Source organism: Myotis yumanensis, unplaced genomic scaffold (assembly GCF_028538775.1).
Source record: "Myotis yumanensis isolate MYYU_CA2020_CCGP unplaced genomic scaffold, mMyoYum1.0.hap1 SCAF_17, whole genome shotgun sequence".
Taxonomy (NCBI): domain Eukaryota; kingdom Metazoa; phylum Chordata; class Mammalia; order Chiroptera; family Vespertilionidae; genus Myotis; species Myotis yumanensis.
Genome location: NW_027223768.1, coordinates 35,722,500 through 36,008,739, shown reverse-complemented (window position 1 = coordinate 36,008,739; position 286,240 = coordinate 35,722,500). Strand labels below are relative to the sequence as shown.

At 47.3% G+C, this 286,240-nt stretch overlaps 5 protein-coding genes and 1 pseudogene across 12 annotated transcripts; all 6 read left to right on the top strand.

Moving 5' to 3' along the window:
* The first annotated feature begins 94,398 nt into the window (after positions 1-94,398).
* Positions 94,399-190,691, top strand: ATP2B4 (ATPase plasma membrane Ca2+ transporting 4). 6 transcript variants are annotated; one of them, XM_070396710.1, is made up of 22 exons: positions 94,399-94,809; positions 140,502-141,131; positions 156,534-156,731; positions 157,589-157,846; positions 158,245-158,370; positions 159,006-159,131; positions 160,200-160,235; positions 161,752-161,913; positions 164,404-164,618; positions 164,963-165,205; positions 165,792-166,033; positions 166,963-167,194; positions 168,073-168,252; positions 168,923-169,010; positions 169,719-169,825; positions 172,707-172,898; positions 173,379-173,592; positions 174,121-174,332; positions 175,056-175,163; positions 176,891-177,067; positions 180,402-180,509; positions 186,157-190,691. In XM_070396710.1, exons 2-22 carry the CDS (start codon positions 140,939-140,941, stop codon positions 186,469-186,471), a joined length of 3,732 nt encoding a protein of 1,243 aa, XP_070252811.1. In that variant the 5' UTR covers positions 94,399-94,809; positions 140,502-140,938; the 3' UTR covers positions 186,472-190,691. The 6 variants fall into 6 exon arrangements, with proteins under 6 accessions (XP_070252811.1, XP_070252809.1, XP_070252805.1 ...); XM_070396708.1 differs by having other exon boundaries at positions 180,402-180,582; positions 186,157-186,268; XM_070396704.1 differs by lacking the exon at positions 180,402-180,509.
* Positions 190,692-203,228: 12,537 nt separating this feature from the next.
* On the top strand, positions 203,229-212,180 carry LAX1 (lymphocyte transmembrane adaptor 1). Of its 2 annotated transcripts, XM_070396691.1 has the most exons (6): positions 203,229-203,372; positions 203,588-203,767; positions 206,669-206,778; positions 207,144-207,254; positions 208,086-208,171; positions 210,121-212,180. In XM_070396691.1, exons 2-6 carry the CDS (start codon positions 203,679-203,681, stop codon positions 210,916-210,918), a joined length of 1,194 nt encoding a protein of 397 aa, XP_070252792.1. In that variant the 5' UTR covers positions 203,229-203,372; positions 203,588-203,678; the 3' UTR covers positions 210,919-212,180. The 2 variants fall into 2 exon arrangements, with proteins under 2 accessions (XP_070252792.1, XP_070252793.1); XM_070396692.1 differs by lacking the exon at positions 207,144-207,254.
* Positions 212,181-217,367: 5,187 nt separating this feature from the next.
* LOC138995748 (gem-associated protein 8 pseudogene) lies at positions 217,368-218,615 on the top strand (annotated as a pseudogene).
* Positions 218,616-226,842: 8,227 nt separating this feature from the next.
* On the top strand, positions 226,843-233,396 carry LOC138995953 (zinc finger BED domain-containing protein 6). Of its 2 annotated transcripts, none has more exons than XM_070396780.1 (2): positions 226,843-226,981; positions 232,765-233,396. In XM_070396780.1, the coding sequence occupies exon 2, from the start codon at positions 233,294-233,296 to the stop codon at positions 233,390-233,392; it is 99 nt and encodes a 32-aa protein (XP_070252881.1). In that variant the 5' UTR covers positions 226,843-226,981; positions 232,765-233,293; the 3' UTR covers positions 233,393-233,396. The 2 variants fall into 2 exon arrangements, with proteins under 2 accessions (XP_070252881.1, XP_070252880.1); XM_070396779.1 differs by having other exon boundaries at positions 227,465-233,289.
* Positions 233,397-234,690: 1,294 nt separating this feature from the next.
* On the top strand, positions 234,691-262,947 carry ZC3H11A (zinc finger CCCH-type containing 11A). Its single transcript, XM_070396781.1, has 16 exons — positions 234,691-234,778; positions 236,629-236,748; positions 244,990-245,113; positions 246,506-246,709; positions 246,819-246,935; positions 248,437-248,517; positions 249,556-249,666; positions 250,932-250,994; positions 252,359-252,451; positions 253,422-253,490; positions 256,139-256,642; positions 256,989-257,068; positions 258,641-258,968; positions 259,715-259,878; positions 260,491-260,558; positions 260,963-262,947. Exons 1-16 carry the CDS (start codon positions 234,725-234,727, stop codon positions 261,219-261,221), a joined length of 2,439 nt encoding a protein of 812 aa, XP_070252882.1. The 5' UTR covers positions 234,691-234,724; the 3' UTR covers positions 261,222-262,947.
* Positions 262,948-266,184: 3,237 nt separating this feature from the next.
* SNRPE (small nuclear ribonucleoprotein polypeptide E) lies at positions 266,185-271,683 on the top strand. Its single transcript, XM_070396447.1, has 5 exons — positions 266,185-266,304; positions 266,800-266,826; positions 267,824-267,886; positions 269,159-269,237; positions 271,470-271,683. The coding sequence occupies exons 1-5, from the start codon at positions 266,251-266,253 to the stop codon at positions 271,523-271,525; spliced, it is 279 nt and encodes a 92-aa protein (XP_070252548.1). The 5' UTR covers positions 266,185-266,250; the 3' UTR covers positions 271,526-271,683.
* Positions 271,684-286,240: the final 14,557 nt, after the last annotated feature.

Sequence of the window (286,240 nt, the reverse complement as noted above, 5' to 3'; positions counted from 1 at the left end):
GAGCAGGAAATCCTGCCGGGCTGGAGCTCAAAGACCGAGGGGACGTGAGCAGCGGAGAGGCAGGGGAGTATTCTAAGGAAGCCTGGTTGGGTCTCTTGTAGTGTAACTTCGCCCTGGCCGTCCTCTAAGGAAGACCTTGTGTTAGAGCCTCAATATGTCCCAAAGCCTTCTGAGCGATGGGGTCTCAGGTGGAGGGGCCTCAGGAGGAGCAGAGGGGGAAAGGGCCCCTGCTCAGACACTCCCCTGCTGTGTGACCTCAAGCAAGTCGCTTGTCTTCTCTGTTCTCCTCCTCTGGCCATGAGAGAATTGGATGATAGGGGTGGAGAACATCTAGCCCTCTAGCCACATAAGGCCGGAGAAATCGTTTAGTCTGGCCCTGCCAAGGCATCAGGGGTGAGTTAATCAAATATTTGACCAAATATAGCAGGCTAATTTTGAAGTTGATTATTTTGTGTGGCCCGAGAATGATGTTATAAACGTCCAAATGGCCCTTGGCAGAAAAATGGTTCCCCACCCCTGGTTTAGATGATCTCCAAGGAGCAAGCAGCCTGGGACTCCACGAGGCCACGTGTCTTTTTGTTTTCTTAACAGGGATGGGAGAAGATGGGGCTCAGAGAGCAGCTGTTGATGGTCGGAGCAAGCCAGGGCCCGTTCACCCCCATGACCCGTGCACCCATCCACCCTGGGCACCTCTGCTCCCCTCAGCACAGGGGAGGACCCTTATAGGGACATGTTCACTCCCTCCCCTACACCCCAACACTGCTCAGGCCCAGCCAGCTCCAAGGAACTGCCCCTCACACAGGAACAGGACTCCTAGAAGCTTCCAGAAGTTGCCATCTGTTCCTGCCAGGTCTGGGCTGGGCACAGCCCCCATGACCATGTCAACACTTCCACAAGGAAGGAGTCTGTGGCCTGGGTGGGTGGCATATCCTCTGGGGAGCTGTTTCAGGGCCAAGAAGAGCCCATGCCTGGCCCTTCCCTCCAGCTGGGCTGCAGGATCCCCGTGGCTGCTTTATGGGCTGCCTGCTTTCTCATGCACAGCAAACGCCTCCCCACAGAGCCCTGCGCCTCCACCGCATTAGTAATCTGTGCACAGAAGAGAGTGTCTCCTCCCCTCCCCCTCCCATCTCTTTCCTCCCTTCTCTCTCTCTCCATTTCTCTTCAGCCACCCCCATCCTTTACCTTCTTCTCCTGCCCCTCCCACCCATCAGGGCCACCGCCACCTCCAAGGAAGCGGAGAGGGTTTGTCATCAAACCAGGCTTTGTCCTCAGGGAAATAGGTTTCCATGTCTCACTCTGGAAAGGCAATGTCAGGCGCAAGAAGCGAGAGGGTGTTTTATGTAGTCAAGCATCCCTCCCCTATCCCATGACTGTCCCTGACACTGCTTGCCTGGTTTTCCTCGTTTTCCTGACCTGCCTCTCTGGTGCCCACCCTCTTCACCTGCCAGCCTTTGCCCACCAGACCCGTCCAGGCCAAATCCCTCCTTCCTTCAGTTCCTTTTGCTCATTCAGTAGTTTGGAATCATTGCTTTTTTGTGCCAGGGACTCCAGGGGTGAGTGGGACACAGATACATGAATAAACAATGAAAATGCAAAGTAGTGATCACAGCAACAGAGGTGGTCCAGACTGGCGTGGGTGTGCAGGTGGGCAGAGGTGAAGGAAGGCAGAGGGTGGAGGAGGAGACGGAGGAGTAGGAGACCCCTGGGAAGTCCAGGGATCAAGGCAGAGGGAGGAAGGGCTCCTGGCCCAGACTGGGCACCACCAAGTGCCCTCTGCCTGAAGGAGCAGGCTGGAGGGGGAGCAGCCTGGAGGGGGGAGGACCCTGGAGGGGGGAGGAGCCTGGAGGGGGGAGCAGGCTGGAGGGGGGAGCAGGCTGGAGGGGGGAGCAGGCCAGCCAGAGCAGATGCAGTGCAAGGTCACCTGCTGGGTTGCACCTGGGGGTCAGAGGGTCAAGTTGGTACTAGTATTTTGGAAGTTCTGCAAAAGCTGGTTTTGATGGTTAGGCTGCTGGTGCCTGTGAATTTGGAGAAAGATATGAGAGCTCTGAGTGGGCACAGTGGTTGCACAGAGTGGAGGAGGCATCCAAGGGGCCAGCACAGGTTCTACCTGCAGCGTTTTCCTGGTGCAGAGGGGGGTGGAATCCAGGGAGGGCCAGGGTGGCTGCTGAGCACACCTGCAGTGAGGAAGCAGGGGTGGGGCAGGGAGAGCGCAGACCTGGGTGCCACGTGGGCGGAAGCAGAAGGGAAACCAAAGAGGAGAGAGCAGCAGCAGGAGAGATAAGAACCCAGGCGGCAGGAACGGGTGGAGAGGAAGGGGGGTGAGTGGGTCAGGCCTCACTCAGAGCAGAGTATTACAAAGGGCCCTGATGAGGCTTCGCCCATCATGGGGGCTCCCTGCCACCTCCCCTCATCTCCAGGTCTCCCTGGAAGCAAAGGGCTCTTTATTCTGCCGCCCAGTCACCAGTCAGAATCACCACTAGACACTGAGCGCCAGTGGTCAGTCCAGCCTCCCAGCGGGCTCCAGCCGAAGGAAGAGGCAGGGCCCTCATGCTCAGAGCTCTGATCTGACGGGGAGGCTGTGCACAAAACCCCCACTTATTGGAAAAGCAACCAACAAGGGAAAATGTGGAGTAAATGCGTGCTGAAGGGATCCCGAGAGAAGAGGCCATGCGGGGAAGGAAGCAGGACCCCCTGTCTGGCTCTGGAGCACCAGGGCCCACTGGGATGTGACCTGGTAATTGAGAGCCGATCAGTCCCGAGGCCGGTGCTCTGAGCCCTGGGGAAAGCGCTCTCTTCCCTGACACTGAGCCCTTCCTGGAGGCCCAGGGCCGGCAGGTCTCCCTGTGAGATGCACTCTGGTGCCTGCAGCCAGGATGATGGATGAGCAGGCGAGGCTGCTCAGGGCAGCTGAGGCCAGTGGGGCTGCGCAGGGGGAGAAATATGATAGCAGAGCAGCTGAGAAACGTGAGAGACCATCATCAGGAGCTGCATGGGGCAGCAGGGCCCTGGGGCCCTCTCTTAGCCGCTTCCATTCACCTGTCTGCCTCTCCAACCAGGTCCTGAGTTCCAGGGCACAAATGACAGAGAGGTAGCAAGTGGCTGAGAGTATGGGGTAGGGAGGTGCAGGATCAAGAGTCAAAAACAATCATCTCCTTCCTCTCTTTGGGGCCACGGGTATGGACCACTCTCGGGGTGCAGTGGGGAGAGGCTCACCAGCAGCGGAGGGCCGTTCCCTGCCCCGTGCCCCAGTGCCCCACTGCCCCAGTGCCCCAGAAATGAGCCCAGCGCCAGCCTCTCCTGGCATAGAGTCAGGCTCCCATTCAACCTCCCTCTTTCAGGCTCAGGAGACGCCGGGCCAGCAGCTAGCAGAGCAAAGACACCATCCTGGGATCAAGCCAGTCAGGACTCCATCCAAGGCGCCAGGGCGGACGAGAACTGCAGCGGCCTCTCTGGGAGCCCAAGCCGCCCTCTGAGCTGCCTGGCAGGCCGGGAAGCCCCGGGTGTGATGGTGGGACTGCAGCGCACTCGCCTCAGTCCTTACACTCCACTCTCCCAGGCCTCCAGACTGCACGTACCCCTTCCATGTACACGCAGGACAACGGGGACAACCTTGCCTGCTCGTCCATCATCCTGGTTGGCAGGTTACCACTAGCCTGCTGCTCCCCATCAGCTCCTGGGTGAGGGGGAAATAAAAATTTAAAAAAACACACAGGAAGGCAAGGGAGCCCCCTGCCCATGCCCCCCCACCCCCACCCCCACCTTCAAGCAACTAATGTGATAAGATGCTGGGACTGGGGTAGGGTCCTGGGGCTAGGCAGCTGGCATGATTGGTTTTCCTGCCCAAGACAGAAAATGACTGCGTGATTGGTGGGCAGTTGAACTCTCTCTCTTTTCTGGAAATGAGCATGGGCAGTTGGGGTCACAGAAGCATTGTGAGCTGAGCATTCTGTGCCGTGGCTCCCTTCCTCCGGGTATGAGTGTGACGCTGATGAACCAAATGTGTAGGCTGTCCTGGGGAGCTGACGCTGCAGGCCGTCGCTGGGGGCAGTGATGCTAACGGTGGGAGACACAGGAGCTCAGGAGGGCAATGCCTTGGGTTGAGGTCGACTGGAGGACTGCACGGAGGAGGCAGCACATGACCTGCCACTGCTGTCTCCTCACTCACTCAGCAGCCCATGGAGGGCGGTGCCCACACAGACAGCTGATTTGGACAAGCGTCCGCGTAGAAGGGACAGACCTGGCACGCAATTAGGGCACCGCACATATTTGTAGAAAGAACAACAGGCTGATGACAGGGAGGGTTTGCTGTGAAGGTAGGAATCGTGCAGGTGCCTCTTCTGGTGGGTGTGTCTTGCCTGCCCTCTCTTCCATTTCTTCCATCAGAGGCACCACGTTCTCCCTGACTCCCCCCTCCCCCAACCCAGCACCCCTCCTGATCCCCAGGGAGGCCCCTGTTCAGCCCAGGACACCCCCTGGGTCCCTGAGAGGAAGAGCAGAGACTGTCCCCTGCAGCTCTCACACTGAGACATCAGGTAGAAGCTGCTGCCCTGGACGCAGGCTGCCCCTTTCTCGGGGTCCTGGAGATCCAGGCAGAGATCCAGAAAGCTCCCCAAGCACCCGGCACTGACTAGCCTGCCTCTGCTCACCCCTCTACACCCCTCTCTCCTCACCCGGCACCACGCAGGCTCCCTAGACCTCCAGCTTCCCGTGGCTCAGCCAGTGGAGGCCTGGCGAGGGAGGAGGCCCCCAGCTCTAGCTCCCTCCAGGTTCCAAGACCTCTCCTCCGGCATCTTTTCAAGGTGTCCCCCTTCCTCTGCTGGTCCCCTGAACCCTCCTGGTGTGGATGCCATCTTTTCCGGCCGGACCCACTAACGCACACCTCGCCCCTGCTCTCCTCCCCAGTGGGAGGAACCAGAGAGAGAAGACACCTTGGACTGCAACCCCAGGACAAGGCCGGTCTGGTTACCTCACGGACATGAACCTGGGTTTGAACCTTAGTTCTGCACAAGGTACGTTATTGTTCTTGTTACTTTTTTCATCATAAAATGGGGATCTAACTTCTTCTTGGGGTCGTTATGAGAATTAAATTAAGTGGTGGGTACACACACAGTGCTTACCATTGCCTGACACACAGAGCCTGACAAACAGAAGTGTGACAGGTCCTGAGCTCTCCTCTGAGCCCGCAGTTGTGGTGACCACGGTGTAGGGCTGCTCTGGGGCCTCTGAGAGACAGCAGGACAGCCCTGGAGCGTGGGTCCCAGACCCTCCTCCCCTGAAAGGTGACCTTCCCAGGAGGCACCTTCCCCTGGCGGCACAGGAGCAACCCAGGACCAGCAGGTGTGTGTGTCACAGCACTCATTGTCACGCCAAGACCACGGGAGGGGCTCCCAGCACTCATTGTCACGCCAAGACCACGGGAGGAGCTCCCAGCACTCATTGTCACACCAAGACCACAGAGGGAGCTCCCAGCACTCATTGTCACACCAAGCCCACAGCGCTGCTCCTTTCATTTCCGTGGTATCCGCCTGCTAGAGCTCATCCATGTCACTGGGTGCATGAGGAGCCCTGCCGCCATTGGATCCACATACATCACTTCCTAGGAGTGGTGAGTGGAGATGAGGCCAAGTTGACAGCAGCCCCGGCCAGCATCAGGTCTCTTAGGTACCACCTGACTCCCAAGCCTACCACATTCCTGCCCCAACCAGATGCTAGGAGGACACAGATCAGCTACAAAGAAGAAAAGGAAGTGGGGAACTAGGACCAATGAGCACCCACTGTGGGCCAGATGTTGGGGGAGGTGCTGTACTACTCTCCCTTTGATCCACACCTTCACCAGGTGCTGCACGCACTTCCAAGCAAGAAAAACCCAAGACTCAGAAGGGGGATGAGCTTCACAGCAAGGCACACAGATGAGCAGTGTCATGGGTTCCAGCCCAAGCTGTGTCCTCGCTGGGAGGAATGCGTCCTCACCAAGAGCGAGGCTGGGCAGCTGGGAGGCTGGGAGGCAGGGAGGCTGGGAGGCTGGGAGGCAGGAAGGCTGGGTGACTGGGAGGCTGGGAGGCAGGGAGGCTGGGTGGCTGGGAGGCAGGGAGGCTGGGTGGCTGGGAGGCTGGGAGGCAGGGAGGCAGGGAGGTTGGGTGGCTGGGAGGCAGGAGGCTGCCTCTGGGAGTTGGGCAGGGGAGTGATGGAGGTTAGTGGGCAAGAGCCGGGTGAAGCTTAGTGGGCTGGTCAAGCTGCCAGTGGTTGAGCCTGAACGACAGAGGCTGTGAGCAGCACAGAGGATTGGGCTGGGGGCTGGGGACAATCCAAACTGGATGCCCTTGGGTGGGGAGCTGGGTCCAGGGTGCCTGCGCAGTTCCTGCTCCATTCTCTGAAAGATCCTGGGGGGGTGGGGGGGCGGTGTCGGGTGTGGTGGGGAGGGGGGCAGGGTGAGTGGCAAAGAAAGAGGCGCAAACCAATTTAAAAAAATACACTGGCTCCAATGCCAAAGGAGATGCAGTCTTGGGGTCTGGGGACACCCCATGGAGCAGGACTCTGGGATGACAGCGTCCCTGCCATGGCCCAGGCTCAGGGCGACTCCTGGGAGACAGGGGAGAGCCCCTAGGAGGGAGGGAGCCCCTCCCTGGGTGAGGGCTGCCTGAAGGCCCATCTTGCTGCCTGTCCTCTGGGGAAGCAGGGGCCGCGTGTCAGGAGACAACTAGCGCCCAGCTCTTTGCCAGGATGAATCCTCACGGCACGATCTCTACATGTTCCCATGCAGACGCTCAGCAAGTGTGCAGGGGACACAGTGGCTACGGGGGGCCCTGGGAGGACCCCGGATTCGCCAGTGCCTACCGCAAAGGTCTGCAATCACTTTTAACTGTTAACACTTAATCCATTTACTATTTCCAATAAAACTGAAAAATGTTCACATCATATCCATTTGTTCGTGGGTGTATGAAATCCACTTCTATATCGTTTAATATTGTTGATTTATTGGATTTTCACTTGGCTTTTATTGGCCATGCTCCCCCTCAGCACTTGCTCAAGGGCTGCACGTGACCATGACTTGCACAATCTCAGCCAGGAGACAGGACCATCCTGGGGAGAGGGAAGGGGGGCGGGCGCCAGGCATCAGCCAGCAGCGGGACTCGGGCACCATGGGAGCCTTTGACAGCAATGAACTAGGGCTTCAGCCACCAGGCGGCCTTCCCCTCAGCAGGCCAGTGCCAGTGCCAAGGCCAGCGGAGGAAGGGACTGGAGGCACACAGGAGCCAAGCTCCAGCCCAGGGAGGGAGCCGCAGGCCTCTCTCAGCCCCCAGGGCCATGGCCAGGCCCAGAGCTCAGGCATGTCTGACACTTACAGGCTCCATTGTCCTGGGCTCCAGTTCGAGGTGACCTAGAGCCCAGGGAGGGCCCGCGGGGCCTGCAGAGAACAGGGTTGGGCTGTGCAGGACTGACATCCACGAAGACTAGAAGGTTCTGCCACCTCTGCCCCGTGAAATGGGGTTTTCTCACTTAGAAAGTCCATCAGCTCTCAGTGTGATCTCGGCTCTGCCCCTTTTTAGCTGAGTGACCTTGGGGGAATCACCTTGATTCTCTGAGCTTCGTTTCCTGTGTAAAATGGGTTTACTACTGTGCCATTGAAAAGGTTGATGTGAGAATTAAAGGAAATAATATGGGCCAAGCTCCTGATACGATGCCTAACACATACTAGAGGTTCCGCAAATGCCCATTCACGCTCACCCTCACACCTAACCCAGAGGCACCCACACATTGTTCAGTCCCTCTGGGCACCAGCTGGGAGACATGCGGTGAGGACACAGGTGACGGAGGAGGGGAGGGAACAGGAGTTGCTCTGCTTAGGGGAGCGGCCGTGGGCTGCCCAGCGCCCCAGGTCCCAGCCATGTCCCAGCGGGGAGATCTGCCGACCAGCCTCTGTGAAGGCAGCCCGGGCAGTGCCATGCCCCTTGGTGCCCACTTCCTGCCACCTGGCTGAGGCGGATGTTTCTAGACTGAGAGCTCTGTGTGGCTCTGGAACCCTGGGCACCTCCCGCCTGGCCCAGAAGCTCCCAGTGCCCTGCTCTGCCCCTGTTACCAGCAATAGTTGCGCATCCCTGACTCGAAGGGGAGAACCAAGCGCTGCTGGCAGCTGAGCTGCTATTGTCATAACCGCCTTTAAGGGACAGCGTTAGGGGACAGCGTGGGGCTGGTGCCGTGATTATAGGGACTGACTTAGGCAGGAGGTGGGCTGCCAGCCAAGCTGCTCCTGCTTCAGGCTCCCAGCCTCTGCGGGGTCCCCAGACCTGGATAACGTTCCTGCCCCCAGGGAGGAGACAAAGGGAAAGTAGGGAAAGAGAGGGGAAGACACTGAGGGCTCCCCGCTGAGAGCCAGGACTACTCCCAGGTCCGAGTCTGTGGCTGCTGTTCAGGCGCCAAGCAAGAATTTCTCGCTCCCCGAGCTCCATGGCGCCCAGTTTAGTGAATCTCATTCAGTAGAACCTGCCGTGCGCTTACCATGTGCCTCGCGTTGCTTCAAGCTCTTTGCAAATTGAAATGCCTTTCACAGCCCGTGACAGCCCACAAGGTGGATGCTATTATGAGCCTCACTTTGCCGATGAGGAAACTGAGCCCCAGAGCTGGTTCAATAATTTGTCCAAGTGACTAAACTTCAAGTGGCAGATCCCAGACTTGAAGTAGGTGCCCAGCTTTACTCTCTGTGCACTAATCCCTGATGCAGGGTCCAAGCCCCCTGTGCCGGGCACGTGTGGACACCCCCCAACCAGCCAATGAAGTGCGTGGACACCCCCAACCAGCCAATGAAGTGCGTGGACACCCCCAACCAGCCAATGAAGCGCGAGGCTACCTGGGCCACCACCTCACACTCGCCCCCTGCCCCCTCCCAGTTATGACGTTGAGCACTACCCCCCTTTTACTGTGTTTAGCCCCTTTCCCAGAGGCGGGGGGGGAGGGGGCGGTGTTTAAAAACACTTCTCTAGCAGGCGTTGGCGAGCATGAACACAGGCCTGGCCCGTGGGGGGTCACCCCTGCGTCCTCTCTACCCCACTAAGTCTCAAGCACTGTCCATGCCCTCCTCAGCACTGTGAGGCCGCCAGCCCACAGCCCCAGAGCATTCCTCTGGTGACTTGAAGCCTAAATCTAAGCTGGTTGAGGAAACAGAGGTTCATTGGCAAAGGCCATGCCCACCTCCCCAGCAGAGGCTCCTGCCCCAACCCGCACAACTGGGCACATAAGGCATCACAGGTTGTATTACCTCCGACAGGCTAACGGGTTCCCCTCAAACCGCAGCTCCCCAGTTCTGATACATGTTGAGGAGAAAGGGGTGGGTCCAGGTCTGTCTTGTGTGTCTCACTGTCCTCCTGTCCCCAGCGTTATGCTTGGTGCGTTTATATTTGTTTCGCGATACAAATAAACAAAGGTGCTCCTCTGTCTCATTTACTGTTTCATCTTCCAGACTCCAGACAAGTTTATTTGGGTTTTAGAACAGAAAAAAAAGTAATGTCTGTTTAGTTTTCTTCAATGCATTTTTTTTTACTATGAAAAATATATATAACAGCCCAACCGGCGTGACTCAGTGGTTGAGCGTTGACCTATGAACCAAGAAGTTGTGGTTTGATTCTAGGTCAGGGCACATGCCCGGGTTGCAGGCTCCATCCCCAGTGTGGGGCGTGCAGGAGGCAGCCGATCAATGATTCTCTCTCATCATTGATGTCTCTATCTCTCTCTCTCTCCCCTTTACTCTCTGAAATCAATAAAAACATATTTTCCAAAATACATATACATAACGTAAACTTTACTGTATAACCATTTTTAAGTGTATAATTCAGTGGCATTAGGTACATTCACATTCTTGTGCAACCACTACCACCATCCATCTCCATACTTACTTTCATCTTCCCAAACTGCAGCTTTGCACCCATTAAACAAAATAACTGCCCATCCCCACCTCCGGCCCCTGGCAACCCTGTGGCTTTCTGTCTCTCTGAATTTGACTCCTCCAGGTCCCTCCTAATTGCCTACATTGGGGGAGATGGCTTTGTCATAATTTAGTTAGCCATTCCCTCAGGATTGATCCGACAGACTGACAGACTCTTTCTAATCCTCTCTGGGTCTCAGTAATGCAGCAACAGATCTATTTGCGCAACAAGCCTTTCTGTGTGTATTTAGGATTATTATCGTGAGTTTGATTGTCAGAATCAAGAATTACTGGGAAAAAATAGCTTAAACATGTTTAGGTTTTTGATACATATTGTCAGCTTGCTATCCAAAGGGGATCTTAGCAATTTATGTATTACATCTAAAACATTATACCAGCAATGTATAAATGTGGCCATGTCTCTGTATTTTTACTACAGCTGGATTTTTTTTAATGCCTTGCTAATTTGTTAAGCAAAAATCTATACGTCATTGTTAGACTAAAAATATGTCATGGCAACAGGAGTTTAGTGGAAAAAGAGCTGATCTTGGAGTCAGATCTATTTTTGGACGATGAGCATCAAGCAAGACATATCCTGAGTGAGAGGAAAACAAGTAGCTGCTACTGTTTTCCAGTATTGAGGCCCTAAGTGGGGGTGGGAGAATGAGAAGCAAGGGTAGGGAAAGAGACCAACCTTAAAGGTATGTTTATATGCTGGGCCCTGCTTTCAGAGGGGGTCAGAGTCAGTAAGACAGTCCCTCGACCTGCTCACAATTGAGTACACTTCGTTAAGAACTCCATCTTACAGATGAGAAGACTGAGGACAAGAGGTAGCTGTTACCTTTTGCAAGGCCATACAATTCACCAGCGATAACAGAAACTAAAATGCGGAGCCTGATGGCTGCATGCTAGACGCTATGCTCATCTTTATATAGAGCATCTCACTTACTCATTACCTCCCCGAATCTCCATGAAGCTGGTCCCACTGACAGATTGTTCTCACTTTATAGATTTCCCAAGATCACAGAACCGGGCTGCAAACTCGGGCAGCCGGCTCCACAGTCTGGGCCCGGGCCTGCTACTGCCTCATCTCTCAGCAGAGGCGCTGTTCCAGATGACACAGAGCTCCCGCAAGTCTCCTTCCCTTTGCTCCCGGGCGGTTCCTCTTCTTAGAACACCCTTCCCCACCCCCTAATCTGTTTGGCTAACTTATCCATGGGAAGCAGCAGAGAATCAGTCCTGACTCTGCAGCACCCCCACCCCAGCCTACACTGGTTTAGGTGTCTCTCTCCTGTGCTTTAGGGACTGTATCATAGCCCTAGTCACACTATAGTGTAAGTGCTTGTGTGTCTGTCTGTCTGTCTGTCTTTCTCCCCACGTAGGTGCCCTGAAGATCACAGGGTGTGTGTTTTTTGTCTCCATATTCCTTCTGAGCTCGCTGGCACACAGTAGGTCTCAATAAATGTTCAGTGGATGAATGCATTCTCTGCCATTCAAAGCCACATGTGGCCCATTCCAGAGTTTGAGGCGAGGAGTTGCCAGAGTGGTGGATGAAGCAGGGAGCGGGGAGGCACACAGGGCTGGGCCTGGCTTCTCCTCCTGGGCCGGCTCTGAAATCTCCTGGGCCAGCGAGATGGTTCCACTCCTCACACCTTCACCTGAGGCTCGCAGACCTCGGCACAGAGAACCGTGCGGTGCCTGGGAGGGGGCTAGGGAACCAGGCCTTCAGCCGGTGGGAGGGCAGCAGTTAGATTCCTCCAGCTCACCCTGGAGCAGCCTCCCGAGATGGGTCCTCTGGGGACAGAGACCTGGATGTTTTCATTTCTGCAGCCAGAGCCAGAGGCTGACTGAGGTGCTGGGGGCTCAGGGAGCTGAGGACCCGGGAGAACAGGACGCGGGCTCAGGGTGGGAGAGCGCGTCTGTGTTGCCCAGAGCCTGGGACGGGCAGGTTCTCCAGGGAACCGGGAGGTCCCAGGACCACAGGCCACCAGGCAAGGAGGCATGGGTTCCAGACTCCTTAGAAAGAACCCCGCCTCCTACCACACCCAGCACGGGGCCACTTATAGGAACCCCCAAGCAGGCACAGCGGAAGGATAGTAAAGTGACTTTCTGCTTCGTATTCTAGTTCTCGTTCCGGGGAAATCAGAATGTTTTGGCGCTCCTTACTCTTAATTGGTGTCTCATTATCTGTTCCATAGGGATGTGGGGGCAGCAGAGAAAGCACCATCATCTTTTTAAGGCTCAGGAGCTCCTAACTCTCGTCCTCCAGCCCGGCAGGCACATCCCCGAGGATGGGAGCCCTGGGTTTTAGAAGGAGCAGGTCCAGGAAGACTTCCTGAGGCATGTGAGGAGCCGCCCAGCAAGATCCAATGGGCCAAGCCCTGTGAGGCTTCATTTGCATCTCGTATTTGGGCTGGGATGGTACTGAGTCCTCCCTTCTGGAGCTAGAGGGCCAGGCCAGGAGCCTCGAGGTGCGGGGGCAGCTGCCCTGTGCTCAGCCACAACCCTGTGGGCTGATGGCACCAGTCACCCTCCTGTGAGCCACATCTCCCACTTCCTGGCATTCCATCTTTAGAGAGGAAAGTTACCAAGAGGGAGGAAGGAAGAGAGGAGGGAGGGAGGGAGGGAAAGAGGGAGGGAGGGGAGGCGGAGGTGGCCGTGGGGAGGACCGGGCTCTGCCTGGGGATTAGCCTTTCAGCTTTCACTCTCAGAGTGGTTAAAGATCAGGATGAAAAATTAAAAAGTAAAAAACAAAACCAAAGAAGCTTCCCTGAAAGGAAAGGGGGAAAATCAATATTTAATTCAGGCTTCATTGATTTGCAATTTGGGTCCCACACTCAGCACTCAATTTTGTTCAGGTTTCTCGGTGAGAGATTATTATGGAATCGCTGGCAATGGATTCCGAGTGCCTGAGGGAAAGGGAAAGGCCACGATGGGAGACAAAGGAACAGGGGCTTTGCCTTGAGTCTGTTTTCCCCTGGTGCTTCCCTCTCCACCTCCAGCACACACACACACACACACACACACACACACAGGCACACAGGCACACACAGGCACACACAGGCAGGCACACACAGGCAGGCACACACATACACACGGGCACACGCATGCAGGCACACATACACACACAGGCACACACACACATACAGGCGCGCGGGCACAGGCAGGCACACACAGGCACACACAGGCAGGCACACACAGGCAGGCACACACATACACACAGGCACACGCATGCAGGCACACATACACACACACAGGCACACACACACACAGGCGCGCGGGCACAGGCAGGCACACACAGGCACACACAGGCAGGCACACACACATACACACAGGCACACACAGGCAGGCACACACAGGCACATACATGCACACGGGCACATACACACACACACACACGGCTCAGGGACACCAGGCTGAGCAGATGAAGTCTCCAAAAGCTAGGAGGGATATGAAGAGGATATGTATGGTTTGCTCCCCTCTGAGTAGAATGTATCCAGTTCCTCCTGAAAACAACTGCCTGTACATACACACACACACACACACACACATGCACATGTGTACACACATGTACACACACATCATCAGCATCAGCATCCTTATCAGTTTGCCCTAATTTTTAAGAGCTGCAGACTGAAGTATCTAGGGTTGAAAAATCATACTATCTGTTAAGTATTCTAACATACTTCAAAAAATAAGACCAAATGATTGGGGGGTGGAAGGGATCAATGGGGGAAAATGGGGGGCAGCAGTAATACTTTCAATAAAGATTAAAATTTTTAAAAGACCAAAATATCTTAGAAGAGACTCCTCAAAACTTCACACAGTCTCTCCCTTGTCGTTCCTCTGGCTTCTCTCTGGCTTTATCTAAAGTTTAGCCTAAATCCATGTTGCTGCTAATGAAGCATGTGCCACTCTGTTCTAACATTGGCAGGAGCAGACACTGGCTGCTTACCTGCTGCCCCACGGCCACCCCAGGCCCCCAGACAGACAAGGGGGCAGTGACTGTGTGAAGAAAAATTGGGCATCACCACGTCCCTGCTGTCAAACTCACAATCTCAGCCATGAGGCAGACAAACAGCGGCCCTGCTGAGCTCCGGGGGTGGGGGGTGGGGGGTGGGGCGGCGGGGACAGGAATGGGAGAGAAGGGGAGAAGTCTGACTTCCAGTGTTCACCGCCAGCTTGCAGCCTCTTAAATTCATGAGCTCTAATAGGAGAAACTTACATGGGCAAAATAGCTCTTATGAATTTGAATAAGGCTACGTGTCAGTTCTTTGGAATCAATCCTGAATTTAGACTTCTGGGCGTTCCCCAACCACAGGCCACAGAGAACCTGATTCTTTGAGCGGGACAACCTCTAAGTCATCTTCTCCAGCTTTTCTCCTGCCCAATGTCCAACCACTCTACCCTCTCAGAGCTTCTCTGTAAGCTGACCGGGTCTTCTACCTCCATCATGCCGGGATTTGGAGGTGCAGCATTTGTAGGGAATGGTGAGGTGACAAGAGTCTGGATTCTGAAGACCTAGCTCCCAGCCTGGCTCCCTCTGGGCATGTCCAGGTGGATCTTCCACTGGGAAGCCCCGGGACAATTTTCGGTTCCTGTGTTCTTCTTGCTTCTCCTTCCCAGCCTCTGGAATGTGCCAGAGACTCGGCCTGCCTCCTTTTCCCCTGAAAAGCTGCCACCACCAACACCTCCCTTGGGGTCCTCCTTTTCCCAAGCAGTAGGGTGCTCTCTCCCCTGTTCCTGGTTCCCTGCTGCCCCAAAATATGCGCGCAGGTTCCTTATGGGGAGTTTACTGCTCATCACTCAGGGAAAGGGTAGAAGATACAACTGTCATGTAAGGGAAGTGAGGAGGGTTCCAAAGTCTGAGGACATTGACATAGTGTTGGCCTCTCCTGCCTAGAGCTCCTTTCTGAGAGAGCAACAAAAAATAGGGCCCTGCTTGCTTCCATCCTCTGACTGTGTCACCCCAAGTGGCCTACGTGACCTTCACCACCTTCCACCCATCCTACCTGTTCGCAAAGACCGCCCCCCGGGGTCCCCTTCTCAGCACTTGGGCCTGAAAAAGCAGAATAATCTCTGCCCTCCGGGTGACACGGGCTCTGTAACTCTGTCCAAATAACAAATGATCCTCTCTCGGGGTTTCTGCCGGAGCCATCGTGGCCTCGGCCTACGCTTCTGGCCTCTCTAAGCCCTAGGTTTCTCGTTGGTGAAATGGGGCAAAAAAATGCCTCTTTCCCAGTGTTACGATAATGGGAAGTGCCTTATGCATCACCAAGGGCAATTCTATTGTGAGCTATTTACTGTAGCTAAGTAATAAAATTTTTTTAAAACAATGCCTCATTAATAGCTATGATTGACTGAGTGATATTTAGGTTGTTTATTATGTTTAGTACTTTAAGTACATTATTTCTAATACTAACAAAAACAGTAAGGAAGCCATTGACCCCATTTTATGCATAAGTTGTCTAAAACATTCAGCTAAGCGATCGAGCTGAAACTTGAACCTAGGTGCGTCTATTTGCACATTTGTATTTTTTCTACCCCAAGCTGCCTTCTACACAGATCCCCATACCACACACACGCTTCCATTGCTGTATTTGTCACATTGCATTTGTAATTTGCTTGCCTATGGGTTTCTTCCTGAGGAGACTATGAACTTGAGAAGGATCGAGTCTGTACATCTTGATCCTATCTCTGTGATTGTCAAGTAACAGGCATTCACTGAGAGTGTATTGATTGATCATAGGAAATGGCTATTCACCCAACCTCATTTCTCCTCAGCATCTTCAGAGGCCCAGAATAGGGGTGGGAGGTTGGCGGGGTGGCGGGGGGGGGGGCGGGGGGGGCATTAAAGAAAAAGTCAAGCCCGGCCGGTGTGGCTCTGTGCTTGAGCATTGACCCATGGGCCAAGAGGTCATGGTTTGACTCCCCGTCAGGGCACTTGCCTGTGTTTTGGGCTCGATCCCCGGTAGAAGGCATGCAGAAAGCAGCCAATTGATGATGTTTCTCTCTCATCAATGTTTCTATCTCTCTAAGCTCTCCCTTCCTCTCTCTCTAAAATCAATAAAAACGTATTTTTTAAAAAAGAGTAAGTCGAGTAGGCTCTCCGTCATGCTCTGCCTTGGGGACTCTAAATCCAGGAGCTCTCTCTAAGCCTGCCTCTTCCCAAAGTTCTAACAGCTCATACATATTCATAACGGGAGAAAACACTAAAGAGATATCTATTTTGTTTATTAAACTGGCGTCTCAGCAAATTTATAACAGAAAATGAATGTCTGTTTCCTCCTGGGCTTTCACAGTGTGAGAGTTGAATTGATGGTGCCTTCTTGCCTGGCAAGGGGAGGTACAAGGGGGTCTCGGCCATCACCCAGCCAGAGTTATCCTGGAGCAGCGCCCAGGGCAAAGACAGGGTCTGCCAAAGGGAGAGGATGCCCACGGGGCTTGGGAGGCTCAATAAACAAGACCCCTCTCTTCTCTATCCAGGTAAAAACAAACCAATGGGACAGAGACCCAGTAATTACAAAGAGGAGACAGCAAAAAAGCTATTTTAACAAAATGTTCGATGGCCTTGCTAATATCCCCCTACCCCAGTACTGAATTTATTCCTTAAGAATTGCCCCAAATTATCATAACTTGGAAATACTACAAAAAGATGACTTTTTGTTCTCTCAGTGTTCTATTGGATGATTATCTAACTCACCCACCAAGATTGATCTAATTCTCTAGGAGAAATGAGACTTCGCTTGACTTTTATTGACTATGTATTAGGGCCTAGATTCATTGACATTGCATGTCAATTTGTCTGATAGGGTTGCAAATGATATCTGTTTGCTGGAGACGGTAACTACAAAGACTATAGTTTAAGTGCAGGGTGGGATATTAACCAGTTTTGCACCTAATTTAATCAACTTATTTCAGCATTCCTCTCCTGTCTATAAATCTCTTCACCAAATGCGCTTAAAAGCCAGCTCTAGCCTTTCCTGGTTAATGAGTTAAGCAGATCTTTGACACATATTCATCCCACATTTGTGTGGAAGTCATGTTTTTAACTTTTTTGAAAATTATTCTTTGACGCACTTCCACTCCCAGATAGCAACCCTGCTCTGAGAGCCAGCTGGTGTCTGGCTAAGCAGATAGAGGAGCTCAGAATGCAGATTACAAGGCAGAATCCAGGAGGGAGTCACCACTTCCACTCAGTTCCTTCTCTAAAATCACGAATCCAGTAAGTCACCCCCTTTCTTCTCAGGTGGAATGAGAAAGGGCTGCGGGAATAGACCAGGAGTGCTACCCTCGAGAAGTCATTCTCATGGAAACCAGAAGAGTGGAGAATACTAGTATGTCCCCACCTAACTGGGCCCACATGAGGAACAGTCACAAGCCCAGTGGGTAGTCAGACACATGGCTGGTGGCCAGTGGAGGAGGATAGGCAATGGACCTTTCCTATCGAAGCCATTAGCACCACAACTCCAAGGTCTTGGCCAATGGCTATTGAGACTTTATTACCTGCCCGGCTAGTGTGGTTCAGTGGTTGAGCATAGACCTATGAATTAGGAGGTTAGGGTTTGATTCCCAGTCAGGGCATATGCCCAGATTGCAGGCTCGGTCCCCAGTGGGGGGAGTACAGGAAGCAGCCAGTCTGCCTGGCCGGTGTGGTCATTCTCTCTCATCATTAAAGTTTCTCTCTCTCCTTCCCTCTCCCTTCCTCTCTGAAACCAATAAAAATACATTTTAAAAAGCCCTAGCTGCTTTGGTTCAGTGCGTAGAGTGTCGGCCTGTGGACTGAAGGGTCCCGGGTTTGATTCCAGTCAAGGTCAGGTACCTCAGTTGCAGGCTCCTCCCTGCCTGGGCCCTGGGCAGGACGCATACAAGAGGCAACCAATTGATGTCTTTCTCTCACATCAATATTTATCTCTGTCTTTCCTCTCTCTTCCACATTCTCTAAAATATCAAAAGAGACTTCGTTACCTGGTGAGTGTGCTGAGTGGTTAGAGCACCGGCCCGAGCACTGAAAGGTCTCAGGTTCAATTCTACGTCAAGGGCATGTACCTGGGTTGCAGGTTCGATCCCTAGCCCGGGTTGTGGCTCGTGAGGGAATCAATCAATAGATGTGTCTCTCTCACATCAACATTTCTCTCTCTCTCTCTCTCTCTGTCTCTCTCTCCCCCCCTCCCTCCCTTCCACTCTCTCTGAAAACCAATGGAAAAAAGGATCCTCCAGTGAGGATTAACAACATGAGTAAATAATAAAATAAAAATAAAAGACTTCATTTGCCTGGAGGGTGAGCATTCTGTGACCCAGGGCTGGGTGGGCCCAGGACACCAGAAGTAGCTGGAGGTTCAGTAGGAAAACATTCTTCGAACAGCATGGCTGTCTGACAGACCCTAACTAATCTTCCCCATGGTGTCACTGTGGGAAGCGGTTACAGACATGAGCAGAGCAAGGACGATGGGCCAGATGCAGAAGGTCACCAGGGCAGCAGAAAGCCCAGGTGCCTAGCAATGGGCAATTGTACGGTGAGACCTTGCCCCCAGGGTGACCTTTCCTCCCCCCGCATATCGCTGGTCATGCGGTTTGGACCCCCTGACCTTTCCTCCCTAGAGATAACGTCTACACCTCAATTGTATTTCAGCTCCAGGCCTAGGAAAGCAACAAAACCAGCCACAGCTGACCTCAGGACCAGCTGCCCTGGGTTACCCTCATGTCCTGGGGAATCAGCCCAGGCACATCTCAGGTGTCCATATAGGAAACATTCAAACTGTAGGGATTTGTATGAATTGATGTGAGCCAAACTGGCAACTTCCGGGAAGCAAAATTTCAACGAATTGAGAAAATGCTCTGGCAAATGGCAGTTTTATCACTTATCTTATACATCAGAATCAAAGGGGGGAACAAAAGACTCAAAGTAAGGGGGTTCCATGAAATCCTCTGGTGATAGGTTAGGGGGCGGGGGGAAGCAGAGCAGGGGGGAAATCTCTGGGATTGAATACAAAGTAAAAGGAATAGACATCTTCTTTTACATCGATGAGCATAGGGTAGTTAACAGTTCGCAATTAACAGGACAACCATCATAATGAGGGGCTCTGGGGTCTCCTGCTTTGGTGGGAGACTGTGCCCTGAGGGGTCTGGACGATGGAAATTACCCTGACATTCCAAATGTACTTTCTTCGACACAAAAAGACCATCTTTGCCACAGTTAAGATAAAGACTGACCTTTGGCGAAGAAGAAACCAGCCTAGGACATGACTACCCGCTGTGACTCGCCCTGGTTTAGAAGTTTTCATCTCAAACCATCCTGTGCGGTTACATTAGACCACTGGGTTTGTAAGGCCCCCTTTTTGCCCCTTTTCCATCCACACAGATGACTGTGGTCTTTCATTCAGACCCCAGACCCAAGAGAAGGCTGTGAGGAACTGAGACAGAGAGTTAAACCACAGTCTGCAGCCATTTAGTAAGTCCTATCTTCCCTAAACCAGGGACACTTAAGAGTAAATGGTTTGCAGTTCTCCTCCCCAACCAGAGGGTAAACAGCTTAAACCACCTCACTCAGGGAGAGAGCAGAAATCCAGTTAGTGCCATTTGCCAACCACACCCAAGGACAGAGGAAGGTAAGGGAATAGATTTCCTTATGGCTCATCCACATAAAGCTGGTGAATATTCTATCGAAATCCTTCCCTCAGATCTCTCCTAAACTCCCAGCCCTCGAAGCGAAGGTCCCAGCCAGAACTTCCACCTCTTCTTCCCCCACAGGCCTGCATCGCCTAGACTCTGAGAAACCCCAGGAGGCTTGAACCCGGGCAGCAATGGGCGAGGGCAGTTCACCCCGGGGAAAACCCCTGAACCTGTACCAAGGCCCCTCCTCTCTGACATCTTAGGAGCCAAAGCAGCCCAGCCTGGGCTCATTTCCCCAGCCCTTCCTTGTTAACCTGTCCCCAGCTTTAAAAAAAAAAAAAAAAAAAAAGTCCTCTGAAACCCACCTGGACTCGTGTTGTGAAATTTTTCCTGCTCAAAGTCAAGAACCCACACGCTACTGGCTGGCCCTCGGCAGACCCGCCAGGTCCCCTTTCCAGGAAATGCTACATTTCAGCGTTCATCAGTGAAAGGGAAGAAAATAACATTTGTGTATGTCCTCTCATGTACCCGGTACTGGGTAGATGCTTTTCTATACTTTATATGTTGTAATCCTCTGGCGACTCTGTGAGTGAGAACTTTCTAACTGGTAGATAAAATAAAACTAAGAGTAAGTGACTGGCTCCAGGCTCAGAGCTGATTAACAGAGAGGTGGGATCAGAATGCAGGCGTGTGGCCCCCCAGCCTGTGTGCTTGACACCATCGTGCCTCATTCGAGCAAGTCGTGCAACATCTCTCGTCCGCAGATCCAGGTCGCAGTGCCGGCCACTCTGAGACCTCAGGCGAGGCTTCTCTTCCATGAGGCTCACCACTTCTGGTCTCTCCTACATGTTCATGGAGAATGTAAAGTCCAATGTGTCCCAGAAGCTCAAATTTCCATTGCAGCTTTGCTTCTTGCCCTGACAGGTTCTCACAAGAGCTAGCAGACTAGAGTGAAGATGGCCATTTGAGAAACCACAGACCAGGCTGTGTCAAGATATTGGGTGATACCTAGCCGGTGTGGTTCAGTGGTTGAGTGTCGACCTATGAACCGGGAGGTCACGGTTCAATTCCTGGTCAGGGCACATGCCTGGGTTGTGAGATCGATCCGATCCCCAGTGTGGGGCATGCAGGAGGCAGCAGATCAATGATTTTCTCTCATCACTGACGTTTTTTCCTCCCTATCCCTCTTCCTCTCCCTCTCCCTCTCCCTCGCCCTTCCTCTCAGAAATCAATAACAAAATATTCTTTAAAAAGAGATCCTGGGTGATGACTGCCTCCTCTCCTGCTCTCGGCTGATGCACGCACACCTAGTTGAAAAGCCTTTTGTAAGCCATTCTACCCTCCACAGCCCAGCGTTACCACTCCCCAGCCAAGAGCCTGTGAGTCCTATTCTAGCCATGGACACAACGTGTGCACAGGGACAGCATAACTTTTTTCTCTCTCCCTCAACTCCAATCCAAGAGGTGGAGGCAGAGAGAAGGAGACTGCGTTGAAGGAAAAGGTTATCATCACCCCGCGCCCTGCCCCAGATGGCCCAAATACAGCAGGTGCAGCCAGACGGGCTATAAGTTAAGTTGGAAGCTTTGATTAGTACATTCACTTCTAAATTGGGACAGAGTTGGTCAACTTCACATGACACAAGAGACATACCTAAGAGTGATCAGAGCAAGTCCTAAAACTGCATGAGTTTTGGTGCGGGACCTGAGGAGGAAATTTCCCAGCTGAGTGCATTTTAAAGGGGCGTGGGGGACAGAATAGACACACTATGATGACAGCCCTGGAGTCCTGTGTGTACAGTGTCCAAGGACCACTTCAGAGAGGCCAAGTGTAACCTGCACTCTGCGTCCAGCCTTTCCCAAATGTCTTCCTGCAAAGTCTTCCCGCCCCAGCCTCTTGCCCTGCCATAGTCTGTCCTTCCACCGGAGCCAACCCTTTCCCTGCTCACAGATGTTCAGCAACCAGTGGCGGACGAGGTCTTTCTCATATCAGTTCCCCAAACCCACAGCATCGCCCCAGATACAGAATAAGCCTGTTGTGGACTGAGTCATGCCACCTCCACCCCAATTCACAGACTGAAGTTATTATACATAATCTACTGCACCTCAGCATGTGACTGCATTTGGAGATAGGAACTATGAGGAGGTAAATTAAGTTAAAATGAAGCCATTAGGGTGGACCCTACTCCAACATGACTGGTGTCAAGAAAATTAGAACCCAGACACAAAAGAAAGACCGTGTGTATGTAACCACAGAACCAGCTAAAATGAGTCTATTCTGTTTAACCTGATACTGCTTTTCAGGGACAACAGACAAAACCCACAAGTCTAGCAGCCTAAGCACACGCAGAAAAGAGAACTTTGACCTCCAGCTGCACTGGGAACCAAAGTCTCCACCTCTGACGCCCCCAGCCAAAGGACCTGGACTTAACCTGAACTTGAACGCAGGAACCATTTCAGAAGCAGGGAGTTCATTGTCCAGGAAGATCCTATGTTGGTTTCCTTAGCATAAATGGCCGAGCTCCAAGGTCATTCCCCCTCCCCCAATTAAAACTTGCCCCACCAGTATTTCCACATGCCTGTCCCCATATATGCTTTAAACCCTGCCTGATCCTTGGATAGGGGAGTTAGGACTTTTCAGCATTAGCTTCCCATTCTCTGGGGCAGCACCATCTATATATATAAAGGCCTAACCAACTATTTGACCATTTGACCTGTAGCTATGACGCTCGCTGACCACCAGGGGGCAGATGCTCTGACCGGTAGGTTAGCTTGCTGCTGGAGTCCAGCCAATCGGGACTGGGTGAGATGGGCCGGACATGCCCTGGACGAATCTGTTCACTGGGCTGGTTTCAGCCCGATCCCTGCAGGCCCTGCCGAGGGACCCCACCATTGTATGATCGGGATTGAAAGGGACTGTGGAAGGGCTCCAGGGCATGTCCGGCCAGTCTTGCCCAGTCCTGATCAGGGCTGATTGGGGCTGTCTCGCCCAGTCCATGCACCAGGCCTCTAGTCCTATATAATAAATGACTAATATGCAAATTGTTCAACCGTGAGTTCAACCGCTTGCTATGACATGCACTGACAACCAGAGGGCAGCACAGAACACGGTGGGTGATGGAGACATGGTACTGGCAGTGGGCAGCAGTGGAGACACTGCCGGCCTCAATGGGCCCCGATGAGAGCGGGACCATGGTGGGATGGTGGAGCAGGTAAGCGGGTGATGCCAGGCCAAGGCGGGTGCGAGCAGGGACCGATCACCCACTGATTGTCTCACAGACAGCAACCAGCAACAGGGGGTGGGGTTGCCACCCAGCTCCCAGGCGCTGAGAGAGCCAGGCAGGGGGCCTGGCCCCAATCCATTGTCCTGCAGGCAGGATGGTGGAGCAGGTGAGGGGGCGGTGCCAGGCCATGGCAGGGTGCTAGGTGGGGCTGTGGGGCTACGAGGCTGGAGGCGCGAGCTGGGGCTCAATGCCCGTAGGCCCACCCTGAGGGACCCTCCTGTGCACGAATCCGTGCACCAGGCCTCTAGTTCATAATAAAATAGCCAACATTTCTCCAATGCAGTTCTCGGTATTTAGCACTTGGCTCTGCTGGTGCCCGGTGGGTGAACTCTGCTCTGTAACATGAGGACGCAGGGAGCAGATGGCCATCTACACGCCAAAGAGAAAGGCCTCAGAAGAAACCAACCTGACAACACCTTGACCTCAGACTTCTAGCCTCCAGAACTGTGGAAAAATATATTTCTGTTGTTTAAGCCCTTCAGTCTGCGGTACTTTGTTATGGCAACCCTCAAGGACTCATAGAGTGCCCTCCATCAATATTTGCTGAATTGTTTTTGGTTAATAGAAATTTAAGTATCATTTTTAATATCTTTCTGACACTTCATTCTATGGAGGTTTCATATTTTACTTAATCAGCTCCTATTGTTGAACTCTTGATTGTTTCCAAATGTTCTCTACTATAAAGAATGCCTCTCCGAACACTATTGTTCCAAGAGCTTTTGGTGTTCTGTTGAATTACTTCCTTAAGCATAAATTTTCAAGAGCAGGATTACTTGTCAAAGACATGAACATGTTTCTGGCTCTCAAGGACTGTACAATGTGGAACAATATCAGTATTGAATGAGTGCACTCATTTCCTAAAAGACTTACCAGGCTGGAATTTCCCAACTTTAGTCTCGGCACTCTGCACCGGGAATGCTGCCTTTTCCCACCTCTTAGCTATGGGTGCTGTGCTTCCAGCCTATTGCCAACACAGCCACCTGCCACAGTTCTCATACACTTCTAAATCTTGGTGGAAATTCTTTCTCCAGGGTGTGAGGGGCCACGCAGTGGAACTGGGGCCCACGGGGAAAGAAAGGTGCACTCACTTCTTAGCTACCCAGCCTAGAAGGGATACATGTTGCATATCACCATTGTTCACATTCCACTGGTGAGAAGTAGAAACATGGCCCTATCCACCCAGCCAGTGTTGCTCAGTGGTTGAGCATCATGAACCAAGAGGTCACCGTTTTGATCCCCGGTCAGGGCACATGCCCGGGTTGTGGGCTGGATCCCCAGTAGGAGGCGTGCAGGAGGCAGCTGATTGATGTTTCTCTCTCATCTGATGTTTCTATTTCTCTATTTCTCTCCCTTCTTCTCTCTCTAAAATCAATAAAAACATTTTTTTAAAAGAAAGAAATATGGCCCAACCCAATGCTTTAAAAGGGTCTGGGAAGCAGGCCAGCTGTGTCCCAAGAATTAGAGGACACAGGTTTGTGAGGGCGAGGCAATCTCGGCCATGTCCACTATCACAGAGACAATGCCCTTTATCTTTGCATTCGTATTTCATTGATTTTTGTCAGTGCCAAGGCTGAGGAACTCTGATTTATGTAATATGTGACCAAATTACATAACTGAAATAATAAGAAAATTACAAGGTCCAGCAACAACAACAAGTTGCCAAGCACAGCTCTGTGGATGGAGCAGACGCGTCCTAGGCAGTGGGCAGCCTTGAGCAGGTTGTGTACCACGGGCACCATTCACTGTTTCTTTATGGAGGAAACAGAACATCCGTTAACTGTGTTAGTGAGTTGATTTAGTGCCAAGTCTACTACCAGGTAAAAGACTTTCTACTGTTCCTCCCTCATAGGGAATATTAATGCGATAATCCATGTAAGATGCTTTATATCACTTTCTGTCAATACTCCATCTTCTATCAATTGACATTCCAGGTGGTATAATCCTTTGTTGGGGTTTCAGGGGGCGCTCTCTTGTGCCTGGTAGAATGTTATCTGTGGCCTCTATCCACAAGCCTCCTACTTGTGACAACCAAATATATCCCTAGACATGGCCAAATGCGTCCTGTGGAGTGAAATCACCATGGTTGTGACCCACTGTTTTCATGGTGCCAGGCACTTACTAACAACTTATATTTTGGTTCCCTTCTCCTCTGCGTCCGCCTCCTCCATGAACTCCAGCCAGGATGCTTCTGCCTCAGCACTGTGACAACGAGTCCATAAGAGCCACAGCCCTCTAGACTCCAAAGTGGGAAAGAAAAGTTAATAATATATCAAATTCATGTGGCATTTTACCAGTTTTCTCATTGCTCATAGATGGGTGCTAGAAAATAAGATTGCCCTCTGTGAGTTAAAATAGTCAGACTCATACACAGTGAAAGTGGGACTAAACCAAGATGTTTTCTGGAAAGTGTGACTGAAGAGTTTGGAAACACCCTAGACTCCAATCAAAATAAATTGGGTGTAATTTCAGAAAGATAAAACTGTAATTTGTTGAGGGGAAATGTAATCAATTGTACCCTGTTCAAAGAAAGACTGTGTAACAGAAATAGAGAGTGACCTAGTTTTGTTTTGGTTTTTTATACTTATAAACTGCTAAGGAACATACATATTCCTTGTACCCATCTATTATTTATGATCATACATGGATAAGTATTTCTATAGGATGAATTTCTAGATATTGAATTATAATGTCATAAATATTACACATTACCTTCCAAAAACGTGTGATAAATTTAGACTTCCACTCCCACCTATGATGTATATGATTGCCCAGTTCCCAAAAGCAGTAATTGTATCTATTTTTGCCTTTTAACTCTAGTCAATGTGATGGGTAAAAAATAGTAATTCGGCCTTACTAGTCTTTTAGTTTGCTGCTGAAATTAGTTTCTATGTTGTATTACTTTATAAGTTACCTTTTAAAATAATTGGATTGTTTTTCTTATTAATTTACAGAAAATGTTATATATAATGGATAGTAGTCTAGTAGTCTACTCTCTGCTCTACATGTTACAAATATTTTCCTCTAGTCTGCTTCTTGTCTTTTGATTTTTTTTTTTGACGTCTTACTTCAAAAAAGTTGAACATTTCTGTACTGTCAAATCTGATCATCTTTTCTTTTATGGCTTCTGGTTTTTATGGCTTACTTTTAAGAAACTCTCCCTGCAACAATGTTATTTTCTTCTGCTACTTTTGTAAGTTGAGGGGTTTTCCCCCTTATATTTAGATCTTTAATTCACTTGGGATTTTAATTTTGCATATGGTACGAGGCTAATTTTATTTCTAAATTAATATCTAATAATCCCAATACCTCGTCCCTAAAGATCTGAAATGCCACCATGACCATTTACTAAACTCCCATTTACATAGAGTTTCTGGACTATCTATTCTATTGCATTTGTTGACTCGTATACTAATGCCATACTGTTTTAGTTACAAAAGCTTTGTGGTGTGTTTTGAGATCTTCTGTCTTTATTCTTCTCTTGAACTATTTCTCGGCTATTTTTGCACATCTTCCCCCAGGTAAGCTGTAAAGTCTGGCACTGTACTTTGCATTGTGAACACAAATCTGATGCTCTGCTTCCTGACTGTAGCAGTTCACCCCGGGGTGCAGCTGCTGTTGACAGAGTAAGCCTCCCCGCCATGTTCATGTGCAATGAGCACAGAAGCATGTTCTTTCCACTGAAACCCGGGGCTGCCTGTCTGTCGTAAGGAATTCTATCGGTTCTTACACCAGTGACCGAAACGTGTTGGGTCAGATCGCTTCCTAAATGCTCGGCCTGCGTGGTGCCTTAGAAACGGCACTGCGGTTGGTCTGAGGCCCTCTGTTGCTCAGCAACAACTTGGGCTACACCTAACTCTCCCTTTTGTGGCTCATTTATTCTACTTCACAAGGAAAAAATAGACTGAGTCTCCTTATTATGTTTGCTTTCAAATTTCACACCCACACCTCATTATATACTTGTCCCAGTCAACGAAGGCCTTTTGTGGGGCCGCGCGTCAGACATTCGTTTCGAGGGTACACAGTGGGAAGCGCTCTGGAGGGGCCCAGGTGTGCCCGTTTCTGACGATCAGGGTTCCTCTCTTTTCTAATCAAAGCACTTAACTGGAGCCTCGGAAAGGGCATGGCAGAGAATTCAACTGTTACAACTAGGCGGGGTGAATTAATAGTCCCTGGATATGGCCTCCAGCTGCTCAGAGCTCTTGATACCCGCAGAGCAGAAAGGGGCCCCCACAAAGGGGCTAACTACATAATTGCCCTGCGTGCTTTCAGCTGGACCACGTAGGCTGCAGTCTGTCCCTCTCTTGCTCTGCTCTACGCAAGGCTGCAGCAGAGAACCAGCCCAATTAGCCCAGAGTTTTGAAGCTGCGCAGTCCCTCAGAGCTTTGACCTCGGTGAGCCGGACCGCATCAAGATTCCAAGAGCCTGAGGGGGACAGTACTAGAGGCCCCTGGTCACCTGTCCAGGAAAGAGGGGTATTCACACCCTCGTCCCACTTCAGCGTGAGCTCATCTCCCACCTCAAGTCCACAGCCCAGTGCTACCCCCAGGGGTCCTCATTGCCTGGATCTCCTCTTTCTGTGGTGCACAACCCTGACCTTCATGGACAGGGTCACACATTTTTCGTGGGAGAGGTGGCAACAGTCTGGATTCCTCTCAAAGGAATGGTTACAATACAATTATGGGGTAATGCAGAACCTACAGTCATCAGGAATCCGTGGGGACCGCAGAGTAAATAAGGCCTTCTAGAGAATAATTTATTCTCCAAAGGAGGTGTGTGTCCCAGATCTCTGAGCACAGGCAACTGAGGTGCATGTCGAAATGTAGATTCCAGCTCTGGCCCCAGGTCCGTCAGAGTCCCAGGGGCGGGGCAAGTGTTCGCATGTTAACAAGCTCCCTGGGTGAGGTGGAGGCTCAGGAATGCTGGGAACTTCTGTCTTAGAACCCGAGGCTAGAGTTCCTTGGAATGAGCCAACCTACTGCAACACTCAGGGCCTCATACCCATCAGAGAATGTGACGCATTTCTCAGAAATACATTCATAAATATCTATACATTCAAGATGCACAGCCCTCGCTGATTGGACTCAGTGAATAGAGCATCGGCCTGAGGACTGAAATGTCCCAGGTTCGATTCTGGTCAAGGGCACATGCCTGGGTTGCTGGCTCGATTCCCAGTAGGGGGCGGGCAGGAGGCAGCCAATCCATGATTCTCTCTCATCATTGATGTTTCCATTTCTCTCTCACTCTCCCTTCCTCTTTGAAATCAACAAAAATATAGGGTGGAAGAGCTAAATCCCCAGTAGGGGGTGTGCAGGAGGCAGCAGATCAATGATTCTCTCTCCTCATTGATGTTTCCATCTCTCTCTCTCCCTCTCTTTCCTCTCCTTGAAATCAATAAAAGCATATTTTCTAAAAAGATACTTAGTGGATAATAAAGAAGGAGTAACTATTCACCTGTAGGTCAATAGGTACATCTTTCTGAGATGAGAAAATGGGTAGCCCAGAAGCCCCCAGAAGGAATATACTCATGGAGATACAATAGCATTTTCTGCAAATCACCACTGTCCTGTCCTCCCATGCACTAGCAAATCTCTATTCCAGAGAGGCCTTCCTCGCCATCTCTACAGAAATCAGCATACAGACATGATGAGCATAGAAGAAACAAAAACAGTGGATAAGGAAATGTGACAAGAGCCCAGAACCAGAGAAAATCAAACAAATGCAGGAAAGAACTTTAGGGGCCTCAGGGATCAGCTGACAAGCCCCTTATTAACAGGACCTTCTGATCAGCCCTTTTCTTCTTCGTCTCTTTACATTTTGCCAAAGATAACATTCACTTTGATGTTGCAAAGCCTCAGTTTGCTTTTTGTTTCCTCTCTCCATAATTGAACGTTAAGCCCTCCCTTTGTATAGGCAATTTGTTCTGACAAAACGAGCGGTACAAGTTGGGAAAACAAACAAATTCGCCCAGCTCTAAATTTCTTCAACTCAAAAGGTGGGCACAAATAATCTAGGGGTGACAGAATTCCTCGGGCGCAGGGGTGGGGGACAGAAGTTCATCCTTCCACTGGCGAAGAGAAGAACCGGCCACCTACTCGGTCCGGGTCCTCTTGGCACTGAAACTGAAAGCTGACCCCTCTTCCTGAAAGGTCTTGGGGGGCGTGGGTACTTCCGGGGGCCCTGCCTCTGATGTAACCTGAGATCTCTGAACTCTGGCACCTAAATTCCAGGTTTTGGAGGCCACTAAGCCAAGGTAATGGGGCTTGAAGGGCCAGAGCCCAGGCAGGATAGGCTGTAACAGTGTGGATGCCTGAGTACTTTGGTTCTGCACAGCTGTTCCTCATGGCACCGCTGGACATGCCTTGCAGGGACCCTTTTCCTGTGTCTCCCTACTGTCTGGGACGAGGGCCATGAGAGCCAGGGCCACCTTTCCAGGGCCTCCGTAGGAGGGCCCTACAGGACTTGCTCCTATTTTATGCTCATTTGTCTAGAAAGGAATAGAAACAACTGCAGAATGCAAGGAGGCTAGCTCGGGAAGCCTCATCACTCTCCTCCCTGGACAGAAGCATTCAAACCTGAATAGCAGTGCCTCCCACATCAGGCCAGGTGTGGGTGGCAGGTGCTCTGAGTTTCAGGGCTTTTCAGTGAGCTGCTGAGAAAAGTTGCTGATCTCAGTATCTTCTGTCCAAGAAATAAGATGCATCCACTGTGCATTAAGCTGCTGATCTCCAATCCCATGGAGTCATTTATTAACTTACTAGGGGCCCAGTGCACAAATTTGTGCACCTTGAAAGGAACCATGGGCCATGAGGCTGCGGTGGGCACAGGGGCGGATCTTGGCCCATCCTCCACGCCCCCGCCTGGCCCCTTCCGCCAAGGCCCCCGCCCGCCCCCTCCCCCCCCCCACCCCCCCCATCCCCTATCTGCCAGCAGCCCCACTCCTGCCTTCACTGCTCCCACATGCTGATGGCAGGGAGCGATTGGAGCCTGCACCAGCAGCAGGTGCAAACAGGCCGGCTCTGTCAGTGGGTGTGAGCGGCAGCTGCTGCCCCAATCACACCTCAGGAGCAGGGGGAGGTGGAGAAGCTCTCAGGGGAGATCGGGGCCAGTGCCAGCAGCAGGTGTGAGTGCCCGGCAGGATTGCAGCATGCAGGAGCAAAGAATTTTCAGTAACCACCAGAGGCTCTCCCCAATGACAGCGACCAGCACCCCGTCTTGGTCTGGCGCCCCTGTTCACCTGCTCCACCATTCTACCACAGCCAATGCCCACCGTGTGCCACGCTCTGCCACCTGCTGCTAACACTTGCCATGTTCTGCACGCACCCCCTGGTGGTCAGCACACATTATAGCAACCGGATGTTCGGTTGTTCGGTTGTTCTGCCATTCGGTCTACTTGCATATTAGGGTTTTATATATATAGATTTGAAATATCATTGAAATCCTACTCTCTGCTAGGCACTGGGTTAGATGCTGGGGAGGCCAAGATGAGTAAGACATGGCTCCTACTCACACCTTCTTTACTCTAATACAACAAAATAGCAGCTTCAACTTGTATGTATTTGGTTCCAACTCTTTGTGGGGAAAAAAAGAACATAATCATAGAATCTAAGCAAGATCAAAGATCAAAACATGGCAAAGGCAGAGCTCTCAGGAATGATGGGACCCTGACATTTCAGCACTGTCAGAACTCTCTCCCGCTCTCCCCTCTGCTTCTGCCTGCCCATCCACTCATTCTCTCCATAGAGACCAGTCCTGCCCTGTGTGTGAAATCAAGGCTGCTATCAGCCCCTAAGTTCCATGTTTTCCAAACCCCAAGCCCCGACAGCACTTAATTCTTTCTTATTTCCAGTTTGAAAATCCTGGGGAGCTACTTAATTGGTTCATTTTGTACAAGTGCCTACCCTTAGCCAATTATCTGCTAAATACTATACTCACTCCTAAAGAAGCCAATAGCACGTCAGCGTAAGGGGCAGCAGAATCGGGGAAAAGGAGGGTGAGTGCCTTTAGATCAACCCCAACAGATGACGTCATTTTCTTCCCTGGGCAGGGTTGCCAGATACAATACAGGGTGCCCAACCATTGCATGGGACATACTTATACTAAACAATCATTCATTCATGTGAGTCTGAATTTAACCAGGCATCCTGTCTTGTTATTTATTTCTTTACATTTCTAACTCTGACCACCCTATTCCTGGGACACTTCAAGGAAAAGGGAAGCAGGTCTAGTTGCTGGGCGGTCTGAGAGCAGTGCTGCTCTGTGAGGGGGTAGAATGGCTAAATTTCCCCGTTTCGGTTCTTAGGCTGTGACCCTCAGAAAAGGACTCGGAGTCACTGAAGCAACAATGGGGAGTTATTGGAGGGATGCTGGGCAGGGCCATCTCTGCACTCTCCAGACATGGCATGTGAGTGCTGCCCCCAGATGCTGTGCATGTCACTGCTCTGGCTATAGGGGAGCTCCCAGAGTGAACGGGGGATTTGGGCAACTCTCCTAGGAAGGACCGGACCAGGGACCCACACCATCATGCAGCTGACAGAGAGTCACCAACCCGTTCGCTCCAGGGCAATTTTCTCACTTCTTCAAAATGTGCACTGAAATATGAGAGAGGGAGAGCACTTAAGGATGTGCTTGAATCGGCTCTAATTAATTAATTATGTAAATGCTGCTCAATATTCTGAGTGCTGGGAACTCTCAGATCAAGACAACTTAGTCCTAACTGCCACCCATCTTGTTGCCTGAGGCACAACACTGGGTCGCCAGGAGAGACACCAGTGGGGTTTGGGTAGAGTGCCTCGTCTTCGGGGAGGGCAGACATTGATCACGTGACTTCAGCAGTAGGCACTTCCCTGCAGGGAAAACAAGATGCTATGAGCAGGAAAAGGCAGAAGGGAGGCTGAGGGCAGGCAACCCGGCAGATGTCTGTTCCCACGGCATCTGTGTGTTCTGTCCACACTGCAGAGCTGGCACCATCGTCCTTGCTCTGTGAGGCTGCAGACCACGGAGGGAGAGGTGGCCAGCTGCCAGCTGACCAACCACTGAGCAGTCCCTGAGGCTGGTGGTTCTCCACAGCGGTGTCATGACAACCAGGCCCACACAGTCAGGTGTGAGGGTGGAAGAGCTGTTACTGGTGATGCTCAAAACGCTTTTGGAGGAATCTACCTTTTAAAAAATAAATCAGAGCAAATTGAAGGCTACGTTCTCAGTAGTGGTTCTCTGGCTTTCTTGCATCACAGTAGGCATTCCCAGGTGGGAAGGAAGGTTGCAGGGAGTAATGGTGTATGGACCATTGCAAGCAACCTGCCCACCCATGGCTGCGGTGACCGCCTCTCCTACCCCTGCCTACTCCCCTGCGAAATTGGGGTGGGTGGGGCTATGTCAACCTGAGTGTGTCCTTCGTGTGGGGCATCATCCATTGCCTGTTATGTGGCAGGTACAATGAGGATCTTGAGGACAAGTACCTGGACTTGTCCCATGAACCTGACCTTGCCTGGGTGGTTAATAGGGGAGAGAGAGGAGATGGATCTGGGGTGGTTAGAGAGTCAGGGCAGGATATGTTCACCAACTCATTGGCTTATGGTAGCGAGCAAAGTAAGTGCCACATACAAAACCCTCAGAACAGTGACGGACACACAGTCAGATCTCAGTAACTGCTGGTTGTGTTGTTTGTATGTTAAGATAGGTTCAGCTGCTGTAACCAAGGGCATCATAATAAGTGGTTGAACCAAGAGAGCAGAGTATTTCTCTCTCAGAGCAGTCTTAGTGTAAGCAGGCCAGGGCTACACTTGGCAGTTTCATGGTCCGGGAGACCCAGACTCATCCTCTCTTGTCCCTCTGCCATCCTCAACCTGTGCCTTCCATCTCGAGGTCTAAGATGACTGGCCCAGCTCCTGCCACTGCATCCACATTCTGCTTGGGGGAAAGGGGGACGGGAAGGGAGCATTTGCCTTTCTTTCTCTTTATGGTGCCACCAATAAGAGGTACCCAACCCTTCCACTCACTCCCCTCGGCTAACCTTCACCCCGAGGCTGCAGCGTGGGCAGCGGGAGACGTTGTCTTGAGCTGAGGAGCCAGCTGCCTCCCGGGATTCTGTTTGTGCCTAAAGGAGGAGAGATGGGTATGTGCTTAGTGACCAGACCACACCCTGCTGTGTTGTTTCTGCCGTGTCTCTGCGCATGGAGCCAGAACTCCCCAGAGTTGGTCCCCTAAAGTCTCAGATCTCTAAACATAGCATGGAAATGTGGGGGAACTGGGGGCAGTTGAGCAGGACAGAACACTGCAGGAGGCGGGGAGGTATAACACCCCTCACCATGGGCTTCTCACTGAGCCCTCGAGCTTCAAGTTTTGAGCTTCGAGATTTGACATGTGCCTCCTTTCCCCTGACCCTGCCCTCTGAGATCCCCCAATTCAGTGGGCTCCTATCTAGTCTCCTTCTTTCTCTTGCCACCCCGTGTGTTCCTCCCAGGCCATGCCCCCGGCCGTAATACTGAATAATCCAGGAATCCAAAATGGCACCCTGATGTTCCAATGGCCGGATTGCAACTGCCCCTGGAAAAGGACATTCTCCTGCAGCGACTGAGACAATAACACTGAACTCCCCAGCAGCTGGCCCCACCGCTGCAGGGCTCTCCTCTGCACAGCTGCATGCCCTTCCTTCCTCGCTTCCTTCCTCTTCCTGCCTTGACCCGGGGAGCAGGAGAGCGGGGGCGAGGGAGCCGTGGGCTCAGCCCAGCATCTTCCAAGAGACAACTGGGCAGACAACGGAATAGAACAAGTCACTTCCTGTTGGCCTTCCCTCCTGGCCTGGCCAACTAGGACAGCGACCATTTCACCAACATGCATTTCCCTTCCATAGCCCCACCCCACTCCCCACCACCACCCTCTCTCTGGCACAGTTCTCCCTGCCCCTGGCAGCCTTCCTGCCTGCTGAAGCACGCCCCCACCTTTCTGGCCAGGGCCAGCCAGGGCTGGGTCACACCCTTCCCAAGCCATGCCTTCTGATGACCCGCGGAAAGAGGAAAGCTAGCAACCCCTGTTCTGCTTTGATGAGCTGACCCTGCTTTTTCCAGTCACAAGGGCAGTCTGAGGCCAGATTTTCCATCCAGGGAGGAAGGAGGGGTGAGGGCAAGCTGGGGGACTCGGGGAGCGAGGTGTGGCCCTCTGGGCAGCCTGCCTCGCTCCTCTTTGGTTTGAATTAGCGGGTGCCTTAAGCAAGAGCAGATGCATCTTGGCTCCGAGAGCTGGGCCAGGCACAGCTCGGGGAGAAAGGGAGAGAGAAGGACACATTTCTTTTTAATGAGAAACAGCTCTGAGGAGGGCGGGGGGATGAGAATTATAGAGGAATGAAACCCCAGAAATCCCAGCAGAGCAGCTGAGACCTGTCCGACAGGCCTCCCACCATGGCCTGCCACCATCCCTCCCAGGCCCCTCCTGCCTGCCGCAGGCTGCCCCCCACGAACACAGCCCTCTCACTGCCCCCAGGCCCTCCCTTCCTCCCACCAACCCTGCCAGCAGGCTGATGGAATCACTAGCACATTTGGTCAAGGAGAATCCTCAGATTCAGAGAGATCACATGATGGCTCAAGGTCAGCAGCAGCAGGAGAAGGAGCCCCGGGGGCCCCCTGAAACTGTGGCGATGCCATCACCAGGTCCCCCCAGTCTGCAAGGGATTTGCATGCATTTACTTAAGTTATGCATCAGTACATGCTAGCTATAAAGAAATAACTTTATCCTTTTAAAAACGGAGATGGGAGCTATTTAAGGCAGCCCAAGTTTCCCTACTCATGGACATACATGCAAAGCCGTGCGGAGAACTACACAATAACTCTGACAATGCTACAGCCACACAGGACCCTTTCCCTCCACTAGAGAGAGTGCCCCCCTCCCCACTGCAGAAGGTGCGAAACTGCCCCTCTCCCGCCAGCAAGTAAACCCTAGCACTGGCCCCAATCAGTGACGAAGGAAATCAAGCAGGAGACAAATGGAATCAGGATCGGCCTGCAGGAAATATACAATGGTCCCTCTTCTTTTCTGCATCTGTGTTCCCAGTGTCTGCAGGGTAGGGCCCGCTGGGTGCAGGGTTAGTAAGAGCCCGCCCTTGGCCGCCACGTTCTCTAAACAGACGCAGTGATCATATCACTATAAGGGGATACATGAGCAGACAGGTTTATACATACAGGTGCTGTGGGAACTTGAGGAGGGCACCTGGCCCAGGGAGTGGAGTGGGAGTTCTGGGAGGTTGCCAGGAGAAAGAAACAAAACACTGAGCAGAGTCTTAAAGGATGAATGAGAGCAGGTGGAAGGTGGAAGGTGGGTAGCACGGGCTGTTCTGGTAGAGGGGACTGTGTGAGGGTGGCAGTGAGGCCTGACATAGCGAAGTGGCAGGTAGGCCTGGCGATCCAGGTGGGGCCAGGCTGCGGAGGGCCTCGTGTGTCTGAAAAGGTCTGCCCCTACCCCTCGGGCAATGGCCGTTCTAAGGCGCAGAGTGGGTTGGCCACCTTGAACATGGGTGTTCCTGGCTACACTGTGGGGCTGATAGGCTGGAGGGAGAGAGGCCAGTGAGGAGGCTGAGGCACACATCAGAAAAGCGGCCAAGGTCTGAGCAAGGACACAGGCGGTGGAGGTAAGGAGGAGAGAGCAGATCTGAGAAAAATCTAGGTTAATCAGCAGGACCCCGGTGAGTGGGCGGATACAGAGAAAAACCGTAAGGAGGAGGGAAAAGGGACCCGGAGGGCCAAGGCACCTCTGAGCTTACTGCAGGCACACACTGATGTCTGCGTTGGCGGGATCTGGAAGCCAGAGAGCATGGTGCCGTTATTTATTTATTTTTTTTATGGCCAAATAGAGAGTTGTTAGGCAACACCCCGGCTGAGGCACTTCCCTGGTCAGAGACTCCATAACTCCAGCTGCTTTCAGGCTCAGACGACATCCCGAAGCCTCTGGAGGATCTAATTCAATTCAACAAACGCTTATTGAACAGCGACTCCTCATAAGGGAAAGGGGAAGAGATGAGCGCCAATAACCACTGAGTACTTAAGTTGTGTTAGGAGAGCGTTAAATGCATTCACATGCAATCTCATCTCCAGCCGCGGTCCCCTCAGCCTGGGAGGCCAGGTCATTTACCTCTCGGGCCCGGAAGGGCAAACAATTTGTCCAAGTTCAGGTGACAGGGGAAGGGGGTGCCAGGATGCACACCCAGAAGCAGTGCTCTGTCTCCAAGACACCTCCTTCCTCGAGGAACCCAGGAGTGTGCAAGTGCCTGACACACCAACCATTTTAAGCAAAAAAGGGAATGTGCTGGCTTATTGAACCAGAAAGTACACGGGTTAGCTGGCTCCAGGCACAGCTGAATCCAGGAGCTCAAGCGATGCCATCAGCTCTCTTTGGCAATTGCTCACAAATGAGTAAGTCCATCTCTCTCCCATCCACGTTCATCTTGGCTCATCTCTAAGGCAGCTCAGCATGACAGGTTTGGGGTCCCACAGGTACGGTTCAAATCCTGTCTCCACCACCGAACGAGCTGGTGACTTTAAACAACTTGCTTAACTTCTCAGTGCCCTTGCTCCCTCATCTGTAAAGTAGATATAATAATACTGTCTGCCTCAGAGGTTCTTACGAGGAGTAAATTGACATCGTCCACAGTGTGCCTGGGCTAGGGTCTGGCCTGAAGCCAGCACCAACATGCCAGCTATGACTGTTTTGTCTCTGCTTTTTTTGAGGTAGGCCTCATTCTCTCCTATTGCAGGTAGCTTCCTCTATGTGGCCTAGAGTGAAGGCCCACAGAACCCCAATTTACATCAGCCCCCCAGCTTCCGGTCTGAGAGGAAAAAAGACCTTTCTCTGTGTATACACACAGTGACTCTCAAGGCAGACTCCGTTAGATTCTGCTTGGGTCATATGCCATCTTGGAGGCTGGGATGGAGGGTTCTTACCAGCCAGCCTGCAGCCTTTGGCCCAACTTTGTGGGGCACCATGGTTACCAGCTCCACTTGGATCACATAGTAGAACAATGAGGAATCCTTAAAAGATGAGGTGCTGTGAGAACAAGACAGCATATGTCCACTGTTCAGTGTTTGGTGCGGTATGAAGGCGAGTGACAGGCAGATGGATGAGGCACAGCTTTCTCTCTGTGAGCACTGACATCGGTGTAGAGAAGATGAGCAGACACAGGTATCACCACTAAAAGGCAGACGTTAGAAGTTGAATGTCTTCATTCCCCCAAAAAGTTCATGTTGAAATCCTAGCCTCAAAGTGATGTGGGCTCTTAGGGAGGTGACTAGGTCATGAGGGTGAGGTCCTCAGGAATGGGTTAGTGCCCTTATAAAAGAGGCTCAAGAATGCTCCCTCACCCGCTTTTGCCCTGTGAGGTTACAGCTAGAAAGCAGCATCTATAAACCAGGAAGCAGGCCCTCACCAGACACCAAATCTGCTGGTGCTTTGATTTCAGACTTCCCGGCTCCAGACCGGTGAGAAATAACTGTTTGTTATTTAAGCAACCCACTCTACGGGATTTTCTGTTAGAGCAGCCTGAATGGACTATGACAGCAGACTATGACAAGTACCATAAGAGAAGGGCAACTGAGATTCTCTACCATGTTCAGGAAGGAAGAGGTCACATCCGCTTGGGTGAATCAGCACAAGTCTTGTGAGGAGGGTAGCATTTGAGCTGAAATGTGACGTGTGGGTGGAATGTTGGTTCATAGAGATAGTGCCCATTTAACCTGAGCAATCATGTTGGGGGAGGGGCACCTGGTTTGACAGAATAGGGTGTAAAAAGTCGTCTTGAAAGCTGAGCTAGCAATCACACACAAAAAGCAGGCTGAGGTCAAGAATTGTTAGATCAGGGGACTAGAAAGGAAACAGCGATCCTCAGAGATTGAATTAAATTACCGAGTGAGAGCAGGGCGTGGAAGGGGACTGTGAGTCAGATGCTGAGGTCATTTAGATAGTCCTGGAGTTATGAGCAGCCTCAGCCAGGAGGGGGAGGAGCCAGGAGAAGCAGATGGCCAGACAGTAAAAAATTTTTAAAGACGAGAGAAGAGTCTTAATTCTTGATCTCAATGTCTTCCAGAGACTTCTCCATGATTCATGTAAACTCTACTTAATCCAAGAGAAGTTGGCCTTTTAGAAGTGATTTTATATCCATAAGTGTGCAACCACTCACTCATTCATTCATTCACTCATTCATTCATTCATTCATGCACTTAACATGTGTTGGGCGTGGTTCCAGGCTCCAATGACACATGGTTCCTGACCTCGAGGAACTTGCTATCTGGTGCAAGCTACTACTCTCTTCGTACCTACTTTACTCACACCCACAGTGATGAGCAGTTATGCAGGGCACCTCACTGTGCTGGCATTCTAGTCAATATTTACTGACTGGCCAATTGTATCTCTATCCTTAGCCTCCAGTTGGATTGAGAGGTTATAATGAAATTACTTAATTTCAGTTATGTCTGCTTGAGGTAGAGTCTGGGAATCATGATAGGAATTGAAGAGGAAACAGAGCCCTCTTCATGACAGAAACAGCAGCTGCCACTGGAAAGTGCCAGTAAAGATCTAATTCTGTCAAAGGAAAAGCTTAATTCCATGTGGGAAGAGGAAGAAGAAGGATTATCCAAGATGTTCACAGAGAAGAGGATCCAAATGGCCCTGGGAAAGGGACTAATAGAGAGGCTGAGGTGGAGGGGGCAGGGAAGGGGGCGGGCCCTGGAGGGTGGTAATGGCATTGCTGGGCCAGAGCTCAGAGGCAGAGACCAGAGGGAGGGGTGAGCTTCAGGCAGATGTAAGGAGCAGGCAGATGAGGCGTGGGATGGAAGAGGCTGAGTGGGAGATTTTTATTGTAGCACATGTGGAAGGATAAAAATGGCCACGAGTTCTTTGACACTTCATCCATGAAGAAGCAGCATGGCTCAGTGGTTGAGCATTGACCTATGATCTAGGAGGTCACGGTTTGATTCCTGGTCAGGGTACATGCCCGGGTTGCATACTCGATCCCTAGTGTGGGGTGTGCAGGAGGCAGCCAATCAATGATTCTCTCTCATCATTGATGTTTCTATCTCTCTCTCCCTCTCCCTTCCTCTCTGAAATCAATAAGAATATCAACAAATTAAAAATTAAAAATAATTTATAAAAATCGGGTCTTCTTTAAGAAGAAGAAAAAGATTTTTAAAAATGAACAATAAAATGGCAATAACTACATATCTATCAACAATTGATTCTAAAAAACAAAATAAACAATCAGAGCAGAAACAGACTCATAGATACAGAGAACATTTTGACAGTTGCCAGATGGGAGGGAAGTTGGGGGAAGGGGTAAAAACGATGAAGGGATTAAGAAGGACAAATTAATTGTTACAGAATAGTCATGGGCTAAAGTAGAGCATAGGAAATATAGCCGATAATATTCTATCCAATAACTCTGCATGGTGCCAGATGGGTGCAAGATTTATAGGGTAATTACTTTGTAAGTTACGTAATGCCTAATCACTAGAGTATACACCTGAAATTAATATTATAATGTATGTCAACTGTAATTGAAAAAGCTTTTAAAAAATGCTTTGTATGTATAATATAAGAAATCACAAAACAACCCTGGCCAGTGTAGTTCAGTTGGTTGAGCGTCGTCCTGTGCGCTGAAGAGTTGCCAGTTCGATTCCCAGTCAGGACCCATAGCCAGGTTGTGGGTTCTATCCCAGGCCAGGGTGCTTGTGGGAGGCAACCAATCGATGTTTCTCACATCAATGTTTCTCTCTCTCTCTCTCTAATAATAATAATAAAAACTTTTTTAAAAAAATAATAATAAAACAGGGTGATGGGATTGAGCAAAAAAGGAAAAAAAGAGACAAAAACTTATGGGCACAGACAATGGTGTGGTGATTGCCGGGGGGAGGGGCTGTAAGGATTAAATTAGCTCATGTATAAAGCACAAAACAATGACAGTTTGCAGGTGAACTTCATGGCTCTGGAGGGACACACAGCGACCACAGTGGGATCCGAATTGCAGCTTAGACACTGATCGGTGATGCAGCACTTGGCTCCTCTCTTCCCTTCCTTCCCGCGGGGCCCTGCTCTGTCTCCTCTGTTTTCACCCACTCTTGGGCTCTGCCTCAGCAGGATCTGCTCTTACCACCACACTCCCAAGCTCTCTAACCTTGGCCATCAATGGATTAAAACTGTGATGAGGGACACCCACCTCTCCAATTACAGCGTCCCTCTCCCCTGGACCACTGGCCGCCCTCAGGCGCTAAAGAACGCCTACCACTGCCATGCTGGCCCCTTTTCTCCTTCACACGCCAAAGGGAGATGAAGGCAGGGGGTTCTGTGCAAATCTGACTTCGCCCTTCATGGCACTACTTATGATGGGAACTCCAAGGCAATTCATCACAGCAATGATTGCTGATTCTAGAATATTAAGGTGACGGATGGCCGTGCCGCCCGGAGCTCGTCTTCCCCGTGGATTTCTTTCTCACTGGCGAGCAGCTGTGCAGACTGGTGGTGAGTAGGGGTGGCTAAGGGCTTTGAGGCAAGGGGAGAGTCACAGCTCAGCTTGCTACCAACCCAGGGGCGGGAGGGGTGCAAAATAGTAGTCAACTGAGAGAGCCCCCAGAGGAAATGCAAAGTCTGTGCGTTTAAGGGGCTTGTTTCTTCTGAACGCCTCTGGCATACCCTCTCCGGGCTAAGTCCTTCCCCACGGAAACAGGGGAGGGTGTGATGATAGCTGCTGCCTGAGCAGGGAGGGTGCTACGTCTGCAGGAGGCTGCTCTGTACCTTCCTCAAGGACAGGCCGAGAGAAAGCATGGCTGAGCTGCTGTGAAATGCCTTCAGGGAGGCTTAAGAAAGACAGGGGTCTAGCTAACAAGAAACAGCTCAGGGTGTCATTTGTTTTCCAAGGGAACATCCTGGACATCTATCTGCCTCTCTTTTGTTTTGTGTTAAATATGTTTTTATTGGTGTGTTTTTTTTTAGAGAGAGTAACGGAGAGGGATAGAGAGATAGAAACATTGATGAGAGAGAAACAACATTGATTGGCTGCCTCCTGCACGCCCCCTAGTGGGGATCAAGCCTGCAACCTGGGCATGTGCCCTGACCAGGAATCCAACTGGTAGCCTCTTGGTTCCTGGGTTGACACTCAACTGCGGAGCCACACCGGCCGGGCTGCCTTTCTTTTGGATGAAAGAAGAGCATCCCTGCCCAAGATGGGGATGGGGTTCAACGGCTTTTGCTTTACTTACTGTCTAGGAAGCGCAGGAAAACAAGGAGGTGGGAGAACTGGGGGGTAGGTTCTGATGTAGCCTCTGACCGCCGCAACCTGGGACACTCCCACGAGCAGGGTGGTGAACTCACTTGTGGACACGCTTTACCCTCCTCCCCCGCCCTGGTGTGAGCGTGGAATTAGAGGTAGAGTGGACTGAAGAGTGTCTCTCCCAAATTCCTGTCCACCCAGAACCTCAGACTGTGACCTTATTGGGAAATAAGGTCCCCGCAGGTGTGACTGGGTAAGGATCGCCAGATGAGGCCGCCTGGATTCAGCGTGGGCTCACAGCCAAGGACTGCTGTCCTTACAAGAGGAGAAGACATGCAGAGGAGAACGTCATGTGAAGACGGAGGCGGGGAGGGCAGCGAGGCATCTACAAGCCAGGAACGCCCAGGTCGTAGCAGCCCCCAGTGCCAGGAGGAAGCCTGGGGCAGACTTTCCCTGGGAGCCTCCAAAGGAAACCAACCTGCCGACATCTTGAATTCAGGCTTCTGGCCTCCACAACTGTGAGCAACTCATCGCTGCTGTTTTAAGCCCCATGCTTGCAGTGAAGTGTGTTGTCAGCTCCAGGAAACGAACACAAAGGAATTGGGGAGAAGGGTGCCAGCGGTGCCCCAAAGTTCCCGGAGTATCACCCAGTTTAATGGCCCAAACTTCCGTGTCTGCAGGGCCTCTCAGTAGAGCATCTCCAGAAGTTAGAGATTCCTTACATACTCCCCCAAGTCCTGCTCCCTCATACCCTTCCCAACCTGAGCTGCCCTCTGCACCGCTCTGTGCGCTCCCGGCCAAGCCCAGGCACTGCCCGCCTCCTCTCTGGGCCTCATGTGCTCGGTCATCCCCAGACAGTCCTCAGAGGCGAGTGTGAGAGATGTGGTGTCTGACTAGGACCCCTCACCTGTCTGGCCCTCAGAAGCCTGCTTCTCCTTCAGCTCTGCTGGTCACAGAAACACCCAGTGGTCTCTCTGGCCTGGGGAAGCGGGGAGCTGATAGGTATAAGGTGAAGGGAAGTCAAAACCTATGGAAACCAAGATCCCAATGCTCAAAATAGGGGCCTCAGAGAAACCCCAAAACATGGCACCCATGGGGAGAAGGTAGTCTTTTATCTATTGTTCCTGGTTCCTCCCATGAAGAAACCTGGGCCCGGCCGCTGTGGCTCAGAAGTTGAATATCGACTTATGAACCAGGAGGTCACAGTTCAATTCCCACTCAGGGCACATGGCCGGGTTGCAGGCTCAATCCCCAGTGTGGGGCATGCAGCAGGCAGCAGATCAATGATTCTCTCTCATCATTGATGTTTCTCTCTCTCTCTCTCTCTCTCTCTCTCTCTCTCCTCCCCCCCCCCCCCCTTCCTATCTGAAGTCAATAAAAATATATTTTAAAAAAGAAACCTGGGGAAGACCCTTTCCTTTAAATGGGGTGTGTGCATATGTGATGCTTGGAAAGAACATTCTAGACAAAGGGTCCAATGCTGGGTCTCTTTAATGGTAGCCCACATGGTTCCAGCCACCACTTAGGAACAAGCCTGAGCTTCCTTTGTCATCCTCCCTCCTCCCCCTCATAAGCAGTTCTTCGCCACCTACTGGACCATCTTAAATTGATCACATTCTCAAAGCTGCCTTGCCCTTCTCAGAGCTATGGGGGTTGGCAACTCTCAAGACTCAGTCTTCCCTGTTCTCCCAGATGAACTTCAACTATTGACTCCCTGGGGAGCCTCAAGGTGGTGGACAGCTGTCGTCTTTTTTCTGGGATTTGGGCTGGGCTGAGGAGAGGGGGAACCTGACGTTGTGCTGTTGAGGGGATAAGAGGGGCCGGCGGGGGGCGGGGGAGCAGTGGTACCATGCCCTGGAACCTTTGACTCCCTGGAGGCAAAAAGCCAAGCTGATCTTGAAAACCACATCCTGGGAGGGGCAGGCCAGTGGGGCATGGAGGGAGAATAAAAGGCCAGACTCAGGAAGCAAAGGGATCCTGGTCATGGCAACCCTGTGTTTCCTTGCAAATCTCTGTTTCACTGTCTCTGCCCACCCCAAGTGTTTGTCACACTGTACGGCCCAATGTTTGGCTTGGCACTATGGCCACCAGAAGTGTGGCTGTCTTTCTCCCACGCCCAGCTGGTCAGCTCCAGCCTCAGCTGGAACCCTGGCCTCGTCACCCCAGCCCAGCACCCCTTCCTCCACTTGAGCCCAGACTGACTCATCAGGAGGGCAGCCTGCCACCTCTGAGAGCAGAAGCCCGGGGCCCTGCAGCCCTCGGCTCTCTTCTCCTGCCTCCACCTACTTCCTGAATGTGTCCGCCCGGTATCTGACAATGAAGGGCTGCCCCAAGCGTTCAGCAGGAGCCCTGCCTGCTGTCCGGGCTGTGCCAGGGGCAGGCTGGGCGGCCACCACTGGAGTTTCATTTCAGGGCTAGAGCAGCAGCAGGTTGTTTGGTTTTGAAAATGTTTGCAAAAATGTGTGTACCTCCGTGAATTCTAGTGCCCGAGACAAAGGCTCAGGGCTGGAGGACAGGGCTGATTCCCTCCAGAGGCCTACAGCTCGGGGGAGGCCAGAGGGCTGTGGAGAATCGCCTGGTGGGTCTCACTGGAGCCCGGGGAGCTGGGTCCAGGACAGGAGCTGTGAGCGCATTCTCTTGGGAGGGGCCTTACAGCAGAGGAGACAGTCTTACTCATTACAAATAAACGAATAAACGTCCTTTGTTCTTAAATGAACAGCCTCCGTTTGCTGCCTCCAACTTGGTGCGGTCTCCATTCTCGGAAAGCAAAAGTCTCAAGGTTCTCCAGTGGCCAAGTGGGCAGGGGCATCCCCGCCAGTGTGGGTGCTCTCGGGCAGAGAACTGGGAGTCAGAGAACTGGGAGTCGGGCTCTGGTTTTCCTTGGGCGAGTGTGGGAGGCGATGGGGGTCCTTCCAGCTGCCAGGATACAAAAGGGAGGGGAGGGGATGGTCGAGGAAGGAGAGTCACTTTTGTCAGAAAGGAAACCCAGCAGGTACAGACTCCTCCAGAAAGTGGATCTGGAGCCCCCCCCCCCCCCCGCCGGTTTTCCTATCTCCATGTGGCCCTGCTTCCTCCTCTGTCCCAGGAGAATGCTGGGACCACGCCACCTGTGATCCGGAGCTGTTTTGAGGGAGGTAGGGGGCTGGGGGGGGCGAGCTGGGGGCGAGCCAACCACTCCCCTTGCTCAGTTCCCACCATCCCCTCCTCCATCTGCATTGGAGGGTTCCCAAGGAAACCGCGCAGCTTATCTGCAGCTTCTGTTTTGTTCCTGTCAAACCCAGGAAACTTTCGGAGGCCAATTCAGTGGGAGCACTGTCAGCGCTGAGCTGGTTGGCAAGGAGAGGAAGCCTCCCGCACGCACGGATGCCCTCCCACACAGCTGTGGGCACACACACACACACACACACACACACACACAGGCTTGCACCGCCCACGCACACCCGCAGCTCTTATCACCCAGCCCAGGAGAGAAAATGAAAAACAAATAGGGGGAAACATCTCCTGCCTGCACCACGCACTCCAAGCGCCTCCCTCCTCCTCTCCCCTGCGGTGCCAGGCAGCCCACCCACTCCAACAGCCCCCCACCCAGGTGTGGTCCCTCCAGAGAGAGGGAGCAAGTCAGGCTGGTGAGGGCTGAGCCCTAGGGGAGAGGAAGAGGCGCCAGGCAGAGAAGGGCTTGTGCGGGAATGACCCAGAAGCTCCAGGCAGGAGTCAGAGTGGTGTGTGACTTATCCGCCGCCCTCTGTGAAAGGGGACCCTGGCCTCAGCCCCTCCCAATATCCCAAAAGCGAACTGAGATGCTGTGAAGGCAGAGAGATCAGCCAAAGAAGCCTGGTGAAAGGCAGCTAGTCATAAAGGGACCAGGTACCTCTCTATAGTTCCAAACCCCAGAACTGCCCTGGCCAGTGTGGCTCAGTGGATAGAGCTTCAGCCTGCAGATGGAAGGGTCTCGGGATGGATTCCCTGTCAAGGACACATGCATGGGTATCAGGGAGGCAACCAATTTCTCTCTCTCTCTCTCTTTCTTTCTCTCTCTCTCTCTCTCCCTCTTTCTCTCTCTCTCTCTCTCTCTCTCTGACAGTCTAGGGGCTGAGGGCAGAGGGCCCAACCCCTGGCCTTTACCAGTGCAGCCCACCTTCCCACTGATCAGCCGAGTGGCACAGTCATTGTTTCTCCTGGCGGGCTTGAGTAGATAGAAGAGCAGGCACCTACGGGGAAACCCAAGGGAAGATGTCTGGGTGTAGGAATTAGAGAACCACAACTTCTGTATGAGATGAAGGGTCATGTCTTGAGAACCCGCTAAGAAAGTAGCTTTGTTTTCTCAAAGATCAAAGACAGACAGAGGGGAGTCTGGTGAGGAGAGAAGGAGATTGGTGTCAGAAGCAAGCACAGTATAGGCAACACAGTAAACTCCTTAGGGTCAGGGATAGCGCTGGCTCCAAGATTCAGGCCACTGAGAACTGTTGCACAGGGTACTTCACAGAGCAAGAGAACTGGGGGTGAAATCCAGTCACCCTCTGCTGGAAGGCTGCCTGGAGGAGGTGCCTTTGTGCTAAATCTCCCTCAGGGGCAGCAGCAGCCCTGCTCTAATCCATCCCCATATTTTTAAAAAATATTTTTTTATTGATTTCAGAGAGAAAGGGAGAGGGAGAAAGAGCTAGAAACATCAATGATGAGAAAAATTTATTGGTTGCCTCCTGCACACCCCCTACTGGGGATCGAGCCCACAACCCGGGCATGTGCCCTTGACCAGAATTGAATCTGGACCCTTTAGTCCGCAGGCCAACGCTCTATCCACTGAGCCAAACCAGCTAGGGCCCATCCCCATATTGATCTCCTGTTAGTTTCCTAAAGTACAAGTCTCCCCGTGACCTCCCACCTTAACTCTTCAAAGACTGCTCTTCTCCTCTGGCGAAATCAGCAAATTGCTTAGCCTGGTTGACCAGGCCCTGCCCTCTTCCCAGTCCTGTTAACCGCTTTTCTTTACGTCCTGCTGTACTCCAGCCGCAGCACCCTACCCCCCTTTCCCCAAACTGCACACTCCACTTCCCTGCCTCTTCAAGGTTCTTCCCAGCCTAGACCAGACAGGGGACTTGGTCACAAACAACAGAAACCGACTCTCAACTCTGCTGCTTGAGCAGATAAGAAATATTCTCCCTTGGCCGGGTAGCTCCATTGGTGACAGTATTGTCCTGGTGTGCCAAGGTTGCAGGTTTGATCACTGGTCAGGGCACATACAAGAAGCAACCAATGAATGCATAAATAACTGGAACAACACATCAGTCTTTCTATCTCCCTTCCTCTCTCTCTAAAATTAATTAATTAATTTATTTATCTATTTATTTATTTATTTTTAAAAGGAAGGAAATATTCTGGAAAGCCAAATTCTGGAGACCCTGGAGTTGCTGGCAGGCTGGAGCCACAGTTCCCACCAGAGGCAGAAACCAAGGGAGGGCCGATGGCAGAGAGCACTCTTGTCGGTGACAGGGGCATCTGGTTGGGACCCTGCTGCTGGTTCTGCACCCCCCAGTCCCCAGCCCCCACATCCCCCACTCCCACTAGATTCTTTTTTTTTTAAATATATTTTATTGATTTTTTACAGAGAGGAAGGGAGAGAGATAGAGAGTTAGAAACATCGATGAGAGAGAAACATCGATCAGCTGCCTCCTGCACATCTCCCACTGGGGATGTGCCAGCAACCCAGGTACATGCCCTTGACCGGAATCGAACCTGGGACCCCCTCAGTCCACCGGCCAATGCTCTATCCACTGAGCCAAACCGGTTTTGGCTCCCACTAGATTCTTGCTGCTGACTCTGGTCCAGGCTCGCTGCTATGAGTGATTTGCCCACTGTGCCTGCCCTTCCTGTCACTCTCTTGAGTTCCAAAGTCCTAAAGACCCCAATGGGGCCATCGGCTTGGCTGAACTCAGGTTCCAAGGCCCACCCTCTACCCTCACTCCATCCACGCCTTGCTGCAGGGTTGGGGGAAGGAAGGATGGCAGAGAGACAGAAAGCCGGGCCCCTCTGCAGGTGGTTTAGGAAGCGCGCTCAGATACTGGGCAAACACATGACAAACGTCTACCACACTGTCCCCTTGTCTGCTGCATCCGTTCCCATTCATTCCTCAAATGTCACCTCTGTGAAACCTTCCTCCAGCTTAGGCATGTTCAGGTGCTCCCTCTGTGTTCCCATAGCACCCAGCACCTACCGCTACCAAGGCCTTCTTATTCATTCATTCATTCATTTAAAGCTTGTATTTTTAATGTTTTTATTGATTTTAGAGAGAGAGAGAGAGAGAGAGAAACATCAATTGGGTGCCTCCAGCATGCACCCTGACCGGGCAGGTGCCCTGACCAGGAATGGAGCCAGCGACCTTTCAGTGCGAGGGACAACGCCCAAAAAACCGAGCCACACCAGCCAGGGCAAGGCCTTCTTCTTTTATTGATCATAATTTTGTCTTCCTCTCCAGATCGTGAGCTCCTTTGAACCTTAGAGCAGGGCGCACTCATCCATGTCCTCTTGTCTGTATCCCCTGTCCTACCTAGTGGGTGGCATTCGTGGGATCTCAGTATATTCACAAGTGAACAACTAGGTGAATATGTGTGTCCCCGAGATGCCTCACAGGGTAGGTCAGCTGATAACTCGTTAAATGCCCAGCTGAGCATGGAGCGTGGGATCCTTACCGTGGAGATGGGGTGCCGAGGAGAGCTCAGGAGCAAAGCTAGGTTTTTATGTTTTCAGGTATTAGAGCAGTGAAGGCGAACCTTTTGAGCTCGGCGTGTCAGCATTTTGAAAATCCCTAACTTAATTCTGGTGCCGTGTCACATCTAGAAATTTTTTGATATTTGCAACCATAGTAAAACAAAGACTTATATTTTTGATATTTATTTTATATATTTAAATGCCATTTAACAAAGAAAAATCAACCAAAAAATGAGTTCGCGTGTCACCTCTGACACGCGTGTCATAGGTTCACCATCACTGTATTAGAGAGCAAAGCTGTTAGCAAGTGACCCTCTTCCCAAAGGGCTGTGAACGTCCAAAATATATTCCAGAGAGGGACCTGGGGGGGGGTGTATGTCCAACTGTAACCATGAGGTCTCAGTCTAAATCTGGAACTGTGTGGGTTAAGATGAAAATGCTTTACAATCATTAGGCCCCATTGTGAAGGTAATTACATGAAGTCCTGCTGCAGACACCTGCTCCAGGAGTGGGATGGCGCTGGCCTCGGTGGCTCGCACAGGGGAGGAGAGTGTGAGGGAAGCATATGGAAAGATATGAGAGAGTCGCAGGAGCTGCTTAAAATAGAAGGAAAGAAGCAGAAAAGATGGTGAGAGAAGGAAGCAACAGAAGAAACACAGAGGAGCAAAGCCCTGGGATAGGGACGGAGAAGGGGGAAGGCAGAGCAGGGGCTGCAGCCAAGGGCTGGAACATTAATACTGATGGAGGAATAGGAGGCATGAGATCATCTTGCTGCCACCAGGAGAAGGGGACCAAGAAAGGTGGATAAGTCAATAGTGAAAGCTTACCCCAGCTGAGCAAACATTTGTTCTCTGGGCTAAGGCACTAAGGATATAAAGGTATAAAATTGTATATAAAGATGGGCAAACCCCTTACCTTCCAGGGCTTATAGAGCAGTAAGAGAGACACACACAAAAACTAAGATTTTAAAAATGTGATAGATTTATTTTTAAAAAGTGATAGATGTGTAAATACATAAGAAAAAGAATGCAATGAGAACACAGTAAAAGGGCACTTCTCCTTGCCTGGGGGAGATGCCCACTGAGTTGGCGTTGAAGGATGGGGTAACCAAGGACAGAAAGGTGAAAGGAGGTCCGGGCCAGGGAAGAAACTTAAGCAGATGCATGGAGGCCTGGGCCAATGTGGCAGGCAGGGACGTGGGACGGCTGGGCTGGAGGGCAGGGAGGAGCCTGTGCACCAGGCTAAGGAGCCTGGCCCTGCAGGTGATGAGAGCCACTGGCAGGTTGCTCTGGGCCTGGCCTGCTAAGATTTGCATTTTAGGGCAGTTGCTTTGACAATGGTGTGAAAAGGAGATTAGCTGGAGGAAGACTATTGTCTGGGAGAGCAATTAGGGTTTGATTGCGATTGTCAAAGTGAAAGACAGTGATGCCCATTTATGATAAAAATTCTCAGCAAAAGGGGAATAGAGGGCTCATACCTCAACATGATAAAGGTCACAAATAACAAACCTCCAGCCAATAGAATACTCAATGGGCAAAAACTAAAACTGGTTCCCTTCAGAATAGGAACAAGACAGGGATGTCCACATTCACCACTCTTTATTCAACATAGTACTAGAAGCCCAAGCCACAGCAATCAGACAAGAAGAAGAAATAAAAAGCATCCCAATTGGAAAGGAGGGAGTAAAACTGCCCTTATTCACAGATGACATGATATTGTACATAGAAAACCCTAAAGACTCCACCAAAAAACTATTAGATCTAATAAATAAATTTGGCAAAGTAACAGGATACAAAATTAGTGGCATACTTATACACCAATAATGAACTATAAGCCCTGGCCAGGTGGCTCAGTTTGTTGGAGCACCATCCCATACAGCAAAAGGTTGTGGGTTTGTTTCCCAGTCAGGGCACATACCTAGGTTGCTGGTACAATCCCCTGTGGGGGTGCATACAGGAAGCAACCAATCAATGTTTCTCCTCTCTCTCTCTCTCTCTCTCTCTCTCTCTCTTTCACTCTCCCTTCCGCTCTAATATCAATAAAACATACACTTGGGTAAGGATAAAAAAAAATAATAAACTATCAGAAAGAGAAACTAAGAAAACAATTCCACTTACTATTGCAGCAAAAAAAAAAAATAAATAAATAAATAAATAAATAAGGTACTTAGAAATAAATTTAACCAAGGAGTAAAAGACCTGTATTTGGAAAACTATAGGACATTAAAGAGAGAAATAGAGGAAGATACAAACAATTGGAAGCATATATCATGTTCACGGATTAGAAGAATTAACATCATTAAAATGTCCATACTACCCAAAGCAATCCACAGATTCATTGCAATTCCTATTAAAATATCAATGGTATATTTCACAGATCTAGAACAAATATTCCAAAAAATATATATGGAACCAAAAAAAGACCAATCTTGAGAAAGGAGAATAAAGTTGAAGGAATCACAAAACCTGATATCAAACTATACTACAAGGCCATTGTAATCAAAACAGACATATAGATTAATGGAACAGACCAGAGAGCCCAGAAATAAACCCATACTGTAGTGGTCAATTAATATTTGACAAAGGAGGCAAGAGTATACAATGTAGTAAAGGCAGTCTCTTGAATAAATGGTGTTGGGAAAATTGAACAGGCACATGAAAAAAAAATGAAACTAGACCACCAACTTATGCCATACACAAGAATAAACTCAAATTGGATAAAAGACTTAAATGTAAGTCATGAAACCATGAAAATTTTAGAGGAAAACATAGGCAGTAAAATCTCAGACATCTTTTGTAACAATATGTTTGCAGATACATCCTAGGGCAAAGTAAACAAAGGAAAAAATAAACAAATTAAAAGGTTTCTGCACAGCAAAAGAAACCATCAACAAAATGAAAAGGAACACACTGTATGAGAGAACATGTTTGCCAATAAACCATCTGATAAGGGTGTGGTTTCCAAAATACATAAAGAACTTATACACCACAACAGTGGATAAAACGTTGGCCCAAGGATTGAAGAGTCCCGGGTTTAATTCCTGTCAAGGGTACATGCCTGGGTTCTGGGCTCAATACCCAGGAGGGAGCATGCAGGAGACAGCTGATCAATGATTCTCTCTCATCATCCATGTTTCTATCTCTCTCTCTCCCTCTTCCTTCCTCTCTGAAATCAATTTTTAAAAAGGGGGGGGGGCACGTACCTCAATTGCAGGTCCCCTGGGCCTGGTTGGGGTGTGTGCAAGAGGCAATCAATAGATGTGTCTGTCTCTCTCACATCAGTGTTTCTCTCTGTCTCTCCCTCTCCTTTCCACTCTCTCTAAAAATCCATGGGAAAATATACTCAGGTGAGGATTAACCAAAAAATAAAATAAAATTTTAAAAAAAGAACTTATACAACTCAACACCAGGAAGACAAACAATCCAATTAAAAAATGGGCAAAGGACCTGAATAGACACTTCTCCAAAGAGGACAGACAGATGAAAAGATGTTCAATGTCACTAATCATCAAAGAAACGCAAATTAAAACCACAATGAGATATCACCTCACACCTGTCAGAATGGCTATCAACAATAAATCGACAAACAAATGCTGGCAATGATGTGGAGAAAAGAGAACCCTAGTACACTGTTGTTGGGAATACAGACTGGTACAGCCACTGTGGAAAACAGTATGGAGTTTTCTCAAAAAATTAAAAATGAAACTTCATTTTTACCCAGCAATCCCACTTCTGGAAATATATACCTAAGGAATCCCTAAACACCAATTTAAAAGACTATATACACCCCTATGTTCATAGCAGCATTATTTACAAAAGCCAAGGTCTGGAAACAGCATAGCACCCATCAGTAGATAAATGGATAAAAAAATTGTGATATATTTACACAATGTAGTACTACTCGGCCATAAGAAAGATTATCATGCTAAGTGAAATAAGCCAGTCAGAGAAAGACAAGTACTATATGATCTCACTTACATATGGAATCTAATGAACAAAATAAGCTGATGAACAAAATAGAAACAGAGGCACGGATACATTGAACAGACTGACAGCTGTCAGAGCAGCAGTGGGGAGGAGGGACTGGGTGAAAGAAGGTGCAAGAATTAGCCAAAGAACATATATGCATAAGCCATAGATACTGACAACAGTGAGTGAAGGTGGGCAAAGTTGTGTGTGGAGGTGGACAAAGATGTGTGTATGTGGCTGGGGGAGGGAGGGATGGGGGACATCTGTAATAAAAATAAAGTTGAAAAAAGAAAAGATGGAGCCTGGCTGATGTGGCTCAGTTGGCTGAGCATTGTCCTGTGCACTGAAAGGTTGCTGGTTCGATTCCCGGTCAGGACATATGCCCAGGTTGCTTGTAGGGGGCAACCAATGGATGTTTCTCTCTCCCCTCTCCCTTCTCTCTCTCTCTCTCTCTCTCTCTCTCTCTCTCTGTCTCTCTGTCTCTCTCTCTCTCAGATATAGATATAGGCAGGTAGGCAGGCAGAGGTGGTTAGGGGCGATCAGGCGGGCAGGCAGGTGAGCGGTTTAGGAGCCAACAGTCCCAGATTGTGAGAGGTCCCTCAGGGATCGGGCCTAAACCGGCAGTCAGACATCCCCTGAGGGGTCCTGGATTGGAGAGGATGCAGGCTGGGCTAAGGGACCCTCCCCCTCTCCTGAACAAATTCCATGCACCGGGCTTCTTTATATATATATATATATATATATATATATATATATATATACAAAAATAATGAACAAAATAAGCTGGTGAACAAAATAGAAACAGAGGCATGGATACATTGAACAGACTGACACCTGTCAGAGCAGCAGTAGGGAGGAGGGACTGGGTGAAAGAAGGTACAAGAATTAGCCAAAGGCCGAAACCGGTTTGGCTCAGTGGATAGAGCATCGGCCTGCGGACTGGAAGGTCCCGGGTTCGATTCCGGTCAAGGGCATGTACCTGGGTTGCGGGCACATCCCCAGTGGGAGATGTGCAAGAGGCAGCTGATCGATGTTTCTCTCTCATCGATGTTTCTAACTCTCTATCTCTCTCCCTTCCTCTCTGTAAAAAAATCAATTTAAAAAAAAATTAAAAAAAAAAAAAAAAAGAATTAGCCAAAGAACATATATGCATAAGCCATAGATACTGACAACAGTGTATATATTTTGTTCTTGACCGTCGTTCATAATTCGAGAGTTTCCTTCCAGACTCATTTTATTTATTATTTGTTGTTGTTGTAAAAACTAGAATCATACTACGCATCCAGTTCTACAACTTTAAAATATCCCACAGGCATTTGTCATTTCTTTATATATATATAAAGAAAAGATGGTGGTGTTATTCCCTGAGATAGAGGACACAGAGGAGAACAGTTAGCAGGAGGGAGGGGAGATGGGCCTGCTTGAGACAGTGGAGTTTAGAATGTTCATACCACCTAAGGGCATGTGTGTCTAACAGGCATGTGAATATGAGCATCTGAAACTAAAGGGAGAGATGGTAGCTGGAGCCATGCTTTGGGCTTTATCAGCATACAGATCACAGTTTCAGCAAGTGAAAGTGTGTGAGCTCTCCCAAAAAGAACGCATACATAGCCAACCAGTGGGCCCAGGCTGAACGCTGAGAAAATTGAGTGTTTCGGGGATGCTGGCAGGAGGACCTGAGAAGGAGCAGGCAAAAGGAAAGCCAGGGAAGTCAGAGGAGAACCAGGGGGGATTTAGGCCGAGGGTCAGACAATTCCAAAAGGAAGGAGAGGGCGGCAGGGCGAGAAGCAGGAGAGATGTCCAGAAAGTTGGCCACTGGGGTTCGCAGGTGGAGGTAATGAATCTCATTTGTAAAATGCGTTGTGCGGGCCAGATGTGAACCGAGTGGTGAGTCTGAGTAGAGAGTAGATGGAAGTTCCTTTATCATTCTTGCAACTTGTCCACAGGGTTGAAATTGCATCAGAATAAAAAGTTCGCCAAAAACAGAGGGTTTTGTTTCCAAAGGATATAGCTTTGTTGTAAAGATTCCAACAATTCTACAAGGTATAAAGTAGAAAATGGAAAGTCTGCCTTTTCTCAATCCGCATCCAGATCCCACTCAGCCGTCACTTGACCGTCGTTCATAATTCGGGAGTTTCCTTCCAGACTCATTTTATTTATTATTTGCTGTTGTTATAAAAACTAGAATCATACTATGCATTCAGTTCTGCAACTTTAAAATATCCCACAGGCATTTGTCAGGACAAGCTGTGCATTTTATCTCCACTCTTCAACACCGCACCATATTCTATTAGGTGGCTTCAAGAAAATTCGTTTTGAAATTTAAAAACATCAAGGAAAGTGTAGATAATAAATAGCACACACCCATGTACCCACTACCCTTTTAAATAAATGGTAACATTTTGACATACATGTTTCAGATTCTTTTGTAGAACATAGCAGGCTGGCCTAGCTGGTTTGGCTCAGTGGATAGAGCGTTGGCCGGCAGACTGAAGGGTCCCGGGTTCGATTCTGATCAAGTGCACATGCCCGGGTTGCAGGCTCGATGCCCAGTAGGGGGTGTGCAGGAGGCAGCCAATCAATGACTCTCATCATTGGTGTTTTTATCTCTCTCTCCCTCTTCCTTCCTCTCTGAAATCAATAAAAATATTTTTTTTAAAAAGAATGTAGCAGACTTGACTAGATGGGATATGACTGAAAAACCCAAAGTGCCTAAAAATGCAAACTTGACCTCATCACCTCCCTGCTTTAGCCCTTTCAGTGGCTCCCATGGCCTCTAGGGTCAGATCCAGCTCCATAGCATGGCATGCCCAGGCCGCCTGCACTCCAGCCCCATCTCTGCTTGCATTTCCCTCCCCCACTCAGCCATAGTACTCTGCTTTAAGCGAGCCTTTTCCTGTTTGTGCCTTCCTGAGGCTCTTCTCTCTGGCTACATGAATCCCCACTCCATCCTGCCGTGCCCTTTCTCCCCACCCCCCGTCCCCACCCCCACCCCCAGCCCGCCTGGAGAGTAGTTAGTCATCTTCAAGACACAGCTCAAGAGTCACTTGAAGACACAGACAGCAGCATGGTGATTGCCGGGGGCAGGGGGTGGAGGAGGTAGGAGAACATATAGGAGGGGTCAATGGTGATGGAAGGAGACTTGCCTTGGGTAGTGAACACACAATACAATATACAGATGATGTGTTATAAAAGTGTACACCTGAAACCTATATAATTCACCCAATAGATTCAATTAAAAGTACTCCAAAAAGAGAGTTACTGGGTGCCTTTCCTGGCCACCCCCACCCCGACGCCCAGGTGGGACTGGCCTCGCTGGATGCTGTCCCTGTGTCTCCGCCTCAGTGCTGTTGTCCTGTGCTCTCCTCTGTTGACTGCTGACTGCCGGCCCCTGCGCCCTCAGTCCCTTGAGGCAAGAACGAAGCCTTATTCATCCCTGACTCCAATGTCTGGCACATCCAGCGAATGCTCTTTAAATAGCCTTGTGCTGCCTGAATCCCTGGTGGCACAGCCAGGCCCCCAACCTGTGTCTGGCGGCCGCCAATAACAAGGTGCTCAGGACCCCTCGGGGTCTCCAGGGCCACCACCCACCAGAACCCTGCCCCACTTTTCCCTGGGTCTTGACTGAGCCGAGCCGCTCAGGCCTCCCCTGCCCACCCCGGCTCACCTGCCGCACTGCCCGCCAGATCCCCTGGCCCGAGAGTCAGCAGGGAGCACTCAGTGGGGCACATTACTTACTGGTCAATGGCCCGGGCTCCCATCCCCCAGGAGCCCAGGGAGGCTCTTGGAGCCCTGCCCCAGTTCCTGTAAATGGAAAGCAATTTGCTCTCATTCCCAAGATGGATCACTTTATTTTAATTGCCTGTCCTTTTGCTGGCACTGCCACAGCCACGGCTGCCTGCGCTGCCTTTCGGCTGTCTCTTGGCAGGACACCCTTCCAGGCCCTGCTAGTCACCCAGAGAGAAGTACAAGAGGGCAGGAGGGAGGGAGCCCTCGGAAGGAGCAGGGCGACAGGCAGCAATGAGCCAAATTGGAGAAAGTGCCACGTGGTCCTTCTGAACCCGAAGCAGAGATCCCATCAGGGCCTTGCTCCAGAGACCAGATGGCTCATGCGGTGGCAGCATCCAGCCCCCGGCCTCTGGGGAGCGCCTCCAACCTGGAGCTCCTCTGAGCTGGATTAGCGGGGTGACCTGGGAGAGCCAGGCCAGTAATGAACGTGAAATTGCAGAACCCAGAATCAGTTCCCTGAACCTGGGTGTGAAATGGGCGGCGTGCAGGGAGGAGCAACTCTGCGCCCGTGTTCCTTCTCCGGCAGCGATTCCAGGGGGACACGCAGGCGGGCAGCCATGTTTCTTCGCTGTCCCGTCTACAGGAGGGCTCGTTTTGGATCTGGGGGTGAGCCCAGTTTGCCACCTGCAAATGGGAGAGCCCCGACCCAGTCTCTAGCCTCTGCCCTGAGCGGGGCCCCCCTCGCTGTTCCATGCCAAGGCCTGGACCAGACTCCCGCGCTCCCTGTGACTGGAGAAGAAGGCATGGGCACCAGCAGCCCAGGGAGTGCTCGCCCTCCACCAGGGAGCCTGGTACCCTTCTCGAGCCCTGACCTGGCTGCACCGTGAGGCATGAGGCCGGAGGGAAGCTCTTTGCCAGGGAAGCAGGGGGCTGTGGGACTCTGGAGGAGCCTGACCTTCCTGACCCCTGGCCAACCAGGAGGCACCGGTGCCTGCGCAGAGGGATGGCCTGGAGGACCTCCCTGCCCGAGGGTCCTTGGGCTCCTAGAGGTTCCGTGTGCTTCACAGATTGACCTGGGTGGGGAGGATGAGGGAACGATGCTCATTCCTCAACAAGTAACTAGGTCTCAAGGACAGGAATTTCCACCTCCCCGCCCTGCCCTCTCTGAAGGGTCTGCGGAGTTGAGGGGAACCTCTATAATAACTTAAGACCCCACTCGGTTCTTGGGCCCTCCCTGCCTTCTCTCACCTCCCTACCTCTTCACCTCATGCAGCATGAGGCCTGCCCCACACCCCTGCCTCCTGTGACCACCCACCCTGCAAAGTCAAGCCTCTCTCCTTGCCCTGCTCTGCTCCACTGCAGGGGGGATGGGCCACAGAGCCCACCAGAAGCCAGGACGCCGAGGAAGTTGTGTGAGGACCCCCCAGACCCACACCATTGCCGCTGGCAGGACTGAGTCCACGGGCAGGGGGGCCTGGGCTTCCGGGGAAGGCCATCTCTGAGGGAAGAAAGGAGACTCACTCAGCAACTATTTTTCTGTCGTTGTTAATCTTCACCCGAGAATATTTTTCCATTAATTTTTAGAGAGAGTGAGAGGGGGAGAGACAGGGAGAGAAACATCAATGTGAGAGAAACACATCGATTGGTTGCCTCCCACACACGGCCCTGACAGGGGCTGGGGATTGAGCCTACAACCAAGGTACAAGCCCTTGACCGGAATCAAACCTGGGACCCTTCAGTCCCAGGGCCGACACTCTAGCCACTGAGCCAAACCGGCGAGAGCTCAACAACTATTTTTTGAGTGCCCACTGTGTGCAGGAACTGTTCCAGGCACAACTGTGTGCAAGACAGGCAGTCCCTGCCTCCTGGAGCTGACATCCCACTGCTCATCATGAAGGGTCCGCACTGGCCAGGCCTGCGAGACGGCTCCTGAGCCACCACCGAGGAGGAGCTCTGCCTCAAAAGGAAGCGTGAGTGAGGAGTGAGCCAGGACAAGGCCCAGGGCCCCAGCCCCCAGTCAGGCTGTGACGCCAGCCCAACCATCTTCCCAGAGGACCTACCAAGAGCAAGGATCCCTGTGCTAAGTCCCCTCCTCCCTCCTCACCTCCCCCTCCTCCTGTCCCCTTCCTCCAAGCCTGTCCCAGTGGCTCTAGCTGACTGTCTGCTCCATTCCTGACTTGAAGTCTTGAGTCAGTGCCTGCCAGGAGGTCCTGACACCCTGGTGCCTTGATGCCCCTGGGGACAGACACTCTTGGGAATGCTGACCTGCGTTCCAAAGGCCCAGAGAGAGGAAAAGCAAACAGGAAGCGGCTGTGGGGGGCGAGGAGTGGACCTTCGACTGCAACTGCCCAGGTTAAACTACGAGATAACGTGTGTGTGAGCTTCAAGCAGACAGCGTGATGTATGCTGGCACTCGGTATCTATTAATCTTCCTTCCTTCCTTCTCCCCTGGGCCCCACGGGACAAAACCTCCTACTTAAATGTCTTGTTAATCATTTACAACATCGCTGATAGTCATAAGATTCACAAAGTCAGATTGGAGAAACTTGCTTCGCTTATCTGGCTTTCCATCGGAGAGCTACACATCTCACCGTAAGCTGGGAAAGGGGAGGGCACTGTCCCTGGGGTTCCCTCGCCCCCACTTGGGCTTTCTGTTCAGGTGGTCTCACCCCCTCGCTGTCCTGAGTGTCTGCATGAGCGTCCCATGTGCCCTGAGCATGGCTGAGGTAAGGGATGAACAAGGTGGCCTTGCCCAGCCTCCCGGGCCTTGCTTCCCTCTGGCTGCAGCTCCGAGGGCTCCCCCTTGGCAGGCTTCGGGCAAGAGGCCAAGGCCTGTCCCTGCGCCTGTCTGGGCCCTGGGGCCTGCTCTCCAGACCAGGCCTCCTCTCCGCCCTTCTCTCTCTTCATTTCCTGCTGCTGGGTCTCTCCCGCGTGAATTCTCAGCACCCGCTTCCCTGGGCACTGATTTGGATGAAGCCTTTATGTATTGCCAACGAAGGTAAAAATAACAACAGTGAGCTGAAACTTGAATGTGATAAAACAATAGCTCCAGCTCACAGAATACCAGCCTCCCGGAGGAATTCCGAACGCTTAACAAGTTCTTTTCCCCACAGGCAACAGGTTGCCCTCATCCTGGGGAAAGTAAGACAGCCTGGAGTTCATGTTCGTGTAGGGGAGAAGACTGTCAGGAGGTGGGCCGTTACTGGAGAGGGTAGGAAGGAGGAGTTAACATTCTAACCTCAGCAAATGCATCTGCTCCTTAGAAGACACCCACATCAGCCCAGCTGAGCCGGGAGTGAAGAGCAGACGCCCCAGGCCAGGTCCAGAGCGCCCAGGGATTGGCTCAGCGCCCAAAGCCAGGGGTGCGGAGCCTGGCCCTGCGCTCTCTCTGCACCTCCAGACTCCCAGGGGCCTCCTCCTGCCTCTGTCAACTCCCCGCTTCCCACTGCTCCAGGTCCCCTTCTGAGCCTTACTTCTAAAAGCCTGCAGGTGGCCCTAGCTGGTGTGGCTCAGTGGATAGAGCGACGGCCTAGGGACTGAAGGGTCCCGGGTTCGATTCCGGTCAAGGGCACATGCCTGGGTTGCAGGCTTGATCCCCAGTAAGGTTCGTGCAGGAGGCAGCCAATCGATGATTCTCTCTCATCATTGATGTTTCTATCTTCTCTCCCTCTTCCTTCCTCTCTGAAATCAATAAAAATATATATTTTTTTTAAATAAATAAATAAAAGCCCGAGGGTGTCACTCTCAGAAACTGGAGACTGGGCGACCAAGGACACCTTGGTCCCCTTCCCTACCAGCCCTGCTTGCCCTGTCCAGCCAACTCCTGCTGGTTCTGCCTGGGAGAGTGGCCATCCCATCTTCCGGGCAGTCCTGTTTGTAATAGCTGGCCCTGATGCCCAGAGCGGCTGGCTTGCTTTGTCACCTGGCTCCTGGTCCCAACGGGAAGTGCTGCATCCGTCCCTAGGCAACCCTCCTCCCCACCCATCACCCTGGCAAACCCTTCCGCACCCTTCCCTGCCTGCCGCTCAGCCTCACTCCCCACGTCTCCCCTGGTTGGATGCCTGCATCTCCCTGTCCAGTGTTTGGAAACCTGCTCCCAGTCAGACCAGTGGCTCTCTCTTCCTGTGTGTGCAGCCCGGTCTGACCTGCCTCACTGTTCCAGACTGAATTACTCACCAGGAGGCACAAGCCAGCAAACTGACTGCATGAAACCACCAGCTAGGGTTTGCTGAGCTGTTTCAGGATGGCATATGGATGCCCTGAGCTATTTTTCCAACTTTCTAAAATCCCAACAGATAGGAACAGGGAGCCGAGCTGAGGATTGGAGACAAAAGGGTCTGCATTTGAACCCAGAGTTTGGAGTACCCCACCCCGAGGACTCAGGCCACTATCCTTTCTCTGGGGTCCGTCTACCCCTCTTTTCCGTCCCTGCCCCATGGCCACCTCTGGGAAGTCGTCTCTGATGAAATCTGCTTTGTTCTAAATGCACGGCGGCTCCTCGGCAGCAGGAGGGAGATTTCCTTTCTGTTTATGGCTGGTGTGCCGAGCTTGCAGCAGTTCTGAATCCTGTGGTCGCTGCTCCCTGGTCCGTGGGCTTCCTGATCCTCCAACCAGTGTCCCCTCCCTCCAGGGCCCTGCAATCCTGTCCTGGCAGCGGATGCAGGACAGGGAGTCCACAGTGTTGGTTCGCAGAGGACCCTGATGGAGCCCGGGACACTCGGCAAAGACAGTAGGAACAATGACATAAGACTGGAGCCATCTGGGTTCCAAGAGTTAAGAGCTTTTCCCAGAAACGTCTGTCTAATTACAGCACGGCCTCCGTCTGGTTTCTGAGGTGGGAGACGCTTCTCACTCATTTCCCTGAACTTTCTGCGGAGAGTCCTCCTAGGCCATGGAACAGAGAAATGTGGAACAGAGACAGCGAAGCGAGGGTAGTCAGACCGAGGCCCTGGGAAAGGGGCAGGGGGGTCAAAAGGAGAGAAGAAGAGAGGAGGGAAATGGAAGATAATGGGAAGAAAGGGTGTTCAGGGAGATAAAAGGTAAGAAGAGAACAGAAAGGAGACAGATAAAGACTGGCCAAAAAAATGGAGCTATGACCGCATCAGAAAGTAGATGACTCAGAAACACAGACTGAGACAAGGACATACTGTAAGGACTTCCCCATCAGAAGCCTTAAAAAATGTCCTCGGGAATTGAAATTTCCCAGATGGGGGCTGGGAGTTTCGGTGGACCAGTGGCTTTCTGTACGTTAACTTGTTTCACCTTGTAAGGCCCCCAGGAAGCAGAAACTACTATGAATGCCTTTTATAGACCAGGACACCCCAGAGGGGAGAGGCGAAGTGACAGGTCACACGGATGACCCCAGCAGGGCTGACTCTAAGGCTTGTGCTCTTTCTCTCGGCTTCCCCCTCCGCTCCCCAGCCCGGAGAGCACCCTCGCTGTCCCGAATCTCACCAAGCACAGACTCCGTGCCTGCTGTGTACCAGCATTGTCTGGTCGTCCAGTCGGGGACTCTGCCCCACGGAGTTCACAGCCTGGCCGAGGTGGCTGAGTTCCTTGAAGGTCTGTCGGCTTGGTCTTGACTCTCCAAACCAACAGGATCCCCCTAAGATGGACATAACTGCCCCTTTGCTCCAAGGTCATGCTCAAGTGACTAGTGGGAATGGGAGGGAGTTTCAGCCTCTTTCTTGGTCACCTATTCTAGAGCCGTCAACTCCCGGACAGGAACATTTTCTCATAGAAATTCTTGTCCCCAGTCCTTCATAAGCAGTTGTCTTGGGGGGATGGGAATAAAGAAGGAAGAGGGGGGTGTGGGGAGCGGGAGGGACAGGAGTGATCTGAACAGAGAAGAGGAATCTGAGTGGGGCCTGAGCGAACACTACAGGGGCCGCTGCCCGGGGCCCAGAGCCAAGCTCCTCCCCCTCACAGAGTCCGGACACCTTGCCTGTCCGAGGTGAGAAAGGGCAGGGAGCAGGACGAGGCTAGGGCTGTTAGGAATTCCCTCTCTAGAGTTTTAAACTTAGACTGGATTCCATGGATTACTGAAGTGTTATGTAGAGGCTGGGGGAAGGATTCAATGAGATCCCAAGGTCACCAAACAAAAATGCACTACGAACTACTCAGACATTCAGAAAGATCAAGATCATGAGCACGTGCCACCCTTCCTGGCCCTAGGATACCACTGCACACCTGCTTCCTCCCCTGCTGCCACCTCCTCCTCCTCCCCCAGGTGCCACTCTTCCTGATCTGGCATTTACCACCCTCAGGGGTCCTCCCCACCCCAGGATTCCTGGGCCGCCTGCGGGGAGTGGGCCAAAGAGGTCCTTCCGCCAGCCTTTCACATCAGGACTCCATTCACCCTGGCTGCGTGTAGGGCTCCCTCCTGTCTTCTCTCTCTCTCTCTCTCTCTCTCTCTCTCTCTCTCTCTCTCCCTCCCTTCCTCCCTCCCTCCCTCTCCTCTCCCCCCCCTTCCTGGATGGCTTAGCAGACAATCAATATTTATGTGAATCCACCAGGCCTGCTGGACAGGGAGGCCCAGCAGACAGGCAGCGTCACCATCCCAGTGTGGGCAGGTTTTAACTCAGACACGAAACAGGTGAGTCAGGTGCCTGGGGGCTCGGGCCAGGCTGAAGTCAGCGTGAGCCAGCAGAGGCCAGGCCCTGCGACTCCAGTGGGTCGGGTCTGATCTCACCACGGCATCTGCCAGAGGTTCCAGGTCCTGCTTACTCGAGTGCTTGGCAGGGTGAACCCTCGCTGAGGCTGAGGGAGAATGCTAAGCAGTTTCTTTCCTGCCTCGGTGCAGAGCAGCCACATAGCTGCCTGGCTGAGGGGGTTTGGGAGAGGGACCCGGACGAGCCAGGGCCCCAGCGCGCCCTCCAGCAGCCCTCTGCTCCCAGCGCACTGCCTGTCACTCTCCGGCATTCCACTGGGGTCACCCCGTCCTCTCACCGTGGCCTCTTGCTCTGGTCCCACTGGCCAGGCTCCACCCCCTCAGGAGGCCTTTCTTGGTTAAGCCTACCTGGCCCTGGGCACTCAGCCCTCACGTTCCTTCAGCTCTTGCACGATTAGCGGGCACAGTGGCAATTTCCTCGGTGAACATATCGCCTCCTGGGCTAGGAATGCGCTTCCCGCCACACCAAGCTTCTGGAGAGCAGAACAGGGCTGTTCTCCGGCGTCTTTCACTAGTTCCAAGTGGCTCCTAAGTGTTTGTTGAATGATCTCTGCCTCCACATCTGCCTGAGGGTTTCTCAAGGATGAGGCCACCCACGTCTTATCTTTTCTTGGACTCTCCCACCAGAACCAGCAAAGGCACGTCCACGCCTGATTGCTGAGTGAGTGGAGAAGAGCCCCAGGGAGGTCTCTGCAGAGAGCCCCTGGCTACTCCTGCCACCCAGTGCTCACCCGCCCGCCCAGGGGCTCACCGAGCACCAGGAGCAGCAGCTATAGTTTCATCGGGCACCGCTGAGCCTCTGGCCGAACCCGTTGTGGCTCGATGGCCTCTTTTGAGAGCCTGTCTACCCACTGCCAGTCTCCACAGCATGTCCAAACCATCCTAAGACACAACAGCATGCCACATGCAGCTTTCCTGCTTCCGTGCTAACATTACGCTTCTACCTGATGTTTTATCTTCACAGGTGCATCTCCATTCTACAGATGAGGAAACTGAGGCTTAGAGAGATGGAGTGAGCGCATAGTTTGGACTCCAGCCCCCCAGGTGGCCTGACACCCCTCTGCCTCTCTTGCCCTCGGGACAGGCTCCCACAAAGCACAGCTTTCAGGAAAGGCAGTGCTGCCTCTGAGCACCGAGAAACGTCTTTGAGGACAACGGAAAGCTCCTTGCAAGAAAGAAGGCTGAGTGGGCCTTAAGGTGCAGGCCTGGGGTTGCCCCCGTGTTCCCGGACAGCAGGAATCTTTCGTTGGGCCTGGCAGGTCCTGATGGAGACCAGCACTGCCCAGTCCAGGAGGCGCTGCTGCTGAGCCAGCCCTCGGTCTGATGCGCTCCTCGCAGCCTCCCACCCATCGGCACCCAGAGCCCTCAGCTCTCCTGGACTTGGTCCCTCCCAGGGCCCACGTGGTTACAGCTGCCACGTGGTGAGCACTTAGCACAGACAGGCCTTCTGCTAAGCACACGTGTCTTCCCACTGAAAGAACCCACGAGGAAGGAGAATCTCTATTTACGTATGAGTCAACTGAGACTCAACAGTGTTATGTAACTTGTCCAAAGATTTGTAGCTAATAAGTGTCAGCATGTAGATTCAAATCCACGTCTTTCTAGTGCCATTACCAACCAGTCTCTCCACTCTACTGCTTCCGGTAACTGTTACCTCCACCTTCCACCTCACCTACACCAGAGCATTTTATTTATTATTTATTTATTTTTAGTCCTCACCCAAGGATGTGTCCTTCATTGGTTCTAGAGAGAGATGGAAAGGGAGAGGGGCTGGGGGGAGAGAGAAACGTCGATTGGTTGCCTCCTTCACTCATCCCAACTGGGGATGGAACCCACAACCTGGGTATGTGCCCTGACTGGGGATCGAACCCATGACTCTGCAGTGCACAGGATGATACTCTGACCCCTGAGCAACACCGGCAGGGGCCAGAACGTTTATTTTTTATTTTGTTTCTTTATTTTTCATAGGTCACATCTTTAAAAAGAAGTCCAACACCCATATGTTACCAAAGAGTATGCCATGAAGTTTGCCTCCACACTTGACCACCAAAATGTAGTCACTCTTCCCAGAAGCAATCAACATGGTCTGTTTCCCGTATCCCCTTCCCTATACACAGTATGCAGAAGAGGTCATTGTGAATAAATGTTCTTTCTCCCACCCTTTTAAAGCAAATGACAGGATATTATTATTATACACTTTGTTCTGTGCTTACACTTTTTTTTTATTTTTTGCTAAACAGTGTGTTCTGGGAATTATTCCATAGCCATACACTCAGTGCTCTTTATTTCTCTTGAGGACTCCAGTATCCCATGATCTACAAGTCTCTCTAACGGTCCCCTGTGATAGACATTTACATCGCTTCCAATCTTGTGCTATGAAAAAGGTCACAGTGAGAAACTTTGTATATCACGTCCCTGTGCCCATGTGCAAGGACATCTGTAGGTCAAGCCCTAGCCGTGGAGTTGCTGAATAAGAAGGCTCTGAAACGAAACATCCTCGGATGTTAGCAGAATAGAATGGTGAAGGGTAGCCAGGTATCTTTCACCCTGGCTTTGTCACTTACTAGCTGTGTGACCCCCAACAAGATGTGTAAACTCACTAATCCTGGGTTTCCTGGTATATTAAGGGATTTGCCTCCTTGCCCTGGGTGGTGTGGCTCAGTATTGTCCTGTACACCTAAATGTCACAGGTTCGAATCCAGTTCAGGGCACATACCTAGGCTGTGGGTTCCATCCCCATTTGGGGCTCATACAGAAAGGCAATTTATCAATGTTCTCTCTCTCTCTCTCTCTCTCTCTCTCTCTCTCTCTCTCCCTAAAATCAATTAGCATGTCCTCTGGTGAGGATATTTTTTTTTTAAGTATTTGCCTCCTTGTAGGGTAGCTGTGAGGGTTCAAGTAAAACAAGTCATGTATATAAAATGTCCATCCGAAGCCCAGCTCATGAAGGTATTGATGAGATGGAGGCATGATCATTTCCCCGGTTCCCCCTCCCCCCTCGGCCACTGACCTGCAGTCCCTCTATTGCCCCCTCCTTGCCTTCTCCATCCTCTCCTCTATTGATGTGCCATGCTCCTAATGCCTCCTCACACCATCTGCCTGGATGTGTCCCTTGCCCACCAGAGAGGAAGGAGTGGGGGAGAGAGAGAAAGAGAGAGAGAGAGAGAGGGAGAGAGAGAGAGAAACATCCATGTGAGAGAGCAACATTGATCAGTTGCTCCCCTACACACCCCAACCAGAGTTGAGACCTGCAACCTAAGCACATGCCCTGACCAGGAATAGAACCCACAACCTTTTGGTGCATGGGACCACGCTCCAACCACCTGAGCCACCAGCAGGCCCTCTCACTCATTTCTGCGACACCCTCCCTGCCTGCGGCAGCCCTGGCACAGCAGAAGCCGGTGAGGACCTGCTGGATTGAACCAGCCCTGGAAAGGCGTCCTCCCGGCTCCACCTCCCAGTTCTCGGTACTTCATCAAACCAAGACGGGGTCACCTCCAGCCGCAAGCTGAGGCCGCCAGCCTCCCTCTCCACTTGCTGCTTGCGGACGCCTGGTGATCAGGAAAGGTTCCTGTTTGTGGATTTAAAATCCTCAGCTCTGCACCCCCTTCTCCCCAGCCACCCACGCTCCTGAGCCCGGGAGAAAGCACTCAGCTGTTCCACCGCTGGGGAGGGGGTGGACAAGCCTCTCTGGCCCCAGGCCACCGCTCCCTCAAGTGTCCCCACCGGGGACTGCACATCACCAGGGACCTCGTCGCTAGAGGCGGTTGCCCAGGGCGTGTAGGCTGGTGGGTGGAAGTCATTTCGATTTCTCAAGGAGCATAAATGCTTTTTTAATTGCTGTGAAAGGTGGCTCCTCGGGAATGTGTCATTGATAGTGACTGGGATGAAAGAGGGACAAGGCCGCACTCTCTCCTCTGCTGGTGACTGTCCTCCCTCCCTGGCCCTCCCACCCCTAACCTGCCACTCCTCCCACCATTGTTCTCTCCCGGTGCCTGCCTTTCTCCCTGCTCTCTGTCTCTCTTTTCCTGCTCTGCGGTAGCTCTGTTCTGTCTCTTCCCTCTGCCTCTCCCATCAGCCCTCTCTGGCACTCCAGCCTCCTCTCTCATTTTTCTTAACCTTGCTTTTCTATCCCTTGGCCCCACCTTTATCCTAAATTTCCACTATTTAGCCACTCCTATTCTCTCTTCTCCCTTCCTTTCCCATTCCAGCTCTTCTAACCACCAAATTGTAACTCTCTCTCTCTCTCTCTCTCTCCACCCTCCCCCTCACTCCCATTCTCCTACCCCCTCATTCTCACCCTTTTCTCTTTGGGGTCTTGAACCCTCAGTGATTCTCTCTCCAACCAGGGGAGAGGTGGGGCTATCCATGTGGGGTTTCCTGCCCCCAAACCTGGGACACAGAAATGTTTATGTCCATCCTCTCCTTTTCCCCAGGCCTCCCCAATTCCGCAAATTCCCAGCCTTTCTCTTTGGCTTGTACCCATTGGTCAGGTGACCTTTCACCCACCCTACTGGCTCTGTTTGGGGCCAGCACTCAGAGCTCAGATGAAATATCCGAGGAAGGGTGGGTTTGGGGGCGGGCGAGCGTGGGGGGGGGGGGGCGGGGAGGGGAGGTGAAAGCTTCAAGCCCCTTCCTTCCTTGGAGCTGGGGTCTCCTCTGTGGCCCTCAGTATGTCTCCCTGCAGGAGGTCTGAGCTCTGCCTCTCTCCTTGGCCCTGGAAGCCGACAAGGGCTTTGGTGTGGGCAGGATGCTAGCTCTCCAGTGCCTGTGCCTTTAAGAAAGCACCTGCTTCAGGCACCATCAGCATCTCTCTCTCTCTCTCCCCCCTCAGCAGCTGGGGGAGGGGAGCAGAGCGGGAGATCCCCACGGAGCACCTCGGAGGAGCTCATAAATAATGGCTGATCTGCCCACAGGGATGGGAACTGCTCTGCTCTGGCTCCAGGAGCCTGGGAGGAGGGAGACAAGGCTGGTTCTGTCTCCCCCGGTGCTCTTGCCAGTGAGAGAATGTACCTCCTTTTCCTTCCGGACCCATTTCTCCCTCCCGGAATCTGGGGGGAAGGAAGTTGGGGGAGGAAGAGGAAAGAGGGCCGGCCTCCTGCTTCCCCTGAGGGTTTCAATCCACCCTGCCGGTCCTCCACCCACACGTGTTCGCTGAGCAGCTACTAGGTGCCGCTGGCTGAGAGCAGCGATGCACGCCCACCCTTCCCCCGGATTGCAGCCGCCTCGCACCCACAGAGCAGGGGCCTGGTCAGAGCCTCGTCCCGCACCCCAAGGGCCAGGGCTGTGGGCTCAAAAGCAGTTGTTGTGAAAGCAAATCTGGTCGCATAGGCTGTTTGGAGCGTGGTCCCAAACCTCTCTCACAGCCCCCAGTTCCTGTCTCCTCGCGCTGTGCTGGGGCTTCAGCAGTCTCCCCTCTTCCCGGGACTCCCCGCCTCTGGGAACCCCCACCCCCACCGCACCAGTCTAGCCGGCTCACAGTCCCAGCCGCATCTGGTTCAGCTCAGCTGGTCTGACCTTCCTGACTCGGTTCTGCATCAGTGCTTCAACCTGCTCTACCTCCTGGGCCTCGGCGGGCTGGGCTGAGCCGTGGAGCAAATCTCCCCCCTGGCCTTGGGGCTGCACCATCTCACGCTCCCATCACCCCATCCTCACCCAGCCAGGCCAGCGCCAAACCCACGGCCACCGACTGAGGGACACACACATGCCACATCCCTTCCACCATCACCATCACCATTACAGGGAAACACCACCCAACCCCCCACCTAAGGCCGCCTTCAATGCTGCCAAGGAGTCATGTAATGCCAGGCCTGGCTCCCAGCAAGGATGTGGGGAGGTGGGCAGGGGGCTGGGGAGGACAGCTGTCTCGGCTCTAATCATCACTCTAATCATCACCGCGGCAGACACACCATCGCCAAGGGCTTCCAGCGGGCGGTCAGACCCAGGGCCTCACCCGGGCCACCTCTGTCATCACCCCACGCTTCCCCACCAATCTGTCGCTGTCGCTGCAGGGCTGCTGAGAGGCACTGCCCTTCCCAGCAACGCTTGACTGCCCTCCTGTCTCCTGCCTGCCTGCTCTTTCTCTTTCCCTGAAACTCTTTTCTGTGCGTCTTCACATTTTCTCATTTCTTCATTTCTCTCTCCCTCAGACCAGTGCCGCCTCCTTTCTTTCTCCCTCTTCTCTCCCTCCCGTTTTCCCTCCTGCTTCCGAACCTCACTCTCCTTCATCCCTCCCTACTCCCCCAAATCCACACCACAGTCCCTCCTGTGACTATATTTAGCTCAGAGCTGGGGTTTAGAAGCGCTGCTGGAGCTTGCGTGTGTGTGTGTGTGTGTGTGTGTGTGTGTGTGTGTGTGCGTGTGTGTGTGTCTCTCTCTCTCTCTCTCTCTCTCTCTCTCTCCTGTAGGTCTGTCCGTGTTTCCATAAGAGGCTCCTCGAGGATGAGTTTATAACTGAGCTGTTTCCTTTCCTCACGCACCAGGCCCTGGGCTGAGAGCAGGCAGGGAGGGGACCTCCCAGTACCCTGGGTGGTTCCTCCCAGAGGTAGGCGAGCTCTTCAAGAGAGAACTGAACTGCAAATTAATTCAGGCGATGGATCTGGGGCCCAGGAGACCAGGCAAGTCAGGACTCTGCTGTGGGTTAGGACCTCTGGGAGCCCAAGAACAGAGCCCTTCCTAACCAGAGATGACGCCCGTGGTTGTTCGTATGTGACCTGGGGAAGCTTGAAAGAGCCCTTTCCCCAAAGCATCTCACCAGCCTCCTGTGGCCCCTGGAATCCCCACCACCGTAGCCATGTCTTCATGTCAAACCCGTCCATGCCTCGAGACCTCCTGTGGAATCATCTCTAACATCGGAGGGACACTTCACAGGGACCTCCATGGTTTGAACACACTGTGCTTTTGATCCTCACAATCATGAGATCAGGATAGAGAACCAGCATGTTGGCATGACTTGCTTGAGGAACCCAGTTTAGCAAGTGGTACAGCTTGAACTTGAACTCGGGTCTTTCATCTCTAACTCTGCAGTAAATGCCCCACCCCACCCCCCAGCATGCCCCAGTAGGCCATCAGCCACAGGGATCCACAGTAGCAGGTGAGGAGCCCCAGGTGTGTGATCAGACACCTGGCTGGAATCCTGGTTCTTCTACTCAGGACCCCATCACCTCCAGCAGTGCAGCTCTGCTCCTGAGTTCCAAGGGAGGACTGTCGAGAGAATTAAAGGAAGTCCTGTCTTTGTGAATGAAAAAGGGAACCTGTAACAAACCTGACAAGTTCAGTGACTAGAAGTAACCTCACAGGGTGATCTGATCGTAAATGCCTAACTGGGAAGGTCATGGTGGGTAGTCATGTCCCAGGCGTATAACTTCTTTAGTAAAAAGTATCTTTGCCTTAAGCCAGCTCTGTCATTTTTAAAAAATTTTTTGCATCTAGGGTAACATACCTTTGAAATGCCAAAATAATCCTCTTTTTCAGACTCCTGGAGGCAATCCACCCTCAAGGGAGCACATGATTTTCTTATCTATATACTATCCCTATTTTTGTAAAGGTTAAATGTTGACTATTACTCCAGCTGGTTGCTCAGTGGTTAGAGTGTCGGCCCACGGGCCAAAGGGTTGCCAATTTTTGTTTTGTTTTAAGAGAGATGTTTGCTCTTTTCCTTTTTTAATTTTTATTTTTGTGAATCCTCACCTGAGGATATTTTTCCATTGATTTTTGGAGAGAGTGGAAGGGAGGGGTAGAGACAGAGAGAAAAACATCATGTGAGAGAGACACATCAATTGGTTGCCTCCCACACCTGCCTCATCCAGGGCCAGGAATAGAGCCTGCAACTGAGGTATGTACCCTTGACCAGAATTGAACCCGGGACCCTTTAGTCTGTGGGCTGACACTCATTCACTGAGCCAAACCGGCCAGGCTCACCGGCTTGATTCTTGGTAAAAGGGAATCTCAGTTGCAGGCTCAATCCCCAGCCCTGGGTGGGGGCACGTGTAGGAGGCAACCAATAGATGTTTCTCTCTCACATCAATATTTCTCTCTCTCTCTCTCTCTCTCTCTCTCTCTCTCTTTCTCTCTCTCTCCCTTCCTCCCCCTGTCTCCCCTCCACTCTCTCTAAAAAAAAAAAAATCAATAGAAAAAATATCCTTGGGTGAGGATTTTTAAAAATGTTGACTATCTCATACCCACCAATGTGAAAGAAGTACATCTCTTCGTTTTACTTTTTATCCGATCACAGGGATGCCCCTGCCTTGCTTTCGTCACCTCCTCCTTAACCTACCACCAACGGATTTCATGTGGTTTTCCTTACATTCCCTCCTTTGACTCTAAATGCACAAAAAGAACTGACAACCTGCCATTCTCCAGAGCATTTTGAGATCTTGATTCTGGGCATGTCCTCAAGTTTGTTCAAATATGTTCTCATATTTTCTATAGCTTTGGATGTTCTTGTGTTGACATTCTAAATGCGTGACACATGGTAGATGTTCAAATGGGTAAATAGTATCACTAGTGTGTTAACATAGAGCTCAGATCCCTGAAGGCACGGGGCATGGGCCAGCAGGCTCTGGAGAGGTGAGGAGTACGGCATGGGTGGGCTGAGCAGCAGGTCTGGTTAGCATATAGCAGGTGCATAGTGGGGGTCGAGGGGAGGTGACTCAAATATCAACTACTGCATAGCCCCTAATGTGGGCCCAGAACCTTATGGCATATAAGGTTCTGTCCATTTATCTCCTCCCAAGGGTTGGGGGATGGCTTGGAGAGAGACAAGGCCAGCATTATAATCCCCCTTTTACAGATGTGGAGACAAAGATCCAGAAAGATCACAGCTAATCATTTCATTTCTTTGCTTATTTTTTAAAATATATTTTTATTGATTTCAGAGAGGAAGAGAGAGGGAGAGAGATATAGAAGCATCATTGATGAGAGAAATCATTGACTGGCTGCCTCCTGCCCCCCCACACACACATACACACATACACACACATGTACACATACCTAGGGATCAAGCTGGCAACCCAGGCATGTGCCCTTGACTGGAACCAAACCTGGGACCCTTCAGTCCACAGGCCAACACTCTATCCACTAAGCCAAATCAGCTAGGGCTTATTTATTTATTTTTTGTTTTGTTGGTTGATTTTTTAAAAAATATTTCATTTATTTACTCGTGCTTTCATCAGATATTTAGTAAGTGCCTACTATGTGCAGATGCTGTGTTATATACCAAGCCTACTCAGTGACAGGTAGAAGCAGAACCCATGGTCAGGATTTCACCCTCATGAGTTCTTTATGATAAGACCACTGTTAACTAGTGGTACGTGGTAGTTGAGCCTGAGCAGGGAGCAAGTCACAGCCCTATATGGACCGTCTCTGACCCTTTGGCCTTTCCCCTCTCTGGTTTGAGAAGGGTCCCCACTGCAATGTTTCTTTGAAAGGTGGGCAAAGAATAAGTGGAGGAAAGGGAAGTTGGTCCAGGAGAGCTCCTGACCCCTCGGTCCTTCTAGGTTCTTCACCTTTCTAAGCCCAACTGCAAAAACTGTGTGGACCGCCCATGAGAAGGTGGCTGCTCCCCTGGGCTTAGAATCTAGGAGTCCTGCTCTCAGCCCAGAGCAGGCTTCAGAGAATTTAGGCCAACCTGAGGAAAGGTGAGAGAGACATTCCATTCAACCCATTCCTCTTCCTTTCTGGAACACAGGAAGTTACTTCCCAACTTCTCTCTCAATGCTACTCCTATGGAGAGAATGTCATTTATAAGATGAGATAATGTGGATGGGCTAGAGGGTACAGAAGGTTGTTCAGGAGTTGTAAATAGGACCCTGGGGCATGTTGCCTGGGTAGATGTGCAGTTTCCCTAAGTTTCATACATACATACATACATCTATTCATCCATCCATCTATCCATCCATCCATCCATCCATCCATCATCCATCCATTCATCCATCCATTCATCCATCCATCCATCCATCCATCCAACTTACTGGGCACCTAAAAGGCAAGTGCTAACACCTCTGATTTTCCTCATCCTCTTGCTTTTTTCTCTTCACAAGCTCCACAGGTAGGAAGTAGGAGACTTCTTAGAGGTCCTCTCTTTCATCATCCACCTTTAGGAAGAGCCGTGCTCACTCCTCCAGCAGATAAACTGATTTCCTTGGGGAACTTGTGACTGTAGTGAACAATCTCTGCCGCCCAGAAGTGTTTATTACGTTTAACCTGAAGACCTCCCGCACCATCTAAGCTACATCCACCACCTCTCCCTGAGCCCTCATTTCTCCTCCTTGATGTTTGATTCTTTGTCTGCTTCCCTATTCACATGGCCTCCTGGGAAGAGCTGTGGACTCAGGCGTCAGAAAGCCTTGTGTTGAACTCCAGCTCTACCACTCACAGCCTTCAATTCTTCGCGCCTCGGTTTCTTCATCTGTAACATGAGTGCAGTAACACCTGGTGGCTGTGAGGAGCAAAGGAGATCCTGAGGGAGAAGCAGTTTTGTAAACTGTAGGCTGCCTGCTCCTGTGAAGACTTGTCTTCAATTCCCCTTGTTTACCGGACACTGAACAGAGAAGAGCTGGGAAAAGCAGCAGGACGCCAGGTCCAAGGTGGGGACTGAGTCCTAACTCTGCCCTCTGGCTATCCAGACGACCGTGGGAAAGCCGTTCAACCTCCGAGCCTCGGTTTCCCATCCGGAAAGGAGACCCATTTGCCTGCTTCAGCCCAGGAGAGGAGTTGCTCATAAACAGTGATTGCTGGCTCTCTCTCAGAGATGCTCTGAGCTCACCACTGCCAATTACCCTTTATTGGGCACACAGGAGGCGTTCTCCCAGCTGGATAGGCAGGCCTTTCAAAGGCATGGGCCTTGCCCAGGAAGAGCAGCCAACCTAGCCCAGTCCTGCCAAGGAGTGCCTTCACCACGTGTGTGCCTCTTCACCTGAGCAGAAATGACAGCTGGTTCTCGCCCCTGGCACAGGCCAGCAACACCCAGTGGGACCCTAAGTGATCAGAAATAAGGGCTTCTTCCTCATGTCTGGGTGTACCAGGCTGCCAAGAGCTACTGATCTCTGCTCTTCAATGTCTCTTGCAACTGTTCCTCCTGTGAGCTCCTGCCATGCTCCTGGGAATGTCTCAAGGTGGCATTATTGCAGTAACCTCCTAACTGGCCCCACCGCTTGGACCTTGCTTCTCTCCCATCCACCCCACTCACTGCCGTGGGAATCATCTTCCTAAAATACTGCTTTAGTCTCTCTTGGTACCATCAGGGACTCCCTGTTGCCTAAAGGGTAAAGTTCAAGTGGGATGCAGTAAGACATCAGAATCAAGGGAATCCTGGCTCTGCCCTTGACGGGCAGGTCACTTCAACCTCTCTATGTCAATTTCCTCAACTAAAAAATGAGGCCAATAGCACTGATATCCCACTAGTGTGATTAAACTTTAAAATATATACAGGTGTCCCACCGGAGGGGCTCAGTTGGTTGAGCGTCATCCTGTGCATGGAAAGGTTGCCGGTTCAATCCCCAGTCGGGGCACATACAGAAGGCAACAAATTGATGCTTCTCTCTCACATTGATGTTTCTCTCTCTCTCTCTCTCTCTCTCTCTCTCTCTCTCTCTCTCTCTTCCTCTCTTTAATCATGTCCTTGGGTGAGGATTAAAAAATAAACTAATAAGTAGTAAATAATGAATATATGGAAGGCACTGTGCCCAGCTGGTAGAAGCTATTCGCTATATGTTAGCCGCCTTCTGCTTTCCTGGGTGTTTCTTCCCTCCACATCTCTCCAGCAAGGGGCACCGTGTGTGCCTAATTGCACAGCCACCTGGGATTCTGGGAGACTGACACTGACAACAAGCACATCCCATTTCCAAAAGTCAAGAAGGCAAGTTTGGGAATATGATCAGCCTCAAGGCTTCAGACAAAGCAGGAAGGTGAAGTCTGTCCCAGGTGCTGTGAGCGTGAAGAGCCCCAGGAAGGCGGAGGACTCTGGCGGAGGTAAGGACACAGGTTCTTGATATATAAGGAGTACTTTTTTGAGATAACTGAGCATATCTCTTCAATGACCTTGGCGCAGGTCCTGGGGACCCCAGTTCACGTTCTTTCAAAAAAGAGGGAATAGCCAAAACCGGTTTGGCACAGTGGATAGAGCATCGGCCTGCGGACTGAAGGGTCCCAGGTTCGATTCCGGTCAAGGGCATGTACCTGGGTTGCGGGCACATCCCCAGTGGGAGATGTGCAGGAGGCGGCTGATCAATGTTTCTCTCTCATCGATGTTTCTAGCTCTCTATCTCTCTCCCTTCCTCTCTGTAAAAAATCAATAAAATATATATTTTTTAAAAAGTACTTATAAAAAAAAAAAAGAGGGAATAAAACCAACACAACAGGCAGCATCAGTCTGCAGAGCTCTTGCTCCAGCAGCCAGGAGCCGTAAGGAGCAAGGACGTGGGGACGATGGGCATGGCGAAGGCGGCAGCAGCAGCAACATCGAGATGACTTCATTTACCCAGTAGCAAAAACCACAGTGTCTGCCAAGAAAGAGTGTGAGTCACCAGGTCCCTCAGAAAAGGGGTCAGGGGTGTATAGGGTGGCGCGGGCAGCATGATGTGAGAAAAACAAGTATTCTGAGGGCACACAGGTTCAAATCCCGACATAGCTCTGGGGCATCAGTTCCTTATTGCTAAAACATGGGGAAGAAGAAGGATGCCAATTTCATAGCATTGCTTTGGGAATAAGTTAATCTGTGTAAAGGGCATTAGCAATAAATGTTACTTTGATAGCTAAGTTCTTGGTTTTCCCCAAAGTTGGAGAAAGAAGGGTCATACTCTCTCCTTACCTTCCACTGACCCGGACAAGAATCCTTGGCTCCAATTAAACAGACCTCAGCTCTGATATCCTGTGGGGAGATGATCTCCCTGCCTCGGTCCCAGCCACCCCACCTGGTCCAGACTCTTGAAATCCAGACCTGCATCAACTCCTGGTGGATTTCCCAGACACCCCCAGTGCCCAGTTATGTTGCCAACTTCTGAATCCCCTCAGCACTTCCCTACTGATTCACTCGGCAATCAGTCAGACCACTCTGGGCCATTCTCGTATCATTCACTTCTTGTTTAATCATGTTGTTGGTTAATTCTTCATAGGTAAGATTTTACACCCAACGACACTGTAGCTTTTCATAACTCTTCCTGCAGCTATGACAACGGTAGGCACATACTTGATGCTACAGCTATTTTGAATGAGTGAATGAGCTGAGTTTAAAGGGCTAGGTTAATGACATCAGGGCTTAGGGTCCAGGATCCAGATGGCTTTCAGAGTCCAGGCGACCGTGTTGCTCTGAGCCGCTGGTCAATTAGAGATGGATGAGCCTCCTACCACCTCAGCCAGATGCCCTGTAGAGGGACTCAGAGCCTCTTCCTCGCTCACCTTGCTGATTCCCATCCTACTGATCTAGTTCAAGGTGACTAGAGCCTGTAGAAAAGGAAATAGCCAGATGGCATCAGCCTGAGACAGCAACACTGCCAGCTGCATTGGCAAGGCTGGGAAACCCCAGGCAGGCCAGGCAGAGCAATCAAGAGTGCTGTATCTCTGTGCTAATGTGCAAGTAGCTGGTGCTGGGTATCTAATCAGCCTAGAAGGGCACAGCCACGGGTAATCCAAGGGACCACCAATGGTCTGGAGTCCACAGGGACGATGGCCATGGAGGAGCAGGTCAAGTGCAGAAGGACCCCAGCCAAGGCACCTAGGGAAGCACGTGTGGACTGGGCTAGGGCCAGGATAGAAAGGCACTGGTCCCCTGCCTAATTGGAAAATGCTCTCAGAGGGGACACAGGAGCGTGGCGGGCATGGCGGCCTCATTAGTCCTAGGTTGGAACAGAACACCCTTCAGCTTCCCTCCCCCCGGGCATTTGCTAGTTAGGATGTTCTTCCTTTTATCTAAGCACAGAGCCTCCCAATGAAGAGGAAGCCGGGGGCGGGGGGGGGGGGGGGGCGAGAATATTATGGAGGTGATTAACACAGGTCCTGCTTCCCGCAATGGCAATTCAAGCACTGGGCTGGCCGGACTCCAAGACGGGCGCAGGTGCCAGGGAAGACAGAGGGAGGGAACAAACAGGAGGTGTGGTTGGCAAGTCTGTCTGCAGTACACAGAAGAGGAGGGTCCTGCTAGTCTAATACATTACAACAATATCTGGTAGGAAGAGAAATCCCCTAATGGCATTACCTGTCCGAAGGGTGACTTGAGATTTGAGGCTAATACCTGTTCAATTCCAGGTCCTTTTGCTCTTATGGGTAAAATCACCCCCAGCTGACTCTTCGAATGGTGGGCCCTTGGAGAGAGAAGGATAGGAGCAAGGAATCCACGTATTCCAGAGTTTTGAGACAAAGAGGATAGTTACCCCATTCTCAGGAACCAGAAGGTACAGGGCAAGCAACTTCTCAGGAGGATATACAACTGACTGCTCCTCCCTCATCCAGTCCTCCTCACCGAATCTCCTTAGGGCTGTTTCTGGGATTCAAAGCAGCCTGGTCCCAGCCTCGCCCCGCCCCAAACTGAGGGCTCCTGAGGCTGGCACACTGCTTTGCTCCTGGATCTGAGTCCCCCGCGGCCTCGGACCTCGCCTGCCCTATCAGGACAATACCTCTGGAGGCTTGCCCTTCCTCCACCATGGACACATGCTAACATGCTGATCTTGACAAAATCAGGTTAAATCAAGCTCCAGGACAACTTTGAAGGGGGAGTAAAAGAAAAAAAAAAAAAGGTCAAGGTATAACAGGTGAAGGAGGAGGAAGAGACATTCGCTCCTGTTCCCTGAGGCTAATAGAAAGAGGAGACTTTTATTTTTAATGAACATGGCCTCAGTTCCAATGTTGGTCAGAATTTTTCCCATAAACCCAGGTAAACCTGGCTTGAGCAAAATGCATGAGTAGAGAGCAGTGATGGCGAACCTATGACACGCGTGTCAGAGGTGACACGCGAACTCATTTTTTTGGTTGATTTTTCTTTGTTAAATTGCATTTAAGTATATAAAATAAATATCAAAAAATAAGCCTTTGTTTTACTATGGTTGCAAATATCAAAAATTTTCTATATGTGACACAGCACCAGAGTTAAGTTAGGGTTTTTCAAAATGCTGACACGCCGAGCTCAAAAGGTTCGCCATCGCTGGTATAGAGTATGTCAGGCCTGGCTGCATAGAGAGCTCTAAGATGTGATCAGGCCCAGCTGGTGTTGCTCAGTGGTTGAGCATTGACCTATGGAACAGGAGGTCACAGTTTGATTCCTGGTCAGGACACATGCCCGGGTTGCAAGCTTGATCCCCTGTAGAAGGCGTGCAGGAGGCAGCCAATCAATGACTCTCTCATCATTGATGTTCCTAGCTCTCTCTCCCTCTCCCTTCCTCTCTAAAATCAAAAAATATATACTTAAAAAAAAAAAAAGCTGTGGTCAGGATGGATTTCTCTGCCATGTGTAGCTGGACTTTCTACATTGGCTCCACTCGCAGGCAGCAATGGCAAGGGGAAAGTTTCAACCAAAGTCCCAGAATTAAGTCACTTGTCTGTCTTGGGTTAAGTGCCCATTCCTGGAGCCAGGGGTGGGGTCAGTTGCACTCAAACTGCAAGATTTTAGCATGAGAAAACCGAGATTTTTCAAAGAAAAAGCTAAGTGCTGCTATCAGAAGCAGACAAACACCTGACCACCAAGGACTCCATCTTGAATCAGCAGGTCAAGTTTCTCACTGTGCAGGCACCCAGGATGAGGTGAAGCATATAAACAGATGGGTGACTGGAGGAACAGCAGACAAACTTCTAGCCCCCAAGAGCCAGTCAGTATTCTCTACTTTGGTCTCTTCAGTCTTTTATTATTATTATTATTATTATTATTATTATCGATTTCAGAGAGGAAGTGAAAGAGAGATAGAAACATCAATGATGAGAGAGAATCATTGATCAGCTGCCTCCTGCATGCCCCCTACTGGGGATCGAACCCACAACCCAGGCATGTGCCGTGACTGGAATCAAACCTGGGACCTTTCAGTCCCCAGGCCAATGCTCTACCCACTGAGCCAAACCAGCTAGGGCTCTTCAGTCTTAAAACAGAGCCTGACACAGGTCACTGCATTTGACTTCAACTACCTCCAAGGCATTTAGGAAAACTGTGAGTTCAAGAAAAATGAAGAGTGGCTCACAAAAATTTCATCTCTCCTGAGTGTCCAAAAGAGGCAGAAACCTCTTGGAAAATTCTAGTCTTCATCATTCAGAGGATATGATGACCTCAGATTGAGAGAGCTGTGATGAAAGCTGAGGTAACTTTGCTGCCCAGGCAGAGGAAGTTTTTTGTTTGTTTGTTTGTTTGTTTGTTTTCTTTTCTTGGAGACAGAGTAAGGTGTTTTTTTTTTGTTTGTTTGTTTTCTTGGAGACAGGGGAAGTTTTGCTTCCTGGTGACAGGAGACAGTGGAGAAATATCCCAGGCCGTGACCTTGGATGGAGGGAATGGAATCCAGGAGAGAGAACTGTGGCCGTGGATACTGGTATGCAAGCTAGATCATGCCCACCTATCCTGGTTGTTGGAGACTGCAGACCTGTCAGTTGGCTCATTGGGGTTGAGTTTATCCACCAAGATGCCAGACTTAGTTAATAGGCTATTTTGTAAACTTAAACTTCTGACTAAATTAGAGACCCAGTGTATGAAAATTAGTGCACTGGGAGGGGGGCGGTCCCTCAGCCTGGCCTGTGCCCTCTCACAGTCTTGGAGCCCTCCAGGGATGTCTGACTGACAGGTTAGGCCCGCTTCCCATCACCGCCCACCCCCCCTGCCGCCACCAGTGGCCTCCATCTGCGGGAGGCGACCAGCACTAGCCGCTGGCCAGTGAGCAGCCAGCCCTGCCCCCCAATCACCCCTCTGCTGCAGCTGGTCACTGCCACCCCCCAATCATTGTCCCCTCCCTCTGCCCACTGGCACCTGCCTTGGCTGCCTTGGTGCCGCCTGCTCACCAGCCCCACCCCCACCCCCAACCAGTCATTCTGCCCTTCGGTGGATTTGCATATTAGGCTTTTATTAAATAGGCTGTTACAAGAGGACAAGTAGAGGGCAAGGGCCAGTGATGGAAGAAAGAGGTCCAGGAGCCATGGACTCTAGGCTTTGGAAGAAAAAAACATGGGCTTTAGAGTTAGAAAACCAGGTTTCCTACTACTAGTGCTACATACAAGCTGTGTGACCTTGAGTATGTTACTGAACCTCTCTGGCATTTAGTTTTCTCTTCTATAACATAAACATAATGATACCAACCCCTCACGAAGTCATAGACTCACCCTGGCCGGTGTAGCTCAGTTGGTTGGGCATTTCCCCTGGACTGAAAGGTTGCTGGTTCGAGTCCCGGCCTGGGCGGCAAGCAGTAGGGCGGCAAGCAGGAGGCAGCCAATCAATGTTTCACTCTCACACTGATGTTCCTCTCTCTCCCTCTGCTTTCCTCTTTCTCAAAAGAATCAATAAAAATATTTTTAAAAGAAGTCATAGGCTCAAGTACAATAAGCATAACTAAAACTTTATCACAATCCCTAGGATTTCAGAAGTATATGATCCACAGTGAGTATTAACTCCTCCCAGGATTTCCTCTCTCAAAGCTTTTTTAAGTGCTTCATCATTTGTTCTGCCACCAGCAGCCTCGGGAACAGATGAGGGAAGAGAGGGCGCGCCTAGAGGGAGAGTCATTGACCCTCCTCTTCACTTCCTTGCTTAGTATCTGTGGTTGCCAAGGGAGTCAGAGACCGACAGCAGTGTCCCGAGGCCTGGCAAAACCCAAGATTGGCCCAGACCAGGCAGATGGCTTTTGCTCCTTCTTAAACACCTCCAGGCAAGAAATTTCTGGGCCTGCTCACCTTTGTAATTCTATTAGTGAGTTAGGATGCTCTTTCTTGTGACTAATTCCTAACCCTCCAGCGTTAACTACTGTTCACATTCATTCATGTATTCACTCAACTGTTGATTCATTATTGCTATAATAATTACTGGGCACCTGTTATGCCAGGCACCATGCCAACTGCTGGAAATACAGAAATGAGCAAGATTCCTTTGCCCTTAAGAAGCCTGGAGGCTAGTGGGAAGGAGATACATTGACACACAATCGTCCTAGTACACAGTAAGTGCCTTAACAGAGATCAGCTCCAACACTGTGGAAGCCCTGAGGGTCACGGAACCTGAGTTTGGGAGAGGGGACTCGGGGAGGGCTCCTCAGAGAAGGACACTTGAGCTGAGTCTTAAGGGACTGCTGAGCAAACAGACTTGAGCAACAGTTATTTGGTGACTCCGGTTCCTCAGCCCTTATCATGCAACAAGCCTAAGAGGTTGGTTCGTGTTGAGCTGATTATCGCATGGATGATACCGTGTTGACCGCACTGGGGTCATTACCAAGCAGAAGTTACAATCCAATGTCTGCTGGGCACTAAGACCTCTTGTGGTGAATGATGCCCTATGGCCGTGGTTCTCAACCTTCTGGCCCTTTAAATACAGTTCCTCATGTTGTGACCCAACCATAAAATTATTTTCGTTGCTACTTCATAACTGTAATGTTGCTACTGTTATGAATCGTAATGTAAATATCTGATATGCAGGATGGTCTTAGGCGACCCCTGTGAAAGGGTCGTTCGACCGCCAAAGGGGTCACGACCCACAGATTGAGAACCGCTGCTCTATGATCTCGGAAGCAGGTGGCCCAATCAGGATGCACCATAGGGGCTGTTGCAGTCTCCATGGTCAATGGAAAGTGCAGTAATGGAGGCCTGATCCTCACAGAGACTGGGAGTGGTGGCCCACCAGGCAAGAGTGTGGAATCATCTTTTTCTTTTGATCCTGAATGTGTTTGGATGGTGACAGGACCCTCTCACCCCACCCTCAACCACCAAATCCCAGAAGAAACAAATAATACACATGAAGCCAGACTGGAGCAACTGGTTGAAGCAATCCCTCTTCACCTCTCCAGTGGGCGCCCTCTCCCCATCTCCCTCACCATCAGTTCCTTCCAGAAGACAGAGATGCCTTTAAGGTAGAAGTGCAGGTCCCACATGTCAGTGTGGAGTGGGGTGCCAGGGAAGACTCAGCAAAATGCCCACATCTCAGCTATTGTCCTCTTTCCACTTCTGGTGAGTGTCCGTCATAATTTGAGATAAGAATGACTCAGGTTAGACTTTCTGAAGAATTTACTCGATTCTGATAGACAAAAGCAAGAATATTTAACGTGAGGGGGCAACAGAGTCTGCTTGGGGGGGTGGGCGGGGTTGAAGAAGAGGCCTCTACTGGTGGAGCCTGTGCAGGTCCGCTTGGAGGCAGAGTGACATCCCAGGAGGAGCACAGGTGCCTCCTCCTCCAGCAGAGGGTCAGGAGCAGAGCGGGGGCAGCCCTTCAGACCCTACCTTCACTTCCGGGTATGCTGTTCTTTTGCTTCCACTTGCTCACCCCATCCGTCCCACTTCCCAGGTGAAGTGGTTCTCCTCTTCTGTCCCCCTTCCCCCTTGACTAAGAGCCTTTACGGTGGGCACATCTCCGTTCCTGCCTTCCGGAAGCTGTTAACCTGAGATGGACACACAGAGTAGCCAGATATTTAAAATCTCTCTCTTTCCTCCCTGCCGGCCACTAGGGCAATTGGGTCTAGACATGGCCCAGTCTCGTGTCTTTTCTTTCTAGGAGTCAGACTGAGCAGAGCTGGCCCGGCTCTGCAAGCACTCGTCATCCCCCCTCTCTGAGCTTCATTTCCCATGATACTAGGGAATTAGTCCCCACTTCGCAGGGACTGCCGGAGTGAAAGGAGGCCATGCAAGTGAAGCGGCTGGCCCATTGCCTGGCATATAATGGGGCTCCATAAATATCAGTTGGGTGGTTGACTGAAAGGTAAGTGTCCAACCTGAGCATTGGCCCAAACCCCATAGGAGGCCTTCGGCTCACTAACTAGGTGTCTGGAAGGGGTCATGATGATGGGGCTAAGTTGCTGCTTAAATAATAGGGGAGGAAATGGGCTGAGCCTCCCCTGCAAAGTAAATTCCACTCTAGTTCCTATGAGGGCCCACTTCTCACTGTCCTCCCAGGTGAGAAGGAGAAGGCAGGAATCTAGTGTCAGCTTGAGAACCAGAAGGACTAGAACTCAATCCTGGAAGAGAGGCAGGTTCCACTGCCACCCCGCCTTCCCACTGCCCCTCCCAGCCAGGGCTGTTCTCCCCAGAACTCCCCCAAGTTCCCCATGATTCCCTGTACTCCCCAAGTCTCACAGTGCTCCCACATTCCCTAATACTCTCCACGTCTCCAAGTACTCCCCTGTTCCCCCAGTACTCACACGTCTCCCAGGGTTCCCCATCCTGCAGCCTGAAGAACTGGCCTGAGGGGTGGAGAGTCAGAAAGCCTGTCTACTCAAGGGAGGGGACAAGAGTCATGGGCTTGCTTTCACAGGACCTCTGTTATATTCCTCCCATGAACCTCAAGCAATCAGTCAACTTGTCTGAGCCTCAGTTTCCCCAACTGTAAAAACTGTGGCTGTGGATATGGGTGTGCAAGCGAGACCATGCCCACCTGTCCTGGTTTTTGGAGACTGCAGGCCTGTGGGAATAATAACTCACATCCTAACCTGCCTCCCGTATAGGACTATTGCAAGGTTCCAATGGAATAATCTATGTGGAAAAGCACTTGGTAAACTGCAAACACAGAAGAAGGATCAAAGGCTCTGGAACTGAGGACCTGCGAGGTGGGACAGGTTGCAAAGGCTTCCTGTTTGACATGGGAGCCAGGAAGGATCCTTCCAATTGGCTCTTCTTTGATCTTATTTGAAACTTAATGAGCACTTAAGGCATTGCTGACACGCTAATTAGGACTGAAAATTAAATTTAAAAGTCATCACTTGTTCCCTTCCTTCCACATTCATTTCCTCAGCTCTATTGAGCACAACTATTAACTAAAATCTATTTTTAAATGGCACAAATTTGCTGTTCACTAAAACAAACGAGAGACAAATATTTTGTTAGAAAGACAAATCGCAAACCAAACTTGAGGTTAATGGGGAAAAATAACCTAGTTAATGAGTTCAACTGTCAACCAAACAACTGTCGCTTCGAAACAATTGAACCCAAATGAAATTGGAACAGCAAGATATGCTCCCCAGGAAATCAAACGGATCCCGCATGTCATCAAAGCACCTCGGGCCAAGGTGCTTCTGGCCTCACCTGGGGGTGTCTGCCTTCCCACATCAGATCCTGCGCTCCTTCATCTAACAGCGCGGCCCTGATGTCAACAAAGTGGGGTATCCCTGCCGCACTGGGTGCTGCTGGGGTTGGAGTTCTCACAATAGCTCGAGAAAAAGAATTTCCTGAGACTCACACAGGAAGATGAGTGATTTTTATTTGTGTGGAATGATATCCCTGGGTTTCTCTTAGTCCAGTCATCGAGGAGGTGCAGCTGGGGTTTCAATGCAGCGAGAAGCAAAGCCAGGGTCCAGAGTTTCCATTCCAGTTGCATTTGGGTCCAGTACAGCATCAGATAGTCGCAGCCCATTAGTCCACTTTGTGGGGTCCACATGGCCGTGGGGTCCACATGACCCTGGGCCACATGGGTGAATGCAAGAGAGCCCAGAAGTACAAGTCCCAAGAGTCCAAGAGCAGCAAGAGGAACCAAGAGCATAAGAGCACAAGAGCACGAAGTTCTTTGTTCAGGGAATGAAGTATCCCAATTTTCCTGTGACCATGTCCCTCCAGACCAACCATCTCTGTCCCCAGGAATGATTGACAGCAAGCACCTTCACTAGTCCCCCCAACTTTAATGAGCACGTGTCTATTTTCCCTGTGTTGGACCCCTGAGGGGTGTAAAGTTATAGCTTCCTGGTGAAGCTGTCTAAATGCCTATGATATTTGGCCTCCCCTTCTTTCCTGTTACTAATAATTAGGTTAATGATAATGGTATCAGCCCTAGATGTCATCGATGTGCTAAGTCCCCAGCAATGCAAAGATGAAGAGGTGATGCCCGGCCGGTGTGGCTCAGTGGTTGAGCGTGGACCTATGAACCAGGAGGTCATGGTTTGATTCCTGGTCAGGGTGCATGCCCAGGTTGCAGGCTCGATCCCCACTGTGAGGTTTGCAGGAGGCAACCAACCAATGATTCTCCCCATTGATGTTTCTATCTCTCTCTCCCTCTCCCTTCCTCTCTGAAATCAATAAAAAAAAATTTTTAAGAAGAAAGAGAGAGAGAAAGAAAGAAAGAAAGAAAGAAAGAAAGAAAGAAAGGGAGAAAGAGAGAAAGAGATGACCCTTCCTACAGGAGCCTGTGGCCCAGCACTCAGGGTTCTCCTATGAAAACAAACTCCCACTGCCCAACTCAGATGCCTTCTCCCCCTAACCTCCTCGAACAGGACATCTGCCTGAAATCAAAGAGTAGAACGGAACTCTGCACTCCCACTAAACCTAGTTATTGCCAGAATCAGAGCATGAAACCAGCAACACAACAAAACACCAAAAGTACAACAAACCAAAGTTGAGCCAAAAAGGTCTCTGTGGTGACAGACTGGTGGTCCTCTGACACCAGCTCCTCCAAGCCACAGAGACGGCCTCCTTTGATGTAATTCTGCATCACCCTGGCAGATTGTGACACACGTTCTACAATGATCGTAGGAAAGGCTGTCCCATCCCGGCCTCTCCACAGGAATCGCAGGAAGTGGGGAAATGAGAGTGTTGCTTGTTGAGTGTAGATGACCACCCATACTCAGCAAGGGTGTGAGCTGGAAGCCAGTTCTCCTGTGGAGGGCCCAGCAAGGTTCCTACAGAGGAAGAATAGCTGGGCTTGCTGCTGCTGTTGCAGCTGAGACATCTGCTATCTCTAATACTGCCGGAACCACCCATCCTTATCTTCCTTGGACCCTCCCAGCTGACGTCATCATTGTCTTCCAGGAACAGAGTTCTCCCCATCTGGTTCCTAAAGCAATGCTCACCACAGGCTTGAGAGTCAGTTGTTTGATTGTAGATGAACTTGTCTCGAAGGGTGAACCTGGGCTATCTGTGTTCTTATCTAGTTGCAGCCTTCCTTTAGCTCCTATCATCTTGGGAATTTCTTTTTTTTTTTTTTTAAGTATGTATATATTTTTGTTGATTTCAGAGAGAGGAAGGGAGAAGGGAAGAAAGAAACATCAATGATGAGAGAATCATCCATTGACTGTCTCCTGCACGCCCCCTACTGGGGATCGCTCCCAAACCTGGGCATGTGCCCTGACCAGGAATCAAACTCTGACCTCCTGGTTCATGGGTTGACACTCAACCACAGATCCACATCAGCTGGGCAAGGAATTTCAGCCTTGATATCTCTGCCTAGCACTTCCGCCCCCCAGTCCCTTAGTTGGCAGTCTTGTGGGCCAGTCTGCAGCTAAATTAGTTTCCCACACTCTCTCTTCCAGGATCCAGCTTCCACCCCATCAGTAACCTTGGGTTATGTATGATAAGGACAGCTAAAGGTCATGAGGGCAGGTGTTGCTTAGATAAATGTCTCTTGTCCACACTGCCTTCGGCCATCACCGGACTTGTTCTGCAGAGGAATGAGAGACACTTGGAAGAATTCCAAAGTCCAGCTGGCATCCCACCAACTCTAAGAAAGCTCAAACCAGACTCCCATTGGACTTGTCATCTGGACCTCAGTTCTAGACTTAATCACATACTTTGTTTTGCTGTGTATCTGTTTTATGTGTTTCCACAACTAGAGGCTTCTATAAGAAAGCCTCTGTGTCATATGTTGAGATAAGAATGTCCAAACTTGTAGAAAAAATGTATAAGCATTTATTAGAGTTTAGTTGAATCAAACAGAGGACACTCCTGGAAGCAAGATCTCAACAGACTGGGGGGAAATGTTCCCTAGAATGACAGTTTGTAATCCTGTTTATGTATTTGAAATTAAGGAGGGGATGTAAGAAAGGTTTTACGAATGTGGGAGAAAGCAAGGCAGGGAACTCTCTATGATCAGATTATAGGGTAGGTATAAGATTATGTTCTTTCTTAAGGGTGGTTACTCTTCTGAGGGGTCTGAAAAGGGGGCATGTCAAGGCTGTGTTAACCTAGGTGTACAAAAACAATGGACAGGGCTTGCTTAAGGCAAAGATACCTTTTACTAAAGAAGTTATAGGCCTGAGGCATGACTACCCACCATGACCTGCCCAGTAGGAATTTATGATCAGATCACTCTGCGAGGTTACTTTCAGTTAGATTTATTACAGAACACCTTTTTTTGTCCACACACACAGATCTATGTTATATAAAATTGCCCCACATTGCATCAGGCACCGATTTTCCCCACCTGCCACATAGGTAGCCAATTGACCCAATAGGCTTCCAATTGAGCCAGATTGATAACCATAGACCGATGAAGACACTCAGGGCCCTCAAGAGTTTAGTCCCAGCCTTCACTCTATTTTTCTACCTCCATACCTTGGCTCATATCATTACCCTTACTGCTCCCCCCAACCCCCCCACCCCCACCCAAAACAGTTTCAAGATTATTCTTCAAGATTTTCCAAATACTAGAACCTTCTAAAGTTCCTGTCAGAAGGAAGCACTCCTGGAATTTCTATAAGTGTATTTTCATACTTCATCTTTTCATATGTACTACCAGCACATAGTAGGCACTCAATAAATATGTTTAAAAGAATAATTATAACACCTATTTTTATTATTTATGCTATGAATATATCTTTTTCCTCCACTAAATTATAAGCGTTATTATCTCTGTATACATCATCTGGGCCCAGTGGATGTTGAAACAGTAGACATTCAAGAAATGTGTACTGACTTGAATAGTAGGTAGTCTTTCATGAATACAATTCCCTGAAATGAGTGCACCTAAATGGTAGGTACCAGTTCAAAGGATTCCTATATTCCTATCTATATTACATTTCTATATTACTTAATACAAGCGACCAAAGAAACTCCACAATTTAACCATGCATAATAAGCCATGTGATTAACTCATTGCAGGAACATCAAGGGTACCGTAGGATATGAAATGGAGTTGACTCAAATGCTGCCAAGGCTCATTCAGCGCTCTCCTCTGCCTCTCTCCACCTATAAGCTCTACTCTTCCCTACTGGCAGGCTTCTTCCATGTGGCAGGAAGCGTGACCCCTGATATTCCCAGAGCTTCACTCCGCACAGTGTCCACTGCTGGAGGGACACTCTTTGGTCTTAAGTTTAAAAATCCCAGGAAAGGCTGTAATTGACTCAGTTTAGATCAGATAGGAGTGGGCCCACTAAAAAAAAATAACAGTTCCCATATTAATAGTGAGGAGAAAGGCCATCTTAAAGAAGCATTGAGTCTGGCGGTGGGGGGACACTTGCTGTTCTAGACAGACACACTATAGGTACCCATGATGGGAAGAGATGCAGTTTGCATTCAAGGGAGGTGGAGAGAAATGGCAAAGGTGGTTGGGGATCTCAAGTTGGAGCTCTCGGGAGGCCAGAGGAACATATATATGTGTTAAACACCTAAGGGAGAGACGAGGCTGACTGCATTTTCTTCCAGTGAGAGATGGGGGAGGGACAAGGTCCATGCTGAGACCCATCTACCCTAGAGAGCCCATGACACCCAGCTAAGAAAAGCCAGGCTAGAGCTACAGAAGCAGAGAAACTGGGAAGTCAAGGTAGTGCTCTAAGTGTTGCTACTAAGCGGCTAGGGCAGCCAGCCTCGCACAGCAGCCTAACCAGGAACTTTTGATGGTGGAGACAGTGCCTCCCTCTTGCCACCGTGGGGGGAAGGGGCCCAACTCCACTTTCCCACACGCAGTGGTTATTTTTATGGGTAGATTTATTTTTATCCATTTAGACCTCGAGCTGCTGCTGGAAGAAGCAAGGCACCAGGGCTTCTGGGTTTTCACAAAGCACAGGCTTGGATGGTGGGCTCAGCTGTAGCGATCTGGCTGCCGCTGCCCCTGGAATCACTTGGACCCACCTCTCGCATCCTTCTCTCCTGTCTACATGAGGCTGAGGCTTGGAGTGAGGCGGGGAGTGCCTCTTCTCTCATCCTGCAACCCCCCCCCGACCAGGGATGGGGAGCACTGGGCTCTTCAAGGAGGGAGGACCTACCTGCTGGCTCATCCTCCTGGCTGCCCTGAATCCCGGTCAGCCAGTGGTGGGCAGACATCAGGGACTCTTTGAGCAGTGCCTCACCTGCAGAGCCTGCCTCCCTGAACCCAAGGAGTTTGAGGAGGGGATCTTGCCTTTCAAATACGAACCAGGCATCATTTTCAGCTCCACATGCCAGGCAGCCAAAGCAGACTTCTCCTCTAATGGGACCATACATCTGGCCTAAATTGTGATTCCCCCGCCCCCCCCCCCCCCCCCCCAGACAAGTTTACTGAACCCTGAGGCAATGCCTCCCCTCACAGCCACTGTAGACAAGCTTAAAATAACTTTACTATAGTGAAAGCACCACGTCAGAGGCTGCCTTTCTCATGATAAAGATGCATTTGACACTCATTGGGCGCCAAAATGTCAAACTGTTGCGATCCAGCAGGGAACCTGACAAGCCATTAAGACTGAAGCCCTATCCAGTTGATTCCTTTCTATTCATTCTGTCTTTCCAACAATGGGTCTGGGCTCCTGAAGCTGACATTTTGATAGGAATTTCCAAACTCTAACAAGGTACCATCTCTATTCCTGCCATTAGTTCTTCCACTGAAATGCCCTGAAGAGTAGGGTGGGAGGGACCAGGGAAGTTTGGAGATGGGCAGGGAGTAAAAGAAAAAGTCTCACCTTTGGTGTCCTCCTAGTGCAAGGAGGGTGAGACCTTCCATCTCTAGAAAGGATGCCTAAGAAACTACCCATAGGTGGCTTCCATAGAGGGTGGCCCTAAACTCCCCTCCCCACCTCTGCAAGCTTCCATCAGCTGGGCTGGGCTGGGCTGGGCTGGGCTGGGCTGGTGACAGGCACAAGGACAGACAGGGGGTTATTTTGGATTTGGTTCCCAAGATAGATAGCAGCAGGAAGTCTCTAGCACCACATTGGAAACTCCAAGTTCTGAGCCTAGCCCAACCAATCTGAAAAAAATTTTCTACAGGTGATTCACAGAGACCCTCCACCCTACCCAACTTTCAGACCCACTTGAGCCCTTTCAGGTGGCTTTCCCATAAAAATAGCCTATCTTAGCTCATGCTGCGCACTTTCCTAAAATCTCTCAAAGGCTCATAAACCCCAAACAAGCAGCAGCTGGCCTTGGTGTGCCTGTGCCTCTTGCTAAGTGGCCCCAGGCCTGGCATTGGTGGCAGCTGGCCTTGGTTTGCTGTTTGGCCTCTTCCAGTCACCTCCACGCCCAGTACAAGTAGCAGCCATCTGCAAATCACTTTGTAGCTCACACTAGGTGGCCCCAGGCAGGGCACAGGCGGTGGTTGACCTTGGCCTGCACCTCCTGGGAGGCCCCAAAGCCAGCACACCCTGTACATCGCTTCAGACCACGCCAGAGCACCATCCAACCACCTCCAGGAGCGACACTCTCAAGAGGTGAACTTGTCAGGCATCAGAAGTAAAGCAAGTCCTGTTCTGTGGGGTCAGCCCCGGCACAGCAGATCCTCTGCTGTGGTTGTGGTCAGTCATCACAGCCAACTCACCTTGGGGTAAATCCCTCACATTGCCATGACAACAGCAATCGAGCCTCAACTACAATAGGAGGGTGCACATAGCCCACACTGGGGAGGAGGGGACAACTGGAATGCCCAGCTGACGTGATCAGGGAGGCTGTGCAACTGGGCCCACAGGACCCAGAAGGCCACTCTACCAAGACCAGGAGACATAGCAGCTCTACCTAATACATAGAAACAAACACAGGGAGGCTACCAAAATAAGGAGACAAAGAAACATGTCCCAAATGAAAGGACAGAACAACACTCCAGAAATAAATAAATAAACAAACAAAATGGAGACAAGCAATTTATCAGATACAGAATTCAAAACACTGGTTGTAAGAATGTCAATGAACTTAGGGAAAGAGTAGATGAGCTTAGTGAGAACTTCAACAAAAAAATAGGAAGCATAAAAATGAAGATAGGAAACATAAAAAAGAACCAGTCAGAAATGAAGAATACAATAACTGAAGTGAAGAATACATTACAGGCAATCAACAGTAGGTAGATTAAGTAGAAGATCACATGAGTGATTTGGAAGATAAGGAAGCAGAAAACACCCATAAGAACAACAAAAAGAAAAAAACAATCCCAAAAAATGAGGACAGTTTAAGGGGCCTCTGGGACTACTTCATGCAAACCAACATTTGCATCATGGGGGTGCTGGAAAGAAAGAAAGGAATTGAAAGCCTATTTAAAATAATAATAATGGAAAACTTCTCTATGCTGGTGAAGGAAATAGATATACAAGTCTAGAAAGTGCAGAGGGTCCCAAACAAGATGAACCCAAAAAGATCCACACCAAGACACATCATAATTAAAATGCCCAGGGTTAAAGACAAAGAGAATCTTAAAAGCAGCAAGAAAAAAGCAATTAGTAACCTACAAGGGGGCTCCCATAAGACTTTCAGTTGATTTCTCAACCCAAACTTTATAGGCCAGAAGGGAATGACACAAAATATTCAAAGTGATGAAAAACAAGTACCTACAACCTTTACAATCAAAGGACAGATAAAGAGTTTCCAAGACAAGAAAAAGCTAAGGGAGTTCATCAACACCAAACCAGTATTATATGAAATGTTAAAGTGTCTCCTTTAAGAAGGAAAACAAAGATAAAAAATAGAAATAATAAAATGGCAATAAATACATGCATATCAATAATGATTTTATTTTTAAATATGTTTTTATTGATTTCAGAGAGGAAGGGAGAGAGAGAGAGAGAGAAACATCAGTGATGAGAAAGAATCATTGAGCAGCTGCCTCCTGCATGCCTCCTACTGGTGTTCGAGCCCACAACCTGGGCATGTGCCCTAACCAGGAATCAAACCTTGACCTCTTGGTTCATGGATCTATACAACCAATGAGCCACACCAACCAGGCCATTAACAATTACTTTAAATGCAAATGGATTAAAAGCTCCAATCAAGCCCATATATCAACAATTACTTTATTTTTATTTATTTTTTATTTATTTTAAACATCAGAAGAGTTATTTTATTATATATATATATATATACATATATATATATATTGATTTCAGGGAGGAAGGGAGAGGGAGAAACATCAATGATGAGAGAGAATCATTGATTGGTTGCCTCCTGCAGGTTCCCCACCAAGGATCAAGCCTGCAACCCAGGCATGTGCCCTGAGCGGAATCGAACCCTGACCTCTTTGTTCATAGGTCAATGCTCAGCCATGCCAGGTCAGGCAACAATTACTTTAAATGCAAATGGTTAAAAGCTCCAATCAAGCCCAGCTATCAATAATTACTTTAAATTCCAATAGATTAAAAGCTCCAATCAAGCCCAGCTAACATGGCTCAGTGGTTGAGCATCGACCTATGAACAAGGAGGTCAGGGTTCGATTCCCAGTCAGGGCACATGCCTGGGTTGCAGGCTCAATCCCCAATCCCTGGTAGGGCCTGTGCAGTAGGCAGCCAATCAATGATTCTCTCTCATCATTGATGTTTTTATCTCTCTCCCTCTTCCTTCCTCTCTGAAATAAATAAAAACATATTTTAAAATAAAAGCTCATATGTAGATGAATGGATAACAAAACATGACCCTTACACACTTCAGACAGATAGACACACAGAGACTTAAAGAGATGGAAAAAATATTTCATGAACATGAAAACACAGCAAAACAAAAGCCGGGGTAGCAATAGTTATAGAGAAATATTTCATCACTTAGAATATTTCGTGCCATTCCCTCTGGCCTGCAATAGTTATACCAGACTTCTTGTTAAGAAGTGTATAACAAGAGACAAAAAAGGACCCAGCAATTTCACTTCTGGACTTCTGTGTGTTTATCTGAAGAAACCCAAAACACTAAATAAAAAAGACATATACATCCATATGTTTAGTGCAGCATTATTTACAACAGCCAAGATATAGAAACAAACTAAGTGTCCATCAACAGATGAATGAATACAGAAGTGGTGCATATATACAATGGAATATAACTCAGCCATAAGAGAGAATAAAATCTTGCCATCTGCAACAACATGGATGGTCCTAAAGGGTATTGTACTGAGTAAAATAAGTCAGATAGAGAAAGACAAATGCCACTTGATTTCACTTATATGTGAAATCTAAAAAACAAAACAAACAAACACGCAAACCAGAAACAGACTCATAGATACAAAGAACATTTGGCCAGTGACCCAGACAGGAAGAGTTCTGGGGGAGAGGATGGGTGAAAAAGGTGAAGGGGTTAAGAAGCACAAATTGGCCTTGGCCAGTGTGGTTCAGTCGGTTGAGCATCATCCTGTGCACCAAAAGGTCACAGGTTCGATTCCAATTCAGGGCACATACCCAGGTTGCAGGTTCAATCCCTGGTGGGGGTACATACTGGAGGCTACTGATCAATGTTTCTCTCTCACACTGAGGTTTTTCTCTCTCTCTCCCTTTCTCTCTCTCTAAAAATCAATAAAAGCATTTAAAAAAATTTTTTTAAAGAAGTACAAATTGGTCATTACAGAATAGTCATGGGACAGCAAAAGGAATATAGTAAAGTATAGCATAGGGAATGTAGTCAGTAATATTGTAATAACTATGTAGGTTGTCAGATGAGTACTAGATCAGTTTGTATGTTACATACGTGTCTAATGGGTTGTATGACAAACGAAATAATAGTTCATGTCAACTGTAATTTAAAAATAAAAAATATTTTTTAACTGTTTAAGTCTAGTCAGATAAATATACCTTGTTTTAGGGAACAATATTTTTAAAGAGTTATTTCACTTTTGTCTGTTTAACTTCCCCTAGCTCAGAAATAGGATGTCGATGCGTTGTTGAAAAATAGGAGGATAGGAAAGTTAAGAGAGAACAGAAAGGACCCAAATGGGAGGAAATTGGGAAGGGTGCTCATGGGCAGAGGAAAACCAGTGCCCAGGGTGTAATTCACAGCTCTGTTTCTCAATGTGCATGTGCTTCTTTGACCTGGGGCAGGAAGGACAGATGGCAAAGGAGGACCCTCCCGGTGTGAAAAGTTGGGTTATGATGGGAGGATCAAAGAGGCCTCTTCTCAAAACCCTGAAGTTGTGGTGAGTCACTTTCTTCACAGCCCTTTGCAACTCTAACCTGCCTTCCAAATAAGCATATGTATATGAGGGAGTGTGTGTGCTGAGGTAGGTGTGGGAACAGCTCAGTCAATGAAGACACCGTGTGTGAGTGAACCAGTTATGGTGCGTGTTTGTACTTGAAAGCCATAAGGTTCTAGGCGAAATCTATGGGTGGCACTGTTGTACAGTGCTGGTAGGTGTGTGGCTGCGGGAGTGTGATTAACAGTTTATAGGCTGTGCACAAGTGTGCGAGACATCTGACTGTGTACAGATTAAAATGGAAATGTGTGCGGGCGTGTGATACAGGTGCAGAACAGTCCAGGAAGCCTTGGAGTCCGTCTGAGTTGGTCTTGCATCCTGGTTCATCCCGATGTGTAACCTTGGGCCCATCACTGACCCTCAATTTTCTTACCTCTGAAACAAGGGCAATAATAAGGACCTTTTAAGAGTGCCATGAGTATTCGAAAGGAAACCCTGCATGCAAAGCGTTTGGTGCCACAGGCCACACATAGTAGGTCTCAAAAATAGGCAGCTGTTACCATGCACTGTGGAGGAGCCTCTTGGGGGTACAGAGGCAAGAGGGAGCAGCATGCGACCCAGGACTGTGTGTGTGTGTGACCTGGTGAGGACTGTGTACGAGGCGTGTGCCTTCGCGTGTGCGCGCCCCAAGCCGTTCCTTTTCCTTCTCCACTGAGCCCCCTATTCAGACCGGGGCAGAGGTTGGGAGGAGATGGTACAAGTTTCCGCAGACACCTTGGGTTTCTGGTTCCTGTGTCTAAGTGAGTAAGAGGTTGAGGGGCCCCAAGGAGCTGCAGGAAGCCAACCTCCTGCACAAGCTTCCTTTTTTCCCCTCCACCCAGCAACGGCTGAGCACTGCAACCCACCTCCACGCCCCACCTCCACCCGCACCTACTTTCCTCTCAACAAGTGAGCGAGCCGGGGCGGACAGCACAGCCCCAGAAGGAAGGATTCCTCCCCTTCCTTTCCCCCAGTCCCCCTTAAGACGGACCCGGAAGCAGCGCGGCACCCGGCCGGGCCACCTTAACGGCGGAGCGCGGCTGGCCCCGCGCCAAGCCCCGCCCCCTCGCCGCTCGCGCTCCGCCCCTTCTCCTCCCGCGCCGCTGGGGAGAGCGGGCGGGCGGGCGGACTGGAGTCGGTCCGAGTTGGCCGAAGCTGTTGCCATGACAAGCGTTTTCTTAGGAAAGCTCCGCCGTTGAGACCAGCCGAGCTGGGGCTCGAGGGGGAAGGCGCGAACTTCCTGGGGAACCATCCCTGCGAGGAGAGCAGGACCGGAGGCACCCGCCCAGCTCCCCCGCAGCATTTGCTTCCAGGAACCTGAGGTCCTTCCCGGCGGGAGGGCCGGCGGAGGAGACCGGCCCGCTCCCGGGCCGCTGCAATAAAAAAGGCAGGAGAGCAAGCCGGCATCTCTAGCGTGGCCGCTCCTTGGGGAGACCAGTGGTCACCCCCTCCCTACCCTGTCCATGGAACCCCGGAGGGAAAGTGCTGCTTGCAGAAGCCTGGATCTTTGCTAGAAAGAAAGCGAGGTAAGGCTTGCAGAGAATGAATTGACTCGCGATGTGCAAACTTTGTTTCTTTCCTCTCGCTGGCTTCTAAAACTCCCTGAATTTCCTGTTCCTGGCATATTTCTTGCTACTGGGTTTGGGGTGTGTGTGTGTGTGTGTGTGTGTGTGTGTGTGCGCGCGCGCGCCCACACACACACACACACACAGATTTGTCAAATACTGTATTTCCTTCCTAGACTCAGTTCTGAGAAATCGTATAATCAAACAAGTGACTTATTTTTCTTTTCCTTGTGTCTGTCATTCCTGGGCCGTGGGGGTAGGGAAATGGAGGGATTGTCCTTTTCACACCCAAATGGAGCTTTTGGAAAAAACAGTTCATTGCCCCCATCTGCTCCTGCCCTCCCCCTTCCGCTCCCCCTGGGCTTGGGAATGAGCCGCTGAATGGAAAACTTGCAAAAATATTTTCCGCGTCTGTTCCCTTTCTCGAAAGCCCCAAAGAGAGATGGAAAAAAAAAAAAGGAAAAAAGAACGGAGTAAGAAATCTGCAACGAGAAGGAGGGGCTGCGGTGGGGACTGGGAGATGGGCGCACTGGAGGGGGGGGCGGGGAGGTAGCCGGGAGAAGTGGGGTGAGGAAGGGGTGCCCTAATGGAATTTCTTCGGCTTTGTGGAGAAACCTCAGCAGTTTCTCTCTGCCACTTGCAAAACATCCTCAGACTTTCACGTCTATAATTAGCTGTGGAAAAGCTGAGAGTTCCCTGCGCCCTGTTGTTTGACTGTGTGCGAAGAGTCAAGAACCAACTGTGTGAGTGTCTCCGAGGGCAACGCCCCGTGCAGCTCTGGTCCCAGAGGGAAGAAAGGGGAGGAGGTGGCGTTGGAAAGTTTGCAGTTTCCAGGCTGGTGCAGGGGGGCTGGTGGGCGCTCCGCGGTGGGGGGGCTGGTCGTAGGCGTCCTGGGGAGGAGCGTCCCTGAGTGTCTTGGGGCTGAAGAGGGAGACATTAAGGCTGGATTGTCCCTCCCGCCCTCCCGTCGCACACGCTCACTCACATTCCTGGCTGGCTCTTGGGGTGGAGGAGGCTGGCTGGCATCCTCCCCGGAGTGAGTGCAGCCTCCCACTCCTCCATCTCTTTGAAGGACCCAGCGCTCTCCTCCTCGGCTGGGCGTGGAGGGCGCGGGAGGGGCCGGCCACATCCTGGGAGCGAGTGGGCACTCTGCTGGCCGGAGGCAGCTCCCTCCTGGGCATTCCTGCTGGACTCACAATCACTCGCAGACGCGACGTCGGCGCCGGTTGGCCTGGTTGGGGGGGATGTCAGATGAAGAAATTCACTGGCCCGCAACTGACGCCGCTGGGGGAGGGGAAGCGAAATCCATTCTGCTGCGCCACCTCCGCCTCTGGGTGGAGATCCTCTGCTGTTTTCTTATTTTTTATTTTACCCACCGCTCTTAGGGTCCTCCCTTCCCTCCTTGAGCCCCTCCCAAAGCTGCCCCTTCTGGTTTTCCTACGTGGAGGCGCCCCTCCAGCCCCCACTGAGCTCCCAGCCCCCTTTGCCTGGAAGGAGGGAAGAGATGAGGGTCTTCGTTGGCCGCGGGGACTGGCCCTGGGGAGGGGCGGTGGAGAGGGGCCTCAGGTCAGGAGGGACTGGGTGGGGAAGGTATGGGGGGAGGAGGCAGGGAGAGGCGGTGGCTCTGAGGGCTAGTGAGCCAGGCTCCCTCCTTGGCTGGACGGGAAGCCCCCACACGTGTGGGGGTCAGGCAGGGGGAGAGGAAGCAGCTGCCCTCCGCCCCAGCTAGTTTGGTTGGAGGAGTGTTAGTTAAATCGAGCTTAGAAACTGGAGAGAAGGGGCTGGGAGGAGAGCTTAAATGGGGCCCGGGAAACAATAGGAACCAGTTTTCATTCTGAGGTGCTGGATGGTTGACCTGACTGTCCCCCAAAGCTGAACAGCTCTTCCCTCCCTCCCTGTATTCTGATCCAGACGGGAACGAGGGCTTCCCCGTTGGGCAGGGGATCCAAGATAGGACCCAGCCCTTGTTCTGCAGGAAGAGGGTGGGGGTCCATGTCTTCGCTCCTGCACGGGAGCCCTATCTCCCTGCCACCATCTTGCCAAGGTACACCCCCCTAGATCATGACGCTCCCCACCCCCACGCCCTTCCCTCTTGGCGCATAATCCCACCATTCCCGCAGCCCACCTTCCTATTTTCAGTTCTCTGACTAGGGGTGGATTCTGGTAGGTTCTACTGGGAGGGGTCTCCATTTAGCGTGCTCTGAGGACCCTGCTCCCGCGGCCTTGAGCAGTGGGTCCGGGGCTGCAGGGCTGAATCCTGTTCGTCGCGAACCCGCTGCCCCTCCCTGGCGGCTCTGCGCCCGGTGCCCGCCGGCACCGCTGCCGGCTCCCCGCGCGCCTCGGCTCCACCCCCGGCTCTGCCTGGATCCGAGTTCTCGGTGCAGGAGGTGCTCCGAGCCGCCGAGGAGGGAGCCTCAGTCCTTTCCCCTTACAGTGTCCACCTCCATGTCCCAGGCTAAATTCAAGGTCAAGTCGAAGGAGCACAGCACAGCTCCCTTAGCCTCTGGGACTCCCCGCACCTAGCACAGTGCCCAAGTGTAAAACAGCGCTTGGTCAATGTTTGTTGGAAGAAGCAAGTAGCATTTGGGGGGAGCCTGGGAATCAACCTCACCCAAGCAGTTGCTCCCACAGTAACAGTGGGAGGAAGTGGCTGAGTCAGATTAGTCGGATTTCTATGGTCTTTGGTGTCAGAAGAAAGTCAACATGGGAGGGCCAACGTAGTGCAGTTAAGAGTTTTCCCTTGGTGTGCGCGCTGGGAGAAGTGTGGTGGTGTGGTGGGGAGGGGGGGGTGAAGTTCCTAAGCAAGGGTATTGGGGAGCCTTAGTGTTCCCCACTCTCACACCCTGGAGGGTCTGGAGAGGAAAGGGCCTGGGCTGACCCACCACTGAGCCAGCTGCCACCTGTCAGCAATTCAAGCATTCCACCGCAAACTGCCTCCTACTCAAGAATTTAGCTTCTCTCAGTAACCTCCATGGGCCCTTTTCTCGTTTATTCTATGCTCCTGGCCGTGACCAGCACCCAAAGACATGGATAAGCCTGTCCATCGAGGACAGCGGTTCTCAACCTGTGGGTCGCGACCCCTTTGGGGGTCGAACGACCCTTTCACAGGGGTCGCCTAAGACCATCGGAAAACACATATATAATTACATATTGTTTTTGTGATTAATCACTATGCTTTAATTATGTTCAATTTGTAACAATGAAAATACATCCTGCATGTCAGATATTTACATTACGATTCATAACAGTAGCAAAATTACAGTTATGAAGTAGCAACGAAAATCATTTTATGGTTGGGGGTCACCACAACATGAGGAACTGTATTAAAGGGTCGCGGCATTAGGAAGGTTAAGAACCACTGATCTAGGGCATTCTAGATCTGCCACGCTTTGCAGGAAGGAAAGGAAAGTGCTCATTCTTGGTCCCCAGTCCTGTTTGGCTTAGGGTGACCCAGGTGTTTGATTTGACCTTGAAGAGGAATGCCCTACCCTGGGCCTCACTGGCTTCCCTGGGGGAATTCTTCCTACCCTCTGACCTCTCCCCCTGAGCCTACCCCTTAGACAGGACTCCCTTCAGTTCCCTGCTCCTCAGCTATGCATCAATTCCTGTCCTCCCCAGTTGCTATTTGGTGGTAGGGGTGAGACGGAGAGAGGGATGAGAAAGGCAAGGCTCTGGGTCACAAGGAAGCAGAACTCCCGGCCCCCCTCAAACTGGGAGAGCATCCTTTCCCCCACTCATTTCCCCTTTCTGTAGAGTGGTCATAGCAATAAAGCAGGTGCCTGGGCTGGAGTCCAAGGGGCTGGTGTGGAATGTTTTATGCTCAGCTTCCTCTCCCGGCATCTCTCTGTCTCCTTTTTCCTTTGTATGAGCCATTCTTGTTCCACTGACTTACCTCCTCTGCACGTGTTAAAACAGAAATGACAGGGACTTTAGACATCTGCCTCCACCCTGCCCCAGTCCCCTGTGATCGATCGGCCCACGTGAAGGTGGATTGAGGAGAGAAACCAGGCAGGATCTAGTTAGAACCAGAGCCCAGGCAGGGGAGGAGCTGTCGAAGGCAGTTTGTGTTGGGGGATAGTGGAGAGGCCAAAGGCAAGAAAAGGGAGGTGAGAACATAGGTGCCATGGGGCGAGGGTCCCCTGCTCTCTTTTGCCTCTTCTCGCTATTGTTCCTGCCTGGCTAAAGCCTTCAGCCTCATCACTTCTTTCTGCTCTGGTTTTCCAAATGGAGTACAGACATTCAGAAGGATGAACTGGGATGGAATCAAGAGACCTTTACTCTTGCCAGATCTCCAGGGCAGAGGGAGCTTGGGGTAGTGTGTTACTGGTGGGAAGGTTCAAGACTCTCAGGTTGGCTCAGAGAAAAGAGAACCTCTCAGCTCAGAACACCTCCTAGATTTTAAATCAATGCCAGGCGTACAAACCAGTACCGCTCCTATGGAGGGGAAGTGAGCAATATCTAACAAAGCAACATAAGCATTTACCCAGCAGTCCAACTTCTAGGAATTTATCCAGAAAAATGCACATTCACAATAATAAAATACATATGCACAAGATGTGCTCTGAGGCATGTTTGTAATAGGATCGGAAATCACTGGAAACTACCCATGACCATCTTTAATAGACTGGTTGAGCGAACAACAGTACATCCATATAGTGGAGTACTATGAAGCCAAAAACAAGGATATGAAGGAGCCCTATGAACTTATATCATTTCTAGGATGAGTTATTAAATGAAAAAAGCAAGATGCAAAAGAATGCATGTAGTATAACACCTTTGGGTTGAGAAAACGGCAGAAATATTTTTTTGCGGACATAACATGCACACATACACACACACACTCACACACACATGCACACACAGGAAAGACAAACCAGAATTAAAATGGTTACCTATATGGGGTGGGTGGGAACAAAGTAAAGGAGATAGGAATGGAAGTAAAAGTTTACTGATTATACCTTTTTAGGCAGTTTTTATTTTTAAATATATATATATTTATCGATTTCAGAGAGGAAGGGAGCGGGGAGAGAGAAAGAAACATCAATGATGAGAGAGAATCATTGATCAGCTACCTTGAAACCTGGGCATATACCCTGACTGGGAATCAAACCATGACCTCCTGGTTCATAGGTCAACACCCAACCACTGAGCCACACTGGCCAGGCCAGGCAATTTTGATTTTTGAACCAGGTAAATAGTTTACATATTCACAAATTAAATTAGATCCAAAGAAAGAAAAAATACAAACCTTAAAGCTGACCACACAGAGGCAATGAACTTAATTGTATATCAACTTGATTATAAAAGAAGTAATTCAAGTAATTTTTTAGTTTAATATTTTAGTTCTGACTCTATATCCTTAATGGAATATATATTCTAAGGATAGAAAGAACTGAAACAAATCTTAAACTTTACTTTGCAGGTCTGTTATTGGTCATGTCATTGTTGTCCTAAATTGGAAACTTTTTTGTTTATTGTAGGGATAGATCAAGTGAGGAACTATTGATATTACTGAAAAGTAGGGGTTCATTATGGAAGAAGAGAGACAAAAATATGGGCTGGGGAAAGGTGAGGAAGAACCCTGTGTTTCTCTATGTTCCTCCTAGGTCTGTCCAGTGGGAGAGTGTAGAGGCAAGGCTGCACCGTAGCACTGAACACACCTCATGCCCAGGTTTTCATTCCTAAGCACCACTCCCCAGTGACAGAGAGCAGTGCTCCTCGGAGAAATGGCTGACTTCAGGCCTGGGACTAGGAAACTACAAGTGAGTCATGTTATGCAGAAAGCTAGAGCATGCTCATGACAAAGGGACATGGGAGTTGGCTTCAAGGGACTCCCACTGCGCAAATTTGGGACACATTGAGCATCAAAAAGAATAACGTTAATAGATTGCAAGACACAGCATAAAAAATTCCATGTGTCTATTCTGACAGTTAAAATGGAGCAGGGAGGGAAAACTCTTAACAAATAAATGCCAGCTAATGAAATGTAGAAGTAATGACAGAATTTGAAATGTACCAGTTTGCAACCCCCAGTATAATAGCTGACTCAGGCTAGGCTTACTAATGGATGCTAACCCCTTTGAGAACAAGGTTGGTCTCAGTGTATCACCTCGTGGATTACTTCTTACAAAAGGAGAAACCTGTCTTTACAGAGAGTCAGCGCTATCCACCTCAACCATGTAACCAGTGTTAGTGGCATTACCTGGCATTACTTCCTCTTGATATGCTAGAACAGTGGTTCTCAACCTTGGCTGCACATTAGAATCACCTGGGAATCTTTAAAATCCTGATTTCTGGGCCCCATCCTCCAGAAATTCTGTTTCTTTGTTACTAATGTTGTGGCCCCACCCCATAACAAAGAAACAGAATTTCTGGAGGATGAGGCCCAGAAATCAGGATTTTAAAAAGATTCCCAGGTGATTCTAATGTGCAGCCAAGGTTGAGAACCACTGATCTAAGTGAAGGGTCTGAGTTGTTTATTGTACTTTGTTTCCAATGCTTCAGGTTTGAAATTTTCCTAACACTAAGTTGGGGAGAGAAGTCAATGTCAAGAAGGACTCCTACAATCCTAGACTCCTCACTCATCCCCCGAACTCCTGGCCAAGTAAGCTCCCTGGTCCCCACTGGCACACACACAAGGGACGTCCTGGCAACGTGATTTCCCTCTGGGAGTCTTCCCTCTCACCCTCATTGCTGCCAATACCAGGCTTTTCCTTCCAGATGGGAAGCAGCTGGGCACAGTGGGTGGGCCAGCTGGGCCCCGGGGCAGCAGGTGGGAGCAGGCACCCCCCCCCCCCCCCACTCCACCTCCTCCCATCCCATGGGCCAGCTGAGGCAGCCTACACACAGAGGGCTTCCAGAAGCACTCACCTTACCTTCTGAGGAGGGGGTCTCCCAAGGAATCCATCAGAGACATCCTCTCTGAATTCTATAATCGAATGATTTGGAGAGAACCCAGCTGTGCCTGCCCGGGTATTTCAAGCCTGGGTTAAGCAAGACCTAAAGCTGCCTAAAGACTTGCACTGTCTGTGACCCAAATCGCCATGCTGCCCCCACCCCCCTCAGCCCAGCTCTGGAGAGAGATCAGGTTTCCAGGACTGCTCATCTCTCTCTTTCTCCTCTCCCTGGAAACCCTGGGGCCAGGCCTAGCGTGACTCAGGCTCTTTTCATGTAGGAGAGGGCCATTATTGATCCGTTAGTCAATTCCCCTTCTGTCTTGCTAGGGAGCCTGAAAAAGTGGGAGCCAGGAAGTTGGAAGGGGGCAGACAGGGAGGAGTTTGTCCTCCGGTGCTGCCAGGGCTGCCAGAAGAGCACGGGACTGGGAGTCCGGAAACTGGTGATCTGGGCTGCGGTGGGACCCAGCCCGGGCAGCTGATGAAGAGGAGCTTGGACACACAGGCATTTCTGATTCAAGACTCTCCTTTTCTACAAAGGGGCAGTGCTCTCAGTGCCTACACCACACACCCTTTTGTCATAGACCAGTGATGGCGAACCTATGACACGCGTGTCAGAGGTGACACGCGAACTCATTTTTTTTGGTTGATTTTTCTTTGTTAAATGGCATTTAAATATATAAAATAAATATCAAAAATATACATCTTTGTTTTACTAGGGTTGCAAAGATCAAAAAATTTCTGTATGTGACACGGCACCAGAGTTAAGTTAGGGTTTTTCAAAATGCTGACATGCCGAGCTCAAAAGGTTCGCCATCACTGTCATAGACTGTAGCACAATCTAACAGCCTGTAGTTAAGTTCCATCTTTCTACTGGGGGTGACCAACGGAGACCTGAGAGGTTCTGCCTTGTGGGTAGCCACCCTTGAGGTCTAAGGGTAGGACGTGTGTTACTACTCCCCATCTCACCTGCCTGGTCGTTCAACTGAGAAGTGCCTATTCTGTAGCTTCTGAGGCCACAACTCCACGATGTCCTAAGCCAGAAACAGAAAGATTGGCTGGAGATACAGACATCCAAGCCTTCAGCGTGTTCACTATCTCCTAGGACTCATGATCCCCAAATAGTCACTAGGTCCAGCCAGATGAAATTGCCAACATGCAACCACTTTTGACCCACAAAAGACAACTGAATGTGGTTCGATCTGATATTAGTATGATCAGACACTGGGAACCAGGGACCAGTCGATGCTATGGAATGCAGAGAGAAGGTTTTCATCTGAACTGTGGGTTGGGTTTGAAGAAAAAAAATTGGGGTAAAGTTTCCAGCTGCTAGGCCAGTCTGCCTTCCCTCTCTTGGCCCTGGAAGTAGACACATTGGCTGAGCCCTTGTCCAGACTCTGGTTGAGAGCCCAGCATTAGCCTTTCTGGTCACTGGCCAGAGCTGCTGCCCATGAATAGAGAGGAGAGTGCTGTCCATTTGTAGTCCACCATTCGTGTGCCCTGAATGCCCTGCTTCATATCTTAGGAGCTGAGGAAGGAGGAACCTAAGAAAGGAAGCAGTAGAAAAATATTCATCCTATTCTTCCCCCTGTCTAGTGGCAGATAGAGCAGGGACACACCCTTAAGGCCTCATCTGGCCCAGCGTCACGTGATGCTGGGAGCCAAGGGGTGTTGTGGGAATGGGGAGACCAGAATTTGGCAGGGCTCACCTGGAAGTCATCCTTGGAGGAGGTGCTTGCCAAACAGGATATGAATGAGGAGAGGGGACAGATGTGATGGAGGAGAGGATGGGGGAGGGGAGGGGGTGGGAGCAAGGGCGGTGCTGCTGCATCTCGTGGAGGACCCTCAGCATCATGGAGAGTTAGATGCTCTGGCAGGTGAGGGAGGCTGCACCCCCCACTGGACCACCTCGTCTTGGAGCCAGCACCGGTGTTCAGGGCAGGATGGTGCCTGGCCTCAGCAGCCTGCTTTCTGAAAGTCTGCTCTCCTGGTGCTCATGGACCCTTAGGGTGATATCTGGATGTTGCCTCCCCGCTGTGTGCACTACAACCTCTGTTGGGGAAGCATCAGTGGACATCTGTTAAGATGCTGGAACAGGTGCAGCTGCATCCAGACTTCCAGGGGCTTTCTGACCTTGGTACAGAGGACATCCGTCACCAGGCTTTGGGCCGGGTGCAGGGGTTTGGTGGGGGGAGAGGGGGGAGTGTTTGGAGCATTTGAGATGGATAGAGTTTAAGAAATGGTCCAATTTCCCTCTTTTGTAAGAGAAAACTGAAACCTAGAGAGCTGCCCAGGGACACCAGACTAGTTTGAGCCTGAGCCAGAGCTGGAGGGGGCCTGTGAGTGGGCCCCTGACCCCATCAGTGTCTCACTTTGTGACCTAGATAAACGACAAACCTCCTCGGTCCCCAATTTCGCTACCTCTGTCAGAGGGAGAACCATTCCAGCCCCTGCAAGGATGCTGTGTGGCGTGAGGTCATGTGCTAGGAGCACTTGGGAAGAAAGATGCTAGAAACCCTAAGTTCTGTGCCGGGATGGTTGCTGCTATTATTAACAATTAAGGTCATTAGCATGCGAGAAGATGCAGAGGAGAAACACTCTAGGCACCACCCCCATCACTGTGCGGCTCCCAATGGAGCTGCATTTCTTCTCGTGGCCCTTCTGCAGCCCCACTCAGGCAGGGAGCCCTGAGCCAGAGAAGCAGCTTGGTGAGAGGATGCAGAAGTCCTGGGGAGGCCGGGCAGAGCCTTCCTCCTGCCTGGGCACCCTTGCCCCTGCCCTTGCTCAGCGTAGCTTCTCTGAAAGGTCAGAGGAAGTATGGAGGGGAAGCACTCTGACCAGTTTCTTCCTCAGCAGCTGACTCAGCCCGGGTGGCTATGGAGCCCTGATTTGGGGGCTCCGAGTCAGCAGAGCGAGGTTGCTATCGTGTGACAACACAGGCTGATTATATTGCCAGAGCCAACCTGTCATTCATTCGCTTACTCATTTGTTTATTCAACAAACATTGTCGTGGATTCAAACTGCAGGTCAGGCACTGTGCTAGGCGTTGGGGAGAAGTGGTGTCCAGGAGGCAGGGAGTGGCTACTTTCAGCCACAGGATGAGTGTCCTGAGCCTGGGGTGTGCAGCAGGCCTTGACGGGAACAGTGTTCTAAGGAACTTGCACTTGTGTCCCTAGAGAACACTTGAACCCCGACTTCAGGAATAGAAGGCCTTGACTCCATACACAGTGTAACTGGAGGGGCCTTGGAGACCACTGCAGGAGAGCCCCCAGGTTACGAAGAGATTGCAGCCTGTGGTGAAGGACTTGCCCTTGCCCTTGCCCTTGCCCTTGCCCTTGGCCAGAGCCAGGCTTCTCCTGGGCCGGGGCCTGGCACTGGTCCTGAAGCTGGGTGCTCAGCCAGCCTGGTATGTCTTTCCCTGGGGTGGGACCCCAGTGTTAACCTGATTTTGACACCCCGCCCCCCGGCTTATACTTTGGGGCCTCTGAGTCTGCTGGGACGCCCAGAAGGGATCTGAATGGAACCTTGGAATGAAACCCTCAGTTTCTCTTTTAATCCTTACTTCTTATTTTGGCCCCTTGCCCTACTTTCCAGAGGTGGTGTAGTATTACAGGATGAAAGAGTGGACTTAGATTTGATTGGTACATAGTATACACACTTTTATTGAGCCTCAGTTTCCCCATCTATAAAATGTGTAATATCCCCTTCCATTATGCACCCTATAGAGGGGCCTGACAGACAATGAGACCTGGGAGGCGAGAGCACTGCATGAATGCTGGCGTGCTAGGTCTGTGTGCTGCCCTCTCATTTCCGGCCCTTCTCTTCACCACCCAGCCCCACCACCTCACTCTCCACTCCAGAGCCTGCTCTTACCGTGCCTTATCTCCTCACCTAGATCAAGACCTACAACAATACTTGTTGCATCTTAAATAATACTAACCACAGTGCAAGCGATAGTCTGAGCAAACTAACATTCATTCATTATGTGCTAGGTATTAGATTTGGATTCCTCATTTAATATTCTTAGCAAATAATGAAGTCAACGCTAGTGTTGTCTTCATTTTACAGGTTAGTAAAGATGTTCATAAAGCATAAGGCTGAGGTCCTACCCTGCTGCAGCCCATATATGTATTTCCTCTTTCCATTGCTAAGTGACTGACTGCTTGACAAGAAAAGGGAGAGATTCAAGAGCATTTATTGAGTGTCGACTAAATGCCAGTTGCTTTCAAATTATGTCACAACAACCACCTTCTGAGACGGGTACAGGATTTGTCTTGGAGATTATCTGGTTGTAAGAACAGAAACCCACTCGAAGAAGTGAACGTAAAAGGAACTTGACTGGGAGGTCACAGAGAAACATCACAGACGTGGTGTGGGAAGCACAGTCCCTGTGTGGACTGTGCCTTCTGTAGAGCCAGAAAGACTGGCCCCTTAGCCACTCCCTTATCCATGTGAGCACCCGGTGTGGTTAACCAAGCCGCAGGTTCAGTGGCCAAGTTTATAGGACCTTCCCACTTACCTCTCCAGGGTAAGTTAACTCAGTCTGTCAGTCCAAATGCCAGGAGATGCTGGTTCCAGCCAGGTCCAATGTGCATCCCTGCTGTCTATGGCCTGCTGGGGGGGAGTAGGCCTATCCCTTCATCAGGGCCTATGGTGGGAGCAGGTGTTTCTAGGGGGAAAATTCCTTGACCTTAGATGGATTCAAATCCAAGTATGCTCTTCACCTCACCTGACTCTCTCTAAGATATCATGGAGATGATGCCCTGGTTGCAGAAGTAAGAGGCCACATGAGTTGTCCTGGAATATGTGGGTTTAGGTGTGCCTGGAAAATAGGTTACCATTTTGAACCCTGCTCTATGCCAGGCATTTCATATACATTATCTGTAATCATTATAACATCCCTACAATATGCTATTGTCTCTGTTTTACAGATAAGAAAGCTAACATTCAGGGAGTGAAGTAGCTTGCCCAGAGGTCATCTGGCTGGTTAGGGTTGGTTATTTGACCCAGGCCTTCTCTAACACTAAGATCCATGCTCTTTCTTTAAAAAAAAAAAAAAAAAAAAGGAAGGAAGGGAGGGAGGGAGGGAGGAAGGAAGGAAGGAAGGAAGGAAGGAAGGAAGGAAGGAAGGAAGAAACTATTTCACTTTGATTCTGTTGGAACTTATGTTCCATGAGGGCAAGGATCTTATTCTTTTTGTTCACTGATGTGCCCCAGGCACCTGTAACAGTACCTGACACATCGTAAATGTTCAGTAAGAACATTTCTGAGTGGACTTTGCTTTGGTATCATCTGCATGCCTGGGCTTCCCATGGTCAGAGAAGAAAAAGGAAGAGTCTAGGCCGTGGAAAAGGGGCCACTGAAATATGTCGGGGTGTGCCTCTGGGTGTGCCTCTGATCCTACTCAACTCCCACAGTCAACTCTGATGGGGGCATTAGGCACAGCCCCTCAATGTGGAGGAGTCCAGGAAAGCATGGCCCTAGAGCCCTGTACATCAGACACTCAGCCCGGTGAGGGGAGCCGGAGAAAGGAGAGACCCCTAACACTGAGCCGAGGAAACGGGGTGCCAAGGCCCTCTATCACTGGAAGAAACCGCCGATTTCCCCTGGGTTTTCAGCCCCAGGGGTGAGTTCACCAAATCCTGAATCTCTCCCGGTGCCTTTCTCCATAGCAATTCCCTGTGTCCTCAGCCACCAGTCAGCCTTCCCAATGCCAGCCGCCTGGTTGTCTAAAACAGCACAGATTTGGGAGAGTCAGTGGAACTGGGTTCCAGTCTGCCTGGCCGGCTGTATGACCCTGGACAAATTATTTAACCTCGAAGACTCCATTTTCTCTGGAAAATGAGGATAATACATGAATATCAAGGGTGATACATGTTCCAAGGGCCTGGCCCATAGGAAGTGTTCGTTGAATTTTTATTTTTCCTCTTCCGTCCTTCCATTTCTCTTTTCCTTCTCCATCGATGTTGGCACAAACCTGCCCATCTACTCTCTGCTAACCTTTGGCTTGACACCTTTATCAGAGGGTTATAGTCTCTTATCCGCCAGTAACAGAAAGGACTGGTAGCCCCAGCCTGCCGCAAAGGGCCTGCCGAGGCCCCGGGGACTCCATCATTTCCACATGACGGGCTCTCCTCAGTGCCAGCTCTGGGGTTGTGCTTGATGCTTGCGCAACAAGAGTCCCAGCAAGATAAGGCAGAGTGGCAGGTGCGGAACTGCACCCACCTCGCCTTGTTTGTTCCTGCCCTGCATTCCTCCCCCAGGAGCAGATGCTGTAAGAGCCACTGCTGGGAAGGGAAGTTTCTTGTTGATGGAGAAAAACAGACTGAGCTCCACTTGCTCACGGAAACTGGGGTCCAAGGATGTGATCACCATTTGGTCCCCGAGATAAGCCACCAGCTGTCATCCGAATGGAGCAGGCCACTGGGTACACATCCAGGGGAGTCCCAGCCTGGGACTTCCTCTCTCCCCAGCATACACCCACACAGAACTTTTAGGGACAGCTTGGCCAAGGCAATGCACGAACCAGAACTTGCCTTCCCTGAAAGGGGCTTGGCATTGAGTGGCTGGGTTGGGTCCCTGTTCTTGCTCCTGCTTCCGATCCATCCCCTAAGTGCTCCAGGCTCTCTTGGGGTGGGGGAAATTCTCCAGCCCCCTTGTAGTTTCTCAGGGATGGGAGATGCTTTCAGAGGAAGTGAGGGCGTGGCGATGAGCTGAGAGCGCATGCGAGCAGGCCTGAGGCAGCAGGGTTGTTGAGATGTGTCAACTGGTGAGTTCTGGCGGCGGCATCAGCCCAGCCCACTCACCGCCTATGAGCTCCTTGAAAGGAGAAGTGGTGCCTTCGTCATCTCTGCATACCCAGTGTTTAGCACAGTCCTTGGCTCATAGAGTGATCATCTATAAACGATGGATGGATGGATGGATGGATGGATGGATGGATGGATGGATGACAATAAGCAGATACAAATTTTTCTTTAACTAGAGTGCAGAGCACAGCAAAGTTTACCTTTTTCTTTCCCAGGGTCATCATCCCTGTTGAACACTCCATCACCTCATGCCTGAGTAAGTGCAAAGGCACCCTAGTGACAGGCAGGTGGCCTGGAGGAATGAGTTCTAGCTTGGCAGGTGAGGGGCCTGGGATTTGAACCATTTATCACTTTTGGGAAATCACTAAACCTTTTTGGGCTTCAACTTGTTCATGGTTAAAGTGAATACTTTGGCCTAAATGTACTTCAAGGACATTTCAACTCAAATTCTCTGCCTCCTCCTAGCTAAACAGCCCTGCAGATTAATTATAGTTGGTTAAAAATTTTAAACATAAAATTTCACATAGAAATCCAAATTTCTTGCTTCTTTTCAAAAACCAGAAGCTCTGACAGTATCGGCCTGGCTTTCCCCAGAGCAGTGGTCAGCAGGGACTGTCCCTGCCGCTCCCTTCAAAACAGCCTGTGCTTCCTGGCTTGCCGCAGTCTCCTCCTCTCCCTGACCGACAGTGCTCAGCCTGCTTTGCTTATTTTTGTGCCTGTCTGGTCCCAGTCGGGATTTGAATGTGCAAACCGAGAATGGAAAAAATAAAACTTCTAAGAGCGAAGCCAGGGCACTTGGGGGGCAGACACCGTGGGGATCTTCCTGGGACGTTGGTGACTGGGTTGTGTAAAGACACAGTGGTCAGGGCCCCAGGAGACTTTGCTTAGGGACTTGGCCTCCCAGCACTGTTGAGCCCTTGACTGAGGGCTGTCCCCCTTCCCCACTTCCCCCACCTTGGGCCCCGCTGGGAGCTTGGGAGGCTCCCTGGGGCCTCCTCTGTGTAACTGTGCGTGGGCACTGCTTGGAGGTGGGGAGAGGGCTGGGGCTCCATTGTAGGAGGACTTTGGCAATGGTGGCAATTCCCCTTTCACTTCTTTCTTTTGTCCAACCTCATCTCCTGGCACCTGTTGCCGTAAACAGCTGCACTTTCGAGCTCCGGGGCAGGCCATCCCACTGTCCCTCGTCCCCCCGGAGCTCACCTGTGCCCAGTTTATGTCAGAGCTGTTTCCCACTCAGCTCCTTGGTCATCCTCTCTGAGCCCTGGCAGCTCTGCCATCTCCTACCCTCCCCAGATAGAGCATCCCCTGCCTACCCCTCTCAGCCTCTTCATACCTTCTGGGTTGCATATGTTTTTTTTTTGAGGGTTGGAGGAACCGGTTCTTTATTTTAAAAGGACACTTGTTAATTTTCAGCATCAAAACAGCTGCACTATTGGTTTCTCTTTCTCCCAAATGCCCCCCAAAAGAGACCGCACCAAAGGAGAGGTCGTTGTAAGCCAATAAGCTGCAGGGTGCACACCGCACAGGCCCCACAGCAGCCTCACCGAAGAGGGGGTCTTGGGTAGGGGAAGGAACCGGCAAAGGTCAGCACAGCGCCAGCCCAGACCAGCGAGCCTCACAGCCGGATGGGACGGCCAGCGCGCCCCAACCCCAAGGAAGCAACGTTTCAAAGTAATCCAAAATGTAAAAACAGTTTTGTCCATGTGTACATAAACTATCCAAGATTTCTCCAGCACCAACTGGTGTATACTTTTCTTAGGCTTGTTTTTTATAGTTTGTTCTGAGGTCTGATCCAGCCCTGTGATTTTTTTTCTCCCAAGAGCTTCTCTGTTTCCTTTCATCGGCCTGGCATTCCTCAGTCGTCTCTCCTCGTGTGACACCCTCCCCTTGTCGTGGCTTCCTTCTCACATAGACAGGGACATCCGAACTCCGGTTTACATTATGATGATTCTTTTTTAATTAAAAATAAATTTTTGCAATTACAGTTTACATTCAATATTATTTTGTGTTCGTTTCAGGTGTGCAGCGTAGTGGTTAGACAGTCATATACTTTTACAAAGAGTTCCCCTGATATGTCCGGTACCCACCTGGCACCATACACAGTTACTACAGTATCATTGACTATCTTTCCCATCCTGCACTTCACACCCCCATGACTGCTGTGTGACTACCCATCTGGACTTCGCATTCCCTTCACCTTTTTCACCTGGCCCCCCACTCCCTTTCCCCTCTGCCAATCATCAGTCTGTTCCTTGAGTCTGTTTCTATTTTGTTTGCTTGTTTATATTGTTCTTTAGATTCCACATATAAGTGAAATCACATGGCATTTGTCTTTCTCTGACTGTTTTCACTTAGCATGGTACCCTCTAGACCAGGGGTGGGCAAACTTTTTGACTCGAGGGCCACAGTGGGTTCTTAAACTGGACCGGAGGGCCGGGACAAAAGCATGGATGGAGTGTTTGTGTGAACTAATATAAATTCAAAGTAAACATCATTACATAAAAGGGTACAGTCTTTTTTTTTTTTTTTTTTAGTTTTATTCATTTCAAACGGGCCGGATCCGGCCCGCGGGCCGTAGTTTGCCCACGGCTGCTCTAGGTGCATCCAGGCTTTTGCAATCAATCCATTATGATGATTCTTGTCCCGGTCACTTTCAGAGACATGGCATGACTTTTGGTGTTTCCCCGGTATTCTTTCATCTAAATCAGGGGTGGGGGGCGTCGGGCCTGCAGGCCCTGTAAGGCCCACGAAATCATTTGGTCTGGCCCCGCCAAGGCATTAGGGGTCAGTTAAATTAAATGTTGGACCAAATACAGCAGGCTCACATTTTTTTTTATTTTTTTTATTATTATTATAGCAGGCTAACTTTTAAGTTGATAGTTTTATATGGCCCGCGAATGATGTTATAAATATCCAAATGGCCCGTGGCAGAAAAAAGGTTCCCCACCCCTACTCTAAATGGTGGGTTTTGAGCTAGGCAGGTCTTCAGTTTTTTAAAGATACTTACTTGCTTTTTTCCTGCGTGTAAAGCAATACATAACAGTAAATCCCTAACATTCACTGAGCACTTACTATCTGTCAGGCACCAGGCCAAATGCTGACATTCCATGACCTCATTTCCTCCTTTGGACCACTGTAAAGTAGGTGTCATTCCTGGTCTGTCCCAGAGAAGAAAGTGAGGTTCAGAGAGTGGAAATACTTTATCCAGGGTTCCACGGCTACTAAGTGGGGGATGTGGAATTCAAACCATGTCTCTTAAAGTCTGAACTCTGTTGCTTCCATACAAGATCTTTCTAGAAAGTTTGGAAAATTCAGAAAAACATAAAGGAAAAAAATAAGATTTCTATAAGTCCAGAGATAACAACATTTTGGTTCCATTTCATTCTCTTATTTTACTGTTTTTTAAAAAATATGTTTTCCTTTTTTTATTGATTTTGAGAGAGAAAAGAAGGGAGAGGGATAGAGAGATAGAGACATTGATTAGAGAGGAACATCATCGATCAGCTGCCTCCTGCACGCACCCCCTACTGGGGATCGAGCCCACAACCCAGGCATGTGCCCTGACCAGGAATCGAGCCCGCAACCTTTTGGTTCCTGGGTGGATGCTCAACCACTGAGCCATACCAGCCAGGCCCCTTTTATTCTTTTATATATGTGAGTGAATATATACATTTTTTAATAAATTGGGAACACATTGAATATTGAATTGTTTTTAAATTTTATTTGTTGATTGATTTTAGAAAGAGAGGAAGAGGGGCAGAGAAATATCGATTTGTTGTTTCATTTATTTATGCATTCATTGGTTGATTACTGAGCTACCCAGCCAGGGCGAATATTGAATTTTTTTATTCAGATCTTTTCCTAACCAATACTATATCATGAGTGTTTCCCTACATCATAAGGAATTGGCCACCAGTCAGTCCCAAACATGGTTATGGAATCCAATAATAGCGGACAACCAGAGGTGACAGGTCAGTGTGATTTTTGAAGAGAAATAATGATACTGATGCCTGCAGCTTTTGCCATGAAAGGGGACAGTCTGGAGCCAGCCTGGGTGGAGTGCCGAGGTCTGAGTGTGGGGTGAAGAGATCAGAGAAGGGAGAGAGCTTGGAGCTCTTGAAACTGCCTTTGAAAAGTTCCTTCCCTCCCTTTGTGTGCCTGGATCCCACATGAAGGTGCAGGTCAACCTGTGTTTGAAGTGAGAGTTAAAAATGCAAAGTGGCTTTTCCCCGGGCTCAGCTCCGGGCCAGGCTTGCTGGAAGCCGTGCAACACCCTAATCAATCCCCCTGTAAACCTGTGAGTAGAGTTACTCACTATGGTCAGGGAGGCTGGCTCCTGCTGGGTTTGTACTCTTCCTGGCCTCTGGTTAGAGAGAACCAGGAGGCTTTCCTGCCTTTGTTCTCTGGGATGTGTATGTGTGAAAGAGGCAGAGTATATTTTTTTAAGAAAATTTTTTTAAGGTGCGCTCTCCATCTGGGGAGCACGCCTGCACCTTTCTTCTCCCACAGTCAAGAGGGCATCTCCTAAACTCTAAGGGGCCCCACTAGACTTGCAACCAGGGGAACAATGGGCGGCGGCAGCTCATCCTGGGCTAACACGCCCCCACCCCCACCCACCCCCCCCCCCCCCCCCCCCCCCCCCCCCCCCGCCAGCCTGTCTCCAAGGCCCCCCTTTTCTCTGACTCTCCAGTGAGCTAAAGCAGCCTTGCCTCGGCTCATTGGCTCATTGCTTTCCTGTAACATTGCTAGGGACCCAGAGCGGCCCCACCTAGGTCTCTCCTGTTTGCTTCTTCTCTGCTCAGCCCTTCCTTGCTTCCATGTCCCCAGCGTTAATAAATGTATCTTCAAAATAAAAAAAATAAAAGATACTTTACAAAATGATCAAGAATAACAGCAGGGAGGCACAGAGAGAAAAAAGTTAGCAAATGTAGGGCTGGGGGCCAAGACAGGGTCCAGTGTGTACAACAGGGACAGGGGTCCAGTGCTTGTGGTAGATGACTCAGCACCCTTAGCAGTCAGGGTGCTCTGGAAATGACATCCTGAGGGGCCAGCCTCTTGGAGGTTGCCCCAAACAGCTCTTATAAACTCGAGAGTGAGTGCCGTTGGCCTCCATCAGATGCTGGCTTGTCCAAAGAATGTTGGCACATGCTCAGTGCAGGCTCCAGGGCTGGAACACGAAGTCTCGGGTTCGTCCATGAGCTGGTACCACCTGGTATGTGACTCTGGGAAGCTTTCCACCACAGGAAGGTCTCACCCCTGCACCTTCCTCCTCCCTGGGCCATCTTAGAGAGGTAGATGAGAAAAGTGCAGGGAGATGCTTCGAATGTATGACTACAGAGGATTCTTCATTATTACATTGGTTACCCTAGAGCAGTGATGGCGAACCTATGACACGCGTGTCAGAGGTGACACGCGCACTCATTTTTTTGGTTGATTTTTCTTTGTTAAATGGCATTTAAATATATGAAATAAATATCAAAAATATAAGTCTTTGTTTTACTATGATTGCAAATATCAAAAAATTTCTATATGTGACACGGCACCAGAGTTAAGTTAGGGTTTTTCAAAATGCTGACACGCCGAGCTCAAAAGGTTCGCCATCACTGGCCTAGAAGCTCCTGAGACAAGGCAAGAAGAGAACAGAGTGTTGTTGTTGCACGTGTCACTTAACTGCTACACTCCAGCCTTTTCACAGCCTTTTCACGCCTTAAAATGCCAGATAATATCATCTTGACTACCTTTCAGTATTTTTACAAGAATCACAAGGGATAATGGATACGAAAGTGCTTTGAGCCCTGGCTGGGTAACTCAGTTGGTTAGAGCATCATCCCAATCAGCCAAGGTTGTGGGTTCGATCCCTGGTTAGGGCACAAACAAAAACATACAAGAATCAACCAATCAATGCACAAATAAGTGGGTCAACAAATCAATGTTTCTGTGTGTGTGTGTGTGTGTGTGTGTGTGTCTCTACCTCCTTCTCTCTAAAAATCAATCAATTTTTTTAGAAAGAGAAAGTACTTTGTCAACCAGAGTGGCTACACATATGTAGATTATGATGTATGAAGATTCCTGAATGGGGAAGCCCCTGCACCTCTGAGGATTGGAGAGCCATTGCTCCAGCTCGTGTAAAACGCTAGTCCTCTTTGTTGGGTAGGATGAGTTGAGCCCAGGAAGTGAATGACTTGCTCAAAGCGGGTGAAGGATTTGGGAGTCTCAAGGCATTAAGAAGAGCCCCTTAATTGAGCTGCACTCTTGGCCGGGCCACTTGTGCAAGTCCCTTAACCTCTGAGCTTCTCTTTCCTCATCTGTCATTTGTTTCTAACCGCAAAGGATTATTAAGACAATCTATTCTAGGGGGGAGTGTGGAATCCAAACGGAAGTGTGGGGGGGAATTAAAAGCACCCTATATCAAAGGACATTGCTAGGGCTCACCGCTGTCCCTGAGGATGCTGAGATGAGCCAATGTTTGATGAAGCCTACAAGTCCTAGAACTGGAAGGGCCATAACTCAGCGCCCTCCGTTTTACAGACCAGACCAGTTGAGGCCAAGGAAACCACGAGGTCGGTCCCTCACACGGCACCTGACCAAGTCTCACCCTCTACTCCAGGGGTCGGGTTCCCCATATGCGAAGTGGGGAGCCCTCCAGTTTGCCTCCCTGTCCTGCCAGCACTGCAGAGCGAGGACTAATGAGATCACGCCGCCTGTATGTGCTGTGACATCCTGTGTGAGAGCAGACCCGCCGGACGCCGACAGCGTCTTTCATGCTAACATCCCGGAATCACCCCCGTTTTTGTTCCCGGTCTCTGATCTTTTGTTACTCGTGCTGAGCGAAGCACGGGGCGGCCGAGTCCTGGTTCCCAGCGCCCACGGCAGCGTAGAGCGGGGAGGAGGCGGCGGGGAGGTCGCGGCGCCCTGAAACCCCAGGGTTTTTGCTCCTGGTGTGTGGAGGGAGCCAGGTGAAGGGCGGGGTGAGAACTGGGCGGGTCCCAGCCTTGGAGGCTGCCGCGGAGATTCCTCCCCGGGGTGTGGCGGGGGAGGACGGGTCCGGGGAGGGAGGGAGGGCGGGCGGCTTGGCTGCTGGACCGATTGAGTCACGGCCCTCCCGTGAGTAATCCCTGGCTGGATGGTGCAGCCGCCGCCTTTTCTGCCTGCGGTGCAGAGCCCGCCTGCAGAAGGGCTGAGGAGCTGCTGCCGCAGCTGCACCGGGGCGGGGCCGGCCGGGGCGGGGCCGCGGGGAGCCGAACTGCGCCTGCAGGTCTCGACCTGCGCCCCAAGCTCTGCTGCGGGGCTGGAGGGGGTGAAGCTGGAGATTGAGGCCCAGGGGACTTCCCGGGGGCGGAGGCTCTCTCACTCGCTGTCTCGGGCCTTCCCAGCCCAGAGCTCCCAGTATGGGGGGGGGGGGGGGGGGCAGGGGGCGGAGGCTGGTGTCGGTTTTAGGGCCCAGGAAGTCGCGGTGGAAAGGGGTTGGGGTTCTTCCCGGGGTGTTGTACTCTGGATGCTGGAGGCCTGTGTCCCCAGTTGCTGACGCCCTGAGTTTCCCTCCATTGTGAAATGAGATGCCTCTCTTCTGCCTCCCCCTCCCCCCCCCCCCCCCCCCCGCGCAACCCCCCAAACTAAGCTGGAGACCAAGCCGCTGCCAAGCTTCCCCACCTTCTTTGTGTGCCGCTCCCTGCTTCCCTTACCCCGCCTCTCCCTCCACCTCAGCTCTAGAATAAGAATTTCTAAGATTGATCTTTTTTATTAGGCTGATATGGTCAATGCAAGTCTATTGACTGTGTAGTTAAATGACAGTTTTGGACCATGAAATTGACAGAAGTTCTCATCTAAAAGAGTCTTGACAACTTTTGGTAGATCCATGGCTGTCTTTGATCATGTTGATGACAAAGTGTTGCTGGCAGAAATAGTGGAAACCTATTTTTTTTCCTCTCTCTCTCCTCTATCTTTATCGCTTTCTTCCCTTCTCAGGTGCATTTTATATATTTCAATAGCCTAATGAAGACACCTGAACCCACTCCCCAAGGCAAGCCAAAAAGTGAGATCACTACCATAACTTGCATCCACCTATGTGCCCTTTCTAGCCTGTCCCCTCACCTCATCACCCAATGTAGCCACTATCCTGAATTTTGTGATGATCATTCTCTTGGTAAACATATCTAAACAAATATTTTATTTCGTTTTGCTTTGTATTCTGTATTAAAAATATATACCATGCAAAGTCTTCTGGGGCTTGCTTATTTTCATTCAATATTACAATACTAAGATTTATGCCTCCCTCTTGAGTGGGATGCTGAATACTTTGGAATGACATCCTGAGGTTCATTCATTTTCACTGCTATATACTATTCCACTGGTGAAGCCAGCAGCCTTTTTCACCGTTGTGAAGAGCACCACCACAAACATTCCTGGCCACGTCTTCTGCTGTGCCTGTGCCAGTTTCTCCTGGGAAGTGAGCTCAGACGGGAATTGCTAGGTCTTGGTATGCGAATATTCAAGTTTACATGGTAGTGACAGGTTGCTTCCCAATACATTTGAGGTAGTTTAGCCCCTACCAGTGAAGTGTAAGAGATGCTGTTGATCCACGCCCTCTCAAGAACTAGGTATTGACAAAGTTTTTCATTTTTGCCAGCAGAATATTATAAATACTAGTAGTATCTCTTAGTGGTGTTGATTTGTATGTCCCTGGTTGTCAATGAAGTTGAGGAGCAGAAATAACATTCCACAGATCAGACCCACAAAAATTGCAGATATTGGAGTGGTTGTAACCCACAACCCTTCAGTGCAGGGGCCATCTGTCTAGCCACTGGGCCACACCGGCCAGGGTGGAGTGGTTGTATATAGAAAGTGTAAAATATATATTTAATATGTTAAAAGGAAGAAGAGGGTAATAAAATAATGGTGAAGGGAAACAAAACTCAATTGACTAGATTGAGCTCTCTTTAGATATCTCTTATGTTTCAGATGTCCAAAGAGAACTAGAAATGAAAGAAAGACAGTGAAGGAAATTAAAATTTCAGTGAAAAGGAGTAGTGTAATTAGAGGTGATGACAAAATTAGTGAATTGGAAGATATTTCTAGAGAAATTATATAGAAGATGGAAAAATGTGGAAGAGGCATAGAGGCATAGAAAAGAGAGCAGGAATCGGCAAATTACTCTCTGTAAAGGGCCAGCTAGTAAATATTTTAGGCTTTATGGCCCAATATGGTCTCTGTCCTAACTACTCAACTCTCCTATTGTAGTATGAAATTAGCCTGGGTGCTAATAAAACTATATATTTACAAAACCAGACAGCAGGCCAGATTTGTTATACAGTTTGCCCACTTCCAGAATAGAGTAAGAAGGTCCCAATATGCATTAAACTAATGTTCCATAAGGAGATAATACAGAGAATAAGATTATGACAATAATGAAGAAGCAATGATCAAGAGTTGAATAAATACAATTATTATATTTATGAGGCCTAATGAATCGCATGTAGAAGAAATAAACTTCACCCCTAGAAACATCATAATGAAACTACCAAGGGTAAATAATTTCAAAGTAAACTCAAAAGTAAATTGCCTTCAAGGGAATAACAATTAGAATGACAACTGATTTCTCAATTTCAATAATAAAAGCCAGAAGATAGTGGAATAATGGATATGAAAGTGCTTTGAGCCAAGACAATAACTGCTAACAAGGAATTCTATTATCAGTGGAAATCTTCCAAGAAAGAGGGCAAAATTAAGGCCCTTGAGGATGAACAAAAAGAGGTTTCCACTAAAACAGCTTCTAATGGAAATAGTTCAAGAAGAAACATTACCTAAAAGAAACATCTAAGATTCAGGAAGGAATGATAGGCAAAGGAAATTGTGAGCATGGTGCTAAGTCTAACTAGTAATAGCAAAGAAAATACAGATAACAGTGTCTAACTTATAGGGATAAAAATGAAGCTATAATTAATAAAATGAATCTGTCGTAACAATAGCATGTCAGTTGGAAAGTTAGTGATTGGAGTTTATGTGGTCTAAGGTCCTAGTATGGTTTGGGAAGAGGTTAAAGATGTTAGGTTTCTAGGCTAACACTAAAAAACTAGGAATAATACAACTTCCAAACTACAAGAGGGGAGGAAAATCAAAAGAAAGAAAAGAAAAGGAAACATGAAGACAATAGGAAATGTGGCAGTTAAAAAAATTAAGGCCGTGATGTAGAAGCAAATAATAAATGTTACCATTTATTGAGTAGCTACTGTGTTAGTAATTTTGAGGCATTCATATTCATAATTTCACGCAATAAAGATAAGGGTGTCAGGCACAAAATAGGCATACAATGCAGGTTTCCTTATTACTGTACTTTTGTGCGTAAAGCAAGGTCTGGAACTTAGTAGCCACTCATTTATTGAAGAGAGAATTAAATGGTAGTGAGTATCGATTCTTATCTAAGGATGAGCAAACTGAGGTTCTGAGAAGCAGTGTGGCGGTAAGAGAAGCCTCAGACAGCGTGAGTATGAAACTTGCCTCTTAGAAACGTTGTGGTGTTGAGCATAACATGCTCTTCTGTTTTCCTATCTGTAAAAGTGAGTCAGAGTGCTTGTTAGGTAATAATGTTCATTAAATGCTAGGCATTCGCTAAGTGACAGATGTTATTGGCAGAGAACTTTTTCACAGTCACAGGGCCTGGATTTCAGGTATTTGGGATTCAACCAAAACTGCTTTCCCCTCTACCATGTGGTAGACTGTCCTGTTCTCTAAGGCAGAAGTAGCATGTCATGGCTGAGAACGCGAGCTTTGGAGTCAGGCGGACCTGAGTTCATGGCCCAGCTGGGTCACTAGTTAACTCTAGGACTTGGGGCCTTAGTTTCTTCAACTGTTGAACCGAAATCAAAATAGCTGTCACAAAAGGTGATTGTAAGATTGCAAGAATGTGTGCCCATCACTTTGGTGGTGGTCACAAATTAGGTCCCAGTTTATTTTATCATTTTTTAATATGTTTTTAATGATTTAAGAGAGAGAGAGAGAGACATCAAGGTGAGAAAGATTGATTGGCTGCCTCCTGCACACCTCCTACTGTGAATCAAGCCTGCAAACCAGGTCGAACCAGTGACCTCTCTGTGCATGGATGACTTTCAGCCAACTGAGCCACACTGACCAGGGCTAGGTCCCAGTTTAATACAGGCATACCTTGGGGACATCATGGGTTCAGTTCCAGACCACCGAAAAAAAGTGTCATCATCTTCTTGCTGGTGGAGGGTCGTGCCTTCAACTTGTAAAAAATGCAACATCTGTAAGGCCCAGTAAAATGAGGTTTGCCTGTATAAGAAAGAATAACAGCTAATGCGTAGGCTCTTAAGTAACAGTAAGAAGAAATGGTTTCTAATATTGGAAAAGAGATTCGTCTACATGACCTTCAGTCCCTTCCAACCTTGAGGTGTTCCTTTCTTCCTGAAACAGAAACAAGGTAGGGCTGTATCTATCTGCTCACTCACATTCTGACTGATGAGCAGGTCTCCAGTGGCAGGGACTGACTGATAGCGTTGTATAATAACCACAGTGATTTCCATTTGAATGCTTACCATGGAGCAGCACCATGTGCCTGTACATGGATTAATTATCTGAAATATTTTAAAGGGGGTCGCTGTTATTATCCCAAATGTATCAGTGCCAAAATTAAAGAACAGAGACATGGACTAACTTTCCCAAGGTCAAACAGGTAGCAATGGTAGATCGGGACTTGGGTTCATCCGCCCACAGGACCTGTGCTCTTGATCACTGCACTGTACATTAGAGGTGACCTGGTCCCTGAGAAAAAGAGTTCTCGTTTCTGGAAAACACCTTCAGGGCAGTCCTACAGAGCAAGTGCAGCCTTTGCCAAACCCAGGTTTGAAATCTGGCTCTACTTCTTCCTGTGGCTCTAGACAAGGTATTTAACCAGTTTTCTTCTCTACAAGATGGGGACAGTATTATCCATTTCCCACGTTTGTTGGGAGGATCAAATGAAATAATATCTGAGGTTTTCAAAAAGACTAGACTCTGTATTTCCATTGTGAATCTGGAAGGCCTCAGCCCTAAGCAGATGCCTGTGTGCTCTGAGCTGATGCTGGGGCGACTTTCCGAGAGTGAGGAAGCGAAAGCTGACTTTCCCCTGCTCCCTGAAAACACGACTTGTCCATTGTTCTCGGCGCCCTTCCACTCCCGTCACCCCCATGGTCACGGAGCATGGTCTTCAGAAGCCCAGTGTGCTTCCCCTCCCCTTGGCTTTGCCACTCAGCCTTGCCAGGGGTGTTGTTGGATGTTGTGCCTCTGTGGGCTCCCAGTTCTGCATGTCAGAGGTCACTGTCTGGGATAAGTGACCTCTATCCCACTGAGCTTCCACCCCCAATAGACGGTGGTCCTGAGCTCCTGGTGACTGTGGGAGCTAGGCTCACAGCCCTGGATTTATTTCTGCTCTTCCCTTCCCCACCTTTCTCCCCTCTCTATGCCAGCACGATTCTATCTGCTTTCCTGTTTCCTTCTTTTGAAAAAAATATTTATATGGTGGTGAATGGCTTTAACTACATTCACATTATTGTGCTACCATCACTACTATCCATTACAGAACTTTTTCATCACCCCAAATAGAAACTCTGTACCCATAACACAATAACCCCACCCTATACCTTCTCCCCCAATCCCTGACAACCTCTACTCTACTTCCCGTCCTTATGAATTTGTGCCTAGAGTAGGCACTTCATCTACGTCGAATCATACAATATCGACCCTTTTGTTTCTTGGTTTCTTTCATTTAGCATACTGTTTTCTTTTTCTGTTTGTTTTCTTTTTTAAATTTAATTTTATTTAAAAAAATTTTTAATTTGTTATTGAATTTATTGGGATGACATTGGTTACAATAGCATAACATTTTCAAGTTTCATCCATGTTATAGCATGTATCCGAATTTTACTCCTTTTTAAGGCTGAGTATTATTTTACTGTATGGATATAGCACATTTTGTTTATGCATTCATCTGTTGATAGATGCTCTCTTTTCTTTTTTGTTTTTGTTTTAATTTATCAATGCCTCTATCTTATAAGTAGAAAAATTGAGGCATTTCCTGAAAAATGAAATCTGTATTACAGTGTATAATGCGGATGCTCTCTTTTCTTTAACCAAACTTGGGGCTATCAGCATTTGCAGTGACATGGAGAGAACAGCCTACTCTTTCCTTGAAGTAGAAAACTGGCGAGTCACCATCCCAGGTGGTGAGGAGTTACGCCCAGTGTTCTGTTTGCAACGTCTGCACTGAAGTCACTCCTGGGATGTCACGCTTCCAAAGGTCTCTCAACAAGTGACACCACCTGGCCCCAGAAGTGCTCCTTGGAAAGGAGAGAAGGGATTGTCTGGGGCCCCAGCCACGCCTTTGCTTGCCTTCCGGGGACAGAGCCCGTGTTGCCTGGGATGCTCTGTTTCGGGGCTGTAGGCAAAGGATCTGGAGACTAGAGCAGCTTTTGTTTTACCTGTTTATACGAGTAGTTCTGAGCTTGTGTTTGTTTTGTTTTGTATATTTCTTCTCCTTGTCAACTCTGTCATTTCTGGTCTCCAACTTGGCTTCGATGCCCTTCAGTATTTCTGTTCTACTCCACTGTAATCATAGGGCTTCCTAATTTGGGTGTGTAGTGTCTTCTTTATTTAGACTCTGCGTCTAGCAGTTCCTGGAGGGGAAGGGCCTCCTTCCTTCCTTCCTTCCTTCCTTCCTTTCTCTCAGTCTTCCTCCATCCTTTTTTGTTCTCTTTTCTCTGTTTCTTTTACACCCCTCCATGCCTTAGGAATTGCATAACCTCTTTCTTGGCCACAGTCTATACCCTCAAGGTGTCCCCATCTCCTCTAACTCGGCCACAATCTGTACCCTCAAGGTGTCCACAGCCTAAGAGGATGACACACCACATTCCACACACACTCAGCATGTGTCACAGTTGCCTCTGGGAGGAAGTAGGAAAATCCATATCAATGGTCTGAGCTCATCAGGGCAGGAACCCTCCAGCTCCAAAGGCCTGGGTTGGGCCTAAAATTCTCAGACTGTTTCATACTGGCTGCTCTCCTGCTCTCTTATTCCTGTTTATCTTTCTTTGTAGGACCTTGGAGCACGGAGTATATCCTAACTTCTTCTAGGCTCTTTCTGCAGTTGCCTGGCCTTAACTGAGTCATGTCACCATAAAGACCATGTGATATAAAATCTGCAGAAGGAGTAATGTCATCAGTGCTGGCTGTCTTAAAAGGCTGCCCAAAGATAACACATCAGAGCGCTTTACCCGGATGTGAGTTCTTACCACAATCTGCTTCGACTCTCATGAACTTTTTTGCCTTTCTTTTTCTTTTTTTAATATATTTTTATTTATTTCAGAGAGAGAGAAACATCAATGATGAGAGAGAATCATTGATCAGCTGCCTCCTGTACGCCCCCCTACTGGAGATTGAGCCTGCAACCCAGGCATGTGCCCTTGACTGGAATTGACCTGGAACCCTTCATTCTGCAGGTCAACACTCTATCCACTGAGCCAAAACAGATAGGGCTTTTTTTTTTCCTTTTTTAAAAAAGAAAGTGATTTTTATTGATTTTTAGAAGAAGAGGAAGGGAGAGGGAGAAAGATATAGAAACATTGATGAGAGAGAAACAGCAATCGGCTGCCTCCTGCATGCCCCCTTCTGGGGATTGAGCCCACAACCCAGACATGTGCCCTGACCAGGAATCAAACCTGAGATGTCCTGGTGCATGGGTCCACGCTCAACCACTGAGCCACACCTGTCAGGCTCTGCCTTTCTGTCTTGCCAACACCACTTACGAGGGAACCTCGGGCAGACAGATTCCCCAGATATACCTGCAAAAGTTGGAGATGCTGGACAAGTCCATGAATGGCAGTACCAGTGTCTGCCTGGTACACACGGGCCAGGATGTGGAGCCAGGCCTGGAAAGTATAGGAGAAGGGCCCAGAGACACTGGGAACCTCTGACGAGGGGTAGCCTCCCTTTGCTTCCGAAATTCAATAGCTTCTTAATTCAGTTGATCTTCATCTAAGAGCACTGGTCCCTTATACATGAAAGAAGTAATAATTTTTTCAACTTCTGTGTGAGGTAGATTACTTTCATTATTTCCATTCTTTGGGTAAGAAATTAAGACCCAGGGAGAAGGGATTTGGAGGAAGGTGTGCTGAGAGGAAGGCCAATCTGGTGCTACTTGGGAGGAGCTGTGATGGGAGAGCCTGTGAGCTGTGAGGGGCAAGAGCCTGGCCCACACGGGGCAGTCTGGCCCCCGGACAGAGCTCCAGGGGGCCTGGGCCCCATGGGCCTGGCTGAATTGACATCCTTAGCCCTTCTGATGCATCCACTGGTCAAACTGGACTCACTTCTGGTTTTCTTCCTTAGATATTTCGTAGGGCCTGTGACCCACAGCAATACTAGTATTTGACAGTTTATTGCAGCTGCTAGCGGCTAGCCCATAGCAGCTTATAAAGACGTTAGAAAGATGTCCCTTCAGATGAATGCAGCCCATCGGTGCACGGCCTACCCAGCAACACTAAGGGTGTTTCGTCTCCCAACAACCTCCTCACCTGGTGCCCATGTTCAGGGCACATTTTGCACACGCGTGTGTAGCAGCTCTGGGAAGCCCTAAAAAAGCTCCCCGTGACTCAGGGTATGAGTCTGAGCCCGAGCCCATTGGGGGAGGCTCATGCTGTCAGTGAGTTCTTCCCTAGAAGCTGATGGCTGCACCTGGCCTACTGGGCGACCCTGGAGGTGTCCTACCAGGTGATCTTGCTCTTCATTTGACACCTAATACAGATTTCATTGCATCAGCTGCATCTGCCTCTATCCTGCTTTCCAATCTATAGCCTACCTCTTTGTCCCAGTGACTCATACATGCTTCACTGTAAAATATAATTCAATGTAAAATAGTGTTCGACTTTCTCCAAAGTTCCCCACATGGCTGTGATTCTGGGATGCTCTGGGATGTTTGATGCAGTTGGAAAACTGGGGTACCTGCTCCCTGAAAAGGTCAAGAATTTACTAGCTAGTGCAGTGACTAGTGATGAAATGGTGGTTAGGGCTGGCCGTCCTCCTCGCTCGTGGTCATTTGACCCCTGGCCCCTCTCTGCTTTGAGAAGATGACAGGGTGTTCGTGGTCCTTACCCTCCAGTGGTGCCACAGTCGCTGCCTTTGGGTGTAGCAGAGTCCTGAGCAGCTGTCTCCTTTCCATCTCTCCAGCGGAGCCAAGCTGGCACCAGCTCTGGAGGTGGAGGGGAAGGCATCCAGAGGGTACAATGCTGCCCAGGAATATGAAAGGGAACCCTTTGGCCAGGTGGCCCGGTTCAGCTGACAGCTCCTGCTGGGAGGACATGGTAGATTTTGGCACATGGCACTGTTCTGCCCATCTGGCTTCTTTAGAATGAGATTTGAAGACTCCTGGCCAGGGGACCTGGGAGGTGATGCGCTGATGCCAGTGTAGCAGGGGGCAGTGGGCTGAGCCTCAGTTCTGGGTAACAGCATCTCTACACATCACTTCTGGGGATAGTTATCCCACCTGCCTTCTTGCAGGCAAAACTCAGAGCCTTTGGAGGACCTTGCCTTTCCCAAAGCAGCTCAATTTGGCCTCTGTTTCTCCTGACTCCTGTGGTATAGGTCGGCTGAGCTCTCATACAGAGAGCTGCTCACCTTCCTATTTACTTCCTAGGCTTCTCTCACCCCTCAGTAATGCCTTCTTATTCTATAAATGGGACCTTCCACCCTGGCCTGTACAGGGAGAATGGGAACTGTCGGGGCTGTCCATTTTCTCTCCCCTGTAACCTCTGTAATCTTCTCATTTTACCCTATTCCCCTCCTATCTTGGCTCTTGAAACTATTCCCATAGGAAGCAAAAGGCAGTTCGCCCTCCCACCCCTCTTTAGGGCCAAACCTCTGTTTGTTGTCTTGGAAACCATGGCAACATAGCCTAAGAGGCCCCTTCTACCATTTTGGAAGTTAATGTTCCAAAGCCTCGTACTCCCAGCTGTGAGTTCTCTACAAATGTTTCCCAGAGGGAGACAGGAGCCTCTGGTTTTTCAGATCTGCTCTAAGGAGAATGTTTCAAACCAACCAATCCCTAGAAAATCCTTTTAAAAGTGGGTTAGGAAAGTGTTCGCCGTAGGATCTTTTGGGGTATGACGGTGCTGACATTGGCTGGGAGTCCAGAAGAGTATTCTGGGATGTGGCCTACACTTCTTTCTCTTGTGCTCTTTCCTCCTTTCCCCCCCTCGCACTCAATTACTCACAAGACTAGCGTTGGAGGTGGTTATCTTTCAGCTCCCACCAACTCTTTCCTGCTTTTTCTTCTCCTTGACATGTTTGTCCTTCTTGCTCTGGTGCTACCTTTTAAAGCCCCAAGTTGGGAATCCAGGCCGCTGGGATGATTAACTGCAGGAGCCCAGTCGAAGAATTCCACAGCCTTAGACGGCAAAGTTTCCATAGCCTCACTGCTGTGGGACTTCCCCGCGAAGGAGTCCTCTTTCTTCAGCTGGCTGTGGAGGAGGGCGGGGGAGAGCAGCTGGTGTGTCCTCGGCTTCCCTTTGGATTTGACTGCTGGCACAGGGGAGCGTCCAGTGGCTGAAACCCTGCGGGGAGGGCACTGATCCCTCCCCGCACCCCGAAAAGGCTTGCTCTCCGGTGATGGAGATCTTACTGATTTGGACCAGCCGGCCCGGGTGTGTGAGACTAGGGAAGCTGGGACAGGAGTGCTCCTGCAACATTTTGTAGGAGGAAATGTTGGGCAAATAGTGGGAGATGCCTCCAAAGGTCTGGCTCTGCTGGGTTAGGATGCCTTTTGCTCCTCCTGCTGCTCTGGTCCCTTCTGGGAACCCTTGAATTCTTGCATAGTGGTGGGGAGAGCTGGAAGAAGGCAGCCATGTCACCAGGGAGTTGGACTTTAGCCTCCTATGCCTGTTCCCTACCCAAGCTTTACAGGCTCAGAGTAGAACTGAGAGGTGACCATGGAGCCACAGTCTTGTAGCTTGTCGGTCAGCTTGTCGGTAGGAAGGGCTAGCTTATCGTGCTCAGTTCTTGAATTTTCAACTCCCATGTGAGCAGTGAAAGGAGCCAGAGTCAGATTGTAGTCCTAGGTGCCTTTTATATTTAGTCTCCCAGCCTCCTTCCTCCATCAGGCCACTTCCCTATTTATGCTGGAGTGGAAACTTGGCTGAGCATACTAAATCCTGACTCTAGTTTTAAATTCATAGGAGTAGTCTGATATCCTTCCTCTTCCCCCATCTCTGTTAGGACTCCTCACTTTGAGTCCTCAGTGTTAGCAGTTTGCTTTTGCTCCAAGCATAGTGAGATGCTACATATTTGACTTAGCCAGGCAAGCTCCAACTGGATTTGGGAGAGTGCAGATTGGCTCATAGAGTTCGTCCTGTGTGCCTTTGGCCCATCATCCATGACCCCAGTGACACTGCCTGGCCCTGTGTTGGTGCCAGCCATGGCAGCCTCACAAGTGCCCTACTAGCTTCTCAGCATATCCATATTCCTTCCATTGTTTGAACCAGTGTGGCCTGGACAGGGGTGCTTGTTTTCAGAAATTTCCCAGGTAAGGGGAATAGAATTCCATCCAAATAGACTGTCCCTAGAGATGTGCAAAAGAGAGAATAAGAGAGATTCTGAGATTGAGGTAGATAAGTGGTGGTGGGGAGAGGGAGGGAAGGAGGAAGGGGGAGAGAGAGAGAGAGAGAGAGAGAGAGAGAGAGAGAGAGAGAGAGAGAGAGAGAGAAGAGGGAATAGAAGGAGGGAGGAAGTTAGGGAGACAGGACAAGATTGGGAAAGGGATATACATAGATCTGAAAAACAGTGAGAAGTTGAGAATGAGGTATATCGAGAAAAATGAGGAGGTGGGAAGAGTTTGGTACCAGATATCTTCCCTATCATTTCTGGCAGTTCAGTGCTTCAGAAATAATCTTGAAAGCATCCTTTTTTGCCACTTCCTACAGACTTCCCCACCACCACCATCACCATAGTTCTTCTCCCCTGTCTTCCCTCGGGGGCTCTGCAGTGGTGTTTAAAATGCTGTGTGTGGGAGTTCCGAATCCAATGGGTGTTGAGAGAACTTAAATTCTTTATGTTTCCCTTTGCTTCTCCCTAAAGAGGTGGATGGTTCCCACAATGATAGCTGGTCTTCCTTCTCCCTGCACCAGAAAAGCCCTGTACTATGTCCTGGAGAACAAGGGAGATATGCCTCCAACCCATTCAGTCTACCAACCCCAGGGCCCCAAAAGGGAGAAGGTGGAGAGGGGGAAAGTGCTAAGAAGTGGTTCTGGGGACTTACAGATAACGGTTTATCTCTGGAGATTGGCAGAGAAGGGTGGCTCTTTCATTAACTCCTCGTGTTAGATCAGGCACTAGGGCAGAGGTTGGAATAGAGAGATGGTACCACCTTTCTGTCCACTTAGAACAGCGGTTCTCAACCTGTGGGTCGCGACCCCTTTGGGGGGGGTCGAACGACCCTTTCACGGGGGTCGCCTAAGACCATCGGAAAACACATATATAATTACATATTGTTTTTGTGATTAATCACTGTGCTTTAATTATGTTCAATTTGTAACAATGAAAATACATCCTGCATATCAGATATTTACATTACGATTCATAACAGTAGCAAAATTACAGTTATGAAGTAGCAACGAAAATAATGTTATGGTTGGGGGTCACCACAACATGAGGAACTGTATTAAAGGGTCGCGGCATTAGGAAGGCTGAGAACCACTGACTTAGAAGAATGCACAGTACCTTGCACTTTCTCTTCCCTGAGCCTTCCATCAACAGTGACCAGCCGGGGCTGAGCTGCCTTTGTCTCCTACCCATTGTCTCTTTCAACAATGGGCCCTCTGTCCCTCACCTTGGATCCGAGCCCTGTGGTGAATAGATGTTCTTTCGAGCCCATGATTTTTGGAAGCTTACTCTGTGTCCGTGGCTCTGAGACGTGTCTGCTTCTCCTCATCCTTTTATGTATCCCCAAGTAATGGCCACTCAGCTTGAGTTGATACCCTGAGACTCAGGAACAGGAACACTGGTGTCAGGGACACTAGCTCACCTGCGGTGTCTTTCCATCAGGCTGCTCCCAGCTGTCCAGGATGGTGCCCCACGTGGGACCCTTTCCTCACCTCCTCCAGACCCCTCCTGCCCCACAGGAAGAGTGGAGCGCTGATGACAGTTGGGTTGACAGGCTCAGAAACCAGGCCTGCTCTGCTCTTCTGACCTCAAGGAGCCGCCAAGACTGATTTCTGCCCCAAGTCCCGATTGTCCCAGCAAGACTTTGTCAGCGAACCAGGGCTGTCAGTTGGGACGGTGACCACTCCTGGGGCAGCAGAGGGTGCTTCCCCGATGGAATCAGCAGCAGCCTCCCCCTTCTCCTGCCCTCTCTCCTCCCCGTGGGGTTCGTTCTCATTGATATTTTTTCTGAGCCATCGTGGCAGCTGGGAGGCATTCCATTTCATTCTGAGATGGTGCTCTTCTTAACGGTGCCCTAGCTTTCCTTATATCTGATTCACGCACCCATCAGCAATTGGGGTAGGAGTAGGTTTCTCCTTTTAAGACCATATGAATCCAGTGGAGCTGGAATAGGTGGAGGATAAAATCCTGCATCATTTTCCGTATTCCAAGTAGCTGTTTCTGGAAGGTGGTTCTCTTTCTCTCACTTAGATGTCATTTAGCAATTGACAACCTATAGCCTATTTATCAACGTCAGTATCCACTTCCATTGTGTGTGTGACCCCAATGGCTGATTCCTGATCCCTCTCCACCTCCTCTGCCCAAACCTGTCCTAGGTGCCTGGGGCCCTGGAGATGAATGTGTCCGACTTTCGATCATTCTTCAGCATCTGAATCTTGAATGCTGACTGCATGGTGCTGGCGAGATGTCCTCACCACCCCGACTACAACTGAAATCTTGCTGTGCAGAAGTTCCCCTTCACCCCAGGGCTCCCTAAGGAGTGAGAACAGGATGCAAGCTCACTCTACAGGTGAAGGAAAGACCTGTGTCCCTTCCTCCAGAGGCACCTCTGAGGTCACCCCCTTCACACCTCCATCAGGGAGTGGCCAGGCTGCATGCAGACGGCACTGCACCCTGGGAGGGGGGCACTCTGCTCTGAGGCTCTCTTCCCAGGACCCCTGGTGGGATCCTCAGTCTCTTCATCCTGGTGACAGTGGGGATGGTGGCGAGGGGGGAGGGTGTGAGGAACGCTGCTGGCTGGAGCCTGGCTTAGCCAGGAAGGGAGAAGACTGAGTGTAGGTGGTGCAGAGGTGAGAAGAGCCTGAGTCATGGCCCCTCCGGGATGAGCTGGGCCGAGGCTGCATGGACCAGCAGCCCGCCTCCCCTTTAGAGGAACTTACCCCGTCCCCGCACTGCTCACTTGGTCTTCCACTGGCTGGCTCAAGCCCTAAAGCGGTGTTTGCCGGCTCTATTCTTCTTGTTCCTGAGAACGTTGTGGTGGCTCTTTTTTACTTTTATTTTTTGAGGCTGCTTTAGGGGGCTGGGAAAGGGAAACTTTCAAAGTAAAATAATAAAAACAGACCACTCTGCCATCACGGGCACATAAATAGCGTCGGGCCAGGCTGCACACTTGCTTTGCCATAGCAACCTAAACCGAGTGTTTACAGCAGCCCGTCGCCGACTGGAAAACAGCAGCTGCTGCTGCCCCGCCAGCTGCGCCTGTGCCTATGCCGCTGCCTGTGCCCCCCAGAGCAGTGGGTAGGTGCCCCCCCTGCAGAGGTGTGGCAGGGGGTCGTGGCCAGCCCTCCTGTAGGGGCTTTGGGGGTGGCAGGGAAAAGGCAGCCAGGGTTCAGATGCGCCAGGGGGCGGTGAGACTTGGGGAGCCTGAAGTGAGTGGTGGGTGTCTTTTGTCCTCTCATTTTCCCCTCCAGCTCTGTCTCCTGCGGATGGAGGGAACAGGAGTGCAGGGGATGCTGGGTCCCCCTCCACCAGAAAGGGTCTCGGTGTGTCTCTGACCCTGGGTGTACCTCGGTTTGCTTTGCTGAATACCTTTTGGTTCTGCTACAGGGACGTCCTTCCTCTCCACTCTGTGTTCTCACAGGACAGGGGCTTTCCTTGGGAAGATCAGGGGTCTCTGGGGAGGGGACTGCCCTGAGATGAATGGAAGCAGAGCATCCGGGGGCGGGGGGGGCGGGGGCGGAGGAGGGAGAAGGGAAAGCAGGAGATAATAGATGGCGAGACCCTCCTGTGCCTCTCCTGTCAGCCTCGATCTGGGGCAGTGTTTGGACTGGACCCCACTCAAGGCCTTCCAGAGCGTTAGCCTTGTGTTGTCGGACGTTGTCATGGCATTGTTTGCAGAGATGCTTCGTAACTTCTGCAGCGTAAGAAAGTCTGGTCCCCAAACCAGCAGCGTCAGCATCCCCCGGTTAGGGAACTTGCTAGAAGTGCGTGTTCCCTGGCCCCACCCCACAACTCCTGAATGGGAAACTGGGAGCTGGCCCAGCAGTAGGTTTTAACCAGCCCTCCTGGCGAGGTGATGCTCACTGAGGTTGGAGAACCACTGCTCTGAAACACGACACAAGTGCACGGGAGTGTGCCCGTCTGCCTGTCAAGCCCAGGCTGACTTAGTGGCTCCTGTCTGTGCAATGAGTGAACAAGGAGAGGCACCGGGGCACTGAGGGGACAGGTTGCTAGGGGTGCGCCCAGCTCTCTTCTGGATAACGCCTCCTCTCAGCATGGAGTTCTTGCCCGATTCCCTGGGACTTCCAGGAAACAGTGGGCTGAGAGAAGGCCGGGCCAGGCAAAGCCGTGGTCCCCTCATTCTGTCAGGTGGCTGCCGTGGAGTGCAGGGAGGCGATGGAGTGCTGGCCAGGCGTGATGTCCAGTGTGTGGTGCTCTGGCCAGTGTCCGGGTCACACAGGAATGTTATTTTGCTCCCTCTCTTGCTGAGCCCCTGGGGGAAGAGCAGCTGCCCACAGCACTCCCTTTCGGTGTCTGTGGCCTCCTCTGTCTGAGGCCAGACAGCTTTCTCCTCACCCCTGAGAGCTCCAGTAGAACCCGCGGCCTGGGAACAACAGGATCCTGACCCAGTCGCCCAGGGAGACGGGCCTTCCTCTCCCTCTCCGTGGGCATGGCGCGATTCTTCGGAGATTTGTGTCTAAAAATAACGCAGGACCCAGTCCAGCTGCTAAAAAGCCCCTTTGTGCCCTTGGGACCAAAATGTGGAAAAACCATAGCAGCCCCAAGAAAGGCAATCTGTGTTGCCCAAGAGAGGGCCCAGGCTAGACATCTGAATGTTACTGCTCAAGGCTGCGTTCCTGTCTGCTAGCCTAGTAGCTTCCTGTCCCGGGCCCAAGGAGCTGCACCTTACTAGTACTTAGCGTGAAAGACAGATTCTTTGCTCACTCATATCCTGAGCATTTCCCACAGTCGGATGCGAGGGATCAAGAGGGGCTGCCAGCACCCCTTTCCTTAAACAATAGGCCTTCTGATGGCACTGCCACTCCCACCTGAAATCAGCTCTGCCCTCCTTCTCGGAAGGGAAAGGTCAGTATTCTTGTTTCATCCTCTACATGTTTTAGCTCTGGCTTGCAGCGAACACCCGCACCCCTGAGTCAGGAGGTGACCTGGGCCAGCACGACTCGGATTCTTTGGAGGAGGGTACATCCCCCCTGGCTCTGGGGCGGAGGGACTGCCCTTTTTCATCTTGACATATTGATGCTATTTTTGGATGGAGACGGGAGGTGGGGGCCGGAGGCATTGCCCTCTTGGGCACATTCCTGGTTCGGTTTCCTGATCCATGCCATGAAGCGTCTATCTTCATCTTGATGATTCCTGGGGTCTCTGACATGGGCTGGGTCCTCAGGCCAGATGATCAGGAACAGAGGGGCAACCCTGGATCAGTTCTTGGTATCACTCTTTTGAGAATGTCTATGCTCTCTGTGGGCCCTGCCTTCCCCCCGACTGCTGAAGGCATCTGGCCAGAGCTGATAAGTTTGTCATTGTCGTCACAGGTCTTAGTCCAGCTCTTCTAGGTCTGAAAGGGTTCAGCAGCATGGTGTGTTTTGGTTTCAGTTTTTGGACCTCGCACACAGAGCACTGAGTTGATCAATAATGGACGCGTGGCCCATTTTTATCATCTGGCTCATGCGAGGCCCTTCCTGTACTGTTTCCCCACATCCCACATCTGTTCCCTTTTGTGTGTGTGAGCAGCATTCTAATGTGTTTTTTTGTTTAAATATGTTCCTTCAAATGTATAGGGTTGCTTTTTTTTTAAGTCTTTATTGTTGGAAGTATTACATGTGTCCCCTTTTTTCTCCCATTGACCTCTTCTAGCCCACCCCCACTCCCACCCCCCGCCCCAGGCCCTCACCACCCCACTGTCTGTGTCCATGGGTTATACATATTTGCATACAAGTTCTTTGGTTGATCTCTCCCTCCCTCTATTGAAGAGTTGCTTTAGATGCATGTGTTTCTAATTCATGTAAAAGCTGTTACAGCACCTTTTGCCCCCACTAAGCACTGTTTTTTAAGATAACCAGTATTACCTTGTGTACATCTGATCTGTATTTCTAACTATTGCAAAATATCCCCTTTATCAGCTCGCCATCACAGGGAGGGGATCCCAGGTGGCCTTCAGTTCCCTGTCACCACAAACATGTCCCGCTGAGCCTCCTTGCCCACGTCCCCTTCTGGACCTGTGTGAGAATCTCTCTGGGATGACTGGGTCCCTCGTATCCATGGTCTCAACTTGGCCAAGAAGTACCAGATGGTTCCGGGAGAAGGGGTAAATTCTGAGTCCCTGAGACCCAGCGGTTGAGAGTGATATATCTTCTCCAGACAGATGCTTCGATTTTGGTGCTACATTTTGCTGCTAGATTGAAAACGCTGTCAGGACGGACCTGGAAAATATTATGCTGTGAAATAAGCCAGTCTGAGGAAGACAAATATCACATGATCTCGCTTATTCATGGACTATAATAAACACAGTGAATTGACCAACGAAATAAAACCTGAAGCAGGGAGGCATGGAACAGACTGACATACTTCACTGTGGGGCTGGGGAGACAAGAAAAGATAAACCGAAGAACTTATATGCATATATGCACAGCCCACGGACATGGACAGTAGCATAGCGAAGACCTGGGGAAAAAGAAAAGAAAACACTGTCAGGATAGCCGATTTGGGGAGGGACAGGAGTGGGCGAGGGAGTGTGTGTGTGTGTTTGCGCACTCGCGCACATGACCCACCTCTTAACCGGGAGGTGATGTTCTCTCTTTAGGACATGCCGAGAATTTGCATAAGGTTCCAGGCCCAGGCCCACAGGCTACAGTGTGCCATCCTGTGGGCAGTGCAGAGGCCTGGTTTTGGTGCCCCAGCCCTCACTGGGCTTCCTGCATGGCCTAGTGGTTGCTGATGATAACAGGTGTGCCACCTACACCTGAACTTTATCCAATATGCTCTGCCTCTGACCTTCTCACAAGCCTCCACAGAGCCTCGGCAGATTGAAGGGGAGGGTGTGTGCTCGGGTCTGCTTCTGCAGGCCCGCAGGCATAGAGGAGCAATGAGGGCGGGCAGGCATGGGGAGCGAAGGAAGACCCGGGACCACGACTAGTCCTGAGGAAACCTTCAGAGAGAAGAGCCAGCGGATGGAGGTTGGGGGAGGGGCGGGGGGGCTTGCCAGAAGTTTCATGGATCCTGGAGGAGCTTGCCAGAAGCACAGGAGTGCCTGGGAGGAGTAAAGACCCTGTAGGTGATGGCACAGGAAGTGCCCTGCTGGAGAGAGGAGGGAGCATCTAGAGCAGGTCTCTGAGCCTCTCCCAAGTCACTGCGGGTTGCAAGGCCAGTGGTGTGAGATGACAGAGTGGAGGAAGCCCTCATCCCCACTCCCAGGTCTGCAGGTGGGAAATGGATATGCTTGGAATCATGCCAGTCCAGGGCCTACTGTATTCTAGCTGGGGGAGGAGGGGTGCTATATGTAGTGGAGAAAGGGCTGGGTGGAGTGTCTGCCCCTGAGAAGCCCTGGGTCTAGCCCTACACTGCCCAGAAAGTTCAAAGAGGTTAAGGAGGTGTTTCCCTGTTTCTGAGCTTTTATGGGTCATGGACAAGGCACAGGTAGGTTTATGTGGGCCAAGCATGTCAAACTCGAGGCCGGCAGACCACGTGCCTCGTTGGCCTGCCGGCCGCGAGTTTAACATGCTTGAGTGGGCCTTCTCATCAAACTTTAGGAAGTAAACCCGTAGCTTTGTTTTCATTTTCTTCGTGTCCTATACTTGAGGCAGGGTGGCTTTGAGTTCAGGCTAGTCACACATCCTGGCTCTCTGAATCTGGGCTTCCCTGCATGAGATGGGGTGCCTTCCTTAGAGGGTTGTTGGTGAGGATCTGTGAAACAATAGTCGTCATAATGATACTAACTACTGTGCATGGACCACCCACTACATATCAGCCACTATGCTAGGCACTACATAAGAATACGTGTGTGTATGTATCTGTGTGTATGTATCTGTGTGTGGATATATATGCAGGTGCATATATATGTACATATATATGATTTTTCTCTGATTTTCAGTGAAGTGCTTAGCATGGTACCTGGCTCATTGTAGATGCTCAACAAATATTATTTCCCTCCCTGTCCAACCCCACTGTCGCTCCTGAAATTAGGGAGAAATAGAGCCTCATTTGGGATGAAGAAGGGAGCAAACATCTGGATCAGAGAAAAGAGAACAGGTTTAATTTGAGGGGGCGGGGGAGGGGCGGGGTTGGGAGGGACCCTGAAGCAGGTTTTAGATTTCAGTGAGTGCATCCTAAGGGGGGACCAGCCTACCCCCTCCCCAGGTTTTCCCTTCTCCTTCTCCTTCTCCTTCTCCTTCTCCTTCTCCTTCTCCTTCTCCTTCTCCTTCTCCTCCTTCTCCTCCCCTTCCCCCTTCCCCTCCCTCCCCCTCTCCCTGCATGGCAGTGATGCTGCCACTCAACTGGAGCATCTCTGAGTGCTACCTCCCTCCTGAGCAGGCACCCAGCCCCGTGAAGCGGGCAGGGGAGGGCAGGGAACAGCAGCCCTGCCTGCAGCCCAGAGGCCAGAGCTCAGTGTAGCTGCTTATGATTCCAGGCCGGTTCAGCCGCAGTGCTGCCCCAGCCTGAAGCCCTAGCCCCCGGCCCCTCCTGTCTCCTTTCTCTCATTTCCATTCATGCTTCATCTCCCATGCATCGCGCCAGATTTAATAGGTGCCTTTGTCAGGGAAGATCAGGGAGTGGATTCCTTTTAGATCTTCAAAGTACCCTCTTCTCTCCCCACAGGGAGGTTACCCTTTTTCCTCAGAGCCTGGAGATCTGTCTCTTCTTTAGCATCCCGGGAACTTTTCCAAGAGTAAGGGATTCTTTGGACAAAACTGGAGGAAGCAGAGCACCTGACGACTGTTTACGGTTTGGTGGCTTAGGCCATGATGTTCCGGTCCCAGGCAGGTCCTCTTTTCTGGAACTTGCTACTGAGCCTCGTGCAGACTGAGTTGTCAGGAAGTGTGCGGTGGTTTGTTTCTCGGGAATGTATGGCAACAGGACGTAGGGTCTGTTTCACCCCCACAGCCTGGGGTATGATGGAGATGATTCTGAGAAAGAAAGAGCAAGGGCAGGAGTCAGCATTACCTTTAGATGGAAATGGATATTTTCTGTGCCCAAGAGGGTTCTAGGTATATTTTTCCTGCAACTGGGTCCCCCCCCCCCCACACTTTTTTGCTGCACAACTATTGGCCTAAAGCAATTTTGTTTTTTGATCCTCGCCTGAGGACATTTTTCCATTGCTTTTTTAAAGAGAGTGGAAGAGAGAGGGAAAGACAGAGAGAAACATCGATGTGAGAGAAACACATCAATTGGTTGCCTCCTGCACAAGCCCTGACCAGGGCCTGGGCTGAGGAAGAGCCTGCAACCGAGGTACGTGCCCTTGACGGGAATTGAACCCAGGACCCTTCGGTCCGCAGGCCGATGCTCTATCCACTGAGCCAAGCCGGCCAGGGCGGCCTAAAGCAATTTTGCCATAAAAGATAAAATAATAAAAAATAAACAGGACAGAATGATCATGAAAGATGAAAAATTAAAACCAAAATTTAAGACTATTGAGAAAAATGAAAATACATCTTCCAATGATAGCATTATACTTTTTAAAAAATTTGCTTGCTGGTTGGTCCCCTTGTAAGGCATAGCACTTTTCCCTTTTTGTTACAATTTCTTCTTCCTCCACTAAGAGAGGTATCAATTTGCGCCGCCGGGTCAACTTGGTTTTGACAAGTGGGAGGGCTCACTGGGCTCATGGAAGGATTTGCCGGCTGATCTGTGATCATTTTCTGGTAGAGTGCAGTCCGGCCGTCCACAGGGCTTTGCAATCTGCTTTATACGTAGCTGTTAGGCGCTATTTTAAGAACACCACGTCTACTCCTCACTGTACAGACCGCTGTGAAGGCTGAGATTTATATAATGTGAAATGGGAGTAACTACAAGAACTTCACTCCTGGAGAAATAAAACCCAGCTGACAGCTAGCTTAAATACATGAAATCCGCCAAATGTAAACCAAACTGTCCGCCAGTTATTTTATCTTTTACGGCAAAATTGCCTCGTGGCCAATTAGTTGTGCAGCGAAAATGCTTGCAACAGAGATATTTATAGGGAAGTGACCAGCACAAACCCAGAGATGCCTGCATTTCAAAAGACCTCTTAGGCCCTAGCTGGTTTGGCTCAGTGGATAGAGCACATGCCCTCATCCCCAGTGGGTGGCGTGTGGAAGGCAGCCATTCAATGGTTCTCTCTCATCATTAAAGTTTCTGTCTCTCCTCCCTCTCTTTTCCTCTCTGAAATCAATAAAAAAATATATTTTTTTTTAAAAACAGACTTCTTAGGTGTTTGTCAGAAAATGAGGAGGTTCAGACTCAGGGAAAGGAGTAAGGTGGAGCAAAAAGGCCAGGCAGTCAAGGTCACAGACTTGCCAGAGGCCAAATAAATCACTTTTTATCTCCTTGGACCACACTGTCTTCATGTGTAAGGTGGGGGTCACAGCTGTCCTACCTAGAATTGGTGTGACAATGCTTCTACGTATCATTACAATTTGTAGAACACGTTACAGGACTTTAGGAGGAAAAAAATTAAAATCATTTTGTGATCATGTCGAATGATAGGATTTCTTGACCCCACAGAAGGGACGAGTGACTTCTCTCTCCCATCCTCTCATCCCTTAGGCTGGCTAAATGCTGGAAAGGGAGTGAGAACATACCTTACCCAGAATGCCCGGAGGAATGATTAATCCTGACCTGACAAGAGGTCTTACCGCCCAGGCATTGTGTCTGAGACCGAGGCAGTGGAGTGCTTACAGAGTATTCTTTGCTGGTTGCCTAATAAGGGTAGGGACCAGGCAAGTACAGCAGTTGCAGGGAGCTCATGTTCTCAGAGCTCAGAGCTCAGGGATACAGGGGCACCTGCCTCACCTCCGAATCCCGGAAGAACTTTCCTGGAGAAATAAATAGGCTCCCAGCTGGGCACTGCCCCCTTGACTTTGTGCCAGCAGCTTAGTGCTTGACCTTCGGAGCATCTTTCATCTAAAGTTTCCAAGCACTATTTCTATCTATAATCCCATTCCTTCATCACTTTTTTAGGATGGTGTGCAAAGGTAGGGCTGATTCTCCCCCCCCCGCCCCCCCGCCCCAGCTTAAGGTGGGAGGAATTGAGCCCTAAGAAGGCTAAATGACTTGCCCAACGGGTGCCTGGGAAGATGGTAAATCTGGTCCTGAATCTGCGATTGTTCATTCAATAAAAGATTTAGCTGAATGCCCTCCACGTGCAGGTTCTCCTCTAGGCGCTGGGGGTAAAGCTGTGAACAAGATGAGTAAAATCTCTACCTTCATGGAACGAACAGTGTGGTGGGCAGAGACAGAGGAGAAAAGATCTGAGGTCCAGTTTAGCACTGTCTGCACTGTCCTCAGCATCCTCTTGAAAGCTTAAGGAGGTCTACGTGAGGATCAAGGTGGGCTTCTTACTACGATAGAATCTTTGTCACCCACTGCTCCAGAGTAGCTTGGAGGAGAAGCTGAGCGGGAGAGAAAGCTCTGTGGAACTGCTTATCTCTGTGCCCGTCTGAATGAAGGGAGTTGGACACACTGCCGCAGGTTTTCTCCGGACCTCCTTGTTTCCAGGATCTCTGATGACATCTAAAAATAAAGGGAATGGCCGAAACCGGTTTGGCTCGGTGGATAGAGCGTCGGCCTGCGGACTGAAGGGTCCCAGGTTCGATTCCGGTCAAGGGCATGTACCTGGGTTGCGGGCACATTCCCAGTGGGAGATGTGCAGGAGGCAGCTGATCGATGTTTCTCTCTCATCGATGTTTCTAACTCTCTCTATCTCTCTCCCTTCCTCTCTGTAAAAAATCAATAAAATATATTTTTTAAAAATAAATAAAAATAAAGGGAATGTGATATTAAAAACAATAATAACAACGAAAGAAAACCTTGCTTGCTTAACCCGGTGTAAGTCGGGAGAGCTCTAAAAATCTGGGATAAGGAGGCGGCAGAGGCCCATTGGGACAGGGGGTCTGCAATCACCTCTCTCCCCAGGGATCCTGCTGAGAACAGGATTGATCAGGATCAGCAGGAACTTTGGCCACATGTGATTTTTGGAAAAGTAATTGCTAAAAGTCCTCATCTGCTAGTTCGTGTGCTTTGTTCACCTTCTAAGAAGCGAGGGTGTCATCTATTTATTAGAGGGAGGCTGAGCAGAGCTCCTGGCTCCATCCACCCCTGGTAACCGAACTCAAGTCAGCGGGGACAGTTTAACCAAGGCTGGGCCTCCAGGTTCTGGTGCTGCGTTCAGGAAGAGCCCCTTCACATGTCAGTGGCTGACGTGTGGCAATGGTCCTGCATGACTCGCAGAAGCCTCTCTGAAGCTGAAGCCGAGAGCAGGGCTCTGGATAAGCCTTCACACCTCCGGCCCCCATATCCTCACCTGCCCATAGCTCTGCTCCTCTGCAGCCAGCATGTGCGAGAGGCAGCACATGCCTTTCTGCGCAGGGTGGGATGGGGCAGGGGGCGGGCGGGGGGGGGGGGGGGGATGCTGATTTGAGAGCCTCAGGTGCTCACTCCTCGGAGGCTAATTCTGTTCCCCTGCAACCTTGCTGTGGCCCTAGGCTCTATCGGAATCAAACGCTGTCTTATCCCTGCCCCCCCCCACCCCCAAAAAACATTAACACTCACAGGCTTTAAACTCACTATCTTTTCTCCTCAGAGGTCCTCTCCCCCTTTGTGTAAAAAGGTCCCACCCTGTTTCACCAACTGCCAGAGCATGGTACTCTCCCCTTCCCTCCAGAAGCTTTGTGGAGGAGGGAGGGGCTTAGCTCCAAGGCCTGAGCTTGCTTGCCTGGCCTGTTGACAACTGCAAGCTGCAGGATTTCCATACAGCTGGAGGCTGGGTATTCTGAGGGGCCTTAGAGGATTGGGCCGTCTCCCATCAGTCATCTTCCTGGTTTGTAAATGTACGTGTTGAGAGTAGGGAAGGGTATGGAGCAGGAGGGAGAGTGGCAGACTGGCAGGCCATCCTCCAGAGCACTCAGATCCGCCCTCCTTTTCCGACCTCTTCTCACCTCCTAGAAGTGAGGTCAAGATGAAAGGATTCTGCAGCGGGTCCCACAAACAGGGAGAACAGAGCCATGAGAGCTCAGAACCTTTTATTTCCAAGTGTCTGCAGTTGTGGGATTTGTGTTGCTTGGTCTGGGAGAGAAGAGCTATGAAGCCTGGGTGTATCTGATATTACTTCCCTACATTGGACTTTACAGGCTGCTGGGGCCTCTGAGGGAGGAAGGGGCCTCTCTGGAATGAGTTCACTTATGTCAGGATTCCGCTGTCAGTTCGGGTCGGGCACCAACTGTCATCCGAACCCTTGTGCTAGAACGAGTATCTCTGGCCGTGGCAGGTGCTGGCTCACCATGACTGCTCTAATTGTTTCTTTTTGTCTGTCTTTGAATCTTTATTCCAGAGATCCAGTTGTCATTGGTATCCAGGGAGCCCTCCTCCTCCTCCTGCTGCCTCTCTACCATCGCAGTTCCTGGTTGTTGCTAAGGTTGCCTCCATGGTAACATGCGCATGCTGTTTACACTTCCATCTGGGCAAGCTGGTCTGAGCTAGGAACCTACCTACCCTGGATGACCACGGTCTCTCGCCACCTGGGGACACCAAACATCGTGACACGTGGTCCAGCTTCCACTCAGTTCCCCCCCGTCCTCTTCCTCTTCTTGCTGCCAAGCCTCCTAAGGAAAAAGGACCAAGACAGAGCCCATCAGTTTCCTCACTGGGCTCCCACAGAAGCAAGGAACAGGAAGTAGGCAGAGAAGCAAGAGTCCCTGATCAGTTGAAGGGGGGCTCCACCTTTGCTCTGACTGAGGGTGTCTGAAGGGCTTGGGAACAGCAGGCAAAATGACAAACACTACAGAACATGCCTTGCCGGCCAACTCGACGGCTGAGAGCCGTGAAAAGGAATTTGGCCTCACAGTCATGGAGCTCAGGAAGCTCATGGAGCTGCGTTCGACGGATGCTCTGATCCAGATCAATGACCACCATGGAGGTGTAATGAATCTCTGCAGTAAACTGAGAACCAACCCTGTGGAAGGTAAAGGCCGTAGGAGGAGTGGGGAGTTGGAGGAAGTGACGAGGGTTAAAAAATAGTGTTTTTCCAGCTTCTAAAGAGGCACCCGGAGCCATGACTGGTGTACCTGTGTCTCGTGGGGAAAGTGTGGTATATGAAGCACTAAAAGGTGGTGAGGCCATAGAGAGCCATGTTCCCCCCCACACACGCAATGTAATGTTGAGGGAATCTGCTATTCTCTGAAAATTATTCTTCCCACCCTTTTCTATATCAATGGACAGAAAGGAGGATATTTATCTCTATTTTGGAAACATTTATGTTAGAGATGCTTTTATCAGTAAATAATCATCAAGTCCCTTATTCTGCATTAGTCTTTTATTGCAACAGGATTTAGATATAATTTCCCCCCACACTGATCTCACAGTGTTAATCTCTAAGGTATACAGTTGAAAATAAGGGGGTGAGTCATAAGGTTTATAACTATAATTGTACCCACCAAATATTTGGATTACTCCTATTTCCTGTCACGGAATTATTGATGACTTTTTCAACCCTGCCTGATGGACTTCTAATGTGGTGGTTCTTAATCTACACAGTACTTAAAAGAAACTGAAATATCCAGCTTTATGCTTGCCTGGCTCAGCCCAGTTGCCCAGTGAGCCAGGGTAATATGAAATTTGCCTCATCAAAAACGGAGAGAGAACAAAACGAACCTTGCGCCTCACTTTTGCCTGGTTTCAGCATCTATGCTACAGGTTCTTGTTGGGTCCTATCAGTCAGGCAGGCCGTGGTTGAGTAGCATGAGATGAAATAAAGATCTTATCCTTTAGATGCCTTCGGCCTCTGAGATATACTATTTCTGAGCCTTCCATGGAGGCCACATCATATTTTTTGCCAATTCTAAGACTCTTTAAGATTTAAAAGAGGGGGAGAGAGGAGGGAAATTTTTATCTCGATATCTGTTCATTGCCCATGATTTGTTTTCTTTGCAATCTGAGAACTGCTCTACATGTTCTCTTTACTTCTAGAATGCAGTTTCCTGTCTTACAGGCTTTGATTCCAATAGCAGCTCTATCATTTACTACCTGGATAACACGGAACAGTTTACTTGGCCTCTCTGAGTCTGCTTCTGCTTCGAAAATGATTTTAATACCTAGCCCATGGAGTTATTGGGATTAAATACTGCAATGCATGTTATAGTGCTCCGGTGTATAATGGGGATTCAGGAAGTTAGCTGTCTCAGCTTAACCTGGAGCCCATGTGTCTGAAGATCTTGCCCGAATATGAGTGCAGTGCATTATTATATCTCTAAGGGTTACTTCATGTAACTGCAACCACTGTCCACTTCTTCCATTCACCTCTTGATGTCAAAAAGAGATATAGTTGGGGAAAACAAAAAGCAGCAAAAAAAAAAAGAGAGAGAGAGAGAGAGATCTGGTTGAGTTGACTGGGCTTAGTTGCTTTCAGGTGGCTCCGTCTTATCAGCTACCTTTCTTATTCTGCCGCTCTTGTAGGAGTATTGACCTTATTAAAGAGAGACTATTCCTGTTGGGTTTTTACTCAGATAATGCACCCTCCAGAATTTAGACGGGATCTCTTCTCCCCCTTCCTATCCTGCTCTTGATCCCTTTGGTGAGTTGTTTCTCTCACAAAGTGAAACTATGGAGTCCAAATAAGCTGGAACCTGGGACCCAGACTTCCTCCCCAAATTTCTAAGTCCTTTGTCATAGCTGCTACTGTTGACTTTCTGATTCCTAGAGAGCTTCCATTCCCAAAGGCCAACGTACATTCTACTTAAATCTCAACGTCAGATATCAAATGTTACAGACAGAATTAATGCTCTTAGATTCTTTCCCAGCCCGGTTTCTGGCTGATAGCTTGAAAGCCTCCTCTTTGGACAGCAGGCGCCTCTGTTGCCACAGACCCTGGTCATGCCTAGAGCCCATACCTCTACCATTGGCACACTTGGCCACTGCCATTCTCCTGCTTCCTAGATCGCAAACACGCAACCTGATTGATTTCCGTGCAAGATTTATCCTGGTGCTGGTAGTTGAGCTGGAGAGTCAGGGTGTCAGAAAACAACTTTTATGAGTAATCTTTTACCCACCCACCCCAAATGCCAACAATGACGTCTTCATGTCTCAAAGGAATAAAGGGGCAGGAAAAGGAACCACCAAATAGCTCTGACACAGGGGTCTTTCCCCAGACATGGGAATGCTGAGCTGTTTAGTTGGACAGGCTGAGAAAAGACCACTGATATCAAGTACCCCATTGAGCTGATGCTATAAAAAAACCAGCCTGTTCACAGAAGACCACACTGAAGTGCCTGACAGCCTAGCACAGTCTTGTCACCTGTGGGAGGCCCCTGTTAGACCAATAATATGAATAAAGAAATTTACCTGGTACTTGAATTCTGTTGTTTGGAAACCAAGGTGAAGTAAGGCTGGGAAGATGGATTCCTAGAGTATGACCCTTCACCTTCGTTTTTTCGTTAGTTGACAGAATCTGTAGTATAGATTGATTTTTTTTTTTTAACCATAGCAACAAAGGGGCCTTATTGAACTTGGAGTTTATTACATTTCTGACACTAACATTATTTATTTTTTTAATTTTATCTTTCAATTACAGTTTATATTCCGTGTTATTTTGTATTAGTTTCAGGTGTACCGCATAGTGGTTACATAATCAAATATTTTACAAAGTGTTCCCCCTGATATTTTTAGTGCCCATCTGGCACCATACATAGTTATTATAGTATTATTGACTCCACTTCCTGTGCTGTACTTTACATCCCCATGACTATTTGGTAACTACCCGTTAGTACTTTTTAATCCCTTCACCTTTTTCACCCAGTCCCCCAACCTCTCCCCTAATCTGGCAACCGTCAGTCTGTTCTCTGTGTTTATGAGTCTGTTTCCATTTTGTTTGTTCATTTATTTTGTTCTTTGGATACTACACATAAGTGAAATCGTATGATATTTGTCTTTCTCTGACTGGCTTATTTAACTTAGCATAATACCCTCCAGGTCCATCCATGTTGTTGCAAATAGTAATATTTCTTTTTTTTTCTGACCAAGCAATATTCCATTCTGTGTGTGTGTGTGTGTGTGTGTGTGTGTGTAAAATCTCACAGCTTTTTTATCCACTCATCTATTGATGGGCACTTGGGATGCTTCTATATCTTGGATAATGCAAATAACGCTGCAGTGAACATAGGGGTACATATATTATTTTGAATTAGTGTTTCAGGTTTCTTTGGATAAATTCCCAGAAGTGGAATTGCTGGGTCATAAGGCAGTTCCATTTTTAATTTTTTGAGGAACCTCCATACTGTTTTCCACAGTGGCTGCACCAATCTGCATTCCCACCAACAGTGCACAGGGCTTCCTTTTCTCCACATCCTCACCAACACTTGTTGTCTGCTGATGTATTGATGACAGCCATTCTGACAGGTGTAAGGTGATATCTCATTGTGGTTTTAATTTGTATTTCTCTGGTGATTAGTAACATTGAGCATCTTTGCATCTGTCTATTGCCACATCTGTATGTTCTCGGAGATGTGTCTGTTTAGGTCCTCTGCCCATTCTTTAATTGGATTGTTTGGGGGTTTTTTTGGTGTTGAGTTCTTTACAAATTTTTTATGTTTAACCCTTTATTGGATGTTTCATTGGGAATATCTTCTTCCATTCAGTAGGTTGTTTTTTCATTTTGTTGATGGTTTCCTTTGCTGTGCAAAAACTTTACCCTGATGTAGTCCCATTTGTTTATTTTTTCTTTTGTTTCCCTTGCCTGAGGAGATATATCAGAAAAAAATATTGCTAAGAGAAACGTCAGAGATTTTACTGCCTATATTTCCTTCTAAGATATTTATGGTGTCAAGTCTTACATTTAAGTCTTTAATCCATTTTGAATTTATTCTTGTATATGGTATATGAAGGTGGTCTAGTTTCATTTTTTGCATGTATCTGTCCAATTTTCCCAGCACCATTTATTGAGTAGTCTGTCTTTACCCCATTGTATATTCTTGCCTCCTTGTCAAATATTAATTGACCATATAGGTGTGGGTTTATTTATGGGCTCTCTGTCTGTTCCATTGATCTATATGTATGTTTTAATGCCAGTACCATGCTGATTTGATTACCATAGCCTTGTAGTATAGTTTGATATCAGGTAGTATGATATCTCCAACTTTGTGCTTCTTTCTCAAGATTGCTGGAGTCTTCGTGTTTCCATATAAAATTTTTGGTTATTTGTTCTAGTTCTATGAAACCACCATTGATATTTTGATAGGAATTGTGTTGAATCTATAGATTGCTTTGGATAGTATGGACATTTTAATAATATTAATTCTTCCAATCCATGAACACAGTATATGCTTTCATTTATTTGTATCTTTTTCACTCTCTTTCTGGAGTGTCTTATAATTTTTCAAGTACCTGCTTGGTTAAATTTATTTATAAGTAATTTTTTGTGGCAATGGTAAATGGGATTGTCTTCTTAATTTCCCTTTCTAATAGTTTATTATTGGTATATAAAAATATACTCAATATCTGAATGTTTACTTTGTATCCTGCTACTTTACTGAATTCATTTATCAGTTCTAGTGGTTTTTTGGTGAACTCTTTAGGTTTTTCTATGTACAATATATGTCACCTGCGAATAATAACAGTTTTACTTCCTCCTTTCCAATTTGGATGTCCTTTATTTCTTTTTCTTATCTGATTGCTGTGGCTAGGACTTCTAGTACCATGTTGAAAAAGAGTGGTAAAACCAGACATCCCTTCTCTTTTTTTCTGATCTTAAAGGAAACACCTTTAGTTTTTGCCTATTGAGTATAAATATTGGCAGTGGGTTTGTCATATGTAGTCTTTTTTATGTTGAGTTATGTTCCTTCTATTCCCACTCTGCTGAGAGTTTTTATCACAAATGGATGCTGGATTTTGTCAAATGCTTTTTATACATCTATTAATATGATACATGATTTTATATATTTTATTTTGTTTATGTGGTGTATTATGTTAATTGATTTTCAGATATTGTACAAACCTTGTATCCGGGAGTAAATCCCACTTGATTATGGTGTGTGATCTTTTTAATGTATTCCTGAATTATATTTGCTAATATTTTCTTAAGGTCTTTTGCACCTATGTTCATTGGGGATATTGGCCTATAATTTTATTTTCTTTGTAGTGTCTTTATCTGGCTTTGAAGTTAGGATAATGTTGGCCTCATAAAATGAGCTTGGAAATCTTCCCTCCTCTTGAATTTTTTAGAATAGTTTGAGAAGGATAGGTGTTAGTTATTCTTTGAATATTTGGTAAAATTTACCCATGAAGCCATGTGGTCCAGGACTTTTGTTTGTTGGGAGTTTTTTATTACTGCTTCGATTTTGTTAGTTATAGTCGGTCTATTCAGATTTTATGTTTCTTCTTTGATTCGACTTTGGGAGATTGTATGTTTCTAGGAATTTAACCATTTCTTCTCGATTGTCCAATTTGTCGGCATATAGTTTTCATAATATTTTCTTATCTTTTGTATTTCTGTGGTGTCAATTGTTACTTATCCTCTTTCCTAACGTGGTTTTATTATTGTAAATTTACACATTCTAGAGGCAGGTGGGACTTAATTTTAAAATTTTAATTCATATAAACCCTTTCTCTCAACAGGCCAAAAGGTGCTAGATTAGTCACCTAAGATCTTACCACAGGTTAAAACACAATGGAATGTTTCATGGTTTCTGACTCACAGTTGTCATGCTAGAGCAGCAACAGGGAATCTCAAATCACAGATAATTTAAGTTTATTTTGTTTATCAACATAAGAACATCCAAACTTGTAGAGAATTTTTATAAGAGTTTATTTGAGCCAAACCATTGACATGCTGGGGAGCGAGATCTCAGATGCTCCAGAGAATGACAGTTCTGCGGCTCCTTTTACTCATTTAGAATTAAGGAGGGAATGGAAGGAAGATTACATGGAGGCGGGAGAAAGCAAGGCAGAGAAATCTCTGTGATTGGATTAGAGGATATATCAGTTCTTTCCCCATAGAACTTTCCCACATTGGTCCTCAGCTGTGCTACCCTTTTGTAGGAAAAAGAAAGATGAGGAGGAGCCAACAGTAGGAAGAAGATCTATGCCCAGACTAGAAAGGACAGAGAAGGGGAGCCTTCACTAAAGAATAAATCATTGTCTCTGGACTTTGTTCTGAGAGGTAAAGACGATTCCTGTTGAATTTGGATCTAGAAGAATGTTGGTGGGAATTATATTTCATGTGCCCTCTGTACCCTACTACTTCTCTCCTCTGCAGAGTTGAGGGTGTGACATGGGATACAGAGGGCTTCCAATTCCTTTGCAATCACATCCAACAAATAATTTAATATCTAGCTGGTGCTGGAGACGCAATGATGAGCACAACTGGCACAGTTCCTTTTTCCATAGAACTTATAGGCTATAAAAAGAATACGCAGAAATTAAGGCAATTTCAGAAATATTGTCAGAGTGCTATGATGGGTGTTACAGGAGTACACACGTGTAGGGACCGAGGCTGAAGTGATTGCAGGGACAGGAAGGAGGCCTAGGAGTTGGAGACAGAATTCCTGTATCATCGGCCTGCCTAGGGAAGCTGTGGCCTGGCCATGCTCCAGGGCAGGGGTTCTCAAACTACGGCCCGCGGGCCACATGCAAATACAAATATTGTATTTGTTCCTGTTTTGTTTTTTTACTTCAAAATAAGATATGTGCAGTGTGCATAGGAATTTGTTCATAGTTTTTTTTTTTTAAACTATAGTCCGGCCCTCCAACAGTCTGAGGGACAGTGAACTGGCCCCCTGTTTAAAAAGTTTGAGGACCCCTGCTCCAGGGTAACGCTACCCTCAATCTTCTGGCTAGTCTAATCATCAAATAGACATGAGACAGATTAGCGAGAGAAAATAACCAAACTTAATACATACATATGAATGGAACCCCACATACAGGAGAGGGTTAGAGACCCCCCCTTGCATGAGAGGTTCAGAGACAGAAAGTGCAATTGAGGTTCTAAGACACTGAGCTAGGGATGAGGTAAGGTGCCTTGGGGCTTCAAAGGGTCATTGCGGGATGATAAGAAGAAAAAATAAAAGTTTGTTCTGCCGTTTGGATAAGTCAAAATGTTACCTCCGATAATCTCTCATATATGGGGAAGCCCCCTAATTCAAGTTCTTCTAGGAAGTTAAAGGGAGGGGCCTAAGTTTCTCCTGAGCCTGAGCTAAAATTGCCTTTAGTTCAAAACAATCCACACACCACAGAAGCACATGTCTGGGTAGCTGTTCTGAAGCCCCAGGTAATTGCTACCACTTACTGAATGTTCCTGGCTGAAGGTGTGAGCATCTTTGCATAAGTACTGAGCATCTACTAGGTTTAGGGAGCTGAGATTCTTTGGGGAGTAAATGGCAGGAGGGGAGAGAATCTATGTATATAAAAGCCTAAGTGACGATTACGACCAGTCGACTGAATGACCAGGTCGCTATGACAACACACTGACCACCAGGCGGCAGACAATCAATGCAGGAGCTGCCCCCTGGTGGTCAGTGCACTCCCACAGCTAACCTCCCGCAGCTGGCCAACCTCCCATGGTCCCTCCCACAGGCCGGCCCTGATAGGCCCCCATCACCAGCCAGGCCGAGGGACCCCCCCCCCCCACCGGTGCACAAATTTGTGCACCGGGCCTCTAGTCTATTGTAAGATAATTAGCCCAAATTTCAATTCTGGTTCATTAACTGCAGAATTTAGGTTAATATCTCCTCCACCTTAAGATCTTAGGGCTCTAACTGTTCCTTTTACCATGTTCTTGAGGCATGTTCTACCATTTTTCCACAGCTGGGACATCCTGGGGTTGTGGCAGATTGGAAATTCTAGTACAGTGGTTGGCAGACTGCGGCTCGGCAAACCGCAGCTCACAAGCCACATGCGGCTCTTTGGCCCCTTCAGTGTGGCTCTTCCACAAAATACCGACTTCTGCGCATGGGCCACGAAGTTTCAATCACACTGTACATGCGCGCCCGCACGTGGTATTTTGTGGAAGAGCCACACTGAAGGGGCCAAAGAACCGCATGTGGCTCGCGAGGCACGGTTTGCCAACCACGGTTCTAGAATTGTCAATCTAGTAAACAAATTTGAACACATAGCCCCAATAAGTGTTCACCTACAGCACTACTGTATTACTATTAGTACTTCTAACACTAATATTACTTACATAAGATATTCAAGAAATAAAGATGTATGAAGTAATATTAAAAGTTCTAGTATTTTTCCAAGCCTCGACAGATGGATGCACACCCACTACTTAGAGACCACTGCTTTAGAGACTGTTAGTGTTGAGGGGGATGTAGGGAACTAGATGAGTGACTGTGGGTGGGACAGATATAAGATGGGCTTCTTTGAGACTTTCTTCTCTATCTCTGTTTGAGAATATCCATTTTTAGGGGCTCATCAATTTCAGGATAGAAGCATAGCAGAGCTATCTCTCTTTCCTCTCGACCTCTGCCCTGTAGCCATCCCCTTGCCCCCTTGCCCCAGTTCTACTAAAGATGCCAAATAAATTATCCTAAAAGCAATTTATGTGTGCATAGCCGCAGAGATTCACAATCTGCAGCGGTCACACTTTGGGCAGATATGTTAGCCCTGGTCTAAGATGCGAGAGAAATTCAAAACAAAAGAGTATCTTGGAGGGAGGAGGGGAGAGGGTGACAGACCGGCTCAAACAGCCAGAAAGCAGCCCTGCTGTGAAGTGAGCCGTTCAGGCAAGCCCAGTAGCTCCATAAAAGGAATATTTAGTACTTGGTAGAGGGGTGGGCAAGATGTTCACAAAACCTGGGGGAAGCAGCATCCACAGCCATATGGTGGATGATTGAGAAAAACGGGAGAGTAAACGTGCCCTCCCTCCGTCCCTCCTCCCTGCAGGGAATTCCACGGTGCATCCTGGGAGTTCTGTCTGGTCTGCGCTTCTGCCTAGGGTTGAATTAGGCCAACAGTGCATGACAGCTGTGGGCCTTCTCTCACCAGCTCAACCCCAGGCTCGGGGAATTCTTTTCTATCCAGCCCCTCCCTGCCCAGGGCTGGACTTCTGGGTTAGCTGGCATGATGCTGCCAGGCAGGGGGCAGAGAAATCTTGACTGGGAGAGCGGCTAAATCTTCCTGAACCTGAGCACCCCCACCCCCCACCCCACCCCTTGCTCTCTCCCCTCCCACCAGCCTGGAACCCTCTGCGCTGCTTTCCTTGGGCAGCTCCGCAGAAGCGGTTGTGAGGTTTGTTTTGATTTGCACCTTCTTGGTGCTGCCTTGCATTGAACCATCGCGGGGGTCAGCTCCTCTTGACCCTGGACTGAGGCTGGTGCTGCCTCTCCCTGGAGGGGGCCCTTCACTCTTCCTGTTGAGCTGTGAGGTGTGAGCACTGGGAGTGTGACCCCGATGGAAGCACCTGCGCGCAGTGTGGAGAAGGCGGCCGAGGAGAGGGCTGTGGGGGCCCTGGGGGAGCTTGCTCTTCCCTCTGAGAGTTGAGTGTTCAAAAGGGGCACAGAGCAGAAGGCCAGATAAGGGGCTGTTCCCTGAGGATGTGCCCACTCCGCAGGGTGTTTTGGAAGAGAATGAGGCCAGGGGCATTCTTCTCCAAGCCCGGCCACCTCCTGCTCGCCCCTGGGGAAGGTGCTTTATCTCTGGGGCTGGAAGGCCAAGCTGCGCGTGTGCTCAGCTGGAGAAGCCGAGGTATGGAAGCAGTTCTGGTTAGCAGCAGGCGCTGGCTAAAGCCTGTGGGTTTCTTTTCTTTCTTTTTTAATATTTTTTTAATTGATTTCAGAGAGGAAGGGAGAGGGAGAGAGAGAGAAACATCAGTGATGAGAGAGCATCATTGATCAGCTGCCTCCTGCACACCCCACACTGGGGATCAAGCACGCAGCCCAGGCATGTGCCCTGATCGGGAATCGAACCGTGACCTTCTGGTTCATAGGTCGACACTCAACCACTGAGCCACACTGGCCGGGCATGCCTGTGGCTTTCTGCATTGACTTGAAGCTACTCCTCCCCGTAGCCCCTTGTCCAGGGTTTACAAGGTAGGACTTGAAGGCCTTCTGATGTCTGTGCTCATGTCCCAGAGAGGACTGTCTTCGAGTCAGCCCAGAGGAACCCCGCCCTTGCGCTGTCTGTGTGGGCGAAGCTCTGGTGAGGTGTCATAACTCAGACAGCTGGGAAGTCCCTCGTGAGGCCAAGCCCGGCCACACCCTTTCTGGGGCTGAGCTGGTTCTGATAAGGGTGCCTCTGCGGACAGTCCTGGGCCTCCTAGGGCAGCTGGCCCCGGCCCTTTCTGCTGGGGCCCTTTCTGCTGGAGCTGGGCCACTGAGGGCTGGGCCGCAGCACCCCGCCCTAGCCCCGGGTCCCAGCACAGCGCCGCACACACAGAGTTTCCATCTCCCGCCAGCCTGGGCAGGGGCCTGTCACTCCCAGCGTGGGGTGGGGGTGATGACTTCACGGCCTGCGAAATTCTTGTCACCTCTCCCAGCTCATGTGTTCAGTCTGGTCCTGGGGCCAGAGCACTCCTCTGTGGGTGGACTTTCCCATGTTCTTGCGGACAAGGTTTCCTCTCATTTGCTTGACATATTTTAGGGGAAACCCTTTTCCCATGTGTCCAGCATTGTCTCCCTTCCAAGTCTTCCTTCCCCCTCCAGGAAGCCATGCGTTGAGCAGCAGTGCAGAGATCGGAGCGAAACCCCTCTCCCGGGCTGGCCAAGTGTGAGTGTGCAATGACGGCTGCTGGGCTCGGGCCGGCGGCCTCTCGGGGGCAGGGAGAGTTGGAATGGAAAGCCCAGAATCGGGGATTGGCCCGGCTCCCGGTCCCACATGGCCTTCTGTGCCATGCCACATGTCGGAGGGAGGATTCCCAAGGCTACTATGCTAATAGCCCAGCCTGCCCCTCCCTGTCACTGGGCATGCTGGGAACTGGGACAGCCTCTTGGCTTCTTAAGGTAGCTATTGAAGAGCTTAGCGTGATTAAGGTGGAGCACACGGATGAGAAAAAGTGGCACAAAGGGAGTACATGGGGGACTTTGAGGGCCTCTGGGTGAGAGCAAGGCCTGACCTTTTTTGTTTCCCATGCTGTGTCTTGTTTCATTTGCTTGGGCCCAAGAAAGGCCATAATGAACCTTTGATTGAATACAACATGTATAGGTTGGACTGACAGACGTGGTGTCACCATCTTTGAGGGCAGAACTGATTCACCCCAACTGTAGGCAGTGGGAACGGGCTGATCTGCTCAGAGGTACAGGAAAGCACCTTGCGGGACTGCCCTGGGTGAATACAGTGGGGTGGCCAACCCTCTCTGTCTGCCTGGGACTGAGGGGGTGTGCTCGGGCATTCCCAGGAGGCGGGAGCTTCCTTGCTAAAACCAGGGAAGTCCCAGGCAAACCAAGACAAGCTCATGGCACGAGGAGGGAGCCTCGGGGGCGCGGCTGCCTCTGCCCCAGCCCCTCTGTGGACAGCTTGGCATCCAGTTGCTTCCTGTGGAGTGGAGCAGCCTTGGTCACATACTCCGCTTGAGTAGTTACGTACACGCCTTAGTTTGCTTATATGTAAAATGGGCTTAATAGGAGCTACCGCATGCGGTTATTTTACATGAGAAGACACAAAAGTACCTAATGAAGCGTCTGACACAGTAATCACTTAAATGTTAGCAAACTTATTTATTGTCATTTATTCAGCTCATTCAACAAATATGTATGCGTACCATGTGTCAGGCACTGCTGCAGATCTAAGGAACAAAGTCAAGTTTCTGCCCTGGTGGAGGGGGACAGACAAACAGTAGATGAATACATTCTGGCATGTATTAGGGGAGAAGGCCAGGAGAGGGGACAGTGAGCAGGGTAAGGGAGATGGGGCGTGCTGAGGCAGAGAAGTCCTAATGTTAAACATAATGGTCAGGGCAGGCCTCACTGTGAAGGTGACATTGGTACAAAGACCTGAAGGAGGTGAGAGAATGAACCCTCCCTAGTGAAGAGGAATCTGAGCAAAGGGAACAGGGGCCCCGAAATAGGAGCATGTCTAGTGCGTTCGGAGACTGGGAGGAAGGCTAGCTTGGCTGGGATCTCCGTGGCCAAGGGGAACATGGTGGGAGTTAAGGAGTGGGGCCTGGGGGCTCCTAGGGGGCCTAATTGGCCATCATATGGTCTTCAGTGCCCAGTTTCACCCCAAGTAAAAGCCACCAGAGGATTCTGAGTGGATGGGCATCATGAGTTGGTTTGGAGAATATCATTCTGGCTACTCTGTTGAAGAGAATGAGAATAGAAGGCAAGGGGGCAAGCAAGGAGACCAGTTAGAAGGCAGTTGTAATAATCCAGGCAAGAGATGATGATGATGATGATGATGATGATGATGATGATGATGCTTTAGAGCTGGATGGTAGCCATGGAAAAGGAGAAAGGAGTAGGCCTTCAATGTATTTTGAAGGTAAAACTAACAGGATTTCCTGACTAAATGGATACAATAGATGAAAGAGAGAGGGAGGGGAGAGGGAGAGCGAGAGCGAGAGGGAGAGGAAGGAGTCAAGGATGATTACACGGTATTAATATAAGAACAGAGAGAGGCAGGGCCACCTCACATGGGTGGCGGTTGCTGTTGTGGTTGTGGCTGTGGCTGTTGCTGGGCCTTCATTAAGCTACTGTGAAGTTCCTTATGATCATTTCCAACATCTGATGTCATGGTTTGCCCTCATAGGCGTGTACTCACTCTTGTAAAGGAGGCAGCGACCACCTCTTTACATTACAAATCCCGTTGCATTGTGAATCCCATTACGTTGTGAATCACTTTATATTATGAATCCTGCCTCCTTGAGAAATGCCCCAAGTAGACTGACAGACGAGCAGAACTCCTGTTCCCTCGAGCAAGGCTGGCCCTCCAGCACAGCAGTCCCAACTTGGCACAGCCTTGCTGCCTCGGGTCCCTGGGGAGAAGGAGCCAGCAAGGCCCTGCCCCTGGCAGCTCTGCTCTGCCTGCCTGGGGATCACGATGCCCTGCCCTGCCCAGGAGCACTCCTTTCCCAGGCCCTCGCTTTCCTTCCCTGCTGGGAGCCTGACTTCTCAGAGCCTCTGGGAAGCAGCCTGCTTGCCTCTAACGCTCTTGCCGAAGCGTGCTCCCCTTTAGAGCTCAGCAGTGCCACCCAGAGGCCAGGGTGGTGCACCTGGGCCCTGGGAGGCAGGAGTCTGGGGATATGACCATCGGGCACCACTTCCCCCACCAGCTCCTGTTTTCCTCCCCTGAACACTAGCAAGTGGAGGGTTCTCCAATCCCAGACTCCCCAAGTGTGGATGCCAGCTCACTCCCCCTTATATCCAGGCAGGGTCCCAAATCTACCTTCCCAGGCAGGTGAGTATCTCATGTACCTCTCTCCTGGTGGCTTTGTTTTTAGGATTAGAGACATGGAGGCTGTCTCAGACCCTGGAAAAAAGACTCCCTTTTCAAAATCATTTTTTGTCTGAAAGTCTTCTTTCAGTCTAACCCACGTCTTCCCTCTTGCTAGTTAGGATAACACTCTTGGGGCCTATTCAGTGGAGATGGAGAGTCAATATTTGCCCTCATGCTACACCCCCCAGCCCTGCCAGGGGATTACCCTGCATGTTGATTTTAGTCTGAAGAAGCTTTCTGGCACCAGTGTCTCCGTTTTCTCCTTGCAGAGTCCTGTCATCTGCTTTTCTTTGCACTCTTTTTTAAAAAATATATTTATATTGATTTCAGAAAGGAAGGGAAAGGTAGAGAGAGATAGAAACATCAATGATGAGAATCATTGATCGGCTGCCTCCTGCAAGCCCCACACTGGGGATCCAGCCTGCAACCCGGGCATGTGCCCTGACCGGGAATCGAACCGTGACCTCCTGGTTTATGGGTCAATGCTAACCACTGAGCAATCCTGGCTGGGTTCTTTGCACTCTTTGAAGCTCTGTTCTCAGATTCTAACCCTCCTCATCTGCTGACTTTTTTCAGGACAAAGGTTGCCCCACCCTGCCTGTGAGGAACCCACCCAACTGTGCAGCCCAGTAACTTCAGTGCCAAGAAGGGGCTAATTTGCTGTTGTGTGGAAACAGCTTGGAACAAGCCAATTGGCAATAATGGAAATTTTAGGATTTCCCCACTTCCCTTCAAGTATAAACCCCTGGGGCGCAGCAGAGAGGCCCAACTATAAGGAAAGCACTGGGAATAATTCTGTTTTCTCTCTGGGAACATGCTCAGAACATGTGTGCACACTGGTGCCGGTATGCAAGCATAGATATGTTAGTGGGAGCATGCTGGTTATCGAGGATGGTGTACTGTCTGACTTTGTGGCTCCAGCTTTCTTTCTTCTCTTTTTATTCAACCTGAATAGCAGTACTTCTCTTAGTACCTAGTACTTAGTCTACATACATAGTACTTAGTAGAATAGTAGTACCTCTTAGCGGGGTGTGTTTTTGTTTATTGGTGTGTATATCAGAAAGTGAAGGGTATGTGTGCGCCAAGGGGATGCCCGAAGTTGGAGTCTCAGCACCTCTTTTCTGTTGTTCTCCTAAAGCCACTGAAACTCGGAATCAGGACACCTGGTGGGGCTGTGTCTCCTCCCCTCCGCGCATGACCTTGAGCAGACAGCTTATTCTTTCTGGCCTTTGTGTGTGAGCCAGTGGATGGAAGCTAACTCTGTTTTTAAATCATCACCAGCATTTACATGGTCATATGAGAGAGGAGTACTGTGTGAGACCCAGGACACATTTTTTTAATATATTTTTATTGATTTCGGAGAGGAAGGGAGAGGGACAGAGAAACGTCAATGATGAGAGAGAATGTGTGTGTTCTTAGAGCTGGCGCCTGGTGCATAACTCAATAAGGAGATGAAGTTTAGGAACAGGCTAGCTTACCCTGGAGACTAAGAAGGGTGAGTGGCCGCTATGACCAACATGTTGCAGTTTTTTGACTGCAAGTTTTGACTGAAAGTTTCACACCCCCGAGTCCTGAGCAAATTGGGGTGGTTTGACCACCCTAACTGGATCTCATACTTGGGCAGATCAGGAAGCAAGAGGTCTTTTTTGTTGTTTTGTTTTGTTAATCATCACCTGAGGATATTTTTCCACCGTTTTTTTTTTTTTTTTAGAGAGAGAATGGAAGGGAGAAACAGAAAACCATTCATGTGAGAGAGACACATCAATTGGTTGCCTTCGTACATGCCCCGACCAGGGCTAGGGATCGAGCCTGCAGTCATGGTACATGACCTTGACCGGAATCAAACCCAGGATCCTTAGTCCTCAAGCCGATGCTCTAACCACTGAGCAACCTGCTAGGGCGCAAGGGGTCTTTTTTGTACAGGGGTCTTTTCACTGCTTTCCTCTATCATTCATCTCTTCCCCATTTTTCCAATTCATTCATCCCACTCCTATCTCCTTTTCAGGTCTATCCGGGAGCCCAGCAGATCTGGAAAAACGTAAACAAGTGTTTGGACACAACTTAATCCCCCCCAAAAAGCCCAAGACCTTCTTAGAATTAGTGTGGGAAGCCCTTCAAGATGTCACCCTCATCATCCTGGAGATCGCAGCCATCATCTCCCTGGTCCTGTCCTTCTATCGTCCCCATGGGGAAGAAAATGAACGTGAGTGTCTTGAACAGCCCCATAGAACTCTGATCTGGTTCTTCCCACAACCACCAAAAAGCACTCCGTGGTTGACAGATTATGGCTTAAAAGTGTCCCTCCGTTATTCAGGGTGGGTTCTCCAAAGGAAACAACAAGTAGCTAATAAGCTTTTCTTCCAACCCATTCTGATCCCAGGGTCTTTCCCCCCTTCTCCCATGAAATCCTTATGTGGAATGTCACAAATCCTCTACCCTCACCCAACCAACACAGCCCTGCTTCCCAACATGCCCCACACCAATATTGGCAACTGGGGACATAACAGCAGGTGCCTGACCGTGCCGGGAGTCATAAGTTCTTTACATGTGACCTGCCTTTAGTTTGCGTTGACATGTTTTGCGCTATTTAGTCATTTGCTTCTTTTGGGTTAACATATAGCAGTGATGGCGAACCTATGACACGCGTGTCAGAGGTGACACGCGAACTCATTTTTTTGGTTGATTTTTTTTTGTTAAATGGCATTTAAATATATAAAATAAATATCAAAAATATAAGTCTTTGTTTTACTATGGTTGCAAATATCAAAAAATTTCTATATGTGACATGGCACCAGAGTTAAGTTAAGGTTTTTCAAAATGTTCACACGCTGAGCTCAAAAGGTTTGCCATCACTGACATATAGTGATGAAATGAAGCCCAATCCTGCTGTCCTCCAATATCCCTAGAGGGAAGCTCTTTTGCCCAAGAGTTTAAATGTTTTATTATTCTCTTTCCTTGACTTTCCATTCTGAGGGATTGCAGAAGCAACTACCCCCCATTTCTTCAACGTCAATCAAAGCCCCTAGATGACCCTTTCTTTCTCTCCTTTCGCTGCGCTAGAGTGTGGTCTACCTATCAATAGCCCAGAGGACGAAGGGGAGGCAGAAGCCGGCTGGATCGAGGGGGCAGCCATTCTGTTCTCGGTGATCATCGTGGTGCTAGTGACGGCCTTCAATGATTGGAGCAAAGAGAAGCAGTTCCGAGGGCTGCAGAACCGCATTGAAAAGGAACAGAAATTCTCCGTTATTCGAAATGGTCACATCATCCAGCTCCCCGTGGCTGAAATCGTGGTGGGTGATATCGCCCAAATCAAATACGGTGAGAGCTCTGCGCTTCTCTTACCCATGCCACTCTCCCTAATGCTGAGGCCAGAAAGGTATGATCCCAAATTGGGTTAGCCTCTCGGTCGCACTTAAGGGGGTTATGTAAGGAAATTCAGAGAAAGAACTAACGGAAACGCTCCCAAAAGATTGTCAGACTTACGTGTCTTCAGGTTAAAAGTCTATAATATTCAGGCCATGGGAAGGTGTTTTGGGGGGAGCAATTGTTTGCAGTTGTCATACCTGGAAAATAGTCTTGTCCCGGGTTGTCTTGCAAAGGCTCTCTGGGCCATTGCTTCTAGGTAAAAAGTCTGAGATGGGGTTGGGTGGTCCCCATCCTCCGCCAGGCTCTTACCGCCCCCCTTTCCCTGGCTCCCCTTCCCCTCTGTGCACTAGGTGACCTGCTGCCTGCAGATGGGATCCTGATCCAGGGGAATGATCTCAAGATTGACGAGAGCTCTCTGACTGGAGAATCGGACCATGTCAAGAAATCCTTAGAAAGAGACCCCATGTTGCTCTCAGGTATGGCTTTGGCCACCTTGGTTTCCATTCTGCCTCCTCCCACACAGCCAGGCCACGGAGATCTGATTCAGGCCCCGCTCTGTCTCCTCTCCCTGGGGCAATGGCATATGAGTGGGTTAAATACAAGGATCTAAGGTAAGCTAACAGAAGTTCTCTATGGAGCAAGTGCTGGAAGAGGGTGGGTGGTGGGGGAAGGAGCCTTACCCTGAAGCAGTTAGACGCACTTATCTCCTTATCCCCCAATTTACTTCATCTGTTTTATTTTTTTAATATATGTTTATTGATTTCAGAGAGGAAGGGAGAAGGAGAGAGAGGGAGAAACATCAATGATGAGAGGGACTCATTGATCAGCTGCCTCCTGCACACTCCCAACTGGGGATCGAGCCTGCAAGCTGGGCATGTGCCCTGACCAGGAATTGAACTGTGACCTCCTGGTTCATAGGTCGATACTCAACCACTGAGCCACACCAGCCGGGCTACTTATTCTATTTTAAATGGCCCCAGCTCTTGACGTTTTCCTTCTTTCTGCTGAGTATATCATTATCCACAGGGGAGGGAGGAAGTCTGTGTTTTACACTGGAGCAGGTGGAGGTGTAAAACACAACACTCTTCCCACCTTCTCCTTTCTCCCACAGGGACCCATGTCATGGAAGGTTCTGGCCGGATGTTAGTGACTGCTGTGGGTGTCAACTCCCAGACTGGAATCATCTTTACCCTCCTGGGGGCCAGTGAGGAAGAAGAGGAGGAGAAGAAGAAGAAAGGTAAGAGGCATTCAGAATGAGACTCTCTTCCCTCCTGTCCCCATGGACAAGCTAGGAGGCAAGGGAGCAGATCTGATGGGAGACTGCTGGATGAAGAGCGGAGACGGAGATGGCCACCCTGGCTCTCTAGGGGGCTCTGGTGAACCCCAGATCCTGGCTCTAGCTCCCAAATCAAGTTGCACTTGAGCCTCCATCTCTGTGCATTTTGGTGGGTTGTAAAGAGGTGAGTTATAAAGCCTGCCCCAAATGAGCTGGCTAGGTGCTCTGGCCCTAAATACCCCTCCGTGTAGTCCTCTGATCCCATCCCTTTCTTCCTCAAACATGGGGGTGGAGGGGGGCAAATGAACCATGAGGGCTAATGGAAAACTGGCCAGGAGATGGCTGGATTCCTGCCGAACCATGGGCTGCCAGTGGAAGAGAGAGAGCAGCTAGGAGAGTGAGCAAACAGGTAATGCCTACCGTGACGTTAGCCCTGCCTTTGCCATTCACTTGTTCTTGAAGGAAAAAAACACAGAAGTCAACTGAGAAAAGCATAGTAAAACCAGATCTGCAGCTTCCCCTAAGCGTTCCTCCTTCCCCGGAAGAAGAGAGGGACTCCACCACTTGGACGGCCGTCTCGGGCCGTTTAGTGGAGGGCAGGGTATGACCAGGAAACAACACGCTGTTCGTCTCTGCAGCTACCTGCAGATGAGTGAGGAGGAGGCGGCCTGGTGCTGGTGATGACGTGGGGACTCTGCCGAGCCTTTGCCATCAGGCCAACACGGTTCACCCCTCTTGCTCCCAACCCCACCCCATTTCTCCACGTGATGCAGCCATGCTCGGGAGAAGGCGCTGTGTGGGTGTGCGCTCACCTGCATGAGTGGTCTGCTCCATTCCCCGTGGTGTCCTGAGAAGCCCTAGTGAGAAGGGGTGTGAGCAGACGGAGCTTCCTTCACATTCCCTTCCCTGCAGCTCAGCCCCTTTGCTGTCGCCCTTTTGGGCCCTGAGCAGGACCAACAAATTGGATATCTGATCTCTTAATAGTCACTTTGGGTCTCCACCCCACTTTTTTCTTTCTTGTTCAAACAGGTAAAAAACAAGGAGTCCCCGAAAATCGCAACAAAGGTAACCTGTCCACCCACTCATCTCCCATCTCTACCTGACTACACTCAAACCAGACCTTCCAGGCCATCTGCCTTCTCCCTTTTCCTCGCCATAAATCTGTTATCTGCTGCTGTGGCCCAGATGCCTCATCCTGAGGAAGGTGCAGAGATTTGGGGTGGTCTCAAGGTCCCGGTCTCAATCCAAAATGGGACAACAGCACCCTCTGCTGTTGGCTCAGGGAACCTCATGTCAAGGTTTCTCTTGGGGAGTGTGCGGGTTCGATCCGTTGTTCTTCCCAGGGTGCCGAACTCTTTCCCCGTTACCCTAGGCTGGATTGAATCATCAGTGTCTGGGTTGGAAGACTTCAGGGTCCTTATGGTGGAGGGCGCCGGGGTGGGCAGTCCCTGCACCCTCCTCTTGCTGGCTTCCTCATCGGTGTTCTCTTCTGGTCTGGAATCCTCTGCTGGTCTCAGGTGCTCGGAGAGAGCCTTTTCTCTGTGCCTCTCTCCTACCTCTTTCTTTGTTCTTTCCACAGTCTGTTTTCTTCCCTCCGATCTGATGTGTGTTCCTCTTGGTGGCTGTGCTAACATCCGTCTCTGTCTTATTTGTGAGTCTGACAGCAGAGACCACATCTCAGGAAGGGCATCCTACGCACAGGGGCCGAGCTCTGCAGGGGCGAAGTTGGAGGGTGTGGGAACCTGGGAGCGCTGCTCTCAGACAGTGCCTAGGAATGTGGTCCTCTGTCGCCCGTATCATAGCAGTCTTTAAAAATAAAGTCTTCACGTTGGAGAACCAGGGCTGCACAGAAATGATTCTTTAATTTTAGGTCTCTCTGTCTCTTCTTTAAAAAGCAAAATGGATTTATGTGTCTGTCTTTATCCCTTCTTTCTCTTACTCCAGGGGTCCCTCACAGCAGCTTCTTCCCTCTCCCCCAGAAGACTAGCCCCAGGTCCTACTCTGTGACTCCCCACCTTTGCCAGGGATTCCCTTCCCTTGTTCACCCGATAGAAGAAGGAGCTGGCAAACACCCTTGATGGGGGTCTGTGTTTCTTCCCTGGCAGTCTATGCATAGAGAGAGAGGAACCTTTTCACAGAGCAGACTAGGACACTTACGCTCTGGAAACATCTGCCAGCCTTCCCCTCAGCCCCTTTCTGCAAGAAAGATTCACTGTAGCGACTACTAACTTCCAGGAAGGGTGGTTGTTGGTAATAGCACTTAATGGCATGACTAATCCTCTCCCTAGAATAAACCTGGCTTGGGGCTCTGAGGTGGTGCCAGGAAGCTGCACCATCTGAGGGAATCTGTATCCCCAAAGCACCCCTGTTTTATCTCCAGTTCTTAGAATATTATCCCGTGGCCATAATAGAGGGTTGAAGGCCAGTGCCCTCTCTGGCCTAGGGTGAGAGTGGTCAGGGCTGATGTCAGGGGTCCAAGGTGTATCCAGGAAGAAGACAGAAGGGTGTTTTGGTTTCCACCTGTCTGCTCTCCATGCTGCTACCTGCCTGCTCACCTGTCCTATTTGTGTGTGCACCCTAGCAAAGGCTCAAGATGGGGTGGCCCTGGAAATCCAGCCACTCAACAGCCAGGAAGGCATCGACAGTGAGGAGAAGGAGAAGAAGGTGGTCAAGCTGCCCAAGAAGGAGAAGTCGGTGCTGCAGGGCAAGCTGACGCGCTTGGCTGTCCAGATCGGGAAAGCTGGTGAGTCGAGTGGAGCCTTCCGGTTGTTGTGGTTTATCGAGGCTGTTCCAGAGTCTCTCTGCGTCGGTTCCTTTCCCTCCACACCCGCCCGGTCTGGCAGAGGAAGCTGAGCCTTCCCAGGGGCTGGTGCGGCCTAGGCAGCCGCATCATGACCCCTCCTAGGCTCTCAGAGAGAAGTGTTTGCCCACGTGTAAGGGTTTAAGGCCCTGAGGTCTCTCTCATCCAGACACATGGGAAGTTAAGAACTTATATCACAACACGGGAGATTTACATTAGCAAGAAGGGAGACCGTAATAACTGCTTACCTGTCACATGTATGGGCTTGTCAATTCCTAAGGGTAGAGAAGGTTGTTAGAGGTAGTTCCCTAGCAGAGTAGTAGCATCAGGCCAGGCACAGAGCCATAAACTCAAAATAAAGATGGGGGCGTGGGTGTATAGAAGATAGAGGGGGAAGGGAGGCAGCGGCCACAGGCTGATGCAGAAAACAGGTCACTAGCGTGCTCTTGTGAGTCGCAGGAGGAGGTGGCTTCTCCATGACTTTCTGCTATAAGTCTGTCCTCTGCATTCTTTCAGTGGTGGGATGGGGTAAGCGGTTTGGAGGCGGAACAAAAGGAAGATTGCTCCTTCAGCGGACATGTCCCTCCAGGCACCACTGTTGAATTACTTCCTGACCCCACCCCTCTGCTCACTACAGTCATAGTCTAGCTCAGTGCATCTGTGTGTACAGTTCACCTGGAACCTTGTGAAAGCACAGTGCCTGATTCCGGAGGTCTGGGCAGGGCCTGAGAGTCTGCATTTCTAACAAGCCCAGGTGAGGCCAATGCCACTGACCCACTAAGCACACACTAGAATCTACTGTCCACTACCGTAGCCGCCAACCATGTTTGGTTGTTTCTAGTTAAATTAACTAAAATTAAATATAATTAAACACTCAGTTCCTCAGTTCACGCTGGCCTTATTTTGATGGGTCAATAATGACATGTGGCCGGTGGCTACTATATTGGACAGTGTAAATAGAGGATATTTTAAACACCACAGTGAGTTCTGTTAGCACGACTCTAGCCTGTGCACTCAGTTCTTTTGCCCAACTAATGTTGACTACCCTGAAATCTCTTAAATATAAGCTAGACACGGATGAGATGAAATGCAGGTGTGGAGTCAAGTTATTGAGCCTGTCACACAGGTTTGGAACATTAACCAGACTCACCTAATCCTTCCTATTTTCCTCCTAATCCCCGTGTGGGAAGGACAAACTTCCTGATGGCTGGCCAGTCGTCTCCTCTGTTGTTATATTTTACATTTCAAGCGAGGCTGGGACTGGGATGAGGAAAATGAGGTGCCTTGCGCCACCCAGAGAGGAATACCTCCTTCAGTTTCGTACCCTGGACACCTTGTTTGCCTCACCTTGGCCCCGAGCCTGATGAAGCAAAGTGCAAAAGAGTATGTTCTCATTGATATTCATTGATCACCTCTAGCCTTGCTCAGCAGGCCCTCAGGAAAAGTGAAGACCCAACCGGACTACGGTGTAAGGCAGACATGATGCCACAGACATCGGTGCCTCTGCCCGGATGCTGACCCCAGGGCCATTGGATCCCTTGGGCCGGTTGTTTCTAGACCTTGAGCAGAGCCTTCCATGTGCCTTGGTGTGTAGGTTGACCAGCTGTCCCAGTTTGCTTGGGACTTTCTTGATTTTAGCATGTTGACCACATTTTAAAGAGAATTCTTTTCCTCCTGAGTTCTCCCACGTCCCCAGGAAACTGCTCGCCTGCAAGCCAGATGATTGATTGGTCACCAGTGTGCCCTACCCAAAACCTCTCTGTGCCTTAGTTTCCTCAGGAAAGGGGATAATGATAGTAACTTATCTCACCGGGTTGTCGTGAGGATGAAATAGGTTAGTTTATAGGAAGTGCTTGCCTGGCCCATAGTAGGCACTACATAAATATGTACTGTTGTTGCCTCCTTTCGTCTGTGCCATGTCAGGGGAAAGGTTGGGAGGCACTGAACTAGCGACTGGTCTTGGAGGTGCTATGCTAACACCGTGGGGACATCGCTATAAACAAGTTGCAAAATTGTCTGGCATTCTCAGGCTGCTATGGGGAAAGTCTACCCTGACAAACTACTAGGAAGCAGGCGAATATAATCACTGCATTGTGACTCGTGGGAAGAGAGTAGGTCTGAGATAAGATCATAGAACGCTGTTTCAGAACACTAGGCCAGCCCCCTTAGTGTGAGGAAACAGGCCGGGCAGGGTCAGAGGCTAGACCAAAACCAGAGTCAAATCAGTGCAGTGCTGAGACAGAACCTGTGTCTCTGAAATGCAAAACCCATGGCTCTCCCTACACTCATGCAAGCAACAAGAATGGGGAAGGGATTTTAGTATGACTTCCTGGAGGTAGCGGCTTTGAAAATTGGTGACAAAGGCCACAACTCAAGCCAGGGGTCCTAGGAATGACCAAGTGCCGGGGTTCACGTGACCTGTTTCCTGTTCAGGTCTAATCATGTCTGCTGTCACCGTTCTCATCCTGATTCTGTACTTTGTGATTGACAACTTCGTGATACAGCGCAAGCCATGGCTAGCCGAGTGCACCCCCATCTACATCCAGTACTTTGTCAAGTTCTTCATCATCGGTATCACTGTACTGGTGGTGGCTGTGCCGGAGGGGCTGCCACTGGCTGTCACCATTTCACTGGCCTACTCTGTGAAGGTGAGACCAGAATGACACTTTCTCTTCCCTCAGGACACAGGTGGGAGGGGGAGAGTGCCGCACAGCCTTTGACAAAAGGACGGGCCACCTATGCTCTGTAGACTCCGTGTGGTACCTCATAAGAGCACCAGTCCTGGGCCCTGTGGACAGACCGTTGTGATAGTTGCATCAGTGTTTCAATGACCCAGGGGAATCTAAAGAGGACTCACAAGAATAGTGTCCTGCATTTTCCTGTGGGACAAGAGAATGAAATGTGGAAAGATGTTCGCTAGGAAATGGCCTTTGACCTATCCTGGGGGAGCTCAGTGACTCCCCTCTCAAGTCTTTTCTCTTGTCCTCTGTAGAAAATGATGAAAGACAATAACCTGGTGCGGCACCTGGATGCTTGTGAGACAATGGGCAATGCCACCGCCATTTGCTCTGACAAGACAGGCACGTTGACCATGAACCGCATGACTGTGGTACAAGCTTACATCGGAAATACCCATTACCGTCAGGTCCCAAGCCCTGATGTCTTGGCGCCTAAGGTCCTGGACCTTCTTGTCAATGGCATTTCTATCAACAGTGCCTACACCTCCAAGATCCTGGTAAGCTCCTCCTTTGCCTGGACATTTAGAATGGGTGGTTGGAGGGAACATTCATTTTCTCTGAGACAAGTCATCTTCTCTTGTTCATTCTGCCTGAGCTGCCATTCCACATCACATTTCCTACTCTTAAGTGAATGCGTTTGGGGTGAAACTAGGGAGTAATCCATGGAAGTAGATTGGGGGTGGCAGCCGGGGTGACAGGTAGGAATCTATGGCTGTGAAATGCCCTCCAATTACCATGTAAAGACAGTATCTCCAGGGAGATGCCTCATGCTGAGAGCAGAGCTGTGCTTATCAGGAGTAAAGTACTCACTTTCCAGAAACTCAGAGAGGGGATTAGAATGAGATCCACAAAGGGTGGGCCACCAGCACCGACCCCAGGGCAAACTGAAAACCCATAACCCAGGCGGCTCAGGGACCAGTCCCACTGACCACTGTCCACCTGCCCTTGAAAAAAACAAACGCCGCCCTCCCACCCCCTGGGCTCTGGGCAAACATGTGGAAGGTCTGCGGGGCGTTCTTTCCCTCCTGAGGTCTCCCTGGCGGAGGCATCTTCTTCAGGGGCGCGTGTGTGTTTCCCTCCCAGCCTCCGGAGAAGGAGGGGGGCCTGCCGCGGCAGGTGGGCAACAAGACGGAGTGCTCGCTGCTGGGCTTCATCATCGACCTGAAGCAGGACTACCAGGCCGTGCGCAGCGAGGTGCCCGAGGAGAAGTTCTACAAGGTGTACACCTTCAACTCGGCGCGCAAGTCCATGAGCACCGTCATCCAGAAGCCCGGCGGCGGCTACCGCATGTACAGCAAGGGCGCCTCCGAGATCATCCTGCGCAAGTGAGCGCTCCTTCCCCCTCTTCCCTTCCAGATCCTCCCTCACAAAGGTCCAGGGCACGTGCCCCAGGCTGAACCCACCGAGTGATGCGCCAGCTCCTAGCCTCTGAGCACTTAACTCAGGCCAAGCATTGTCTCTAAGCCCCTTCGGTGGCTCATTTTACCTAATCCTCACAAATCGGTGAGGAAGATGCTATCGTCATCTCTTTTACAAATGAGAAAACAGAGGTACAGCGAGGAGAAGTACCTGGCTCAAGGTGATGCAACTAATAGTGGCACAGCCAGGATTCAGGCCGTTCAAGCTTCCGTCCCCAGTCTGAAAGCAGAGAGCAATACCCACCCATCGCACGGGGTTGCGATAATTAAATGATTCGATGTATGTAAACACCTTCCTTGCACATGGCAAGTTCGAGAAATGTTAGTGCTGTGTTCCCTCTTCCTTCTTATTCTCAATTCTAATTACAGGGAAGTCAATAACCTACTAAAGTGGCTGGGTAACCCGCCCTCCCCCGCCCCCGGCCATTACCAGTTGACCTGCATGGGTATAGGGCCAGTATCTGAATTAACCAGCACCCCAACTTGGCTCTGGCCACCTTTGTCAATGAACACATTCTTGTTCAACACACCCTACCCACTGAGCACTGTTGTAGATACTGGGCACAAAAAACATCTCTCTACCTTTGAGAAGTTCCACAAATGACTCTTGGCACTGCGTCCCATATGCGTGGGGACAGATGACATGGGAGAATCACACGCTCCGCCCCTCTAGATGTGCCTGTCGACCTACAGGCCACCCCACCTTGAAAGGGGGGCCCAGCTGGGTGGTGGCCAGGGAACAGGGTTTTTAGAAGACCTGCAGAGTTGCCAGAATGTCTGTAGAGATACACTGGGTGGGAAGGGGGCGGCTGCTTTCTGACTGTGCGCCTCCCCAGGTGTAATCGCATCCTGGACAAGAACGGAGAAGCAGTGCCATTCAAGAGTACGGACCGCGATGAGGTAGTGCGCACTGTCATCGAGCCCATGGCCAGTGAGGGACTCCGGACCATCTGCTTAGCTTATCGAGATTTCAATGACGTAGAGCCCCCGTGGGACCATGAGAACGAAATCCTCACTGAACTGACCTGCATCGCAGTGGTGGGCATCGAGGACCCTGTGCGCCCAGAGGTGAGACGTTGGGTTGGAGAAAGGGCAAGAACACATGAGTGGAAGTCTTCCGGTGGCCTCTGGCCCACGTGTAGGCCCCATGTGACCTACTGGGAAGCCACCAGGAGTCACGGGAATGAGGGTACTGGCTCTGCTTCCAGTTGTGACCCACGCAAGTGACCTAACTGCTTCTCACCTACACGGAGCGCTGTCTCTGTGCTGCCAGCCCCACAGAACTGCAGAGTGCTGAGCTGACAGAAGGTGCCATCCCTTCGGTTAGCGCTGCTTCAGGGCGCGCAGCACAGGGTTCACTGGGCTCATCGTTTGGCTCGTGAGAATAGTTAGGAGGAAGAATTAATCAGGACACCAGCTTTGTCTCTGGCCACCTTCTTGCAATCAACATATTTTTGTTGATTCCCCCTCCCCGCCAGAATAGCCCAACACTGTTCTTGACCCTAGGGAATTGCAAAAGCCTCTGCTCCTGAGAAGTTCAGGGAGATAGGCTATCACTTATCAAGACCCAGAAGCTTGGAAGGGTGTCCTGCGTTTGGGAAACCGCAAGGAATTGATGTGGTTGGAGAGTGGGCCAGGGAGCGGGGAGAGAGGGTGGAGAGTGTAAAAACTTCTGCTAGAAAGGAAGGCAGTGGCCACATCTCAAAAGGCCATAGGTGCCCCGCTGAGGAGTCTAGATTGCACGTGGGAGAGCGAGCTTCTACTCCTGGCTCCTGCAGCCAGTCTCTCCTTCAACGCCTGGTACACGAGGCTAATGCCAACGTGACAGAAGTGGGCTGGCACTGCTCCGAGGGGGCCCCGGTCCTGTCCACGATGAAGGAGCAGCTGAGCAGGGCCGCTCACCAGCATCACCAGCTGCTCCTCTCCTCTCACCTCCCCCTCCGCAGGTCCCAGACGCTATTGCCAAATGCAGGCGAGCTGGCATTACTGTCAGAATGGTGACAGGGGACAACGTCAACACAGCCCGGGCCATTGCCACCAAATGTGGCATCATAGCACCTGGGGACGATTTCCTGTGCCTGGAAGGGAAGGAGTTCAACCGACTCATCCGCAACGAGAAGGGCGAGGTGGGTCCTGGGTGAGCGGAACCAGGCCCTCGATTGGCAAGGGAAGGGCCGGGTCTTGTGTTCGGCACCCGGGATACATGGGAGAAAGCGGGTGCTTTTCAAACTGAGTTATTTAGAGTGAACATCCCTTCCACCAAGGCTGCTCAGGTGGTAGAATGAAGAGCTTCCTTCTCACGACCTTCATTCACAAGCTCACTTTTGAGGGGGTGTCACTGACTTTTCACATCTTTCCATTTTTTTCAGTCGGCCTCTGTCCTCCTGGGCCACTGCCCTGTGACTAACAGTGGCAGGGTTTGTAGGAGGACGTGGTCTGGGTGTGGAGCAGACCAGAGCTTCCTGGTCTGTGTCGAAATCAAACCTGAGGCCTCAGAAGCACCATGTTAGCCATTTAGCTGACCCTGACTCACCCCCGGTCAAGGGTCTAGAAATAGGGGATCAGCTCCAGGTAGGGAATCGGGAGGAAAAGGCAGACAAGCAGGGCCTGGAGGGGCACCATCCGTGAATCTGCCCTTGGAGACGGGTCAGCTGCTGCATTTGCACTGGGGCAGGCGACCCCTCCCCTGGCCGTGGAGCATAGCTCTCCCCGCAGCTTGGAGTGTGTGGAACGGGGGGTTTTTCCTGGGGGGCTCTTCTGAACTTGACTGACCCAGGTGTGGTCTGGTATTGGCAGGTAGAGCAAGAAAAGCTGGACAAGATCTGGCCTAAGCTTCGAGTCCTGGCGCGATCTTCCCCCACGGACAAGCACACGCTGGTGAAAGGTGAGGTCAGCCCCTGAGCAGGGACGGGTAGGGAAGACAGGCCGGGGCGGGGACAGGTAGAAACCAGACGCCAAAGCTACTTCCCTGTCCTGAATAGGGTGGTCCTGGGAGAGCTCGCTGGCTCATGGGGACAATATACAGTTTAGCAAAAGCTGAGCCCCTGGTGAATGTAAGACGTATAATAAAGTTGTTTTAAAACATTATCATCCAGGGTGGGGCAAAAGCAGGGTTACAGCTGTTTGTATGGAAAATAATACAATAATTAATAAATATAAGAATAAACTGTTTCGGCTGCTCACAACTGTAAACCTGCTTTTGTCCCACCCTGTGTGTTGTTTGCCAATGATACTATGAACTAGGCAGGGCAGGTTAAGTCTGAGGCTGAAAAGACAGGTGGCGTGCCCACACTGCCCAGCTGGTGCGTGGACGTGGTAGTTCGACCCCAGGTGTCTGCCTTCAAGTCACGTGGAGGTTTTGTGCCACGTAACAGCTGTCTTGGGGCCCCAGGCACTGTGTGAGGAGGACCGACTTTCTTGCTCAGCGCACTGCCTTGGGTGATGGTCTAGCACGTCCAGCAGAGGGCAGTGGGGAGGCAGCAGGAAAGGAGGTGTTGCGGGATCCGGGAAGAAGACCTTGTGTGGGGACAAGGCTTGCCAAAGGGCCTGCGACGGCACAGGCGGACTGACTGAGGGTGTCTGCCTTTCCCAGGCATCATTGACAGCACGGTTGGGGAGCAGCGACAGGTGGTGGCGGTCACAGGTGATGGCACCAACGACGGGCCGGCTCTGAAGAAAGCTGACGTGGGTTTTGCGATGGTAAGCAGCTGCTCCTGTCTCTGACTCCATCTCTCTACCTACCCGGCCAGTAATAACATGCAGAAACCGGGACCGTGGAGTATGAAGGCTCGGCGACACAGGCAGGGAAATGAGGAAGTGGCATGACCCAGGAACTCGAGGCCAACTTGGACTTGCCCTGTGGACATGGTAGTAGTCTGTGTCTAGGCTCACGTGGAAAATTCGTGTTCCATGTGGAATGTGTGCTCTTTTGATGTCTAAGGACATTAACATAATTAGTATTTGCTTTATATATAAAAAATACACATAATGGTTTCAAAAGAGCAACAATAATACAATTACTTTACTAAAAGCAGTTAAAGGTTTTTCTTATGGTTCTTTTCCCCCTGTAGGTACATCCTACTAAGAATGTGCCATCAACTTGCTGTGCTTTTTAAAAAGTGACTTGGGCCCTAGCTGGTTTGGCTCAGTGGATAGAGCGTGGGCCTGCGGACTGAAGGGTCCTGGGTTCGATTCCAGTCTAGGGCACGTGCCTGGGTTGCGGGCTCAATCCCCAGTGGGGGGCATGCAGAAGGCAGCCAATCAATGATTCTCTCTCATCATTGATGTTTCTCTCTCTCTCTTCCTCTCTGAAATCAATAAAAATGTATTTTTAAAAAATAAATAAATAAAAATTAAAAAATAAATAAAAAATGACTTGGGACATTTGTCCTTTGTACGGCTGTGCTACCGACTGGTCATACCAGTTCATTTACATCATGTTGCTTTTCAATTTAGAGATTGCTTTGTTTTGCTTTTTAATTTTCTACCTTATTCAATGGTGAGTGAAGTATAGAACCTTATGTTTGTTTGTTTTGTGGTTGTTAATCCTCACCCAAGGGTATTTTTTATTTATTTTTATAGAGAATGGAAGGCAGGGGGAGAGACAGAGAGAGAAACATCGATGTGAGAGAGACACATTGATTGGTTGCCTCCTGCACGCACCCCAAGCAGGTCTGGGCGTTGAGCCTGCAACTGAGGTACATGCCCTTGACCAGAATTGGACCCTGTGGGCCGATGCTCTATCCACTGAGCCAAACAGCTAGGGCATACCTTTTTTTTTTTTTTAACCCTCACCTGAGCACATGTTTTTTACCGATTTGAGAGAGAGAGGAAGAGAGAGAGAGAAAAAGATTTGACATGAGAGAAACATCAGTTGGTTGCTTCTCATATGCACCCCAAACAGGGACTGAACCTGCACCCTAGGCATGCGCCCTGACCAGAAATCAAACCCATGACCTTTCAGTGCACAGGACGACACTCCACCTAACCGAGCCACACCAGCCAGGGCTAGGAACTGCTTTTTAAACTTAATTTTGTTTAGTACTTATATAAAGTAGTTAGATAGTTCTGAAGTCAAATATAGAAAATAAGGTCTATTCATAGAAATCTAGCTTCTATTCCTATCACCTCCACCCTATTGCCTCCCTCTTAACCCCACATGGAACTTATTTCTTTAGTTTTTTGGTTTATCCTTCTGTTTGCTCCTATAAAATACATGTACTATGACTTTTTTCCATTAGCTTTTTTCACTTAGCAGCATAACTTGGAGATTATTCCATGGCGGCAGTATAGAGAGACATTCCTCCTTTCTTTTCCTCCTCTTTTTAAGGTGCATGGTACAGCATTGCATGGGTGTATTAGAGAACTTTTGATGGGGAAAGTGAATTGTATAGTCTAACACAGGGGTGGGCAAACTTTTTGACTCAAGGGCCACAATGGGTTCTTAAACTGGACCGGAGGGCCGGAACAAAAGCATGGATGGAGTGTTTGTGTGAACTAATATAAATTCAAAGTAAACATCATTACATAAAAGGGTACGGTCTTTTTTTTTTTTTTTAGTTTTATTCATTTCAAACGGGCCGGATCCGGCCCGCGGGCTGTAGTTTGCCCACAGCTGGTCTGACAGATACTCCTCTGTTGCCCTCTGGATAGGAAATTAATACTACCAGGTAAAGAGAACCACCAATCCAGTAATGCAAGCCAAATTAACCAACAAGCTCCTCCTTGGGTTATAGACGTCGCAAGGCATGTTTGATGTGGAATAGAAGCACGGGCCAGGGTGTCAGGGACAGCTGTGCAAAGCAAGCAGCGCTTAATTGAGTGGAACATTAAAGATAAGTAGGATTTAAGGAGATGGGGAAAGAGGATGTTCCAGACGGGGGATGGGGCAAGTAGAAGTCTAGGCTCTAAGAGTGAATGAGAGATTCAGGGAATAAACCAGTGGGTGTCGAGCAGAAAGATATATAAGAACAGGTTGGAAGTACTGGTTGGAAGTGCTTCCGGGTTCACTTATTAAGGGCTCTGACTGCCGGACCAGAAAGCTCACTGTTTCTAAAGCACAGCTTTCAACCCCTCGTAGTCTATTCAGAAACCTTCAGTGCTTGCCCAGTGGCGCGGTTTTGAACAAGGACAAGACTTGTGAACTGTGCTGCCAGACTACTTCTCCTACTTAAAGTTGCGGAGCAGATAAGCACTTAAATGAGATACTGGCAGTGGCAAAGGAAATTTAAGAATTTGGAGGTAGGATAGGATTTGTTCCTTATCTTTTAATTCGTTTCTAGGGTGGCGGAGTAGGAGGGAAGAGAGAGGAATAGCGAAAGATAACTAATTTGCAATCTGGGTTCAGGAGTGAGATGGGAGCATTGGGCCTCTTTTCTGTAAAGTGATGGCGGCACATTTCCCCTTCATTTTCTTTGGGAAAGAAGATAACTTGTCTTTAGTACTTGTGTGGCTGGTGTGCCCTCTAGTGTCAGCCCTAGTTCGGCAGCTTCTTGGAAGTCAGGAAATGGAGTCTGGGTTCAGAACGCTGGTAAATGCTGCTTTATCCAGTTCCTCAGTTTTCCTCCCCTTCTCCCCTCAGGGTATTGCAGGCACAGATGTGGCAAAGGAGGCATCAGACATCATCCTAACAGATGACAACTTTACCAGCATTGTGAAGGCAGTGATGTGGGGACGAAACGTCTACGACAGTATCTCCAAGTTCTTGCAGTTCCAGCTCACTGTCAATGTGGTGGCCGTGATCGTGGCCTTCACTGGAGCCTGCATCACTCAGGTGAGGGGAGTGTGGGTGGAGGGGGCTGAACTGGGAGAGATGAGGCAGGGGCTAAGGAACTGGCCGGTGTGGTTCAGTTGGTAAGTGCCATCCCAGGCACCCAAAGGTGTCATGTATGCATCCATACAAGCATAACCAATGGACACAGACACCAGGGGGGTGAGAGCATGAGTGGGAGTGGGGTTGGGAGCAATGGAGGGATAAGCACACATATGTAATACCTTAATAATAAATAAATAAATAAATAAATAAATAAAATAAAGGTGGCCGGTTCGATTCCCAGTCAGGGCACGTGCCCAGGTTGCAGGCTCGATCACCAGTAGGGAGTGTGCAGGAGGCCAGACCCTAAGTCTAGGTGGACAGCAGGAGCTAGGCCATCTCGAGGACAGAGGTGAGGCTGACGAGTGAGGGGAGGGTGGCTTCTGAGGGAAGCTAAAAGCACTGGTTCTTTGTATCCCCCACCCCCCCACCCCTCCGCAGGACTCCCCGTTGAAAGCTGTGCAGATGCTGTGGGTGAATCTAATCATGGACACGTTTGCCTCACTGGCCCTGGCCACAGAGCCCCCCACCGATTCCTTGTTGAAACGTCGCCCCTATGGCCGAAATAAGCCTCTGATCTCACGGACCATGATGAAGAACATCTTGGGCCACGCGGTCTATCAGCTCACAATCATCTTCTTCCTTGTCTTTGCCGGTGAGCCGAGTGTGGGGAGGCCTGAGGTGGTGGTTGGGGTGGCGGACGAAGATGGGGCGGGAAGTGGCCCGAGGACAGAAGGCAGAAGGGAGCAAGCTGAGCACAAGACTAGGAGGAACAGCAGCTTCACTCACGAGTGTGTCCTCTGTTCCCGCTAGAGGGCCGTCATGCCGGGTTCTGTGCTTCTGTTAAGAGTTTCATTATGCCTTTTCTTATTGATCGTAAAACGAAAGCTCAGGCCACGTAACAGTGGCGCTGAGATTCAGACCTGTGTCTGCCTGACTCTAGTGCACATGGTTTTACGACCATACTGCACTACAAGAAGATAAATACTGGAGCATACTGAGACAGTCAGGTATGTGGAGGTCAGGGCTAACATTTAACAGATTTAATCATTAGCATAGCTCAGATACTGACCACTTCGCACACCAGCCATCCGCAGGCAGTATGGCCACACCAACGTGTCTGACTCAGCCCGAGCCCGCTGAGTTCATACTTACCCTCCTGTGCTTCCCCTCTCTCCACTAGGTGAGAAATTCTTTGACATTGATAGTGGGAGGAACGCGCCTCTACATTCCCCACCCAGCCAGCACTACACCATTGTTTTCAACACTTTTGTGCTGATGCAGCTCTTCAACGAAATCAACTCACGCAAGATCCATGGGGAGAGGAATGTCTTTGGAGGCATCTTCCGTAACCTCATCTTTTGTTCTGTGGTTTTGGGCACATTCATCAGCCAGGTGAGATGCCAGCTGGAGCTGGGGTAGGAAGTCTGAGGTGATCCAGGCCAGAAGCTGGGAGCCAGGGTTCCCGAAGTACCTGGGAAAAAGGAGTGAGGGTGTGATGGGGACTCGGGCTGTGGGCTGCTGGGTTCTCCGCTGGCTTCCATTTGCACGTGGCTCTAGACTTGGGACCCGCTGTGTCAAGCGCTCCAGCTCAAGGCAGCATGTCGGTGACAAATAAAACAAGACGTGCAGAATCCTTTTGTTTCTCTGCCTCAAACACGGGAATCTCACGATGTGACCAAGAGGAGGGTCACTCTCTTCAACCCCCTCCCCAGGCCTCCTGCCAGCACATGAGCTGTGCATGCACGTGCTGTGGGCTCTCTCAGTAGAACATGCTGTGCCGTTCACAGAGAAAGGGCAGTGATGGGATGGTGTGCATTAGCTGACAGATAAGCTTGGGCTCCCGTGGGGTCAGGGGTCAAGAGCATGGCTGCCCTGGTGGTAAGAGGAGTGGGCCCTTCCTTCTTGCCCTAGTCAGGGTCGGACTGTCTCCTCATCAGAGTGCTGAAGCCTGTGTCTTCCTCCCCTTCTCGCGTTCTGGATTTTTTCTTTCTCCTCCCCCACAAGGAAATCAGGACTCCTGGGGCGAGGACTTATGTGACTCTGATGGCCTCAGCTGGAGGGCTAACTACCTCTCACGCACCTCCCTGATGGCGGGCTATGCCTTCTCTCTTCTAGATTATCATCGTGGAATTTGGGGGTAAGCCTTTCAGCTGTACGAAGCTCAGCCTGTCCCAGTGGTTTTGGTGTCTCTTCATTGGCATCGGAGAACTGCTGTGGGGCCAGGTGAGTACAGGCCCACCCTCCCTGAGCGGGCGTACAGCCTGCAGACCTCAAGTCTTTAAATGTTTCCCATCTTGTAGGATCCCAAGGTGGAGTGACCACTGCCCATCACTTTAGAGGCTTCAGATCTTTCTCTGACCAGGCCTGAGCTTCTCTGAGATGGGAGTGGGAAATTTAAATGAAATTTTGCTTTAAAATAATGATAATAAAGTAAGGGTCTTAGAAGTAGAAGAGTTTACAAAAGCATATGTCTTTATTCTAATGAGGCTTCAGTCTGGCCCTGGCTACTCTGCTGGCATAGTTTAAGGCTCCCCCACTCTTCTGTTCCTCACCGCGGCCTTCTCTGGGTCGAATGCCTGACTCACCTAAAATAAATCCAGACTTGCGAGGTCTCTGGAGAAGCAGTCTAGCACCCAGCTCAGAGCATGGATGTTGGATCAGCTGCCTGAGTTTGAATTCCAGCTCTCCTTTTTACAATTTGAACAAGTTTCTTAACCACTCGTTTCCTCAGCTTAGGATAACAGGGTCATTGTTCATTGTTATTAATCAGAAAATCAGTTACTGTATAGAATGACTGAGAACCATGTTTACTGTAAGTACGCAATAAATGTTAGCTGTTAAGATCATAATAATATCATCAGGTCTGGTAAGAGTATCATTCCTGTCCTAACACCATTTTGCAAGGTCCCTGCTTTGCTCTAACTGACCCCAAAGACCCCTCCCCGGGGCTGCAGGTTTTCCCCTGGAGACCTGCTAGTTGTTTCTTTCATACCTCCCGGTCCCTCCCTGATTGGGTGCTATCCCAGCTCCTAACCCAGGTCCCTCCACCCTGTTCTGCTTGCTGAAGTTCATTTGCCAGTGGTTCCCAAAAGCAGCTTACATTAGGGCGAAGCTTGGTTGTTTCACCTGCTGTTTGAAGCTCTCATCTGTGTCTAGTCTGTGACTGTGGCCTTTCTCCTGTATCACAGCAGCTCCTTCCAAGATCCGAAAGCACAACTTGGACATTCTTCCTATTTGAATGCCCTTGGGTCCATGTTGGACTGCCCACACAGCCCTTCTTCCCCACCCGAGCCCTGTCTACTCCTCCTCTTGTTTGTGGAGGACAATTGATTGACAGGCACTGAGCTCACCAAGTGGTTTATTATGAATTACAAGCCTACCCTACTGCTCCGTGGCTTCTGGTCATACTCATATGTCCTTTCTTCCATGGCCTGCCCCACCTCCTTCCTCACCCAAGTCCAAGAAGACTTTAGTATCCTCTCACTGCAGTTTTATAGCAAGGAATTGCTCTGCACGTGGTAACTAAGAAGAGGCTCATTCTTTTCCAGCACCCTCTCTACCCCTTACTCGCACACATGTAACATGACCATCCTTTCCCCAGACTTGTTTCCCCCTGAGTTCTGGTCTCTTGTCCCCTCCTACCATATAAAAGGCGTCATAGTTCTACTTCCTGGAAAAGACACATGGCATAATGAGAAGGAAGAACTGAGACAGAAGGAGGAGAAAGAAACATAACTAGGCAGACGACTGGTCAGATGCTAGAATATATGTTCTCTGTTGGATGTCCACAAATACAGAAAGCCCTCCTGAGGTCCTCACAGCTTATGGGCACGTCTAGTGCTTCTCCCGCTTTTCTCCCAATGGGATGGGTGATGATAGGGCAAAGAGAGACTTCCCCAAGGGCCTGCCCCTGATTCTGGTGTTTCCCCTTTTGCCGCACCTGTTCTCAGGTCATCTCCACAATACCTACCCAATCCCTGAAGTTCCTGAAGGAGGCCGGGCATGGCACTGCCAAGGAGGAGATCACCAGGGATGCAGAGGGGCTAGACGAAATTGACCACGCGGAGATGGAGCTACGCCGAGGCCAGATCCTCTGGTTCCGGGGTCTGAACCGTATCCAGACTCAGGTACTTGGATAGTGGTCTAGCCTCATCCTGGGAGAAGAAGTCTCCCCATCATGGGAAGTTTGGGGAGGGCATCAGTTCTTGGTGGCCAACGTCTCTTCCCTTACGAGGCCCGCTACTAACAGGCAGCCCTAGCTCCCTGGCTTTAGGACAGACAGGGGCAGAGGCAGCTGCGCAAGCTCCTCTGAGAGGAGAGTCATGGACCTAGAGCACGGGAGACTAACGGTCAGCTCAGTCCTTCAGCTTTGGTTTGGTTCTAAAGCCCCTTTCCCACCCTCCATTGGGCTGGGCTAGCTTCCTGTACGAGGTCTCTCTCAAGCACTAGACCTAACCCAGGGTGGGAAAGTTCAGAGTCCTTCCCTACCCTTCAGAAGGAAGGAGTTAGATAGTGTCTCTATGCCAGCAGCCCCAGCAGGCACTTAATATACATCCTCAAGCCGCTGCCAGGGTAATGTCGATGTTACCTGGAGGGATTTTTGTCAAAGAAACTCACCCTCTTAAATCTTCCCCACTTGAAATTTAAGGTCATGGTGGAGAACCTGATGGCTAAGTGTGTATAAATGACTGGTCTCTCAATGCCTGAGTATCGTTTGCAGGATCCAGACTTGCTTCCCCAAAAAGAAGCTATCATTTCTTCAAACTTCGTTTTCTTGCAATTTCTGAGAGAGAAGAGAAGCTTTCCTCTTGCTCTTAAGTCCCCTGCCTACAGCCTTACAGAAACTCTCCCCCACTTTTTATGCCACTGTATCTACCTTCTGCTGGGTGAGTGGGCCGGTCCAGGCACTGGTAACCCTGCCACCCTCCCTGTTCCTGCCCCACAGGCCTCAGTTGTGTTAGTCCTGAGATTTCCCACTTCAAGAAACTTTAAATCCCAAGATATCAAGGATGCTCTCCAAAGAACAGGCCTATCCCTCTCTACTGATTGGCTGAGACCCAGAAATAAGTGTCACTCTCTAAAATTAGCCTTGCAGATATTTAGAAAGTTCCCTAGTCAAGCCCGCCTTTTCTCCTTAGTGCATAGAGAGGAGGTACAGTGGATATTCTAAACTAAATGCCTGCTGAGAACTTGTCTCTCGGAGGCAAGGAACAAGTGGGCGCGGGAAAGGGGCCAGGTAGGAAAACACTGGGACTCCCTCCCCCTCCCTCGAGTTCCTCCTCCCAGAGAGGGCAATTCCCACAGGACCTGCACACACTGCCTCGGAACATCCCGAGTCCCCACCACTCTCCAGGCTGCTGGCCCACCCAGCAGTGGCCTCAGGGCCCAGGGAACCTGGCACCTTTGGCTCCTGTCACTAAGGCCCAGTGCTTTCCTTCACATCTGCTGTTTTCGAAATAACCTGTCTGCTTTTCTTCCCCTCAGGATCCTCTGCCTCCTCTCCTACTATGTGGTTTCTTTCCTAGCCAGGACTCCCTTGTTCCAGTGTCTCCTGGCTCCTGGCCAGTCTTCTCTCCTGGGGCTTGAGACTCATGGATCTTCCTTCCTTCCCCCTCCACCACCAATGTTCACTCCTTGGACTGTGTAGTTTCATGGCCTACAGAGCTTTAAGAATGCTACCTTTCCCGATTGGAGCATGAGGCGGTTGGGCCAGAATGGCATTAAAGCCTAAACTTAGGCAGCAAAGGCAGCCTGTGAAAGATGCCACAGTAACCAAATCCGTGCCATTGCAGTGTGCACCTGACTAAGCAGACGAGGCTGCCTGTGCCAACCTGTATCCGGCACCTGAAGCTCTCTCCTGGCACAGTTCTTCAGCCTCAGCAGAGTCCTAACAAAACCCCCTGCCATCTGATTCCTGATCTTTGTTGCCATTCTCATGGCAACACTTAGGGCGGGAGGTGTTGCCAAGCCCTTGTCCCGTCCTGGTCCCTTTCGCTGGGGAGAGCTAAAAGCACTAGAAAGCAGAAGTTTGGGAAACAAGGGCTAGAACCTGGGGAAGGTAAAGCTGGGATCTGATTTCATTGTGGAAGATGAGACCTCATAAGCCTAGGAAAGCGCTGAGGGAGGTGTCGCCACAGCCTCTTCTCCATGTAGCTGAGCCCTCCCTCCATGCAGACCCTTTCCTCCTACGGGATCAGGCTGCTCTGTCCCTGGAACTGAGAACTGGTGAAGGGGTGGTGTTTCCGCTCAAAATCCAGAAACTAGCCCTGCACACTTCATGGCTTCTCAGGAAGCTTTATAAGTAAGACTAGCTGACTCTCACGGTGCCTGCTTTCCCACCTTCGCTCCTGGGAAATGCAGTCAGATGAGTGGAATCAGGCCCTTCCAGCATTCCTGGGAGATTGGCCATTGGTACTAAGCCCGTGGGCGTTTTTAAGATGATTCTACCAGATTCTGAAGGATAAAGGAACTCCTTTTGATTTGTTCCTTGTTACTTAGGGGTCAGGGATAAGGATGGTAGGTTTGACCAAGGCCCCACACCCAGACCATCACTGGAAAACAAATGGCATGGATTGCCTCTGTCCCAGATAAGTCCACAGACCGCTACGTAGGGATAGCCTTAAGGCTGCTCACCACCCACCAACTAGCAACAACTCTTTCTGCCCCTCCCTCCCTCAGTCTCCCTGCTGAGTTATTGTCAGCATTTCTGCTGGACATTTCTGGATCTACAATGCATTAATGCAGCTAGTGGCATCCTCTCTAAAGAGCCTGGCCATTGGAGAGCCTGGCCATTGGATTTCTGAGCTCCATTCTCTGTCCCTGTCTACCTCAGACCAAGGGAAGGATGTCTCAGAGAAGAACCCCCTAAGAGAGTGAGCCCAGCAACCCATGACCCAGGAGCCTTGCCACCATGGCCCCCTATGTATGGGCTGTTTTTCCTTTAAACACATGAGTTATTTTCTTGGAAAATCTGTAAAAATAGGTAGTCGATTTCATTGGTTTAGAGGTTCCTGAACCTCAAGATTCAGTAATATATACTTTGCCTTCTATTTTAAATTGCACACCTGATTTTTTAAGAGTACAGATGAAAACAGTGAATAGGCTATCACTGTCTGAGTCATCATGGAGTGTGGGAGTCCCTAGAAATTTTAGATGCCTTAGACACCGGCATTCCTAAAATAGCCTCCAATTGGCTAAAAGGGGAGAGCAGGCCGGATTCTGGCTGGGTATTTGGACTCCATGGCAAATTGTTCCCGAAATGAAGTGTGATGTGCAATGGACACGTTTCCCCCTGCTCCTCACCACTGCTTTGTGTGTGAGGGATATCTGGCTTTCTCTCTCCTGGCCTGTTTCCCAGCTCCTTCCGTCCCCCTTCCCGAACCCTCCACCACCCTCCCTTTCTCTCTCTTCACCTCTCCCTGACTGTGGAGCAAAGCTGTTTCACTCTCTGATTCTTTGCAGATCGACGTAATTAACACATTCCAGACGGGAGCCAATTTTAAGGGAGTCATAAAGCGACCGACCATGGGTCAACACCTTGATGTAAAACATGTTCCTAGCTCATCCTATGTAACAGTTCCACCAGTCAAATCTTCCCCCAACACTTCTGTTCCTGATGCTGTTTCATCTCCTACTCTGGGCAGTGAGTGATAGTCTATTATGATGCATGATTTGCTAAAATGACCACAAGAGAGCACGTGGCATCCACTTTAACCGACCATGGTTATCTTTTTCTTTTGGTTTTCCCTTTGACCTCTGACTTCAGGGAAGAAAAACTGGATAAAAAGCCCACTCCAAAACCAGCCTATGTGCCTGCCTATTTATTTATTAATTATTTATTATTTATGTATTTATTTATTAATAATGTTGAAAAACTATTAAACCATAACCATTTTAAAGACAATAGCCCTGTTTTCTAGTTGTTCCTCTGCATTGCTTGTTTCTTCCTCAAGTTTTTTTGTTTTGCTTTACTTTATTTTTTTTTTTCTGTATTTTGCTTTGTTCTGATATGTTGTTGTTCCTCTCTGTCTGCTCCTCAGTTCCTGAGGCTAGATGTAAGGTTAGGTCAAATGAAACCCAGAACTCTCTTCATCTGGAGGCAAATTTGAGGTCTCCTAAGAAAGGTATGAAGGGGGCTATTGTTCCCCTGGGTTGTTTTTTTTTTTACCATTAGACCTTTCATAATTAACCAGTATTGAACTTTGCCATTAATAATACTCCTTTATGGAGACCACTCTATTGTTAGCTGGCAGTGTTGGCATAAAAGTTAGAACTGAATGTGAAGAAGACATGAAAGCTTTCAATGCAAATGCACAGGGCTGAGCAGCCCTGTTGTTTTATTTTTCAGGGACTTTAAACTAAATTCTGGTTTAAGAGTCAATTAATTCACATCTAGGGAGGAAAATATATGGAACGGTCAAAATAACATTTTTCTTCACCTGTTAAACTTATTATTTAGGAATTTCTGAAGAGCAACCTTTTTTTTTTTCCTTGCTTCTAGGAATAGAATAGAAAGATAGAAGCAGGAAGTTTGAAAACTATTGCCTCGCCTACAGTGAGCCCTTATATCGCATTTTGCACATAAAGTTTTGGGAACCCCTTTCTTAGCCAGCCTATTTATTGGGATGCTGCCCACACTCAACCAATGGTGCTCCCATTGGTAGATTATTGGATACTTGCTAATGCTTATGCCTTCCTATCCCTAGTCATTTTACCTGTCCCAAATGGGCTACTGAGAGGAGAGAGAAGTCTGTTTTCTGGTGGTGCTATTATAGTATTTGGTAGGAAAGGAATCCCTCTGTATTAAGTATATTGTGAGTTTCAGATATCTGAGTGTTTGTCTCTCCCTTCCTCCCAACCCCCCCTTCCAACCAAGGGATGAGGGGTGAAGAAAGAACAGTTGCACTGTTTGTAGTTCACATGGTTATGAGCTGCATAGATTGACCAGGCTTAGATAACTTGTTATCTTTTTTTAAAAACCCTCACCCAAGGATATGTTTATTGATCAGAGAGAGAGGGAGAAACATCAATGTGAGAGAGAAACATTTATCAGTTACCTCCTGTACACACCTGACTGGGGATCAAACTCACAACCTTGGTATGTGCCCTAACCAGGAGTCAGACCCAAAACCTTTTGGTGTACAGGACAACACTCCAACCAACTGAGCCACCTGGTCAGGACAGATTATTTGTTGTCTTTTTAACCAACTGCAAGTGTTCTCATGTGAGGTATTGGGGGGGGGGCGGGGTATATAAATACATATTTCTTTTGGCCCAAAGGCAGTCAAAGTACTAAAGAAGTCTTACTCTGCAAATATCCAAGAGCCTCTCGCCCTAATTCTCCCGTATTCCTCTCTTATTTCCATTTCTTCTAGTTTTGCCATATTCTTCTAACTAATTTTTGTTCTTTTTTTTTTAATCATGCTTTTATGCTAGGAAGGGTTAGTATCAGATATCCCAGCAATTCGAAGGTAGAAGGAGCTAAGCAGAAGGCACAGAGCCCACTGGGCTCTTGTAGAATTGCTGGTAGAGGGTAGGCTACAAACCATCAAAGACTAGAAAATCCATCAGGAGAGACAGGTCATCCTTGCTCTTTCTCTGGCTTCTTCTTCCTTGTAGGTCCTAGAAGTTATAGTCATGTTTAAAACTCCCTTTCCCATTTTAGGTCTCCACATAAATTCAATTATTTATCTAACCTTCAGTAGATAAATCCCTAAGATTTCCCTCTATAGGAAGGTCCTAATCTCTTCTCTCCCACTCCTCTCCACCCCGCCCCGGTTTCTGAAAAGTGAGCAGAAGACTACAGAATACCAGCTCAGGAAATGGAGTCTTCATCTGCCTGTTCATTGAGCTAGCACCAAGGTCTAGCCTGGTTGGGGCTCCTGAGTCATGAGAAAGAGTTGCCCTTCAATCCACCACTTCACCAGTAGGACAGGGACCACCACAGAAACATTTCCCAAAGGTTTTCAGAGACGATGACCAGGGAAGGAAGGGTTGATTGGCTGAGTGGAGAGACCCTAATGCTTTCACAGCACCTGCCTCACTGGCTGTCTTGTGCCCTGTACACCGCTCCTGCACCACGCAGCATGCCTCAGGCAGGGAAGAGGACCTGGGTGGAGTGATGATGGTTATCTTTGTGATTGTTCAGCAACATGAGTTATGTATCTCTGAGGCCCGTGTGGGGCTTGAGGAGCCTTCTGGTACAGCCCCGTGCCCTCTATCCCCTCACTCTTTCCTCTGTCCCCAGTCTCCAGATGATGCTCCCTAGCTTTCTGGCTCCACTTCACTTGAGCTTCCTTGCAGGTGACTGGTTTCCCTTTAGATTCCAGAAGTCCTGCAGTCCAGCCAGATGGCTGTTCCTTGCTCCCCCAAAGAAGAAAATTTCCCTATTTGTTCCATTTACCCACCCCCAATTCACTTTTCTATCTCCCTTATTGTTTGCCTGTAACAGTTGTTATGATCACCCCAACAGGTGAGAGGAAAAGCCAGCAAGTAGGGCTCCAGACCCTCACTACAACCCCAGTTTTTAAAAATCTGTTTTATACATTAGACTTCAAATATAATTCTTTCTATAAAGTACTCAATGCTTAAAACAACAGAAGCAGGAAGTTTGAAAATTACTGGTATCGAAGATGATCAACTGGTGGTATAAAGGTACCTGCAGCACTTGTTAGAAATTTTGAGATCTCAAGAGCAGGTGGAAAGTATGGGCTATCTTATCACCCCTGTAGGGAGTGGCATGGCTTTGAACCCTTCTCTTGACCAGGGCCAGGGGAGAAGGCATTGGATTTAGGTTTACTCAAACCAACTTGCCTTGCTCTAAGTTTGACGTAGATCAGTTAAAACTTGGAGCCTCCTGAAGACCAGATGGAGACTCTATTCCATCTAATCTCACCTCGATCTGGATCAAAGAGAGCATAACAGGTAAAATTCACCTATCAGATGGTCAGTAGGAATCACAGAAGGATGGAAAAGCAGGTCCTTACTTTCTCTTCAGCATGGTGAATGTGTACCCTGGTTCCTTGATTCTGCTTGGTGGGGGTGTTGAATTGATTCTACTGAGTGGCAAAGAATCCTTTGCCCTCTAAGCTCTGAGCACCCTCAGTCCTGGTGGGTCTTCCAGGCTGTCATAGAATAAGGAAAGTCTAGCCAGCAGAGATACAACTTTAGTGAACCTACTTTACACACTATTTTTGAAGACTCTATACAGTGATAGGAAGCACTGGGACAGGCAATCCAACCAAATTATTTGCCTGACTCTCTGTATGCTCTGCTGTCTCCACATTCTTACCTCTTCTCCGGGAACGTATTCTTTGGTTACACAGCAGAGGAATGTATGAGGTGCCCTAACCCAACACTCATCATTTCTCCCTATCCCCCATCCCCACCTCAACAGTTTCTCCTGTGTTACTCCCACTTCTTTTCCAAGGGAAGAATTTTCGAACAAGACTAGGATCAGCCACCAACGAAAATCCTACAACTGCTTTCTTTTCCCCTGGCCTCTCTCTCCAACCTCTCAGGATTCAACTTTCTCTCCCAATCCCAATCCTACTAAAGCAGGTTCTAAATCATCCCTTGAAGCAGGGGTGGGGAACATGCAGCCCGTGGGCCATATAAGGCCTGCAAAATCATTTGGTCTGGCCCTGCCAAAGCATTAGGGGTGAGTTAATTAAATGTTTGACCAAATACAACAGGCTAATTTTTAAGTTGATAGTTTTGTGTGGCCTAAGAATCTATATATATAAAAGCCCAGCAACTGGAATGGTGGAATGACTAGAACGACCAGTGGCTATGGTATGTACTGCAGCAGCCAACCAGTCTGATCCAGGCCCCAATCAGCCCTCTTCCCACCTCACCTGCCCAGCCCCCAATCAGCCCCCAACACCCCGATCGGGGGTGGGGCCAGCTGGCCAACTGCCTGCGGCCCCTCCCCCGCCCCCGCTGGCCTGGCCCGATGGGCCCCCATCAGGGCAGGCCGGCCGGATCCCACTCATGCACGAATTTGTGCACCAGGCCTCTAGTGATATTATAAATATCCAAATGGCCCTTGGCACAAAAAAGGTTCCCCACATCTGCCTTAGAGAGACCTGCAGTTCAGAAAAGCAGGCTACCAAAGTGGGTAGTGTTGGGTAAGGCACAGTCTGGTCTCAGAGATTAATTATGGTCAATTCTTTCCCCTTTCTCTAAATTGACTGAATCCCTTTCTTCGTACAGTAAAACTACATGTTGGTTTTTTTCCTTCATCTTCTTCATCCACCCCATGAGAAAAGCCACTTGTTTGTAGCACTGCCCCCAGGATTACACCCACCCTAGGTCCCATCCTTTTCCTTCACGTAAGATCATGCTTCTCTTTGCAATTTAAAAATAGCTGGAGGAAGCTATGAGACTGGGCAGAGTTACCATGTGTCAGAGACATAGACATGCATCTGAGTGTGAGAGCCAGGTCTTCTCTCAGTATCAGGAGGAAGGTGTCTTTTGATACCTTTGATACCTGTATTTCATCCACATCTTCCAGGGGAAGGACGGAAGGAAGGGGACAGGGTGGAGGTTGTGGGATATAAATATATGTGTGTTACCTGATGAAAGAGCAATTCTTCAATTAAAAAGTATAAGTTCTAATTTCTTGCATGCTGCTGACACAAATGAAGATTGGTTTGTCTGCCTTGCTGCATTGTATTCATGGTCACTTGTCACCCAAAGTATATTATGTACAGATTGGTATGTGTTGGGCTCTTTGAGGGTTTTAAACAGATAACTAAACCTCAATGTGTAATCTTTTTATTCCACATTCACAAAATGTTTGGCCTCAATACAGAAGTCCACATGTCTGACTCACCTTTTAAATTTGGCTATTAATTTGCACCTCGTTCCAACCTTTGTGCCCTCTGTTCGAAAGAACTAATGAATCTTTTTGTTTTCTGTTTCATTTAAGAGTGAATTGTTTGGGAATGCTAACTTTGCTTTGAGTTTTCTACTTTTTTTACTGCAGCTTTTAAAACATCCTAGTTGTTTGCCATTACTCACCTCACCCCACCCCAGTGCTTGAAAGTTGAGCCACGTAAATGTTTTTAGTGTCCTATTGTATGGTTTTTGTTGTTGATCAATAATGTTTGGTAGTTTGGGATTTGTTTCTCTCCTCAAACCACCAGTTTCTTGTTCTACTGGCCAATTCTCATATCTGTATTTTCTCATCCTTCTCTTCCTCCCCCTGGTATAGATCAAAGTGGTCAAAGCATTCCATAGTTCCCTCCATGAAAGCATCCAGACACCCAAGAACCAAAACTCCATCCACAACTTCATGACCCACCCTGAATTCGCCATAGATGAGGAGGGGCCACGAACACCACTCCTGGATGAGCAAGCGGAGAAAATTTTTGAAAAGGTTCCTAAGTCTGGGACTAGGGTGCTCCTGTTGGATGGTGAGGTCACTCCATCCGCCAACACAAACAACAATGCCGTGGATTGCAGCCAGGTGCAAATTGTTCCCTCCTACTCTGACAGCCCTCTACATAGCCTGGAGACATCAGTCTGAACGTCATTCTCTGCCTCCCATTCTTGCTTCTTCTATTTCCTGTTCATCTCTCCCATCTATGAGATGATGATGGGACTTTTCGCTGTCATGTCAGCTGCTCCCAAGTATGTGTGAGCGCTACCTGACCACGAAGAGGCAAGAGAACATACCTAAGGATTTCTACTTAAACTTGAGTTGGGGTTTGTAGCAGGACCTAGTCAAACCCCTGCCGGGTAGTGAATACTAAAACCTACTCCTTGAGTGTATCAGTTGTCATTTTTAAAGAAATGATACGATCTTCTTAGCATTCATTCCAACCGAATTCTCCCCCAGTATTCATGCTTATGTTGCCATCTCCTGACTTCTGGATTTTACCTTATGAGTCTGTGTCATTTATAACCTCAGTTGAGGGTTCAGCAAGACAAATATTCTCAAATGAAATGTGTGGGAAGCAGGAATGGAATGTATGGAATTAGCCTATAGAGTGATTGTTTTTAAAATTGTTTTCCCATTTTGAAAGCTTATACCTAAAGCCCTGTAGCTCTTTCTACCCTTCCAGTCAAACTTCTCCACTCTCTCTTAACTATTGTCTTCCTTACCTACACTTTTTTTTTTTTTAAGTTGTGATGATTAAGAAAGTGGAAAGGACCTGGCTGAATTAAGTCAAATTTGACCATTCTTCCTTCTGGCCCCTATGGAACCGTTGATTTAGTTCTAGAGGCAGATAGGTTTTCTTTGCTAACAGGGTCTTTTGAAGCAATTGAAAGCTGGTAAGAATGTGTTCTTGCTATTATCGGTTATCTACTTCTACACTTGTCAGGTATGTGTGGTGTCTACGTGCTAGGGAGATCAACCTTGACCATGAAGCTTTCACATGTGTGGTATTTGGTTTTTACCATCACCCTGAGATTTCTCGTATTTCTAAAGTGGTGGTAAATGAGTCTGTTGAGATGGCCCTGTCTTCTAACTGAGCTTTGGTATCGAGGACCAGGAGCTGGCATGTCTAGGACCAGACAGACCATGAAAGCCAACTCTTAGAGAGTCCTGGGGTGGCCACTGCTGCTTTCAAAGCCATCTGCCAAGACTCTTCCAGGGCAGGACCTGGTTATTGGGGGAGTGAGTGTTGAGAAGCCTTGGGAGAGGCCTAAGGGCCGTCTAGGATCTGAGCTTGGGTCCCAGCTTTGATATTCCCGTCAGTTGTCTAACTCTACTCTTTGCTGTGTTCCCTAACTTGTCCTGTCTCTGAAAAGGTCCCAACCTTCCTCAGATACTTTGATTTTGAAAATATGAATCCAGAGTGGGAGGCTCCAGTGACATTTTGCTGACTGAAAGGAGCAAAAGACCCACCCTGCAGAGCTCCCCTCCGTCCTTCCCACCTTCCCCTCTTGTGCCCCACTCAAGCCCCTCTCCAGAGCGTGCTCGCCTGCTGCACAATCAAGCCCTGTGCCTTCTTTCCCTGAACACTGCCCAAAGCACCCCCTCTCACCTGCCTCTCAGGAGCTGGGGACTTCACTAGGAGACTCTCTAAGTGTTCCTTCATGGGACAAGGTGGAGCCACATTGGCAGCAGCTCCAGTTTTCTCTCCGAGCAGGGGGCTCTCTCGTGTCTGTCAATTCCCTCCTCCCGTTGGATAGCTGGGGAAGCCTGCCCCACTTTGCAGCGCCATGGGAGAAGGGAGAAGGGCTTGAGGCTCTTGTGAACTGCCAAATGTCCATCCGTGAGAGGAAGGGCACCGGAACCTGTCTTCTCCAGCCTTTTCTTCTGGCTGCCACCCCCTCTCCCGCTTTCACCTGAGCTGGCCAAGGCAGGAAGAGGAAAGAAACATGCTCCCTACACATCCCGTTATTACAGAATCAACCACGTTGGATTTGGGTTTTGTAAAGGTGACCTGCGTCAGTGACCTTTTCTCTGTCTGTAACATGGGGGAGGAGAGACAGCTCATGCAAGGTCTTAGGTGTTCACATGTCTATTTATTAAGTACATTGGAAGATTTCGTTCTGTCAAGTCTTTTATTACCTCAGATCAGTTTTTTAAAAAAATAAAAAGCCAATAACAAACTTTGGAGGCGATTTTACCATTCCTGCTCCAAAAAGACTCTCATGGTGCCCGACAGGTTACTCCTGAGAGCTAGTGTCTACTTTTAAAGTCAACGGTTTTTTGTGTATTCTAGTTTCCACAGTAGGAGAGAAAATATAGAAATATTATGCAAAAAAAATATATAGTTTTCTTTAGATCAGAAACGTATTTTTTGAGTCAGCCATATGTATTTTGTTTAAAGGATGTAAAATAAAGTGCTGTCATGTAACCCTGTGGAGGGAGCACATAACCAGCTGTTTAACATGACAGGTGACTTAGTATATTTGTCATTGGTTTCCAAACCAATGCAGCGTAATTCCTTTCTCCAAACAGCCATCTTTATACTTAGGGGGGGGAAACTTGTTGGGTTCTAGACTTTTTTAATATAAATTTTGTTGCTACAGAACTTGGTAAGTTTAAGTGTTTATGTGCCTATGTTTTTTATATGAGTTTTTTCCTATTCCGTTTCAGTGATCCAACTGGCAGTGAGTAAATACGGCATAAGTTAAAGCTTTTCCCAAAAACGGTGCTTTGGGTTTGAAAAGGGTCTGATGGGGAGAAGGGGGAAATAGTGTCCTAGATTACTCTCTTGATAAATCTAGAAAAATGGGCAGTAGGCTGATGGGAAGGGAAGCACCCAGCAAGAAGGGAGGGCCAGCAGCGAATGAGCGTGGGCCCCTGGGAGGTGGGTGCGAGGCTCTGGGGGCTTAGGGATGAGGGTCAGGGGCCTTGGTTGGATTTTGTTTCTTGATGCATAGCTGGCAGAGTAGGGCCCAAGAGATGAACATCTCTTGGGCTGCAAGGATCCTCTGATTTGGGGTTTGCATTTTTTACCTCCGATAGGAGGTTCTTTTCCCTCCGGTTGTCCCTGGAACTTTCCATCAGTGAGTTTTTATGCAAGGATCTGAGTTGGGACTTCCTCCCCTCCCCTAGAAAGGCTTCATGCAAGATATAAGATGGGGGATAGAGCTGTAAGTGGAAGAGGACAAAGGCTGGTTCTAGCCCTGGCCGACAGTCTTGGGGCTCGGTCCCTCCCGTAGGTGCCCTCTGACCTCTGCAATGACTCGCATCCCTGAAAGTTGTAGAGAGACCTCCGAGAAACCCCTCTGGCACTCGTGGGTTCTGTAGGTTTGGGTTTCTTCTTCCCCTTGAGTGTCAGAGGGGAGCGTTTGCACTTAAATCTGAGTGACTGCCTCACTGCCGATAACCCAGAGGGACTAGGCAAGCTCACCTGTGCCCTGAACCCACCCCCACCACCCCCAATGCAGAGCTTCCTTTCTCTCCTGCATCCTTGCCTATCGACTGAAGCTGCCCCTGTACCATCACAAAGTGCCCATTTCCTCACTTTCAGAACGAGGGACCACCCCCCTTCCCCAGCAGCGGTGGGGGTGAGGCATTTGCAATGCCTGCTGTTTCTAAGCCATTCCAGCCCCTCCCTCAGAGTAGACCAGACCCCCTTGCAGTTAGCTCAGTGCCCGTCTTTTTTGCCTTCCCAGCCCTGCTGTTAGGCCTGCTGTCCCCTTTCCTCTTGACTAAGAGAGATGGAGGAGGTGAGCTCCCCTGACTGAAGTGGCTGTGGGTTCATGTTTTCGCCCCATATGTATATATGCCATATGTGAATATGCCATATATATGTGCCAACCAATCTAACTACTCTGTTCTTTTCAAATCAGCACGGAGATAGGAATTTTGAGTTTCTTCTCTTTTTCTTTTTTCTGTAACTAGTATAGCAAGCACTGGTTTGTGTGTTTTGTTTTTTTTGTTTTTTGTATAAAATAATAAAAACAAAAGATAGGCCGCTGTGGTCTGCATGACATCAATAAGCAAATGGTGATATCAGAGCAATGTGTACCCCAGTGTGTGTTGCCATAATTTGCAGTTCGGCTTAACAGTGCACCCAATCTGTATTTGCATTTTGACATTATTTAAGCTCTCTGTACAATGTTTTGCATGTATTTATATGGTTCTTGGGGGGGGGGGGGGGGCGGGAATGCTATAAACTGACAAATCTGAAATTCAAATATGTTGTTCCACTGAGACAGGAAGAGTAGGAGTTTGAAAAGATGGAAAAAAGGGATAATTTTTTGGAACCAATAAAACTTGTTGCTGATGAGCAGAACGCAGTACTGCTGTGCACTGAGAATAAAGCCCGTACCCACTTGTGACTGCGCTGTCCTCGATGTGTCTCACTTTGGGGCGATGTCCCTGGTTGTCCGTTGAAGGTGGGAAAGGATGTCACAGCCATGTTGAGAGCCCCTCTCTTCAAGCCCAGAACTCGGCTTAGGCGTGGACCCTGGTCTGCCACGTACGTCTCCCTCGGCGACTCGTACCCTGGTTGCCAGTTTCATTCCCTTGTAGTCCGAGCTCTGCTCTGCCCTCTTCAGTTACAATCTGCAGTCGGGGCTGGAGCTTTTAAAAAAGGATGAATTTGGAAGGAGAAGGAAAAAGTGAGTTTGACAGCCCTTTCTTTTCTTTGCTTTATTGATTTGGTTTTTTTTAAATAATATTTTTATTGATTTCAGAGAGGGAGAGAGAGATAGAAACATCATGGATGAGAATCATTGATTGGCTGCCTCCTGTACATCCCACACTGGGGATCGAGCCCACAACCCGGGAATGTGCCTTGACAGGGAATCGAACCGTGACCTCCTGGTTCATAGGTCAATGCTCAATCACTGAGCCACGACGGCTGGGCTTGTTTACTTATTTTTTAAGTGAAATGCCTTTTGGGAACATTGGTTCCCCTTATATTAGCACTTTCTCCTACCTCCCCTCTGGATTCTCCAGCCCCCACTTTCCCAACATTTTTGCTTTTGTTTTTGTTAATTATCCCATTCATTGAGTCACTAGCATGACTGATATGAGGCCCCAATTTTAGGTCAAAACAGCTTTCTGGCAAGTCATTGAGGTTCTGAGCTTTCATGTCTCAGAACTCAAGCCTCCTTCCTACAGCTCCCACCCCGTGCACAGTCAAGTTTGCAGCTGTCTGAAAACAGGCGGCAGGACTCTGTGGGCTCCCCGGGCTCCCCACAGCTCTGTAGGAGCAGTGTGATGCTGAAGAACAGCCCAGCCTCCTGGCTGGCTGAACAGGCTGCTTGTGAAGGAGGAGGCCGTCCGAGTTGGAAAAGGCTTCCGCGGTGAGAGGTCTTATCCCCACTTTTCTTGCCTCTGTCCCAGGCTGCTCTCCGCAGGCAGCCACGCTGCCCCCTTGGTCCCTTTAAACAGGCTGCAGAGAAAAAGTAGGTAATAACAGGGGCTGGGTCTCACTTGATACCAGAAGTCACTCCCAAACAGAACTGGTCTTTTTTTTCTTCCCATCGTCGGTCCCCTCCCAATTACCCTTGCCAAAAAGGGTGCAAAACACATACACACAGAGTCCTTTGTAAAGCTTGTCCCTATGCTTCCCCTCGTACTCTCACCTTTTCCTAGCTAGGCCCTACGTCTGCACCTCTCTGCTAAGCCAGACAGGATCTTAAGGATCCACACTCCTAGCCCCAGTGCACAGTAAGGCACTGAGAAGAATGAACTTCATAGTAGCTTTCTGGCAGAGACCAATGTCTCCTAAGATGTTGGTTTAATGAAGTATAAAGCCAGCTCGGCTCCTTGGGAGTTACCACATGGAAAAGACCACACTCTTTTCTTCCATCCTTTTCCCTACCCCCAGTTCTAGAAAAGAATAGTTTATGTGCCTTCAATCTATATATATAAAAGCCTAAGCAACCGTGACAACTGAACAACCAGAATGACTGGTCGACCAGTCGCTATGATGTGCAATGACCACCAGGGAGCAGACACTCAACGCAGGACCTGCCCCCTGGTGGTCAGTGTGCTCCCACAGCCAACCTCCCGTGGCTGGCCAACCTCCCGCAGTCCCTTCCCCCAGCTGGCCAGCCTCCCGTGGTTCCTCCCCCTGGCCGGCAGGCCCCGATCGGCCCTGATCTCCAGCCAGGCCTAGGGACCCCACCCATGCACAAATTCGTGCACTGGGACCTCGTCTTTAATAACAGCTGGTGAGTCTCCCCTTTCTCAGCCACCGTATCCTCCCCCTACAGTCACTGGGTTTGTTGGTTGCTCTCCACCAAGACTGACTGGTTCCCTCCCAAGTACACGCACAACCTGGCCACTCCCTGAATTCCTCTGGCAAATCCAGAGATGACTCTTTGGGTACCAGTGAGCTAGTTACCAGCTTCTGACCTGAGTGTTAGGGCATGGTCCTCAGGTCACTCAAGCAGGAAGAAGAATGAAAATGGCATGTCCTTTACCAGCAAATAATTTTGAAACTCTGTTGTAAATAAAACATGCAAGCATGTCACCCTCTCTGTGTGGATCATTCCCCAGCGTGAACCTAAGCCAGGGGAGGTCCATTGCCTGTAATACTCTCAGCTTTGGAAGGCAGGAGCGTCTGGGTTCTGGGCTTGCCTGTATCCTGATGTGGAACTAACCACAAGTCTTAACTTCTCTGAAGCTTGTGTGGGACACCTCCCTGTCCTCAGGAGACACACGTAGAAGGGAGCCGTCTCCTTGAGGGGCCTCCCACTGCCGCCTCCAGAGAGGCTGCTGGTGAAACCAGAACACCATGTCACTTACTGACAAGGGGACTTGAATAACCTTACATGTTTGGAAGCCAGAGCACCATCAGAAGTTTGGCTTCTGCTTGTGAAATCGCAGGCGGGGGAAATGCTGTCTGAGCGGCCGGTGCCGTCACACTCGGCCAGGTACCTCCCTCTCTGCTGGGATGGACCCGGTCCCAGTTGGTTTTTCTGATGTCCCCTGTAATGGAGGTCACCCTCCACACAGCCCTATTGGTCAGTTTAGATCCAGGAATACTACATTAAAAGGCTGATTGGAGTTTTATAGCTCCAGATCTTCCTGTGCTGGCCTCATTTAAAGCAATGGGCATGAAAACTTGCTTGAAAGAGGAAGTGAAGCTGGGGAGGTAAAGGCTAGGAACGAGTAATTGCCCTCAGCCACATATAAGAGGGAGAACAACCCCGGCCAGTGTTTCCCAATGGTTAAAGTGTGGGCTGCGCACCAAAGGGTTTAATTCCCGGTCAAGGGCACGTGTCTGGGTTTTGGGTTCACTACCTGCCCCCAGTCAGGGTGCCTGTGGGAGGCAACCAATTAATGTGTCTCTCTCACATTGATGTTTCTTTCTCTCTCTCTCTCTCTCTCTCTCTCTCTCTCTCTCTCTCTCTCCTTTCCCCCTCCTTCCTCCCTCCCTTCCACTCTCTCTGAAAAGCAATGGGAAAAATATCCTCAGGTGAGGATTAACAAGCAAACAAAAATAAGGGTGAATACCCCCAAGATGACCCCAAGCCCTTCTCTTCAGAATTTCCACATCTTCTCTTCCAAACCTTTGAACTGCAGCTGCTGCTGATCAGTTGGGAGAGAGAGGGTTTGAGTAATTCCCTGCTCACCTTCTGGTGGAGCAGTGGTTCTCAACCTGTGGGTCGCGACCCCTTTGGGGGTCGAACGACCCTTTCACAGGGGTCGCCTAAGACCATCGGAAAACACATCTATAATTACATATTATTTTTGTGATTAATCACTATGCTTTAATTATGTTCAATTTGTAACAATGAAATTGGGGGTCACCACAACATGAGGAACTGTATTAAAGGGTCGCGGCATTAGGAAGGTGGAAAACCACTGTGGTGGAGGATCTAAAACAGAAAAACTGAAGAGCTGGAGGAAGCAGGAGACTCGTGTCCTGAGCCCCACCCTGTTTCTCAGCCAGTTTCATTTCCCATCTCTACAGGGAGACTGTTAAATGACATCAGCGATTTCCAGATTACATTTTGAAAATCTGAAAGGTTTTCTCAGAGTTGATTCGGCCCACAGGTGTTCAACAAAAATGGGTTTGTTTTTTAATGTATTTGGCTTCCAGGTGAGCTGTAGCTTTATAAAAAACATAATTTAAGAGCACTGTGAACTGGCCATCTCCGAAATGCTGTGATTCTGATTAAGAAACCAAATATAGTGGGGCCTTGACTTAAGTGTCCTGACTAGACTAACGAGTTTTTTGAGATACCAGCTGTCTCTCTGCCGATTTTTTGCATTGAGTTGATAGAGTAATTTGAGTTAACGAGCTCTGTCTCCGAACGAATTAAACTCGTAAGTCAAGGCCCCACTGTAATCAGTGCTGAAATGGGTGACAATGTAACAAAGTTGTGTGATTAAGTGCACAAAGAAGCCAAGCTTGGGTCCTGTTTCCATGGCATCCCATTATAGTTTTCATGCACAAATAATATAGAGTCCGACTTCCCGATTAGAGTTCAGCTGCTGAAGTTATTATGAAGCTGATTCTGTTGTGGAAAGAGCAGTAGTTAGTGAATCCAGACCATCTCACTGAAATGGCTTAAAGTTAGAGCAGGGCAGCTCCCGGGAGCTGTGGAAAGAGCTGGCCTGGGAATTGGAGGCCTGTGTTGCCATCCTGACCTGCTGCTTACTCACTGTGCTACCTAAGGTTTCTCCAACTCTAACACTGTCCATTCTTGCTCTAGTCTCTAAGACTGCTGTAAAGCCCTAGCTGGTTTGGCTCAGTGGATAGAGCATCTACCTGTGGACTGAAGGGTCCCGGGTTTGATTCCAGTCAAGGTCACATGCCCACCGGGTTGCAGGCTCAATCCCCAGTAGGGGGCGTGCAAAAGGCAGCTGATCAATGATTGCCTCTCAACATTGATGTTTCTATCTCCCTCTCCCTTCCTCTCTGAAATCAATAAAAATATATTTTAAAAAATAGAATAAAGTTGCTATTAAAAACTACAGTATTGTTGTTCTGAAATATTTTTATTGAATTTGTTAAACTAGTTCTCTTGCCCTATGATCTATAAAATTTTAGCGATTAAGACTTCAAAGAACAAACCAATTTGATGTGAAAAGTACAGCTATATGGCCCTGGCCAGCGAGCTCAGTGGTTAGAGCGCCAGCCTGTGCACTGAAAGGTTGCGGGTTTGATTCCTGGTCAAGGGAACATACCTGGGTTGCAGGTTCGCTACCCATCCCAGGTCGGGGCACAAGCAAGAGTAATCAATCAATGTGCCTCTCTCACATCGATGTTTCCCTCTCTCACCCCCCCCCTCCCTCCCACCCATCCTTCCCCCTCTCTTCCACTCTCTCTGAAAAAAGCAATGGAAAAAATATCCTCAGCTGAGGATTTTTTTTTTTTATATTTTATTGATTTTTTACAGAGAGGAAGGGAGAGAGATAGAGAGTCAGAAACATCGATGAGAGAGAAACATCGACCAGCTGCCTCCTGCACATCTCCCACTGGGGATGTGCCCGCAACCCAGGTACATGCCCTTGACCGGAATCGAACCTGGGACCTTTCAGTCCGCAGGCCGACGCTCTATCCACTGAGCCAAACCGGTTTCGGCCTCAGCTGAGGATTAACAGAAAGTACTGCTATATGTAGTAGTGATGCCACAACAAAGTAGTCTTATTTTTGTTAAGTGAAAAGTGTTGTTGATCCTTGTTGAAAAAAAAATCTCTAGATTGGGCTTTATGATGTTAGGCATATGACAAGAAATAAAGTGACTGCCGTTGTAAAATGCGGCATCCTTTAGATTTTGTGTGTATTTTTTAAAGAATAAATATAACCATCCCTAAAAATAAATAACCATCGGAGAAGGTCCACCAAGCGTTTCCCTGTCACTGTTGAACTCCGCTGGAAGTAGCCTCGTTGTGTGTGCACTGACACAGCAGCATCCCGCATCCTGGACGCATCCCAGACGCATCCCAGACGTGTGCAGGCAGGCCTTCGTGTACACCTGCAAGAGGACAAACTGCTCCCCAGCCCTGGCAGGACAAGAAATCAAATCAAATGCAGCGCGGGACTAGCTAGCACTCACCAAGGTCTATGAGAGGTCTCTTGGTTGTTTTAAGCCCAACATGGAACTCCAAAAGGCCCGTAGGCAAGCCCTGCCCTGCTCCCAGACCTAAAGAAAGGGCTCTCTTACCTGATCAGCAATGCCCAGCCAGCGAAGGCTTAGCCTGAGCGGGACAGAAACCATCCCCCGCTAGTCTGGTCACACTCCTTTTGCTTCCAAATTCTCCTCCCTCTCCCCAAGGGCCTTGGGTGAAGTGGGGACAAGGAGCAGAGAAGCGAGCAATATTTCTGTAGTTTCTAAATCTCTCTGTCTTAACGCTGCTCTCTCACAACTTGAACTTGAAAGGAAGGTATTTCTGCCTTTGTTCTCTGTTTCAGACTAGTCTGGACTGGAGAAGGCCTCCGGGATAGAAGCAAGTGAACAGGGAGGGTGGGGGATGGCCGCCTGGCGGCTCCTGTTGTAACCCTGCCTGGTTGTTTCAGCTCCCAACCCTTCTGAAAGGGAGCCTGGCTGGAGTGCTTTCACCAGGGACCTGCCATCCTAACGCCATGGGAACCCCTCCTGAGGGCCAAGGAGACCCCACACACAGGAGCTCAGGGCGCCCTTCCCACGGAGGGCAGGGAGGGCGGTGCCTGGCTCGCCTTCTTCCCTTGGCTGATGAGTGCACGGCAGGAAGAAAGACTAGACACTGATTTCGTCCTCAATATCTCACCCCGTACACACTTAGGTCGTAAATTCACAGCAGCAACAAGTACTCAGGGAACTTCCCAGAGGGCCAGGCGCTGTGTCAAAGGCCAGAGATACAACAAATATTGTATCTTGCCAGAAGGGGTTCAAGGTCTACTTGGGGAGACAGACATTTCAAAAAGGAATCCCAACAACTGAGAAGCACTACCATGCCTGGCCCTGGGGACACAGAAGGCAAGAACCCCGTTCTCAGGAGGGGGAGGCTTCACAGAGGAGGTGACAGCTAAGGCACTTGGTTAAAAAAAAGTAGCAAGTTTGTTGTTGTTTTTATAAAAATGACACTTGATCTTTGTAATAATTCAAGCAATGCCAGGTAAGTGTCCAAAGAACATACCAAAATACCTCAAGTCCCAAACCCAAAAATAACCAATATAAATTCTTAAATGTGATTTAAATGGAATTCTACTAGAGCCGCGGTTCTCAACCTGTGGGTCGCGACCCCTTTGGCAGTCAAACGACCCTTTCACAGGGGTCACCTAAGACCATCCTGCATATCAGATATTTACATTATGATTCATCACAGTAGCAACATTACAGTCATGAAGTAGCAACGAAAATAATTTTATGGTTGGGTCACAACATGAGGAACTGTATTTAAAGGGCCAGAAGGTTGAGAACCACTGTACTAGAGAAAAGGAAACTGCTGTTAAAATTAAGAAACTTGTCGTTCAAAGGCCTGGAGTACAAAAGTGGCGATGAGTTGGGTGGGTCAGCTTGGCATGCAGAGTACCCGCAAGGGGTCCAGCCCTCGCTGACCACTGCATGAGGGCAGGGACATGTCTGTGTCATCACTATGCCCTTCAGGAATAAGGTAGCACACAGAAGGCAGGCAGGCTGAGAGTCAAGAGGGAAAGGCAAAGGGGCCAATCCATTAAGTGTAAAGAAATGAGCCTAATGCATCATGAGATAATAATATAAGAGCAGCCGCCCTATAATGAGCTCTTGCATGTGCCAAGTGCAAGGCCAAGCATTTTTCATTGTTAGCCCAATTAACGCTCACAGCAGTGCTACCTAAGTGCTATTATTATTGTCATCTTACACCCTAAAAATACGAGAGGACCTGCCCAAGATCACCCAAGTAGTAATTGAGGATCTGAACTCCTGGTGATACTCAACACGGGGCTTCTGTCTTCCCAAAGAGGATTCCGAGAGGTTTTTGGTGTTTTAAAATAAACCCTAGTACTGGTAGAGAACAAAATTCAACCAAGTAAATTTGAAGATCTAATTGGCAAATTAACAAAGCAGCATCCCACTCAGCAAATAGAAGGGTACTCTGCGGGGCTGTACAAATTGGAAGATTTTTATACGAAAAAGGGAAGGGCAGGGGTGTTTTTAGTGGAAAAATAATAATAATAATTATTATTATTATTATTATTATTATTACTTCTAAACCAGGACATCTTTTGGGAGTGGAGGGAAGGAAAAGGCAAGGATTTTATGATGCAGATTGTCTCTTCTTCCTTTGCAAGGGGGGCAGAGGATAGAGACAGGTGCTTGGCTAGAACATTCCAGACTGGTTGATTAAGATTACATTTCTGGAACCAAGATGGCAGCATAGTTCATGTGGTACTCACCACCTCCCACATCACAATTACAACTAAAATACAGAACAATCATCCTTCAAAACCACCTGAAATCTGGCTGAAAGAAAGTCCTACAGCTAGAGAAGTAAAGAAGAAAGCACATGGGGACTGGTAGGAGGGGCAGGGGAGCAGAAAGGGCTGGTCCAACACCCACATGTAGAGTTTGTTTAATCAGGAGAGATATCTAGGCTGCAGAGGCCTCCCATGAGGAGCAATGGGTTCCAGCCCCACATCAGATCCCTAAACCCAGGGTTCCAGTGCTGTGAAGAGAACCCCCTGAAACTTTAGGCTATAAAAGCCAGCAGGGATTGTGGCTGAGTGACACAGAGGCTGCTAGAGACCCGGCAGTTCCTCTTAAAGGGCCAGCCCATGGACTTACTCAAACTTGCTCCCTCTGAGCTCCTACACTGGGGCAGCAACTTGGGGGGAGCCAAGGACATGTGGGGAGGAACTGGATTGGCTGGCATTGGGGCAAGAACTTGGGGTCAGCTTTCTCACAGACAGGGGTCATTGTTCCTATGCTGAGACCTCCCCCATTGCAGAGCTGACTGGCAGGTGCCATATCTGAGTCTCCATCAAACTGGCTCACACTGTTTGCTCCACCCTGGTGATTCCCTGAGATCCACCCCACTCAATTTGCAGTCCCACCCAAGCTGTTTGCAGCAGCTTTTCCATTTGAATGGTTTGTCCTGCCTCAGGCTTCAGACTTTTCTGAAATCTCTCAAACAAACAGCAATTGGCATCAGCATGCCTCATACCTATCAATAAGAGGCCCCAGGCCCAGCACTAGTAGCAGCCTGCCTTGCTTCACAGCTTGGCCTTTCCTTGGCACTTCCAAGCCCAACACAGCCATCTTCAGATTGCTCTGTAGCTCTTGATGGGTGGTCCCAGATAGGGTACAGGCAGTGGCTGACTTTGTACCTCTGGGGGGAAACCAGAGCTAGTGCACCCAGTGGACAGCTTCAAACCACACCAGATTACAACTCTACACATTCGCAAGCAACATACTCAAGGGACAGATTCAGTAAGCTCCAAAGCCCCAATGAAGCAAGTCCTGCTCCATAGGGGTATCTCCTGCACAGCAGCTCTTCTGCTGTAGTCGCAGCTGGTCCTCACAGCTAATTGGCCTAGAGGTCAATTCCTCCCAGTGGCCAATAGCAATCAAGGCTCAACTACAACAAGACAGTGTCCACACAGAGGTGCACCTAGAGTGAACAGCTTAGGGCCCTACAGGACACTATAATTCATGCCACTATACAAAATCCAGGAGACATAGCAGCTCTACCTAACACATAGAAATAAACACAGGGAAGCAGCCAAAATGGGAAGACGAAGGAACATGTCACAAATGAAAGAACAGGAGAAATCTCCAGAAAAAGAACTAAATTCAATGAAGCAAGCAAACTAAAAAATACAGAGTTCAAAACAATGGTTATAAGGATGCTCAAGGACCTTAAAGAGAGTTTCAATGGACTTAGTGGGAATTTTAAGGAAATTAATGAGAACATCAAATACATGGAAAAGGACTGTCAGAAATGAAGGATACACTAACTGAAATGAAGAATAATTTACAAGGAATCAACAGTAGAGTAGAGGATGCCAAGAATCAAATCAGCAATTTGGAATATGAGAAAGCAAAAAACACCCAATCAGAACAGCAAAAAGAAAAAAAGAATCCAAAAATATGAAGCTAGTGTAAGGAGCCTCTGGGACAACTTCAAGCAAACCAATATTCACATCATGGGGGAGGGGGGCAGAAAGAGAAGAGAGAGCAAGATATTGAAAAACCTATTTGAAGAAATAATGACAGAAAACTTCCCCTACCTGGTGAAAGTAATAGACTTAAAAGTCCAAGAAGCACAGATAGTCCCAAACAAGATGAACCCAAAGAGGCCCACACCAAGACACATCATAATTAAAATGCCAAAGGTTAAAGACAAAGAGAGAATCTTAAAAGCGGCAAGAGAAAAGCAGTTACCTACCTACAAGGGAGTACCCATACCACTGTCAGCTGATTTCTCAACAGGAACTTTGCAGGCCAGAAAGAAGTGGCAAGAAATATTCAAAGTGATGAATAGCAATGACCTACAATCTAGATTACCCTACCCAGCAAACTATCACTTAGAATTGAAGGTCAGAAAAGAGCTAAAGGAGTTCATTACTACCAAGCCAGTATTACATAAAATGTTAAAAGTAATCTTGAAGGAGAAGGAGGAGGAGGAGGAAGAGGAGGAGGAGGAGGAGGAGAAGGAGAAATTAAAATATGAACAATAAAATGGCAATAAATACATATCTATCAAAAATTGAATCTAAAAATTAAAATAAATGAATAAAAAATCTGATGAACAAAATAAACTGATGAATAAAATAGAACCAGAGGCATGGAAACATGGAACAGACTGATGAATCTCAGAGGGAAGTGGGGAGGGGTTTGGGAAGAGATTAACCAAAGAATTTATATGCATTACCTATGGACACCAACAATAGGGTGGTGAAGGCCTGGGGCAGGGAGGGAACAGGTGAGGAGGGGGGCAATGGAGGAAAAAAAGGGGGATATCTGTAATACTCTCAACAATAAAGATTTATTTAAAACGATTATATTTCTGGGAGAAGCTGAAACTTCAATTAAGTCACATATTAAATCTAGGGCTTTAGCACAGGCGACACCATTCTAGGCCTATGGTTTTTTCTTTCACAAAACTTTAGCATCATATGTCACATTCAACCCCTGAAATCATTAAAAGTGACTATAGGGAGACATTAGAGCAATCAGGTTTAAAACATCTACTATTTCCCAGGAATGAGTAGTTCCTTCCACGGTTATGATGAATAAGTTCAGACGCCTATTTTGTGCTTTAAGTGTTGGTTTAGTTGGTTTGTGTGCCATGCGGAGGGGAAGAAGAGCAGGTGAAAGAGCGCCGCCAGGGCCTCGGAACCTGAGGTCCATCCTTCCCAGGGAGCCTCCTTTGAGGAGGCTGCTCCCTCCAGTGTGGGCAGGAGAAAATCAGAAGCCCAGAGGCAAGACGACTCTGGCCCTAACCAGTTTGGCTCAGTGGATAGAGCCTTGGCCTGCAGACAAAAGGGTCCCTGGTTCCATTCCGGTCAAGAGAAAGCGAAGGAAAAAAAAAAAAAAGATGAGTCTGACTCAAGCAGGCTGAGTAGATAAGAGATTATCACATGCAGGAGGAAGTTTTAAAAAAAAAGTTTTTTTAAAGTAGTAGTCAGGGTTCTAAGGTTTGGTTCTAGCTGCCCTTCCCCTGTATCATCTTCCAAACTCCCAGTTCACTCACAGTCCCTCTTGGCGCCAGTGGCTCAGGACAGGCCAGGGAGTGAGCCTCTCCTGCAATAGTCCCCGCCACCAACCAGAGCAGAGCCATGGACCTCTTTCCCATGAGGAGTCCTCGTTCTTACTAAGTCCCGACCCAAAGCAGAAATGGACAGAGACCCAGATTCCAGCTCTAGAACCAGCTGCCTCTGAGCCATCTCTGCTTCCTGCCAGGTAAGGCTGCCTGGGCAGGAGGAGGGAAGTGGGGAGGGGCATGAGGATGTGGAGTGGCAGAGCTTGGGGGAGGGGGAGGGGCGAGCCACAGGGGGCCCTCACGGGGGGGGGGGGGGGGCGGGGGGGGCGGGCGGGGCCGGGGCTGTGAGAGCTTGGCCAGGGCAGGGGCTGGCAGCTCAGGAAGAGGTGGGAGAGAGACATGGTGCTCCGCGCTGGCTGCCGTCCCTGCCATTTATCTGAATCGCTTTCCTGGTGGAGAGTGAGGTCAGAGGCTCTTCCTCACACCCTCATAACAGCCTTAGTGACCCCTTGTCTTCAGGTTCTCCCAAGATGCAAAGAAGGTTTCAGGAGATTGGTCAGAGGAAGAGGGTAAGAGAGTGAGAAACAAATGGGGAGCAATCCTCAAAGCTGGGACACCGGGGCTAAACGATTTGACTTCTGAGACAGGTGTGCAAAGGGCTGGATCCATCCTCCAGAGAGCCCTGCGAGCGAGACAGCCAGCAGGGGTGGGGCGCTGAGGGCGGATAGAGTGGACTCCAGGGGCCCTGCAAACCCAGCGTAAGCTCCATGCTGGTCACACCCAGAACAAAGGCTCTCAAAATCTTGAAACACAGATCAGCTCCATCAAAATATCTGGTAGCGTTTATGACGACAACCTTTCCACGCTCTGCCCACAATTCAGTATCAGATGCCAGAGATCCGCATTTGTGTCTAAAAAGCACCCTCCAGTTCTCCTAGACCCGCAAACACCGCTATGAACCTGGGGGCTGAGGAAACACGACAGGCCTCAGAAACCCAGGGTGAGCGATCACCCACCTGCCACCTGGCCCCTCTGTCATCCCGCTCCCCCAGACCACGGAGCACCTGCCAGCCCAGCCAGCAGCGGTGGGTGCGGGCGTGTTCTCTGCCATCGGCTGAGAGCTGAGCACTTTTCCGGTGCCCATGCTTCGTGAGCAGGTTGGTGGTGTCGCTTCCTGTCTCTGACTCTCTGTTTCCATTCTGGCCAAGTGTTTGCGCTCTCCTCTCTGCTCTGGGGGTTGGGGAAGATGCGCCTCTCGCAGAGCCTCTCTCGGCCTCCTGGCAGCTTCCACCTCGGTGCCCCTCGCACTCCCACCAGCGGGCAGAGACTGTGCTGCCCCTCAGGGAGCCCCACGCCCAGATGAGCTCTGCCCTCCTGCAGTGGGCAAGGTAGGCACATCCAGGTAGAACCAAACCTGTCGTTTTTGTATTTGGGGTCAACTCAACCTGACATTTTAGGCATAGACGGGGGGAGGAGGAGGAAGATGGAACTTTAAAAACCAAATGACTTCCTCCCCGCCCTCCCCCGTCCCCGTCCCCCTCACCACCACCACAGGATTGTATGTAAAATACTAACTAATTTTGCCTTTTCTCCTGGGAGTCAGCCACTCAGGAAAAGTAGCACATATGCCGGCAGCTGGTTTTGATTGAGAGAAGGACTAGAAGAAGCCGAAGCCAGAGAGGCTCCTGGGGACCATGGATGCCATCACCCCGACCCTTTCAGAACTCAGAGGGGGGACTTCGGAGCCCAGCACTATGCAGGGAACTCCCAGCAGGCTGGACAGGTGAGTGGCTCAGGGTGGCTCACCCTTCCCTGAATTCCTGAGGGCCCTGGCCTACCCTGGGGGCCTCCACCCCGCCAGCTGCCTCCCCTTACAACCAGGCTCGGGTCCACTGAAACCACCAAACTCAAGGCTCAGAGAAGCTCGCTCTGAGAGGAAAGGGAGGGGTGTTGAGAAAAAGGAGTCGTGGGGGAAGAGGAAAATCTGTGATCACGCAGGGTTTTCTCAGCGCGAGCTGCCTGGCCTGGTTGAGTTTCTCACCTCTCAGAGGCTCTGACCGCTGTCCTCAATCTTTCTCATCTCAAGTCCCACCAGTAGCTCCTCAAATAAGCACTAGGTCCCACCATGGAAAAAAACAAAAGGCTCCCTTTTCCCAAAGGTATGATAAACATCTGCTTTAGGACATAAAATCTCACCGAACTAATGGCAGATACCAATTGTATGCTTAATCTTTACGTTCCATGTCTTCCTAACAAAAATAAAAGTCCGTCAGTAGTTGAAACTTTAGCAACACTGGTAGGTATAAATGTCAGTGCTGTGAGAACAGTACAACGCAACGATAATGAACTTTAAATCTCTGTAGTTTGGGGGAAAGAAAAGTTATTTCCAAGACAAACATGTCACTTGCAGATGGAGAGGGGCATTGATGGGGAATGAATTCATAACATCAGAACCCTGGATTCCCCACCCCACCACCAAAGAAAATGAAGTCTGTATTCATTCATTTGTTTATTAATTCGCTCATTCCTTCATTGAACAAATATTTCTCAGAAAAAAAAATATATTTCTCAGGCCCTTACTGTTCCAGGCACCAGGTGAACACAATAGACAAGTCCATGACCTCCTGGAGCTTATAGTCAAGTGGGAGAGTCAAATATTTAAAAAAAAAAAAAAACCAGGTAAACAAATGAACATATAATAATGTCCGTCATAAACCCCATGAAGAAAAACCAGAGCAGAGTAAGGGGACTGCGGGTTATACGGTGTGGCCAGGGAAGACCTGTTTCAGGAAGTGACATCTCAGAAGAGACCTGAATTAAATGAGGGGCTGAGCCATGCGGGCAGGTGGGGGAGAGAGCAGAGGTCTGAGACAGGACGGTGCTTTGCATGGGCAAGGAGCACCAGGAGTCTGGCCGTCAAAGTCAGAGGAAGTGGTAGGAAATGAGGCCTGGAGGTAGGAAGAGGCCAGAACATAAGTGCCGTGAAGTCCTCCCGGGGGTGGGACTGCGGGTGTTATCCCAGGTGTGATGGGAAGTCATGGAGGGTTGCAAGCAGAAGAGGGCGCAACCTGGTTTACTGTTTAGGGGCTCACACTGGCTCGTGCATAAAGATGGTACTTTGAGGCTGAGAGTGAAAGCAAGAAACCCATTAGGAAGGTTATTGCAAAGGTCCGTGTGGAACACACCGTGGCCCAGGCCGGGTGGAGGCAGAGGAGGAGTGAGAGGTAACTGCTTTTGGGATTGGTGCCCAGGGTTGAGCAACAGAACCTGCTGGTTGACTAGGAGCAGGACATGAAAGAAAGAGAGCAGCCAAGGATGATTTCCGATGGAGCCACTAGATCAGCGATGGCGAACCTATGACACGCGTGTCAGAGGTGACACGCGAACTCATTTTTTTGGTTGATTTTTATTTGTTAAATGGCATTTAAACATATAAAATAAATATCAAAAATATAAATCTTTGTTTTACTATGGTTGCAAAGATAAAAAAAATTTTCTATATGTGAACACGGCACCAGAGTTAAGTTAGGGTTTTTCAAAATGCTGACATGCCGAGCTCAAAAGGTTCGCCATCACTGCACTAGGTGATGGGAAATACCAGAGGAGGAGCGGGCTTCCGGGGGAGAACGGGAGTTCTGTTTCACACAGATTTGGTTTGAGACATGTGGGGCAGCCTAGTGGACATGACCAGTATCAAGTTGGATACGCAAGCCTGGAACCCAGGAAGACAAAAGCCTTCCCTGACAGATGACCTGGTTTCTAATAGTTGGGGGTACCGGGTCAGCTAGTAATTCCTTCTGTAGCCTCAACTGACTGCTTGCTGTTACAATAGGCAATGAGGAGCAGCAGCCCCGCCCCATCCCTGCAGGGAAATTGCAACCGGCAGGGAACACGCTCAGAGCGTTCGTGTTGGTGAAATTCCATGGAACAGAGTGTTGCTTGGAGAACAGCTCCACAAGTTGGGGCTGTGAAGGTTATTCAAGTGCACACAAGCTGGACCCTGTCACAGAGCCGCTCCCTAACTGTCAGTTGGGTAATCCTTTGCTCCTGGAAAGACAGAAAGCCTGGGAGTGGCAACAAGGGGAAGCAAGGACAGAGGAACTTGCTTTTGCAAGTTTGGAGGCCAATGTGATGCAGTGGAAAGAGTGTGATCTTGGGGCCCAGACAGACCTTGACTCACATTCCATCTTTGATCCTTCCTATCTGTGTGATCTTTGATGTGTTATTTACGTTTCTGAACCCCTCTCTCTCTCCCTTCCTCTATGAAATCATTAAAAATATATTTTTTAACAAAAAAGAAAGAAATATCACTGATGAGAGAGAATCATCAATCAGCTGTCTCCTGGGCATATGCCCTGACCAGGAATCGAACTGTGACTTCCTGGTTCACAGGTCAACACTCAACCACTGCGCCACATCAGCCGGGCTAAACCTCAGGTTTCTTAGTCACCAAGAGAGGTAGGGTTGTTGTGAAGATTAAATAAGTTTCACAGGCAAACCCCTGGCATCCAATGAGCATTCACACGGGACAGTTCCTTCCGTGTCCACAAAGAGATGACCCGCTCCCGCCACACAGCCCACCCCAGCTCGGCCTTCCTTCGCCGGGCACCCCTCCCAAGTCCTTGGGAAGCATCTTCCTCAGCCTCCCCGCCCGGCCGGGGCATGGCACTCCGTTTCCTTGCAGAGACCAGGACCAGAGCAGCAGCATCTTTGCTGGGTTGGCGGGACTCCTTGCTATCCTCCTGGTCATCGCGGTGCTCTGCGTCCTGTGGAACTGGACTACACGGAAGAAGCGTGAGTCCCCTGTGTGTCCAAAGTTGAGACACATAAGGGCCGATCGTCTAGCCGGGCATTTGAAGCCGGGTTTATTCTCCAGGGGTAAACTATTTGCGCAAGGAGTCCTTATCGGACACGCTGGTCCTTGTCTCCCTCGGGGTCCAAAAGGCTTAGTGCTGATTGGAGAGATTGGAGATCCGTCTAGAAAGTCACTGCTCTCCTACCCCTGGGCCCTGCTTTCTCTCCCTGCTCTGTCACCGGAGTCCCCTGTCCCTGTAGCTCAAATGGCATTTGTCCAGTCTGGACGGGTATTTTGTATGATGCAGGGGGAGGCTGGGGCCATCTCATCCCCAGGGTCCCCCTTCTGTGTCCTTGCCCTGCAGGGCGAGTTCCTTACCTGCGGGTTACCACGGCGCCCTTGCTGACTCTGCCTATGTCCAGACAACGAGCCAAAAATATTTATGACCTCGTGCCCCGGAGGCAAGGAGTGCTAGGTAGGCATTTCCTTCTAATCCATGGAGTCCAGACCTACAGAACTTCTGCCCCCAGAACGCACCTCTCACCACCCGGAAGCAACTTTCTCTAAGCTTCCAGCAGTGGCAAGAGTAAGGTCTTTGGACCTAATCAGACCTCAACTCACATTCTAGGGTTGGGGTTTTGGTTCTTCCTGATGTTAAGGTAGCGGAGGACAGATGGGTGAGTCTAGGGATGGGGAAGACATTCTGCAAAACAGAGAATGTGGCCACCAGCATTCCAGGCAGGGAGGGTTCACACCAGGCGCTCCCTTCCCAGCCCCCCACCCCTGGGCTGGTGTCCTCTGGTGCCCCGGATGCTGAGGAGGGCCCCAGGCCTCAGGGCGCATCATCCTTACAGCTCGGACCCTCTCACCACAGAACACCAGCCCCCACATGCCAGGCACCACACAGGCCCACTTCACCCACCATGTGGGGCCTGGGCAGGCTGAAGCCAGGACAGGCTACACCAGCGGTTCTCAACCTATGGGTCGCGACCCCTTTGGGGGTCGAACGACCCTTTCACAGGGGTAGCCTAAGACCATTGGAAAACACATATATAATTACATATTGTTTTTGTGGTTAATCACTATGGTTTATGTTCAATTTGTAACAATGAAAATACATCCTGCAGATCAGATATTTACATGACGATTCATAACAGTAGCAAAATTACAGTTATGAAGTCGCAACAAAAATAATTTTATGGCTGGGGGTCACCACAACATGAGGAACTGTACTAAAGGGTCGCGGCATTAGGAAGGTTGAGAACCACTGGGCTACACCATCAGGCTTTGTCCTCTGTCCTTCCAGGGAGACACCAGTTGAGGAGTTTCCGTGTATTCAGTATCGAGAGCCTCCTCTCCAGAAACTCTGACAGCCCTCCCTCCGCACACGTGGTAAGTCACGAGGGACGACAGGCCCTTGGGAGAAATTGCCTGTGTCTGGCCCCAGGACCGAGAAGAACTCTAGGTCCCAGATCTTGTGTCCCTGCATACAAACCCTGGCAGCCCTATTAAATCAGGAAGATTCGCCTCAAGACCTCCTGCTGCCCCAGGAGAAAAATTCAGAAAGATGAGCAAGAGCTTGGGGTTTTAAGGGCAAGAGTCCTCCAGGGCCTGGTGTTGGAACTGCAATGGGTTGTTTGAACAAAGACACGGTAACATGCTTATTCAAATGAGCCTCCTCTTCGAAGCCATTGCCTCAGCAGGGTCACAGATAGTCCCCATTGCTGTTGGTGCTCAGAGCAGACTTAAAAGCCTGCTTGGGGGATTACTTCTGGAGCTCCTGTCACACTATTTCAACGATTCCCCACCAGCAGGAATAGTCATAAATCATTGAGAACTATAGCTAGTTTCCAAAGTGTTTGACCCCATGGGAGCTAGCCTTTGAGGTTGCACGGAGTGTGTTACAATTAGTAACAGCAACTCCTTGTGGCTGACGGGAGCTCCCAGGGCGGGGGGTCCCGCGTGGTGTGGGGCAGAGGCAGGAACAGGGGAGGGACTGCTTCGAAGGTCAGGATGCTCATTCCCAGAGAGAAGTTCTGTTTGCTTGTTGAAGAGCCCGTCTCGTTGGTTTTACGGTCATCTCGAGTAAATGCCGGCTCGCTGCTGCTGGTGTTTCTGTCGGTACCCAGCCTCCCTTTACCCTGCGGCTACCTCCATGTCACCGCCTGGGCTTCCTCCCCCTCCTGCAAGGCCCATGCTGGACTCCACTCACAGGGCAGGGAAGAGAAACTCCATTGCCAAAGCTAGTTCCAGGGCGTAGGTGAGTCCTGGGGGGATTCTGCATCCCGAGCTTCGATCCCGAACTGACTTCAGCCCACAGGCCTGGTGAGCTTGGGCTCTGTCGAGTTGGAAGAACATTTAAGCCAGTTGCCAACATTTAAAAATCTAAAAGATCTCACATTCAAGCCCAGATGTCCAGCTTTTCTCGAAAACTCAGAAATTCTGGAAACATCAGACCAGCATCCCTAAATGGCCGTAATCAGCTGGGTCTGTGCCAGCTGCCCCTTCGACCCCTTCAGTGATAATGGCAAGCATTCTCGTGTCTTCTGTGTGCCAGGAGCAATTCTAAACACTTCACCTGCAGCAACCCGTGTCCTCCTCACAGAAAGCTTATAATATAGATACTATAATCATCCCTGTTTTATTACTTAGGAAACAGAGGCATGGAGAGAGTAGGTAACTTGCTCAAGTGGGGGCCAGCCTTTGAGGTTGCAAGGAGAGTATTCAGAGGGGTGAGGCTAGGGTCTGCACCCTCAGTCTGGGCCTGCTCCCCCTTTAGCCACTAGGCTATATTACCCCTCAGTGTGCTCTGAGCTGGCAGGCTCTGTCCCGTTTATAGTATTTCCTCCATTGAACCCCCACCTTGTGGCCAAAATACAGTTACTGTTTATCATCACATTACATTTTTGCTTTCCCTAAACTCTGCTCGTGCCCACCTAGCATCCAAAGTCTTGTATTTTTTTAAATTTATTTATTCATTTTTAATATATTTTTATTGATATCAGAGAGGAAAGGAAAGGAAGAGAGAGAAAGAAACATCAATGATGAGAGAGAATCATTGATCGGCTGCCTCCTGCACATCCCCCACTGGGGATCAAGCCCACAACCCAGGCATATGCCCTTGGCCGGAATCGAACCTGGGACCCTTTAGTCCACAGGCCGACGCTCTATCCACTGAGCCAAACCGGCCAGGGCAGTCTTAGATTTGATTCAGAACTCTTCTCTGAGGTGGAGAACTGGGTGGAGGAACAATCCAATGAAAGCACTGGGTGGGGAAGAGGAAAGGCTTCATCCCTGTTTCTGCTTCCGTCCTGTCCCTGGCTTTCTCTTCTTGCGCGCAGACCTCCCAAGCCAGCCATGCCCTCCAGGTGCACAGAGCCCAGGCTCACTCCGTGGGCATCTACGACAACGCCACGGGGCCCTGGATGTATGAGAACCTCACTCCCTGGGCGGACTCCGTCCACGTCAGAGCAGCTGGAGACGACCTGAGCATCTCTTCAGAGGACTCCAGAGACTACGTCAATGTCTCCACAGCAGCAGAGATTGCTGAGCTGCTGGCCTCTCCCAACCACCCCCCTGGGAACCTCTTTGCCCACCCAAGAGCTCAGGAGCTGGAATCCACTGAGGAAAGAGACAAGGGCTGGGACCATGCCAGTGACTACGCCCGATTTTTGCCTCCAGGAACTGAGGGCAACGATCCACTCAGCGATGAGGAAGGCTCTTCTCAGACCTCAAATGACTACGTCAACACGGCAGAGTGGGACCTGGGGGCCACCCAGGGGAGGCAGCCCTGGATGTCCTTTCAGTGCTGCCCAGATTATGAAAATGTCCCACCAGCAGGTCCCAATGGAAGCCAGCAGCTGGCGGAAGGAGTGACATCCTCACACACAAGCCATGTAGAGGGCAGGACAGAGGGTACGGAGACTCATGGCCCCCTGGTCGTGCCATCAGGGAGGTTCCTGGTTTCAGGGGATTATGGGGCCTATCAGCCATCCGCACAGAGTGAGAGCCGTCAGATGAAACGTGGAGGAGAGGTGTCAAACCAGGGCTCCGGGGATGATGACACTGTGCTGGCTGCCACCGTAGGAGGCGGCGACGCTGAGCACGAGGAAGACGCATGGCTCTTCCTGCAGAATTGAGGGCCTCCCACCCAGCTGGAAAGCCACGGGTACTAGTCTCTCCTGCCACAGCCAAGTGAAGACCCTCGACCATCCTGTATTTCAGTGGATTTATCTGGTTAGACTACAAAGAGGCTGAGATGAGTAGGGAGCTAAGAGGGTTTACAGAAGCAGAGGTTTGGGAAAGCCAGAAAGAAATTCTTTTCAAACAGGCCGTGATCTCTCATACCAACCTAAGGATGTTTCCTAAACTGCCTTTTAGGACTATTAAGAGATTTTTTTAAAAAAATGAGAGAGTACTTTAGTGCACACTGGAAATGTAAAGTAGTCTAAAATCATTACCTTCATGCCCTAGCTCAGTGGTCGGCAAACTCATGAGTCAACAGAGCCAAATGTCAACAGTACTTCTTCAAAATAGACTCGCCCAGGCCGAAAACCAACTTCTGCGCATGGGCCACGAAGTTTCAATCGCACTGTACGTGGGCACCCACATGTGGAATTTTGTGGAAGAGCCACACTCAAGGGATCAAAGAGCCGCATGTGGCTCGTGAGCCGCAGTTTGCCGACCACTGCCCTAGCTGGTTTGGCTCAATGGATCGATCGTCAGCCTGTGGACTGAAGGGTCCCAGGTTCGATTCCACTCAAGGGCACATGCCCAGGTTGTAGGCTCGATTCCCAGTTGGGGGTCTGCAGGAGGCAGTTGATCAGTGATTCTCTCTCATCATTGATGTTTCTATCTTTCTCTCCAAAATCAATAAAAATATATTTTAAAAAAACAAAGTCATTACCTTCACTGGTACCAGCAGACCGCAAAGCAAAAATGCAGACTGTTTTGTAGAATGAGCAGGGGCCAACAGGAAGGGAGAAGTCAGAGTGGGGGTGTGGGACAGTTTCCACTTCAAAATGAGGATGGACAACCAATGCTGGAGATGTGGGAGGACAGGAACTCTTACTCACTGCTGATGGGATTGCAAAGCATAACATCCACTTTGGAAAACTATTTGGCAATTTCTTACAAACTACTTATGTGACCCAGCCATTCCACTATTAGGCATTTACCCAAGTGAACTGAAAACTTGTGTTCAGCCTGGCCAGTGTGGCTCAGAGGTTGAGCATCAGACCATGACCCAGGAGGTCACAGTTTGATTCTCAGACAGGGAACGTGCCCCAGTTATGGGCTCCATCCCCAGTTGGGGGCATGCAGGAAGCAGCCAATCGATGTTTCTATCTCTCCATCCCTCTCCCCTCCTCTCTCTAAAATCAATAAAAGATATTTTAAATAAATAAAACTTGTGTTCACACACACAAAAAGAAACATACATGACTGTTTACAGCAGTTTTATTCACATTTGCCCCAAACTAGAAATAACCCAGATGTCCTGCGACAAGTGAATGGATAAACTGTGGTATATTCATACAATGACTATCTACTATATACTCAACAGTAAAAAGGAATGAACTATTGGTTCATGCAACAACAGGGACAAATCTTAAATGCATTTCTCTACGTGAAAGAAGCTAGACCTGAACATCTACTTATTGTAGGATCCGTTTACATAACATGGAAAAGGTGAATCTATAGGGATGGGAGATAGATTAGTGGTTGGGAGGTTTGGGGAATGAAGGATTTTACTACAAAGGGATTTTTAGAGTAATGGAGCTGTCTCTATGGTACTGTGATGGTGGATACATGACTCTATGTATTTGTCAAAATGTAAAAAGCTATAGTGTACAGTGACCTTTATTGCATGCAATTTAAAAAATTAACCAGGCTTTCAGGGGAACCCATGATGGAATGCAGTTTGTGACAAATGAATCTAACTATATTACAAATATATGACATAACCTCACTATAGAGGGTGGGGGAGAAAGAGCTGGCCTAATTAACTTTGGAAAACAATGCTTTTACTTAAAACCGTAAGATAAAAACACAAAGAATGCTACAAAAACACTATCCTCTAGTTGGTAAATTTGTATTTCACAGGAGTTTAGGTTAGCAATTCTGAAACTACTTTAAGTATATACTAAGGTTAAACAAGTAAATATATTGTAGATAAGGAGAGACAGGTTTCTAACTATCAGAGAAAGAAGTAACACATAAACAAGTAGGAAAGGCTCCAGTGAACTCTGGATTAGAGCTGGCGTACAGTTTGAACTCCTGTTTATTTTAATATAAATAAATGGATATAGAACTCAATATAGATATGTGTGTATACATAGGCTAGTGTTTATACATTCCTTAGCTCTGTCCACTTGAGGGTCTAGATGTGATGTCACCCCAATAACAATGAACACACTTAGTGCTCAGAGCTTGGTTTCTAAATATCATTCTTCAACAAAAGTAACCAGAGCTCCTTGGAGAAATGGCTGGTTCTAGGGCTGGGGCAGAGAATACACAGGTTGAGCTTGACCATCTTATAGAAAAGAAAAGAAAACTAGAGAGGGTGAGGGGGAGAAAAGACAAGAAAAGATGAGGGCATATCCAAGGAGCCAACTGAAAGAGCTCCCAAAGGCAAAGCTAGAACAGTTTAAGCAATAAAAAGAAGTAATTATAATATAAATTTATACAAAAGAATAAAGTAAATAACCACAGCTCATGACTATATTCAGGGCTCTCAGATTCACCCCATAAGTGGCCAGCATTTAAATTCCAGCCAAACAGAGGACACAGTGCCAATCTGGTCTTGATGGCCAGGGCAACAACAACACCCACATAGAGAGGATGGCAGCCCAGTCAAGTATGGGAGGGTTTGTATCAGATGTGAGAGCAGAGATTGGACAGAACTGAATCTTAAGTATTGGCATGAGGGAATTCTTATGACCAAGAGGGGATGAAAAGTTACGGGATCAAAATAAGTTGTTAAGAAAGCTACCGCCTAGCCGAGGCCGGTTTGGCTCAGTGGATGGAGCATCGGCCTGCGGACTGAGGAGTCCCGGGTTCGATTCCGGTCAAGGGCATGTGCCTGGATTGCGGCAGCTGGTCGATGTTTCTCTCTCATCGATGTTTCTGGCTCTCTATCTCTCTCCCTTCCTCTCTGTAAAAAGTCAATAAAATATTTTAAAAAAGAAAAAAAAAGAAAAAGAAAGCTACCGCCTAATAGGAAAGGGAAGTTCACACTACCACAGTTGGGGGACAGATCCTGGAAAAAATAAAGCCAACTCATATTTATATCCCAATAAGACAGTTACACTTATATGCACTCTTCCATTAATACTATATTGTAATTGTAATCCTATATAACAAAAGCCTAATATGCTAAGTGTGCAGTCGTCCAGTCATCCGTTCAACCAATCAAAGCATAATATGCTAATGATATGCTAAGGCTGCTCAACGCTCGCTATGACGTGCACTGACCACCAGGGGGCAGACACTCCAACCAGTAGGTTAGCTTGCTGCTGGGGTCCGGCAGATCGGGACTGAGTGAGACGGGGCCAGACATACTCTGAAGCCCTCCTGTGGCCCCTACCTGGCCCCTTTCTGTTTATTTCTTGTTCTGAGAATTTTTACAAAGAAGTGGACGAAAGACTTTCTATTAAATTATAATTCTTTCTCTTCCTTGATAGTTTTATTTTCTCACATTAGTTGCCAGGATGTTTTGAGTTCAATTGAATGCCCAAGTGCAGTAATTATCTGACCTCATATGCCTGATCATGTTAAATAATGTTAAAAATGTTACTGTTCTAGCTTTGCCTTTGGGAGCTCTTTCAGTTGGCTCCTTGAATAAGCCCTCATCTTTTCTTGTCTTTTCTCCCCCTCACCCTCTCTAGTTTTCTTTTCTTTTCTATAAGATGGTCAAGCTCAACCTGTGTATTCTCTGCCCCAGCCCTAGAACCAGCCATTTCTCCAAGGAGCTCTGGCTACTTTTCAAGATCAGGATGAGAAAATAGGTACAAAAATAACTAATCAACTATGATTCCTTAATTAGTTAAATACAGTGAATGAATTATTCAGACTTACGTTACATTGAGTGTGACCTCATTTCTAATACTGTGTCGTGTGAAATATAGGGTTGCTAAGTCTTCTCCCTCCCTCTTTGTCACGCGCCCTCTGATGGCGAGGAAAAGACAAGATTTCGCTGTCGCTCTCGCATGTCTCCTCCCTGAACACTGCCGTAGCGTCTTGGAGCTTTATTGTCCCTTCCAGCTTTCCTGTGCGCTGCGGGCCTGTACTGACAGGAGAAACCCTGAGTCTTAAGCCAGTCAATAAGTCGGTGTCACAGAAAGAAGGCAATGGTATTCTAAGAGACACAAGTGACCAAGGAAACCCATCTTACTTCTGTCACTTCCTTGTATTAGTCAACCACTTATGCTGAAAATAAATCAAGAAGTGGATGTAAAAATTCTGATCACCAGATGTAGCATGTGCGGCACTGCTACCCCACCAAACAATTCTCTGACACCGCTGGGTGTCCTATGACTCAGCTCAATCCTGACCCTAGCTACCTGGAGAGAGCATCAGATTCCACAGGCTACGGGCTCAGTCCCACAAGACCGCCGGCTCTTTCAGATGCCAATTGCAAGTCCACATTGTCACGCCTGCTTCTGACAGACTGGCTATAAATCAGAGGCTCCCAAAACCGCCTCCTCGGGTTTGATTAATTTGCTAGAGTGGCTCACAAGACTCAGAAAACCAGTTTACTCACTAAATTACTGATTTATTATGAAGGTTATTAAAGGATACGAAAAGGAGCTTATAGCTATCCTCGTGGTAAAAGCACTCTGGCTCACCAACCAGAAGCTCTTTGAATACTGCCCTTATGGGTATTGTGGAGACTTTATTATGTAAGCATGATTAATTAAATCATTGGCTATTGGCAATAGATTGGACATCCAGCCCCTCTTCCCTCCCTGGAGGTCGCGGGGGTGGGACTAAAAGTTACAACCCTCTAATCACATGGTTGGTTCTCTGACAATTGCTCCCTTCTTTAAGTGTGATCCAAAAGTCACTATTAAGCCCTGGCTAGTTTGGTTCAGTGGTTAGAACGTCAGCCCTTGGACTGAAGGGTCGCAGGTTCAATTCCAGTCAAGGGCATGTACCTTGGTTGCAGGTTCAATCCCTGGGCGCCCATGGGGGTCTGTGTGGGAGGCAACCAATCAATGTGTCTCTCTCACATCGATGTTTCATTCTCTTTCTGTCTCTCCCCATCTCTTATATTCGCTCTAAAAATCAATGGAAAAAATATCCTCTGGTGAGGATTAACGACAACAAAAATCAAAAGTCACTATTAACATTACAAAAGGTGCCTTTGTCATTCTCATCACTTAGAAAATTCCAAGTATTTTAGGAGCAAACTCCAAATATAGTATATTTCTTATTATAAATCACAGTATCACAGGAGTAAAAACTGTGATTTTGTGCAGTCTTTCCACTGTTTTGGTAAGAATGAAATACAATTCATTTGTGTCATTCATGATATTATAGTCTAGAAAGTCACAATAAACACTGAATTAATGAACACTACTGAACCACACTGCTCCTAAGGGAAATATACATTAGGTTCGTCTGAACTTCTGGTCACATTTTCATTAACTGATCGATACATAACCTTGTTTATGTGTAGTTCCTGTTTAAAGACACCTTATTCAACATACATTGTCGGCTCATTAACATTGGCACTCACTAATGCCCGCCTGAATGAGGCTTAGCTAGCACGCATTCTCTCCACCCTTACTGCCCTTTGAACACTAGACAGCACTTCAGCACTCCATTTGGAGATCATCTGAAACAGTGAAATCACCAACAAAAAGCACAGAAAATGGGGGGTGGGGGGATTGCCACTAAATAGAACACAAAAAAGACACTTGTTTACAGTTTGAGAGCTGAAATGAGAAAGCGGAATTTTGCCTTGTTCAGTCTCAGGTGGGGGAGCGTGCATGCTGGCCCATTGAAAATGTTTGTGCTCTGCACCTGGGCATGTCCAGGAATGACCAAAAGTGCTAAGAGTATTGATTTTGAAGTTATGAATGAATTTTAGCAAGTAGGTAAATTTGCAAACACAGAATCTACAAATAATAAGGGTCGACTGTATGAATGTACCAGCTACAAAATAAATATTGTGCCATTTTGGTGATTCTAAATATGAGTTAAATGCTGATATATTTGCATTTAAACTGGCATTGCACAATATAAAGATGAATGGTAAAATTCGTGTTAATAAATTAAAATTCTAACTGTTCTGTACTTAGAATGGCATTAAATAGGAAGGAATGCCATGAGACGTTAAGAGGCAGACTAGAAGAAAGGAAAAAGCTTTATATTTTAGAACTTCTAACAGCACTTTTTTCCTGGATAATAATCACACTGCAAAGTCCTTTTTATCATGTAAGGTAACATATTCACAGGTTCCAAGGATTAAGACATGAACATATGGGGGGAGGGGCATTATTTTGTCTACCACAAATATGAAACAGATTACTATCTCTGATGATAGATGACTCTGATAATAAACTCAAGCCTTATTGTAGGAATCGGAGAAGTGGCGCTCAGGGAGGCCAATCGGAAGCTCACGTTTAGTCACCCTGGCAACAGCTCCTCCCACTCACCACCCACAGGAAATAGGTCCCTGCATCCCACCGCCCAGGATCAGCAAACTGGGAGCCCACGAGTTTCCGGGGCCCGTTTGGACTTTCACAATCAGAGATGGCAGCAAAGGCGGTATCATCGGAACCTACCACGCCGTGGTCTTGTCATCCAGGTTATGCAAGATACCGGCAACATTACTCTAAAGCAATGGCTTGGATGCGAAGCCACCAGAATGCCGATGGGAAGGCCGGGGAGACTTATTTCAGTCCCCCGTGGAACTTCACTCCGGGAGATCTCCCCCCGGAGAAAGGTGGGTCTCCTCGGTCCTGCTGTGACCATCGCTTGGCCTCCCAGGACTCCCTCTGTGGTTATTCACATTCTCCAAGGTCTGGGCAGCATTCTCATGGCAGCACAGGCGAAGACCACGCTTGGGCCGGAGAGGGTGCAAGGGAAGAGCGGCGGGGACGGCGGCAGCTGGACGCGCAGCGCCTGCAGGACTGTGTGAAGCCGACCGTGACCTGTATTAGCAGACGCGCCGCTGCAGAGACCCTCCATCCGAGAGCCCCAGCGGCTGGAGCCGCGCCAGGCCCAGATGAAGCGCTTGTACTGAGACAGCGCCGCCAGGAGCCAGGCCATGGAGGCAGCCGTGCAGCTGAGCTTTAACAAGCACTTTGACCGAAAGCTGCCCAAATACTGGCCGGTCTTTTACTGAAGTTCTCAGTCCTGGGTCCCCAGCCATCATGCCCTTCCTCTGGGATTTGCTCCTTCATCAGCTTCTATGCATTTTCTCAGGGAAAGGGGACTTTGTCCTGAGAAATCAGCATTATTCACCAAATTGCCAGTGGGCTGGTGGGGGGGGGGAGGGGGGGGGGACATGTACTGTTGCCTGAGAGATTTTCCTCTGACATAAAATGATCATTTCATATGCATTAGAAGAAAATCAGAGGCCAAAACCGGTTTGGCTCAGTGGATAGAGCGTCGGCCTGCGGACTGAAGGGTCCCAGGTTCGATTCCGGTCAAGGGCATGTACCTTGGTTGCGGGCACATCCCCAGTGGGAGATGTGCAGGAGGCAGCTGATCGATGTTTCTCTCTCATCGATGTTTCTAACTCTCTATCTCTCTCCCTTCCTCTCTGTAAAAAATCAATAAAATATATTTAAAAAAAAAAAAAAGAAAATCAGAGAAGTAAAAAGATATGTGCACACACAGGCACACACAAACATCTGGGTTTCAAAAGAAGAAATAAGAAATGATAAGAATGCTGCTAGGCCTGACACATTTGCTGGTTTCCTGATAAACTGATTTAGATTGTGTACCAGATATGGTATTAATTTAAGGGAGTCCCAGCAAACATCAAAGTAGAACACGGATATAGAGAGCTACCAATGCCCTGGGAGATGCCAGGCAGACACATCCGGGGAGGTCTCCACTAGGCTAAATATACAAGATCCCTAGGTAACTTGATCTTAGATGCTGAGAATCTCTGACAGAGCTCAGGTTTAGCTCAGGTGTCCTGGAGAACCCTGAATTTGCAGAAGAGGAAAAAAACATTCTTTTTTTTTTTTTAACTTTAAGTTTTTTATTTTTTTTCTATTTTTTTTTTTTCAACTAACAGCCCCAGGTTCATCCAGAAGGTCATCCAGAAGGACATCCGAAAGGTCATTCGGCTGTCTGATCTAATTAGCATATTACACTTTTATTATTATAGATTACAGTTGACATACATTACTATATTAGTTTCAGGTGTATGTCCCAGTGACTAGACATTATAAAACTTACTAAGTAATCATCCTCATAAATCTCACACTCATCTGACAATATATATACTTATTAGAATACTAGAGGCCCGGTGCACAAAAATTTGTGCACTCGGGGGTGGGGGGGGGCCCAGCCTGGCCTGTGCCCTCTCGCAATCTGGGACCCCTTGGGAGATAACGACCTGCTGGCTTAGGCCTGCTCCCGGGTGGCAGAGGGCAGGCCCAATCCCTAGGTGCAGCCCCTGGTCGGGCTCAGAGCAGGGCTGATTGGGGAGTTGGGGCGCCGCCCCCTGTCATGCACAGAGCAGGGCGGATTGGGAGGTTGTGATGCCACCCTCAGTCACGCTCAGGGTAGGGCCGATTGGGGGGTTGAGGCACCGCCCCCTGACACACTCAAGGCAGGGTCAATGGGGAGATTGCGGCACCACCCCCTGTGATGCACAGAGCAGGGCCAATCAGGGGGTTGGGGCGCTGCCCCGTCACTCACAGAGCAGGGCCAATCAGGGGGTTGGGGCACTGCCCCCCCCCCCCCCCCCCCCCCCGTCACGCACAGAGCAGGGCCCATCAGGGGTTTGGGGAGCTCCCCCCTCTCATTCACAGAGCAGGGCCCATCAGGGGGTTGGGGAGCTCCCCCGTCACGCACAGAGTAGGGCCCATAGGGGAGTTAGGGCACCACCCCCTGTCACACACAGAGCAGGGCGGATCAGGGGGTTGGGACGCCACCACTGTCACACTCAGGGCAGGGCCAATGGGGAGGTTATGGCTCTACCCCGTCTCACACAGAGCAGGGCCCGTGGGGGGAGGGGGGTTGGGGCGCCACCCCCTGTCACACACAGAGCAGGGCCGATCAGGGGGTTGGGATGCCACACCCTGTCACACACAGAGCCACAGGGCGATCAGGGGGTTTGGGCGCTGCCCCCGTCACGCTGATCCGGTGCCAGGAGGCCTCGCGGCTCCGCTGATCCCAGTGCTGGGAGGCATATTACCCTTTTACTATATAGGATAGAAGCCTGGGGGCCGGCTGGTTTGCCCTGGAGGGTGTCCTGGATCAGGGTGGGGGTCCCCACTGGGGTGCCTGGCCAGCCTGGATGAGGGGATGATGGCTGTTTGCAGCTGGTCACACACCCTTCAGGGTGGGGGTCCCCACTGGGGTGCCTGGCCAGTCTGGGTGAGGGGCTGAGGGCTGATTGACTGAAGCTCCCAACCGCTCCTTTTTTTCTTTTTTTTTTTTTTATTCTGGGCCAGCTTTAGCTCTGGCTCTAGCTCTGAGGCTTCTGCTGCTGGTTTGTTTCAGTTCTATAATCGAAACAATGTATAACTTCAGCTCTGAGATCCCAGCCTGCTATATCTGTTACAAAGTTTCAAACTGCCAGCTCAGAGGCCTGCAAGTGAGGCGGGGAACATTGGAGCCTGCAGTCACGGGACAAGCAAGCCTCATGTTCGCTTCCAGCTGCCTGGCTGCCGGCCGCCATCTTGGCTGACAGTTAATTTGCATAAGGATACGCTGATTAGCCAATGGGAAGGGTAGCAGTCGTACGCCAATTACCATGTTTCTCTTTTATTAGTGTAGATTACTGACTATACTAGAGGCCCATTGCACAGATTCATGCACCGGTGGGGTCCCTTGGCATGGCCTGCGGGGATCGGTCTGAAACTGGCAGTCCAATGCCACCTGCCACTCCTGCCTGCCACTCCTGCTCAGCCTGGCCCCGCTTCACCTGCCGCTGCCACTCGGTAGGCTCACCGTCACTCCACTGCGGTCTCTAGGCTGCAGCGGCCAACCATGAGCCCTGTATCTGGCACCCATCAGTCAGCTGAGCGGTGCTCCCTGGTGGTCAGTGCACATCATAGCGACCATTTGGTCATTTGGTCATTCAGTCGCTTAGGCTTTTATATATAAAGATAGAAGCTAGAGGCCCGGTGCACAGAATCGTGTACCGGTAGGGTCCCTCAGCCTGGCCTGTGGCCTCTTGCAATCTTGGACCCCTCAGGGGATGTCGGACTACTGGTTTCAGCCCGATCCCCCAAGGATCATTTAGGGTTTTATATATACAGATAGATTCCCCATGCTGTACTTTACATCCCCATGACAATTCTGTAACAACCAATTTGTACTTCTTAATCCTTGTCAATCCCTTGTGACCTGCAAAGTTTCTATTGAAAAATCAGCTGACAGTCGTATAGGAGATACCTTGTAGGTAACTAACTGCTTTTCTCTTGCTGCTTTTAAGATTCTCTCTTTGTCTTTAACCCTTGGCATTTTAATTATGATGTGTCTTGGTGCGGGTTCATCTTGTTTGGGACTCTGTACTTCCTGGACTGTCTGTCTATTTCCTTCACTAAATTAGGAAAGTTTTCTGTCATTTTTTCAAATAGGTTTGTTCTCTTTTCTCCTTCTGGCACCCCCATGATGTGAATATTGGTACGCTTGAAGTTGTCCCAGAGGCTCCTTACACTATCCTCATTTTTTTAAAATTCTTTTTTCTTTTTGCTGTTCTGATTGGGTGTTTTCTGCTTCCTTATCTTTCAAATCTCTGATTGGATCCTCTGCTTCATCTACTTCATTGTTGATTCCCTGTAATATATTCTTCATTCCAGTTAATGTATTTTTCATTTCTAACTGGTTCCTTTTTATGTTACCTAGTTCTGCTTTTATGTTCCCTATCTCTTTGTTGAAGTTCTCACTAAGTTAATCTACTCTTCCCCTAAGTTCATTGAGCATCCTTATAAGCAGTGTTTTGAACTCTGTATCTAGTAGATTGCTTGTCTCCATTTTGTTTAGTTCTTTTTCTGGAGTTTTGCTCTGTTCTTTCATTTGGATCATGTTTCTTTGTCTCCTCATTTGGCAGCCTCCTTATGTTTGTTTCTATGTATTAGGTAGAGCTGCTACATCTCATGGGCTTGATAGAGTGGCTTTATGAAGTAGGTGTTCTGTAGGGCCCAGTGGCACAGCCTTCCTGATTACCCACGCTAGGCACTCAGGGTTCATACCCCCATGTGGGCTGTGTACACCCTCCTGTTGTAGTTGAGCCTTTATTGCTGTTGGTACATCAATGGGAGGTATTTACCCTCAGGCTGATCAGCTACAAGGACTGGCTAAGATAGAATTTTGCCCTTGAACCGTGGAAGGCATAGTTTAAAGAAACAGAAAATGGTGAATAAGGGCCAATGATTGCATCATGATTTGGAGTTGGACAGATCTGGGTGTGAATCCTGACTTTGCCGCTTACAACAATGACATCTTGGACACATCACTAGAACTTTATAAGAATTTCTAAAAAGAGATAAATAATATTATCTAATAGAGTTATTATAAGGATTCCATTGGATACTTTATTATGTGCTAGCACAAAGCCTGGCACATAATAAAGTATCAATAAATGCTTGTTAATAAGAGGAAAATAAGTACTAAAAAGGATCCATCCAATTGAAAACTAATGCCCCTACCACAGTAATTACAGAGAAGCCATGAGATATAAATCCAAATGAAATATATTAAAGAGTGCCTGAGAGGTAAAAAAATAGTCAAGGAACTTGCTGAGGCCTGGGGGTGAAGATAAGTTGGGAAATTAGGTGTGCCAGAGGGACACAAGAAATTGAGCGTAATGCTCCCCCACCCAACTTTTTTTTAAATCAATGTATGTTACTAGACTTTGGGAAACAATCAGAGAGAAAGTTAAAACTACAAGAGACAAAGGGGATAAAGGGTAGGATCAAGAAGGGACCACTCTTTGCTGTTTCCATTGACTTCACTGTGGTCACCCCTGCCCAACATTACCTCTAGTTCAGCCTTTCTGAAACAACTTTGCAAATATCACATCCTCTACTTTTTTCTCCCTGTTTCAAAGCCTTCAAGGAATTCCTATTGTCCCTAGAACATTATTCAAATGCCTTCCCAACATTCAAGGCCCTCCATAATCTTGCTCCAACCTACTTTTACAAAGTTTACTCATTCCATAAACTGTGGACTTTTATCTAGTTCCGTGGTTCTCAACCTGTGGATCGCCAACCTGTGGGTCATGACCCCTTTGGGGGTTGAACGACCCTTTCACAGGGGTCGCCTAAGACCATCGGAAAACACATATATAATTACATATTGTTTTTGTGGTTAATCACTATGCTTTAATTATGTTCAATTTGTAACAATGAAAATACATCCTGCATATCAGACATTTACATTATGATTCATAAGAGTAGCAAAATTACAGTTATGAAGTCGCAATGAAAATAATTTTATGGTTGGGGGTCACCACAACATGAGGAACTGTATTAAAGGGTCGTGGCATTAGGAAGGTTGAGAACCACTGCTCTAGTTGAATTTCTCTCCTTACTACGTTAGGGGTCTCCCTAACATAGCTTCTTTCCTTGTCTTTACTTAACCTCTCACCTCTGTCCTACTTGATGTCAATTTAAGTCTCCCTCTCTTCAGAAAGTATTTCCTGAAACTGTACTTACCAATGACTGCCTCTTCCTTTCTAACTCTCCTGGACCTAAAGTGGAGGTTGTAAACCAGCCTATAAAGTGACTTTTTTTACTTTGTTTTGAGTTAGTTTCCAAATGTACAAATCAGAAATTTTCACATTTAAAAAACTGAATTTCCAGCTTCTCTTGAAAAATTGGAAATGTATTAACACTGGTTCTATGTTCCCTCCTGGCAAGAATGAGTTGAATTTGAGTGGTAACAGCTGACTCTTTAGCTAGGGCATGCACTAGACTCTAGTTTTATTCTTATACCTGGCTCACCATACTTATCATGTATACAGGTGCCTGGCTCGTATAAACATTTAAGTTTGTAACGCCAGGTCTAAACTATGGCTGAACACTTGGTGTACACTAGCTGATAGTTATTTATCTTTATATTTATCATGTCTTTCAGAAAAGTTCCACATATCATACCTATTTGGGATCCCCACAATGCCTAGCACAATACCTAAACATAGGAGAATACTTAGTGTAAGGTACATGCTGACGTTGATAATGAAAACTTAGTCTGCCTTTTCTTAACTAACCCATCACCCAACAAAACTACAGTTCTGTATGAGGAAATTAAACAGTAGAGAGGTAGTACTAGGAAGGTTGGCTTGAGAAATAGCAACTAGATTAAGAAGTTTGAAATTTATCCATTGTGGTTAGTAGGTATTTGTGACTCTCACCCAAAGCTTCTTGCTGGAAGAATCTGTTGGCCCCTCTTTCCTCACTCATGTAGGACAGCTGAGACCGAAGGGCAGAAAGAAAAAGAGAAAGGATGATGGATAGTGGTGATGGACACTGAGTTGGAGGATGGACTATCTATTTGTATGGCAGTTACTTTTTCACTCTATTTTCTAATGTGAAAAGGTACAAACTGAGGCTACCCCCAACCTGTGGGACCCACAGAGTTGACTAGAGTTTCAGGGAGATGGATAGGTCAGGATTTGAATCCAGATCACATGACTCCACAGTCAGTCAACATGAAGAGAGGAGGATTTACCATGAAGTAAATGGAGCTTAACCTTCAGGACCCCTTACTTATAGAAGCCTTCTTTGATGCTCTGGGCAGGACTACAACAGTAATGTGTTCATTATAAAATTTGCAAAAGTAAGATATTTTAATAGCAAATGCTTAAAAGCCATGTGTTTTCTTGTTTGTTTTGTTTTTGTTCTTTCACACAGACTCACTCTAATAACTTCCCTTGTTGGGCATTTTTGAGATCTGACTAAGAGAAAGATGAGTTGGGATACAATTATTTTGGGTTATATCTTTGCGATTTACAGTCATTTTCCTTAGAGTTGCTATTGCTAGACATGCAAGTATAAACATGGCTTTCAAGAATACCCCTGTTACCTACTGGGTGGACTCATCTGGCATTATGACCCAAAGCTGTAGGGCCAGAGGTCAGATCTTGATATAAGTGGCATGTAGATTGTGGAACTTGCTTATTAGGTCTGGTTGACATGGCAACCACAGAGTATTATCATGTAAGGCTCTGGATCTAGGATTGTAATGTTGTGACTTCTTACTTTGGAAGAAGTTAAAAGCCCAAGTGTGAGGGGACTCAGGACCCAGTTGTGAGCTGGCTGGACTCCTTCACCAAGTTGGTATCTGGCAGAAGCAGCTCAGGAGGAAATAAAAGGTGCTGGAGCCCGTCTGCTTTACCATCAAGTGTATCCTTCCTTAGTAGCATAACTGTGTCCTCTGGAGTTCAGTAAAATGTAGCCACCTAAGCAAGTTCTGCTGAGCCTCTAACCCAGGGGGCATTTTAGGCGCCTAACTTACCAGTATAATCTATTTAAGTATATTTTAAGACTACAAAAAAGAAAGAATATAAGCTAAATTAATGAGATTATTTCTCAGGAATGAGATTAATAGAGATTTAAACTTTCTACTCCATTTCTCTGTATTATTTACATTTTTTTAAAAAACACACTCATCTGTATTACTTTTATAACAGGAGGAAAAAGGTGCCAGAAGCCGGTCCATCCTTGCTGCTTGACACAGTCACTGCAGGGAAGAAACATCTGCACAGCATATGTTTCAAGGGACCTGGCGTATTATGGCATACTGTTCTTAATATGTTTGCTCTCCTACTTAGCACTATGTGTTTTAACCAAGGTCACCTCTCCGAGAAAGGTTGTTTCCCCAGGTGGGGATTTTTCCCTGGAGTTAGGGATTAACAGGACTAAGGAAGGGAATAAATCAGTAAAACCCCTTAACTAAGTGCCAGGCGGGTAGTTAATCACTTTAACTACAAACAATCATGCTTAAGCTACATAATCTTTACTTAGGATAATCTCCTTCAGTTACTTCCTTGTAGTAACTGAACAATAGAGTAGTGACCTTGGAATGGAGATAACAAACGCCCTAACCTTTGGAATAGAATGGATAGGATTAAAATCAAAGCCTAGGGTATAAATACAGATGTAATGGGACAATAAAGGGAAAATCTCGCTATGCTGATCAACTGAACGCTGTCACCGTGTCATTCCTTCTTTGCCAACTTGGTCCACACCTTTGGGAACCCCTGGACCCGCTGGGGCTGGAACCCAACAAAAAGGTAAAAACATTCAAATGGGAAAATACAAGCTAATGTCAATAATTGAGGAGGCCAAAGCTGATGTTCTTCCTTCTCCTCCCCAATCCCTCCTGAGCTTTTTAGTGACCATGAAATGTTTTTCCAACAAAAGAAAAAAAATTTTTTGTATTGGAAAAACCCAAAAACCTAATTTCACTTCTTCAAATAAAAATAAATGCACAAATCCTTCAACATTGCATGGGGAGAGTAACTTATTTCTAAATTAGATGTCTATACAGCTGGGACCATTTATTATTCATTAAGCCAAAGTTTTTTTGGTGAGAGAAAAACTGAGCGCCTACTGTCTGGTAGATACAGCTCTCGCAGCTTTCTCGCTTAGTGCCTCATTTGATTTAAAAACAAAACAAAAACCTTTTTTTAAAAAAATCAAAGACGGTTTCAATAAATCCGTTAACTTTATAAAACGCGTTCATGGGAAAGGAACGACCTCCTTGGCCTGCCGCCTCCGCTGTCATGTGACTCCGCGGCTAGAACGCCATCTTACGTATCGCCTCATAGAGGAACTACATCTCCCAGAATCCTCGCGATTGCGTCGTGCTGGCACTTTTAACCGCCCGGTCTTAGAGCGGAGCCTGTAGCCCGGCGCCATCTTTGACGCTGGCAGTCTTGGATTTCTGCTGGTGCTGCTGCTGTGAGGACGGCGGAGGGCAGCGGCTAAGAAAGAAGAAAGACGTGGCAGCAAACGGGAGTCGGGGAGAGTGTCCTCGGTTCGGTAAAGTTTCTGTTCTCCGGTAACTAAACCCGTTTTTTGATTCCCGGGTGGCTTGGGGCCGGGGAGGTTGGGGTGAGGGCGAGGGGAGTGGCCGCGGCCTCCCCTCGCCCCTGGGTCGCGGCCTAGTCCGGGAAGTCATAGCGGGTCCTTCGGCCCCGCCGTCACGACAGCAATCCCCTTCCCCCCCTGCTGCCGCTGCCCTCACCGGGGCGGGCGGGGAGCCCCCGGACTCCCTCGGTTCGCTCCCAGCCCACCTCACCCCACCCCCACAGCGCCTGCTCCCTTCCCAACCACCTCCCTCCCCTCCCCCACATCCGGTGCTGGCGAAATTAGGAGCCAGGAGCAGCTCCTCAAAGCCCCCCTTGCTCCCCGACTCCCGGAGCGAGAATTGACGTTAGATTGCTTTTGGGGGGGCCATAGCTTCCCTAGTTCAGCTGACCCCCACTGCTTAAGTTAACCTGAGCGCCAGGAGCTGAATTTACCTACTCTCATTCCTCTCCAGGGTCTCACTACTTTGGAGGTTTTCTCAAATTCCACATACAGAAAGCCACCGACCTTATTCCGGTATCCTACACCCCTTCCTTATCTTAATTATACGCCCACCCCCAGCCCTCAGCATCGGAGTCAAGAGCCACAGGGACACTTCAGTTCTCCTTGTAGGATTGATGAAATCGTAATGAAGAACGCCCCCTAAACTCCCATAAGCGGTGCGGATTCCTCTGGGGGAAGGCCCGTATTATTGACATCTTACAGGCCTTGGTCCTGGACGTTGAGAAGGAGGCTGTGGATCTAGTGGTAGCGATGCTTTTTAGGGTAAATGTATGTAGGTATTGGGGGAAAGGGAGGGATCAACCGAGAAGGAATGGAAGTAGCTTAAAGCTCATTTTAGTTTTTGTTGCTCATGTAGAGTCCAGCCTGTGAGTTACTCATGTACAGGCCAGAAAGCTTCTGCAGTCTGAAAGTGTCTTAAAACTAAACTTGGATTAATTGAAAGTAAATTGAAAATACATCTTGTGACCTTGATTTTTAATTTTACCCACAAAGCATATATATATATTTTTTTGCCACCCACATTTAAAAAATTGTATTGCTGTTAATTAGAGCTGAGAGGGGTCAACTATCATTTGTTGTTAATGACCAGTATGTGGAGTCTGATTTAGCATTTCATAATTGACTTTTTTGGGTTGTATTGACAAATCAGTCCTAAATGATCAATGTTGAATGATGCACTATGTTTTTGTTTAAATGAAATTTCCTGAAAATAATTAATTTCAGGATTAATGGAAATTGATGTTGTTGTTGTGAAGCTTTATAAAAACACATTTTTAAAGGTGAAGGCATTTCAAGCAGATATAGTTCTTGATGAAGCAGAAAGAACGTGGGCCTGGGATTTGGAAAACCTGGCTTCTAGCTGCTACTGACCAACTTTATGACTCTGGGAAAGTGGGCCTCAGTTCTTTTTTCTATAACATGAGTGGATTGGACAATTTGAATTCAGAACTCAGAAAGTCAGAAGGGATCTTAAAGCCCTCTGAGAAAGAGTTTGGGAATGTTCTCCATTGCTGTCACTTTTCCTCCAAAAATAACCTGGCTTGGAAGTCATTGGTCCAAAGGGAATTTGATTCCCCATAGAAATTGGAGAATAGGTAATGCAAGTAGAGAGGAACAGCTGTATTTCTTCTTGAGCAATAAACCCACTAACAGATTCTGGTACGAATCTTGGAGGCATAAAGAGAATGAATGTATGTACCCTAAGTGTACCAGTTTCCTCACTCGCTCCTGGCGGAAGATGCAGCACTTTTAGTAGTGCTGGAATTCTGGGATGTGTTCCTATTAATTCTAATACAGATAAGGAAGATGTGGTAGAGAGAAAGATGGTGGCAGAAGGAATGGATAAAGAGGCAAAATTGCCTGCTAAAAAGAAAAGAAAGAAGGGCTTGCGAATTAAGGGGAAAAGGCGACGAAAGAAACTGATCCTTGTGAAAAAATTTAGTAAGGATTTGGGATCTGGGAGGCCGGTTGCAGATGCCCCTGCTTTGTTAGCTTCCAGTACTCCTGAGCAGGATGAAGAAAGTCTTTTTGAGAGCAATATAGAAAAACAGATCTACCTACCTAGTACTAGAGCCAAGACCTCCATTGTATGGCACTTCTTTCATGTTGACCCCCAGTACACCTGGCGGGCTATTTGTAACCTCTGTGAAAAAAGTGTTAGCCGGGGTAAACCAGGCAGCCATCTTGGGACATCTACTCTTCAGAGACATCTGCAGGCAAGGCATTCACCACACTGGACGAGGGCCAACAAATTTGGAGTCACTAGTGGGGAGGAGGACTTTCCTTTGGATGTACCTTTATCTCCCTCTTCTGCTGGAAGCAGTGGAAGCTTTGAATATATTCCTACTGATCCATTAAACGATAATAGAATGGGTAAGAAACGGGATAAATCAGTATCTGATGCCCTGAGGGCAGAAAGGGGGAGATTTCTCATCAAAAGTAACATTGTCAAGCATGCCTTAATTCCTGGAACGAGAGCCAAGACATCTGCAGTTTGGAATTTTTTTTATACTGATCCTCAGCACATCTCAAGAGCTGTGTGTAATATATGTAAAAGAAGTGTGAGCCGTGGTAGGCCAGGTTCTCACTTAGGAACTTCAACACTTCAACGACACCTGCAGGCCACACATCCCATCCATTGGGCTGTTGCCAACAAAGACAATGGTGCGGTTGGAAATGGATTAGATGAGGCTGAGACTGAGAGAAATCTCTTGAGTGATACTTCGAATGGAGAGAAGTCTACAGGCAGCCAAGATTTAACAGCTGAAGATCTTAGTGACTCTGATTCAGATGGACCTCCTGTGTTAGAGATTGAAAATAGGATATCTGAGAGTCCTATTCCTGTTGCAGAACAAGATACTCTGATGCTTGCGCAGGAGAGAGAAACGACATATTGTGAAAATTCAGTCTCCAGTCAAATAAGTCAGGCGATTATTCAAATGATTGTGGAAGATATGCATCCTTACAGCTACTTCTCAACCCCAGCCTTTCAGAGGTTCATGCAGATTGTGGCCCCTGATTATAGGTTACCATCTGAGACTTACTTCTTCACTAAGGCTGTACCTCAGTTATATGATTGGGTCAGAGAAAAAATTTTCTTAACTTTGGAGAATGTTCAAAGCCAAAAGATCCACCTGACTGTGGACATATGGACCCATGACCCATCCACTGACTATTTTATTGTGACTGTACACTGGGTCTCCTTAGACACTGCACCTTCTTCCAATAATGGCTGGATCCCCGATTTTAGAAAATGGGCAGTGCTTTGTGTAACAGGTTTGGCCAAAGACTGTTTGGTAACCAACATTTTACAAGAATTAAATGACCAGATTGGTCTGTGGCTTTCTCCTAATTTCCTCATTCCTAGCTTCATTGTTTCTGACAATTCCTCTAATGTGGTACATGCAATCAAAGATGGTGGTTTTACCCACGTGCCATGCTTCCTGCATTGTTTAAATATAATCATTCAGGATTTTTTCTGTGAGCACAAAAGCATTGAGAACATGTTAGTGGCTGCTAGGAAAACCTGTCATCATTTTAGTCATTCAGTCAAGGCTCGTCAGATACTGCAAGAGTTCCAAAATGATCGCCAACTTCCGTGGAAGAATTTGAAGCAGGATGAAACTGGCCATTGGATTTCTACCTTTTATATGTTAAAATGGCTCTTGGAGCATTGCTATTCAGTTCACCATAGTCTTGGTAGAGCCAGTGGAGTTGTACTCACCTCCCTTCAGTGGACCCTAATGACTTATGTTTGTGATATTCTTAAACCGTTTGAGGAGGCCACCCAGAGAGTTAGTGTGAAGACCACAGGATTGAATCAGGTGCTACCCACAGTCCATCATCTACTCCTTTCCCTGCAGAAACTCAGAGAAGATTTTCAAGTCAGAGGTATTACACAGGCCCTCAATCTGGTGGACAGTTTATCTCTGAAACTTGAAACGGACACCCTACTAAGTGCCATGCTCAAATCTAAGCCCTGTATCTTGGCTGCTTTGTTAGATCCTTGTTTTAAAAATAGTTTGGAAGACGTTTTCCCTCAAGGTGCTGATTTAGAAATGTATAAGCAGATCCTTGCAGAAGAAGTTTGTAATTATATGGAATCTTCACCAGAGGTCTGCCATATTGCAACTTCAGAAGCTTCTGGTCCCTCAGCTATAGTACAGATGGACTCATTTACTTCATCTACAAGAGAAGGCACCTCCAGTTCAGGGACTGTTGATAGTTCAGCTGCAGATAATGTTGGCATTGGAAGCAAAAGCTTCATGTTTCCGTCTGCTGTAGCAGTAGTGGATGAATACTTCAAAGAAAAGTATTCAGAAATCTCAGGAGGTGATGACCCTTTGATTTACTGGCAGAGGAAGGTGAGCGTATGGCCAGCTTTGACCCAAGTTGCCATTCAGTATCTAAGCTGCCCTATGTGTAGTTGGCAATCTGAATGTATCTTTACTGCAAATAGCCACTTTCATCCAAAGCAGACCATGAGCCTGGACTTTGACAATATAGAACAGCTGATGTTTCTGAAAATGAACTTGAAAAATGTTAAATATGATTATTCTACATTGGTTCTGAGCTGGGATCCTGAAAATGAAGTTGTTCAAAGCAATGAAAAAGAAATATTATCTTAATTTTCCTTTCTCCGTTTAAAATGGGCAACTTCTTGCTTTGTCACTGTATTCTAATTGCTATAGTTGTTACATATTGTTAACTAATTATTTTTTATACATGAATCTGGGGAAACCTGAAAACACAAAAAGGACTGAAAATTCCTCAGAGGTAATGTTGGCAAACTGAAGATTAACTTTAATGATTTCACAGTACTAACTCAATGTGGCTGTCACATGAAATTTTGTTTACACAAGTTGAGAGAAAGATATTTTTTATTTAAAAAATATAGTGCAGCATTGAAAGGCCTTGTGCTATTTCTTACTGGTAAACTGAACTAGTAATTGGTTTTAAGTAAAAATCTCTCCCAACATGAAAAGTTTGATTACTCTAAAACCAATGATAATTGAAAAAAAAACAACACATACTAAGCTGGTATTTCTCCCCCTCACCCCCATTTTTCTATTTCTTTTAAAACCTTGAGTCGTACTTAAAGCTTGGCAAACACAAAACCTACAAAATTGTTTTATATTTGGAAATTTCTAATTGCCTCCTCATACTGGTCAGCTGAGTTTACCCTTTATAGGATTGGATCTATATATAAGGGAAACATTACAATTAGGAAAAATTACTTTTAATCTTTGAATTACCTTTTTTAACCTTTTTAAAATAGTATAAAAACAAAGATTGCATAGGTACTTTTGCCTAATTATGGGTAAATGACATAGTAAAAGTTTTACAAAATTTAAAAAGATTGAATGGGAATTAAAGTCTTAAGTCCCATACATGAGCATACTTTGACAATCCTAGTATCCATTTTCCAAAGAATGTTTTTCCGACATTAAGTGATTTTAAATACTTTTTAATATATACTGAATTCTTCATAACTACGTATTCTTAACTACGAAATTGTTTTGGCCTCAATTCTTAACTAAAAATAAGCAATCAATATTTTCATGTGTTAGGAATCATTTCCTCACTGGTAAAATGAGAGAATGGATTTCAGTGATTTTTAAGGTTTCTTTCCACTCTGTTTCTATGATTGATTGGGAGGCCAGAAAATGATGACTTTTAATAAAAGTCTATTAAAATTTTCAGACTGAATAACTAATGTAAGATCCCAATTTTTCCTTTTTTTCATTTTAGATTTGGGGATATTCCCTGCCCAAAAATTTCCTGGAAAATTGACTAGTATTAAGTGTGAGTAAAAGGTGTCCACTTTTTTTTTTTTAAGTTTTTATTTTAGTTTTGTCTTGGATAGTATTTGGCAAGATTTAGCCTAGAAATAATGTAGTATCTATTACATGAGAATCAAAATTGCTTTGTTACTGGGCTGGTTTCAAAATTTAGAATTCATTTCTATGTATCAAATCGTTTTTTTGGTGGGGTTTTTTTTTTTTTTGGCCTTTTTTCTTTTAATTCTGAAATGGTAAATGTACCATTGTGGAATGAAATTTCAACTTCAAAAGTTTACCCTTTTATTAATTAGAGTAAATGGATAATTGCAACGTCTTTAGTTGTAGCCATCAGTAGTAAAGAATTTGAAATTAGGCTGCATAAGCAAGCCTTTGCAGGGCCAATATTGAATTTCATGCCAGTTGACACTGGTTGCTATAAAAGAAAAACAATCTTCCCTTAATAGAAGCTTTTTGTATTTTGACAGTGCCAGCTCAGTATGGCTATAATGCTGCTCTGCCTTCTACAGCTTGCTGCACCACTCTGTAGTTACTCTATAACTATACGTTTCTATCTTTTTTGGTTAAACACTCCCTGAAGATGAAAAAGATAATAATATACATGCATCCATATTGTACACATTGATATATGTGTAAAGATTTCCCGTCATCTTTATTTTGCCGGCTGGGCAAAATTTTGTGTAACATACTTCATGATACTTTGGTATAAGAGTAAGTTCACTACTTTTATAATGAACCCAAATCTAAAGGCTTTTGTAGTGTATTTTAAAAGGGAAAACTTACCCAAATGTTTTATTTCTACACATTTGTGTGTATGTGTGTGTGTGTATGTGTGTATAAGCCAGTTAGTATATATGTATATTATGTACATAAAACACTTTATATTTTTACATACAAGTGTGCTTTTATTATACAGATAATAAAGATGGGGGAAGGTTTCTGTTTTTTTCTTAATAGGTGAAGAAATCTTGAAGACCAGAAATTGGATCTTATTGAATTTTGGTGTTCTTTTTATTTTTTCTCTTTCTTTTTTTCTTTTTAAATTATATTGTTCGACTATGGAAGATGGATTTTTTTAAAAAATAATCCTTTGAATTTCAAGTTCATCTTTAAATGAACTTTTTTGTTTGTTTTTTGTTTTTGTTTTTATTTTGAGGAGATAACTAGCCATAGCTGTCTCCAGTCTGACAAAGGTTGTTCGAATGGACTTAATCTCCCAATAGTTGGGAAATGTTTTAAAAACACATCCTGTGTTTGAATTGTGGCTGAGAGGTTTCCTTGGCAATGTGAGGAGGAAATTTTTTTCTGCCTCATTATTATTAATTCATGGATTGAGTGTTGGTTCGACCTACAGGCGTGATAGATTGGAACTCAGTGAAGACACAGATGTTCCTGTTGAGAGCAACCAGCTAATGTAAGTGTGGAAATTGGTTTTTTCTCATTATAGGAATAAACATTTTTGTAATTTAAGGCATAATTTTCCTGGATTAGTCAGAAATTAACCATCATCGAAACTTTTTTTCTTGTAATTGTTTACAAGCTTTTGGTCAGGGAATAAAGGCACCCCCTTTCCTTTTTTTGATAATATGTGCACATTTAGAAAAAGGTAAAAACATAGCCAAGGTGAAATCTCCCTGTAATTCCATTTGTATAGGTAAATACTATTAAAATTTGGTTTTAACAATGTGATTTCATTAGATGATTTGGAGGAGGAACTTGGAAGATTTTACCTGAAATACTTTAATTCATTGTTTCCTCATTTTAGCATTACATTTTAAAGGCGATTTCTGTGATTGAGTTGTCTTTTGGAAGATTAAATCCATTTCAAGAGGACTTGAAGCTGGTCCTCACCTTGAGGAAGCAGTGGCTTGTTTTCAAGAATCCCTTCCTGATTTCAGGATCCACCCAGCATGCCTAATCAAGGAGAAGACTGCTATTTTTTTTTCTATTCTACATGTACCAAAGTAAGAATTGAAATCTCTAAAATCAGTTCTTTCTATGATTTCCCTAATAAAATTGAAGACGTATTTTCAGTACACTAAGTTGTTTTCATGTTTTGTTTTTCTGCACTGTTTATTATCTGCTGTCAGTTTTTTAGTTAAGGATAGCATTCCTAGGTGAATTCGTTCTTTATGATTTCCTCTTCGTTTTATGTCCTTCATGTTCTACAAAAGTGTAAAGGTTTCTTACCTATAATTAATTTGTTCAGGGTGCCTTTGGAATTAGGAGCACTTTGGCCTGTGGCTTACCAACTTTGATTTTGTTACCTGTGGTTTGTATTGTACTTCTAGAAACTGCTATGAGTTGAATTCACCTTCAGATTTCCTGCTGAATACTGAAGCCATCTACTAAATATGCTTTTGTAGCTTTTCTGTTTTTTATCAAAACTTCCTTGTTTTCTGTTTGGTTGTACTGCAGCTCCATTTAGATCATTCTGCTATTTTCTTTTTTTTTTGTAATATATTTTTTTATTGCTTAAATTATTACAAAGAGTCTTACATATTTCTCCTTTTTTTCCCCCGCCCTTGACAATCCCCTGGCCTCCCCTACCCCCCAGTGTCTTATGTCCATTGGTTATGCTTATATGCATGCATACAAGTCCTGCCCTGCCCCCCCACCCTCCCCGGCCTTCCTGCTGTAGTTTGACAGTGTGTTCGAGGCAACTCTGCCTCTGTATCTATTATTGTTCAAAAGTTTATAATGGTCTCTATTATCCATGAATGAGTGAGATCATGTGGTATTTTTCCTTCATTGACTGGCTTATTTCACTTAGCATAATGCTCTCCAGTTCCATCCATGCTGTTGCAAATGGTAAGAGTTCCTTCTTTTTTACAGCAGCATAGTATTCCATCGTGTAGATGTACCACAGTTTTCTAATCCATTCATCTACTGATGGGCGCTTAGGCTGTTTCCAAGTCTTAGCTATGGTGAATTGTGCTGCTATGAACATAGGGGTGCATATATCCTTTCTGATTGGTGTTTTTGGTTTCTTGGGATATATTCCTAGAAGTGGGATCACAGGGTCAAATGGGAGTTCCATTTCCAGTTTTTTGAGGAAACTCCATACTGTCTTCCATAGTGGCTGCACCAGTAGGCATTCCCACCAGCAGTGCACAAGTGTTCCTTTTTCTCCACATCCTCTCCAGCACTTGTCGTTTGTTGATTTGTTGATGATAGCCATTCTGACAGGTGTGAGATGGTACCTCATTCTGCTATTTTCTGTTGTTCCTTTATGACTTAATTCTATAAATGTACATGTTATTACAAAAACTTTTCTTTAGTCATCTTGATGCTGTGTTTAAAATTAACAGTTTCAAGCAAAGCCCTGATCTCATATAGCACTTTGCACAACAGTAGTATTTGGATAATATCATGTATAAAGTAGGGAGTGAAGCATAGAATTATACTTAAATCCTTATCTATTAACTTCCTTTCTGGCCTTTTTTCAAAAACTAATCACATTAGTTGGGATGTATGAAACAGTTAAAGATGAACAGTATAATGTATTTTTAAAGAGTATCTAATACTCCCACTTATGTCATCTCTCAGCTTGTCTCGTTCCTGTTGTCACATAAGATGAAGGGTAGTGTCAGGAAATAGGTTGTAGAAAATTATAAATTTGTTGATCTCTGATTGTTTTTGTTATCCCGTCTCAGGTGTCTTCTTTCTTGTCTGTCTCTCCTTACTGTTTTCTATTTGCCTAGATGGAAACTATTATAATGAACTATTATAAGGAAACTATTATAATGAACATTTCACTTGAGATCTATTTCAGCTTCACAGTTCTTTTCTGTATTACTCTCTTTGTTGACAGGGTGACAGCTGTCCATTCCGTCACTGTGAAGCTGCACTAGGAAATGAAACTGTTTGCACATTATGGCAAGAAGGACGCTGTTTTCGACAGGTGTGCAGGTTTCGGCACATGGAGATTGATGTAAGTTTTGAATTTGTATTATAAAAAATATAAGGGGGAGATGACATTTTATATGATATGTGAGTTAAATTTTTAAAAATGATCCAGTGAAATTTCTGTCATTATAATGCTCACTTTATATCTACATGTTTTGGAGTATGAATTGGTATAATTTTTCTGAAAGGCAGTTTGGTAAAATATCTAATGTATAAAAATTATGTATGTACCTTATTGGGAGTATTTACATCTCTTTATTTTCAAACTATCTTAAACTTAAGAGAAAAATTACAAGTACAATATAAAACTTTTTTTCTAAGACATTTGGGAATAAATTACTGACATTCCCTATCACTTCCAAATGTTTTCATGAGTATTTCTTACAAATAGGAAGGACATTCTCCTATATAACCATTATACAACCTTTAAAATTAGAAAATTAACATTGATATATTAACTTCACTTAATTCTCAGATCTGACTCAAGTTTTGCCATGTGCCAGTAATGTTTTTTTTTTCAGAAGGAGCATGTCCAGGATCAAGTATTGCATGTAGTTGTCATGACTTCAGTCACCTTCCGTCTAGAATAGTTGCTCAATCTTTGCTTGCCTTTCATTGGCATTGGCACTTTTAGTTACAGGTCAGTTATTTTGTAGACTGTCCCTCAATTAGGGTTAGTCTGATATTTCCTCATGATTAAATTCAGGGTTTGTACTTTTGGCAAGAACATCAGAGTTGATACTCTTCTCATTGTATACCATTATTAGGTGACATACAGTGTGTTTTTTTAATCTTCACCTAAGGACATCGAACTCACAGCCTTTCCGTGTATGGTACGATGCTCCAACCAACAGCCACCTGGCCCCAGGACAGGTGGCATACAATTTTAATTATCCCATTACCGGTGATGTTAGTGATCATTTCATTAAGGTAGATCTACCAGACTGCTTTACTATAAAGTTTCTCTTTTTGTAATAAGCATTTTATGAAGAAGTAATTTGAGAACCTATAATAATCCCATTTCTTATCAAACTTTCCATTTTTTTCAGTGATTTATTTGTGCAAATTCATGGTTTCCTATTTTATTCAGTGTGTTGTACTTCATTGTTATATTTTATCCTCAAATAGACCTAGATTTGGCCAGTAAGAGCCCTTCAAGCTGGTTTTTGTGTCTTTTGGATGTTTCCATCATTCTTCAAATACCTCTTTGCTTTCTGGCTTAATAAGACTTTCTAGGCTCATCCTGTACTTTTCCTCCTCTAGTTTTGGAATCAACCATATCTCCAAGGAGCTTTGGTTCCTTTTAGTGAAAAGTAGTATATGGAAATGAGCTTTGAGCTGCTCCTGGAGTGTTACTGCTTCTAGGCCTACAGTGGACAGAAGGAGGAAATACATTAATGTATATACATACACATGTTTACATCATTAGTTATTACTTCCTGCTTTTGTATGGAAAATCATGAGATCACATAGATACCTCCAATTCACAAATAGGCTTCTACTTTTGCCTACTTGTAACTCTTTTCTGAAAGTGAGAAACTTGGCTTTCATTCTCCTTAATATTACTTATTTGATCAGTCCCCTGGTTATGTAATCCAATATTGTATTCCAATCTCTTCCTACCTCTTAGGTGTTAAGTCCATCTGATCCACTGTGTCCTTTAGAGTCTCTGTTTCCTTGTTAAGTTTTTGTCTGGAAGATCTATCCAATGAAGTCAGAGGGGTGTTAAAGCCCCCCAGTATGACTGTATTGTTGTCAATCTCTCCATTAAAGTCCTCTAGAAGTTTTTTTTATATATATATTTTATTGATTTTTTACAGAGAGGAAGGGAGAGGGATAGAGAGTTAGAAACATCGATGAGAGAGAAACATCGACCAGCTGCCTCCTGCACACTCCCCCACTGGGGATGTGCCTGCAACCAAGGTATATGCCCTTGACTGGAATCGAACCCAGGACCCTTCAGTCCGCAGGCCGATGCTCTATCCACTGAGCCAAACCGATCAGGGCTAGAAGTTTTTTTTATATATTTAGGTGCTCTTAATATTGGGTACATATATGTTTACCAGGGTTATATCCTCTTGTTGGATCAATCCATTTAGTAGTATGCAGTGACCTTTGTTGTCTCTTAACGATGGCCTTCATTTTAAAGTCTGTTTTGTTGTATATGAGTATTCCTATTCCAGCTTTTTTTCTTTTCCATTTGCATGGAAAATATTTTTCCATCCCTTCACTCTCATCCTGTGTGTGTCTTTTGTTTTGAGGTGGGTCTCTTGTAGACAGCATATAGTTGGGTCATGTTTTTGTATCCATTTAGCTACCTTATGCATTTTGATTGGAGCATTTAGTCCATTTACACAGGGTTATTATTGATAGGTACTTATTTATTGCCATTTTAATTCTGTATGGCTAGGTTTCTCTCTCTGTTTCTTCTCATTACAGCAATCCCTTTAGCATTTCTTGTAATGCTGGCTTGGTGGTGATGTACTCCTTTAGCCTTTTTTTGTCTGGGAAGCTCTTTATTTGACCATCTATTTTAAATGTTAGCCTTGCTGGATATAGTAATCTTGGTCTCAGATCCTTGCTTTCCATTACCTTGAGTACTTCATGCCATTCCCTTCTGTCCTGTAGTGTTTCTGATGAGAAATCAGGTGTCAGCTCTATGGGAACTCCTTTGTAGGTAACAGTTTTCTTCTCTCTTGCTGCCTTTAAGATTTTCTCTTTGTCTTTAATTTTTGGCATTTTAATTATGATGTGTATGGACATGGGTCTGTTTGGGTTCTTCTTGTTTGGGATTCTCTGTGCCTCCTGAACTTTTGTGACTTCCTTTACTAGGTTAGGGAAGTTTTCTATCATTTCTTCAAACACCTTCTCTGTCCCTTTCTGCTTCTTCTCTGGCATACCTACTATTCTAATATTGTTACGTTTCACATTGTCCCACAACTCCCTTAAGCTGTCCTCCTGTTTTTTAATTGTTTTTTCTTTTTGGTTCTCTGATTGAGTGATATTTTCAACTCTGTCTTTTAATTCACTGATTTGATCCTCAGTTTCCCCTAATCTCCTGTGTATTCCTTCCAATGTGTTCTTTATTTGTGTTATGTCATTCTTTATTTCAGACTGTTCTTTTTTCATAGTTACTATATCTTTTTTTCATGCTGTTGTGCTTTTTTTAACAGTCGTTACTCTGAACTCTGTTTCAGATAAATTTCTTTTCTTTTTTTTAAAATATATTTTATTGATTTTTTTACAGAGAGGAAGGGAGAGGGATAGAGAGTTAGAAACATCGATGAGAGAGAAACATCGATCAGCTGCCCCCTGCACATGTCCCACTGGGGATGTGCCCGCAACCAAGGTACATGCCCTTGACCGGAATCGAACCCGGGACCCTTCAGTCCGCAGGCCGACACTCTATCCACTGAGCCAAACCGGTGCGGGCTCAGATAAATTTCTTTGTTTCATTTTTCTCTTCTTCTGGAGAATTCTCTAATTCTTTCATTTGGGGGTTGTTTCTTTGTTTCCTCATTTTGGCTGTCTGGGTTTGTGCCTCTGTATTAGGTAGATCCTCTACACTTCTCAATCTCTAGTGCAGGACAGTGTTAAAGTCTGTTTCTGACTAATTAGATCAGGTAAAGACTCAAAGCCTCCAGAGACTGCCTCTGCCTACAGACTGATAGGATTCAGACTTGAATTGCCCCCCAACCCCCAAGCAGTCCTAGGTGTGGTGAGTTTTTTTTTCAACAGGGTGGGGCAGTTGCTTCTGCCTGGAGGCTAATTGTTATTTTTAATCTCTCAAGTGGCTTCAGGGCAAGGTGTTTTCCAATAGGGTGTGTCAACTGTCTTCATCCCACGCAAGGCAAATGTCTGTGTGGAAAAGATGTCCTCCACTGTGTGAGGGAATGACTCAGAACAGGAAACGGGGTGTCTGCCTTCTGAGCTTTAACCCCTGTGTTCCCAATCCTGGCTTCTGCTCACAAAGCTCCAGTGCACTCCGCCCTCCCTCTGCTGGAGCACAAGGTGGGTGGCTCCACAGGGATTTTTGTGCATTGGACCTTTAAGAGGATGCCTGCATTTTCATCTGTTACTCCCTGGCAGACAGCGCCCCCGCTGCTGTTCATAGCCAGATGGTATGTGGGTTCCTCTTTATTTTTGGTGCTTTCTGCTGAGGGACCCATCTTGGGGATTAGATGCCAGAGTTCTCAGTGGCACTCCCCCACAGCTGAGGTATTTCTCCAGGACTTCAGTTGCCGTCTGTGGGTGCCCAGCCAGCCCTTTCCTACCAGTCTCTGTGCGGTCTCCACTTTCAGTCCTTGGGTGTCAGGGTTCTCTCCTGTGAGTTTTTCGTTGATCGTTCAGGAAGTTTTTCTGTATTTCAGTTGTAATTCCAGTTTGTTCCTGGGAGCATGTCTGTGCAGCATCCACTTACTCTGCCACCATTTTTAATCATCTTCAGGTGTTGACATCACACCTGAGGCTGCTTCTCCACAGGGACACGTTTCTCACCTTATGTCAATGCCAACACCTCTACCAGGTCTCCCCCCTGCTTCACTGTGAGGACTCCTTCCTCAGCCTTTTTGGACCTCAGCATTCTATTCCACATCCTTGGGCTCTGATACTATGTTGGACAGCCCTCCCATGTGAGGTGCTCACTCTCACCCTGTTCATTCTCCAACTCTGCACCTGGTCCCCACTCAGGAAGACCCTGCCTTCCTCCTGCTGGTTGGTCTTGGAGGCTGATTCTGGGAAGACCCTCCATAAGTACACCCTTCTTAACTTAACTACATTGGGATCCCTTCTGCACAGAAGTCTTGCTCGCCTTCTCATGCTGCTCAGGCTCCAACATTGTGCCAGGCCATCCTCTTATGCAACTGTCATACCAACTCCTGTGGGTTCTGACACCTGTGCCAGTCCCACCTTGTCCAGTAGACTCCTCACTTCAGTCCGGCTCTAACTCCCTGCTCTGGGTCACATACCCTTCCCTTTTCCAGCATGAATGCCTGCCTCTCTCAGCCTTACCTAATGACTTTGGTCTGAATTGTTTGAGGGGTGTTGTAGGAAGGAAGAGACTAAATACGCAGTTTGGATGTCTGGGCTTATATAGCTACTTTAGTTTGGTCCCAGGTTTATAGTCTCTTACCTGTCTTCTATGCTGCCTGTCTTCCAAATAGCAGGGAATTCACTAACATTCAGAGAAAGGAATACTCTCTAACTTTTGAAAAGTCATATTGTTACACTGCTGGCATAGTTTGTAAATTGGCACAACTCCTAGGAAAGATCTCTAAGTGTCAGGGTCTCTAAGAAGAACTATATTTAGAGATTCTCTAGAACAGTGGTTCTCAACCTTGGCTGCACATTAGAATCACCTGGGAATCTTTTTAAAATCGTGATTTCTGGGCCTCATCCTCCAGAAATTCTGTTTCTTTGTTACTAATGTTGTGGCCCCACCCCATAACAAAGAAACAGAATTTCCAACACAGTAAGGATATGCTGGTTGTAAGAGAAAAGGACACAGGCAGAGTCTGGAGCAAGCATGTCAAACATACAGCCCGCCGGCCGCGAGTTCGACATGCTTGGTCTGGAGGAATCCATGTGTGGGCTTCTCTATGATCTCCCTCCCATCAGAGGTCACGCAGAGCGAACGCTTCCTCTGGCCATAGAAATGCACCAGTATATATGTGATGTTTCTGCCTAGGGAAGCCCATGAGAGACCCAAAGTTTTTATTGGGGCAGGTTGCTTAGACACCCTCTACCACATACCAAACTCCAGACTCCCAAAAGGATGGGAGGTGTTCAGCACAAGCTGTATTTGCACAAACAGTCTAGGGCACATTCTGAGTGCCGAGTTTCCAGTGCCAGCCAAGGGCCACCCTTGCAAGGCTGTCTAAGGGTAGCAGCTGTAGGGCTGCTCTGTTAACTCTTCTGCACAGAGGCTTATTTGGCTGCATCTTACAAAACTATTATACCTATGGCTCCCATGTGCAAAGTGAGATGCAGATTACTTTTTGTAGCATAATTTGTATTAGTAAAATGTATGAAGCAACCTAACCTTCATTTAAAAGAAAATTTTACTCTACTCATGCAGTGGTGTGCTGGGTAGCTGTAAACAAAAAGTTTTAAAAGGGAAACTATTTAAATTGACACGGAAAGATCAGAATACATTATTAATGAAAAGGGATCAGAATAAGGTGTGTAATATGCTACCATTTGTAAAAAAAAGAGAGGGAATATAATTTGTATTTATTTTTACTTGTATATGCATTTTAAAAATAGAAGTATAAAAGAGAAACTTTACAATGGCTGTTGGGGTGGGAACAGGATTGAGAAAGGGCCATTTTACTGTAACCCCTTCTGTATGCAGTCAATTTTTATTATTCCTGGGTTTCATATTTGAAAATTTGTCTGCTTGCTAAAATTTATTTGTAACCTCTGAAGTAATAACTTGCTTTGATTGGCAGTCAGACATGTGCAGGTCACTAAAAAATGTGAGTCTCTTGAGGCACCTAATTTCCAGCTGAGATCAAACAAAGCAATGCTCTGCTTTTCTTGTTTCAGCTCTCATAGTGTAAACAAGTGTCCTTTTTGCGGCATATTTTAGTGCCCCACCCCCTTTTGTTGGTGATTTTCCAATTTAAAATGGCCCCAAGAATAGTGCTGCAGTATTATGTAATGTTCCTAAGCACAGGAAAGAAAGTATGTGTAATAGATAAAGCCTCATTCAAGTATGACTTACAGTGTGTTGGCCTGGAGTTCAATATTAGTGAATCAATATGTTTTTTTTTAAATATTTTTTTTAAAATTTCAGAGAGGAAGGGAGAGAGAGAAACATCAATAGTGATAGCGAATCATTGATCGGCTGCCTCCTGCATGCCCCACACTGGGGATCAGCCCGAAACCAAGGCATGTACCCTGTTTGGTAATCGAACCATGACCTGATTCATAGGTCGACACTCAACCACTGAGCCACGCCCGCTGGGCAACAATACATATTAAGTAAGGTGACTTTAAACACAAACACATAAAACAACATTATATATTGATCAGTTGATACAAATATTGTGACCAGAAGCTTATAGGAACCTTACTCTGTATACCTTTGGTCTATGTGCTGTATTACCTATAAAAAATTTAAAGAAATAATCATGTTGGAGAACGTTACTGTGGAGAATTTGTTGCTAAATGAAAAATGTACAGGATTATATGAAATAACCTTTTTTAAAGTGTGCATCTACACATTTACATTTTTTAAGTAAAAGAATTCTATACCAAAATAAGTGATTCTCTTTAGGTAATAGTATAACAGGCATTTATTTCTATTTTCCAAGTTGTCTTTATTGTTTGTGTTTTATTTTCATTTAGAAACAAAATCCAGTAAGTGTATTAAACAGATCAAATAAATGTCATGTGATTCGTGTATATGGAGGCTGCTAGTATAGAAGGCATCTAGTAATTTGAAAATTGCTTCCGGGAAAGGAGTTAAAACCTTAAGCAAAGACAGACTTAGGAGCAAGGAAGATTGATTGATACTAGGTTCTGCCTTGAGGAAGGGGTTGAGTAATTATTCTTAATCTTATCTAAAACACAAGGGTAGCTAATACACCTACTTTTGGATGTAACTGAAACTAAGATATTTTATCCAGAGGTAAAGGTATTTACCGTACTTTTAGAAAATAGGAAAGTTGTACATGTGGCAGTAAATTCAAGACATAAATTTTTAAAACGGTTTTTGCTAATTGCCTTTTAAAGCTATTGAGCTACTTTATATTTTCATTATAAGTATATGGGATTGCATGATTCTTTCGCATCCCTAACAACACTGTATTATCAGTCTGAGTAGTAGACTTTGATCTTTGCTCTTTTTTATACATTTAAGGATCTTTTTGTAATGGCCATTATTTCTATGTTTCCTTCCTCCATATTTTAAAATTTCTGAAATAATGCTGCTATTCTTTACGGGAATTTTAAACCTTAGGCTCTTAAAATGATGAGACATCCAAAATAATGCAGGTTATTAATCAGAGGTTAGTTACTTTTCAGAATGCTTACCAGTTCCTTTTTCTTCGTAGAACTATTTGTTAATGTATATATAGAATTTTCACAAAGTGAATAATATACTTACTTGACCAGCACCTAGTCCTAGATCAAGAAATAGAATATTTCCAACACTCTATCTTCCCCTTCATTGTCACTAACAAAGTCCCCCAAAAACAGATGAACAAATTAATACAGGTCACACTTCATTTTTATTTGGAAACTATGTTTTTCCCTCTTGCAGAAAAAACGGAGTGAGATTCCTTGTTATTGGGAAAATCAACCAGTGGGATGTCAAAAACTAAACTGCGCTTTTCATCACAACAGAGGACGTTATGTGGATGGCCTTTTTCTACCTCCAAGCAAAAGTGAGATGTTTTTAATTTTAAAAGAATAATTACTATATCATGAACACCTATGCACACTGTATAAAGTACTTTATATACTTGCCTTCTTTTCCTGGTGTGAGAGAGAGGTATTATTTCCACTTTACAGATGAAGGAACCCAACTTTATTAAGGTTAGGTGATTTGTACAGTTATAAACCAGTAAGTAGCAGTCACAATCCTATTGCCAAAAGCCATGTGCCTCATAAGTGCTGCTTGGCGTTACAGTTTAGATTACTAGAGCTTCATTCCCATTTTCTTATCAGACCCATAGAGGCTTTTGACTTTTTCTCTCTCTCTAGTCCTCATCCAAGGTCATGCTTAGAGAAAGAGGAGGAAGGGGGGTGGAGAGAAAAAGAGAAACATGGATGTGAGAGAGAAACAGATTGGTTGCCTTCCTTCTGCACGTGTCCCGACTAGGGATCGAACCCGAAACCCAGGTGTGTGCCCTGACTGGGAATTGGACCAACAACACCTCGTTGCATGGGACATGCTCCAACCAACTGACCTATTATGGCTGGGCAGTGGTTTTTGAAAGAAACTTGATTCTCTCAGAGTGTTTGGCAGATCTCTTCCTCCACCTGTTTTATAAAATAAGGTTTATTGGAATGAAGCCATCCCCATTCATTTTCATATTGTCTATGGCCAAATTTTGTGCTACTGCTTCAGAGTTGAGTAGTTGAGAGATCTGTAGAGCCTATAATATTTGCTATCCAGCTTTTTACAGAACTACGCGCCCTGTCTGGTTTGGCTCAGTAAATAGAGTGTCAGCCTGCGGACTGAAAGGTCCCAGGTTCAATTCCAGTCAAGGGCACATGCCCGGCTTGCGGACTCCATCTCCAGTGGGGGGTGTGTAGGAGGCAGCCAATCAATGATTCTCTCATCAGTGATGTTTCTATCTCTCTCTCCCTTCCTCTCTGAAATCAATAAAATAAATAAAACTATGCCCTACCAAAAGCTAGTATTTATTTCCAGAGTTTCTTATAAAGTGATTTCCTAGTGGAATGATCAGCCATTTGAAAACCACATCTACTATGTGATTAAATTTTGATGGCTATATATTTTCACCTTTATTTAAGGAAGGAAAATTACAATATTAAAATTACATGTCTAGAATTTATAGTCACTATGCATCTAGCCTCCTGTATAATCTATATTTTGAATGCCCACTTTGAATGTACTTTCATACAGTAAAAAGTTAACTAAAAGCCAAGTTTTCCCTCCTTGGAAATTTAGAACCTAATTGGGAAAATGGAGATGTTAAAAACACATTAAGTGCTCATAAGGAAAATGCACCAAACTTTTGGTGAGGGTGTTCTGATGATGTGGGATTATATCTTTGGTTTTTAATTGATGACTAATTTTGCATATCTAGCTGTGTTGCCCACTGTGCCTGAGTCACCAGAGGAGGAAGTGAAGGCTTCCCAGCTCACAGTTCAACAAAACAAATTGTCTGTCCAGTCCAATCCCTCCCCTCAACTGCGAAGTGTGATGAAAGTAGAAAGTTCAGAAAATGTTCCTAGCCCCACACATCCACCAGTTGTGATCAATGCTGCAGATGATGATGAAGATGATGATGGTATGTTTTAGTTCTTTATGGCAAATAAGTGATCAAGATCACTTAATGAATTAGAATTAAAGCTCTAGGCCTGTTTTTAATTGAAAATTTGCCTTAAATGTTAATATAGATCAGTTTTCTGAGGAAGGTGATGAAACCAAAACACCAACCCTGCAACCAACTCCTGAAGTTCATAATGGATTACGAGGGGCTTCTGCCCGGAAACCCGGGGTCAATTTAAAACAAGGTAAGAGGAGGCTGTATCAATGCTGGCTCCCACTCTTAAATCTTGCAACACTATTGAATGTCCAAACTATTTTAAATACTTTTGAAATTTAATTCATGTTCTAATGAACAAAATAAACTGATAAACAAAAATAGATCCAGAGACATAGAAGCATGGAATAGAATGATGAATTTAGAGGGAAGGTGGAAGTAGGGGTGAGGGGGTGGGGAGAGATTAACCGGAGAACTTATATGCATATATAAGACAGAGACAATAGTGTGGTGAAGGCCTGGGTGGGGTGGGTGCAGGGTAGATGGGGTCAATGGGAAAAAAAGGGGAGACATCTGTAATATTTTCAACAATAAATATAAACTTCAAACATACTTCCTCTTAGTTAGAAAACATCTGAGCACCTGCTATCTATGTATCTACAAGGCTAATATGCTGAGTGTCTGACTGTCTGACCAGTTGCTAGGACGCTCACTGACCACCAAGGGCAGCTGCTCAATTCAGGAGCTGCTGTGACGCACACTGGCCATTTACAGAGAAACAGCATCACGGACCTGGTGCCCACAAAGCAACACTTGGCTTTTCCCAAGTGGGACACAGGCCCTGCCACCACCCCGGAGCAACACCCCACCAAATCGCAGCCAACACTGCCAAGACCCCATGACACAAAATGAGGCCCACAGTCCAGGCCAGCCCGGAAATGGTGGCTGTGGGCGCCGGGTAATGACGTCATGTAGCAACGCCCAGCTTCCTCTCCCTAGCAACTAGCCTCCTTGGAGTTTCTTCAGCCCAGGAACGTGACTTGCTTTATAGCCGAGTGGAAACATTTTACACTTTAACCAAATGTTTGTGAAGCGTTTTCCTGTGCCTCATCTCATTTGATCCTCACAGAAGTCCTGGAGTAGATAGATAGGAGACTCAATGGAATCCTATTTTCATTAGCCGGAAAACGGAGATTTAGAAAGCTTAGAAACTTGAACCGACTGAAAAGTAAGAAATGGTGGACCTTGAAAATGACTTCAGATTTTCACACCACACAGAATATAGTCAAACACTGCTGCAGTTAAATATTTTACCCTTTGTTCTCACTGCGTGATCTACAATAATAATCTGCTTCGTGTTGATTATTTACTGCTGTGTTGGCTGACAGTTACCTGAAAGAGAAGTTGGGGTGCTTCACTGAGCTGGAAAAAGTTTAGCTAAATCAGAAATCAGGTGTAATTAAGCAAGTTTATTCTATATATAAAAGGCTAAATTGACTTGCACGTGCGCAATACATATAAAGCTCTTGCTGGCACCAATCGCATGCGTGTGTTTCCATCTGTCACTGTCAATTGTGAATTTGGTTGACACTTCTGTTATAGAGAAAGGGCAGACAGCGATATTAAAATATTTAATCTAATTAATTTCCTTTCGATGTGCACAAACTTGTGCACTGGGCCTCTAGTGTACAAATAAAATGCAAAGGTGAAAAAGGTGATAGTACCTCATGTGATTTCTCTGCTTTTCCCAGGTGAATGTTTGAATTTTGGAATAAAAACTCTTGAGGAAATTAAGTCAAAGAAAATGAAGGAAAAGTCCAAGAAGCAAGGTGGTAAGTTATCAGTTTTGACTAGATCACTGAATGTTGCTAGAGAAAAATAATTAGGACACTTCCAATGGTAAAGACCCTTGGCAACAGCCAAAATGAATTTGACTTCTGTGGCTGGTTTGAAGTTAAAACACAGACTTCCTTAAATCACTTAGTTTTAATTCATTGCAATTGTGTTTCAGTTCCTAACTATTCACAGCTAAGCACCAGAACTAAAGAGCTCAAAAGAACTTGTTTATCTTGAGAAATAAAGTGTATTAAAAGAAGAAATACTTTATTTTGTAGTTGATGAATTCTCACAAGCTGCTAGGACTTTCTCCTGGAGCTTGATTGATTTATACATTTCCAACCCTAAAAATTATTGTGTCATATTAATATTTAGAGAGAATCAAGTGGTTGGTTCTAGTACCCTTTTGGTAAAACTTTTTCTATAGGAACCTTGGAGTTGTGTTTTGCATGTAATTGAATATAGATGAAAAAGATTGAATTGACACACCTGACAGCTAGTGTGCTTCTGAGATTAACTTTAGAATAATGTTAGCCTTGTTAGTCAATAAAAGTAGATTGAACCCTGACTGGTTTGGCTCAGTGGATAGAGCGTCGGCCTGAGGACTGAAGGGTCCCAGGTTCGATTCCAGTCAAGGGCTTGTACCTTGGTTGCAGGCAATCCCCAGTAAGGGGTGTGCAGGAAGCAGCTGATCGGTGTTTCTCTCTAATCGATGTTTCTAACTCTCTATCCCTCTCCCTTCCTCTCTGTAAAAAAATCAATAAGATATACTTTAAAGAAAAAATAGATTGAGTGCTTAAGTCACTCAAAACAATTTTGTTTTATTTACATATTGTGTCCAAGGAAGATAAGAAATAGGGATTATCTCCCCTTCTCCCACCATGACCACTGTAGGCAAACAGAAACAGAGAAACTGATTGGCTTGTAGTCCAGCGTTCTGTGTTGGACTTACCTGGTCACAGATCAAATTTCTTGACTTGTGATAGCTTTATTTTTCACAAATTATTTACTATTCTTTGACTTGCTTTATTCAGAAGGTTCTTCGGGAGTTTCCAGTCTTTTACTCCAGCCTCAGCCCATTCCAGGTCCTGAAAAAGAGAATGTCCGGACTGTGGTGAGGACAGTAACTCTCTCCAACAAACAAGGTGAGACATAGTTAGGCTGTAGACATAAATAACTGGGCGAGCAAAATCCTTGTGTGCATTTTATTTTACCTTTGGTGGATTTGCAGGTGGAGTTAAGAATGTTGATTGCTGCCGGAACCGGTTTGGCTCAGTGGATAGAGTGTCAGCCTGCGGACTGAAGGGTCCCAGGTTCGATTCCGGTCAAGGGCATGTACCTGGGTTGCGGGCACATCCCCAGTAGGAGGTGTGCAGGAGGCAGCTGATCGATGTTTCTCTCTCATCGATGTTTCTAACTCTCTATCTCTCTCCCTTCCTCTCTGTAAAAAATCAATAAAATATATTTAAAAAAAAAAAAAAAAAAAAAAGAATGTTGATTGGGCCCTAGCCGCCTTGGCTCAGTGGATAGAGATCGGCCTGCGGACTGAAGGGTCCCAGGTTCGATTCCAGCCAAGGGCACATGCCTGGGTTGCAGGCTCCATCCCCAGTATGGGGTGTGCAGGAGGTAGCCAATCAATGATTCTCTCTCATCATTGATGTTTCTATCTCTCTTCTTCTCCCTTCCTCTCTGAAATCAATAAAGAAATATATTTTTTTTTAAAAGAATGTTGATTGGATAGGATGAAAAGAAAAGTTAGTGCATTTGACTCTGCTGTTAAAAAGATTGAATTTCTTAATGTAGTTCTCACATTTATGTATATTTAATTTTTTCATTTACTGTTTATTTGTATCCATTCACCAAATTTGTTGACTGCCCATTATGGTTAAAGAACTATAAAAAAATCCTTTAAGTTATAGAAATATTTCCCTTCATAGTTTTAAATCTAGTAAGGAATAGGACACAAGTAATTATGGTATGCAGATACATTTAAATGTGTGCCATTCAAACAACAAAGAATCAGAAGAAAGCACTCACTTCTGGAGTGATCAAAGAAGGTTATAGGAGTGGAGTATGATTTTTTTTTTTTTTTAGCATACTAAAGTATGCAAGCAAAAGTGTAGATTTTATAATCAATTGATTAGAACACAACTTGTCATTGTATACTTGGCTACTATTAGTAATTAGGACTGCTATTGCTTCCCTTTTGGCTGTGCATTTGGCTACTTAAATTTATTATTTAACATGTTGATTTTTTTTTTTTTATTGATAGTTTTCCTAAGACTGAGATCTGATTTTTAAGAAATTAAGTGGACTTATGTTAATATTGGCACATGCTTTATACCCATTAGTAGTTACTGTATACTGAAAAATTGCCTAATAGTAGAGAAATTCTGTTTTACCATTTCAGGAGAAGAACCCTTGATAAGATTGAGTCTCACCGAGAGACTGGGGAAACGAAAATTTTCTGTAGGTGAGATAAGTTTTGTACATATCTTTTGTTTTCTTCTTGTTTGTGCATTTATATGATACCTCTTCCAACCTTCTCTTTATATAAGTGCCCTGTCATAATTGATTTGTAATCCCCTGTATTCTTGGCTGAAAGCACATTTAAAATTTTCCCATGTTTTTCACACGTGCATTATATCTTTGATTGAAGTCAGAAAAATTTGCGTTAAAATTTAATTTGATTATGGCCAGCATTTTAAAAAGCAGTAAAGTATATCTCTGTTTCTATGGACAAATAGAAATTTGACATTTTAGAGGGAAAGAAGTAAGTGTCCAGTTAATATAAATTCAGTCCCTGAGTTTATTAGTGGTAGGTTATATTTAGGGAAGTATTTACCATATTACTGAATTGTTGTGTACCTACCCTAGTGTGTCTGATTCAAAAAAATTATTTTGAAAGTCTCCTCTGACTTCATACTCTTTTAAAATGTGCTTGCAAATATGAAATCTTAACTGCTTGGAATTTCCTTTGACACCATGCTCATTGCCTGATAAATTTTAAGTAAAAAAATACAGAAATAAGTTATTTTAACATCAGCATACATGTAAACATTGTGAAATTTTGGTCTCATGTTTAAATTATCAGTGAAAGGAGAGAGAAAATCATACTCTGCAGAGTCTTTCAAGTTTTTAATGGGACCCTGGAAAGATTGTATCTTTCTTTAGTCAAGGAATCCTAAAACAACTCAAGACATTTAAACAACTTGTATTGAACAGTGTAATGTAATAAACGAGGAGTTGGAAAACTGTCCAGATCTTGGCTCCATCAATAATTGGTGACTTGGCTAACTAAGATAGAGAATCTTTCATAACGTTAGATTTCTTATCTGGGATTGAAGACGGGTGCTATCTGGCCTTCAGAGTCTTCATGTCACATAAAATTTTTTAATTTTGTGATTCTTTTGCTGTCCTCCTAATCCCTGGTGCATTAAGCCACTAATTTACTTAGAATTCAGCAGACAGGGAGTGAAATTTGTTCCTTTTTTGTACATGGAGAGTTTTTTTGTTTTTTTGTGGGGGTTTTTTTGTTTTTTTTTTCATATATTCCTAATTCTGATTTTCAGTCTTAGCCAGGATTTATAATCCTCCATTTGGAATTTTAGTCAGTTATTTGGTAAATGTTAATTTGTGCATTCTAATTTTTTGTCCCTTCTTTCGGAACATTTTTATTCCTTCTCTAACATTGAGTAATAAATAAGCTAGTAAACGAATACACCATATAAATGCAGAAAAGTAAAGAAGTATTCTATGTTTTCTGTTTTTGCTTGTATTTCTTGACCTTGCAGAAGGTTGACTTGAACTCTTAAACTAAATTTTCTCTATTTGTAGGTGGTGACAGTGATCCGCCGTTAAAGCGTAGCCTTGCACAGAGGCTAGGGAAGAAAGTTGATGCTTCAGAAACTGACAAAACACCAAAGAAAGGTAACTTTGTTGTAATACACTTTGTGTGTGTAATCCTGACACTTGTCTTCTGTAATGTTAACAGGTATAGTTTGTTACTCTTTTTGTGCATGTAAATTAGATTATCTTCTGGTATACATTTTATTCATTCAACAAACATTTGAGTTGCTTACTCTACTCGATTCTAGGTAGACATCATTGTATAAAATAAACACAATCACAATCCTCAAGAGATTATAGTTGAAATACTTGTATGTATTGTTATAATTTCTGTGAGAGGGAAAGTGTACATGTTATGAAAGCACAAAAATTGCAGCCAAATTCCCTTCCTCCTTGACAGTCAATTATATTGAAGACTTTTTTAAACTCAAGAACATATTTCAAATAGATTTATGAGGGAAAGCCTTTTGATGTCAATAAGATTTTAGAAGGTTGTATGGTAACAAAAATTATTTTACTTATTAATTCAGTAGTTTCTGCTTTTCAAATCTAAAGAAAAATATTTAAAGCTCTCCAGAGTGCTTTGGGGAGGAAAATTTTATAGAGAGGAAAGTTTAAGACCTGAAAACATTTTTTAAAATATATTTTTAACCCTAGCCAGTTTAATTCAGTGGATAGAGCGTCGGCCTGCAGACCCAAGGGGCCTGGGTTCGATTCCGGTCAAGGTCACGTACCTTGGTTGCAGGCTCCTCCCTGGCCTGGGCCCTGGTTGGGGTGTGTGCAGGAGGCAACCAATCGATGTGTTTCTCTCACATCGATACTTCTCTATGTCTTTCCCTCTCTCTTCCACTCTCTAAAAATTCAATGGAAAAATATCCTTGGGTGAGGATTAAGAAAAGAGAGTCATGCTGGCCAGTTGACCTAAAACATTTTTTAAAAGCATTTGTATTAGAAGAGAAATATAAGCCTAATTTGTGACCTTTGAAAAAGATATTTGATCTCTAAAAAAATCTCTGTTCAACTTTTGGGTTTTTTTGGTTTTTATTTACAGTTCAAGTTTCCAAGTCTCTAAAGGAACGATTAGGTGTGTCAGCTGGTCAAAACAATGAGGAGGCAGCAGGTAGGTAAACCCTAAGACCAGCTTCTGATATTCTTTTTCTTGCCATAAAATCTTTAATTTTTCTCCTATTTATTTGTTGAGTTAATTTAGGGCTTGTGTATTTTGTTTTTGTGTGTGTGGCTTTTCTTTGTTTAAGTAATTAGTTATGAATTCTGTTTTTGTACTTAAAGGTGACATACTGAGTTTTCATCATTGTATTGATAATAGAAAATTAGAAACAATCTAAGTATCCAACAAAAAGGAATTAGATTAAATTAAGGTAGTTATGTATTGTAATTACTGTCGCCCAGCTGGTGTGACTCAGTGATTGAGGGTCATCCCATGAACCAAGAGGTCACCCATTCAATTCCCTGTCAGGGCATATGCCTGGGTTGCCATCTTGATCCTCAGTAGGGGGCATGCAGGAGGCAGCTGATCGATGATGTTTTTCTTTCATAGATATTTCTATCTCTCTATCCCTCTCCCTTCCTCTCTCTCTAAAAATCAATTTAAAAACATTTAAAATAATTGCTGTCATGAAAAGTAATGTTCTGAACAACAGTGATGGAGACAACTTCTCTCATATTGAATGAAGAAAGGTTATAAAAGAACATATCACTTTTGATCTTTAACATTCGGGTAAAATAATCTTTTTTTAAAAATTTCTTATAATAGAAACCTATTCTCAGGAAGAAGTCCATATGTATGAGATAATTCCAATTTTGTAAAGATAAAATTGTATGCTTACGAAAAACACTGCAAAAAAATACATAAATATTAACATTGGTTTATCTGGGAATTGAGGTTTTAGATAATTTTAATTTTCTTTATATTCTTCCTGTACTTTAATTTAATGTTAGTTTTAAGTTGCGAGCTATAACTACGTAAATGTATATGCAAATATTTAAAGAATAATAAAACAAACATTCTTTTACTCAACCATCTAGCTCTTTTATACATTGCTGGATTCAGTTTAATGCTTTTTAATTTTTATATATTTATGAATGATATTATCCTGTGCTTTTCCTTTTTCGTTTTATCCTTATGTTATTTGGATATTAAGATTTTACCAGAATTCATAAAAAGGGAATCTGATGTGAAACATTCTTATTCTCTTTTTTTTTATCCTCACCTGAGCACATTTTCATTGTTGTTGTTGTTTTTTTGGAAAGAGAAACATTGATCTGTTGCCTCCTGCATGCTTCCCTACCAGGGCTGGGAATCAAACCCACAACCTTTCCGTGCACAGGAGGACACTCCTACCAACTGAGCCACACACCAGCCAGGGCCATTCTTATTCTTCTTGAAACTTTTTCTTTTTTTAAATATATTTTATTGATTTTTTAAAAATATAGTTTTTTACTGATTTTTTACAGAGAGGAAGAGAGATGGTTAGAGAGTTAGAAACATCAATGAGAGCCCTAACCGGTTTGGCTCAGTGCATAGAGCATCGGCCTGCGGACTCAAGGGTCCCAGGTTCAATTCTGGTCAAGGGCATGTACCTTGGTTGCAGGCACATCCCCAGTGGGGACTGTGCAGGAGGCAGCTGATCAATGTTTCTCTCTCATCGATGTTTCTAACTCTCTATCCCTCTCCCTTCCTCTCTGTAAAAAATCAATAAAATATATTTAGAAACATCAATGTTTGTTGGCGGTTAATTTGCATATCATGCTGATTAGCCAATGGGAGGCGTAGCGAAGGTACGGTCAATTACCCTGTTTGTCTATTATTAGATAGGATATATACATATTTTTATTTATTTCAAAGAGGAAGGGAGAGGGAGAGAGAGATAGAAACATCAATGATGAGAGAGAATCATTGATCAGCTGCCTCCTGCTGATCATCCCTACTAGGGATGGAGCCGGCAACCCAGGCATGTGCCCCTGAATGGATCCGAACCCGGGACCCTTCAGTCCACTGGCCAACGCTCTATCCACTGAGCCAAACCGGTCAGGGCTAGTCTACTTTCAATGTCTTTAATATTTTGATGACATTTTGGAAGGGTGGGGAAACAGGATTACCATGGCACCATTCATATTGTACTTTCTTGGAATTGTTATTTTGAGATAGGTCTACTTTTGAAATGGAAGAATTTTTACTTTAAAAACTTAAGGAAATAATTCAGAAATGTTGGAGTGCTTTCTATCAGTGGGTACTAAAATAAGTAATAATTGTCACTGTTAGAATGTTAGTGCAGTTGGAAATAATCACTCACTTATGGTATTGTGTGATCAGTGTAGCAAACGATTTGGGGGTGGTCAGGTTCTAATATGAACTCAGTTAAAACTAGGAAGCAAGAGAAATGAGGACAGTAGGGACTATTCCTTGTAGAAGCAATAACATATTCAAAGGTTCAGAATGTGATGTGTTTAAGGTTGTAAAAGGATAGTCTTTTATTTTCATCTCGTTAAAAGCTGTATTCAGCCCAGCCAGTGTGGCTCAGTGGTTGACCATTGACCCGTGAACCAGGAGGTCCGTTCGATTCCCAGTCAGGGCACATGCCCAGGTGGTGGGCTCAATCCCCAATAGCGGGCAGGAGGCAGCCGATCAATGATTCTCATAGTTGGTGTTTCTCTCTTACTCTCCCTTCCTCTCTGACCTAAATGAAAATATATATTTTAAAAGAGGTGAACTCCAAATAAAGTGACTTGTGTTCCCCTTGAAAACAGAGAGAGTTACTAACGTTGGCGAGATCCATGTGAAGACATTAGAAGAAATTCTTCTCGAAAGAGCCAGTCAGAAACGCGGAGAATTGCAAACTAAACTCAAGGCAGAAGGCTCTTCAAAAGCTGATGATCCTACTTCGGGAGCAAGAAGCTCTTCCACCGTTCGAATCAAAACCTTCTCTGAGGTCCTAGCTGAAAAGAAACACCGGCAGCAGGAAGCAGAGAGACAGAAAAGCAAAAAGGATGTCACCTGCGGCAAGTTAAAGACGGACAGTGATACTAAAAAAACATCGGTTTTGCCACCAATGGTGGCCAACAAAGGACAATCAGAGGAGCCTGCAGGGAGAACAAAGTCTATGCAGGAGGTGCATATCAAGACGCTGGAGGAAATTAAACTGGAGAAGGCACGGAGGGTGCAGCAGAGCTCCAAGAGCAGCCCCAGCTCCCAGCCTCAGCCCGAGACCACCGCGGGGGCGCGGCGGCTTTTCCGAATCACCAAAAAGTCAGGTAATGAGAGAGAGCTTGGTCTGTAGTACCACTTCCCCAAGTAGTCTTTCACGGGGCAGGGCTCCGCAGGGTGTTCCTAGGAGTTCTGTAAAGTTCTCTTTACTCAGATAACCTGTGAGAACTACTGGGTTACACGAAGTGAAGCTGTTTCTGTATAGCAGCACCCGTAGACCTTTCATATTTTAACGTTCATTTTGAAAGTTTATAAGGACTAATGGGCTTTATCTACCATTTTATTAGCCCTATGTTAGCATTATTTTCATTAAGAAAAGTTTTGTTTGACTTCATCTGTCATGAAGTTAGAGCCTAAATGAAATAACTAAAGATCTGTTTAATGTGAATATAGGTATAAAAGAAGAGAAGAAACTTCAAGAAGAAAGTGAAGTTGCATTTCAGAGCAGTGTTGCTAGAATAGAGGCTAAAGAGGTGAGTTTATTTTAAATCATTTTATAATTTTGTCCATGGCAAGTGAAGGCTAGATGAATGGTGAAATGTGCTTTTTAGTTTTAGCTTATAATAAATTTCTGTTTAACACTTCACTGATATGTAAACTGTCTTTCACTGTGTGTATAATTTTCTACAGGGAAAAATTTTTTTTTTCTAATGGGGGTTTTCTGTACTTCTGTGTATATCACCAGTGTCCTCTGCCCTTTGAAAGTTTTTTAATTGGCATCAGTGTTTTTAAACTGAGCTTTTTTTCTTGCCTTTGAGAGTAAGGCCAATTCATTGTACTAAAGTTGGTAATTTTTGAAAGAATGAGAAACCCTGTAATTTCAGTCTACATGTACCCACCATTCATTTTGTTTTTCATGGATTTCCTTCAACCGTTTTTGTTTACATACACATATGTGAACTCATTTAATCTTTGACTCGTGTTTAGAATGTAAAGGCAGTCCTCATTTTGTAGCCTGCTTTAACTTTTACCACATTAATAATTCTTCAAGATGTTCGCCTATATTGACCACATAGTGTTCTTTATACAAATATAGTCTGTTTCTGGACTTTGTTTTACCTAAGATAATGAGCATCTTTGTACATTAATGCAAGTGTCTGATTATTTTAAATCATTTTTATTATTAGACTCAGGGTCATGATTAGCCTAAAGAATCTGAGATTTTATTGTTGCACATATATTTAATCTTTCCTCTTTAGCTTGGTGGGGTATGTTTTGTTGTTGCTTTTTTGTTAATCCTCACCCAAGGATATTTTTTTCCATTGTGGAGAGAGTGGAAGGGAGGGAGGGAGGGCGGGAAAGGGAAGGAGAAGTGAGAGAGAAACATCGGTGTAATAAAGACATATCAACTGGTTGCCTCCGCCCCTCCTGGTGCCAGGGATTGAACCCGAAACCCAGATATGACTTGGACTCAAACCCGAAATCCTTCAGTTCACAGGTCGATGCTCTAATCACTGAGAAAACCAGCCAGGGCAGCTTGGTGGGTTTGTTTTTATTTTTAAATATATTTTTATTGATTTCAGAGAGGAAGGGAGAGAGAGGAGAATCATCGATTGGCTGCCTCCTGCCCACCCGCCACTGGGAATCAAGTTCACAATCTGGGCATGTGCCCTGACCAGAAATCGAAACATGACCTCCTGGTTCATAGTTCAACACTCAACCAACTGAGCCACACCGGCTGGGTAGGTGGTTTCTATTTAATATCAAAGAGCAAAACAAGCTCTTGTGTTTTGGATTATGTGAGACACTGCATGACTTGTAACTTATAAATAGCAGTTATCATAGAGGTTGTTAGAGGTACTAGATTTTTTTTAAAAGATTTTTTAAATTGATTTTTCAAGAGAGAAACGTCGATGTGAGAGCAAAACCATTGATTGGCTGCCTCAGCCCCTCCCAGGGATTGAACCCACAACCTGGGCATGTGTCCTGATTGGGAATCAAACTGGCAACCTTTTGGTGCACAGGATGACACCCAACCAGCTGAGCCATACCGGCCAGGGCTAGGGATACTAGATTTTAATTCTGTCATTTAAATTTATACATAGGCTTTAAATGAGACAACAGGAGGTGGCATTAAAATTCCAGTCAAGAAAAGTGAGACGAAGCGAGAAAAGCACATACAGAAACAGCCAGAGAGGGGAACCTCACAGAAGGAAAAATCTGTTCTGCCATCCCCCTGGGGAGCTGTAGACGCTGGTAATGCCCAGCCGGCAGACCCGCCAGTGCTCGCTACTGAGCCGAGCATCACACGGAGCCTCACCAAGCGGCTTCCCACCAAGTCATCCCAGAAGGCAGAGGTGGAAACCGCAGGGATTGGCGACTCAATATTGAATGTGAAGTGTGCGGCACAGACCTTGGAGAAAAGGGTTAAAGGTGAGTGTTCTTTCTAGTATACCTTGCTTTAGGACAGTGATGGCGAACCTTTTGAGCTCGGCGTGTCAGCATTTTGAAAAACCCTAACTTAACTCTGGTGCCGTGTCACATGTAGAAATTTTTTGATATTTGCAACCATAGTAAAACAAAGATTTATATTTTTGATATTTATTTTATATATTTAAATGCCATTTAACAAAGAAAAATCAACCAAAAAAAAATGAGTTCGCGTGTCACCTCTGACACGCGTGTCATAGGTTCGCCATCACTGCTTTAGGATCTCAAAATTATCAAATTTCTGTAATTCCCTGGGAGCAATTGGGTTGAATTTCATTTATCTTATATCCAGGTCACACAAAAGTGAATAGTAAGGAGCAGTTCTTATAATTCTATTTAAAGAGACAAATCTAGATGAGTTTCTTTCTCAGCACTTAAAATTGCTATTTAGAATTTTTTTTTTTAACTTTCTGTGGTACGTTTCTCCTCTGATTTTGAAGAAGAAAAGGAGTAGAAGAGCAGTGGCAAATTCAAGAGCCACTGAAGAATCATTTGAGTATATATGTTCATTATGTTCGTGTGTAGTGCAGATTGCTTGTGGATCATTTTCAGTCTAGGTTTTTTTTGTCATCGTTTTGTTTAATTTTATGTTGTATATTACTGTGAAGGAATTTTGATATTCTGAGTTATTCTGCATGTAAAATAGGGATATTTTAAACTACTAATTAAATACTTTCCATTCTTTGTAGCTAAACCCAAAGTGAATGTGAAGCCATCTGTGGTTAAAGTGGTCTCTTCCCCCAAATTGGCCCTCAAGCGCAAGGCAGCGGAGATCCACCCTGCTGTAGCAGCGGTGAAGCCGCTCAGCGCCAGCGGGGACCTACAGGAGAGCCCGGCCAAGAAAGCAGCCATGGTAAGAGGCAGACCCAGCGGGGCAGTGCTTTAGTCTCTGTGGTAGGGAAGCAGGGACGATGATCCTCCATCTGTATCCGTGTGTGATACTTCCTGCCATTTTCTTTTTTTTTTTTTTTTTTAATATTTTATTGGTTTTTTACAGAGAGGAAGGGAGAGGGATAGAGAGTTAGAAACATCAATGAGAGAGAAACATTGATTAGCTGCCTCCTACACACCCCCTACTGGGGATGTGCCCGCAACCAAGGTACATGCCCTTGACCGGAATCGAACCTGGGACCCTTGAGTCCGAAGGCCGATGCTCTATCCACTGAGCCAAACCGGTTAGGGCCTTCCTGCCATTTTCTAAGCATTTTCGTTGTTTAGTTGTTACTGTGTTTTATGTTTACGGTCAGACATTTGTGAAGTGGCAGATTAGGATTTTTGAAAGCTAATTTTTGGGCGCTTAAAATATTTTGCTTATTTGTACACCCAGCCTTTGGATTATTTACTCTTGATTCCCAGGATTAAAGAAAGATAAGCCATGATTCCAAGAAGGTGGCAGAAGAAAGTGAATGTGCTCACATTAAAAAGCTGACTCTCCCACTTAATTACATTGCTATTCCTTTCGTAGGCTGTTGTCCCACTCCTCTCTGAGGACAAAGCAGTCACTGTGCCTGAGACGGAGAGACCTAGAGACAGGTAATACCTTGCAGTTCTCTTAAATCAAACGTAGCCCACTATTATTGTTTATGCTATCTAGAGAATAAAACTGCTAAATAATTCTAAGCATGTACAATTTAGCCATATCTAAATTAGTCTGCTGAACTTCAAATTAATTTCAAGAAAACATAATGCTCAGGGTTGCTATTCTCCTTAGGTGCCATTGTTTATATTTTGCCTGTATTATTTCAAGGATGTTTTGAAAGCCTGCCTGAATTCTGCTTTAAAGGGAAGATGCTTTGTCCTAATTAGTAAAACAATTCCTTTTGTGTGTCCTCAAACAACTCTTTGCTAACTCTTTGTATCACTGAGAGTAGGTAGTCCAGCTAGCCATTGAAAAAGGACAGTTTTTTATAATCTTCTGGGTGTTTTTTTCCTTACAGTCTTGTGCAGCCTCCAGCCCAATCCTCGTCAGATCCCTCTCCACCAGAAGTATCCGGCCCTTCCTCCTCCCGATTGGCCACGAAAACTCGCCGACTCAGCACTGCTTCGACAGGAAAACCCCCGCTCTCTGTGGAGGATGATTTTGAGAAACTAATATGGGAGTTTTCAGGAGGCAAATTAGAAGCCGAGATCGACCTGGATCCTGGGAAAGATGAAGATGACCTTCTGCTTGAGCTATCAGAAATGATTGATAGCTGAAGATGATAGTAGGACATTTCAAACAAACAAAAACAAAAAAACTCACCAAAAAACTGCACTTAGTTTCATCTATTGTAACATTTACCCAAGATGATCATTTCTTTAGTCTAGAATTTGCCCCAGATCAGAAGTATACCTCTGAATTACCTGTATGTGTCCTAGATTCCTTGGGGTCAGATTTTTAAAGTCCCTTGATAAACATTTTGTCCATTTGATGCCACTGTTTAGCATCTTCAAGAAAAAGTTCTTTCTTACCCCTCTCTCCACAAAAAGACTGAGAGAGAGATCCAAGTGAAAGGATGCAAGAGAACTTGGTGACTCCTTGAGGTGTTGTCAGTTTTGGCTTTTTCCCCCTTAGTTGTATTATTTCTTTTATGTATTGTCTTAATGTACTTACTGTTACCTGAGTTTGGAAAGGATGAAGACAGCTGCTATCATAAGGACCAAATTTCATGCTACCACTTAAAAAAAAAATTCAGTCTGTGTTAAATTGTATGTCTTTTTTAAAGTATTTGGAGATTTGTCTAAGCTTTAGAGCTGAGCAGCTCAGGAAGCCTGTAATCTGGACATAACTTTTTGGACCCGATTTTCATGTTTCTACTGCTGAGTAAGCCTCTGAAGATCAATAGCTAATTTATTATTACTGTAATTTTTTAAGGCTTTAAAGTGCCTCAGGAGTTCTCTGAAATTAATTTTCTATTTCTGGGATTCCCTGGATTCTTATTAAGAGATGGTGACATAATGATTAGAGGAATTCTCTTTTTAGTATGAAAGTTGTCCCTTCTCTTTAGTACTTGCCTCCTACTCACATTGAATTATCACAGGAATAAAAATTGGTTAATTTTATATTTCTAACTCTCCCAGCAAACTCCTCTTACCCAGTATTTATTTGGTGTCCTTTAACTATCAGAGGGGGGAAATGAACTCATTCAAGCTGCCAATATTTATGTGTGGACTGTAGCAGTACAATGAATTGTACTACAGAAGGGATTATTTGAGATGTTCTGGAGGTGTATTGTATACCATCCAGTTTTCTTCATTTCTGAATTGAATTTTCTTTCTTTGATGTTGGTCTCCCTCCTTCATATCACCTCAAGGTTTAGACTGTGAAGGGACAAGTATGCGGGGCTAATCGTCTTAGAAGGAGACATTACATATGTCGGAAGGAGGAGGAAAGAAGGACTTGTCCGTTTTGATACTTTGCTGTAGGTGGCAGTTTTGTTTCTCATAGGGGAATCTGACCCACCTGTCATGTTGGCTCCTAAGGAACTGCTATTGTAAGCGGCTCATCAAGAGTTGAACTTCATGTAGCCTTGTTGAGAATATGGAAAAGGAAGAAAGCCACAGGACTGCCCATTCAGTCTTGGGAAGATCTGGATGATTCTGCACAAGCAAAAATGACTTGAAATTTATGTATAGACACTCCTCTGTCAATCCATCTTCAGCTGACTGAATGTTGTATCATAGCCCTTCTCCAAAGCAGGGGTGGAATGTTTGGTTTCACCACAGATTTTCTACTCATTTCATTTCTGGAATCGGCTTAGATTCCAGGTCCTTTTTGTATATAATCTTTATTTGCTTTTTAAAAAATAATTTTGTTTCATATTTAAAGCCCTTGTATTAGTCAATGATTCATGTTCAGCATTGTTTGAACCATTTGCCATTCATTACACAAAGAGAAATACTTATTTGTGTTTTAAATAAAACTGGTGTAGGAAAGTCTTGACATTGTGAGTTAAGTGGTCATACCTCATGTCAGCCTAGGATCTGCCTCAATAGAGGCCCCAATCAAAATGGTATTGGCCTTTTGTGTAAGTGCTCCAATTTCACAGGTATTATTTGGCTTTAGAAATCTTTTCAAGGACATACTGCCAAACTCACCACAAGCTTGGGTAAGAATGCAAATTATATGTGAGGATTCTTTTCTGACACTGACTTAACCATTATCATTGTAACTAAAGTAATGCCATTAAATTTCTTAAAGGAGAGAATGTTTATAAGTGATCTTAGATGAAGTCAACAATTTAGAATTTTCAAGCATGAAGGCAATTAAAAATTTTAATTCCAGAAAGTCCAGTTTTTTTCAGTGTGCCAATATTTCGTTACGGGGTTACCATATAAATTTGTTAGACACCAAAAAACTTAGATTTTTTTTCTTTGTCAAATAGTAGTACCAACAAGTTGAATCAGCTTTTCACAAAAAGCCAAACAGATTTATATTTAGTTTTGAGTGATGATGGTTTTCAATTTTAAAAATAGGAAAAAGGCCCAAATAATACAGTTTGGGTAGAGCCAAAAATTTCAAAATAGTTTGCAATTCATATATTTGTTTCAAGATCAATGATTTCTAAAATTGTGACCTTAACCTCAAATTCCAATGGGTCCTCTCTCATAGGGCCAGAACAGAGTTGTTGTTTTTTTTAAATACATTTGTGGTGGGGTTTTAATATTTTTTTATTGATTTCAGAGAGGAAGGAAGAAGGAGAGAGAGAGAGAGAAACATCCATGATGAGAGAGAATTATTGATCAGCTGCCTCCTGCAAGTCCCCCACTGGGGTTCAAGCCCACAACCCGGGCATGTGCCCTTGACTGGAATTGAACCTGGGACCTTACAGTTCGTAAGCCAACACTCTATCCACTGAGCCAAAACCGGCTCAGGCCAGAGTTTCTTTTCATCTTAACCAATCTTTGAAACTGTAGAAATCAGACTGAAGTTTAGTATAGTTTCAGAAACAAAGCTTACTCTATATTGGCCAAAGTTTTATGATCCTTTTCTAAAACTGGCTTCATGTTGCTGGGATATTTTTGCAATCCTTAAAAATATTTGCTTTGAATTTGTCAATTTAGCAACAGAACTCTGGTCACCAGTTGCTAATTCTTTAATAGGTAACATTTTAAAACTGGCTAACGTTTATTGAGTGCTTAGTGTGTACCTCTTCTTTTACATAACCATTTTGATACTAAATCTTACACTGCATTGAAGATCACTGCTTTTGTCTTCACTGTAGTGTCAAAGTCAGTGTAATCAGATTTAACAAGAAAGTACAGGCATATTCTTATGTGCAATTGGGTTCAATTCATTTCAAGAGCTCTTTTTTCTTAAATCATCTTTGAAAGCTGCTCAATAATCAGTGCAAGTTTCCACAAGCCACACATCCGACTGTATTCGTAACTTTTTTCAGATTCCATTTGAAATTTCAAAATGATGTCAATTAAGGGCATGAGCACAAGGAAAATACTTGACCATTTTCCTAGCACGGTAAAATAAAATGGGCAAAGAATAAGCAATGACTGAGTGGGCCTATGAAAGTACTTAGATTTTGGTTGGATTTAACTGCTATGTTGTTACTGTCTTAGTCTATGGCAGGAGTGGGGAACCTTTTTTCTGCCAAGGGCCATTGGCTATAACGGGCCATATAAAATTATCAACTTAAAAATTAGCCTGCTATGTTTGGTCAAATATTTAATAAACTAACTACTAATCCCTTGACAGGGCCAGACCACATTATTTCACGGGCCTTATACAGCCCGCTGCCGGATGTTCCCCACCCCAGTCAATGGTAATGAGCAAAAAACAGTGTATTAAAACTTGGTATTGGCCTATCCCTGGATGTTTTGGTGTTTTGATTCTGGTTTGTCCTCAGGAGTAAAGCAAAAATCTGTAGAGTTAAGAGTAAGGGTAAACAGCTCAGTTAAGTGGATTGAGCACCATCCTATGCACCAAGACGTCACTGGTTCAATTCCTGGTCAGGGCAATAAAATCATTTTTATTTTTTAAAGCGTAAGGGTAAAGAGCCAAGATTCAGACTAAAGGCAGAGAATGAAAAATGCTCAAATATAAGACAATTGCTTATTGAACAAGTGACTATATAGATAGTGGGGCAATGCTTCATCTATTTGAAGACCATTTGTATTTCCTTTGCTATAAACTGATCACTTCCATTGCCAATTTTTATTTTGGGCCTTTGTATTAGATTAAATCTAACTTCAAATTCTTTCACATACTTCCTGTGAAGAGGTGGGCTCTGTTTTCCAGCTCTGAATCTGGCCTGGGGTGTGAATACCAGGCCTTTATAGGTAACTTCATCCTTGGTTTATTAGAGCCTTGGACTCCCTCATATAAAAAAGCATACTAGCCCTGGCTGGTCTGGCTCAGTGGAAGAGTGTCGTCCTGCAGACTGAAGGGTCCTGGGTTCAATTCCGGTCAAGGGCACATGCCCGGGTTGTGGGCTCAACCCCAGTGGGGGGCATGCAGAAGGCAGCTGATCAGTGATTCTCTCTCATTGATATTTCTATCTCCCTCTCCCTCTCCCTTCCTCTCTGAAATCAATAAAAATATTTCTTTTTTAAAAAATCACTTTTAAGAACAAGAGAGATGAAATATCTATGATTAAACTAGATAAACACAGACAATAGGGTGGTGAAGGCCTAGGAGGGAGAGGGAGAAGTCAACTAGAAGAAGTCAATGGGGGGCGGGGGGAAGAGGGACATGTGTAATACTTTCAACAATAAAGATTTAATTTTTTTTAAAGCCACACATTGGCTGGTGTGGCTCAATGGATAGAGCGTCAGCCTGCGGACTGAAGGGTCCTGGGTTCAATTCCTATCAAGGACACATGCCTGGGTTGCAGGCTGGATGCCCAGTGGGGGGCGTGCAGGAGGCAGCTGGTCCATGATTCTCGCTCATCATTGATGTTTCTATCTCTCCCTTCCTCTCTGAAATCAATAAAAATATATTGTGGGCGGGAGTGGGGGGGAAGCCAACTCAGAAAATGGAGACACAAACAGGCCGGTATCTCCCCTGCCTCCCTCCAGGTGGCGCTGTAGGGCCCACGCCCGTTCCAAAACGCGGTTGCCTCCATTTGGCCTCCCCCGGAGGCTACAGAGCACCGAGAAAAGCTAGAGAAGCCCTTCCCAGGAACTGCGCAGGCCGCTATGCCAGCACCGCACACTTCCGCTTCCGGTTCTTTATTCCAGAAGTGGCTCCGAGGAAGCGTGTGGCTTAGTGTGGTCTTTGTCAGCTTCCACCATGGCGTACCGTGGCCAGGGCCAAAAGGTGCAGAAGGTGATGGTGCAGCCCATCGTATCCTACGCAGGATGTCAGGACCGGGAGGTTCGGGCTAGAAAGCGGGGCGAAAAGGCAGACGGCGGGCTCGGAGGAGCGGTGTGCGCCTTCCACATCCCGTGAGCCCCCGCGGCCGCCGAGGCCCCGAAGGCGCGGGGCTTGGAGGGAGCGGGATGGGCGGGGGGCGGCGGGGGCAGACCCTACCGGGGGCCGCGGGAGGGCAGGGGGGAGCCGAGGGTCGCAGCCTTAGTTAAGTTACTGCGAGCCAACGGGAGGTGTGGGTTTGGGGGAGGAGGAGGAGGAAAATGGCGCCAAAGGAAACTCCCAGAGAGAGACACAGAGAGAGGAGAAGGTTCCGCCGAGTACTTAGGGACCCTAATGAGCGCCTGGTTGGGCGCTTTCCGCGGCGTGGACGCCAGACCGCGTTCCGGAAACCTTCGAGGGGGGTAGTGACCAGTTCCCGGGGCCAGAGAGCGTGCCGTGCGTGTGTTTTTCCTTTAACCGTTGGTGCAGAACCTCATCTTCAGATACTTGCAAAATGTACGTAAGTTGTTTGTTGTTGTTTGGTCGCCCTGTCTGATCACTGTTGTACAGTTAAAATGATGACATGCGGGGGGAGAGGGGGAGGGGGAGGGGTGCCGGGGAAGCCGAATGTAATAGAATGGTGTGGAGCCATGCTCACTGCGGGCGTGTAAAGAATTGTGTTCATACTTTGCAAGACCAAAAGTCCTAATCTCAACAAGTAATTATGGGCAGACATATCAGTGGTGGTGGGTATCGGTGACTTTTGTTGGGGGTCATTATGGCCGGAACATTGGCCCTTCCCCCTTCTTCCCCCTTGGATGAAACATTGGGAGGAAAATCCAGTTAGCCCGAAACCATGTAATAAAGTAGTGGTTGTAATACCTCGAGGGAAACTCGCGTGTAGAAATGACACTACGAAAGGAAGAGGGGAGGATAGGGACAAGGACAGCCTGCTTTCCTTTGGGGGAACATTTAGCTGCAGAGTCCCCGTTGGCAATACAGAGTGTGTACATTCTCTCTGAAAGAACACGTAGCTCTGGTTGCTCTGACAGGTTTTAGTGTGTGACAGCGCAGTTGAAAAACAGATTAATTTCAAGCCATTGGAATTTTTAACCACCAGAATCGAGGGCTTCTCTCCTGGTTATTAAATGTGAGGCCTTGGTCTTTAGGATTTACTGCTTCGTGCTTTACTGACACCAATTTTCACCCTCAATGTATTGAAACGAGAAGCAGCAAGAAATAGGATTGAGTCCCAAGTCACAGGAAGATTGAGGTGTCTGGCTGGGGACTGTCTGGTCCCAGTTTATTACATGAGAATTTATTACGTGAGAATGTTTCTTGTCAAGTAACTAGTCTTGGTTACCAATTCTGATAGGAGTCAGATGGTTAAAACTCTTGGTTTTTATTTATTTTATTTTCGGGTTTTTATTAGGAGCCATATTTCTCTAATGCTTGAGCACAGTGCTTGGATTTTGTGTGCTTCTTAACATTTCCGTTTTTATGATTATTTCAGAGATCTCGGATTCAGGTGTGGCTTTATGAGCAAGTGAATATGCGGATAGAAGGCTGTATCATTGTGAGTACCCGGGATATTTGATCTCAGAGAGGTTTGTTATAGAAAAAGATCTCACCAAAAAGAAAAAGATTCCACATAAAATGTTCAGCCAGAGCAGTGTACAAAAAAATCAAAGATCCAACCCAAGGAAAGTGTTTTGGGACCCACTGCCCTTGCCTCCTTGTTTTACTTGATAGAGATTGGGTAATTCATTAAATAGAAGGAAAATTAATTTTTTAAAATAATCTAATCATTAATATTTGAAGGAGGGGGATAAAAAATAAAATTAGAGGGGGTTGAGGATAGATGGAGCATAATTCTGGATTAGGCCACACCTGATGGAGCTGAGTCAGATTAGTTAAATAAGATTCTCAGGATGACAGAATACCTTAAATGATTTTTTGGGTTTTTGTTTTTGTTTTTAATCCTCACCAAAGGATATGTTTTACTGATGAGATTGATGTGAAAGAGAAACATCTATTGGTTGCCTCCTATGTGCACCCCTACCAGGGATTGAACCTACAACCTAGGTATGTGCCCTGACCAGAATCTAACCCGTAACCTTTTTGGTGTATGGGACGACACCCCAACCAGCTGAGCCACACGGCTGCGGCTTAAATAATGTTTTTTAATATATATTTTTATTGAATCAGAGAAGAAAAAAGAGAGAAATAGAAACATCAGTGATGAGAATCATTGATCGGATGCCTCCTGCACACCCCCTACTGGGGATTGAGCTTGCAACCCAGACATGTGCCCTGTTCAAATCAAACTGTGACTTCCTATCCTGGTTCATAGGTCAACACTCAACCACTGAGCCACACCGGCCGGGGTTAAATGATGTTTTAAAGAAAGATGAAATATGACTGAAAATTTGCCCTTTAGGCAGTGTAGATTTCTTCAATAATATCACTTTCCCTGTTTATTAGTTGAAAAACAAGAGTGGTGGTTAGTGGTGATAGTGTTTTGTGGAGGAAGCAGTGGCAGAGGGTAATGCATACATGTACACACATACTGTATATTGAGTAGGTTATCAAAGATAGGGAGAGTGGCTCTTTGGCACAGCTAATGAATTCTTAAGGCCAAAAGGTTCCAGATCTAATGGAGTGTGTTCTGGCTTTCTTTGTTATTTAAAAAGACTTAGAGTGGAAGGTGGTTCTTCATCTGAAAGATCAGTGAAGGGATGAATTTCTGAAATTAGTTGGCATTTCTGTATCTAAATGGGTATATTTATTTAAAATGGTTTGAATGTGATCTTACTTGAAGATGTCAGTTAATGGCTTGTTTTTCTAGGGTTTTGATGAGTATATGAACCTCGTATTAGATGATGCAGAAGAGATTCATTCGAAAACAAAGTCAAGAAAACAACTAGGTAAGAATATAGATGGTCTTACAGAAATTTAGAAATTTTTATTTACTTGCAGAATTGAGTGATTTGCAACTTAGTGCATGGTTACATTTAGTTTGCACTTGGAAAGTCATATTTGGTGGCAGGAAGGTTACATTTGAAATCATCCTCTGTCACTTACTCTCCTCCACACCATTTCTACTTCTGCCTCTCCACTCAACTAGTTCTCACCAGTATTACAAAGACTAATAGAGTTAAATCTAATGGTCATTATCAGTCCTCATTTTACTGTCGTCTGAACAGTGTTTGGCCATTCCCTTTTTAAAATATTGTTCTCTTGGCTCTGGGATACTATACACAGGTTTCATTTTTTCATTTATAGTTAACTATTCTTTTCCACACTTCTGTATATTCATTCTTTGGGACCCAATCATTAAATGTTTAAATTGCTCAAAGCTTGGTTGTAGTCCTTCCTGTCACTCTGTATTTTCTTAGGCACTCAAGCCTACACCTTCGGTTACCATCTCTATATTCATGTGCCTCATCACAACATTTTGGTTAATGATGGACCGCATATATCATGGTGGTATACCATAGAGCCTAGTGTGTAAATGCATTCTATGTTTGCACAACTATGAAATCACCTAATGACTAGATTGACTCTTAAATTTACCTCTCAGAGCCTGTTAAACATTTCTACTTGAATTGAATGTCTCAAAGCTCCTCAAAGTTAGCACATCAGAAATCAAACTCAGTTCCTACCCCTCACACTTTTAGAGCTGTTTTAGTGTTCCCTGCCTTAGTGATAGCACCAATTTCTATTCAGTTTACTAATTGATTTCTCTGCAACTACCTCAGCCCTCTCCAGTTTGCTCTAATCTTTTAGAAACATCAATCTGACCTTGTCGTTCCTTTGCTTGATGTCCTTCCTTCAATGGCTTCCTGCTGCTTGTATGATAAGAAAATGTTTAATGTATTCTGCACAGTTCTTCATGATCTGTGCTTTTCTCCATCTGCTCTTCATTTTCTGAGCTTCAACCACATTTGTCCTTTTTTATCCAGTTCTTTGAATCTGCACATTTATCCCACCATAAATCTTTGTATATCCTGTTCCTGTGTCTTTAAGACTCACATGAAATGTCACCTCCTCCCCGGGTTTGGTTTGGTTTTGCTTAGGGTGGGAATTGGGTGGATCTTATCACCAAGATCCGAATGTGAGGGTGCACAGACAGGGTGTGCTGTGCTCTCTGTTTGTAGTAAAGCATTCATTAGTGGGGATTATTTTATTAATTTCTCCCCCACTGGACCAGATGCTCCATAAGTGTGTGCATGAGTCCCATCTTTTTTGCTCCCTAATAGGCTCAGTGCCTGGCATGTAGTAAAAACTGAAAAATATTTGACCAATGAACACAATTTCTTAACCCAATTAACAGAAGGTCTTTAGGGTTCACGGTTTCATCCAGAATAACTGAATCATTTTTATTAAAATCCCATTAACTTAGGTTTATATAGGCATTTTGTGTTTTTAGTTGCTTAATGCCCAGTTCATAGCTCACTAGGATTTGTATCAGTGGTGAGCTGCAGGTGTCCCTTTTTTCCGGACCCTGAGGATTCTCTTGAGCCTACACTGGATATGTGGAGAGTAGTTTCTGAAAGTGTTATATTTTGCTCTGCTTCTTCCTGCTTAGGCTATTTTTGTGAAAGCCTAGATTTTAAAATTTAAACATGTATCAGGAAAGGCAAGTAATAATATTGACATATTATTTATAATTTATGTAATGTTGGATTCCCATAGTAGTATCTTATAAATGTAGAAAATAGCATTACTTGTAGTGGAAGCCTGGAAAAGGGAAACAGTTTGATCACTACTGGGGTTGATTTGCATTTTTAAACTGTTTTACTGAACACCAGTGTTCCTGAAGGTATTTATAGATATTTTTCAGGAAGAAAAAGTATACTTTGTTCAAATAGGTTTAAGAAATGTTGGGTGAAACTTAAAACAGGTATGTTTATTGAAGGATGAAATCTTCAACATACTAAGAGCTCTAAGAATGAGGTTGTAGTATGCTGCATTTTCTAAACTTGACATACAACTCATTTCCCAACTTCTGCAAACTGAGCATTGGGAAATGTTGAGTTAACTTACTCTACAGAAACTGTATTTTACATAAAATAACATTTCTCTGTCTTCATTAAGTAATAGCTGAAAAGTGCGTATGCTGCTCTAACTTAGGCACTTTTAATTTTGTGTTGCAGGCCGGATCATGCTGAAAGGAGATAATATTACTCTGCTCCAAAGTGTCTCCACCTAGAAATGACTTAATGAAGTGAGGAATTACTGAGAAGCAATACAGTTTGTGTTTTTTGTGTCCTTTGTTGGGAGAATATTTGTTACCCATTTAGTCATACAATGCCCTTGAGTTCTACAAGATGACAATAAATGAGGTTGAATTGTTTTTGTTAAAAAAAATTTACATTGTTTCTTTCTAGCCAGTGGTAGAGACTTTTTACACAGTGGCGCCATTCGCTGTTGGTGTGTTAGTTTCCTGAAGGGTGGCTCTTGGCCCTGGCACTTGCTTTTCACAGAGCCAGATCTCTAGATTCTTAAGGCAAAGAGTAGGAATTCTATTTGACAGGTGAGCTTCTGATATTGGGTGGAAGAGAACAGGAGGGTTCACAAAAATAAAGGCAGGCATACTAATATATGTCTTTATCATCAGTTCTAATTGTGGATGCTGGAACTACAGCTTCTAACCTCAGTAGGTTGGGGATATAACAGCTACAGTATTTAAAAATAGAGTCATTGGATGAGGTGTTTGTTATTTTATCACCAAGATCTAAATGTAAGAAGTATTTGGGTATAGGCAAAGAATGAAGTACCTTAAAGGTACATTTAAAATGAGCTCTGTTAAGAGTTAAAAAGAGGCACACTGGGACTGGTAACCTGAAGAAAGACCATAAGCAGCGCTGGTAAGTTAAGTGGGATAATAAATCATGTTAGTTGGAAAAACACCTGTCTCTTCTCTAAGAATTTTGGTTCCTCCCCCAGTAATTGCTTATTTTCTAATTGAATTGTGTGGACAAATCTCTCCTTCCCCAGTATCTCAGGATGGTTCTAGTTAGAATTCTGTTAAATAGCTATGGAGTATCTGCTGTTAGATAGACACAAAGGTAAATAAATACAATGAAACAGACTGGCAAACAAGTAGCTTCAATACCAGGCGTTAAGTGCTATTTAAATTGGATCTTGAAAGATGAGATAGGCCTACCTTAAAGTTCTGGTAATGGGCAGTATTGTTAAGTGTAGGTGAGGAAGGACCAAGCAGTCCATTTCCTGCTTTTCCAGAACTTTTCTTTAAACTGAGTAAAAGAAACCCTTTGTGAGGAAGATTTGTAGGTGAGTGCAGCTTACAACTTGGCATTTTAGCTGTTCCACTACTATTTGAACTTGTGCTTTCTTGGTAATATTTTGAAATAAAGGGCTGTTTTAGCTTTTCACTGAACCTGCTGCAGCATGCAAAGGAAACAGCGGGCAGCAGAGGGAGCTGCAGCCCTGAGACTGCGTCAGCCTTGCTGGTGGAAAGCTTTTTAAGAGCAGAGAGCAAAGGCTGCAGCTTTCTTGGCACCAAAATAGCTGGGAAGAAGGATAAAAGCTGGAGCAACATAATCCCTGAGAAAACACGGTGGCTGCTGCTTCCATTTCCTTGTGCGACCCTTCTGCCCTGGCTGCCCTGTGTAAGCAGAGCTGCCTGCTGTGGCTTATTCTGAATGATCAAGGTGTGCAAGGTTCTGTTTTTGACAGCAAATGATGATAGTGAGAAATAAGGTGCAGTCGAACTCTTACAATTGAGTTCTGTATTTAGAGATCTGCTTGCTTTTGTGTTCTACCATAACCTGTGGTGTTTGCTTTTTAAATTGTACTTTTCCACAATCTTTTTTTTTCCTTCCAACTAAATGTATTATAGGAGGCATTGGGTTCTCCTTCATTAAGGTTGCTAAAGCATGCTATGAGAAGCTGCTCTTGTTGGCAGCCCTTGGTAAGTGAGCAATCATTTTTCTGGAATGGCTGTTGGTTTCCAAGCGGCTCTTCTGACCACCCACTAACTCTTGTAACATTGTTGAACAGGGGAGAAGTAGACTGGGCTTGGTGTTCCTTCAGTACAGGGGTGGGGAACCTTTTTTCTGCCAAGGACCATTATAACATTCAAGGACCATATAAAATTATCACCTTAAAAATTAGCCTGCTATATTTGGTCAAACATTTAATTAACTCACCCTAATGCTTTGGCAGGGCCAGACCAAATGATTTCTCAGGCCTTATATGGCCCACGGGCTCGACATTCCCCTCCCCTGCTTTAGTAGGTGGGGAGAACGAAGGATAAAATGGTTTGAATTCCCTAGGATTTTGTATTTGCAGGCACCAATACTGTATCACATTTGTCAGTTTCAGGATTCGAGAGTGGGTCTCTAATTTGGATAAGGCATTACTGGCCAGGAAGTGTCATGGACAGTACCTAGAGTAAGCCTAATAGGCAGCATCTCATGCTAACTGACACAGGAGCTTTTTTAAAATTAATTATTCCTTCTAGAACTAACCATCACCACTTACTTGTGGTATGCTTTTGGGAGGAGATGAGATGCTTGGTAAAACTTCTGAAGGTGGCTTAAGAATTTAAGTCTGTCAGTACCTAGAGTTTAATTTTTTTGTTATTCCTCACTCAAGGATATCTTCCCATCTGATTCCTCCCCCCGACCCCCCTTTTTTTAAGAGAGGGTGGAAGGGATGGGGGAAAGAATTGTGAGAGATATCAATTGGTTGCCTCCCGCACATGCTCCAATCGGGTCGGGGATTGAGCCTGCAACTGAGGTATGTGCCCTTGGACAGAGTAGAACCTGAAACCCTTCAGTCTGTGGGCCAGTGCTCTAACCACTACGAAACCAGCTAGGGCTGGAGTTTAATTTTAATTTAAAATATATCCAATGGAATTTTTTAAAAGTGAATTTAAAAATATTAGCTTAGTACATGTTTATGATAAAAATGCAATCAGTGCAGAAAGATACAAAGTAGAAAACAAACCCTCCTTTCCCCATCAGTATTTTCTATTGATAACCACCCAAGAATTAGATGGTTATTTCTTTAAAAAAATTTTTTTTTAATTTTGGTAAAATACACATGCTATTTACTGTCTTAACCATATTTAAGTGTACAGTTCAGTAGTGTTAAGTTTACTCATTGTTGTACAGCCAGTCTAGAACTTTCTCATTTTACCAAACTGAAACTACCAATTAACTCACCATTTCTCCCTCCTCCAGCCCATGGCAACCACCATTCTACTTTCTGTTTCTGAGTTTGACTACTTTAGATACTCGTATACTTGCCACATTTTGTTTATACATTCAGTTGTCAATAGATACTTAGGCTGCTTCCACCTTTTGATTATTGTGAAGAATACTGCTGTGAGCCTGGGTGTACAGATATCTCTTGGAGACCCTGGTTTCAGTTCTTTTGAGGACATCCCCAGAAGTGTTTTTGAGGAACAGCTGCTGCAACATTTTACATTCTTACCAGCAATGCTCAAGGGTTCCAGTTTCTCCACATCCTCGGCAAAACTTTTGTCTGTTTTTGATAGCAACCATCCTAATGGTTGTGAAGTGGTAATCTCATTGTGTTTTGATTTGCTTTCCCATAATAGTGATGTTGACTATCTTTTCATATGTTTGTTGGCTATTTGTATATCCTCTTTGGAGAAATGTCTTAAAGTTCGCTGCCCATTTTTAAACAGATTATTTTGTTGAGTTAAAAGTTTTTTTACATATTTTCTCCCAGTTTGTGGGTTGCATTTTCACTGTCTTTCGATGCACAGTCTTTTTTAATTTTAATATGATTCAGTTAATCCATTCTTACTTTTGTTGCAAATGCTTTTGGTGTCATAGGTATTTTTGTTTATTTGTGAAGTGTGAAAGCCGCAACCTGCATGGTTAGGGTTCAGGATCTGGAGAAAGGCCGCACACAAATGAATACACTAGACAAGAAATATGAATTTGGAACTCACAGGGGGCCAGGCGGAACGCCTTTCTCTAGTGGAAAGGCTTCACTGGGCCCCAGGCCCTGTTGGCTTTTATTCCATTTTAGATACACATTTTGCCCTTAGGCAGGCAAGCAATTCCGGTAGCAGTCAGACTATCTTAAAGGTCAGTAAATATTAGTAAAGATTTACTTTGAGACTATTAGGTCAGGAAATTGCTTGAGCCACCATTGTCTCAACAGAACAGTCGGTGCATAGCGTTAGCCCTGGCCAAAGCTCAGGGTCCATCAGCCTTCTGGGTTCCCTGTTTGCACTTTCATGATAGTGTAGACAACGGATAGCTTCCAGCAGTGAAGACATACTTCTGCAGTTTGATTTTTATCAACAAAACTTAGACATATTTCCCTGTTAAACAGCTGAGATGTATTCTGTTGTATGAGTCTCTTAATATAAGTAGTCACCCACCCCCTATTGATGGTTATTTTAGGCTGTTTCCAATTTTTTGCTGTTGAAAGTTTTGTAATAACATCTCTATACCTGTTTTTCTCTCACTTAAATTTCTGTGAAATGAATTTTTAGAAGAGGAATTGCTAGATCAAAGGATATACACATTTAAAAATTCTATCAATATTCAAAATTGCCTTTGAGAGTACAAATTGGAAAATTATTTTCCTCATACAAGCCAACCATTAGGCAGCAGTTTTTTGTTTTCCTGTTTTTGTTTTGTTTTTGTTAATACTCATCCAAGGATATTTTTCCATTGATTTTTAGAGAGAGTGGAAGGGATAGGGAGGGAGAGAGAGAAACATTGATGTGAGAAAGACATGGATTGGTTGCCTCCTGCACACTAGGGATTGACCCTGCAGCCGAGGTAGGTGCTCTTGACTGGAATAGAAACAGTGGCCTTTCAATCTACAGGCTGACCCTCTATCCACTGAGCCAAACAGGGTAAGGTTAGGCAGCAGTTTTAATGAAATGCACAGGCTTATTGTGAGGCAACTATGAAATAATAACTGCCAGTATCATAAGGACTCCAGAGTAGAAAAATGGGAAGAAACTTGGGTTTTGATTCCTTGAACGGCTGAATTAATCAACTCTGGAACTTCCTACCACCGAACTTGTTATGTGAGAAAAATTTCCTGGTTGAATTTTTTTTGTTATAACTAAAGCATTATAACTGAGAACAATATCAAAACAGGGGTGTCTGTCTTTAATACCTCTTACACTTGGGAGGGGATTAGATTAGTTCAGTGAAGAATTATTAAATGCCAAGGTTGAGAAAGTTGGCAATTGAAGTGAAAATTTTAGGCTATCTGGGGGAATACAAATAAGTGATATGACTGGTTTGTTTGTTTTGTTTTTTCAATGAAACAGTAAACTTCTTCCTTCCTTAGTTAAAATAATTCCAGAGAAAGGTGATCTTGAGTCATCATTCCATGTCCACAGAAGCTGCTGTCTCTGGAGTGTTAGCAGATTAGCCTGGCCCCCAGGGCCATCCTGAGTTAGAGATGTTTTGCTGGGCTGGAAAATTGCAGAGGGGAACTGGAGAGAATAAACTAATAAATGCCTCTTTCTGGTGGACTGTTACTAAACTAGAGAGAAGGTGGATGGTGGGAGAAAAGTGGAGAAGGGAGTATTTTTCCCAGAAAAGTAGCCTTATTTTTTTAAATAATTTTTATTTTTCAATTACAGTTGACATACAATATTATAGTAGTTTTAGGTGTGCACCCCAGTGATGAGACATTATAAAACTTACTAAGTGATCATCCCCAAAAATCTCATACCCATCTGACACCATACCTACTTATTAGAAGATTATTGACTATATTCCCTATGCTGTACTTTATACCCCATGACTATACCATAACTACTAATCTATACTTCTAAATCCCTTCATCTTTTTCACCCATTCCCCCAATCCCTCTCCCAACCATCTGGCAACCATCAAAATGTTCTCTGTATCTATGAGTTTTCGTTTTGCTTGTTCATTTATTTTGATTTTTAGATTCAGTTATTGATGGGTATGTATTTATTGCCATTTTCTTGATCCTATTCTTGATCTTTTTTCTTAAAAAAGGCCCTTTAACATTTCTTGTAATACTGATTTGGTGGTGATAAACTCCTTTACCTTTCTTTTGTCCAGAAAGCTCTTTATCTGACCAATTCTAGATGGTAGCTTTGCCGGGTAGAGTAATCTTGGTTGTAAGTCCTTGCTATTCACACTTTGACTATTTCTAAGTGCTTTTCTCTTGCTGCAGGATTCTCTTTGTCTTTAACCTTTGGCATTTTAACACATTGGATGCGGGAAACGTATTTATACGTTTTACGTTGACTGGTAAACACAATTTTCCAGTGAGTTTTCCAGTATTTGTCTGTTTAAAATTTCAGAAAAATAATTCAGTATACATTTTATAGTAAATCACAAAAAGTTTCATTGAAAAAAAAAATATGTAAAACAAAAGTTATCGTAATTTTACTGAATGTTGCCATTTGCGCAAAAAATTAAGCAAAAACGGCCCGCATACAATGTGTTAATTATGATGTGTCTTGGTGTAGGCCTCTTTGGGATCATCTTATTTGGAACGTTCTAGGCTTCCTGGACTTTTATATTTTTTTCACCAGGTAAGGGAAGTTTTTGTCATTATTTTTTCAAATAGGTTTTCAATTTCTTGCTCTCTTTTCTCTTTACGGCACCCCTATGAGGTGAACGTTGGTACCCTTGAAGTTGTCCCAGATTCTTTTTTCTTTTTGCTGTTCTGGTTGGGTGTTTTTTGCTTCCTTATATTCCAAATTCTTGATTTGAAATATATTTTATTGGTTTTTCACAGGAAGGGAGAGGGATAGAGAGTCAGAAACATCGATGAGAGAGAAACATCGATCAGCTCCTCCTGCACACTCCCTACTGGGTATGTGCTTGCAACCAAAGCACATGCCCTTGACCAGAATCAAACCTGGGACCCTTGAGTCTGCAGGCCGACGCTCTATCCACTGAGTCAAACCGGCCAGGGCCCAAATTCTTGATTTGATTCTCAGTGTCCTCTACTCTGCTGTTGATTCCCTGTAACTATTCTTTTTAAAAAAATATATTTTATTGATTTTTTACAGAGAGGGATAGAGAGTTAGAAACAGTGAGAGAAACATCGATCAGCTGCCTCCTGCGCACTCCCTACTGGGTATGTGCCCGCAACCAAAGTATATGCCCTTGACCGGAATCGAACCTGGGACCCCTGAGTCCGCAGGCCAATGCTCTATCCACTGAGCCAAACCAGCTAGGGCTCCCTGTAACTATTCCTTATTTCAGTTAGTTTATCCTTCATTTCTAACTGGTCCTTTTTTTATGTTGTTGATAGTCTCACTAAGTTCCTTGAAGTTCTCAGTAAGTTCCTTGAGCATACTTATAACCATTGTTTTGAACTCTGTATCTGGTAGTTTACTTGCTTTCATTTCATTTAGTTCTTTTTCTGGAGATTTCTCCTGTTCTTTCCTATGTCTCTAACCAAGACTCAGCCCACCCTTAGACTCCATCCCTGCTCATATACAGTCTGCTATCAATCTAATAGTCTAGGACAAGAAACTACCTGGGAGGGCCACCCAGGTACCCCCTGTACAAACTAAGAGAAATGGTTGGATCCCACCATAAATGGCAGGACCCTCTAAGACCAGAGGCCTATAGGGGACTAAAACCCCTTATTCACAAGTTCTTTCAGCATAGAGTTACAGTTCTTTGTCAGTCTCCTTATAACACTCCTATACTGCCGGGGGGAAAAACCAAAAACAAATGGAGAGTATCGTATGGTTAAGACTTCCAAACTATTGTTGAAGCTGTGATTCTCATTCACCACATTGTACCCAATCTATATACTCTCTTATCCCAAGTTCCCCAGGAGGCCGAACGGTTGACAGTGCTAGATTTCAAGGATGCTTTGTTTTGCATCCTACTTTGCCCAGATAGCCTCTCTTTGCCTTAGAATTGACGGGCGGGACACCCATGTAATAGCTCAATAGACTCAGACTGTCCTTACTCAAGGGTTCCGTATAGTCTGCATATTTTTGGACAAGCACTTGGAAAATCTGCAGGAACTAGAGCTCCTGCATGGGATCATAATATGTGGATGATAGTCTAATTTTTTAGCCCCACCAAACAGAACTTTGACCATTACACTACCTTAGTCCTTAATTTCCTGGGGGAAAAGGGATACCCAGTGTCTCCCAGTAAGGTTCAGATTTCCTCCTCAACTGCACATATTTAGGCTACCACCTAACCCAGGGTTCTTGAACAAAAAGGCTATTCTAAATCTTGCAGTCTCCTAGACAAAGAAACAATTGAGAACCTTTTTAGGAATGGCGGGTTTCTGCCAAATCTGGATCCCTGGTTTGGGCTGATAGCTAAGCCCCTTCATGAGGCAATCAAAGGACCAGATTCTGAGCCATTAGAATGGAACCAAGGCTTAACCAGTTAACTGCCACGCATCCAAAACGGAAACCATCCCCACATGCCACCATATTTTGAATTAAATTGCGTCTGTAGATGCTTATGATGTACAAAGGGTTAAACTGAGTCTTCAAGACCCTCAAATCAGCCCTAAGAGGCCCTGGCCTTGGGCCTCCCTGACCTAGGAATGCCTATATTCTATATGTAGCAGAAAAAAACAAGGGATCACCATAGGAGTCCTAGCCCTAAAGCTAGCCACTGTCCCTAGCCAGTAGCTTACTTTTCAAAGCAATTAGACTGTGGAAATGTAATGGCAGAGCTGCCCATGGGCAGTAGCGGTAACTGCTTTGTTAACTGAAGAAGCCACTGAGCTGACACTAGGCCAACTTTTAGAAGTCCAAACTCCACATCAGGTTCAATTTGTCCTTGTGGCACAAGGACACCATTGGCTAAAGGGAGGAAGACTTTTTTTACTATAAATATCAGGCCCTTCTCTTAGATTCCCCTGAGCTCACTCTACAAGTGGTATGTCAAACCCTAAATCTGGCTACCTTAATTGACCTCTTACATCCCTGTGTTGAAACTATTGAACAGGTATTCTCCAGTAGACCTGGCTTAAAGGACATAGAGAGCCCTTGGCAGTCCCCAGGTAGAATGGTTCACAAATGGAAACACTTCTGTCAACCAGGGAAGGGGACAGGCTATGCAATCCTAAACCCTCAGGAGACCACAGAAGCCAAGCCGCACTCCTTGGGAATTTTGGCCCAAAAGGCTGGACTCAGCTTTGACCCAAGCTCTTCAATAAAAAAAGAGGCAGCATTTACACAGACTCCAAATATGCCTTCCTTGTTTTACATGCTCCTGTTGCCATCTGGGAAAAGGGAACTAATAACAGCAAAAAAACAACACAACAAACTTTTTTTTTTTTATTCGCTTAAAGTATTACAAAGGGTATTACATAAGTGTCCTTTTTTCCCCCCCGCCCTTGACAAACCCCTACCCTCCCTTACCCCCCAGTGTCTTATGTCCATTAGTTATGCTTATATGCATGCATACAAGTCCTTCGGTTGATCTCTTACTCCCCTCCCTCCTGCCCCCCAACTCTCTCTGGCCTTCCCACTGCAGTTTGACAATCAGTTTGAGGCAGCTCTGCCTCTGTATCTATTATTGTTCAAAAGTTTGTAATGGTCTTTATTATCCATGAATGAGTGAGATCATGTGGTATTTTTCCTTCATTGACTGGCTTGTTTCACTTAGCATAATGCTCTCCAGTTCCATCCATGCTGTTGCAAATGGTAGGAGTTCCTTCTTTTTAACAGCAGCATAGTATTCCATCGTGTAGATGTACCACAGTTTTCTAATCCATTCATCTACTGATGGGCACTTAGGCTGTTTTCAGATCTTAGCTATGGTGAATTGTGCTGCTATGAACATCTGGGTGCATATATCCTTTCTGATTGGTGTTTCTGGTTTCTTGGGATATATTCCTAGAAGTGGGATCACAGGGTCAAATGGGAGTTCCATTTCCACTTTTTTGAGGAACCTCCATACTGCCTTCCATAGTGGCTGCACCAGTCTGCATTCCCACCAGAACACAACAAACTATTAAAATGGCCCAGAGATTCTAAGGCTACTAGAGGTAATAAGCCTCCCCCCAAAAGTAGCCCTGCTCCACTGTAAGGGACATCAAAGGGACCTCACTGAAATATCTAAAGAAACTCCCTTACCAGCAGGATTGCAGAGGAGGCTGCCAGGTCAGATACCTCTATTATGGCCCTAATTCCATATACTCTTCCTCTGCGCATCGAACCAAGCTATGCCCCTGATGAAAACGCCTGGGCGGAAAGACAAGGTTTTCCCATAAACAATGAAGGACTGGAGATCACAGGCTGCTGCTTCCACCTAAGGATCAATGGAAGATCATAAATCCTCACGACTCCATCTAGGTAAAGATGCCACCTATTTTTTAATGTCAAAAAAATATTTATTAGTAGAGACCTATTTCGAGCCATAAAAGAAGTCACTCAGGCCTACGCCCTCAGTTAATGAGCCAGGGAGAAAAATAAACCCTTCGCAAGCTGTTTACCTTCCCAGAAGATTGGCAAATAGATGTTACCCAAGTGCCCCCTCCCAGGGTCTCCACTAAGTCCTGATATTTATAGGCACTTACTGGATGGGTAGAGGCCTTACCTACCAGGACTGAAAAGGCAGTGGAGATCACCAAAGCCTTCCTTCAGGAGATCATCCCGAGATTTGGACTGCCTCGAAGCCTCCAAAGAGACAATGGTTCTTCCTGCGTGGCCAGAATTACCAAACAGCACAGGCCCTAGACATTACTATTTACATTGTTCATGAGCCTGTCTTCAGAGGGTGGAGAAGGCTAATCATACCTTAAAGAACATCTTAGCAAAATTATGCCAGGAGACCTTGGCAACATGGCTTTGGCTCCTGCCCATAGTCCTCCTAAGATATAGAGGAGCTCCCAAATCAAACTTAGAACTGAGCCTTTTCCAGATGTTATAAGGGGGGCCCTTCTTCCCTCTGACACACATTTTGACCAGAGATCCAGGAAGAACTTAAATAAATCATTGGTGTAGGACAGTGCAACAGACCAAAATTCTGTCTGAGTCCTTCCATCCTCGAGCAGATCCTCTTCCAAGCCCAGCACATCTCCCAGGACTGGGTCCTTGCTGTCCACTCCCACACGGGTCAAGCTATCCGGTATACAGTCCTGGGTAGATTTATCTGGAATAAAACCCCTTCTCTCCCGAGCCTCTGCAGGAACGTCAGGAGGACAACCCACCTGTGAACTCCTGGAAGACTTAAAGTTACTCTTTTAGAAACAACTCAAAGAAGACTTCTTAACCAATAAATATGTAAATGACCCACCACCTGGCCACTGAGATTTCAGGTTTTTTTCTTTGCTTAGGGTTTCTTGTAGCTCTCGTTTTTCTCTTCACTTGAGCACTGCCTGGCAGCCATGTAACAAATGTCTCCCTTGCTCCTAAAATGCTAATTCTAGCCCTAAATGTTTTAATTTTCCCCATTACCTACGGGGATTAGAGAACTGTCCCGTCAACCTTTTCGAATGTCATCGCTTTAGGAAACTATCTGCTGCATCTGCCACCCTCCCACCTTAAGCCAGCCGTGGGCAAACTACGGCCTGCGGGCTAGATCCGCCCGTTTGAAATGAATAAAACTAAAAAAAAAAAAGACCGTACCCTTTTATGTAATGATGTTTACTTTGAATTTATATTAGTTCACACAAACACTCCATCCATGCTTTTGTTCCGGCCCTCCGGTCCAGTTTAAGAACCCATTGTGGCCCTCGAGTCAAAAAGTTTGCCCACCCCTGCATAAGCCTTGGTATCACTCTGTAATGAAAAGCCCAGACCCAGGTCTCCTCTCCCCAAAATACCTTCAAAAGTCTCGCCCTCTAGAGGTTCATTATCAAAGACTCCCTTTGGCTGTGTTCACCTCACTCCACCCTATAATCGCACCCAAAACAAACGGCCATACACTTTTATTTGTTCTTCCCTCACCCTTACCTGTGCCCCAACCTTACACAAATAAGCCTGCACCAAATTGAACATTTACTGGGTGACTCACCACCCCTACTATCTTCCCTAAGACCTTTGGCACCTTACAATTCTGTCATCCTAACATTACACATTGGTGTCCTGCCTCTCACAAAGTTGTTTTTTTAAAATATATTTTTATTGATTTCAGAGAGGAAGGGAGAGATAGAAACATCAATGATGAGAGAAAATCATTGATCAGCTGCCTCCTGCAGCCCCCTCCTGGGTATCGATCCCAAAATCTGGGCATGTGCCCTGACCAGGGTCAAACCATGACCTGATTTATAGATTGAAGCTCAACCACTGAGCCACAATGGCCGGGCTCTCACAAAGTTTTTGATGGAAAGGAAAAGCAATCTCCCTCTGGAAGATGCACTTATTGGGAGGGATTTAAATCCCAGGCTTGGAGACTAATTTATCACACTCCCCAAGCTTGCATGGCCCCAATGGGGCCCAGAGGTGCCAAATTAACAGGAGGGCCACTTTCGCCGTGAAGTGGTAACCCTATGTGGAGTCCCAACTACTAACTGGCTAAACCACACATCACCTAGGAGAGCTTGTGCACCCCCAGGATGTCTTTCTTTGTGGACACTTTGAACACCAACTCCATGATAGACGCCCCCTGGAACTTCTACCTCTCCACTCTGGGCCTTGGCCTGTCCCTGCACAGACAACTCCCCAGTTCAAGGGACAGGGCCCACAGGAGTGGGAATAATTTCCACAATATAACTTCCCCTACAAGAGCCAAAAGAGCCATAGGCCTAATCCTAGCAGGCATAGGTGTAGCCCTTTGGGTAGCATTCACCTATCATGAGGCAACCTTACCCAGTCTAACTCAGGCCCTAGATGACCTTGTTCCCAATACAGGGGAGGCATTACAGGGAATTCAAGAATTCCTATATTCTTTACCTAATGTAGTTCTAGACAATAGACTTGCCCTAGACTACCACCTAGCCAAACAGGGAGGTGTCCGTGCAGCCATTGACAAAACCTGTGTGACATGTAAGGTCAGGCCAGATTAAACTTAATCTTAAAAAAAATACATGAACAGGTGACCTGGCTTCATAGATATAACCAAGAAACAGAGTCCATTGTCATCTGGAATGTGATTGAAAAGGCTCTCCCTTCTTTCACCTGGCTCTTTCCACTCCTTGGCCCATTAATAACTATTCTCTTATTATTTGTTCCATGCCTCCTTAATCTTCTCGTTAAGTTTATATGTTCTAGGTGACAACAGTGTCATGTAAAGATGATGACACTCCAAGGATTCCAGCCCAGACCTCAACATCCAGGGGATATGGAGCTCGGACCCTTAGTTCAGGCAGAAAGAGATTTTTGATCCCAGGCTAGGCAGGGATCGTCCAGTCTCAGCCTGAAGCAACTACAGACTGACCACCAACCTTCACCTTCCCAAATGATTATGGGATTGAAATCTCACAAGGGGATTTATGAAGCAGGAAAGTTAGGAAGGGAGTAAAGGCCTCAATCTCTGCCCCTCCCCTTTTCCATCCTTGCTGGACATCGCAGACCTGACTTTTACTGACACCTGTTCCCTGCTCCTTCTCCCCAATTTCCTGTAGTTGAGACAAAAACCAGTCTCCATCAGATTTGGCAGCCATATTGACCTAAGTGTGTAACAGGGCCTTATAATATCTTTATTATACATTTGCATGCAGTTTCAGAACACACCCGCCTTTCCCCCAATCACCATGGCAATTCTGGGAGGACCAAACAGAAATCACTATCTGGAGAAGAGGGTTCAGGATGAGCCAAGTTGGCAGTCACCCCACCAGCGTCAGAAGCGAAGGACCACACTATCCTCCTTCCCCTTTGCCTACATTTAATAAAAGCCTTCCACCCAGCCTAGCCAGTGTGGCTCAGTGGGTGAGTGTTGACCTATGAACCAGAAGGTCACGGTTTGATTCCCCATCAGGGCACATGCCTGGGTTGCAGACTTGATCCCCAGAAGGGAGCGTGTAGGAGGCAGCTGATTGATAATTCTCTCTCATCATTGATGTTTCTATCTCTCCCTCCCTCGCTGAAATCTATAAAAAATATTTTTTAAAAAGACAAACTTACTAAAGCTTACTCAAGAAGAAATAGGGTGCACATTAACTTCATTTATTGTGGTGACCATTTTTTCGATATATACAAATATTGAATCATTATGTTGTACACCTGAAACTAATATAATATATGTAAATTATCTAAATTTTTAAAAGGTGAAAAAAAATAGGTAACCTGTTAGCTATATAGCTATGAAAGAATTTGGGTTGGTAGTTTGAAATCCCACAAGCACTAGGCTCAGATGGTGTTACTAGTGAATTCTACTGTCCATTTAAAGAAGGGAAGAACCCCAACAAAACCAGTTCCTCACAAAATCTTCCAGAAAGCTAAAGAGGACAGAGTATTTCCTTGTTCTAGGAAGCCAATTCGTGTATTGCTCCACACAAGGAGGCTATTTTTTTACTTTTGATCTTTACATTTATGTAAGTAAATTTATTATTCAGGAGAGCGCCCAGATTATTTTTTTAAATATATTTTTATTGATTTCAGAGGGGGAGAGAGAAACATCAATGATGAGAATCATTGATTGTCTGCCTCCTGCACACCCCCCACTGGGGATCGAACCCACAACCTGGGCATGTGCCCTTGACCAGAATCGAACCCAGGACCCTTCAGTCTGCAGGCTGATGCTCTATCCACTGAGCCAAACTGATCCTCTATCCACTGAGCCAAACTGTCTGAACAATCCCCAGACTATTGTTCAAAAGGCAAGATCTTGCCCTGGCTGGACAGTTCAGTTGGTTGGAGCACCCTCCTATATACCAAAAGGTTGCAGGTTCGATCCTTGGTCAGTGTGCATACGGGAGGCAACTGATTGATGTTTCTCTCTCTCTCTAAAAATCAATTAAATAAAAACATATCCTCGGGTGAGGATTAAAAAAATATATAGGCAAGATCTTCTCAACATTTGCACACAGAAGCATT

Coding starts and splice junctions, on each gene's coding strand:
- ATP2B4 (XM_070396710.1), top strand. CDS start 140,939: ATGACAAACACTACAGAACATGCCTTGCCGGCCAACTCGACGGCTGAG. Junction 168,253..168,922: donor TCCGCAACGAGAAGGGCGAG/GTGGGTCCTGGG, acceptor TGGTATTGGCAG/GTAGAGCAAGAAAAGCTGGA. Junction 180,510..186,156: donor ATGTTCCTAGCTCATCCTAT/GTAACAGTTCCA, acceptor CCCCTGGTATAG/ATCAAAGTGGTCAAAGCATT.
- SNRPE (XM_070396447.1), top strand. CDS start 266,251: ATGGCGTACCGTGGCCAGGGCCAAAAGGTGCAGAAGGTGATGGTGCAG. Junction 266,827..267,823: donor TCTTCAGATACTTGCAAAAT/GTACGTAAGTTG, acceptor TGATTATTTCAG/AGATCTCGGATTCAGGTGTG. Junction 267,887..269,158: donor GGATAGAAGGCTGTATCATT/GTGAGTACCCGG, acceptor TTGTTTTTCTAG/GGTTTTGATGAGTATATGAA.
- ZC3H11A (XM_070396781.1), top strand. CDS start 234,725: ATGCCTAATCAAGGAGAAGACTGCTATTTTTTTTTCTATTCTACATGT. Junction 236,749..244,989: donor TTCGGCACATGGAGATTGAT/GTAAGTTTTGAA, acceptor TCCCTCTTGCAG/AAAAAACGGAGTGAGATTCC. Junction 260,559..260,962: donor ACGGAGAGACCTAGAGACAG/GTAATACCTTGC, acceptor TTTTCCTTACAG/TCTTGTGCAGCCTCCAGCCC.
- LAX1 (XM_070396691.1), top strand. CDS start 203,679: ATGGATGCCATCACCCCGACCCTTTCAGAACTCAGAGGGGGGACTTCG. Junction 207,255..208,085: donor CCGGAGGCAAGGAGTGCTAG/GTAGGCATTTCC, acceptor CTGTCCTTCCAG/GGAGACACCAGTTGAGGAGT. Junction 208,172..210,120: donor GCCCTCCCTCCGCACACGTG/GTAAGTCACGAG, acceptor TCTTGCGCGCAG/ACCTCCCAAGCCAGCCATGC.
- LOC138995953 (XM_070396779.1), top strand. CDS start 228,699: ATGAATGTATGTACCCTAAGTGTACCAGTTTCCTCACTCGCTCCTGGC.